Source organism: Artemia franciscana, chromosome 17 (assembly GCF_032884065.1).
Source record: "Artemia franciscana chromosome 17, ASM3288406v1, whole genome shotgun sequence".
Classification (NCBI taxonomy): domain Eukaryota; kingdom Metazoa; phylum Arthropoda; class Branchiopoda; order Anostraca; family Artemiidae; genus Artemia; species Artemia franciscana.
In genome coordinates this window covers 44,574,495-44,807,479 of record NC_088879.1, presented here as the reverse complement: position 1 = coordinate 44,807,479, position 232,985 = coordinate 44,574,495, and the positions used below count along the sequence as shown (strand labels likewise).

General features: G+C 35.5%; 2 protein-coding genes and 1 long non-coding RNA gene across 4 annotated transcripts; 2 read left to right on the top strand and 1 right to left on the bottom strand.

Annotated features, from left to right (window-relative positions):
• Window positions 1-38,941: 38,941 nt before the first annotated feature.
• Window positions 38,942-195,266, bottom strand: LOC136038287 (uncharacterized). Of its 2 annotated transcripts, XR_010620173.1 has the most exons (10): window positions 194,979-195,266; window positions 152,528-152,682; window positions 150,634-150,769; window positions 147,589-147,759; window positions 143,669-143,824; window positions 140,112-140,270; window positions 138,031-138,186; window positions 131,997-132,173; window positions 125,109-125,243; window positions 38,942-39,215 (listed from the first exon to the last, which is right to left on the bottom strand). It is a non-coding gene; the product is annotated as an uncharacterized LOC136038287 (long non-coding RNA). The 2 variants fall into 2 exon arrangements; XR_010620174.1 differs by lacking the exons at window positions 140,112-140,270; window positions 143,669-143,824; window positions 150,634-150,769 and having other exon boundaries at window positions 38,944-39,215.
• A 19,470-nt stretch (window positions 195,267-214,736) lies between these two features.
• Window positions 214,737-216,029, top strand: LOC136037596 (uncharacterized). The gene has a single exon (XM_065720318.1). The coding sequence runs from the start codon at window positions 214,737-214,739 to the stop codon at window positions 216,027-216,029; it is 1,293 nt and encodes a 430-aa protein (XP_065576390.1).
• Window positions 216,030-222,967: 6,938 nt separating this feature from the next.
• On the top strand, window positions 222,968-223,357 carry LOC136037595 (uncharacterized). The gene has a single exon (XM_065720317.1). The coding sequence runs from the start codon at window positions 222,968-222,970 to the stop codon at window positions 223,355-223,357; it is 390 nt and encodes a 129-aa protein (XP_065576389.1).
• Window positions 223,358-232,985: the final 9,628 nt, after the last annotated feature.

The following is a 232,985-nucleotide window of genomic DNA, read 5'->3' as shown; positions in this document are numbered from 1 at the left end:
TCAGGCGAGCAGACTGAGCTAGATAGCAAGGGCAATTAAGCCGTGTCGGCAGCAACAGAGATCGTATCGGTGGTCTGCTGGCACAAATCTTTTAAGCCCTCTCTTCATTATGGCGTTTTCCGGCCGAGACGGCTGGGGCGGCTCGTAGTGAAGACAGGTTTTATTGCCGTTTTCGTTTTCTCGCCGTGCAGAATAGACATTTTGGCTGAAAACGTAAAAACTAAACAACACATTTTGTCATTCGTCTTATTTGTACTCCAACTTCTCTTTACGTTCATGTAACACCGTAAACGCAGCACAAATGATTCAGAATCCTCTGCAGTTCCTGAAATAAGAATCCGCTTTCGAATTTTTTGCCAAAAACGACGAAAATGAAAACTGTCGTCCAAAAAGTGGCAAAGCCGGCTCTGGTGCCGGAAAATGCCATAATAAAAACAGGGCTTTACTGAGTTTTCGTAAGAAGAATAACTAGTACAACCGAAGGTTCGAAAGAACCCGAGAAATTGTGCTGAATTCTTTTTCTTCTTCGCGTATTAGGCGATTTGAGGTTTTACATGGGATTTTGCGATTTGATGTTTTACATGGGATTTTGCTTATTTGAAGCACCGCTTTGCTTTTACTTGAAAAAGAAGAACGTAAATCTGATCCTGGAGTTGTGAGAAAACCATTTAAAGCCTTTATTTGTCTACTTTAAAGTACATTGGTTAATTTTCTAGGAGGACACTAATAGTGTCCCTTTTTCGCTGAATTTGACACTTTAGTCTCAAAAAATTTTTGCAACCCTGTAAAGGCATCCACGGCCCTTTCATGCTCTCTGCCATAAAGTTACACATCTCTGTAATACCTTCATGTTTTACCAAAGCCATATGTATGAAGTTCTTCACTGTATGAAATACAAAAAAGATGCCAACAGTAGATGCAACAATATTATGAAAAAGACATTGCTTAACATATGTGCAAATAGGGAGATTAATAGGGGAAGTAAACAATCAGAATTTTGAAAGTATATGCAATGAACTCCTTTGATTTGCAAACTTTTTTGATAATAAAAATAGTTTAACATTTTCTTTAAATTCCTTTTAGTATATGGTATACTAATGACAATATAAAATATACAGCCAATGGCATAGACTATATACAAAACTTGAGTAAATGTTTCGGCTTGCATTCTTTATTGCAGGCTACTTACTTCCTACAATATTTCCACTTTCAGAAAAATCAACATACTTTCATGTACAGCCTGACTTTAAATAACCCGTATTGAACAATACCAGGGGAAAGGGGACTAGGCTAGGATGCATGGTGGGTTAATATTGCAGATCCAGAATTCATTGGAGGAAACAATCTAATAATACTTTAAACAGTAGGCTACAATTATATTCTTTATTTTATGTTCTCTTCATATATAATAAAAATAATAAATTCCTAAGAAAGGGATGCTGTTTTTGAAGGTATAAATAAATTCCTAAAAAAGGGATGCGGTTTTTGAAGGTATGCAGTTCATAAGGAAACAGGACTGTGGGTAGAAGAATTCAACCCTGGTAAAGTATCTCAAATTTATTTTCTGCTGATTATAAAAACAAGTCAAAATGTTGGCTATTCATGTGGCTAACAATAAAACGTTGATTAAAGGGTTGTGATTTTTTAAATTTTCCTGAGATTGCTCCATAGAATTTTTTTTAAACCTTGAAACTTGTAGTCGAGGGGATCAAACTTCGACAGATACACAGAGCTAAAAAATTGCAAATTTATTCATCTTGGGGGAATAATCAACTAATTGCAAAATCTCTTTTTTACTGATTGATAGTCACTTTTTTCAGACAAGATGGTAAAAGGATCATTGTTTATATAACATTCTTCAGTTAATATATAATATTTTTAAGCCAATAATATTCTTAACACAGCTAATAAATTTTATTTTGAATAATAACAAGACTAATGCGTTCTTGAAATTTTGAATTTCAGTACCACAAACGGCTTGAAAATTAGCAACAATCAAAACTTTGGCCACATTGTTTTCGAAAATAATTGTTACATGATAAAAGAAACAATGTTTTATCCGATTGAAACCTTCTTCAAACCAGGCTGGTATAAACACTGGCAAAAAAAATTTGATCAACTCCAATTTAAATATTTTCTTGCAAGTGAGGAACAACAACCTGGACAAAACCGGATGAATAACTGAAAAAACAAATACATATGATATGTTGAAGGATTATTAAGAACTCTACGGTTTTCGTTAAACATAAAGAAGTCAGTGGTATTACTAAACAGCATTTCTCGGCAATGAACTGAGCGTAAGAATCGACGTGGCTAAATAGTGACGGAATATGTAAAACCGGTATTTTGACACCAAATGGTACACCAAAATTCACTATGCTGATTCCAAAAATTAAAAATTCAGTAAGTTTAATACTACACATCAAAAACTACGAATCTAAGAAAATTGGCATGATTTTTGAAAAACGGAGAAACAACCCCAAAAAATCAAGCAATTTTAATGAAATAATACCATTAATTCAACGCATCAGAGAATGCTACTTACAGTGATTTTAAACTCCCCTCTGCAAAATCTCAAGTTTGTGTATTTTTTGCAGGAAGGAAGATCGTAGATGCGTATTTTTTGTTTTTTCTCCATGCATAATCATGTCAAACCAATGGTCTTCTAATATTGGAAGAGGACTCTTTCAAACTGAAATTAAAACTTCTAATGTTTTTTTTAAAGTGACAAAAAGATTGGAGTGTAAATAGCTCCTCCCACACACCTTATCCCCCTAAGTAACCTGGTTAAGATCTTAAGATAGCAATTTTGTTCGACATAGTTGAAAGGCCACATAAAAAATGCTTTCAACAATAACATGGGCACCCCCAAGCCTCCTGTGGAGCTTTGGGCTATAGGTTTTGAAATTTTATACATAGTATTTTGAATTTTACAACAAATACTGAATTATAAATTATGCTTGAATTGTAAACAGACCTTACAGCTTAGTGGTAGACCATTCGACTGCAAATCAAGAGATCATCGCTTCAAACGTGGATGTCCCATAATTTTAGCCAGTAAAATCTGAAGAGCTTTGATATTGAATTTGAACAGAAAGTAATAAATAATTTTATCTAATAGTTGATTTTCTTTTAAATGCAGAGGAGTGAAAGCCAAGCATATTCTTTTTTATATCATTAACAACAATCATGCATTAAAACTCTTGCCAAAGAAATTTGATTAGGCATTTGTTTTGCCGATTTTGAATTTTATTAGTGCTTTGTAACATGCTTATTCACTTTATTTAACGAGTGTCTTATGTAACTTTTTGGTGCATATAACTGCTCCTTTTTTGTTTAAACCAATACAATCAGCATTTTAGAACATCAATGTTTTGTAGAAAGTGAGTTCTAAAAAATATATGTTTGACGATGATTTGACCTCCCAAGGTCACTGGGGAGAGGGCTGCAAGGCATGAAGTTGGCTGGCTCTTAATTTATAGCATTAATTATTGGGCAGAATACATGTTTTTTACGGGGGGGGGGGGGTCCGTGGGGTTGGATTTACGTGAGAGGAATTTTCCGTGGAGGAATTTTTCGTAGAGGAATTGAAACTTCAACGGAAGGAGAGATGAATTTTCTAGCATTATAAAATAAAAAACAAAAGAATAAGTAATTGAGTAAATAAAGTTTTTTCCTGCTGAACGTAAGGAGCAACATTAAAACTTAAAACAAACAGAAGTTATATGTATATGAAGGTGCCTCATTCCTTATTGCATCACTCTTTACGCTAAAGTTTTTTTTTATTTCTTGCCTCATTCCTTATTGCATCACTCTTTACGCTAAAGTTTTTTTTTATTTCTGAAAAGTTTAGTATTTTAATTAAATGAATCTCTTGTTTAAGGAGTTATTCCAAATTACTGGAGCAAAAAAAAAACTTTGGAGTAAAGACCAAGGTTTTAAGGAGGCGGCGGCCCCCCTCCTGTATGAAATATTTTCGATTCGTTTTGAGTTTTAATGTTGACTGCTGACTTTCAATTCAGAATAACTAAATAGTTTATATTCTCCGAACAGGCAAAAAAAGAAATAGAGTATATTACTGGTTTTTAAATACAAAGATCATCTACCAAATAAAAATCGGTACCATATATCAGTATAATAAAACAATATGCACAATAAAAATACACAGTGAAAAATTTTTTAGAATAAATTTGAACGGTTACCTATTCAAGGTTCAAGGTTCTTTTAATATAACCAAAATATACAAAATATTAGGTAACTCAAGGCTGAGAGTATAGCTCGAATTCAATTGAGCTACCTTTAAACAACACTAAATATGCACAAAAATTAAAAATAAATAGTTCTCTTAACCAATCTTGGCAGAAATAAATTAAAAAATTTAAATATTCTTATGCCAAAACGTTCTATAAATTAAAATGATTTTTTCTGCTACCATGAAAAAATTAAGTTTTTCAAGACTAAAAAAAAACAAAAAAAGGAACATTTTGAGCTGGTTAAGACGTAAAAAGTCACAAAATTGAAAAAGGTAAATTGTCATTTTTTGGATGCTTTAAATGTATCCCTGAACATTATTCTGCCTGTCACAAACTGAATTGTAGCAAATAGATCATTTAAATAAAATATTAATAGAAACTACACGTCTAAGAAGCCATATCCACTTTTGGAAATAAGCGCCAAGACGCAGTAGATCCTTGTTCCAATTAAATAATAAAAACAAAAAAGCTTTTCCGAGTGAAAAAATGAACCAACATTAAATTTCAAAACGAACAAAACTATTCCATATATGCAGAGGTCCCCCACTTTCTCATCTCCTTGCATTTAGCACGAAGAGCAAGGTATTAAGGAGGAGGGGGCAACCCCTTTGTATACTTGACTTAACGCTCTCGTTCAGCAGTGTCACCAGCATAGAGAGAACTGGTTGACAGCACAATCAGTCTTCTCCAAGTACTCCTGTCTAGGGCTAAGAACGGGGCCTCATTTGGTTTGATGTTGACACTGAGCAGGTGTTGGTTTATTACATCAGCCTATCTAATGCGTGGCCTTCGTTGAAGTTGAATTCAGCCATTTTCCGAGGGGCTCAGGCGGCTTGGTGCTGCAGTGAGTTATTAGTAGTAGTAGTTGTTGTATGATGAAGTGGGTTTAAATTATTGCTTAACTCGCTATTTCAATTCATCCCTAGAACGATGCCTTATCCGTATATCATCCAATCTAGCAACAATGAGTTTAAAATAATTATAAATTTCAGTTTATTGGTGAATTGTGTTTTATTTTAGGATTTGAAAATGAAGCTGAGCCCACCAAGTAGTAAATATAATGAAGGTACTAAAGTTCCTAATATTACAAGCAATGTTGATAAAATGCATTCTCATTGCTCAATAGTGGACAGTTCAATTGTGAATGGGAATACATTTTCTGATGTAATCTGAAGTTTTGCTCCAAAAACAGAACCTTGAACGCTACTCTGTGAGATTCCTGTAGAAAGGCAATATCTTCCAATCAATCGAAACGAATATATCAACACGCTAAAAATGACAATCACTAATCAACTATGTAGATTAATTGTTCTGAATGGAGAGAATATTGAATATGTTTTGGATTTGAAAAAAAGTTTAATCAAACTATTAAATAAAATTTATGTACAATAAATGTTGATCAAAAAGAAAGAATTATTGTATACAAGACAATATGGTTGTGGGATTGCTAGTTTCTTCAAAAATATCGTCAATTCTCAATTACTCAAGAGGTCCATAAGAAATATAAAAGATGAAGCTCGGTCCATGTGTAACACTATGATTAAACCTCTACTGGAATTATTTAAAATAGAGCAATTGAATATGGAAAAGATTGGATGGATTATAAACAAAAAGAGAGTTAAATAATGTGAGATCTTTAAAAGATATAGTTTCAAATAATAAGAGATATTTCAAGAAAAATCTTGATGAACAGGGAAAAGGCTTATTGGATGTAATTATGTTGGAGAAAGGACTTAAACTACATCTCCGTTGATATCCTCAGTGATGATCGAAGATCTACCTCCACTATTTGAAAAGTTTTTAAAGTTTTTTTTAATGTTTTATTCTGTAAATAAATGGCAGTGAATAAAGTTGTTGCTCCTTACTGGGCAATATTTGAAAAAGGTTATTATTGATGATTCCACAACCAAATGTGAATATACGGAAATTAGAGAAAACAATGTGAATGTATCTCAACAATTAAATTATAATTTCATTTGAAAAGATTCTGAATCTTTGGTTCTTACAAGTGATAGTTACTTCTATGCAAAATTGAAAATAACACAATGGGAGGGATCAAATATGTAAAATAATGAAGAAGCTATATTAACAAATAATGGATTTAATTTGTTCAACATTGCAGAATACATTATCAATACATAATGTATTGAAAGTATGGATTACATAGGTATAACGAATACTGTTAAAAATATATTAGAATTTTCAGATGACTATAGTCGAAGCGCAGCTACTAATATGATTTGCTATGAAGATAAAACTCAAGTCAAAATATTAATCGAGTTTTTATAGGCGTTACACATCAAATTATATTAAAAAGGAATGATTTTACCCCTATGATTATAAAACCTGGAGCTAAAAAGTTTAAAGTAGTTGTAAAACATATATCATGAATGTTACCAGTTTTAAATCCCAGTTTACCCATAGCGACTCCGTTAAAAGCTGAATTAACGAAGAAGTTGAATCAATTAAAAGCTGGATTAGGAAATGGCAGCTCATTTGAATTAAGATGGGAAGCGTGTAATACCTATAAAAGTGATAACAAAACGCTTAGAGAATTATCATGGAGGGTAGTCAGTGAAAGCTATAATGCAACTAAAATTGTTGTAGTGTTGCAAAAATCCGAAAAGACAACAGTTTTTGGCAAAACAATATGATATTTGACAATATGAACACTAATAGAATTGAAGTGAGTAAATAGATATAAATATCAGCAAGAAGATTTTAAATGTGATTTCAGTGATGCTAATGAAAATTAATCTAAAGGTTATCAGCGATTTTGAAGTTAGAATATAAACATAAAAATGTTGATAGTGGCACAATTGTAAGTTACAATGATTTTAAAATAGTATATCCTTTATTTTGTTTTGAAGTTTCAAAGCTGAGATTAAAATTAAATTTATTAGATCAAGTACCTGCTAATCTATTTAACATTTGCCGTGCTATATTTTCAGATATTTGTTATATTTGAATGTTATGTTTGTTATATTTTGTGCTATATTTAAAGAAAAGCAATCATGGAAGTCATTAATAGCAAATTACATGTTAATATATAAATTATTTTCGATTTGATATTTTGTTTAATGGAATTAGTAATTAATAGACGGAGAAACTTTTGAACGAAATGAAAACGGTAAATAAATAAAATCTTTGGCTAACAAAAGGATTAATCAGGTGGGCAGCTTCACTTACCTTCTTAGTATTATTAGTGGAGAAGGTGGGAACAGTGAAGATGTTAAAAATAGAATAGCTAAGGCTGACCACAGTGATGAAAGTGGTCAAATATGGCTCTAAAGCATGGGTGCTCCGAAAAGCAGATAGAAATTTACTAGATATTTTCCAGAGAAATTGCCTACGGATTGTTCTGGGTACCCAGCTGACTGACCATATATATACTGAAGCATTCAACAAAGATAGGCAAGTACAGCAATTGCCTTTTCAATAATATACTTTTAACACTTCATTGGTAGTTCAGCTTAAAGTTTAAATATGAAAAATTGAAATACAAATTCAAAATTCCAAAACGAAACTGATATAAGATTTCTAATTCTTATAGATTATGAGTGAGTAGAAAGAATTCTATTGGGAGTTTCTAATAAATAAACACGATGATTTTATATAAATCCTATAAATGAACGATTTGCTCTTTTGTCTGTCGAATCCTCTTCCGCTCTTATTTTTCGATGTTGGTTGAATAAACTCAGCTGATAATTTACAATTCTTGAAATTTTTGCATTAAGTAACTTTATTGACTTGTAAAATTCACAATGGTATCCATAAAAGTAGTGTAAAATATTTTTTGGTGCCATAGAACAGCAAATTCTATGTTTTGAAACATATTTGTCTCAGACTATTTTATAGCAGTCACTTCGTAGGGAATAATGCTCGATCCAAGACACAATCTGAGAATGTTCCAAGGATAGAGGAATAACAAAGAAATAGAACACAAGTGATGTTTGTAAACAAACCCATGTGCGTACTTAATTTTGAACCACTGGATATTTTAATGGGCTAACCATAGTGATAACCAAGCCTATATTAGCCTATATGTCCTTTTAGGCTACAATGAAATAAAATTCTTCTGGATTTTAATATTCCTGATATATTATTGATAGACATTTGTTGAGGATGTTGATACATACTGTTATTAGTGAATAAAAGTAAGTGGCAGGAAATAATATTTTCCCAAATTTACAAGAGATTAAGAACATTTATCAGTGTTTGAAAGTGGCTGAATTGACAAACAAAAAGTGCTTAATCTGAATAATCATAACACTGTATTTACCTTTTGGTGTATAGCTGCTGCCAGTACCCACAAAGTTACACTCGTATTTGCGCATGCGCACTGCGTCTCTGAATCCACGTTTGCTTTCAATTTTGAATTAGTCGCGAGCCACGATTTTGAACTTAAGAAAATCCTTAATCTCCACCGAATTCAAAAATTCTCTGGAAGATGGCTGAAAAGTACCGTGTAGCAAAACGTAAGATGATCTGATGACGGAAAGGCGTAGAGGACATTTGTGCCTCCTGCAAGGTAGCACTAACGCAACAATCCGCCGTCTTGAATTGTGATCATTGTTCGAAGTGGTTGTGCACTCAGTGTATTGAGATGCCAATGACCAAATACAAGCATATCAACACCCTAAGTGATGGAAATGAGTTTCACTGGCTTTGTCCTCTGCGTGAACTCGACCCACGCCAAAAGAGAGGCTTAAGCAAGGAGGACGTCGCCAGCATCGTCGGTATCATAGTTGTAAATTCAACCAAGCAACTTAAGGAAGATATTAAAAGCGACATGGAAGATATGCTGCCAGGTCTTTCACAACAAGTTGGGGACATTGAAAGTGAATTGGTTAAACTCTGCACAATGGATGACATGCGGACGTTAAAAAGCAATTAGAAGACGGCCTGCAAGCTGCTTCAAAGACAATAGCCAGTGAAATAGACAAAAAGGTAGCTGAGGCCGTACGACCCGACAGAGAAAGAAAAGCGTAAAAACAATCTCATCGCTTTCGGGGTCCCAATCAGCCCTACACTGTCAGTTGAAGCGCAAAACACAGCCGACAAAGTTTTCATTTTGGAGTTTCTACAGAAAGAATGCAGCCTGCCTGCCACTATCACAAGTGTAAGGCATCTGAATAAAAAACCTTCTGCAGCGTCCGCTCAAGATCCGTCCAACACCACCGTACCAATTGTCTTCACAGTTACCGATCCTTTTTTGCCCAGAAAAATCGTGAATACATCATACAAAAGAAGAAACAAAAACGACCCCATACAGTTCCGCCATGACAAGGTTAAAGCTGACAGAGAAAGCAGAAAACTACTACTGGCAGAACTACGTGATCGTGAATCTAATGGCGAACTAGATCTGGTCATTCGAGGCAACAAAATCGTCAAAAAAAACCTGAAGCGATGGTGGTGCGATTTCAATTGTCATCCCACTATCAGTATGTAGTGTAAATAGTTATACCCTTCTTTGTAAAAATAATAATGATGAAGCAACCCTTAGTGACATTATTAGTGATAAATCGTCAGACTCGTTTGTAACTGCAGACGCTTCCCAGGAAGAAGAAGAAGAGATGAGCTTAGTTTCTATTGATAAAAGCGAAAGTGACTCGAAAGCGGATGTTGAAGAAGAATTGTGGATATTCATTGATTTCAGCGTAGCCATCACCAATATAGACCAGCTACCAAACAAAACCAACGAACTCAGGTCAGTAATTTATAATAAAGCTTATGATTTGATCCTCCTTACCAAAGCGTGTCCAAAAAATAACCGGAACCAACTAACTGACCAACATGTTAAAATCCCAGGATACCAGATAATATCTAATCTTTCAAGCCCTGATTGCCATAGAGGTATTATAGCCCTAGTTAAAGCTTTGTATTACATCAGACATATGCAATTATCACTTTAATTTAAAAACCTCGAAACAGTATGGTTCGAACTTTGTGAAGCTGAGAACTCGCACAATGTTCTAATCAGGGTGGGATGCATCTAAAGAAGCCCCTCATCACCGTCAATGTTGGAATCCGAGCAGGCACTTGCCTGTGTCTTTAAAAAAGCGACCACCAGCTTCAGAGGAAATTTGCTCATTGCTGGAGACTTTAACTTCCTTGATATAGCCCAGAGTGATGGATTCCCGTATATAATGTCACCATCGAATTGCCCGCAAGAGGAGTTATCCCCATTCATTCAATTCATCCACGATCTCTCCCTCACCCAAGTTGTAGACCAGCCAACGCGGTATCGTTTGCACCAGAAACCATCACCCCTCGACTTAGCTTTCGTAAACAACCCAGAAATAGTCCAGAAAATCAACTACATGCCACCAGTTGGAAAGAGCGACCACCTACTGCTAGAAATCCAGACATCAATCAAGAAAATAACCAACAGACTCGTTAAGAAAACTTTTGTTGACTACAGATCCATTAAAGCCGATTTATCTAATGTTAATTGGGACAATATCCTCGAAGGAGCTGTGGAAGACAAATGGAACATCTTCAAAACCCTTCTTCTCGATGCGGAGAAACAGAACACGTCGGTTAAGATGGTCCCCAACCCTAAAACCCTACCATACATGACCAGAGAAATCAGGAAAGAGAGGAACCGAAAATCCCGCTACTGGAAGAAGTACAAAAAGAATGGGAACACAGCCAACTATGCCAAGTTGGCTATCGCACGTAACAAACTGCGCCAACTGACGAAGCAATTGCAACTGGACCTTGAGTCCAAACTCGCAGATGACTGCAAAAACAAGCTCTAGAAACTCTGGAACTACGTTTCAAGCAAACACCATAACCACCGCAACATCAAACGTCTAATGAGGGAAGACAATAGTGAAGCAACCGATCTAAGAGAAATCGCAGAGCTGCTCAACCAGCAGTTTGCCTCCGTCTTTACATTTGAATCAGATGGCCAACTACCACCAGCACCTTTATCCAACACCACTAGTAATATGAACGAAATAATCATAGACGAAGCTGCCGTACTAAAGCGACTTGCAAACCTTGATGCCAACAAATCTGCTGGACCAGACAATATCCATCCGAGGCTACTGAAAGAAGTTGCACTGCACCCCTTAGAAACATCTTCCAATTTTCGCTTAACTCTGGCACTATTCCATCTGATTGGAAAGAGGCACATGAGGCCCCCATTTTCAAGAAAGGGGACAAATCCAGAGCAGAGAATTACAGACCAATCAGCCTAACATCCGTCGTTGCTAAGCTTCTTGAGAGAATCGTGAATGATACGATCCATGACCTTCTTACAATCCACATGATACTTTCTACTAACTAACATGGATTCCATCGCAATAAGTCGGTGGAAACCAATCTACTTGAAACTATAATATCATCACCAAGCTCCTCGACGCTGGTAGACCTGTTGACCTGATTCTCCTTGATCTAGCCAAAGTGTTTGACAAGGTCCCCCACAGAAGGCTTTGCATAAAGCTTCTCTCTGCAGGCCTGAACCAGATGACGGTCGATTGGCTCATGTTTTTTCTCACTAAACGCACACAAAGGGTCAGACTGTTTGGATCAGCTGGTCAGAGGATATACTGCAAACCTTGCGATATCATCAGTGGTGTCCCACAAGGTAGAGTCGTTGGCCCAACAATCTTCTTGATTTATATTAATGATATATTCACCAGGGTCAGCAATAATATCACACTTTTTGCCGATGATTCTAAGCTTTTCGGTCCAGCACACTGCGCAAGCCTCCAAGCCGATCTTAATCATATCAACGAGGGGGCTGAAGAGTGGCTACTGTCATTCAAGACTTGGCCTACTCAAGAGATCTATTACAAGCAGATCACCCAAAGTCTTTCTTAAACTTTATAAGGTCACCATAAAACCGAACCTTGACTTTGGAAACTGCATAGCCTCTCCCCAATATAAAGGCGACACGAGACTTCTTGAGGGCGTGCAGAGGCATGCCACCAAGGTTATAAATGGGCTGAAAGACCTCCCCTATGATGAAAGACGAAAAAACTCAAATTACCCAATCTGGTGTACCGCCGCAGACGAGGTGACATGCTGCTTACCCATAAACTCTCTAATGACACATCTAGTCTCCTCAACGTGAATATGTCCTACTAATCCCATACAAGAGGCCATTCAAAGAAACTTCTTAAATGCCAGGTGAACACTAGAATGCGTCAAAACTTCTTCTCCGAAAGAATTGATAACGACTGGAATTCCCTCTCTGAGTCTACAGTGTCAGCAACCTTACCTATAACTTTCAAGAAGTCACTGGATAGCGAGTGGTCATGCAGGAGCTGGAAATACTGCTGGCAAGATCCAGATCAGTAACAGATGTCAGTCATCATCACTCACAGAGCAACACAGATCCATTGGATCTTATCGCTGCGGATTAAAGCCGCGGATTATAAGTGCGAATTAAGGTAATTAAGGTAAGCATATATTTTTTTTTGGGGGGGGGAGGAGGGATAATTTGATGTACAGTTTGAATGAATAAGGTTCTAACCACGTATTTTATTTTATTTTTCAAGTTTCTAATTGCTAATTCTCATATTATTACATTTCCACAATAAAAGAATTCATCTGCTTTTTCAACATTTACATTTAATTATGAATGCTCTCTGTAGCTTTGTTTTTATGTTCTGACAATGATACCTATAATATTTATTTTTTTCTCGCAATTCACTGTTTTTTACTTTTGTGTTTGTTAGTTTGAACAATCACATACTTAATTTACTTCATATATTTTTCTTGGGACATCAGCAAAATAATGAAGCAGATGATGGTGACTAAGCAGACTCTGATAGTATGAATCATCCCCAGCCTCCTCCTGTGTCTGTGCCTGAGGGTGAGGAATCTCCGCTGGTTATAAGCTTTATATATTATTAAGCTACTCCTGATCTGAGGTGATCCATTGTGTGAATGAAAATTCATTTGATACGCAAACCTATCGCTTATCTGTCATATTTAAGAGTGTATTTGCGCGTATGATCAACTGGCTCTCCAAAACAAAAGTAGCATTTTTCTAAAATCAGTTTTAAATATTTAAAATTTAGATGCTCAAAGAATTTTTTTTACCAAACAAAATATTTAGGGAAATTTGACTGAACCTCCATAGTAGCTAGTACATAGCTGAATATATTCCGATATTCACATAACCAGCTATTATAAGATTTCTGCATCTGGGGCAATACCATTTTTTTGACTGTCTGGGCATTTTTGTTTCCAAATTTGTCTGAGCTTGTGACATGCTTAGACAGTCAAAAGCAAGGTTCGAACAAAAGATACGAAAAGGTCAGAGGCAGATTCTTCAAGCCATTAAAGATGTCTTCACTAGTTTAATCGTTTGAGAACAAAGAATGCGGTACCTTTGTAGGTTCAGCCTCGAACACTAGACTTTCTCTAAAACCTCTCAGCCATTCTTGTCCAGATGTACCTGTTTCAATCCAACATACTTTTAAACTAGATCTGGATTAGAAGTAAGAGGGAATTCATGTTGAGAACATAGATTAAAGAGTAAATTACTACAAGTCTGAATTCGAAAATCTAAAGCTTAACGCATACATGGACAAACTAAAATCTGAGTTGCCTTAAAGCAAACCAAAATCACTAAACTTGAAGTGTTTCACGAGAAACACGAGCTTTTTGGAGAGGGGGGGAATAGCATTTAGAACAAATTTTAAGGATATAGATTTGCTTCTCTTTGTGTGTAGGTTTGTGTTTTTTTCATCATTTGCATCAAAGACGTCCAACAAGGATAATCAAATAAACAAGACGCCAGTATAAGGCACTATTATATTATCTAATGCCCCAAAAAACTATCAGCTTAGTATAATTTTTTTTTGTAGCTCACTTGGATTGAAGCGTTCAACAAAGAAAGGTAATTAAATTTGAGTTAATTTAACCCAAAATATATTTGCAAGTACAGAAACTTTTTGTATTTTCAGATTCTTTAAAGATGTCAACCTCTCTAAAACTCTTCTCCCAAACCTTTCAGCTATTCTTGTCCATATTTATCTGTTAAAATTCAATAGATTTTCGAACTAGATCTGGATGAGTATGGGAGAGTTCTAGTTGAACTGACAAATTTAAAAATGAATCACATTAAATCAATGTTAGACAAAATGAAGCTTTACGCTTGCATGGACAAGCTAAAACACAAAATTGCTAAGCTTGATGAACAAATTAAGCTCAAAGGTGGAAAGTAAAATTCAGGTCCAAATATTTTACTGTTGAATTACATTTTTCGGCTGTTCATTTCAGACGAAAAGGAAACTAGGTCATTTCTGAATAGAGTGGCAACGGTTCATATGCGTGGAACATAAGGAAGTTGATGCTTCATATGCAGGGGGAAAAGAGTGATGCTTTAGGTAGATTGAGGTAAAGGGTACCTGTGCAATTCTGTGTTAGCCTTAGGTAGTTTAGTGCTGTAGTAATTTATTATTATTGTAATCGTATTTGTATTATTATCGAAAATTTGATAAAGGTAAATAAAAGCTAAAACATTAATACTTTTTGTATTTTCAGATGTATAAGCAAACAGTAAACTACACGTTGCAGTATTTTTAGCCAGCTTTAACGAGCACAACAACGAAAAACGCTGACCAATCTACAGAGGTCGGGTCACTGTGTAATCATATGAACCCTTCACGGAACAAAAGTCTTGTTCAAGGGTTCAGTGACCTTACCATTTCAAGGCAATTTCTGGAACATCCTCGCAACATCATGGGTGAATGGCGCGTACCACCATTAAGTACGCTCAGCCAGTCGACTGACTCATGGGGAAATTCACCTAGCAGTCCTAAGGGTCAGAGTCCGGTTTGTGATGGAATTCATATCCAGAGATGCAAAAATTGTATACACAGATGCAGAAATTGTATCCAGAAATGCAGAATTTGGGAAATAATAATAAAACAAGGTAGTTGTAGTATTATCGGATATTAATTCTCTTCCTTCCCCCAACACAATTGTGGCCTTTAGCTTAAACTCCGACAGTAAAACCAGAAAGCCGCTAGTTTTGTGCCTATTTTTCGTTTTTTATTGAAAGCTTTTTTTATTATTTTTTTTGAATAGCGAGCTAATAATCTTGACGAATAATTTTAGAGCTGATTTGGAGATGTTCAAAACTTGGATCAATTTCAGTTCAAAAATTGCTAGTTACCAAAAACTACGACAAGGATCTCATAATTTATAATTTCTTATGATGTCTAATTGCCAATAGTTTCTAATTGAATAGGGTATATAAATAATAGTAAAGCTAAGCTACGCTGACATAAACATGAATAGAATACATTTGTCTTTTCAATAATATACTTTTAACACTTCATTGGTAATTCAGCTCAAAGTTTAAATGATTAACTGGAGAAAATTACATAGGATAATGTTCTGGAAAAAGAAGATTTGAACGAAGGTTTCGAAGTATTCCATAGTACGTTTACAACTTTATACAAAGCACATTGTTTTAAACAAACAGCAGCTAAACATGGGAGAAAAATACACCAATTTATCCGTGGGTTACTGAGAGTTTACTCAGATATATAAATAAGAAGAACAAGCTTTGGGCTGAAAACTGTAACCGACCAAGTATAGCTAGCCTAAAAATCTATGAATCTTATTAGAAATGCCTCCAATCAATTTTTAGAAAGGCCAAAAGAGACTATTTTAATACAAAACTAGCTGAAAGTAGTAAGGATGGAAGGAAAGTTTGGAAGACGAGTAATTCAATGTTACGACCCAACGACCAAAACCCTGAACTACCCTCCAAAATTACTGTTGATGGTAAAACATTTACTGAGCAAACCGAAGTTGCGAAAGCGCTTTGCACTTTCTTCGCCAGCATTGGAGAGAAAACGGCGAACACAGTAACATCACAAGCAAAATACTACATGAATTTTCTAGGTCCAGCGTGTGTTAAGTCAATGGCAGTCATTCCCGTAACTTCCCTCGACGTCTCAATGATGGTCAAAAACTTGAGAGGTACAAATGCGTCCGGATTCGACCGCGTTCACACGAAAGTGTTGAAAGCAGTGTTGCCGTCAGTATTACAACCGTTAACATATTTGATAAGCCTCTCATTGCAGAAAGCACGAATACTATCTCTCCATAAAGGTGGCCCTCAAAATGACCCATCTAACTTTCGACCCATCTCAATTCTCTCGGTATTTTCCAGAGTCTTCGAAAAGCCTATGAAGAATCAACCGTACGCATTTCTCGAAGCGAAGGGATTCCTCAACCAACGACAATTTGAATTCAGACCAGGAAATTCAACTGAAGATCTGCTGACGTCATTGAGCTTATTTATCAACAAAGCTCATGACCTGGGACTTTTCGACAGCTGCTATTTTACTTGATATCAAAAAACATTCGACAATATGGATCATGGAATTCTACTAGGTAAACTAGAACAAATCGGCGTTAGAGCAGAGGCACTGAAATGGTTTCAGTCCTACCTTAGCAATCGGCGTATGTACATAGGAGAAGACCCTTTGAATGATATCATGATAAATTTTGGTGTGCCACAGGGTTCGATCCCAGGTCCACTGTTATTTCTGATTCATATGAATGACCTAAGTCGTGTTCTGAACCCAAATTTCAGGACCTCATGGTGGTGCAAACTCTGCTGTGGTGAAGACACTTTAAATAATGGCAACGGCTCTAGTGAGCTGCTGGCTTTTGCCGACGATACTACAATGGCCTCTTGTGACTCTCGCATGACGACACTCCAGAGAAAACTTGAAATTGTCTTAGAAGAAACTTACGTCTGGATGGATGCAAATCGATTTGTAATAAATGTCGACAAATCGTGTGTGCTATTCTTTTCAAGGATTGGAACTATTCATCCAGAAATAACTGGAATTACGACTTCTAGAGGAACGATAAGGCGGCCAGAAACGGGTTTTGCAATGTATCTAGGTGTACTCCTGGACAAAAACTTCTCCTTTCTAAACCGCATTCAGGCTGTGGAGCTGAAACTCTCTCGCAATCGTTGGCATCATCAGAAAACTGAAGCAAGTATTTCCTCAAAAAACCCTACGTCTACTTTACAACGGACTTCTGAAACCTCACCTGCAGTATTGTGCCATAATTTGGCAGTCAACCTTCAAATCACACCTGAAGAGACCTGACTCAATCCACAAGCGTGCATTGAAAATTATTCGAAATGTAGACGACTATCTATCCCTTGGTTCCCTATACCGTCTGTCGTGCTCAGTTTTTTTTAATTTTTATCCGGTTTACTTCCATGTCCCTTCCACAGTCAGTTTTGGTTGATATCTGAACAACATAATCGAAACACGCGCTCTGCCGTTGACCTTCAAGTGAGACGAACTCCAACAGTACGTTCAAATTTTTCACTGGATGTAGCATGTGCTAAAGTGTGGAACATGCTTCCAAAAGAGCTGAGATGTAGGAGCTCCCTCGGGTCTTTCAAAAATAATTTAAGTAAATATTTAGTTAAAGGTCAGTAATTGAAAGATAAATTAAATTAGATGAAGTTTAGATTTTTTAGTATATTTAGGTGAGGTGGTTGTACGTCCAGGGAGGGAGGGAGGAACCCTATGGTTAAGACTATAAAAAATCGTTTAATGAGGAGGCGTGTGGTTGTGTAGAAGAGTGAAGTGGGAGCCGTACTGTGTGTTAGTGAAGAATCTTTTATGTTTATGGGTCTCAACTTGAGTTTTGTCACAGAACAGTGTATTTTAAGTTTAATTATTTTCTTTTTTTTAATTAAACCCGATTGAACCTTGAACCTTGTTAAAAATTGATATTAATTGCAAAGTTAAGCTCACGTAGACGATGTATGCGTTATTATAACTTGCTCAAAGATTTCAAGTATTGAAAGACTGGCAACAAATGACTTTGGAAGATTCACTGATTGAGCCTCAAATAATAAACTCACATTTGACATGAATAAAACCAAAACTATATTACCTTGGATGTGAAGGATTTTTTTTTTGTGAGGAAGAATTAGCGAAAGTTCTAAAATGATTAAAAATAATAAGGTTTCAGGTGCTGATTGTTACGTAAATACGTTTCTTAAACATGGTGGCTCTGACGTTAGAAGTAAGCTACTGAAGATTATGAATGATTTTTTAAAAAGGGGAAATACCTAATGATTTTAGGAAAACCTTAACAAAACCACTGCATAAGAAAGGTGATAAGAGCGAGTGTCTTAATTACCGAAGTATTAGTCTGGTCTCTGTAGGCAGCAAATTACTTAGTAATATAATACTTTTTAGACTGAGAGATGTTGTAGACAAAGCTTTTAGAGAAGAACAATGCAGTTTTAGAAAAGGTAGAAGATTTGTCGACCAAATTTTCCCTCATAGGTTAATAATTGAGAAGGGCAGTTTTATAGATTATGAGCAAGCGTTCGATTCTATTGATAGAAGAGCTTTAATGAAGGTCTTATCCTTATATTGTATACCAGAAAAATACATTAAAGTGATTTGAGCTATGTACGAGAATAATACTGCTGCGGTTAATTTAGGAAATAAGGTTAGCAGCTGAGTTTGTATTAAATCAGGAGTTAAGCAAGGTTGTGTTCTATCCCCATTTATATGGATTATTTTGATGGACTTTATCTTAAGGAGCCCAGGAAAGGCAATGGGACACTACGGAATCAAATGGGATGGAAAAGCTCTCCTGGATTTAGATTTTACTGATGATTTAAGCATATTAGGTGAAAGTGCGAGCAAAATGAATGAACTTTTAGAGGTTTTGCTAGTTCAGGGTGCAAGTTTAGGTTTGAAAATTAATGTTAAGAAGACTAAGTCACTAAGGCTAGGAATAAGTGAAGACGAAAAGACGACGTTCGGTAACGAAAAGATTGATCAGGTGGGCAGCTTCGTTTACCTAGGTAGTATTATTATTAAAGACGGTGGGAACAGTGAAGATGTTAAAAGTAGAATAGCCAGAGCTCAGGGTGTATTTTCGCAGTTAAAAAAAAGTTTGAAAGAATAGGAAGATAAGTCTGAAACCAAGATTAGAATATTGGAAGCCAGAGAGAAGACAGTGATAAAATATGGCTTTAAAGGATGGGTGCTCCGTAAACCAAATGAAAATTTACTATATATTTTCCAGAGGAATTGCTTATGGATTGTTCTGGGTACCTGGCAGATTGACCGTATATATACTGAAGCATTCAACAAAGAAAGACAAGCAGAGAAGCTTTTTGTATCCTTACCTAACTATTATGTGTTGCCAGGTGTTCATGAGGAGGGAAAAGAGATGAGAAACTCGGTTAATAATGTCAAAATAATCGTTTATTAGAGAGGAGAAGTTGCAAATTATGGGCCGATTGTTTGTGAATTTAGCTGTTGCAGTAGCTAAACTAACGCCCTATAAAGCAAATTACATGTTCTGCTCCATATGGGTAAATAAAGGAGCTTTCTAGGAGAGTATTCTTTTGACTATTTATTTGAAATTTATTGGAGAGGTTCATTATGAATGATGAAAAAATGAAAGAAACGACAAGAGCTTGGCAGTTAACATTTCAAATGTCTTGGCAGGCATATCGGTTGAAGAATTGTCAATAAAATCGTTAAAAAACAGCATAGCTATAATTTTAGCAACAGTAAAGGGCAATTCAACTGCTTTACAAGGTCTAGCTGTTAGTACAAGGGCACTAGAAAACCAATTAGCGGAAGTGGAAAAATCAGTGACGGATTCAAATAAGTAAATATCTGAATTAAGGCCACAAGTTTTTGCCGTATAAAGGACGGCTCAGACGACGGTCGTAAAGTTCGTATAGTCGTTCGCAAAGTTCATAAAGTTGCTTCGTTAACCTTCCATAAGTCTTTACGTGAGCAGGCATTAAAGTTAAACTTTGGTTAACTTTTTTCGTAAAGTTCATAAGGTTGACCAATAGGGAAAGAGTTCAAGAGCAAAACTTTTAAACAGATTTGGAAATGTGGAATCAGGAAACTGGAGATATGCTGATTTGTCTAGTCCAAGAAAAACCTGTCACATACTAGTTTCCTTAAGGAAAACACAAAGACAGGATCTGCATTGAAAACATATTCAAAGACATCAGAACTGTTATGTACCATCAGATTGGTGATCAGTTTACAAGTGAGTTGAACACTACTTTTGTTGTTTAGTTGGACTTTAGACCATATATCAAATACTATAGTATCTGCAAAAATGCAAATATTGCTCACTCATTCTTTCAAAGCAGGGAGAACCAGCAGCGGGGTCCAAAGGTCTTTATGGGTGACCAATCATGTGAAAGGTCATCACTCTAGGGACTGATGGCCCATTCTTGAAATCTGAGTGATCTCTTGATGGAGTAATGACCTATTCTTGAAATATGGGTGACCTCTCTATGGACTGATGATCCAGTCTGGAATCTGAGTGATCAGTCTAAAGAGTGATGGCTCAGACTCGGCTATCACTCCATAAAAAGGTCAACCGGATTTTAAGAGTGGGCCATCAGTCACTGGAGTGATGACCTGTTAAATGAGTGATCACCCAGAAAACTTGTGGACCCCACTGGGAACAAGTACAAATCTGTATAATTTTAGGTACAATATTCCAAATGTTGTATTTTGGCTTGTCTAGTACTTGACATGCTGCCTCACTATTGATTATTTGGGCATACCCCTTTTCTGAATGGCAGACAAGTCTACAACAGACACACATCTGATATAGAAATAGATTATTTGTAGCATATGGCATACCCAGTGCATACCCTTTGCAATATAATTCTAACGTTTGGCATACCCTATGACCTACGCTGGATATAGTGTGCCAAATGATGAATAGCAGATATTGGTTCTCTCAGTAAAATTAAGAAACTAGCCCAATAGGAGGTCCAGAGTAGATTGGCAAGGGCTAAATTGCCAAAAATGGGCTCAAAGTGTTGACACTCCTTACATCTGTATTGTCTTGTTTACTGAGTGATAGTGCCATATAAAATTTCTGCTAGATCCCGTTGATTGAACAAATCCCTGGTTCTGAGGAAAGCCTATGCCAAATGCTGGATATTGGGACCCAATTACATATTTATGATCTGAGTGAAGCTGAAAAATCAACCAATCATAATTCATCCAAAGTAGGTCAGATCTGAAGTAGCAACAGCTATCTGATGTTTGTCATAGTGTATCCAGAGTTAAGCATAGGCTATGCTAGGCATACCAAGTGTTTGGCAGAGGGTATCCAAAAATCAAGGGTTCGTGGTTGACTGTCCCATTGTAGCACACTCTGGACAGATTTCAATATTTTGAAAATATATTCAGGATTATTTGAATTATTCTAAATGCTTCTATCTTCATCGCAGAACCACCGTCACCTTGCTAATATTTAGTAGTCGTTTAGCTCACTCTTGTGATGAGCAGGGGAAGAAGCTGAGAGAAACCTATTACCACAACAAGCGGAGCCTTAAGAAGCCTTGAGGAGCCATAGGTGGGGAAATGAAACCTGTTACCTGGCCACATTTCCTCTCCAACGATGCCTGTTGCTCCGACCAAGTTAAATTCCGCCAGCCAAGAGCTGGCATGACTAATTATACACAAGCATCTAGTGGAAGTGACAACATCCAAAGCAAAGAACAAATAGCGACAGTCAGCCTGTCCCTAGAAGCTGAAGAAGTATGACAGAACTCTTCGAAAGAAACTGATGCAGAGAAAGCATCCCAATCAGGTCCAAACTCTGAGAGGTAATTTCCATCTCATTTAAGCATAAGACTAAAATAATATCACTGGATGTGATCACTATTGTGGCATGTTTTGTATTGTTTGAAAACAAATTGATAGAAGGCATTTAAATGAGAATGCAAAAATCCCAAGCATTAGCTTGGTTATAAATGTGAAGTTGCCTACTGTAAGAGGAGAAAGAAATTTACTGATCAATTGTTTGCCCCATTATTCATAAGACATCATGATGCGTCAATCTTATTATATTAAAAGCTAATAATCTAAGTCATTTTTTCATAGCTGTTGTAGCTCAAACCCATTGCCTCGCACCCTAATTCCTACATTCACTTTGTGCTGGGGCTGCTCTTCAGTTTCTTGTTGTTACAGTAATCAAAATTTTTAGTTAAAAATTTATAATATTGCTCATTTTATTTTCTCTTTCAAGTGGCCAAATAAAGTAGGGGAAGTCTTGAGACCCATGAGACCTGGATGCACCAATCTTTTCCGTGTCAAATAAAAATGGAGACTTAGTGGATGCCATTGGTCAACAGAAAAGTAAGAAAGAACAACCAACGAACTGGGTCTCCATGGCCTTGGATGAAGACTTAAAGAGACTGCCAATTGACTTAAGAGTCAAAGCTCAGGCTGAAATGTTTGGAGTGCTTGCTAAGTACACAGAGATGGCAATTAACAGGGTTCCAGTACAGGAAGACATTGTGAAGACTTTTAGTTTTCATGATTACTGCTGACAACCAGCTAGCACAGCCAAAATAAAAAGCAACATGGACATGGAGGAACTAAATAATGATCCCCTCCTATTGCGGGTTTCAATTCCAGAAGATATGTCCAATGAGGAGGTTTTCAACCACTTTAAGCAATTTGGTCACCTTTTCCAATCCTCAGTCATTTATAGGTTTGGAGATCATCGAGAAAGCCTATCTTTTGGAAAAATTAAGTACATAAGGATCCAAGGTGCTATTGAAGCTTTCAAGAATTGTGATCGTAAATTTTGTCCACTCAGATCGGATTTATTCGAAACTTCAATGATCCAAATTCCAGAGAATGGAATTGGGTACTCGTATTATAAAATATTTGGCCCCTATCTGGGAGAAAAATAACACAAGTTATGGTGGAGGATCCATACGTGCGGCAACCGTATCAGATTGAAAATTTTGCCCGGTTCTGCAGCGTGCCTGTGAGTCGCTGTCCTGCTTTAAAGACAATATATCTACCTAAGGGCAAACACCATTAAAGAGAGGACAGAAAGGCTCAAGAGCAAATACTAGTTGAAATCATCATGGATTTGAAGTCCCATGGTGTGAATATGAAGGTTCTTTATTCCTCTACCTTCCATGACATGGCTGTCAGGTTCCTTGATGGAAGCACAAATAATACATGGGTGGTAATGGGGCGTGGCTTGGATATTTACGAGCAAGCCAAAACCTCACTGGGCATGGATCAATGGAATTTAGACCTTCGAACATTAAAAAAAACACACAAGAAAGGCGATGGGAGACAAAAGAATCAAATGGGGAGGAAAAACTCTCCTAGACTTAGATTATGCTGATGATTTAAGCATATTAGATGAAAGTCCTTTCCTGCAGTTGAAGGTAGTGAGTGATTTATTGCAATTTTGTTTAATAAAGTATTTTTGAACTAAAAGAAAACTTGTGAGCTTGTGTGAGCAAAATGAATGAACTTTTAGAGGTTGCGAAAGTTAAGGGTGCTAGAATAGATTTGAAAATTAATGTTAAGAAGACCAAGTCACTAAGGATAGGAATAAGTCATGACGAAAAGGTGACAATGGGTAACGAAAAGATTGATCAGGTGGGCCACTTCATTCACCTTAGTAGTATTATTAGTAAAGACGGTGTGAGCAGCGAAGGTGTTAGAATAGCCGAGGCTCAGGGTGTTTTTTCACACTGGAATAATTGGAAGATAAGTCTGCAAACCAAAACTAGAATATTGGAAGCTACAGTGATGACAGTGGTCAAATATTCTGAAGCATGGGTGCTCCGAAAAGCGGATGAAAAATTTACTAGATAGATTTACTAAAATTTACTCCGAAAATTTACTAGATATTTTCCAGAAAATCACCTAAGAATTGTTCTGGGTACCTGGCTGACTGACCGATTTTCAAACAGTAGGCTGTATGAAAAATATTGAGATGGCTATCCCACTTTCTAGGGCTATAAAGAAAGAAAGGTTGAGATGGCTAAGACATACTATGCGGATGAAGGATGACACTCTGCCAAAGATCATCCTTTTGGTGAACCCTCTAGAGTCAAACAAAAAGGAGGTCATTCAAGAATTGGACTGGAGGAGGTTCTAAGGAAGGATTTTATGAAAATTGAAATTTTTTGGGAGGGCGGAAAAAGAGAGGCTTTAAATAGAGTGAGAAGAAGGAATAGCGTGAATAGCCATGTTGGCCTCTGTGAGTTGGGTGCCACAATGAGTATAAATATTAGTATATTATACAAATAGTAATCGAGTATCGTAAAGGTAAATCTCGATAAATTTACGATTTTTCGTACAATTTCCCAATGTTTTCCCTCAATTGAATATTTTTTCAAATTCTTCTCCTTTTCGTTGAGTTGAGCTTTGAAATTTATTTCTGCGTACATGACTTACGTATATTTGTTTGTTAAGAGTTAAATTACCATAAGGATCTCATAATTGATAATTTCTTATGTCTACTTGCTAATAGCTTATGATTGCTTAGGGTATATGAATAATAATAATAATACTAAACTAGACTGACATAAACATGAATAGAATGCATATTCACTTTAATATAAAGTAGTTCTAGTAAAAATATATGATAGGTCTTCTCAATTATATACTTTTTACATTTCATTGGTGATTCAGCTCAAAGTTTAAATATGAAAAATTGAAATACAAATTCAAAATACAAGAACGAATCTGAAACAAGATTTCCAGTTTTTACAGATTATGACTGAGTAAAAAGACTTCTATTGAGGGTTTCTAATAAACAAATACGTTATTTTATATAAATCCTGTAAATGAACGAGTCGCACTTTTGTCTGTCGAAGGCTGTTCAGCTCTTATTTTTCGATGTTAGTTGAAATAATTCAGCTGATTATTTACATTCGTGAGATTTTTGCATAAAGTAGCTTTATTGACTTGTAAGATTCACAAGGCTATCCATAAGAGTTGTGTAAGAAATTGTTTGTTGACATAGAAAGGCAAATTATGTGTTTAGAAGCAGATTTGGCTACGACCATTTTAGAGCATGTAACTTTGCAGTGACAAGTGATCGTTGCATGACATAATCTGAGAATGTTCAAATGATAGAGGAGTAGAGAGAAACAGAAACACGAGCACCTATTTTTTGTAGGGAAGGGGAGAATTTGATGAGTAGCTTGAGTGAATAAGGTTCTAACCACGTAAAAAAAAACTTCACAAGTTTCTATGAGCAAGTTCTCATATTATTTTCTGGTTTCCACAAGCAAAGAATTCATCTGCTTCTTTAACATTTAATTATGAATGCTCTCTGTATCTTTGTTTTTCCGTTTTGACGATGATACCTATAATATTTAATTTTTTTCGCAATTCACCTAATTTTTACTTTTGTGTTAGTTTGAACAATCGCACACTTAATCTTCTTCATATACTTTTGGGACATAAGTTGGGTTGTCAAATGCGTTTGCTGTTTCTGAAACCTCGATAAATTTACAATTTTTCGTACAATTTCCCAATGTTTCCCCTCAATTAAATATTTTTTCAAATTCTTCTCCTTCACGTTGAGTTGAGCTTTGAAATTTATTTCATCGTACATGACTTGTGTATCTGTCCGTTTGTTTGTATTCTTTGCTTTAAATGTTTCCTAAAAGTTTTTTTTTAATATTAGAATTAAAGCAATGTGTCCATGGTTAAGTTCTCCATTTATTTTCGAGTAAAAGACATGTCCTGTCAAGTAGACAAATTTAAGGCTTTGACGTCTACGCCGTACTCACGTGGCTCATTTGAAGAGCTAAGAATAATAAAAAACTTGTAAATTGCTCAGGTTACTGGAAATTATAGTGTTAACGACACTACTGCTAGTACTGTCTTGACATACAAGGGATAAACTTTCAAATTTTCTTCTATATCTTATCCTTCAACTCTATCTCGGCATATTCTCAAAGTATTCTGCCCATCTCTCTCTGGCCCTTTCATTATCATTAATATCATTCATCGTTCTTATCTGTAACTGGGACAGGTCCAGATTGACTACTCCCTCTCAATTTATGAACAAGCCTTTCACATCAAACATAATCCATTGACCTTAACGCCAAACATAATTCAAAGAAAATACACAAAAAAAGAGTCGAAACTTAGTTAAAAAGTAAAAAAAAAGATAACAACAAAAGTAAAGACTAATTTTCTTGGCTATTATTTAACTTAGCAAAACTCGGAACAAAACTCTTGAGATAGCTCTCATGTTTAGTAGGGATGTGAGTCAGTTCGGAGACTTTTTGGGATTGTGTAAAGGATGGTCTTTTGCGGGCAGGGAGGTAGGCAACGGGGATGATAGAATGTCATAGGGGAACAGACAGGGTCTTGGTACCAAAACGAAGGCAAATAACGTTCCTTCTCTCGGCCAAAGTGGTGAGCTTGAAATTACGTATTATATAATGATATGGAGCCTTCCTTTCACCATTTTTGGTTTTAAGTGCTCGTTTTTGGATTTTTCAATCTCATAAAAATGTTTTAAAGAAAGACCGATATGCCACATTAGACAAGCAAACTCCATAGGCCGAATTAAAGAACAAAGAAGGTGGAGCAAGTCCCTTGAGGGGAGGGGCAAGAAAGTTTAATAACAAGTTTTAGAAGGGAAACCGAAAGGGTAAGCTTGTTTGAGGATGTTTTGAACATGACGATCCCACTTCAAGTCAGCAGTAATTGTCACCCCAAGTAGTTTAATTCAGAGGTTTTGGGAGAAATGGGGTTTGTGAATGAAGGGGGTGATTTTAGAAAATTAAACGTGATATCTGACGATTCATTAGCGTTATAATTTTAAACAAAGAAGCCTCCTGTGTGACATCATCAAGTAATGTTATAATTAAGCTTTAAATATTTCGTCAGAAAACCTCAAGTGCAGACAGATCGTCCAAATACTTCCATCGCTGTGTGATCAGTTTTGAGGCTATTAACAATTATAAAGAATAAGATGGAACCCATCAGGGTTCTTTGGGGGACCCCATGAAAGATATGATGGGGATCGAAATTAACGCTTTTATATTTAAGCACTCTAGGACGATTTTGATAAGAAGGCGGCAACAATTTTAACAAGAAAGAGACGCACTTGAAACTCCGTTAGCAGTTCATTTACAAGGATATTGCAGTCAATTAGCTCGAACGTTTTCTGGAAATCAATTAATGAAAGATTCAACCAAGCATCAGGGTTTTCAAGAAAGAATGGTGTCAAGAAGAGTAGCAAGGTAGTTTGATGTAGATGGAATTAGGTCTTGTAAAGAAACTAGGAGAGGAATAAAGTAGGTCTGGTAAAAATATCTGATAGGTTTTTTCAGTTTTCAGTTTTTCAGCCAAAGTTCGTAACTTTTTACCTTTCATCTGTAATTCAGCTCAAAGTTTAAATACACTTATCGTTACGCTTGTTTGCCTGTCGTTCCACGCAAATTGACGGTACTGTGACATTTCTATATTGTTGGTCAACCTTCGTAAGACCATAGGCGCGCGTGCCTTGTTTGCCTCTCATTCCAGGCAATCTAACGGTCCTATGTCAATTTTAAATTCTTGGTCAACCTACATGAAACTAGGTGGGCGTGCCTTCTCAAAGCTAAGACATAATTATTTTTCAAATAAGATATTCATAGTTACTCCCGGCATTTACTCGTGTCATTTAACCAAACACTTGGGAAAAATATAAGTTTCACTGTTCACCTGCGAGTCCAGAGGACTTGTTGGTCATGTATCAATCCTATTACATGATATTCCATCTTTAGACTACAAATTGCCTAACCTAATAGGTTTAGGTTTTACCTGTTCACCTGTCAGTCCAAGCAAATTCAGTACCAGATTTTGCAATCAAGTCCAATGGACATTGTCCGTCACACGTCAACACAAAATCAATCTAATCTTTAATCCGTTACTTCTATCACTATCTACCTTAGTTCTGCAATAGAAACGACGTATGGACGGACGATAGATAGTCCGCATAAATTTTTTTCATTTAATTGAAAGTTCCCTTAAATGTTCCCTAAAAGTTTTATTTAAATATCCTTAGCCTTATTAGTTACAGTAACTGTAGTGGTGGTATTAATAATGTAAAAATATTGCCTTTTGGCTAGTTCAAAATGCACCGCAATTTACATTAAAGCCTGAACTAAATAATGTAAGCCGTTCTTGAGATACTAATTTGTCACCCTTTTGAAAATCAACATGCTCAAAGTTCATTTTGATTTAGTTGAACATCTGCCTAAATGTTCCTTGAAAGTTTCATCTTAATACTCCTAGTTTGTGCAGTAGCAATAGTTGTAGAACTATTAGTGGGTAAAGCTGCCCACATGCAGCTTTGAAGCATCGGCGTTCCGAAAAGCAGATGAACATTTACTAAATATTTCTCAGAAAAATTGTCTAATAGTTGTTCGAAGAACCTGGGTAAGTGACCGTATTTCAAGTATTAGGCTATACGAAAAGTATGGTTCAACCCCACTCTCTAGGGAAAGGTTGAGATGGCTAGGGACTATTTTGCGGATAAAGGATGACAGATTGCGAAAGATTGTTCATTTTGGCCAACCGTTTAAGGCTAAGTAGAAAGCATGTAGTCCGCGCTATGGGTAGGAGGATGTTATAAAGAAAGATTTAAAGGAAATGGTAACTTCTTGGGAGGGTTTAAAGAACAAGCTTTGAATAGAATAGAATCGAAGAGGAGCGTAGGTAGTAGTGTTCGTCTCAGGGTTTTTAGTGCTTTGGTAAGTTGTTAGTAGTAGCAGTAGTAGTTATGTACAAAAAAGGTGTCGTGAAAACTTAACTTCTGTTTTTATGGCACCTGGTATTAACCAAGTGACATATAGCGATCGCAAATTCTGTTGGTCTGTCGTTCTGTCTGTCCCGGTTTCGCTACTTTAGGCACTTCCAGGTAAGCTAGAACGATGAAATTTGGCAAGCGAACCACCGACCCGACCAGATTAAATTAGAAATAATCTTTTTCCCGATTTGATCGTCTGGTGGGGGGGGGGGCGGTAAATTCGGAAAAAAGAAAAAATGAAGTATTTTTAACTTAGTAATGGGTGATAGGGTCTGAATGAAATTTGATGTTTGGAAGGATATCTTAGAGCTCCAATTTTAAATCCCGACCAGATCTGGTGACATTGGGGGGAGTTGGGGGGGGGGCAAAAATCTTGGAAAACGCTTAGAATGGAGGGATCGGGATAAAACTTGGTGGGAAAAATAAACAGAAGTCCTAGATGCGTGATTGACATAACCGGAACGGATATGCTCTGTTTGGGGGAGTTGGGAGGGGGGGGGTTAATCCTGAAAATTAGAAAAAAGGAGGTATTTTTAACTTACGAAGGAGTGATAGGATCTTAATGAAATTTGGAGTTTGGAAGAATATCGTGTCTCAGAGCTCTTATTTTGAATCCCCACTGGATCCGGTGACATTGGGGGGGGATTGAGGGGGGAGCCTAAAATCTCGGAAAACGCTTAGAGTTTAGGGATCGGGATGAAACTTGGTGGGAAAAATAAGCACAAATCATATATACGTGATTGATATAACTGGAACGGATCCACTCTCTTTTGGGGAGTTGGGGGGGGGGATTAATTCTGAAAGCTTAGAAAAAATGAGGTATCTTTAACTTACGAAGGAGTGATCGAATCTTAATGAAATTTGATTTTTGGAGGGGTATCGTGTCTCAAAGCTCTTTTTTTGAATCCCGACCGAATCCGGTGACATTGGGGAGAGTTCGGGGGGGGGGCCTAAAATCTTGGAAAACACTTAGAGTGGAGGGATCGGGATGAACCTGTGTAGTAAAAATAATCGTAAGTCCTAGATACGTGATTAAAATAACTGGAGCGGATCCGCTCTCTTTGGGGGAGTTAGGGGAGGAGGGTTGATTCTGAAAAATTAATAAAAAATGAGGTATTTTTAACTTACGGAGGAGTGATCAGATCTTAATGAAATTTGATGTTTAGAAGAATATCGTGTCTCAGAGCTCTTATGTGAAATCCCGACCGGATCCAGTGAAGGGAAGTTGGGGGGGGGGGGTGGAACCTAAAATTCCGGGAGGGCTGATTCTAAGAAATTAGAAAAAAAGAGGTATTTTGGACTTACGAAAGAGTTATCGTATCTTAATGAAATTTCATATTTAGAGGGACATCGAAACTCGGATCTCTTTTTTTAAATCCCGAACGAATCCAGTGTCATTAGGGGGGGGACCGGAAAACTTGGAAAACGGTTAAAGCGGAGAGATCAGGATGAAACTTGGTGGAAAGAATAAGCACAAGTACAAGATAGGTGACTGACATAACCGGACCGGATCCACTCTCTTTGGTGGAGCTGGGGGCGGGGAGTAATTCGAAAGAATTAGAAAAAATGAGGTATTTGTAACTTACGAACGGGTGATCAGATCTTAGTGAAATTTGACATCTAGAAGGATCTTGTCCTTTAAAACTCTCATTTTAAATGTCGACCAGATCCGGTGACATTGAAGAGAGTTGGATGGGGAAACTGGATTTCTTGGAAAACGTGAAAATCGAGGTATCTTAGGAATGGGTGATCAGATCTTAATGAAACTTAATATATAGAAGAATCCTATGTCTTAGATGCTCTATTCTCAATTCGGGGACATAGAGTGTTGGAGGGGGAAAACAAAAATCTTGGAAACCGGAAATCTTGGAAAACCCTTAGAGTGGAGAGATTGGAACGAAACTTGATGGGAAGAATAAGCACAGGCTATAGATACGAGATTGACATAATTGGTACGGATTCGTTCTCTTTGAGGGAGCTGGGAGTTGTTAATTTGAAAAAATTAGAAAAATTGAGGTATTTTTAAACTAAGAACGGGTGACCGGATATTAATGAAATTTTATAGTTAGAAGGAACTCATGTCTCAGAACTCTTATTTCTAATCCCTGCCTGATCTTTGGATATTGGGGAAGTTGGAGGGGGAAACCGTAAATCTTGAAAATCGCTTATAAATGCCATAGATACATGATTGAGGTAACCGGACTGGATTGGCTCTCTTTGGTGGAGTTTGGTGATGGGGTTCAGTGCTTTGGCGAGTTTGGCGCTTCTGGACGTGCTAGGACAATGAAAATTGGTAGATGTGTCAGGGAGCTGAAAAAATTGACTTGATAAAGTCGTTTTTCCCGATTCGATCATCTGGAGGGCTGAAGGGAAAGGAAAAATTAGAAAATTGAGGTATTTTTAACTTACGAGTGGGTGATCGGATCTTAATGAATTTTAATATTTAGAAGGAGCTCGTGACTCAGAGCTCTTATTTTAAATCACGACTGGCCTTAAGCTTCTGATTTCCCTTTTAAGGCAATCTATTGATTCTTAGAGTTTTGCTAGAGCTCATACCATATGAGCTGTTGGCTCTTGGTTCTTCTGACCTCGTCACAAGTGCCAAATGAGCTCTGAGCTCTTGTTTTCCTTTCAAGAGTTTTTGCGTGTTGATAATTGTTTTACTTACGAATTTAATTCAACTTTTATGTAAGGATAAACAGTTTTTTTTCAAATTAAATTATGAAAATATTAAATCAGTCAAATTATGTGTCAATGCTTTGTTTTTATTAAAAAAAGAAAATACATAAAAAAAGAAATACATACTCAAGAAAAAGAAAATAAGGAAATACAGGCTTTTTAGTGCTTTGGTAAGTTGTTAGTAGTAGCAGTAGTAGTTATGTACAAAATGGGTTTCGTGAAAACTTAACTTCTGTTTTTTTCCTTTCAACAGTTTTTGCGTGTGGATAATTGTTTTAATTGCGAATTTAGTTCGACTTTCATGTAAGGATAAACAGTTTTTTTTTTCAAATTAAATGATGAAAATGTTTAAACAGTCAAATTATGTGTCAATGCTTCATTTCTATTTAAAAAAAGAAATCTAAAAAACTTAAATACATGTTACTTTTAAACAACTTTAACTGAAGAATAATTCAAGCCTGGAAAAGAGGATAAAACTAGGCATTTGAAACTATGGTATATACGTTGCATAAGAGTTTACATAAATCTTTATTCTTAACTTTTCTGTTCTAGGGCTGGAACAAAATTGATTGATTTCAAAAACGAACCAACCAGCCTACTGTGTGCTTTAGGAATTTCTAATGATAATCTAGAAATTGAAGATGCTCATTCTCTAAGTTATTTCCGTGAGATGAACTTCCATGGCCTTGGGACACCCAAGTTTCACTGAGAGGAATGGAATTTCGTCATGTTATCCTGTGTGTTACCCCAAAACCGACATCATTTTCAGACGAAGACAAGCTAGTATCTATCAAAGAAGAATTGAAAAACAAAGGCTTGAATGAGACACATAAGTTTATTCAAATGTTGGAATATGAATCGAAAAGATGGGAAAAGTATAGAAGCCTTGAACTTGCAGAAGCAATAAGTAGGGCGATAGCAAGTGTTACCATTGTTTATACTGATGGGGACGTGTTGCTCAGTGAAATAGCAGAACAGATCAAATATGCTTCTCCAGAAATTTGTCCAAATAATACTTACAATAAAACATATGAAATGGGTGAAATAATTAAAGAAGGTAGTATATATGATATACCAATATGTGAAGGTTTAACAAAGGCTCAGTATAAAAGGCTTGCTCGGAAACAAAGGGAATATATAGAAGCCTTGACCTTGAAGAAGCAATAACTAGGGCGATAGCAAGTGTTACCATTGTTTATGTAGTGTTACCTGATGGGGACGTGTTGCTCAGTGAAATAGCAGAACAGATCAAATATGCTTCTCCAGAAATTTGTCCAAATAATACTTACAATAAAACTTATGAAATGGGTGAAATAATTAAAGAAAGTCGTACATGTGAAGCAATAAACTTAGAGTGTCTGTCAAGAAGCCTCGAGTGCATGAAGCCATATTACCCAGAAAAATTGTTAGTTTAAAATGTAAAGCCAGAGTTGCAGATGGGTTTTAAGTTCAAAATGTTTAAACTTCAGTTGTAAGATTCTTAGTACTTATCCATCATACATAAGGTTATTTATTTGCAAATAGTATGGCCAGTCTGCATGCAAAATATGTTGGCTATAATTATTTTGCATATTATAAAGTAAGAATTGTTTTCTAGCTTCACGTTGTTCATATACTTTAACCCTGCCACCATTTAATGTGCAAATATATAGCCTAAATTATATAAGTCCAAAATGTTTTTTCATCCACTACTTGTTTTCCACAGAGCGTAACCTAACTGTCTCTTAATAGAGAGATAAAACCTTAAGTTCTTAAGTTTTAACCAGCGTACTTCTTGAGTGCTGCCTCTATAACACATAAGATTTTTTTTTACTTCAGTGTTATGTTTGTCTCTTTTTGTATTTTGTGTATAATTATTATTTGGTCAGATTTTTAAAACTACAATTGTAATAAAAAATTTGATGCAATGCCCTGGAAGTTTCTTAATCCTCATATTTAAATAATAGTAAATATTTTAATATTCTATTTCTGCTTCATTTGTGGTATTTTTGTTTTCATTTTCTGTTTTTTTTTTAACTGTAATATAAGATATTATTATGTTATTGAAAATTTCTATAAATTAATATTTAGCTTAAAAAAATCTATTAATATTACAATTAATAGTTGAAAATATGTCCTTGGGTTTGATTTATTCAAAGTAAGGAAGAGCAATATTCATAGTAGTCCTTTAAAGATTGAAACCAACTTCAATACATTTAAACCAAACAAGTTTCTTAATAAGTCTTTCTTTAATCTCTTAGTGATATCCCTTTCAATAATCTTGATATGAAAAGAAAAGTTTCATTTCATGAAATTGGTACTGTTGAAGGCAGGAGGTGAACAACTCTTTCCAATGCTTGGCACATTTCTTCGTTATTTGACACAACACCACCAAAGTTCCAGAAGGAGAAGGTAAGTATGGCACCCTCGGTGGCTTACCTACCAAACTTAATTTATTGTAATTTTTACATATTCTGAGCTTTCCGCCACTACTTTTTGTAGTATTTGTTCTGATTCAGGCTCTATTAAATCATAATGTATTTTTTAAAAGTGGAAAACGTTGATTGTTTTCTAAAGTCTAGAACTATTAAAAGCATTAGTGATAAGAAAATATTTTAAAACACAATCAATCCATGGCCTAAACAGTGGGTGTTGAGAAAGATATGGATCACCTCGCGTACTAAATAGTTTCCCTTCATTTTAAATTTAAATTTTACTCTTTAATTTGTTTTGAATGGAATTGAGTTGTTTGCTTTAAAAAATTTAAAATTCAACTGAATATAGATGAAAAAGTGCAAGTAAAAGAAACTGGGACATCCCATACACCAAATTATAAACGTAAACTAAATAATCATTTAGTTTTCGACAAACGGAAAGTGGATTACTTTTATCGCATATTTATTTATAATCATAAATAATTTGACAATTTGGCTAAAATACAAATTTGATTTTGTTATCATCAGGCTTATTTGTAAAATGTCAATCTAATGAAAAAAAGAGCTGCTATTGGATTTATTTTTTAAAAGCAGAACCTTTATGAGGCTCCCCCCAATTACCTGTATCTATAAATACCCCAATTGACTTATGATCATAATATTGATTTTTATCAAAATTTAGTTGATCAGCGTGCTAGGGAGGTAGTGAATTCATATAGAAAACTTTTGTCTAGGTGCCAGTGTACGAAAAAATTAAAAACTGACATATCTTCTTTGCTGAAAAGCTTTAGCAGGCACTAGGATCGGTTTTTATAGGAATTTGAGCTGGGATTTTCGACATATGTTTTTTTCAGTTCAATATCTTTTGTTATACATCAACCTGTCTGACGAGGTCTTGCCTGAGGTATTTATGGTAGTTGTAAAAAAAATGGTAAAAGGTAAAAGATACAATGCTTGAAGACAAAAGTCAAGAGCAACGATGCTGATCTCTGTTAAAAAGTCCCACCGTACTTTACTTTCACACATCTTTCCTGCTTAACTTCCCCATCTTTTTCCTGGGACCCACTTAGACCTGAGGTAACTATCTGAGCTTCAAGAGTCAAACCAATGACCATCAAAACGGCTGTCTCAAACAAATCAATCCCAAACAAAACGGCTGTCCATGCCATGAATCGAACACTTACCTTTTGGATAAAGGATTCTAAATCCAGCGTAAGTAGTATACCCTCACTGGTTTTAAGCTTACCCATTGGAGTGTTTTACTTGTGAATTTAATTCTGCTTTCATGTCAGGATAAAAAGTTTTATTCTTAAATTAAATGATGAAAATATTAAATCATCCCAATTATATGTCAATAAATTTGTTTTTATTTAAAAAAGGATGTGTCAAAAACATAAAATACATGTTATTATTAAACAACTTTAACTGAAGAATAATTCAAGCCTGGAGAAAGGGATAGTGGTAGGAATTTGAAACTATGGTATATGCGCTGTATAAGAGTATACATATATCTTTATACTTAATTTTCTGTCATGGGGGGTTTAGGGAATTTATAATTATAATCTAGAAATAGAATATTCTCATTCTGTAAGCTTTTTCCGTGAAATTAACTCTAAAATGAATGACTTTAGTTCACAGAAAATAACAATATTCTATGCTTTCCATCATCACTTTTTGTAGTATTTGTTCTGTTTCTGGCTTTATTCAATCATAACGAATTTTTTAAAGTAGAAAAGTTGATCGTTTTCTAAAGTCTAGAACTATTAAAAGCATTAGTGATAAGAAACTATTTCAAAACACAATTATTCCTCAGCCTAATTAGTGGGTGTTGAGAAAGATGAGAATCACCTCGCATACGAAATAGTTTCTCTTCATTTTAAATTTAAATTTTACTTTTTAATTTGTTCTGAATGAAAATGATTTTTTCTTTAAAAAGTTATAAATTCAAACTAATATAGATGAAAAAGTGCAGGTAAAAAACCTGGGACAGTCCATACACCAAACGATAAACTTAAACAAAATAAACATTTAGTTTTCTACGAGCAGAAAGTAGAGTACTTTTATTGCACATTTATTTATAATCGTAAATATTTTGAGACTTTGGCTAAAATACAATTTTGATTTGTTATGATAAGGTTTATTTGTCAAATTTCAATATAATAAAAAAAGAGCTGCTATAGGATTTGCTTTTCAAAAGCAGAACCTTGATGAGCCTCTCCCCATTTATCTGTATTTATAAATACCCCTTTTGACTTATAACTATAGTAATGATTTTTACCAAAGCTTAGTTGTTCAGCATGTTCGGGATGTAGCAAATTCACATAGGAATCTCTTGACGAGGTGCCAGTTTATGAAAATATACAAGTTCATTGAGGGATGATTGACATATTTTCTTTGTTGAAGAATTTTAGCAGGCACTAAGATCGGTTTATGAAAATTGAAGTTGGGATTTTTTACAGATATTTTTTTCATTTGAATATTTTTGTACTGATCAACCTATCTGACGAGGTTTGGTATTTATGTTAGCTGTAAAAAAAAGGTAAAGGATACGGTGCTCAAAGACAAAAGTCCAAAGCAACGATGCTGATTTCCATTTCAAGGCCCTTCAGCCAGAAAGTACAATATGGGGCACGGGGCCCGTTGTACTTTGCTTTCACACATCTTTCCTGCTTACCTTCTCCATATTTCTCTGGGTACCCACTTAGACCTGGGTCGACTCCAACTGAACTCAAAGAGTCGCACTACTAACCCTTATGCCAAACAAAATAACTGGCCACGCAATGAATCGAACACTTACCCTTTGGATAAAGGGTAAATCCAAATCTAGCGTAAGTAGTATCCCCTTACTAGGTATAAGCTTAGCAATAGGGGGCGCAAAATTATAGCTATTAGCCCCTTGAGACTGTATTAGGCATGGTTGGGTCTTCCGCAATAGTGCGTGTGTATAATACTTCTGTCTGCTACATAATAGGAGTTCAGGGTGACGCAATCTTGCTTAACTTTTCTACAGTATTTCTATGCTTTTAAGCTTAAAAAGCCTAAGGGCGTGGAAATACCCACAAACGACTCGTTAAATCCAGATTTTCTTGGGTGTTATGTTTAAAAAGTTACGAAGGCTATAGAAAAATCTTCAGGATTACCGTGATCTTCAGGATTACCGTGGTTGTTACGTCAGAGGGAATATTTTTCAAGAAATATAGGGGTTTGTTTCCTTTAAAAAACCTGAAGGTGTAGGAAAAACCTTCAGGGCTTCTTTACTTCAGGATTTACTCAGGTTTTACCTAATAGTTTCTTTTTAAAAAACCTATGAGACTTCTTTGCTTCAAGATTTCTGTGAATGTTACATTAAAAAACCCTTCAAGATTCCCTTACCCCGACAAAACTAGGTCTCCTTTTAAAACCATTAGGGGGCCCCCTCCTACTCAAGCAACGACATGGTCCTCTTATATCATTCCAATGTATTTGCCATTGCGTGCAAGCAAATTTTTGGCTATTTTCTATAAGCAGAGCAGTTGGAGAGGCTATTGGTTCTATAGAACAAGGAATCCCCTTTATTTCCTCGAAAAAATCTGCTGTTATTGTAACGTGGAAACTGAGTGATTTCCTTTTCTCCGGGGGTATATAAAAAAGCTATTAGAACGGAATGTCCATTTGTCTTACACAAGATATTGTCATTGCCACATCATTTTAAAATGGACTCTACCAGATATTTGCAGTAAAGTTAGATTTCTGCTTATATGCTGGTGAGTCCTTCTCTCTGTAAATCCCCCACCAACCAAGTGTGAGCTACTATAACTCCCTATATTACATTAACATCTGAAACCCCCCTCCTTTCATAAAAAGTTTTATCACTCATAGAGTAATCTGATACTTCCGAAAATTTCATTAAAACCACGTTCAAGCAAGCTGTTATAAAGCGTAGGTGTGATAAATCGATAATGATGTAAAGCTCTATTTCTTCCCAACGGCTTCTATTATTCAGGTGACTCCCTTTTTTGATACCCTCCCTCCCCCAAGTTTGAGCTACTATAATTTTCAATGTTGTATAGCCATCTAAACTTCTTACTACACCTTCAAAAAGGCTTTATTATTGATAGAATAACCTAATTTTCTCACGAAAATTCATTAAAATCGCTTTGAAGCAGATTGCACAAAAAGCCATTAATTTAAACCATTAGACTCCCTCTTTCTATACCCTCCCTCCACAAATTTAACTTGCGGTAACTCTATATTAAATTGCCAGCCAAAAAATATAACTACACCCCTCCCCTCCCCAAACGTATAAAGTTTAATTACTGGTACAATAATCTTATTTTCTCACAAAATACACAATTTTATCGTGTGCTATTTCAAAGTACTTTTTTGCTAATCTAAGCAGCATGCTAAGAAAGGTGTAAACCGATACGATAGGTTAAACCCTTAATGACAAATTTCTGTCATTTCAGGACTTAATTTATACTAGACAGCTGTTCTTCTGATAGTTGCATGAAACGGGAATCTTACCAGAAGACAAATTTGGATGTTATAATATTACAGATTAATCGCGAATGGAGGTACTATGGTTAAACATAATCCTTTATCATTGAAGAGGATGATCTAGATTTATAGCTACTTCCACTATAATTGCTCAATAAATCATCTAATCGATAATTAACTGTAAAAAAAGGGAGGCATATTTTTCTTTAGTATATTATAGAGTGAATAAACAAACGCAAAAGAAAATGCTTACGGTCAGAGGGACTCATTAATTCAAAGTTTTATATCAAAATGACCAAATTTTTCCATAATCATTTCATAGCTCACCTTTACCTATCTAGATTATTTAATTCTATTTTTGGTTACTTGAATTCATTACTTTTCTTTAAAAGTTTCCTTTATCCTCACAGGTCATGAAAAAAAAAGGATAATTCATGTTAAGTTTAAATGTGGACATGTTGAAATTAGGTTCAAGTTTTTTTTAAAAACAAACAAATTTTATTCCAAGAATTTTAATTATATTCTTGAAGGCATGAGCATATATGCATGAGCTAGTAGAACCAAAAGAACAAAATATGTGTGAAGAATGTTTTCTATCGTGACGTTATCTCATGTATAAGGCAAGCTGAAAATGTGGCCGTCCTGCTGATCTGTGTCAGGAAAATCTGGAACCAAAACCAATCTGGAAGTGTGATCCTATGCTGAAAAAATTCAAGAATAAGGCCAACTTCTGGTTAAGGATCTGGTCAGCCTGTGGTCGACCTTCTGGTGTACTGTGTTCGATCTAAAACAAAAGACGAAACTTGAATATAAGCACCATCTTCGTGCCGTTCGTTACTCTAGTGAAACTTTTCCGAAGAGTAATATTTAGTGGCAAAAAGTGATAAATTCTACCAAGTTTTCGGATGCAAGTTCTACTGATATTATACTTAGTCCATCTTGGATCGAACATTACTCAAAAATATTCTCAAAAGTTAATTATACAGTGCATAAGCGTTTCTTACGTTTGCTCGAAAAAAAATTTACCGTCACGTTTATGTCAGAGACATGTGATTCCAGTTGAACAGTCAGCTATTGTTAAAGGTATTAAGGGTTTAAAAAATCAAAATCTTTGGATATTGATGAGATTAGTGTTTCGAATCTTGTTCCTAAGTCTTTTGAACTGGTATATCATCTCCAACTGTTATTTCAAACGTGTTTTGGTAGTTCGTATGTGCCTGATTCGTTCTAACGCGATAGTGTCACGTCACTTCTAAAAAAAGAAAAGACCCGGTTTTTGCAGTTCTTATAGGCCCATAACGGGAGCTTGTACTCTTAGAAAGCCTTTGAACACCTTCTACTGCCTTATATCACTCAGCTTGCTCTGAATGATGATAATCGATTTGGTTTTAGAATCTGGGATAGGCTGTCAGTGTGCTCACTGTGCTTTGACTTCTTTGTTAAGACATACCCATCGCACTAGTCGCGTACTTAATTTGGCAACCCTATACCTGTCTAAAGCATTTGACGGTGTTAGTCATACTCAAGCATGGACAGCATTATGCCAGAGAGGAGTAAATCGGTCAGTAATTAACGCGCTTCGTTTTTGGTACTCCCATTCTTACAGTCGCCTTAAGTCATCAGATAATTCTTCTTTTGGTCATGTCCCTGTTCGTTGCGGAGAAGGTAGGGTTCCTTTTCCGTATATTTTTAATGCTTGTGTTGAAGATGTGTTATTAAAAATATCGACTACATCCCTACTAGGACTATCTCATATCTCATATTTAGCTTATGAGGATGACCTTCTTCTGATTAGTCAAACTGAGTCTGGTCTTGCCCGTTCAGTAAAGTCAATTACATCTACTTTCCGCGATGTCTCTTGTTTCTTGTTTTGCGATGTTTCAAGTGCGAGTTTCTTGTTTTGAACGGTAATAATTGTTCAGAAACACTATACTAAGGTGGTTTCAGTATTCCCCGTGTTAAATCGTTTCGTAGGCTTTGCATAAAAGTTTGTGATTCTGTGAGTGCTCTCCGATCTCATCCTGTCAAACATATTAGTGATAAGCTGAGGCTTGTTTACTCTAAGATTGTGGCAAATCGTAGACACTATAGGAGAAGAGCGCTATCTCGGCTTTACTCAATTTTTTATTGATAATTATATACTCTTCTGTACTGGTATTCGGCCACTTCTGTTGCCCGGTGGTCTAAAACTTATTGGTATAAACTATTACCGGTACTGTAAATTTCTTTTATATCTGCCTCGTTCTTACCGGAACATAAAACTGATTAAAAAGAGTTGTGCGACAGATATTACTGGTGTTATCGAAAATTATGTGCCAAGCACATAATGAAGTGACTCTATAAGTGGCACTAATGAAGTGCCCTATAAGCTAGGTTGTTTTTATCACCTTATCCATCTTTTTTCTGAATATGATTAACTATTTTTCTTGTTAGCTCCCCCAATGTCAACACATCAGGTCAGGATTTGAAATAAGAGCTATGAGACATGAGTTCCTTCTAAATATCAAATTTCATTAAGATCCGGTCACCTGTTCTTAAGTTAGAAATACCTCAATTTTTATAAATTTCCCAGACTAACAACCCCCAGCTCCCCCAAAGAGAATGGATCCGTACCAATTATGTCAATCTCGTATCTATAACTTGTCCTTATTCTTCCCATGAAGTTTCATCCCGATATTTCCACTCTGAGCGTTTTCCAAGAGTTCCGGTTTCCAAAACTTCTCTTTCCCCCTCCAACCTTCTATGCCCCGGATCCCATTCGAATTGAAAGTGGAGCATCTGAGACATAAGATTTTTCTATATATCAAGGTTCATTGAGATCTGATCACCCATTCGTAAGATGCCTTGATTTTCACGTTTTCCAAGAACTCTGGCTTCCCCCTCCCTTCAATGTCACCAGATCTGGTCGGGACTTAAAATAACAGCTCTGAGACACGATATCCTTCCAAACCTCAAATTTCATTAGGATCCCATTACCCGTTCGTAAGTTAAAAATTCTTCATTTTTTCTATTTTTTCCGAATTAACCGGCCCCCCACTCCCCCTCTCCAGATGGTCAAATCGGGAAAACGACTATTCCGAATTTAGTCTGGTCTAGTCCCTGATATGCCTGCTAAGTTCCATCGTCCTAGCTTGCCTGGAAGTGCCTGACGTAGCAAAACCGGGACAGACAGACAGGCAGACCGAAAGACAGACAAACAGACCGACAGAATTTGCGATCGCTATATGCCATTTCATAAAGTTTGGAGCACTTGTTTCTGTCTTCTCTTCTCGACCCACTTGGCCACCCAAATGATGGCTCTGAGTATAAAAATATTTTTTCATTTAATATCAATTGCAGACAAATGTCACAGCATTGCAATTGCTGTGACCTAGATTACCCTACTACAAAGTAATCAAATAATTCAATTCACTTGAAACGATGAAAAATACAATTACTTTGCAAAACTAGAACAAATACTTCTAGGTTACAGCTAGGACTTGTACTTTTGAATCCGCTATAGCTGGTCACGTGTATAATTTTCCTCATCATAGTATTTTATTTGATCAGACAAAAATTATTGATAAGTCTGTAGGACTTTTACAAAGTTTCAGAGAAATTATAGAAATAAAAAAGATTATCTATGGGGGTATTAGTATCAATAGAGATGAGGGGGAATTTAAAATAAATTCAATTTATAATAGTTTAATTAAAGACCAGTCAAAAACTTCAATGAGTATTGATTTGCATAATTGTCCTGAAACAAGTAATAACCTTGCGAACGGAGGTCAAAGCATGGTCAATGCTGTAAGAAGTCAACGGACGGCAGCTAAAATAGCAAATGAAAAAATCCATTCAATTTATAATTCATAATTGTGTTTCATAAACCTGTAAGATTTTGATTGGGTTTGGGGGTTGGGTGACCCCCAAAGTATTATGAAATACTTTCATAAGATGATTATGAAAGTATTTTTGAATTTAGCAAAAAAACATGCCAATATAATTACACAACAAAAGTTTTTAGAAAAGTGCAAAATAAACAAAATCATTCCAAAATCATTTCGTTTTAAGTATCATTTAAATACATTTAATGAGACTAGTCACACGAGAAAGGTAAATTTACTAAATTTAAACCATGTATTGAAGGATAAACGTTTTCAAAGATCACAGATTGTAAAAGAAATAGATTTCTTAAAAAATATACTTTGTGGGTATCTTAATACGTATGATTTCCAACAAATTACATCAATTTTCAAAAATTCTTTTGAACATGTTTTAAGGTTATCAAGGGAAAGATTAAACCAAAAATTTTTGCAATTAAAAAGGGAACATGAAAAACAAAATATTTCAACGTATAAATCTAAACATTTCCCAGGACCAGGTGTGATTAATCTAAGCAAAAAGGAGTTAACCAAAGAACAAAAGAATATCCTTGAAAAAGGTATAAAATTTGGACTATCTCCTAAAAAAGTAGCGGTAGAAGAAATAATTTCAAAGATTGAGACAGGGATTCATATGTTTTCAAAAGATGTTAAAAATGTGGATGATTTAAGACTGGAAGTCGTAAATATTTTAAAAGATTTTGGCAATTTTCAAGAAAACCTTAAAAACAAAGATACAAAAATTTTGAAAGAATTAAAAAAAGATGATTCTCTAATAATAACGAAAGCAGATAAAAGCAATACGATAGTAATCCTAGAAAAAGATGATTATGATAGTAAAATAGAAACAATTCTAAAGGATATTTCAACATATAAAGAACTTAACTCAGACCCAACCAAATCTTATGTTGCAAAATTAAGACAGGACTTAGAAGACCTTAAAAATAATCAAAATATCACACCAAAGATGTACTATAAGTTCTTTCCAAGGGGATCGGTTTGCCCAAGAATATATGGTTTGCCAAAAATACATAAGACAGACATTCCTCTAAGACCTATAGTGTCAACAAGGAACTCACCAACAGAAAAAATTGAAAAATGGGTAGCAAAGACGCTTAAACCTTTATTATATCTCCAAAAGTCTTATATAAAAAACTCAGTATTTAAAAAAAATAAACTTAAAAATATTGAAATATCAAGTGACTCTAGACTTTTTAGTTTTGATATAAAGTCAATGTATACATATATACCTTTCGATAAATCTGTGTTTGTTTTATCAAAAAAACTTGATGTGCATAAAAGTGAAATGGAAGAATTGTCTGCAGGGATTGAGATAGAAACTATATTAAATCTAATTAAAATAACTAGCAGGTATACTAATTATTTCAAATTTAGAGACAATTTTTACCATCAAGTTAGAGGATTAGCAATGGGAGGACCCTTAATTCCACTGTTAGCTAATATTTATGTGGAGTATATAGAAAATTTAGCTATTGATACATATTTTTTTAAACCAAAATTTTGGGGCAGATATATGGATGATGTATTAGCTATTTGGAATTATGGGGAATCACAAATTGAAGGTTTTCTGGAACATTTAAATAATTTGGGAGGGGAATTAGTTTTTACAATTGAAAATGAAACAGAGAAAAAATTACCGTTTCTGGATATTTGGATCCATAGAAAGAATAATAAACTAGTGTTTTCAATTTACCGTAAACCAACTAATAACAACCGCTATTTGTCTTTCACATCAAATCACCCGATCCAAGTAAAAAGGGGGGTAGTTATTTCTTTAGTGGATAGAGTGTTAAATTTAGCTTCACCAGAATACATTAGTAGTGAATTAATTTTTATTAAGGATATTCTAGTAGGAAATGGATATCCCGAAAATATGATTTCTCAAATAATTGAAAAAAGGAAAAAAAAGTTACTGGAACCTGTAAAATTAGAAGAAAATGAATCAAATCAAAAACCAAATTACATAACTTTGCCTTATATCCCAAGGTTGTCACAGAAATTAAGGAGAGAATTTAAAAAACATAATATAAAAACAGCTTTTAAATCAGGACAAAATATAAGCTCATGGCTAAATAACGGAAAAGATAAAGTTCCAAGAAATATACAACAGGGGGTATACAAAATTCCATGCTCTTGTGGTAAATTTTATGTAGGTAGAACACAGCAGAATTTAAAAAATAGGCTACAGCAACACAAATATGCGATAGATTGCTCGCTAAGACAAAATAAAAAACCTGATACTTTTGAATCCGCTATAGCTGGTCACGTGTATAATTTTCCTCATCATAGTATTTTATTTGATCAGACAAAAATTATTGATAAGTCTGTAGGACTTTTACAAAGTTTCAGAGAAATTATAGAAATAAAAAAGATTATCTATGGGGGTATTAGTATCAATAGAGATGAGGGGGAATTTAAAATAAATTCAATTTATAATAGTTTAATTAAAGACCAGTCAAAAACTTCAATGAGTATTGATTTGCATAATTGTCCTGAAACAAGTAATAACCTTGCGAACGGAGGTCAAAGCATGGTCAATGCTGTAAGAAGTCAACGGACGGCAGCTAAAATAGCAAATGAAAAAATCTATTCAATTTATAATTCATAATTGTGTTTCATAAACCTGTAAGATTTTGATTGGGTTTGGGGGTTGGGTGACCTCTTTTTCGTATTGTTACAAGTATTTATATTTTTCATTTTTGATAGATCCCCATTTATACAGCGATTGTGGCAGAGGAAAGTGCCAATAGAAACAATTATTGAAGTTTTTTCTAAAGTTACAGTCAAGTGCGAGAGTGTTTGTTTTAAAAATGTGAGTTCTTGTTTCTTTTATATTTGATTGTTTATATTTTTTAGTTTGGTTTAGTTGTCGTGGCATTTTTAAAATGTCTTAAAAATAGTCTTAAATTGTTGTAATTTTCTCCCTTTTTTTTTTTTTTTGTTGAGAAAGGCTCCCGGAGGTGGGGCCGAAATATTCGGAGTATTTTATTTTTGTTAGTTAAAGTGTAGTTTTTATTTTGTTGTCACTGCTTTATTTAAAAAAATTAAATCCGTTTTTTCTTCAATTATTTGTTTCGTAAATGGAAAAGCAGTGTGGTCTAAGAAATTATTTACGTCAAGCCTACGGGTGGCAAAAGACCAATTCAGTTTTAGTATTTTTGAATTTAGCAAAAAAACATGCCAATATAATTACACAACAAAAGTTTTTAGAAAAGTGCAAAATAAACAAAATCATTTCGTTTTAAGTATCATTTAAATACATTTAATGAGACTAGTCACACGAGAAAGGTAAATTTACTAAATTTAAACCATGTATTGAAGGATAAACGTTTTCAAAGATCACAGATTGTAAAAGAAATAGACTTCTTAAAAAATATACTTTGTGGGTTTCTTAATGCGTATGATTTCCAAAAAATTATATCAATTTTCAAAAATTCTTTTGAACATGTTTTAAGGTTATCAAGGGAAAGATTAAACCAAAAAAAGGGAACATGAAAAACAAAATATTTCAACGTATAAATCTAAACATTTCCCAGGACCAGGTGAGATTAATCTAAGCAAAAAGGAGTTAACCAAAGAACAAAAGAATATCCTTGAAAAAGGTATAAAATTTGGACTATCTCCTAAAAAAGTACCGGTAGAAGAAATAATTTCAAAGATTGAGACAGGGATTCATATGTTTTCAAAAGATGTTAAAAATGTGGATGATTTATGACTGGGAGTCGTAAATATTTTAAAAGATTTTGGCAATTTTCAAGAAAACCTTAAAAACAAAGATACAAAAATTTTGAAAGAATTAAAAAAAGATGATTCTCTAATAATAACGAAAGCAGATAAAAGCAATACGATAGTAATCCTAGAAAAAGATGATTATGATAGTAAAATAGAAACAATTCTAAAGGATATTTCAACATATAAAGAACTTAACTCAGACCCAACCGAATCTTATGTTGCAAAATTAAGAAAGGACTTAGAAGACCTTAAAAATAATCAAAATATCACACCACAGATGTACTATAAGTTCTTTCCAAGGGGATCGGTTTGCCCAAGAATATATGGTTTGCCAAAAATACATAAGACAGACATTCCTCTAAGACCTATAGTGTCAACAAAGAACTCACCAACAGAAAAAATTGAAAAATGGGTAGCAAAGACGCTTAAACCTTTATTATATCTCCAAAAGTCTTATATAAAAAACTCAGTATTTAAAAAAAATAAACTTAAAAATATTTAAATATCAAGTGACTCTAGACTTTTTAGTTTTGATATAAAGTCAATGTATACATATATACCTTTCGATAAATCTGTGTTTGTTTTATCAAAAAAACTTGATGTGCATAAAAGTGAAATGGAAGAATTGTCTGCAGGGATTGAGATAGAAACTATATTAGATCTAATTAAAATAACTAGCAGGTATACTAATTATTTCAAATTTAGAGACAATTTTTACCATCAAGTTAGAGGATTAGCAATGGGAGGACCCTTAAGTCCACTGTTAGCTAATATTTATGTGGAGTATATAGAAAATTTAGCTATTGATACATATTTTTTAAAACCAAAATTTTGGGGCAGATATATGGATGATGTATTAGTTATTTGGAATTATGGGGAATCACAAATTGAAGGTTTTCTGGAACATTTAAATAATTTGGGAGGGGAATTAGTTTTTACAATTGAAAATGAAACAGAGAAAAAATTACCGTTTCTTGATATTTGGATCCATAGAAAGAATAATAAACTAGTGTTTTCAATTTACCGTAAACCAACTAATAACAACCGCTATTTGTCTTTCACATCAAATCACCCGATCCAAGTAAAAAGGGGGGTAGTTATTTCTTTATTGGATAGAGTGTTAAATTTAGCTTCACCAGAATACATTAGTAGTGAATTAATTTTTATTAAGGATATTCTAGTAGGAAATGGATATCCCGAAAATATGATTTCTCAAATAATTGAAAAAAGGAAAAAAAAGTTACTGGAACCTGTAAAATTAGAAGAAAATGAATCAAATCAAAAACCAAATTACATAACTTTGCCTTATATCCCAAGGTTGTCACAGAAATTAAGGAGAGAATTAAAAAAACATAATATAAAAACAGCTTTTAAATCAGGACAAAATATAAGCTCATGGCTAAATAACGGAAAAGATAAAGTTCCAAGAAATAAACAACAGGGGGTATACAAAATTCCATGCTCTTGTGGTAAATTTTATGTAGGTAGAACACAGCAGAATTTAAAAAATAGGCTACAGCAACACAAATATGCGATAGATTGCTCGCTAAGACAAAATAAAAACCTGATACTTTTGAATCCGCTATAGCTGGTCACGTGTATAATTTTCCTCATCATAGTATTTTATTTGATCAGACAAAAATTATTGATAAGTCTGTAGGACTTTTACAAAGTTTCAGAGAAATTATAGAAATAAAAAAGATTATCTATGGGGGTATTAGTATCAATAGAGATGAGGGGGAATTTAAAATAAATTCAATTTATAATAGTTTAATTAAAGACCAGTCAAAAACTTCAATGAGTATTGATTTGCATAATTGTCCTGAAACAAGTAATAACCTTGCGAACGGAGGTCAAAGCATGGTCAATGCTGTAAGAAGTCAACGGACGGCAGCTAAAATAGCAAATGAAAAAATCCATTCAATTTATAATTCATAATTGTGTTTCATAAACCTGTAAGATTTTGATTGGGTTTGGGGGTTGGGTGACCTCTTTTTCGTATTGTTACAAGTATTTATATTTTTCATTTTTGATAGATCCCCATTTATACAGCGATTGTGGCAGAGGAAAGTGCCAATAGAAACAATTATTGCAGTTTTTTCTAAAGTTACAGTCAAGTGCGGGAGTGTTTGTTTTAAAAAATGTGAGTTCTTGTTTCTTTTATATTTGATTGTTTATATTTTTTAGTTTGGTTTAGTTGTCGTGGCATTTTTAAAATGTCTTAAAAATAGTCTTAAATTGTTGTAATTTTCTCCCTTTTTTTTTTTTTTTTTTTTTCGTTGAGAAAGGCTCCCGGAGGTGGGGCCGAAATATTCGGAGTATTTTTATTCTGTTAGTTAAAGTGTAGTTTTTATTTTATTTTGTTGTCACTGCTTTATTTAAAAAAATTAAACCCGTTTTTTCTTCAATTATTTGTTTCGTTTCCAATTTATATCACTATCTAATCTTTTAAGTATTAAATTATAATTAAAAATAATTTTCCCAATAGTTTTTGAAAATTTATAAGTTAAAACTGGACTATCATTATAATTCAAATTACTAGGAAGGGCCTGTTTCACTTGCCGCTGATTTAAAATTTCTGGTAAATTAATACCTTCAATCTGCTTACAAGTAAAATTAATAGGTAAATATAATCTGTTATCCTTATTACCAATCTTATCAAACTTTTCCTTTTTTGAAATAAATTTCGTTTTATTTAGAATGGAAATTGTATCACATATTACTTTAAAATTATATTCAAGAGCCGTATTATTCTTAACAATCCAGAAAAGTTTGATGAAATTCCTCTTGGATAAATTATTTAGACATTTTATTACAGAAATCATACCCCTAGATTCAAGTAGCTGGCATAGATCTATAGAAAGCATATGTAAATCTAATTCATTTTTTCTATTATTTTTCCTATGTCCTCTCGATCGTTTTTTACGTTTAGTAGGACAAGTAAAAGAAGGATGGTCCATAAAACCATCAATACATTTAACAACAACCTGAGACATGTCACCATATTTTGCTACACGATTATTTAGCCAAAAAGCATAAGCTGTACCAAGAGTATGGATCCAGAAATCCTCCAGTTTACGTAGTCTATTATTCTTCTCTTCTTTATTTAAATTTTCTAACTCTAAATTTTCTAAAATTGTGACAGTTATATCTGATATGGAACATTTACCATTATTACAATGTTGAACTAGATAGTTATTAGTTTTTTCATTATTAACTGTTGTCTTGTGTCCAGAAAATCTTTTATATATATTATTACTTGTTTCCCCCACATATTGTAGGCAGCATTTATTACATTCTAATAGGTAAATTACACTGGTTGTTTTACAATTAACATTACCACGTAACTTGCATGCAAAATTTTTATTATACAATGTACTCTTAACAGAAGTCCGTGGCATAAAATGATCTTGGCAAAGAAAACAACGACTCTTACACTTACTAACTTTCAAAAAATCGTTCCGAGTTCCGAGGCTAATATTCGTGTTTTGTTGCATTAAAAGTTATTTGAAAATAAATCCAAAACAAACCAACATCCAAATCAAAATCCAACAATCAAAGTCCAAAAAACATGCCAAGGTCAATAGGTCAATAAATACATAAAAAAAAGAACACGAAATTTGCATAAGTGCCATCTCACCAATAACTCACAATATCAGGTTAAAAACCTGGACCAGGGTAAAGGTCTGTCGGGGAGAAAACTAAAAAAATTTCTCGACCAGCACTGGATCCAACCTGGAATAATATCATGAAAAGAGAAATCACCAATGCAACAGCACAAACACATAAAAAAAAAGACACAGAAGGAGAAAAGAAAGACTGTTTTCCTAAATTAGTGATTACTATAGACCAGCACTTGAATGAGGCCTTAACCCTACTCATCCATACAATCACATAAGTCAAACAGCATAGCCATACACAATCAACCATAAAGAATAATCCATGGACAGGCAGTCATGTCGTCAATAAGTATAAGTCGTCATTTGCCAAACAATAGACAAAAATAATAAAGACAAATAATTCAGATGCAACAACCCAACACAAGGGCTCATCAGGAGAATACACTTGCCTATAGGGTTTCGCCACTTTAAATTCTCTACCCAGCCAAGTGTTGTGGCTACCACAGAATATCCAAGGCATCCCCGTGTCAGGTATCACCCCCAAAATACATGTCTATGAAAAACAAAACAAAAAGCAGCAAATGTAAAACAACCAAGTAACACCAAAACAAGCTTATCCTGTTAATATATCCCTCTTTTTAGCAACAATAGGTAAACTAAATATGATAAATTTTACCAAATCACAAATATTAACACATTTCAAAAAAAAATTGAATGAACTAAACAATTATAGAATTCATCTTTACCATGTTGCTATTTTTAAAAAAAAATCCGCTCTATTAGAAACACAATTCAAAATAAATGGCGCTGCATCATCATTTGTCGAACCTCCGAAATTAGTTGAAAATTTCTTTAAGTATTTCCAGATAACTCTTTTGATTATTTAAAAGTTCGTTATAATGAAAACTAATTTTTTTAAATTGCCAAGTTAATTTATTTGCAGAAAAACCTCTTGATATCAATTTTTGGCTTAAGATTTTACATCTATTTTTAAAATCAATATAATTACTACAAATCGAAGTAACTGTGAGAAAAACGCCAAATACGTGATATTTGAGTGTATATTACTTTCAGGGAATGGGAGACTAATCACTTCAAAATCAAAATCATCCGTTTTATTATACATTTTAAAACTTAATTTATTATTATCACAAATATCAATATTTAAATCTAAGAAATGATCTTCATGACCGGCGCCATAACTAGGTTCAAGACCTTTCCGTGCATGTGTGTCCCTTCACAAATGCCAAACTAGAGTCGTACCTGTTGGAGGTTCTCGCTGGGGAACACACGCAGGTTGACAACGGGTTAAATTACTTGAAAATTTCTTAGAAAATTCTTAAGATAAATAATTCTTCGAAAAATTCTTAGAAAAATAAATTCTTAGAAAATTCACAAGGAATTACGCACAGGTACCGAAATCACTAACGGACCTTACACGAGGAAATCCACAAAAAGTTCCTTGGTAAAAAAAATACTCAAGATTCCTTACATCACTTAAAAAAGGCTCTTATTTCAGAACCTATCTTAACATTACCAGATATCCAAACAGGACAATTTATTGACACAACGGATGTCTCAACCAAGGGCAATGGGACAATCCTCTCCCAAATAATAAACGGAGAAGAAAAAGATATAGCGTACGCTTTTCGTACCTTTACCCCCGGACAAAACAATTACTCAGCTACACAGCTTGAATTATTGTCAATTATACACCACTTAGATAAATTTCGACATTATCTAGAGGGAAGAAAATTTAAACTACGTTCAAATCATAAGAACCTGCAATATTTACAAACTTTTAAATAGCCAACGGGCATGATTGCCAGATAGATCCTAAAAATTCAAAATTTAGATTATGAATTTTAACACCTTAAGGGAAATCAAAATGCCACATGAGATTATCTTAGTAGATTTCCAGACGATACTCCTTTGGAAAACGAAACCGAAGAATTTAACGTAATAAAGGCAAAATATGCTAAAACAAAACCGATAATAAATCGAGGAAGAATACAAAGACAGTCCACTTTCATTAAATAATATAAAATATATCAAAAGAAAGACAAAATCTATGCTGCTTAATAGATTATTTTTTGTACGGTGAAGAACTACCTGATACCGTGAAATCTTTCAAAAAAGCAATTGACAACTTCTATTGTGATTTAGATGAAACAATTTTGTGCAGAATTGTGCCAAATGATGATAATAGAAACCAGACTTCCATAATACCAGTTTTACCCAAAAGTCTAGAAAACCCCGTATTCGAATTTTTTCATTCAGATATGGGCGGAGATTTAGGAATTAATCAAACCTTCCATAGACTAAAGCAGCACTTTTTCGTTACTTCAGCCTTAACAGAATTGGAGGATTACGTAAATCGTAGTAAAATATATAATTTAAGAAAAAACCCTAAAATTTACCCTAATCCAGCAATGAGAAGAACACCTAATGCTAGATTTCTATTCGATATAGTTTCTTTTGATTTGTACGGTACTAGAGGTGGATTAATCACATTTAAAAAAGGTTATACTTGCGTACTTTAAGTAATGGATCATTTTTTGGCTGTACGTTTGCTGAACTGTTAAAAAAAAACAAAGAGCATATTCCACAAGCAAAGCACTTGCTAGAATATTTCTTAACTTTGGAATCTTCAATACAGTAATAAGTGATGGCAGATCTGGCTTTATCTCGAAAGTAATAAAGATTTAATGTTATTTCTTCGTATAAATAAATTGGTAACAACCCCATACCGCCCTCGAGCCAATGCCAAAATTGAAAGCAGACACAAGTTATTTTCTCATATTTTGGCAAAGAAAAAAGAGGGAAGTTGGAACAATTTTTCAAAATTTTGGCTAACAATTTAAAATTATAGAAAAAGAAGATATTGGTCACGTCGACGTCCCCCTCTTTTTTTGTAAATTTCTTGAACATGGTTACGAGACAGTCTATTCTTAATTGCGAAGCAAATCTATTCTTAATTGCAGACCAGTTTCTTGGCACAGCAACTTTCATCCTGCTCGTTTGTTAATTTGTCGTCAATAAATTTCAATAACCAAAGAAACTAATAACCTACAACTTGTCATTTAAAATAGAATAAAAAACTTAATTCACGACCGGACAATAGCCCTTCATCCAGTAAATAAGGTGAAATTGCGGTTTTGAAACCAAAATTAGACGGAACTATATATAGTGATCTGATTAATAAAAATTATTTACGAATTATTAATTTTACGCGTCAAATGTTTTTTTCAAATTTAAAAAGTTATGGCAAAAGCTCGAGATCGAAATCTGCCCATATTTTTATGTTGTTTCGATATCTCCACCACTTTTGATTCTGTTGTGCATTCTAAGCTTTTCCTAGTATTTTAGACCAAGGAGTTAATCCTTATATAGTAACTCTTTTGTTTTATCGGTATTCATAAAGTTCAATTCACATTAGACTTTGAGATGGAAGTTCATCGTCGCCTGAACGCCTTCTACAGTTTGTAAGATAGGGCTCGGTCCTGATTCCCCTGCTTTGTAATGCACAGATTCACACTATTATAAAGAAAATAACTGGAGGCTTTCTATTCGATTTTCTTACCTGAACCTTATATGTTTCGCCAATGTGGAATTGGCTATCTACTAAGGAAAAACTTAAGATTAGATCAGTTTTATTCTAATAATTGAAGTTTCTTCTCTGGCTCCCTCTTTATACCAAGATTACATACCTGGAGAAAGAGTATGAGGTACGCAATATTTTAACTCAGCTACCCAAGGTTGAATATCATGGTCAATTAAAAGTTCTAAGTGGTTTTCCTGAATAAATATGTACATATTTGATCTACTCTGCGGATTTCTAAATGCTTCATTTTTGTTTTATATGTACATAAATTTAAGGTTTTCTTCTTAGTTTATTTTTATTTCGTTGTTTATTCACTCCGCGTATTTATATACAGTGAGCTATAAATAAAATTCAGTCATCCATTCAAAATTTCTCTTGGAAAACATTATTGCTTGTTATGGTCTGCTTGACGCTGTTTTAAGCGGTTCAAATTTTGGTAATATAGAGATAAGGAAGATGTTTTCCGAAATTAATTGTAAGAAAAACCTATATTAGCTGATTTATAATTCAATAAACCGATAAACGTAAGTTACTTTGATTGCTATGAATCCAATGTAACACGAGTAGTAGTACTAAAATGTGTGTGAAATTCACCAAACTTGCTTAAATGAGATTAAAATTCGAAGGTCAAAAAAGGCCTTATAAAAAAGATTCAAAAGACATTTGTATAATAAAGCTTGTGTATAATAAAGATTTACATTTATAATAAATGTGTAATAAAGATATTGTATAATAAAGATTCGAAAGACATTAATTGCCTCTAGATATATTGCGTATTGCCTTGCTACAACTTTGATTGGTAGAAAATGCACCATTATTCTTTTTGTGGACTGTATGTGGCGTTAACTGCATAAAAATGTTTTCAATTTGGCTTCTTTAAATCCAAGTGAATTGAGAAAAAGGACGTCAAATTCTAGGCTCCTTAAAAGGGCCAGCCTCAAAAACTATTTGAAACAAAATTCTCGGTTTTCCAAAATTTGTGACAAAGTGATGAACCTGTATAAAGAGAAGAATGATACCATGAACCCTAATTGCGATGTTTGATCTCCAGAGGATACAGAAAATAGACCATATTACCCTAAGTCTTACAAACCAAAGACTAATGTAATATTCAATGATAACATACCCCTTTCTAGATCAGATACACCAGAACCCCTTAAAACTGCTTCTCCTACCAAAATAGAATCGTTTCGTTTATCTCTCTGTATCGATATGCACAATATTATGTTAACTGATGAAACAAAAATTAATTTAATTGACTCTGATAATGCTATTGAAACAGGAGACACTAATGTTTTTCTCAATTACCTTATGGGCTGAAGTTTCACGAATAACTGAGGAGTCCAGAATAATCTATGAAGGTGAATGCTCTAAAACTATTTCTTCACCTAAAGAAAGTGAAATTAAACTGTCATTCCCGACTTCAAATGTTAAAAGAAAGGGAGATCAAAGTAATCAAAACATGAAGAAAATCTGTTTTACTCCTTAAGAAAATTAGAATTGTTAAAAATGGAAGGTACTTGAAACATTCTTTTTTTTCGAGAAAGTATAAATTCAAGTCATACATAAAGGCCAAAATTTGGGACCACTCAAATCGTTAGTTGGTTGAATTTTTCAATCTAAAAATTTCAGAATAAGGATCAATGGCTTTTATATTTTCATATGATGTAGCCAATTCCTGTATTAGTAGAAACCTAATTATTCAGTATACTTATACAGAGTAAAATACTAAGTTTTGTCTATGTATCATGTTATTGAATTAGTGTTACTCTTTATTTTGTAAGGCGAAGGTCTTTAAAATTAAACGTAATTATTTTCAGATGAGTTGCTTGACGATGAAACAAACTTAATATTAGTGTATTCCTTCATTTTTGAATATTGGCTAAGGGATCTTTTTTGTCATTAGACGGACAACAATCCTTCGTTCGAAGAGGCCTAGGCTTCCAATACTTGGGCGAATTTTGAACTGGATCAAGTTAATATTACAGGTTTACTTTCTTTTTTAGCGTAAAACAGCTTAAAACACGACTTCACTGCTTAGAATTCAGGTGGAAGATATGCTAAATATTCTTAGATAAGAGATTAAATTTTCAAAATGTTATCCTTGATGAAAATGTGGAAACACTTAAAACGTATAAGAGTATGTAGGAAAAATGGTCCCCATTATTTATTGGATTAAAACAAATTTAGTTATTGATAAGGTGTTGGAACTCTTGAAAATAAGAAAAAAATTATTTATTTCTAACCTTGATCTTATTTCAAATTTCATAGAAGAATTCGAATTTAATATTGTCAATCATAGTAAGATAAGGGCCATTTACCTATAGTGAGGCAGATCAGTGAAGTTCTGTTCGGTTTAATTGCTACAAGCGTTTTGAAAAAAAATATCTAACAAATTGGAAGAACTAAGTAATGACCCAGATAAGGTTACAATATTCGATTCTGTATCAGCGTCGGTAATATCTCAATTAGAAATTTTTCTTAATAAACTTGCTTAAAATTTGTATGCGGCATTGTATTATATTATATCTAATATTTGTATCATTTATGTTATAGTATTAAACATTTTTTCATAAGATAATTTGTTGATGGATAATATTGGGAATTATTTCTGGGCTAGCGTTCTCTAAAAAACAAGTTTAGATAACACGTTCATGTGCCTTAGTTTCCTCAGCTCCCAAAAGCAGCATTAGAGGCGAGAAAGAAAAAATGACAGCAAATAAATTAGTTTGTCAATGGACTTCTGTCAAATAAATGAAGGACATTAACTTAATTCAGGAAGGTTTAGATTTCATAGTTTAAATTATGTTATGAAAGAGAGAGAAGAAGAAGAGGTAAAAAGTTAAACAACGGAAAGAAACACATCAATTAAATTGTATTTAAAACAAAATTTAAATTTAAAAAATAACTTTTTGAACAAAATCGAATATTTAAATATAATATTAAATAAAACTAAAATTTATAACTGAATTTAAATTAAAAAACATTAATTTTTCTTGATTCAAGTGTGAGGCACTAAAACTTTGAAAACAGAATCCTTTTTTATAATTTAAAAGCTTGAAATATTTATTTACGGACATTAACGGGCCTTTAAAAAAATGTGTGCACTTAAAACAAAGATATTGTTTTATTTCAGAAAATTTAAATTTTAACAAATCACTCACCCCTAATTCATCTGTCTAAAATGTCCATGAGACAAATCAGACATTCCAGCTAGAAGGAAATGTCTTCTCTATACGATGATGCTGATTAGCTTACAAGCGATCTAGATCTGCGTTTTCCCAGTTTATAACAACTGTCAAAAATTACCACCAGAGCCTACCTGGTTTTGGTTATGAACCAGAGAAAAATTTTACCAAGAGATTGGTAAAATCTATAGTCAGTGTTCTTGCTTTACCTAACTAGTGTAATTGAAGCTGAAACCGAAGCTAATGAAAGGTATAAATACGTCCAGGAAAACCTACCTTTAAATATAGAGAAAATAAGGTAGTTTGGCCATTGGGGGGAGTGGAGGGGTAAGGGTTGAAAGTTGAACATCATATGATGAAAGGTAAAAACAGATCTGAAATGTATAAAAATAGTACCAAAAAGTAAAAATTTGAATGAACAAAGTACGGTAGCAATTTATGGAGGAAGGTCAGAAAGCTACCCTGAGCTGGACGCATGGGGATTTTGATTGTAAAAATAAGTTATGATATTGAAAAACAAACATTAGATGGTACAAAGGATCGATAAAATTTACTGAGGGAGACGGGGAAATTTTTAGCTGAAGGGGAGGGGACCCAAAATAAGTAACAAAAGAAGCAGGGTTAAGATCTAAGAGGGGCTTAAGAAAGTCCTCCTGATAAGGTTGAGGCAAAAATATGCAGGGAAAGGGATGCCAATTTTAATATGATTTAGAAGACTGTAGACGTGGAAGTTGCGGGGGGGGGGCTGCTTTAGAAAGTGTATAAATATCAAACCATAATGCTCAGAATTTTGAAGTTTTTTACGGATTTTAAAAACATCTGGAAGGGTTAGTTCTATTCCTGGAAATAACTCATTAAACAGACCCAGAACCCTTTTCAGGTATTTCACTTTGGGTAATTTAAAACCAATGTTTTTGAAACATAGTAACAATTCTGTGTAGTAAGTAAAGTAGGCTACATAAGAGGATATATTGGTAGACGGATAAGAAAGTCCTCCCAGTAAAGAGGGACATGGACAGGATATGTTAATGGACACTAGATATGTTAATCTAGGAAAACGCAAGTGCCTCACATTTTGAGCCCTTAAAAGCTATTTATTTCGGGGCTATAGATTTTACATTTTTTGATCTTATTCGGATTTTGTCTAATAGCTCTGGCATGCGGTTTAATTTCATCAATAGAATAAAATTCTATTAATTTGAATTTTACTTTTAAATTAAAGCTCCGTAGATGTTAAACACTGTTGGTCACGGACCTTTTGAAAGCCTCTCCTCCAAATTGATATTCCAAAGATTGCACCTAAGGTCGCTTATTCCCCAACAAACGTTTTGCTGTCCTAGCCAACCTCAGTAAAGTTTCAAAACCGTCCCTTACGATTTAGTACTGTTGCTCTTAATTTAAAGAAATGGCTGGATCCACTAACATAGAGGTTAGAGGTAGCTCAACAACCAAATTCAAAAATGAATGCTTGGGAATGGATAAGTAATAACATTTGAGATGGGTAGCAAAGGAACTTGAAACTTTCGAAATAAGAAATGATGCCCAAAAGCTGTACCAATTGCTCGCTGAGGCCTTTTCCAGAAAGCAGGAAGAGCGTCCCACTTCAAAAGAAACAGACTGGAAATTCATTACTGAAAAGATGTTCAGAACTGAAAGATGTCGAATAGACTTTAAATCTCTTCGGTCTTCAAACATTTCAAATGAATCGTTCCTGGCCTCCAGCATCACCTACTTCTTACCTTCCCCTAAGCGCACAGGGCCTTCAAGACCATATGGGGTAGTGAATGTGGATCACGCGACTCGTAAAAAGTTGCAAATTACCTAGCGAAAATTCAACGCTACCTGAAGAGTTGCCTTTGCCTTTTGGATTTAATCACAATTCGATAAAACAGTGAAAGAGATCGAAGTCTGGTTTTCTCACAACTTGCTAATTCTCTGTGTGTTTTTTTGCCGCTTTTGAATACAGTGCAATTTTGTTTTATTTAAAACAATTGGAAGGTTGAAGGGAGAGGGGTGGTAAAAGTAAAAACTTGTCTCCGTTTCTTTTTAAAACTGAGTTGTTTTTTTTATTGTCATTTGACACGTTTTCTCTGTAGGCGAGGCAGCAATAAAGGTACCATAACAAAAGTTTATTGGTGTTTTTTTCTCTTCTCAGGATTTAATTATGTCTTTTTTTTGAACTCGTGGGTTTTTTCCCAACATTATATACCTATAGTTTATTTTCTAGAATCTCTCCCGCACATTAGAATCTTGTTAGATTCTAAGAGCATTTATTTCTCAATATTAATTAAGATCAATAAGGGAGGAATCAATGAAAAACAAGGTTTTTAACCAGTCTTTACTTGTTTGTATAGCGTCTCTATATTATCTGTTTGTCTGTGTATACTCTGATATAATTTTGATAACCCGTAATTACTGTCGCAGTTTTTTTTAATATTGAATCCACTGATGGATTGCTTTCTTTTCTGAAGTGATTGAAGCGTTTCTCCCCAGCTTAAAGAGTCAGTTTTGTTAATAATCAATAGCCTAGAATCTATTTTATCCATCTATCAAATTATATTGTCAGAATTTATTTGGATTTTTTTTAGAATGAAGTTGAATGAATCATAAGAAAGTCAAAATTACTATCATAAATTTGACGCATAAAATGTAGGGTTTTGTTGACATTACTATTTTGAAAAAAGAAAAGAATTTCTTTTGAAATTTGAAATGTCGCATGAAACTTGTGTCAAGCTACCATAAAAATCCAACGTATATAAAACATTACAAGAGATATAGCTATTGGATCTTTCTACTATGCTGAATCAAATGGTTCTCCCAAACCTTTTACCAGATGACTATGGAAAAAGGGGTGTGGGCAGGGGCCTGTTATCCTGCAATCTCTTTGGCCACTTAAAAGGGGTCCTAGAACTTCTTATTTTCTGCAGCAAGCACTTTTCCGACGTCCGTGGACCGTTGGCTCATGCAATCATCCATGAGGAAAATTCAGCTCTGATCCGTGATCTTTGGCAAGAAATATAAAATTCCCCATTTTTGTAGATATGCCCTTAAAACTTTTATAAGAGTATTCTCTGACTCGCTAAATCTAATGGTTAATCTTCATGAATATTACTTGAACTTTTGAGGAATCCTCTATTCGGAAAATAATGCAAATTTTATCTGCGTCGTAGCTTATGATGGGCAACATTAAACTTTACAAATTTTAGTTTTTTTTATTCAATATAATAGCCAACTCTTTTGATCTATCAATTGTTATCGAAATTCCCTTTTTTACAGCTTCGATTTGTTTCGGGGGGCCACCCGCTTCTTACGTACTGTTCGTGAAGTTTGCTTGTCAAGCAAAACTAATTGATTTATTGTTCAAAGGCATGGTAAGCCAAAGTAGTCAAAATCTTCAGTTTTTATTTTTGGAGGGTAAATAATGATTGGTACTTACGTGTTAGCCCGACAACACACAAGAAGTTTGTTCCGTTTGCTGAGAAAAACCGGTTTACTGTCTACAATAAGTTATATCTTCGTCTCAAACAGTTCGTGGTACCGAACTGTAGGCTCAATAATAACCAAAACTAAAAAATGGAAATTATATACCAATAGCTAAATCGAAAGAATCGCATTTTAATGCTGATTCTGAATATATAAGTTTCATCAAGTTTAGTGTTGCCCATCAAAAGTTACGAGCCTGAGAAAATTTGCCTTATTTTAGAAAAAAGGGAGAAACACAACCTAAAAGTCATAGAATCTGAACAAAATCCAGATTATCGGATGGTTTTCATCAGATTCAGCGTATCAGAGAACCCTATTGTAGAAGTTTCAAGCTCCTATCTACAAAAATGTGGAATTTTGTATTTTTTGCCAGAAGGCAAATCACAGATGCGTGTTTCTTTGCTTGTTTTTTTTTTATCTCCCAGGGGTGATCGTATTGACCCAGTGGTCCTAGAATGTTGCGAGAGGGCTCATTCTAACGGAAATGAAAAGTTCTAGTGCCCTTTTTAATGGCCAAAAATCGGAGGGGACCTAGGCCCCCTCCCACGCTAATTATTTTCCCAAAGTCACCGGATCAAAATTCTGAGATGGCCATTTTATTCAGCGTAGTCGAAAAACCCTATAACTATGTCTTTGGCGACGACTTACTCCCCCACAGTCCCCGTGGGAGGGGCTACAAGTTACAAACTTTGACCAGTGCTTACATATATTAATGGTTATTGGGAAGTTTACCGACTTTTTCAGGGGGATTTTTTGGTTGGGGGAGGGGTTGAGAAGAGGGGGATATGTTGGGAGAACTTTCCATCGAGGAATTTGTCATGGAGGAAGAAAATCTCCATGAAGGGAGCGCTGGATTTTCTAACATTATTTAAAAAAAAACAATAAAAAAATAATTATGAAAGTTTTTTCAACTGAAGTAAAGAGCGGGGCGTTGATGAGGAAGCAGCCCCTTTCATATACGAAGTAATTTCTGTTCGTTTTAAGTTTTAATGCCGCTCCTTACTTTCAGTTAAAAAAAACTTTTTTTTATTTAATGGCGCGGAAGATCAAATAGATCGCCCACTGCGGCCGAATCCAAAGTTTACTCTTTAAATTAGAAAGCACACTGCTGTTGCAGCGTGCTTTCTAATTGTTTGAGGAAGGTATTCTATTTACATCTCTTTGTTATTTGGAACTGCATCTTTGTCTGAATCTACTAAATATTCTTCGGCAAATGTGTGTACACTTTCTTGTCAAAATTCCTTTATGTTCCTTTGAATTTTATGTTTTTAGATGTTGTCGAGACTTTACCAAGTGACCTTCAGAAACAGGCTGACAGTTCAGACCCTTTCATTTTCCCAAGCTTGAAGATGACCCGATGGGTGCTATTCCGAGCATTTCGGTACCACTTAACTTCGAATCTGACTCTCAGGAATTTGGCTCCAGATGTATTACTGATCAAGTTAAAAAATTTCAGAATGGGACTCTACTCACAACACAGTCTGATTAGCATATTCAAAAGCTTGGAGCTTCCAGACCTGCATACTTTTATGGGATTAAGTAAAAAAAGAAAAAAAGAAAGAAATATTTCCTTTAGTGGACGCTTGAAGTTAAAAGCTTAGGGAGAATAGGAATTTCTACGGAAAATGGAGCCATGCTTACTATTTAGTATCATCAATGGTCGTGTCTAGGAGGAATAAGATGCAAGCTTTAAAACCCCCTCCCGAAATATTTCTTGGATTCGTAAATTGTCTTAATATATATATTAATAAAAAGCAATGTTAAGTTACCCATAAAATTGTTTCAGTAGCTTTTCCAGGCTAAAATCATTTTTGGCAATAAGTTATAACCACTTTTCAATTAGTTCGTGGTAGCGAACTGTAGTAAGGAGCGACCCGGCTCAATAGTAACCAAAACTCTAAAAAATGGATACCAATTTTTTGATACCAATAGCTACATCAAAAGGATTGCATTTTAATGCTGATTTTAAAATTTGCCCTATTTTAGAAAATAGAGGGAAACAACCCATAAAAGTCATAGAATCTGAAAGAAAATCACAGCATCAGATTCAGTGTATCAGAGAACCCTATTGTAGAAGTTTCAAGCTCCTATCTACAAAAGTGTGGAATTTTGTATTTTTTGCCAGAAGGCAAATCAACGATGCGTGTTTATTTGTTTTTTTCCCCAGTGGTGATGGTATCGACCCAGTGGTCCTAGAATCATGCAAGAGGGCTTATTCTAACGGAAATGAAAAGTTCTAGTGCGCTTTTTAAGTGACCGAAAAATTGGAGGGCACCCAGGCCCCCTCCCACGCTAATTATTTTCCCAAAGTCACCGGATCAAAATTCTGAGATGGCCATTTTATTCAGCGTAGTAAAAAACCTTATAACTTTGTCTTTGGGGGAGACTTACTCCCCCACAGTCCCCATGGCAGGGCCAATATTTACAAACTTTGACCAGTGCTTACATATAGTAATGGTTATTTGGAAGTGTACAGACGTCTTCAGGGGAATTTTTAGGTTGGGGGGGGGTTGAGAAGAGGGGGATATGTTGGGGAAACTGTCGTTGGAGGAATTCGTCATGGATTAAAACAAATTTCATGAAGGGAGTGCAGGATTTTCTAGCATTAATATAAAAAAAATTAATGAAAAATAAATGTGAAAAAGTTTTTTCAACTGAAAGTAAGGAGAAGCATTAAAAATTAAAACAAACGGAAATTATTACGCCTATGATGGGCTCACGTCCTCCTAATATTTTGCTCTTTACGCTAAACTATTTTTCGTAATTTCAACTATTTATTCTGTGGCTTTTGTGATTCAGGGGTCATTCTTAAGAAATTAGGACAAAATTTAAGCTTTAGTGTAAAGAGCGAGGTACTGACGAAGGGGTGAACCCCTTCAAATACGTAATAAAAACATGAGAGTACAGAAGTTCGTTACGTAAGCTAATTTGTAACTTACGTATATCTTTTACTAATAAAAATATTCGTCAAAAATTAAAAGTTCTAGTTGCCTTTTTAAGTGACAAAAACATCGGAGGACAACTAGGCCTCCTCCCCCGTTCCTTTTTTCTCAAAATCATTCGGTTAAAACTATGAGAAAGCCATTTAGAAAAAAAAAATATGCGAAATTCGTTTTAATTATTCATCTGGGGAGAGCCAAAATCAAAACATGCATTGATTCAAAAACGTTCAAAAATTAAATATAAAAAAAAACAGTTTTTTAATGGACAGTAAGGAGCGTCATTAAAACTTAAAACGAACACAAATTACTTCGTATATGAAATGGGCTGCTTCCTCTTCAACGCCCCGCTCTTTACGCTAAAGTTTTTTACTGTTTTAAAAAGTAGAGTTAAGAGAAAGAGTCAAACAAATATCTTTCAATTTGTAGCCGTATTCTTTGCGTTTTATCGTTCCTATATTGCATTTTTGTTAAATTAATCGTATAATCATTTCTATTTTCATTTCCTTAAAGTTCTAAACTAATACACTTAATTGTCCCTGTGTTGAACCATTTTGAATTTCCCTCATGCGAATAACGTATGTTATTGATCATTTCTCTTTTCACCTTCTTTTTATAAACAAGTTATTGTAAACTTTATTGAATCTATTTTCATTTTCATTTTTGTGTATACCAATTAACTTATACACAATTATTTTTATATCTATTCTTGTCCTAGAAATGGTAACATCCCGAAAGAGTAATCAATTAGTTTTGTTTCGTTAAATATTTTATTATGGCGTGGAAGACCAAATAGATCGTCCACTGCAGCCGAATTAAAATTATCAAAAAAGAAAACTGCCACTTTCTTAGATTGTGAAAAACATTCTTTCTGCATTTTCATTTAGAGAAATAAAGCTTATAATTTTTCCTTTCGGTTTTTTATTATTTATTTTATATTATGTTAGTTACTTATTCCGTCGATTTATTGATTCAAAACCTCGTATTATTTTTAATTATATTAAAATTGAGATAAGGATATCATGGTTAATTGATTGCCTAAGTGATAAAGTCGCAATATAGATTTTTTATTGGTATTTTACATTTTGGCAATTAATATTTCTAGTTTTGGATCCCACATTTAATAACAAAAGTGTTTTCTTTGGAATCTATAAAAAATATTTAGTATTATTTTTGCTTGTTTTTTTTTCAGATTTATGATGATTGTCCATATTGGATTTGTTTTTGCCTCTAATGTCTCAATTGCATTACTTTGTGTGGCAGCGTTCAACAGCACTTGCACAGTAACACTACAAAATTGGGGATATAGGATTGGGAGGATGATAAAGTAAGTCCTGTCCATTTATTGTATCCTCAATTTGAGGTGCTTTCTGGCGCCTACAGTTAGTACATTAATGAGTATATTTGCGGCGGTTGCAGTCTTCAGAAGTGGCAATTGTGCTAATTATTATCAAAGATCTAAACTGCCCAGCCATTACAAAGACCAACAAAAATAAAATACCAACTGTGAACAAACAAACCGGACTACAGCCTGTAGAAAGAAAATATAAAAAATAAAACGACGTGGATATTTTGCCTGTATGAAATCGAGTATTTTGCCTGTATGAAAAAAAAGATAGAAACTAAAAAAAACGAAAATCCCAAACAAAAAATAGGGAAAAAAACTTAGAATAGGGCCACCAAATGGCTCCGGTATCAAAAAATATTTTCCTACAATCTATGTTTACTTGTGTTAAGATCGAAAACCGCGACCGTGTGAATCCGTCAAACCCATCATGGATCAAACCGCAGCACGTTATTGGAATGCAAAATGACGAGAGGGCACTGGAAAAATTGGCAAGGATGGCAATTATCATAACCAATGCTGTAATGGTATATGTAATAACCGAATGGGTCATTGCAATGGTTGCATGTTTCCTGGGAGAAGAGTGCTATAAACTACCAAGGTTTTATGCCATCTCCTTTGGGACATATTTTAAAAGGTATATTTGCTAAAGTTTTGTCAAAATGAGGACCTCCTCTAATTTTTGTTGAAAATATTGAGGCACAAGCTGTAACCTGGGTGAAGGACTGCCAGAAAGTCGAGTTTCCAGTAACAAAGGAGGAATAACGAAGCTCTTTGGGACAGGTAGCGAAAGAAAAGAGTTTGTATCATAAATTTTTTAAAAGATGGGATACCAGGGGAAAGGTTCATGGCCAACTTTTTAAAACGAAACAATGACCTGACAGAAAGTATTGTGGAACCAACACATGGGGGAAGGGCGACCTTGACAGAAGATAATTCACAGTTTTTTCACTACTCAAAAAGAGCAACTTCTTACAGACGAAAAACTTACTGAGAATGACTTTACAAATCCTGCCATATGGTTTAGCTGCGACGAGACTATGATTAGGTACGATCCACCTTTGCCTGTTTTAGCACAGAGGAGATCTAAAAAAAAAATTAAAATTGTGTGAATGAAAAGGATGGGTTAACCGTGTTGGCCTGTGTTAATCCTAAAGGTGAGTTTCCCCACGCAGGTTGTGTACAAGGGTACTAGGATAAAAAAATTCCTCAAAACAGTTCCACAAGATGTAAAGGCATTCCGTAGCGAATCAGGATGGATGACGAAGGATGTATTTTTCAAATGTATGCAAGAATTGTTTTCCCCATGGCTAGCTGAAAAGGGTTATGAAAAGGTTGTTTTAACTATGGATGGCCAAATGAGTCACATATCCTTGAAGGCATCTGAATTTGCTAAGGAAAAAAACATTATGCTATTGTGCATATTACCGAATGCCACTCAGCTTTTGCAACTCTTAGACGTAGGTATATTTAAGCCTCTTAAAAACAGTTGGAAGAAGCACACAGACCTCTGGACTTTATCCTTCTCTCAGAGCTCTCTTAACTTTTTTAATTAATTTTATATATACATATATATATATATATATATATATATATATATATATATATATATATATATATATATATATATATATATATATATATATATATCGGCCTCTTTTCCGTAGTTTGAGAACAATGTGATCAATGAAAAGACGGAAAACTTGCGGCTACCAATGGCTCTAAAAATTCCTATTTTTGCTGTATTAACCAAAATAGATGACACTAAAAAAGAAGAAAAGATTATTCAAAAGAAATTCAGTTATGTAATTAAAAAATAAAATGACCTTCGAATAGTCCCTATATGGATTAAAGAAATTGAAGACGTTGTTCAGAGTGCAACAGAATTCATTGAAACTTAAGTATTTTTTAGATGTATTGTGGTGATCGGTGGTTCTGAAAAGGACAATAGGATAGAAATTATCAACAGTGGTCCTCCGAAAGTTGTCAAGAAGATGTCTTTGTCAGCATCTTCCATATATCTTTAGACAATCCATGACCCCAGAGATATGTAAAAATGCTTTTAGGAAAAGTGGAATTTTCCAATGGAATTCCCTTCGCGTAGATTTTAGTAAGTTAGCTGACCTAAGGTCTAATCAGGATGTACTTAGACCAACAAAGAGTGTAATTTTACCAGAATATGCTGGAATAGACCTAAAAAACACAACAAACAACAGCCAGGGTTTAATAAATAGCTCTATAATTATAGGCCAACCACTTCCAAAAACCAAAATAATCAAACATCATTTAGAGAGAAGCATTGAGCAATGTACATTACGGGACTTTCTCTCCAATGACAGACCAATTTGGACAGGTGCCACAGAAAGGACTGGTCTATATGAATATTGAAGGTCTCTGGAAAATGAGTATCAGTCAGAAGTATGAGCAACCTCAATGCACCTCCGTACTTCTACACCTTTGTCGTCAATACCGCATGCAGATTTTAACCTGCCACACTTGCCAGAAGGGCCGCTAGCCCCAATAGCTGAACCGGTAATTGATGTCGACGAAACCACTTCGTCATCCAATGAGACATTTGACAGAGGGATGTCTCCTGCTCAAATCAATGAGGCACTTCAAGAGTCCTCCTATCTCACCCAATAAAAACACATTTGCAAACCTCTTACATTCGAGTGAAACCCCTTACATTCGTGACAAATCTCTTACTGGAATCATATTACCTTCGTGTTCTTGTGATATAGCATCAGAATTTCATTTCCCTTCGGATGTCCAAATGAGTAGAACTATGTTGAGTAGTGAAATTGAGAACGGGCGTATCATAGAAACAGAGAGAATAGAACAAAGTCGAGTAGTAGAAAGTCCAAAGAAGAAAGTCAAAGATATGAGTATAAGAACTACTGTGGATAAACTAACCGATAGAATAAGACTTACCCCCAAAAACATTTTTTAGTGTTCCAGTAGCAAATCAGCCAAAAAACCCTCTTACCTTCGAGTGAAAAATCTTACATTCGTGAGAAATCTCTTACTGGAATCACATTACCTTCGTGTTCTTCTGATACAACGTCAGAATTTCATTTCCCTTCGGATGTCCAAATGAGTAAGCCTATGTTGAGTGGTGAAAGTGAGACCGTGCGTGTCATAGAAATAGAGAGAATTGAACAAAGTCGAGCAGTCGAAAGTCCTAGGAAGAAAGCCGAAGATCTAAGTGTACGACCCACAGTGGATAAAGTAACCGGCAGAATAAGACTTACCCCCCCCCCCCAACAAAACATTTTTTAGTGTTCCAGTAGCTAATCAACCAAAAAGGACGAATACCATATCTGGCTACCCAAGTCCTGTCATATCTTCAGAGATGACAATTTCAGGGCTTAAGGATAGGGAGAGAAGAAAAAACGTAAAGAGAATTGGGTATGTGTGAAATATCGTGGGTCATGGAAGGAGGAGCACAACAGATCCGAATGTTAGTATTGAGTAGACTGCTCTCAAGATGACTGTAGCTCAAAGATGCACAGATTTTGTATTACTCAGAAACTCGCTCGTCAATCAGGTAAAGTAGATCTATACAGGTACCTTAAAAAACAAACAGACAACTTTTTACTGTGACCATTACCTGGACAACAGGCCATTACATTAGGCCTTAAACATATTTTTACCAAACTAAGGTTTTGCTGCGTAAAGAATTTCGTTAGAGCAAAAGAATGCAGGGCTAAAGTCTAGTCTATTTCAAAAATTAAATTATCTTTTTTGTCCTAAAATAATCTGAATATCCTACACGAGCAAAACATTAACAAATACAATATAATAAAAAAAATATAAGCAATACATACATTTAATTACACTCTTCAGGCTAAAGTATATGAAGTAAAGTGTGATATAGTAAGCGATTAAATTGGAATGCTGAAAAAATATAGGCTACAGCGATAGAATAGTGAAAAGTCCCAGTAATTTGGGCAATCCAACCATTAAGAATATCAGAGTGAATTTTTCTACTCAGGCCTACGACAGATATCTTTACATTTTGTTTCAAAGTCTTAGCAAAATTTGTCATTTTATTTTGTTTTAGTTAAGTGTGAAAAAAGGTTTAATTTGACAATTTGTCCTTATTGGTTTAATTAAACACGATAAAACTTTATTTTTGGTAATAATTCTTAATGGCTTACTTTTTTTTTAATAACTATGGACCCAAAAAGATTTTGACAAAGACACTTTTGACACAAGATTTTTTTACGAAAACAGATGAAAAATTTTGACATATTCTTTGACCAAATGACTGACGTGGTCTGCACAAGTTGTGTGCATTGCACAGAGACCACACCCCATTTTCTCCCCCCTAAATCAGTGGGCCCTCACCGTGGCGGGGGAGTGTAACAAAAAGGAGTTAAGCTGGGCAAGGTATGCCATTACAGAGAAAAACATAAAATAAATGATTATAATGGCAGAAACACTGGAGGAAGGGGCAGCTGTCCCCAAGCCTAGAACTGCCACTGACTGAAATAAGGAATTTTTCACCCAATGATATTTTAACTCCATTTTCGCAAAATCCACTGCTTAGATTTGAAGCCTAGATTTTATTGTCTATAGATTTTTAGAAAAGCTTATATTTCGATGACGCACCGCAGGCTACTACTGTAACGCTACAATTTCATAAAGAGGATCATGAGTCCATCACTAGATCTTCAAGTCCACGACTTTCAACAATCTAAGAGTTTCAACAAGAGTCCATCTACATTTTCATCAAGTATTTCATCAAAAAATTTGCCATTGACCACCGGAGTTTGAAAAGAGAAGATTTTCTAAAATTTATTATTAAAATTGTTACATATATATATATATATATATATATATATATATATATATATATATATATATATATATATATATATATATATATATATATATATATATATATACAGTGGAGGTTATTCTAGATATGGCTGGTAATAAAGTTTCTAGGGCCAATCCCAGGCCAGAGGCACCCTGGAATTTTGGACTCGTTATAGGAACTGCGTATCTAAGAATGTTTCTTGATTGCAATGGGATTCAGATGGTGGCTTATATAGACAGCCAGCTGATGAATATGGAACGTAAGGTTGTTTTTGTAGATAACAAAAATAATCTTAATTCTTTTGGTTTGCTACACCTGCAGGGTACAGCCTTGCGTGTAGCACAAGTCCTTTAACACTGAAGTTTGTACCTGGACTGGTTCGATCGCTTTATTTTAGGCGTACTGTTGATGGCCATAACATTTATTTGTCAACGGCTGGCTCGGCTCCAGGTAGTAGAGATGATTTTTATAAATCTAATGAACCGGAACCTAAAAGGTCACAGAGATTGGCTTCCGCTGTTGCATTGAAAAAAATAAGGGCAATAAACTATATGTCATTAGTTTATTAGGTATAAATTTTGTTTGGTTTTATTCATGTCTTTTAGTTTTACTGCTGAAGATGAACACTGTATGTGTTCGAAATATCCCGTTAAATTTTATATCTGTTCACTGTCAATTAAAAGGTTTCATCCCTATTTTGAACTGTGTTACTTTATATATATATATTATATATATAAATATATATATATATATATATATATATATATATATATATATATATATATATATATATATATATATATATATATATATATATATATATTAGTATAAATTTTAGTTTATTAGGTATATTATTTAATAATAAATATTACAAAAAGCTATATGGACAAACTGCTTTAAGACTACAGTTAACTTGAGATGTTACAGCTTAGATATGATTTTTGATTTATTAGAATTTGTTTTATATAATACTTATATAAGATTTAATGCTAATTTGTACAAGCAAATCGTGGGAATTCCCATGGGGGGGGGAATTTATTAGATTTTTCAATTATACTAAACAAAATGGCTATCTCAAAATTTGTTACGGTGACTTTGGGAAAAAGTTAGCGTGGGATGGGGCCAAGCTTCCCTCCAATTTTGGTCACTTAAAAAAGCTCTAGAGCTTTTATTTTCTGTTAAAATGTGCTCTCTTGTTAAATTCTAGGACAACTTGTTCGATACGATTACCCTTGGAAAAACAACAACAAAAAAACAAATAATCCGTTATCTTTCTTCTTGCAAAAAAACACAAAATTACACATTTTTGCAGATATGAACTTTATATTACAGCAGTTGGGTTCTCCGATACGCTGAATCTGATAGTGTAATTTTCATAAGATTTTATTACTTTTAAGGGGTGTTTCCCCATTTTTTTTTTATAAATAAAGCCGATCTTCGCAGACGCGTAACTTTTGATGGGTAATACAACACTTGATGAAACTTTTATATTTAAAATCATTCTTTTGATGTATATACTGGTATCAAAATTCCAGTTTTAGATTTTTTGTTACTATTGAGCCTGGTCGCTCCTTACTACAGTTCGTTTACAAGAACTGTTTTATTCTAATTATTTATTTTGTATTTGACTTTAAAGCTCTGAAATACAATACTCTTATTATTGTTATTAACTGATATACCCTTTTGTTATTTAAGCATAACTCATAAGTTATATATAATATAGCCTTGTCTGTTTGGAAAAAATTTGTGCAAAATCTATTAAGAGAAGGACGGTCTCAAATGCCATGAAAATAAATCCGTGAAATATATATCAGTAAGTTTCTTCTTATTGTTGGAATAGAAACATTTTAGGATTTTGATGGATTTGAGTTGAGGTCTGAAAACCCATTATCTTAGAAGTTTATTGACAAAGAGGGGTACGTGAATTAGGCAAATGGTGCTAATAATACTAAAGTAGAGTGCTGTTTTATTTTTCTTATTCATCCTAGGTATATTCTTATTAGAATAGTGGTCTAGTTAATCGTCCTGTATTTATTAATACAAAGATCCAAGTGGGATTTTATTGGCAAGACGACGAATAACTTTTTTTTTTATATATGCTAGTAAAATTGAATGTATGTCCAAAATTCTTTGAGATTATAAACCGCAACTACCCTGAGGATATCTGGTTCTAGGGGTATGTACGAATGCATTTATGAAAGCTACAAGGATGAGTAGGCAGTTGGTGGTTTCTTTACTTGGGCAACTTCCACCCCTTTTCAGAAAATACTAATTTTCATAGCATTTCTGGCACTTTTTATTCAAATCATCCAAAAAATTACTTCGTAATCCCCTCCCACCCGATTTGTATTATTCTTTCTCTCCCCCCCCTCTCTCTGCGTGTACAAGAAATTCGCAGACTCGACGCAGGCTATAGTTCACAAAATAAACAGAGAGGAAAATAAAATGCCGATAAAACTAAATTAAGAATCACCATTATAAAAAGAAAATATGGAAAGAAAGTAAAACACCTGTACTTATAATGTTCTCCATGTGTTCTTCTCCATGTTCTCCGGTGTTCTCCATGTCTTCACATGCCGCAAAAAAATCTGCATAAATGTTTCAACACTAATGATGCTATTATGGCATTTGCTAATGTGAAACTGGAGAAAATTTTAACATGTTAGCCAATAATAAAACTCTTGGTAATCAATACAAACATAAATTAATTTTAAAAATCTTCCCAGAAAAATTTCTAAAGGAAAAATAGAGAGCAATGTTAAAATCTAAGACATCAATCAAAAAATTACTACGAGCGACGAACTAGTTAAACATAAATTGGAAATATCACATCCTTAAAAGAGTTTCTAGGGTTATTTCGGAAAAGAAATGATAAAGCTTTCCCTTTTCCCGTAATTTCTTTTTTTTAATCTTTGACTGTTTAAAACTAAAATTTAAATGTTTTGGAAAATTTTGGAAGGTAACTTACCTTCTATACTAAGTTCTCCAAATTGTTTTTAGCACAATGGTTTTTGCATTTCGTATCTAACATTAGGGATTCCAATAGAATGAAAGTTTAGAGAAATCTGTATAATAAGGATACTGATCCCAGAAAACTCGGCTTACTTTTTGAAAAAAAAAAGAGTTGGATGCGATTTAGTTTTTTTACACTTCAAAATTCTCAATTTGAAAAAAAAGCTCGTATGAAATCGACACATAGCCTTTTCGTTATCCATGCTGTTGATTATACGAAAGTCGTGAGATATATTTTAGATTCGTCTTAAAAAGCCCGGTTAGAACTAAAGATTATTGTCATCAGGCCAAAAATGTTTTATGTGCACCTGTTTATGTAATGGCAATGGTCTTCTAACGCATGTATTTAGTACGCAGATTTATTCCGGCAGCTCGTCGAGCTATACTACCGCTGCGTCTTCCCCAGGCGAGATAAGAGAACGGTTCTTCAGAAAATGGCGAGAAATCCAGTAAGATATTTAAGATATTTAAAAATAGTTTTAGCTTTTTAACTGACAGAAATTACTAACAATGAATAAATGAAGCTCAAAACAGAAACTACATTGAATAATTAAGTGAAACTTTAAACAAAGACAAATTACTAGAAACAGGTGTAAGATGAATTCTTGTTTAACCTTATATGATTAACGTCTTTAGCTAAGATCACTGAAAAACCCCAATAAAAGTAGACGGATTGTTCAATTATATACTGATATTAATTCCTGGGATTCATAGCAACTTTGGGTTCATTAAAGTTATAAAAGAAAGAAACTCTGAAAATTTGGTTTTGTTTCAGTAAGTCTTCTAAAAGCCAGAGCGCCATTAGCGCTTTATACAGAATAGTTTTTATTTACATCAATTTGTTTTTATTTGTCATAATATCGAAAAAAAAATAAAAAAAAAATATCATTTTTACCAAGATTAATGAAATCAACCAGTGAAAGTAGGCGGACTATTCAATATATATACTGATATTCAGTCCTGGAGATCTTGGTAATTTTTCATTTATTAATGTTGTAAAAGAAAAAAAAACTTGTAATATTTTTGGTTCCAATATGGCCCCAATGACACTTTGGCGTTTAGAAGGCTTACTCCTGTTTGTGGTAATTTCTGTTCTTTTTAAGGTTGACTTGATTATTTATTGTAATATTTGCTTGTTTTGCGTTTCATTTATTTTGAAACAGTTTTTAAATTAATCTCTTTTGGTATTTCATTTACATTGTATTTTTGCTGGTTTATGTTTTTTTGGGGTCCTTCATAATAAACCAAAATAGAAAAGTGGTTTCCATTTGATGTGCTTGTGCCAATTTTGTCAGGGAGTGTGCTGTTACTTAACTTTAAGATGAAACGTTCTATCGTTGAATAAATGTATGCAATCTTGTTTTACTACCTACAAGTACTTTATTAGTCGCAAGATTTAAAGCAGCTTTCCCTGTCACTTTTAAGACAAGCAAAATTTTGCTTCGCAGACTCTTTGACATTGTATCCATGGACAAATGTTTTCTATTCTAGGATGGTCTTCATTTCAAATAAGCCTAGTGATTTATGGATAGCAAATGCATTATTTATTATATTGTGTTTTTGTAGAAATATGATTTTCCCACCCTGTCTAAGTGGTTATTGGATCTGGCTTTTTTTATGAGAATAACAACAACAGGAAAGAATATTGTCAATTTTTTTCAAAATTATCGCTTTCAGCATCATTGTCTCTCTCTTTCCCTTCTTAGGAAGATCTATTTTCAAACAGTTCGTGGTAACAAACTGTAGTAAGGAGCGAACCGGCTCAATAGTAACCGAAACTCGAGTGGGTGATCGGATCTTAATGAATTTTGATATTTAGAAGGACCTCGTGACACAGAGCTATTATTCTAAATCCTGACCGGCATTAAGCTTCTGATTTTCCTTTTAAAGCAATCCATTGATTCTTAAAATTTTGCCAGAGCTCATACCATATCAGGCACTAGCCCTTTTAATTTTCAATCGAATGAACCCTTTTTGAAGTTTCTACTACAACTCCTTCGCTACGAAATGCCCTGGGCAAAAAAATAAATAATATATTGTGCCCACATCGCTCTTTACCTAAGCAGCGCTATTGCGCTGCCAATGATGTATTCGCTTTTTATTCGTTGGAAAAAAACTGAATGACTGTTTTCCTAACTTCTACAGCTCAGTACTTTTTTTTCTTTTTTGTGTGACTGCCATTTTGTCGTATTTCTTGTGTCCGTAGTTAAAGTATTGACATGTGAGTATGACCCTGTGCCCCCCGTGTCCCCGTTGTAGTTGTGTCCCTGTCGTCATTTATATTCCCTGTGTCCCGGTCGTTATTTGTGTCCCGGTGTCCCAGTCTGTAATTTCTCTTTGAGTGTCCCGGTCGTCATTTATATTCCCTACGTCCCGGTCGTCATTTGTGTCCCGGTCTGTAATTTCGTCAGTCGACAAACATGACGTCCGTCGACAAACAACTTCATGACGACATACAGCTCAATCCTTATAATGACGTCAGTCGACAAACAAACAGACAACTTATTTATGTATATATAGATAGTGTTATGATATTAGTGATTGATGTTAATTGTTATTGTCCTTCTTTTACAGAGAGTCAGAAGCACAGAAGTAAATAATCGTACAAAGTACAGAAGGATCTTCTTTGAAGAAGAAGAAGAATAAGAAGAAAAAAACAGGTTTTTTTATTTCTTCTTCTTCTTTGATAAGAAAAATATTAGGACTCTTGTTTTTTTCCCTCTTGCCCAATCGACCATGACAATTGGTATACTAACATTTTCCGGTGTGAAAAAAACTGATCAAGATAGGTGACGAATATTATATTAGTGATTGATATTAATTGTTATTGTCCTTCTTTTACAGAGAGTCAGAAGCACAGAAGTACATAATTGTACAAAGTACAGAAGGATCTTCATTGAAGAAGAAGAAGAATAAGAAGAAAAAAACAGGTTTTTTTTATTTCTTCTTCTTCTTTGATAAGAAAAATATTAGGACTCTTGTTTTTTCCCTCTTGCCCAATCGACCATGACAATTGGTATACTAACATTTTCCGGTGTGAAAAAAATTGATCAAGATAGGTGACGAATATTATATTAGTGATTGATATTAATTGTTATTGTCCTTCTTTTACAGAGAGTCAGAAGCACAGAAGTACATAATCGTACAAAGTACAGAAGGATCTTCATTGAAGAAGAAGAAGAAGAAAAAAACAGGTTTTTTTTATTTCTTCTTCTTCTTTGATAAGAAAAATATTAGGACTCTTGTTTTTTTTTCTCCCTCTTGCCCAATCGACCATGACAATTGGTATACTAACATTTTCCGGTGTGAAAAAAATTGATCAAGATAGGTGACGAATTAGATATTAGTGATTGATATTAATTGTTATTGTCCTTCTTTTACAGAGAGTCAGAAGCACAGAAGTATATAATCGTACAAAGTACAGAAGGATTTTCATTGAAGAAGAAGAAGAATATGAAGAAAAAACAGGTTTTTTTATTTCTTCTTCTTCTTTGATAAGAAAAATATTAGGACTCTTGTTTTTTTCCCTCTTGCCCAATCGACCATGACAGTTGGTATACTAACATTTTCCGGTGTGAAAAAAATTGATCAAGATAGGTGACGACTTTCGAGAAATTCGCTTCTCCCTCCCACTGCCCTGAATATATTTTTCAGAAATCGTCTGCTGAGTTGGCTTTCAGGTTGAGTGAAAGGTTGAACCCTTGCAGTGTTGTTATTAACGACCCTCCATGCGAAAAAAAATAGCCCATATACGGCCCATGACAGGTAAATACTTACTGCAAAAAGTATTTTGAAATTAGTAGTAGAAGCTACTACTACTTTTGCTACTAACAACTCACTGCTGCATTAAGACACCTGAGACCAATACAGCTCTGCATACTCCTTCTCCATCCCAATCTGTTCATAGCGCCTCTCTTTACACACTCCTAAGAAGTTCCAGTTCACTTTAAATACCTTCTTATGACCTTTCCCCACCCAATTCAGGGACGACCTGCTTTTGTTTGGGCTTAGACGGATGGACAAAAAGGAAGATCTTTTGTAATCCTTCGTCATTAAGACATGTCAAAGTCATCTCAAACTCTCTCCTCATATCTCCTAGAAAGCGGTATAAAACCATATTTTTCGTATAGCTTACTGTTTGAAATATGGTGAGTTAATTGGGCATCCAAAACTATAAATAGACACTAGTTTTAATTTATACAGCTAATAAAAAAATGAAATGTATTCTTTAAATTAACGTTGTTAGCTATATATATATATATATATATATATATATATATATATATATATATATATATATATATATATATATATATTTATATATATATATATATATATATATATATATATATATATATATATATATGAAGTTTGTCTGAATGTAAACAGTGAGAAAATTGTTAAATTTGGATTACAATGATTCTCTTGGATTGACTGATACAGTGTATCTGTGGATGCTTAAGTGGGCTAGGTTAAACCTACCTTACTAAGATCTGCCCTTAAAGTTGGCATTTGTTTGAAGCTATCTATTGAAATAATTAACTCATGTTTTTTTGGCGTTGACATTATTAGATTCTTACTAATTTCAGCTATTATAGATGGCGTTCATTTAGACGTTGAACCGTGAACGGGATACCGTGATCGGGATACCTAGTTTGTTACTCGAAGATGTCTAAAGTAAAATCGTCCCTAGAGACGTCTGATCACGAATCGTTGGAGTCTCTTACTGTCATGAATGAAAAAAGTGTTGCAGTGCTGCTGGATATTTTGAAGGACGTAATAGGGTCATTCAAAGTCCCCGGTGGCAAATTTAATGCCTCCCAAATATGCAGCAGAATCCAATATCTTCACCAACGAACAATCGAAGAGAACATTGAACTCCTCCGAATCGAAAATTCCCGTCTGAATGAAGTTGTGAATCCAGAAAGAGCTTGAGCGGATAAAATCGCAAAAAAATGGACAGATTTGTGTACCCGCACCCCAGCAGGCGTCTTATGCCCAAGCGCTCAAGGGTCCTGAAACATTCTCTGTGATTCTGGAGCCTGTATCTGCGGAAAAACGAAACCGTATGAATTTTGACGAAGCCATGCAAGTTACGGAATCTATCAGCAGAGTTGTCAAAGGAGAAAATTCCGATTTTTCCGTGAAGAAAGTTGTTCCGGCGAAGGAAGGTAGAGTCATCTTGGAATTGGGGTCGAAAAGGGAGCTAGAGGCAGCCATGTCAGTACTGACAGAGAAAGTGTCGGACACGAAGTACAAACCGAAAGAGGTGAAAAAGCACTTTCCAAGAATGTTAGTCAATGGGGCTCCCTCCCCTCAGGTCAAAGACGAAAGTGAAAAATACCTGCTGCAGTGTAACCCAGAAATTCAGTGGATGGCCAACGAAGGGGAAAGCTTCAGGATCATCACCATTCTTGAAAACGCGTCGAAAAGGAAAGTTGTTGTGGAAGTGAGTCCAAAGATCCGCCAATTTATACTGTCCCAAAGAGGCTTACGGATCGGTTTTATCCTTGCCTCTTGCGACGACTATGTACACTTGATAAGATGTAGCAAATGTTGCTTATACGGTCATCGGAAGACAGATTGTAGAGCGGACGAAGTATGCTCATGGTGCAGGGGCCCGCACACTTATGAAAATTCCGACAAGTCCTTTTCGTCCCGCCCAAATTGCCGGGCTTGCGAAAAAAACAAACTTAAGTCAGATGGGCATGCTGCCTATGAGTTAAGCAAATGCCCGGTTGCAAAGAAGTTAACTGCTCGTTTAAAGAATAATATCCAGTTTAATTGACTCAATCTCGAGATGTGAATATTGATAAGAATAACTTAACAGTGATTCAAATTAATTTGCAACATTCTTATTCAGCAACCTTACAGTTACAAAAAACAATAGAAGAACTGAAACCGGATATAGTTCTGTTGCAAGAACCGTATGTAAATAAATTCTGTAAAATATCATGTGTTCCATATAGTTACAAGTGTTTTTCTAAAATTGACACAGATAAGAAATTTTTTTGTGCTGCCGTATTAGTGAAAAATAGTCTAAAAGCTGACGTACACCATAACCTCTCGTCTAATGAATGTGTGACAGTTTCAGTTTATTTGAACAGTAGAACTTTGACATTCTGTTCGGTATATTGTCCTCCTTCGGTGCAGCGATTGACAGATAATATCAGTTGTTTAGACAAGGTCAGACATTTTGCTAATTACGTTGTTGGGGGGGATTTTAACGCTAAAAGCCCTTTGTGGCTGAGTAACAGTCAAACTGACAAGAAAGGCAAGGAGCTTGAAGATTTTTTTGCTAGTAAATCATTGTTAGTAGTGAATGATCCTAGTGAGACAACGTATGGGCTACGCAATACAACTAGCCCAGACGTTACTGCTGTAGGTACTAATCTTGTTCAAAGTGTAAAGTGTTGGAAAGTTCTTGATGAATACCCTTCTCTTTCGGATCACTCGTACATTTTATTTACTTTGGAGTTTAATTTTCCCATATTTGAGACTGAAGAGCCAAGATACATTTATAAGAAAACTAAATGGGATACTTTTAGTGCTACTTTATTACGTGGAATCGATGACATTTATTCTCTACCTATGTCCTCGGTGGAGGAAATTGATCGTGCTGCTAATGAAATTAAGAATTTAATGCAAAAAGCAACTAAGGAATCGACCCCTCTTAAAAATAGTCACAAGCAAAGCAAATATGCAAGGTGGTGGAACCAAGATTTGACAGATTTAAGAAAGAAGTACAGACATGCTCAAAGGGTCTATAAGAGACTTGGTACCGTTGAAAGCGAGCAAATAAAGAATCAAACACATCTAGATTATAAAACGAAAATTTTGGCAGCGAAAAAGGAAGATTGGAAAAAGTTCTGCGAAGAAAAAGCTAGTTTGGACCCTTGGAACACTATAAATAAAATTTGCAAGTTAAAAGGCTCTGCGACTCTCCCAGTTCATATTTTAAAACAAGATGGGTCGATGACAGATTCACCTAAAGAGGCTGGAGAACAACTTCTAGGTAAATGGTTTTCGTCAGATGATAATTCTAATGACAGTGTTGCTCAAAAGTTGATAAGAAATGAAAGAGAAAATATCTCTAGTGAAAATCAGGATAAAATGGAACCTATTACCATGGAAATTTTACAGGATGTTATTAAGTCGATCAAACCCATGAAGGCTCCGGGACCTGATGGTATAATGAATTTTACTATAAAGAAAAATATTAATGTTTTATCACCTACTTTGTTGAAGCTTTTTAATAGTTGCCTAAAGACATCATATTTTCCTGTCCTTTGGAAACAAACAAACATTATAGTAATTCTTAAAAAAGGGAAAACTAATGATGGTAACCCCGGTTCTTATCGCCCGATTAGCTTGTTGTCAAACATCGGAAAAATTTTTGAACGGATTATTATGAATAAATTAGATAAACTTAGTTTGGATAATTGTTGGGTTTCTAAAAGACAATTTGGGTTTTGCAAGGGTAAAAGTACAATAGATGAAGTTGACAATATGGTAAGCGTTATTGAGAAAAATAAAGAGGAAAAGAAATTCACACTTTGTCTTTTTTTTGACATTAAAGGAGCATTCGACAATGCATGGCATCCAGGTATTTTAAAAAAGGTCAAGGATAAGAAATGCCCAATTCAATTGTTAAGATTAGTGAAAAGTTTTTTATCAGATAGGACGGTATCATATGGAAAAGATGTATCCCGGAAGTTGGAAAAGTCTTGTCCGCAAGGATCAATTTTGTCTCCTTTTTTATGGTTAATCAACATAAATGACCTTATAGAAATGGATTTTGGTGAAAATTGTACGATTTAGGCATATGCTGACGATGTCACTGTAATTTTAACAGGTAAAAATATTCTGTTTTTAGAAAATTTGGCGGAAAAAATATTTCAGAAGTTTGAAGTGTGGGCTGCAGAAAACAAACTTACTTTCGACCAACGTAAAACAGAAGCTGTATTGTTCACAAACAAACACAAGGTTCCTGTTGTAAATCTTTTTTTTGGAGGAGAAAAAATTAATATACAACAAAAAGTCCGTTACTTAGGAATTATTTTAGATAGGAAACTTTTATGGACTGATCATGTCTCTTCCCGAGTTACTGCTGCAAAGCAGTATTCGACGAGACTCCTTTGTGCAGCGAAGATGCCATGGGGTCTCAAACCACAAGCTTTAAGAAAATTATATAAATCAGTTATAGAAAGTACAGTTTTGTATGGGGTATCAGTTTGGTTTTCAGCTCTTAGAAAGAAAAATATTTTACAAATGCTACAGTCTGCTCAAAGAACTTCAATGATAATAATCTCAAAATCTTTCCGTTCTGCCCAAAATGACGTAATTACGGCCATTGCTGGGGTATTGCCAATTTCTTTCCGAGCGACTGAGCTAGCGACATTGCGCTATGCGAAAAAAGGCCGTCCAAGTCACTGGCCAAATTTCACTTCTCCTGAATTCCCCCTTTCTAAACGCTCATCCAATCATAGTACTTTCACTGATGAATCATTAGTAGATATCTTAGGCCTTTCGACAGTACGAGAAATCCATACTTCAACTTTTCATATTAATAGAAAGGCATTGAAAAATATACTTTACGGACGATGGTATGAAGAATTTAAGAATAAAGTTAGTTCTTGGTCAATTCGCTTTTTTGCTTCAACAGAAGATGTATTAGCTGTATGCAAAGTTCAGCCCTCCTACCATCTAACGCAGATTATTACGGGTCATTGCAGGCTAAATTTCTTTCTTCACCGAATAAACAAAATTGATACGGAGTTATGCCTTTGCGGTGTAAATGAAACTTGTTCCCATTTTCTTTTTGCGTGCCCTATTTTTGTTCGTGAACGTTTAGAATTAATATTTCACCTTAATAGTATCAATGTTCCTTTTCCGTTTAATCTTGATTTGATTTTTAAATTTAGGAATGTTAGAAATATTTTACTGGAATACATAAGAAAAACTAAACGTTTGGATTTGGGGTTATAATCTTATTTAAAAATATGTGGATTTTTTTATGTCTGATAACGGAATTCAGTGTGTATTATTTAGTTTGTCTTTTTGTTTTTGTTTTCTCTTATTTAGTTAGATTGTATGCACAAAATTATGTGTTTTGTAGTTTATTTTAGATGTTTAGTTTTGTTTCTTTGTTAGTCGTGAAATGCCGTAAGGCTAATTTTTTCTTTTTCTTTTGTCCATAGTGTTTAGCTTTAGAATAGAAAGTGAAATACTTTTTGTAAGTCGAATCACTAAATAAATTCATTCATATATATATATATATATATATATATATATATATATATATATATATATATATATATATATATATATATATAAATTTCTTCTTTTATTTGCGGCCTTACGGTCTACCACCTTAACCTCCTGAGAAGTAAGTCTAACATGATCTTTTTATTTCTATATCTTTACTTTACAGCCCATTTTCAGACAAAAAGTATGAGAGCCCTTTTATTTTCTAGTACAACCAGTGTATTGTCAAATTAAGTTGCAAATACCTGTTTGATTATTAAAGATATTAACTTATCACTATGATTATTTGGGCTGTTTTGATTTCCTAATATATGCTTCGTTTTCTACAGACCACGAAACGCGTGAACTAGCAGTACAATTGTTTTAAAAATTATGGGAAAAAAGAATATGCAGGAGAAAGTGATGACGAATTAGAAGCTCCTGCCGAAACTGGTAATTTTACAAACTTTTCTGAAAAGTAAACAGTCACAAAACAAATAATATTGGAATTCAATTTTCACCGCCTTAATATAAGAGAAAGCCAGCGTACACGTGCAAACACAAAAAATATTCTAATATTTATCATATTACACATCTATTACTATCCAAAATTCATGAAAACAGAAATCCAACTGAAAATAGGGATCAAAATTCATAAGTCCCATAACTTAAGTAAGAAACTAATTTGAAAAATCTTTTATTTGCGGCCTTACGGTCTATCACCTTAACCTCCTGAGAAGAAAGTCTAACACGATCTTTATATTTCTATATCTTATTTTATAGCCCATTTTCAGACAGAAAGTATGAGATGTGCCCTTTTATTTTCTAGTACAACCAGTGTATTGCCAAATTAAGTTACAAATACTTGTTTGATTATTAAAGATATTGACTTATCACTATAATTATTTGTGCTGTTTTGATTTCCTAATATATGCTTCGTTTTCTAAAGACCACAAAAAATAGGAATTGGTTGTAGAATTGTTCGAAAAGTTATTGGAAAGAAAAGAAATACATGCTGAAGAAATTGATGACGAATTCCTTTTAATTTCTAGTACAACCAGTGTATTGTCAAATTAAGTTGCAAATACCTGTTTGATTATTAAAGATATTGACTTATCACTATAATTATTTGTGCTGTTTTGATTTCCTAATATATGCTTCGTTTTCTACAGACCAAAAAAAAACAGGAATTGGCTGTAGAATTGTTCGAAAAGTTATTGGAAAGAAAAGAAATACATGCTGAAGAAATTGATGACGAATTCCTGTTATTTTCTAGTACAACCAGTGTATTGTCAAATTAAGTTGCAAATACCTGTTTGATTATTAAAGATATTGACTTATTACTATAATTATTTGTGCTGTTTTGATTTCCTAATATATGCTTCGTTTTCTACAGACCACAAAAAACAGGAATTGGCTGTAGAATTGTTCAAAAAGCTATTGGAAAGAAAAAAAATACATACTGAAGAAATTGATGACGAATCACCAGGAACTGCCGACACTGGTAATTTTTAAATGCTGTTTTGATTTCCTAATATACGCTTTGTTTTCTACAGACTACAAAAAAAACAGGAATTGGCTGTAGAATAATATATGCTTCGTTTTCTACAGACCACAAAAACAGGAATTGGCTGTAAAATTGTTCGAAAAGTTATTGGAAAGAAAAAAAATACATGCTGAAGAAATTGATGACGAATCACCCGGAACTGCCGACACTGGTAATTTTTAAATGCTGTTTTGATTTCCTAATATATGCTTTGTTTTCTACAGACCACAAAAACAAGAATTGGCTGTAGAATAATATATGCTTCGTTTTCTACAGACCACAAAAAACAGGAATTGGCTGTAGAATAATACATGCTTCGTTTTCTACAGACCACAAAAAACAGGAATTGGCTTTAGAATTGTTCGAAAAGTTGCTGGAAAGAAAAGAAATACATGCAGAAGAAATTGATGACGAATAACCCGGAACTGCCGACACTGGTAATTTTTAAATGCTGTTTTGATTTCCTAATATATGGTTCGTTTTCTACAAACCACAAAAAACAGGAATTGGCTGTAGAATTGTTCGAAAAAATATTGGAAAGAAAAGAAATACATGCTAAAGAAATTGATGACGAATAACCCGGAGCTGCCAACACTGGTAATTTTTAAATGCTGTTTTGATTTGCTAATATATGCTTCGTTTTCTACAGACCACAAAAAACAGGAATTGGCTCTAGAATAATATATGCTTCGTTTTCTACAGACCACAAAACCTGTTTGATTATTAAAGATATTGACTTATCACTATAATTATTTGTGCTGTTTTGATTTCCTAATATATGCTTCGTTTTCTACAGACCACAAAAAACAGGAATTAGCTGTAGAATAATATATGCTTCGTTTTCTACAGACCACAAAAAACAGGAATTGGCTGTAGAATTGTTCGAAAAAATATTGGAAAGAAAAGAAATATATGCTGAAGAAATTGATGACGAATAACCCGGAACTGCCGACACTGGTAATTTTTAAATGCTGTTTTGATTTCCTATTATATGCTTCGTTTTCTACAAACCACAAAAAATAGGAATTGGCTGTAGAATTGTTCGAAAAAATATTGGAAAGAAAAGAAATACATGCTGAAGAAATTGATGACGAATAACCCGGAACTGCCGACACTGGTAATTTTTAAATGCTGTTTTGATTTCCTAATATATGCTTCGTTTTCTACAGACCACAAAAAACAGGAATTGGCTGTAGAATTGTTCGAAAAGTTATTGGAAAGAAAAGAAATACATGCTGAAGAAATTGATGACGAATCACCCGGAATTGCCGACACTGGTAATTTTTTTATGCTGTTTTGATTTCCTATTATATGCTTCGTTTTCTACAAACCACAAAAAATAGGAATTGGCTGTAGAATTGTTCGAAAAAATATTGGAAAGAAAAGAAATACATGCTGAAGAAATTGATGACGAATAACCCGGAACTGGCGACACTGGTAATTTTTAAATGCTGTTTTGATTTCCTAATATATGCTTCGTTTTCTACAGACCACAAAAAACAGGAATTGGTTGTAGAATAATATATGCTTCGTTTTCTGAAGACCACAAAACCTGTTTGATTATTAAAGATATTGCCTTATCACTATAATTATTTGTGCTGTTTTGATTTCCTAATATATGCTTCGTTTTCTACAGACCAAAAAAAAAAGGAATTGGCTGTAGAATTGTTCGAAAAGTTATTGGAAAGAAAAGAAATACATACTGAAGAAATTGATGACGAATCACCTGAAACTGCCGACACTGGTAATTTTTAAATGCTGTTTTGATTTCCTAATATATGCTTCGTTTTCTACAGACCACAAAAAACAGGAATTGGTTGTAGAATAATATATACTTCGTTTTCTACAGACCACAAAAAAACAGGAATTGGCTGTAGAATAATATATGCTTCGTTTTCTAGAGACCACAAAAAACAGGAATTGGCTGCAGAATTGTTCGAAAAAATATTGGAAAGAAAAGAAATACATGCTGAAGAAATTGATGACGAATCACCCGGAACTGCCGACACTGGTAATTTTTAAATGCTGTTTTGATTTCCTAATATATGCTCCGTTTTCTACAGACCACAAAACCTGTTTGATTATTAAAGATATTGACTTATCACTATAATTATTTGTGCTGTTTTGATTTCCTAATATATGCTTCGTTTTCTACAGACCACAAAAAACAGGAATTGGCTGTAGAATTGTTCAAAAAGTTATTGGAAAGAAAAGAAATACATGCTGAAGAAATTGATTATTTGTATAATTATTTATATTTGTGCTATAATTATTTGTGCTGTTTTGATTTCCTAATATATGCTTCGTTTTCTACAGACCACAAAAAACAGGAATTGGCTGTAGAATTGTTCGAAAAGTTATTAGAAAGAAAAGAAATACATGCTGAAGAAATTGATGACGAATCACCCAGAATTGCCGACACTGGTAATTTTTTAATGCTGTTTTGATTTCCTAATATATGCTTCGTTTTCTACAGACCATAAAAAACAGGAATTGCCTGTAGAATAATATATGCTTCGTTTTCTACAGACCAAAAAAACAGGAATTGGCTGTAGAATCCTTCGAAAAGTTATTGAAAAGAAAAGAAATACATGCTGAAGAAATTGATGACGAATCACCCGGAACTGCCGACACTGGTAATTTTTAAATGCTGTTTTGATTTCCTAATATATGCTTCGTTTTCTACAGACCACAAAAAACAGGAATTGGCTGTAGAATAATATATGCTTCGTTTTCTACAGACCACAAAAAACAGGAATTGGCTGTAGAATAATATATGCTTCGTTTTCTACAGACCACAAAAAACAGGAATTGGCTGTAGAATAATATGTGCTTCGTTTTCTACAGACCACAAAAAACAGGAATTGGCTGTAGAACTGTTCGAAAAGTTATTGGAAAGAAAAGAAATACATGCTGAAGAAATTGAAGACGAATCACCCGGAACTGCCGGCACTGGTAATTTTTAAATGCTGTTTTGATTTTCTAATGTATGCTTCGTTTTCTACAGACCAAAAAAAAACAGGAATTGGCTGTAGAATAATATATGCTTCGTTTTCTACAGACCACAAAACCTGTTTGATTATTGACTTATCACTATAATTATGTGTGCTGTTTTGATTTCCTAATATATGCTTCGTTTTCTACAGACCCCAAAAAACAGGAATTGGCTGTAGAATTGTTCAAAAAGTTATTGGAAAGAAAAGAAATACATGCTGAAGAAATTGATTATTTGTATAATTATATATATTTGTGCTATAATTATTTGTGCTGTTTTGATTTCCTAATATACGCTTCGTTTTCTACAGACCACAAAAACAGGAATTGGCTGTAGAATTGTTCGAAAAGTTATTGGAAAGAAAAGAAATACATGCTGAAGAAATTGATGACGAATCAACCGGAACTGCCAACACTGGTAATTTTCAAATGCTGTTTTGATTTACTAATATATGCTTCGTTTTCTACAGACCACAAAAAACAGGAATTGGCTGTAGAATAATATATGCTTCGTTTTCTACAGACCACAAAAAAACAGGAATTGACTGTAGAATTGTTCGAAAAGTTACTGGAAAGAAAAGAAATACATGCTGAAGAAACTGATGACGAATCACCCGGAACTGCCGACACTGGTAATTTTTATCGTAAGGGCGGCCTTACGGTCTATCACCTTAACCTCCTGAGAAGAAAGTCTAACATGATCATTTTATTTCTATATCTTTACTTTACAGCCCATTTTCAGACAAAAAGTATGAGATGGGCCCTTTTATTTTCTAGTACAGCCAGTGTATTGTCAAATTAAGTTGCAAATACCTGTTTGATTATTAAAGATATTGACTTATCACTATAATTATTTGTGCTATTTTGATTTCCTAATATATTCTTCGTTTTCTACAGACCACAAAAAACAGGAATTGGCTGTAGAATTGTTCGAAAAGTTATTGGAAAGAAAAGAAATACATGCTGAAGAAATTGATGACGAATCACCCGGAACTGCCGACACTGGTAATTTTTAAATGCTGTTTTGATTTCCTAATATATGCTTCGTTTTCTACAGACCACAAAAAACAGGAATTGGCTGTAGAATAATATATGCTTTGTTTTCTACAGACCACAAAAAACAGGAATTGGCTGTAGAATTGTTCGAAAAGTTATTGGAAAGAAAAGAAATACATGCTGAAGAATTTGATGACGAATCACCCGGAACTGCAGAAACTGGTAATTTTTAAATGCTGTTTTGATTTCCTAATATATGCTTCGTTTTCTACAGACTACAAAAAACAGGAATTGGCTGTAGAATAATATATGCTTCGTTTTCTACAGACCACAAAACCTGTTTGATTATTAAAGATATTGACTTATCACTATATTTATTTGTGCTGTTTTGATTTCCTAATATATGCTTCATTTTCTACACACCACAAAAAAAAGGAATCGGCTGTAGAATTTTTCGAAAAGTTATTGGAAAGAAAAGAAATACATGCTGAAGAAATTGGTTATTTGTATAATTATTTATATTTGTGCTATAATTATTTGTGCTGTTTTGATTTCCTAATATATGCTTCGTTTTCTACAGACCACAAAAAACAGGAATTGGCTGTAGAATTGTTCGAAGTTATTGGAAAGAAAAGAAATACATGCTGAAGAAATTGATGACGAATCACCCGAAACTGCCGACACTGGTAATTTTTAAATGCTGTTTTGATTTCCTAATATATGCTTTGTTTTCTACAGACAACAAAAAACAGGAATTGGCTGTAGAATAATATATACTTCGTTTTCTAAAGACCACAAAAAACAGGAATTGGCTGTAGAATTGTTCGATAAGTTGTTGGACAGAAAAGAAATATATGCTGAAGAAATTGATGACGAATCACCCAGAACTGCCGACACTGGTAATTTTTAAATGCTGTTTTGATTTCCTAATATATACTTCGTTTTCTACAAACCACAAAAAACAGGAATTGGCTGTAGAATTGTTCGAAAAAATATTGGAAAGAAAAGAAATACATGCTGAAGAAATTGATGACGAATAACCCGGAACTGCCGACACTGGTAATTTTTAAATGCTGTTTTGATTTCTTAATATATGCTTCGTTTTCTACAGACCACAAAAAACAGGAATTGGCTGAAGAATAATATATGCTTCGTTTTCTACAGACCACAAAACCTGTTTGATTATTAAAGATATTGACTTATCACTATAATTATTTGTGCTGTTTTGATTTCCTAATATATGCTTCGTTTTCTACAGACCACAAAAAACAGGAATTGGCTGTAGAATTGTTCGAAAAGTTATTGGAAAGAAAAGAAATACATGCTGAAGAAATTGATTATTTGTATAATTATTTATAATTGTGCTATAATTATTTATGCTGTTTTGATTTCCTAATATATGCTTCGTTTTCTACAACCCCACAAAAAACAGGAATTGGCTGTAGAATTGTTCGAAAAGTTTTTGGACAGAAAAGAAATACATGCTGAAGAAATTGATGACGGATCACCCGGAACTGCCGACACTGGTAATTTTTAAATGCTGTTTTGATTTCCTAATATATGCTTCATTTTCTACAGACCACAAAAAACAGGAATTGGCTGTAGAATAATATGCTTCGTTTTCTACAGACCACAAAAAAAGGAATTGGCTGTAGAGTTGTTCGAAAAGTTATTGGAAAGAAAAGAAATACATGCTGAAGAAATTGATTATTTGTATAATAATTTATATTTTTGCTATAATTATTTGTGCTGTTTTGATTTCCTAATATATGCTTCGTTTTCTACAGACCACAAAAAACAGGAATTGGCTGTAGAATTGTTCGAAAAGTTATTTAAAAGAAAAAATACATACTGAAGAAATTGATGACGAATCACCCGGAACTGCCGACACTGGTAATTTTTAAATGCTGTTTTGATTTCCTAATATATGCTTCGTTTTCTACAGACAACAAAAAACAGGAATTGGCTGTAGAATAATATACGCTTCGTTTTCTACAGACCACAAAAAACAGGAATTGGCTGTAGAATTGTTCGAAAAGTTGTTGGACAGAAAAGAAATACATGCTGAAGAAATTGATGACGAATCACCCGGAACTGCCGACACTGGTAATTTTTAAATGCTGTTTTGATTTCCTAATATATGCTTCGTTTTCTCCAAAGCACAAAAAACAGGAATTGGCTGTAGAATTGTTCAAAAAAATATTGGAAAGAAAAGAAATACATGCTGAAGAAATTGATGACGAATAACCCGGAACTGCCGACACTGGTAATTTTTAAATGCTGTTTTGATTTCCTAATATATGCTTCGTTTTCTACAGACCACAAAAAACAGGAATTGGCTGTAGAATAATATATGCTTCGTTTTCTACAGACCACAAAACCTGTTTGATTATTAAAGATATTGACTTATCACTATAATTATTTGTGCTGTTTTGATTTCCTAATATAAGCTTCGTTTTCTACAGACCACAAAAACAGGAATTGGCTGTAGAATTGTTCGAAAAGTTATTGGAAAGAAAAGAAATACATGCTGAAAAAATTGATTATTTGTGTAATTATTTATAATTGTGCTATAATTATTTGTGCTGTTTTGATTTCCTAATATATGCCTCGTTTTCTACAACCCCACAAAAAACAGGAATTGGCTGTAGAATTGTTCGAAAAGTTATTGGACAGAAAAGAAATACATGCTGAAGAGATTGATGACGAATCACCCGAAACTGCCGACACTGGTAATTTTTAAATGCTGTTTTGATTTCCTAATATATGCTTCGTTTTCTAAAGACCACAAAAAACAGGAATTGGCTGTAGAATTGTTCGAAAAGTTATTTAAAAGAAAAAAAATACATACTGAAGAAATTGATGACGAATCACCCGGAACTGCCGACACTGGTAATTTTTAAATGCTGTTTTGATTTCCTAATATATGCTTCGTTTTCTACAGACAACAAAAAACAGGAATTGGCTGTAGAATAATATATGCTTCGTTTTCTACAGACCACAAAAAACAGGAATAGGCTGTAGAATTGTTCGAAAAGTTGTTGGACAGAAAAGAAATACATGCTGAAGTAAATGATGACGAATCACCCGGAACTGGTAATTTTTAAATGCTGTTTTGATTTCCTAATATATGCTTCGTTTTCTACAAAGCACAAAAAACAGGAATTGGCTGTAGAATTGTTCGAAAAAATATTGGAAAGAAAAGATATACATGCTGAAGAAATTGATGACGAATAACCCGGAACTGCCGACACTGATAATTTTTAAATGCTGTTTTGATTTCCTAATATATGCTTCGTTTTCTACAGACCACAAAAAACAGGAATTGGCTGTAGAATAATATATGCTTCGTTTTCTACACACCACAAAACCTGTTTGATTATTAAAGATATTGACTTATCACTATAATTATTTGTGCTGTTTTGAATTCCTATTATATGCTTCGTTTTCTAGAGACCACAAAAAACAGGAATTGGCTGTAGAATTGGCTGTAGAATTGTTCGAAAAGTTATTGGAAAGAAAAGAAATACATGCTGAAGAAATTGATTATTTGTATAATTATTTATAATTGTACTATAATTATTTGTGCTGTTTTGATTTCCTAATATATGCATCGTTTTCTACAACCCCACAAAAACCAGGAATTGGCTGTAGAATTGTTCGAAAAGTTATTGGAAAGAAAAGAAATACATGCTGAAGAAATTGATAACGAATCACCCGGAACTGCCGACACTGGTAATTTTCAAATGCTGTTTGGATTTCCTAATATATGCTTCGTTTTCTACAGACCACAAAAAACAGGAATTGGCTGTAGAATAATATGTGCTTCGTTATCTAAAGACCAAAAAAACAGGAATTGGCTGTAGAATTGTTCGAAAAGTTATTGGAAAGAAAAGAAATACATACTGAAGAAATTGATGACGAATTACCCGGAACTGCCGACACTGGTAATTTTTAAATGCTGTTTTGATTTCCTAATATATGCTTCGTTTTCTACAGACCACAAAAAACAGGAATTGGCTGTAGATTAATATATGCTTCGTTTTCTACAGACCACAAAAAACAGGAATTGGCAGTAGAATAATATATGCTTCATTTTCTAGAGACCACAAAAAACAGGAATTGGCTGTAGAATTGTTCGAAAAGTTATTGGAAAGAAAAGAAATACATGCTGAAGAAATTGATGACGAATCACCCAGAACTGCCGACACTGGTAATTTTTAACTGCTGTTTTGATTTCCTAATATATGCTTCGTTTTCTACAGACCACAACAAACAGGAATTGGATGTAGAATAATATATGCTTCGTTTTCTACAGACCACAAAAAACAGGAATTGGCTGTGGAATTGTTCGAAAAGTTATTGGAAAGAAAAGAAATACATGCTGAAGAAATTGATGACGAATCACCCGGAACTGCCGACACTGGTAATTTTTACCGTAAGGGAGGCCTACCTAATACGTGCTGACTTCCTAATATATACTCCGTTTTCTACAGATCACAAAAAACAGGAATTGGCTGTAGAATTGTTCGAAAAGTTATTGGAAAGAAAAGAAATACATGCTGAAGAAATTGATGACGAATCACCCGGATCTGCCGACACTGGTAATTTTTAAATGCTGTTTTGATTTCCTAATATATGTTTCGTTTTCTACAGACCACAAAAAACAGGAATTGACTGTAGAATAATATATGCTTCGTTTTCTACAGACCAAAAAAACAGGAATTGGCTGTAGAATTGTTCGAAAAGTTATTGGAAAGAAAAGAAATACATGCTGAAGAAATTGATGACGAATCACTCGGAACTGCCGACACTGGTAATTTTTAAATGCTGTTTTGATTTCCTAATATATACTTCCTTTTCTACAGACCACAAAAAACAGGAATTGGCTGTAGAATAATATATGCTTCGTTTTCTACAGACCACAAAAAACAGGAATTGGCTGTAGAATTGTTCGAAAAGTTATTGGAAAGAAAAGAAATACATGCTGAAGAAATTGATTTCCTAATATATGCTTCGTTTTCTAAAGACCACGAAACGCGTGAACTAGCAATGAGCTTATTTGAAAAATTATGGGAAAACAAAGAAGAATATGCATATGATGTCGTCAATAACCAAGAAAGTGATGACAAATTAGAAGCTCCTGCCGAAACAATGACCGGACAGTGATATTGACTTAACACTATAATTATTTGTGCTGTTTTGATTTCCTAATATATGCTTCGTTTTCTACAGACTACGAAACGCGTGAATTGGCTGTACAGTTGTTCGAAAAGCTTTTGGAGAAAAACGAAGAAATTGATAATCAATTATCCGAAACAGCCGAAACTGGTAATTTTTAAATGCTACTATTCTTCACTTCTAAATCAAAACTCATTTTTCAAGATTTTAAGTCAGAATATTACCCATTTCTTTAGGTCTTAGTGCATCAAATGGCTGAATTCTTTATTCAAGCTGGGCGCAAGTAAGCCATAGACATACAGTAAGTTGCTGTGTGCCTTCACTGCCTGAATCCGACTTGGCGCAATATTTTGGATACCTATACCAGTTGACACCTTAAATATCTTAGTCTACCTTTATTAAAATTTTATCATCCAAGTCGGAAATACTATAGAACTAAACAAAATTCGGTTAAATGAAACTCCCTTGTATGGGGTTATGTTAAAGGTACTGAGCATACTTCTGTTGATGATCTAAGTATATATTTGCTAAATGTGTTTTTGGTGTTCCTCTCTTGGAAGTAATATCAACTGTACACCAAAAGTGTGCAAAAAATTTAGTTTTCATTATAAAGAACTTTTAAATAAATACCAAAAGAATTATCTAGAAATACTTAGAGAAATCTTTAGTTAATTTTGATTTTCCTTGTTACTGAGTTTGGCGTGTCCCTAATTTTTGACAGTGGATTTCCGGAGGATTTTACATATATTATCGTTTTAGATGGTCTTATTTTACATTCATTTCCTTGATTTTTATCTAGGTCACATTTACATTATTAGAGAAACTTTGACATAGTGAAAAACTTTGATAATTGTTTAGTTTTAATATAGATTGTGAATTGGTAACTTAAATACATGAGAGCCAGAACTAAGGTAGGATAAGCTAATTTTGGTGTTACTTGGTAGTTCTACATTTGCTTGTTTTTTTCATAGGCATATATTTTGGAGGTGATACCTAACGCGGGGATACCATAGGTAATTTATGGTAGGCACGCCACATGCCTGGGTAGAGAATTTAAAGTGTCGAAAACCTATAGGCAGGTGTGTATTCTCCTGATATGCCCTTGTGTTGGGTTGTTGCCTCTGAATTATTTGTCTTGGTAAATGACGACTTATACTTATTGACATGACTGCCTGTCCATGGATTATTCTTTATGGTTGATTGTCTATGGCTATGCTGTTTATGGCTATGACCTATGTCATTGTATTGATGAGTAGGGTTAAGGCCTCATTCAAGTGCTGGTCTATATTAATCACTAATGTAGCGAAAGAAAAGGGTTTGTCTCATGAATCCGTCAAACCCATCATGGATCAAACCGCAGCACCTTATTGGAATGCAAAATGACGATGGGGCACTGGAAAAATTGGCAAGGATGGCAATTATCATAACCAATTCTGAAATGGTATATGTAATGACCGAATGGGTCATTGTAATGATTGCATGTTTCCTGGGGGAAGAGGGCTATACACCACTCAAGTTTTATGCCATCTCCTTCGGGACATATTTTTAAAAGGTATATTTGCTAACGTTTTGTCAAACCGAGGACCTCCTCCAATTTTTGGTAAGATATTGAGGCACAAGCTGTAACGTAGGTGAAAGACTGCCAGAAAGTCGAGTTTCCAGTAATAAAGGAGCAATGACAAAGCTCTTTGGGACAGGTAGCGAAAGAAAAGGGTTTGTCGCATAAACTTTTTAAAAATGGGATACCAGGGGAAAGGTTCATGGGCAACTTTTTAAACCTTGACTTATCACTATAATTATTTGTGCTGTTTTGATTCCCTAATATATGCTTCGTTTTCTACAGACCACGAAACGCGTGAATTGGCTGTACAGTTGTTGGAAAAGCTTTTGGAGAAAAACGAAGAAATTGATAATCAATTAGCCGAAACTGACGAAACAGCCGAAACTGGTAATTTTTAAATGCTACTATTCTTCACTTCTGAATCAAAACTCATTTTTCAAGATTTTAAGTCAGAATATTACGCATTTCTTTAGGTCTTAGTGCATCAAATGGCTGAATTCTTTATTCAAGCTGGGCGCAATTAAGCCATAAACATACAGTAAGTTGCCTGTATGAAATCGAGGCGTCTTCCGTGCTGACCAAAAAAAAGATAAAAACTAAAAAAAAACGAAAATCCCAAATTTCAAGATTTTAAGTCAGAATATTACGCATTCCTTTAGGTCTTAGTGCATCAAATGGCTGAATTCTTTATTCAAGCTGGGCGCAATTAAGCCATAAACATACAGTAAGTTGCCTGTATGAAATCGAGGCGTCTTCCGTGCTGACAAAAAAAAAAGATAAAAACTAAAAAAAACGAAAATCCCAAATTTCAAGATTTTAAGTCAGAATATTACGCATTTCTTTAGGTCTTAGTGCATCAAATGGCTGAATTCTTTATTCAAGCTGGGTGCAATTAAGCCATAAACATACAGTAAGTTGCCTGTATGAAATCGAGGCGTCTTCCGTGCTGACCAAAAAAAAAAGATAAAACTAAAAAAAAACGAAAATCCCAAACAAAGAATAGGGAAAAAAGAAAACTTAGAATACGGCCACCAAATGGCTCCGGTATCAAATTTTTTTTCCTACAAACTATATTTACTTGTGTTAAGATCGAGAACCGCGACCGAGTGAATCCGTCAAACCCATCATGGATCAAACCGCAGCACCTTATTGGGATGCAAAATGACGAGGGGCACTGGAAAAATTGGCAAGGATGGCAATTATCATAACCAATTCTGAAATGGTATATGTAATGACCAAATGGGTCATTGTAATAATTGTATGTTTCCAGGGGGAAGAGGGCTATAAACCACTCAAGTTTTATGCCATCTCCTTCGGGACATATTTTTAAAGGGTATATTTGCTAACGTTTTGTCAAACCTAGGACCTCCTCCAATTTTTGGTAAGATATTGAGGCACAAGCTGTAACGTAGGTGAAAGACTGCCAGAAAGTCGAGTTTCCAGTAATAAACGAGCAGTTACGAAGCTCTTTGGGACAGGTAGCAAAAGAAAAGGGTTTGTCTCATAAACTTTTTAAAAGATGGGATACCAGGGGAAAGGTTCATGGGCAACTTTTTAAAACGAAACAATGACCGGACAGTGATATTGACTTATCACTATAATTATTTGTGCTGTTTTGATTCCCTAATATATGCTTCGTTATCTACAGACCACGAAACGCGTGAATTGGCTGTACAGTTGTTGGAAAAGCTTTTGGAGAAAAACGAAGAAATTGATAATCAATTCGCCGAAACTGACGAAAAAGCCGAAACAGCCGAAACTGACGAAACAGCCGAAACTGGTAATTTTAAATGCTACTATTCTTCACTTCTAAATCAAAACTCATTTTTCAAGATTTTAAGTCAGAATATTACGCATTTCTTTAGGTCTTAGTGCAACAAATGGCTGAATTCGTTATTCAAGCTGGGCGCAATTAAGCCATAAACATACAGTAAGTTGCCTGTATGAAATCGAGGCGTCTTCCGTGCTGACCAAAAAAAAGATAAACACTAAAAAAAAAATCCCAAATTTCAAGATTTTAAGTCAGAATATTACGCATTTCTTTAGGTCTTAGAGCATCAAATGGCTGAATTCTTTAATCAAGCTGGGCGCAATTAAGCCATAAACATACAGTAAGTTGCCTGTATGAAAACGAAGCGTCTTCCGTGCTGACCAAAAAAATAGATAAAAACTAAAAAAACGAAAATCCCAAACAAAGAATAGGGAAAAAGAAAACTTAGAATACTGCCACCAAATGGCTCCGGTATCAAATTTTTTTTTCCTACAAACTATATTTAGTTGTGTTAAGATCGAGAACCGCGACCGTGTGAATCCGTCAAACCCATCATGGATCAAACCGCAGCACCTTATTGGAATGCAAAATGACGAGGGGGCACTGGAAAAATTGGCAAGGATGGCAATTATCATAACCAATTCTGAAATGGTATATGTAATGACCGAATGGGTCATTGTAATGATTGCATGTTTCCTGGGGGAAGAGGGCTATAAACCACTCAAGTTTTATGCCATCTCCTTCGGGACATATTTTTAAAAGGTATATTTGCTAACGTTTTGTCAAACCGAGGACCTCCTCCAATTTTTGGTAAGATATTGAGGCACAAGCTGTAACGTAGGTGAAAGACTGCCAGAAAGTCGAGTTTCCAGTAATAAAGGAGCAATTACGAAGCTCTTTGGGACAGGTAGCGAAAGAAAAGGGTTTGTCTCATAAACTTTTTAAAAGATGGGATACCAGGGGAAAGGTTCATGGGCAACTTTTTAAAACGAAACAATGACCGGACAGTGATATTGACTTATCACTATAATTATTTGTGCTGTTTTGATTCCCTAATATATGCTTCGTTTTCTACAGACCACGAAACGCGTGAATTGGCTGTACAGTTGTTGGAAAAGCTTTTGGAGAAAAACGAAGAAATTGATAATCAATTAGCCGAAACTGACGAAACAGCCGAAACTGACGAAACAGCCGAAACTGACGAAACAGCCGAAACTGGTAATTTTTAAATGCTACTATTCTTCACTTCTAAATCAAAACTCATGTTTCAAGATTTTAAGTCAGAATATTACGCATTTCTTTAGGTCTTAGTGCATCAAATGGCTGAATTCTTTATTCAAGCTGGGCGCAATTAAGCCATAAACATACAGTAAGTTGCCTGTATGAAATCGAGGCGTCTTCCGTGCTGACCAAAAAAAAAGATAAAAACTAAAAAAAAACGAAAATCCCAAATTTCAAGATTTTAAGTCAGAATATTACGCATTTCTTTAGGTCTTAGTGCATCAAATGGCTGAATTCTTTATTCAAGCTGGGCGCAATCAAGCCATAAACATACAGTAAGTTGCCTGTATGAAATTGAGGCGTCTTCCGTGCTGACCAAAAAAAAAGATAAAAACTAAAAAAAAACGAAAATCCCAAACAAAGAATAGGAAAAAAAGAAAACTTAGAATACGGCCACCAAATGGCTCTGGTATCAAATTTTTTTTCCTAAGAACTATATTTACTTGTGTTAAGATCGAGAACCACGACCGTGTGAATCCGTTAAACCCATCATGGATCAAACCGCAGCACCTTATTGGAATGCAAAATGACTAGGGGGCACTGGAAAAATTGGCAAGGATGGCAATTATCATAACCAATTCTGAAATGGTATATGTAATAACCGAATGGGTCATTGTAATGATTGCATGTTTCCTGGGGGAAGAGGGCTATAAACCACTCAAGTTTTATGCCATCTCCTTCGGGACATATTTTTAAAAGGTATATTTGCTAACGTTTTGTCAAACCTAGGACTTCCTCCAATTTTTGGTAAGATATTGAGGCACAAGCTGTAACGTAGGTGAAAGACTGCCAGAAAGTCGAGTTTCCAGTAATAAAGGAGCAATTACGAAGCTCTTTGGGACAGGTAGCGAAAGAAAAGGATTTGTCTCATAACCTTTTTAAAAGATGGGATACCAGGGGAAAGGTTCATGGGCAACTTTTTAAAACGAAACAATGACTGGACAGTGATATTGACTTATCACTATAATTATTTGTGCTGTTTTGATTCCCTAATATATGCTTCGTTATCTACAGACCACGAAACGCGTGAATTGGCTGTACAGTTGATGGAAAAGCTTTTGGAGAAAAACGAAAAAATTGATAATCAATTAGCCGAAACTGACGAAACAGCCGAAACTGACGAAACAGCCGAAACTGACGAAACAGCCGAAACTGGTAATTTTTAAATGCTACTATTCTTCACTTCTAAATCAAAACTCATGTTTCAAGATTTTAAGTCAGAATATTACGCATTTCTTTAGGTCTTAGTGCAACAAATGGCTGAATTCTTTATTCAAGCTGGGCGCAATTAAGCCATAAACATACAGTAAGTTGCCTGTATGAAATCGAGGCGTCTTCCGTGCTGACCAAAAAAAAGATAAAAACTAAAAAAAACGAAAATCCCAAATTTCAAGATTTTAAGTCAGAATATTACGCATTTCTTTAGGTCTTAGTGCATCAAATGGCTTAATTCTTTATTCAAGCTGGGCGCAATCAAGCCATAAACATACAGTAAGTTGCCTGTATGAAATCGAGGCGTCTTCCGTGCTGACCAATAAAAAGATAAAAACTAAAAAAAACGAAAATCCCAAACAAAGAATAGGAAAAAAAGAAAACTTAGAATACGGCCACCAAATGGCTCTGGTATCAAATTTATTTTCCTAAGAACTATATTTACTTGTGTTAAGATCGAGAACCGCGACCGTGTGAATCCGTTAAACCCATCATGGATCAAACCGCAGCACCTTATTGGAATGCAAAATGACTAGGGGGCACTGGAAAAATTGGCAAGGATGGCAATTATCATAACCAATTCTGAAATGGTATATGTAATAACCGAATGGGTCATTGTAATGATTGCATGTTTCCTGGGGGAAGAGGGCTATAAACCACTCAAGTTTTATGCCATCTCCTTCGGGACATATTTTTAAAAGGTATATTTGCTAACGTTTTGTCAAACCTAGGACTTCCTCCAATTTTTGGTAAGATATTGAGGCACAAGCTGTAACGTAGGTGAAAGACTGCCAGAAAGTCGAGTTTCCAGTAATAAAGGAGCAATTACGAAGCTCTTTGGGACAGGTGGCGAAAGAAAAGGGTTTGTCTCATAACCTTTTTAAAAGATGGGATACCAGGGGAAAGGTTCATGGGCAACTTTTTAAAACGAAACAATGACTGGACAGTGATATTGACTTATCACTATAATTATTTGTGCTGTTTTGATTCCCTAATATATGCTTCGTTATCTACAGACCACGAAACGCGTGAATTGGCTGTACAGTTGTTGGAAAAGCTTTTGGAGAAAAACGAAAAAATTGATAATCAATTAGCCGAAACTGACGAAACAGCCGAAACTGACGAAACAGCCGAAACTGACGAAACAGCCGAAACTGGTAATTTTGAAATGCTACTATTCTTCACTTCTAAATCAAAACTCATGTTTCAAGATTTTAAGTCAGAATATTACGCATTTCTTTAGGTCTTAGTGCATCAAATGGCTGAATTCTTTATTCAAGCTGGGCGCAATTAAGCCATAAACATACAGTAAGTTGCCTGTATGAAATCGAGGCGTCTTCCGTGCTGACCAAAAAAAAAAGATAAAAACTAAAAAAAAAAAAAAAATCCCATACAAAGAATAGGGAAAAAAGAAAACTTAGAATACGGCCACCAAATGGCTCTGGTATCAAATTGTTTTTCCTAAAAACTATGTTTACTTGTGTTAAGATCGAGAACCGCGACCGTGTGAATCCGTTAAACCCATCGTGGATCAAACCGCAGCACCTTATTGGAATGCAAAATGACTAGGGGGCACGGGAAAAATTGGCAAGGATGGCAATTATCATAACCAATTCTGAAACGGTATATGTAATAACCGAATAGGTCATTGTAATGATTGCATGTTTCCTGGGGGAAGAGGGCTATAAACCACTCAAGTTTTATGCCATCTCCTTCGGGACATATTTTTAAAAGGTATATTTGCTAACGTTTTGTCAAACCTAGGACCTCCTCCAATTTTTGGTAAGATATTGAGGCACAAGCTGTAACGTAGGTGAAAGACTGCCAGAAAGTCGAGTTTCCAGTAATAAAGGAGCAATTACGAAGCTCTTTGGGACAGGTAGCGAAAGAAAAGGGTTTGTCTCATAACCTTTTTAAAAGATGGGATACCAGGGGAAAGGTTCATGGGCAACTTTTTAAAACGAAACAATGACTGGACAGTGATATTGACTTATCACTATAATTATTTGTGCTGTTTTGATTCCCTAATATATGCTTCGTTATCTACATACCACGAAACGCGTGAATTGGCTGTACAGTTGTTGGAAAAACTTTTGGAGAAAAACGAAGAAATTGATAATCAATTAGCCGAAACTGACGAAACAGCCGAAACAGCCGAAACTGGTAATTTTTAAATGCTACTATTCTTCACTTCTAAATCATAACTCATTTTTCAAGATTTTAAGTCAGAATATTACACATTTCTTTAGGTCTTAATGCATCAAATGGCTGAATTCTTTATTCAAGCTGGGCGCAATTAAGCCATAAACATACAGTAAGTTGCCTGTATGAAATCGAGGCGTCTTCCGTGCTGACCAAAAAAAAAGATAAAAACGAAAAAAAACGAAAATCCTAAATTTCAAGATTTTAAGTCAGAATATTACGCATTTCTTTAGGTCTTAGTGCATCAAATGGCTGAATTCTTTATTCAAGCTGGGCGCAATTAAGCCATAAACATACAGTAAGTTGCCTGTATGAAATCGAGGCGTCTTCCGTGCTGACTAAAAAAAAAGATAAAAACTAAAAAAAAAGAAAATCCCAAACAAAGAATAGGGAAAAAAGAAAACTTAGAATACGGCCACCAAATGGCTCCGGTATCAAATTTATTTTCCTACAAACTATATTTACTTGTGTTGAGATCGAGAACCGCGACCGTGTGAATCCGTCAAACCCATCATGGATCAAACCGCAGCACCTTATTGGGATGCAAAATGACGAGGGGGCACTGCAAAAATTGGCAAGGATGGCAATTATCATAACCAATTCTGAAATGGTATATGTAATGACCAAATGGGTCATTGTAATAATTGTATGTTTCCAGGGGGAAGAGGGCTATAAACCACTCAAGTTTTATGCCATCTCCTTCGGGACATATTTTTAAAGGGTATATTTGCTAACGTTTTGTCAAACCTAGGACCTCCTCCAATTTTTGGTAAGATATTGAGGCACAAGCTGTAACGTAGGTGAAAGACTGCCAGAAAGTCGAGTTTCCAGTAATAAACGAGCAGTTACGAAGCTCTTTGGGACAGGTAGCAAAAGAAAAGGGTTTGTCTCATAAACTTTTTAAAAGATGGGATACCAGGGGAAAGGTTCATGGGCAACTTTTAAAAACGAAACAATGACCGGACAGTGATATTGACTTATCACTATAATTATTTGTGCTGTTTTGATTCCCTAATATATGCTTCGTTATCTACAGACCACAAAACGCGTGAATTGGCTGTACAGTTGTTGGAAAAGCTTTTGGAGAAAAACGAAGAAATTGATAATCAATTCGCCGAAACTGACGAAAAAGCCGAAACAGCCGAAACTGACGAAACAGCCGAAACTGGTAATTTTAAATGCTACTATTCTTCACTTCTAAATCAAAACTCATTTTTCAAGATTTTAAGTCAGAATATTACGCATTTCTTTAGGTCTTAGTGCAACAAATGGCTGAAGTTTCCAGTAATAAAGGAGCAATTACGAAGCTCTTTGGGACAGGTAGCGAAAGAAAAGGGTTTGTCTCATAACCTTTTTAAAAGATGGGATACCAGGGGAAAATTGATCAGGGGAAAATTCCTACAAACTATATTTACTTGTGTTGAGATCGAGAACCGCGACCGTGTGAATCCGTCAAACCCATCATGGATCAAACCGCAGCACCTTATTGGGATGCAAAATGACGAGGGGGCACTGCAAAAATTGGCAAGGATGGCAATTATCATAACCAATTCTGAAATGGTATATGTAATGACCAAATGGGTCATTGTAATAATTGTATGTTTCCAGGGGGAAGAGGGCTATAAACCACTCAAGTTTTATGCCATCTCCTTCGGGACATATTTTTAAAGGGTATATTTGCTAACGTTTTGTCAAACCTAGGACCTCCTCCTCCTGTTTTGATTCCCTAATATATGCTTCGTTATCTACAGACCACGAAACGCGTGAATTGGCTGTACAGTTGTTGGAAAAGCTTTTCGAGAAAAACGAAGAAATTGATAATCAATTAGCCGAAACAGCCGAAACTGGTAATTTTTAAATGCTACTATTCTTCACTTCTAAATCAAAACTCATTTTTCAAGATTTTAAGTCAGAATATTACGCATTTCTTTAGGTCTTAGTGCATCAAATGGCTGAATTCTTTATTCAAGCTGGGCGCAATTAAGCCATAAACATACAGTAAGTTGCCTGTATGAAATCGAGGCGTCTTCCGTGCTGACAAAAAAAAAGATAAAAACTAAAAAAACCAAAATCCCAAATTTCAAGATTTTAAGTCAGAATATTACGCATTTCTTTAGGTCTTAGTGCATCAAATGGCTGAATTCTTTATTCAAGCTGGGCGCAATTAAGCCATAAACATACAGTAAGTTGCCTGTATGAAATCGAGGCGTCTTCCGTGCTGACCAAAACTAAAAAATACGAAAATCCCAAACAAAGAATAGGGAAAAAAAAAACTTAGAATACAGCCACCAAATGGCTCCGGTATCAATTTTTTTTTTCCTACAAACTATATTTACTTGTGTTAAAATCGAGAACCGCGACCGTGTGAATCCGTCAAACCCATCATGGATCAAACCGCAGCACCTTATTGGAATGCAAAATGACGAGGGGGTACTGGAAAAAATTGGCAAGGATGGCAATTATCATAACCAATTCTGAAATGGTATATGTGATGACCGAATGGATCATTGTAATGATTGCATGTTTCCTGGGGGAAGAGGGCTATAAACCACTCAAGTTTTATGCCATCTCCTTCGGGACATATTTTTAAAAGGTATATTTGCTAACGCTTTGTCAAACCAAGGACCTCCTCCAATTTTTGGTGATATTGAGGCACAAGCTGTAACGTAGGTGAAAGACTGCCAGAAAGTCGAGTTTCCAGTAATAAACGAGCAATTACGAAGCTCTTTGGGACAGGTAGCGAAAGAAAAGGGTTTGTCTCATAAACACTTTGTTATTTGGAACTGCATCTTTGTCTGAATCTACTAAATGCTCTTCGGCAAATATTTGTACATTTTTTGTCAAAATTCTTTTATATTCACTTGAGTTTTATGTTTTTAGATTTTGTTGAGGCTTTACCAAGACACATTCAGAAGCAGGTTTACAGTTTAGACCCCTTTCATTTTTTCCATGCTTGAAGATGGCTCGATGAGTACTTTTCCGAGCATTTCGGTACAATCTAACATCGAATCCGACCCTCAGAAATTTGGCTCCACATCCAATACTGATCAAAGTAAAAATTTCAGAGTGGGACTCTACTCACAACAAAGTCTGATTAGCATATTCAAAAGCTTGCAGCTTCCAAACTTAGATACTCGTATAGGGATTAAGTAAAAAAAGAAAGAAATATTTCTGTCAGTGGACGCTTTAAGTTAAAGGCTTAGGGAGAATATGCTTACTATTTTGTATCAACCTGGGTTGTGTCTAGGGGGTGAAAAGCGCTAGGTTTGAACCCCCCTATAAAAAAATTTCTTAGATTTGTAAGATGGCTTTAAATACAGTAAAAAAAATAATAATCTTAACTTGCACATGAAATTATTTCAGTAGCTTTTCTGGACCAAAATAATTTTTGGTAATAATTTCTAACCACTGTCATATGTTTAGGACCACCGATTTGCGAAATCTTCCATTTCTTCAGCCATATTTTTTGGCGTCACATATCGCCGAAACTGTGTTTTTTAACTAAAATCTGGTAGGCATTAATGAAAGACTGCCAGAAAGTCGAGTTTCCAGTAATAAAGGAGCAATTACGAAGCTCTTTGGGACAGGTAGCGAAAGAAAAGGGTTTGTCTCATAAACTTTTTAAAAGATGGGATACCAGGGGAAAGGTTCATGGGCAACTTTTTAAAACGAAACAATGACCGGACAGTGATATTGACTTATCACTATAATTATTTGTGCTGTTTTGATTCCCTAATATATGCTTCGTTTTCTACAGACCACGAAACGCGTGAATTGGCTGTACAGTTGTTGGAAAAGCTTTTGGAGAAAAACGAAGAAATTGATAATCAATTAGCCGAAACTGACGAAACAGCCGAAACTGGTAATTTTTAAATGCTACTATTCTTCACTTCTAAATCAAAACTCATTTTTCAAGATTTTAAGTCAGAATATTACGCATTTCTTTAGGTCTTAGTGCATCAAATGGCTGAATTCTTTATTCAAGCTGGGCGCAATTAAGCCATAAACATACAGTAAGTTGACTGTATGAAATCGAGGCGTCTTCCGTGCTGACCAAAAAAAAAGATAAAAACGAAAAACAACGAAAATCCTAAATTTCAAGATTTTAAGTCGGAATATTACGCATTTCTTTAGGTCTTAGTGCATCAAATGGCTGAATTCTTTATTCAAGCTGGGCGCATTTAAGTCATAAACATACAGTAAGTTGCCTGTATGAAATCGAGGCGTCTTCCGTGCTGACCAAAAAAAAGATAAAAACTAAAAAAAACGAAAATCCCAAACAAAGAATAGGGAAAAAAGAAAACTTAGAATACGGCCACCAAATGGCTTCGGTATCAATTTTTTTTTCCTACAAACTATATTTACTTGTGTTAAGATCGAGAACCGCGACCGTGTGAATCCGTCAAACCCATCATGGATCAAACCGCAGCACCTTATTGGAATGCAAAATGACGAGGGGTCACTGCAAAAATTGGCAAGGATGGCAATTATCATAACCAATTCTGAAATGGTATATGTAATGACCGAATGGGTCATTGTAATGATTGCATGTTTCCTAAGGGAAGAGGGCTATAAACCACTCAAGTTTTATGCCATCTCCTTCGGGATATATTTTTAAAAGGTATATTTGCTAACGTTTTGTAAAAACCGAGGACCTCCTCTAATTTTTGGTAAGATATTGAGGCACAAGCTGTAACGTAGGTGAAAGACTGCCAGAAAGTCGAGTTTCCAGTAATAATGGAGCAATTACGAAGCTCTTTGAGACAGGTAGCGAAAGAAAAGGGTTTGTCTCATAAACTTTTTAAAAGATGGGATACCAGGGGAAAGGTTCATGGGCAACTTTTTAAAACGAAACAATGACCGGACAGTGATATTGACTTATCACTATAATTATTTGTGCTGTTTTTATTCCCTAATATATGCTTCGTTTTCTACAGACCACGAAACGCGTGGATTGGCTGTACAGTTGGTGGAAAAGCTTTTGGAGAAAAACGAAGAAATTGATAATCAATTAGCCGAAACTGACGAAACTGACGAAACAGCCGAAACTGGTAATTTTTCAATGCTACTATTCTTCACTTCTAAATCAAAACTCATGTTTCAAGATTTTAAGTCAGAATATTACGCATTTCTTTAGGTCTTAGTGCATCAAATGGCTGAATTCTTTATTCAAGCTGGGCGCAATTAAGCCATAAACATACAGTAAGTTGCCTGTATGAAATCGAGGCGTCTTCCGTGCTGACCAAAAAAAAAGATAAAAACTAAAAAAAAACGAAAATCCCAAATTTCAAGATTTTAAGTCAGAATATTACGCATTTCTTTAGGTCTTAGTGCATCAAATGGCTTAATTCTTTATTCAAGCTGGGCGCAATCAAGCCATAAACATACAGTAAGTTGCCTGTATGAAATCGAGGCGTCTTCCGTGCTGAGCAAAAAAAAAGATAAAAACTAAAAAAAACGAAAATCCCAAACAAAGAATGGAGAAAAAAGAAAACTTAGAATACGGCCACCAAATGGCTCTGGTATCAAATTTTTTTCCTAAAAACTATATTTACTTGTGTTAAGATCGAAAACCGCGACCGTGTGAATCCGTTAAACCCATCATGGATCAAACCGCAGCACCTTATTGGAATGCAAAATGACTAGGGGGCACTGGAAAAATTGGCAAGGATGGCAATTATCATAACCAATTCTGAAATGGTATATGTAATAACCGAATGGGTCATTGTAATGATTGCATGTTTCCTGGGGGAAGAGGGCTATAAACCACTCAAGTTTTATGCCATCTCCTTCGGGACATATTTTTAAAAGGTATATTTGCTAACGTTTTGTCAAACCTAGGACCTCCTCCAATTTTTGGTAAGATATTGAGGCACAAGCTGTAACGTAGGTGAAAGACTGCGAGAAAGTTGAGTTTCCAGTAATAAAGGAGCAATTACGAAGCTCTTTGGGACAGGTAGCGAAAGAAAAGGGTTTGTCTCATAACCTTTTTAAAAGATGGGATACCTGGGGAAAGGTTCATGGGCAACTTTTTAAAAAGAAACAATGACTGGACAGTGATATTGACTTATCACTATAATTATTTGTGCTGTTTTGATTCCCTAATATATGCTTCGTTATCTACAGACCACGAAACGCGTGAATTGGCTGTACAGTTGTTGGAAAAGCTTTTGGAGAAAAACGAAGAAATTGATAATCAATTAGCCGAAACTGACGAAACAGCCGAAACTGACGAAACAGCCGAAACTGGTAATTTTTAAATGCTACTATTCTTCACTTCTAAATCAAAACTCATGTTTCAAGATTTTAAGTCAGAATATTACGCATTTCTTTAGGTCTTAGTGCATCAAATGGCTGAATTCTTTATTCAAGCTGGGCGCAATTAAGCCATAAACATACAGTAAGTTGCCTGTATGAAATCGAGGCGTCTTCCGTGCTGACCAAAAAAAAAGATAAAAACTAAAAAAAACGAAAATCCCAAACAAAGAATAGGGAAAAAAGAAAACTTAGAATACGGCCACCAAATGGCTCTGGTATCAATTTTTTTTTCCTAAAAACTATTTTGTGTCTTGGTTATTGTGTCTTGCCCAATTAGGACTTTGTTGGAGCTCCTTGCCTAATGAAGCCGTACCTATTTTAAACATTGTACTGGTGAAAAAAATCACCCAAACGGTTTGTAGTAAACTAAAAGAAGTCCCATAATGAGACATCTTTATTAAAAACTCAAGGAAAAAAACTCAGGGAAACAAAGAAAGAACAGCTCAAGTAATCAGTTTCTTGCAAGGGGGTATTTTTCGAGGTGACGTCTACCCTAGGTAGACATCTGCAGGGGTAAGTTTAAATGTGTTACGTCAAATTTTTGAAAAACAAAGATTTACACTATAGCGTCTCTGCCATGTCAAGCAAAGGTCCCTGAGATTGTGTCTTGGTTATATCTACTATATGTTAGTTTGCCCCTTTACAGGGAAACCAAATATCAGCAAAGGTAGCTTTGTACACTATATCACTGTTTTTGCAGGTGATGGGATCGATGTGGAACATATTCCAAAAACAAAAGACGGTAGACTTCTGAAAAGAAATATTAAAAGCCAAGGATATACATCACCTAATGAAGGAACTTGTGTTAAGATCGAGAACCGCGACCGTGTGAATCCGTTAAACCCATCATGGATCAAACCGCAGCACCTTATTGGAATGCAAAATGACTAGGGGGCACGGGAAAAATTGGCAAGGATGGCAATTATCATAACCAATTCTGAAATGGTATATGTAATAACCGAATAGGTCATTGTAATGATTGCATGTTTCCTGGGGGAAGAGGGCTATAAACCACTCAAGTTTTATGCCATCTCCATCGGGACATATTTTTAAAAGGTATATTTGCTAACGTTTGCTAACCTAGCTATGTTTGCTAACCTAGCTTTTTGCTAACCTAGGTATGTTTGCTAACCTAGGACCTCTTCCAATTTTTGGTAAGATATTGAGGCACAAGCTGTAACGTAGGTGAAAGACTGCCAGAAAGTCGAGTTTCCAGTAATAAAGGAGCAATTACGAAGCTCTTTGGGACAGGTAGCGAAAGAAAAAGGTTTGTCTCATAACCTTTTTAAAAGATGGGATACCAGGGGAAAGGTTCATGGGCAACTTTTTAAAACGAAACCATGACTGGACAGTGATATTGACTTATCACTATAATTATTTGTGCTGTTTTGATTCCCTAATATATGCTTCGTTTTCTACAGACCACGAAACGCGTGGATTGGCTGTACAGTTGTTGGAAAAGCTTTTGGAGAAAAACGAAGAAATTGATAATCAATTAGCCGAAACTGACGAAACAGCCGAAACTGACGAAACAGCCGAAACTGGTAATTTTTAAATGCTACTATTCTTCACTTCTAAATCAAAACTCATTTTTCAAGATTTTAAGTCAGAATATTACGCATTTCTTTAGGTCTTAGTGCATCAAATGGCTGAATTCTTTATTCAAGCTGGGCGCAATTAAGCCATAAACATACAGTAAGTTGCCTGTACTAAAACGAAGCGTCTTCCGTGCTGACCAAAAAATAGATAAAAACTAAAAAAAAACGAAAATCCCAAACAAAGAATAGGGAAAAAAGAAAACTTAGAATACTGCCACCAAATGGCTCCGGTATCAAATTTTTTTTCCTACAAACTATATTTACTTGTGTTAAGATCGAGAACCGCGACCGTGTGAATCCGTCAAACCCATCATGGATCAAACCGCAGCACCTTATTGGAATGCAAACTGACGAGGGAGCACTGGAAAAATTGGCAAGGATGGCAATTATCATAACCAATTCTGAAATGGTATATGTAATAACCGAATGGGTCATTGTAATGATTGCATGTTTCCTGGGGGAACAGGGCTATAAACCACTCAAGTTTTATGCCATCTCCTTCGGGACATATTTTTAAAAGGTATATTTGCTAACACTTTGTCAAACCGAGAACCTCCTCCAATTTTTGGTAAGATATTGAGGCACAAGCTGTAACGTAGGTGAAAGACTGCCAGAAAGTCGAGTTTCTAGTAATAAGCGAGCAATTACGAAGCTCTTTGGGACAGGTAGCGAAAGAAAAGGGTTTGTCTCATAACCTTTTTAAAAGATGGGATACCAGGGGAAAGGTTCATGGGCAACTTTTTAAAACGAAACAATGACCGGACAGTGATATTGACTTATCACTATAATTATTTGTGCTGTTTTGATTCCCTAATATATGCTTCGTTATCTACAGACCACGAAACACGTGAATTGGCTGTACAGTTGTTGGAAAAGCTTTTGGAGAAAAACGAAGAAATTGATAATCAATTAGCCGAAACTGACGAAACAGCCGAAACTGGTAATTTTTAAATGCTACTATTCTTCACTTCTAAATCAAAACTCATTTTTCAAGATTTTAAGTCAGAATATTAAGCATTTCTTTAGGTCTTAGTGCATCAAATGGCTGAATTCTTTATTCAAGCTTGGCGCAATTAAGCCATAAACATACAGTAAGTTGCCTGTATGAAATCGAGGCGTCTTCCGTGCTGACCAAAAAAAAGATAAAAACTAAAAAAAAACAAAATCCCAAATTTCAAGATTTTAAGTCAGAATATTACGCATTTCTTTAGGTCTTAGTGCATCAAATGGCTGAATTCTTTATTCAAGCTGGGCGCAATTAAGCCATAAGCATACCGTAAGTTACCTGTATGAAATCGAGGCGTCTTCCGTGCTGACCAAAAAAAAAAAGATAAAAACTAAAAAAAACGAAAATCCCAAACAAAGAATAGGGAAAAAAAACTTAGAATACGGCCACCAAATGGCTCCGGTATCAATTTTTTTTTTCCTACAAACTATATTTACTTGTGTTAAGATCGAGAACCGCGACCGTGTGAATTCGTCAAACCCATCATGGATCAATCCGCAGCACCTTATTGGAATGCAAAATGACGAGGGGGCACTGGAAAAATTGGCAAGGATGGCAATTATCATAACCAATTCTGAAATGGTATATGTGATGACCGAATGGATCATTGTAATGATTGCATGTTTCCTGGGGGAAGAGGGCTATAAACCACTCAAGTTTTATGCCATCTCCTTCGGGACATATTTTTAAAAGGTATATTTGCTAACGTTTTGTCAAACCGAGGACCTCCTCCAATTTTTGGTGATATTGAGGCACAAGCTGTAACGTAGGTGAAAGACTGCCAGAAAGTCGAGTTTCCAGTAATAAACGAGCAATTACGAAGCTCTTTGGGACAGGTAGCGAAAGAAAAGGGTTTGTCTCATAAACACTTTGTTATTTGGAACTGCATCTTTGTCTGAATCTACTAAATGCTCTTCGGCAAGTATTTGTACATTTTTTGTCAAAATTCTTTTATATTCACTTGAGTTTTATGTTTTTAGATTTTGTTGAGGCTTTACCAAGACACATTCAGAAGCAGGTTTACAGTTTAGACCCCTTTCATTTTTTCCATGATTGAAGATGGCTCGATGAGTACTTTTCCGAGCATTTCGGTACAATCTAACATCGAATCCGACCCTCAGAAATTTGGCTCCACATCCAATACTGATCAAAGTAAAATTTTCAGAGTGGGACTCTACTCACAACACAGTCTGATTAGCATATTCAAAAGCTTGCAGCTTCCAAACTTAGATACTCGTATAGGGATTAAGTAAAAAAAGAAATAAATAAAGAAATATTTCTGTCAGTGGACGCTTTAAGTTAAAGGCTTAGGGAGAATATGCTTACTATTTTGTATCAACCTGGGTTGTGTCTAGGGGGTGAAAAACGCTAGGTTTGAACCCCCCTATAAAAAAAATTTCTTAGATTTGTAAGATGGCTTTAAATACAGTAAAAAAAAATAATAATCTTAACTTGCACATGAAATTATTTCAGTAGCTTTTCTGGACCAAAATAATTTTTGGTAATAATTTCTAACCACTGTCATATGTTTAGGACCACCGATTTGCGAAATCTGCCATTTCTTCAGCCATATTTTTCAGCGTCACATATCGCCGAAACTGTGTTTTTTAACTAAAATCTGGTAGGCATTAATGAAAGACTGCCAGAAAGTCGAGTTTCCAGTAATAAAGGAGCAATTACGAAGCTCTTTGGGACAGGTAGCGAAAGAAAAGGGTTTGTCTCATAAACTTTTTAAAAGATGGGATACCAGGGGAAAGGTTCATGGGCAACTTTTTAAAACGAAACAATGACCGGACAGTGATATTGACTTATCACTATAATTATTTGTGCTGTTTTGATTCCCTAATATATGCTTCGTTTTCTACAGACCACGAAACGCGTGAATTAGCTGTACAGTTGTTGGAAAAGCTTTTGGAGAAAAACGAAGAAATTGATAATCAATTAGCCGAAACTGGTAATTTTTAAATGCTACTATTCTTCACTTCTAAATCAAAACTCATTTTTCAAGATTTTAAGTCAGAATATTACGCATTTCTTTAGGTCTTAGTGCATCAAATGGCTGAATTCTTTATTCAAGCTGGGCGCAATTAAGCCATAAACATACAGTAAGTTGCCTGTATGAAATCGAGGCGTCTTCCGTGCTGACCAAAAAAAAAGATAAAAACGAAAAAAAACGAAAATCCTAAATTTCAAGATTTTAAGTCAGAATATTACGCATTTCTTTAGGTCTTGGTGCATCAAATGGCTGAATTCTTTATTCAAGCTGGGCGCATTTAAGCCATAAACATACAGTAAGTTGCCTGTATGAAATCGAGGCGTCTTCCGTGCTGACCAAAAAAAAAGATAAAAACTAAAAAAACGAAAATCCCAAACAAAGAATAGGGAAAAAAGAAAACTTAGAATACGGCCACCAAATGGCTCCGGTATCAAATTTTTTTTCCTACAAACTATATTTACTTGTGTTAAGATCGAGAACCGCGACCGTGTGAATCCGTCAAACCCATCATGGATCAAACCGCAGCACCTTATTGGAATGCAAAATGACGAGGGGGCACTGGAAAAATTGGCAAGGATGGCAATTATCATAACCAATTCTGAAATGGTATATGTAATGACCGAAAGGGTCAGTGTAATGATTGCATGTTTCCTGGGGGAAGAGGGCTATAAACCACTCAAGTTTTATGCCATATCCTTCGGGATATATTTTTAAAAGGTATATTTGCTAACGTTTTGTCAAACCGAGGACCTCCTCCAATTTTTGGTAAGATATTGAGGCACAAGCTGTAACGTAGGTGAAAGACTGCCAGAAAGTCGAGTTTCCAGTAATAAAGGAGCAATTACGAAGCTCTTTGGGACAGGTAGCGAAAGAAAAGGGTTTGTCTCATAAACTTTTTAAAAGATGGGATACCAGGGGAAAGGTTCATGGGCAACTTTTTAAAACGAAACAATGACCGGACAGTGATATTGACTTATCACTATAATTATTTGTGCAGTTTTTATTCCCTAATATATGCTTCGTTTTCTACAGACCACGAAACGCGTGGATTGGCTGTACAGTTGTTAGTAAAGCTTTTGGAGAAAAACGAAGAAATTGATAATCAATTAGCCGAAACTGACGAAACAGCCGAAACTGACGAAACAGCCGAAACTGGTAATTTTTAAATGCTACTATTCTTCACTTCTAAATCAAAACTCATTTTTCAAGATTTTAAGTCAGAATATTACGCATTTCTTTAGGTCTTAGTGCATCAAATGGCTGAATTCTTTATTCAAGCTGGGCGCAATTAAGCCATAAACATACAGTAAGTTGCCTGTATGAAATCGAGGCGTCTTCCGTGCTGACCAAAAAAAAGATAAAAACTAAAAAAACCAAAATCCCAAATTTCAAGATTTTAAGTCAGAATATTACGCATTTCTTTAGGTCTTAGTGCATCAAATGGCTGAATTCTTTATTCAAGCTGGGCGCAATTAAGCCATAAACATACAGTAAGTTGCCTGTATGAAATCGAGGCGTCTTCCGTGCTGACCAAAAAAAAAGATAAAAACTAAAAAAAACGAAAATCCCAAACAAAGAATAGGGGAAAAAAACTTAGAATACGGCCACCAAATGGCTCCGGTATCAAATTTTTTTTCCTACAAACTATATTTACTTGTGTTAAGATCGAAAACCGCGACCGTGTGAATCCGTTAAACCCATCATGGATCAAACCGCAGCACCTTATTGGAATGCAAAATGACTAGGGGGCACTGGAAAAATTGGCAAGGATGGCAATTATCATAACCAATTCTGAAATGGTATATGTAATAACCGAATGGGTCATTGTAATGATTGCATGTTTCCTGGGGGAAGAGGGCTATAAACCACTCAAGTTTTATGCCATCTCCTTCGGGACATATTTTTAAAAGGTATATTTGCTAACGTTTTGTCAAACCTAGGACCTCCTCCAATTTTTGGTAAGATATTGAGGCACAAGCTGTAACGTAGGTGAAAGACTGCGAGAAAGTTGAGTTTCCAGTAATAAAGGAGCAATTACGAAGCTCTTTGGGACAGGTAGCGAAAGAAAAGGGTTTGTCTCATAACCTTTTTAAAAGATGGGATACCTGGGGAAAGGTTCATGGGCAACTTTTTAAAACGAAACAATGACTGGACAGTGATATTGACTTATCACTATAATTATTTGTGCTGTTTTGATTCCCTAATATATGCTTCGTTATCTACAGACCACGAAACGCGTGAATTGGCTGTACAGTTGTTGGAAAAGCTTTTGGAGAAAAACGAAGAAATTGATAATCAATTAGCCGAAACTGACGAAACAGCCGAAACTGACGAAACAGCCGAAACTGACGAAACAGCCGAAACTGGTAATTTTTAAATGCTACTATTCTTCACTTCTAAATCAAAACTCATGTTTCAAGATTTTAAGTCAGAATATTACGCATTTCTTTAGGTCTTAGTGCATCAAATGGCTGAATTCTTTATTCAAGCTGGGCGCAATTAAGCCATAAACATACAGTAAGTTGCCTGTATGAAATCGAGGCGTCTTCCGTGCTGACCAAAAAAAAAGATAAAAACTAAAAAAAAACGAAAATCCCAAACAAAGAATAGGGAAAAAAGAAAACTTAGAATACGGCCACCAAATGGCTCTGGTATCAATTTTTTTTTCCTAAAAACTATTTTGTGTCTTGGTTATTGTGTCTTGCCCAATTAGGACTTTGTTGGAGCTCCTTGCCTAATGAAGCCGTACCTATTTTAAACATTGTACTGGTGAAAAAAATCACCCAAACGGTTTGTAGTAAACTAAAAGAAGTCCCATAATGAGACATCTTTATTAAAAACTCAAGGAAAAAAACTCAGGGAAACAAAGAAAGAACAGCTCAAGTAATCAGTTTCTTGCAAGGGGGTATTTTTCGAGGTGACGTCTACCCTAGGTAGACATCTGCAGGGGTAAGTTTAAATGTGTTACGTCAAATTTTTGAAAAACAAAGATTTACACTATAGCGTCTCTGCCATGTCAAGCAAAGGTCCCTGAGATTGTGTCTTGGTTATATCTATATGTTAGTTTGCCCCTTTACAGGGAAACCAAATATCAGCAAAGGTAGCTTTGTACACTATATCACTGTTTTTGCAGGTGATGTGATCGATGTGGAACATATTCCAAAAACAAAAGACGGTAGACTTCTGAAAAGAAATATTAAAAGCCAAGGATATACATCACCTAATGAAGGAACTTGTGTTAAGATCGAGAACCGCGACCGTGTGAATCCGTTAAACCCATCATGGATCAAACCGCAGCACCTTATTGGAATGCAAAATGACTAGGGGGCACGGGAAAAATTGGCAAGGATGGCAATTATCATAACCAATTCTGAAATGGTATATGTAATAACCGAATAGGTCATTGTAATGATTGCATGTTTCCTGGGGGAAGAGGGCTATAAACCACTCAAGTTTTATGCCATCTCCATCGGGACATATTTTTAAAAGGTATATTTGCTAACGTTTTGTCAAACCTAGGACCTCTTCCAATTTTTGGTAAGATATTGAGGCACAAGCTGTAACGTAGGTGAAAGACTGCCAGAAAGTCGAGTTTCCAGTAATAAAGGAGCAATTACGAAGCTCTTTGGGACAGGTAGCGAAAGAAAAGGGTTTGTCTCATAACCTTTTTAAAAGATGGGATACCAGGGGAAAGGTTCATGGCAACTTTTTAAAACGAAACAATGACTGGACAGTGATATTGACTTATCACTATAATTATTTGTGCTGTTTTGATTCCCTAATATATGCTTCGTTATCTACATACCACGAAACGCGTGAATTGGCTGTACAGTTGTTGGAAAAGCTTTTGGAGAAAAACGAAGAAATTGATAATCAATTAGCCGAAACTGACGAAACAGCCGAAACTGATAATTTTTAAATGCTACTATTCTTCACTTCTAAATCATAACTCATTTTTCAAGATTTTAAGTCAGAATATTACACATTTCTTTAGGTCTTAGTGCATCAAATGGCTGAATTCTTTATTCAAGCTGGGCGCAATTAAGCCATAAACACACAGTAAGTTGCCTGTATGAAATCGAGGCGTCTTCCGTGCTGACCAAAAAAAAAGATAAAAACGAAAAAAAACGAAAATCCTAAATTTCAAGATTTTAAGTCAGAATATTACACATTTCTTTAGGTCTTAGTGCATCAAATGGCTGAATTCTTTATTCAAGCTGGGCGCAATTAAGCCATAAACATACAGTAAGTTGCCTGTATGAAATCGAGGCGTCTTCCGTGCTGACTAAAAAAAAAGATAAAAACTAAAAAAAACTAAAATCCCAAACAAAGAATAGGGAAAAAAGAAAACTTAGAATACGGCCACCAAATGGCTCCGGTATCAAATTTTTTTTCCTACAAACTATATTTACTTGTGTTAAGATCGAGAACCGCGACCGTGTGAATCCGTCAAACCCATCATGGATCAAACCGCAGCACCTTATTGGAATGCAAAATGACGAGGGGGCACTGGAAAAATTGGCAAGGATGGCAATTATCATAACCAATTCTGGAATGGTATATGTAATGACCGAATGGGTCATTGTAATGATTGTATGTTTCCTGGGGGAAGAAGGCTATAAACCACTCAAGTTTTATGCCATCTCCTTCGGGATATATTTTTAAAAGGTATATTTGCTAACGTTTTGTCAAACCGAGGACCTCCTCCAATTTTTGGTAAGATATTGAGGCACATGCTGTAACGTAGGTGAAAGACTGCCAGAAAGTCGAGTTTCCAGTAATAAAGGAGCAATTACGAAGCTCTTTGGGACAGGTAGCGAAAGAAAAGGGTTTGTCTCATAACCTTTTTAAAAGATGGGATACCAGGGGAAAGGTTCATGGGCAACTTTTTAAAACGAAACAATGACCGGACAGTGATATTGACTTATCACTATAATTATTTGTCCTGTTTTGATTCCCTAATATATGCTTCGTTATCTACAGACCACGAAACACGTGAATTGGCTGTACAGTTGTTGGAAAAGCTTTTGGAGAAAAACGAAGAAATTGATAATCAATTAGCCGAAACTGACGAAACAGCCGAAACTGGTAATTTTTAAATGCTACTATTCTTCACTTCTAAATCAAAACTCATTTTTCAAGATTTTAAGTCAGACTATTACGCATTTCTTTAGGTCTTAGTGCATCAAATGGCTGAATTCTTTATTCAAGCTGGGCGCAATTAAGCCATAAGCATACCGTAAGTTACCTGTATGAAATCGAGGCGTCTTCCGTGCTGACCAAAAAAAAAAGATAAAAACTAAAAAAAACGAAAATCCCAAACAAAGAATAGGGAAAAAAAACTTAGAATACGGCCACCAAATGGCTCCGGTATCAATTTTTTTTTCCTACAAACTATATTTACTTGTGTTAAGATCGAGAACCGCGACCGTGTGAATTCGTCAAACCCATCATGGATCAATCCGCAGCACCTTATTGGAATGCAAAATGACGAGGGGGCACTGGAAAAATTGGCAAGGATGGCAATTATCATAACCAATTCTGAAATGGTATATGTGATGACCGAATGGATCATTGTAATGATTGCATGTTTCCTGGGGGAAGAGGGCTATAAACCACTCAAGTTTTATGCCATCTCCTTCGGGACATATTTTTAAAAGGTATATTTGCTAACGTTTTGTCAAACCGAGGACCTCCTCCAATTTTTGGTGATATTGAGGCACAAGCTGTAACGTAGGTGAAAGACTGCCAGAAAGTCGAGTTTCCAGTAATAAACGAGCAATTACCCCCAATCCCAAACAAAAATCCCAAACAAAGAATAGGGAAAAAAGAAAACTTAGAATACGGCCACCAAATGGCGCAGGGCATAAACTTTTTAAAAATGGGATACCAGGGGAAAGGTTCATGGGCAACTTTTTAAACCTTGACTTATCACTATAATTATTTGTGCTGTTTTGATTCCCTAATATATGCTTCGTTTTCTACAGACCACGAAACGCGTGAATTGGCTGTACAGTTGTTGGAAAAGCTTTTGGAGAAAAACGAAGAAATTGATAATCAATTAGCCGAAACTGACGAAACTGACGAAACAGCCGAAACTGACGAAACAGCCGAAACTGGTAATTTTTAAATGCTACTATTCTTCACTTCTAAATCAAAACTCATTTTTCAAGATTTTAAGTCAGAATATTACGCATTTCTTTAGGTCTTAGTGCATCAAATGGCTGAATTCTTTATTCAAGCTGGGCGCAATAAAAACTAAAAAAAAATCCCAAACAAAGAATAGGGAAAAAAGAAAACTTAGAATACTGCCCCCAAATGGCTCCGGTATCAAATTTTTTTTCCTTCAAACTATATTTACTTGTGTTAAGATCGAGAACTGCGACTGTGTGAATCCGTCAAACCCATCATGGATCAAACCGCAGCACCTTATTGGAATGCAAAATGACGAGGGAGCACTGGAAAAATTGGCAAGGATGGCAATTATCATAACCAATTCTGAAATGGTATATGTAATAACCAAATGGGTCATTGTAATGATTGCATGTTTCCTGGGGGAACAGGGCTATAAACCACTCAAGTTTTATGCCATCTCCTTCGGGACATATTTTTAAAAGGTATATTTGCTAACACTTTGTCAAACCGAGGACCTCCTCCAATTTTTGGTAAGATATTGAGGCACAAGCTGTAACGTAGGTGAAAGACTGCCAGAAAGTCGAGTTTCCAGTAATAAACGAGCAATTACGAAGCTCTTTGGGACAGGTAGCGAAAGAAAAGGGTTTGTCTCATAACCTTTTTAAAAGATGGGATACCAGGGGAAAGGTTCATGGGCAACTTTTTAAAACGAAACAATGACCGGACAGTGATATTGACTTATCACTATAATTATTTGTCCTGTTTTGATTCCCTAATATATGCTTCGTTATCTACAGACCACGAAACACGTGAATTGGCTGTACAGTTGTTGGAAAAGCTTTTGGAGAAAAACGAAGAAATTGATAATCAATTAGCCGAAACTGACGAAACAGCCGAAACTGGTAATTTTTAAATGCTACTATTCTTCACTTCTAAATCAAAACTCATTTTTCAAGATTTTAAGTCAGAATATTAAGCATTTTTTTAGGTCTTAGTGCATCAAATGGCTGAATTCTTTATTCAAGCTGGGCGCAATTAAGCCATAAACATACTGTAAGTTGCCTGTATGAAATCGAGGCGTCTTCCGTGCTGACCAAAAAAAAGATAAAAACTAAAAAAAAACAAAATCCCAAATTTCAAGATTTTAAGTCAGAATATTACGCATTTCTTTAGGTCTTAGTGCATCAAATGGCTGAATTCTTTATTCAAGCTGGGCGCAATTAAGCCATAAGTATACCGTAAGTTACCTGTATGAAATCGAGGCGTCTTCCGTGCTGACCAAAAAAAAAAGATAAAAACTAAAAAAAACAAAAATCCCAAACAAAGAATAGGGAAAAAAAACTTAGAATACGGCCACCAAATGGCTCCGGTATCAATTTTTTTTTCCTACAAACTATATTTACTTGTGTTAAGATCGAGAACCGCGACCGTGTGAATTCGTCAAACCCATCATGGATCAAACCGCAGCACCTTATTGGAATGCAAAATGACGAGGGGGCACTAGAAAAATTGGCAAGCATTGCAATTATCATAACCAATTCTGAAATGGTATATGTGATGACCGAATGGATCATTGTAATGATTGCATGTTTCCTGGGGGAAGAGGGCTATAAACCACTCAAGTTTTATGCCATATCCTTCGGGATATATTTTTAAAAGGCATATTTGCTAACACTTTGTCAAACCGAGGACCTCCTCCAATTTTTGGTGATATTGAGGCACAAGCTGTAACGTAGGTGAAAGACTGCCAGAAAGTCGAGTTTCCAGTAATAAACGAGCAATTGCGAAGCTCTTTGGGACAGGTAGCGAAAGAAAAGGGTTTGTCTCATAAACTTTTTAAAAGATGGGATACCAGGGAAAAGGTTCATGGGCAACTTTTTAAAACGAAACAATGACCGGACAGTGATATTGACTTATCACTATAATTATTTGTGCTGTTTTGATTCCCTAATATATGCTTCGTTATCTACAGACCACGAAACGCGTGAATTGGCTGTACAGTTGTTGGAAAAGCTTTTGGAGAAAAACGAAGAAATTGATAATCAATTAGCCGAAACTGGTAATTTTTAAATGCTACTATTCTTCACTTCTAAATCAAAACTCATTTTTCAAGATTTTAAGTCAGAATATTACGCATTTCTTTAGGTCTTAGTGCATCAAATGGCTGAATTCTTTATTCAAGCTGGGCGCAATTAAGCCATAAACATACAGTAAGTTGCCTGTATGAAAACGAGGCGTCTTCCGTGCTGACCAAAAAAATAGATAAAAACTAAAAAAAACGAAAATCCAAACAAAGAATAGGGAAAAAAGAAAACTTAGAATACTGCCACCAAATGGCTCCGGTATCAAATTTTTTTTCCTACAAACTATATTTACTTGTGTTAAGATCGAGAACCGCGACCGTGTGAATCCGTCAAACCCATCATGGATCAAACCGCAGCACCTTATTGGAATGCAAAATGACGAGGGGGCACTGGAAAAATTGGCAAGGATGGCAATTATCATAACCAATTCTGAAATGGTATATTTAATGACCGAATGGGTCATTGTAATGATTGCATGTTTCCTGGGGGAAGAGGGCTATAAACCACTCAAGTTTTATGCCATCTCCTTCGGGACATATTTTTAAAAGGTATATTTGCTAACGTTTTGTCAAACCGAGGACCTCCTCCAATTTTTGGTAAGATATTGAGGCACAAGCTGTAACGTAGATGAAAGACTGCCAGAAAGTCGAGTTTCCAGTAATAAAGGAGCAATTACGAAGCTCTTTGGGACAGGTAGCGAAAGAAAAGGGTTTGTCTCATAAACTTTTTAAAAGATGGGATACCAGGGGAAAGGTTCATGGGCAACTTTTTAAAACGAAACAATGACCGGACAGTGATATTGACTTATCACTATAATTATTTGTGCTGTTTTGATTCCCTAATATATGCTTCGTTTTCTACAGACCACGAAACGCGTGAATTGGCTGTACAGTTGTTGGAAAAGCTTTTGGAGAGTGATTCCTCGGCACGCTTTCTGTTCTTACTTTCTCTATCAGCCGCAAGCCTGTTTTCTTGCTTTTCTTGTGATTCCTCGGCACGCTTTCTTTTCTTACTTTCTCTATCAGCCGCAAGTTTTTTGGCATAGACTCTTTGAGCAGCTTCCTCGGCTGTTGCCATTGTAGGTTCTTCAGTAATTTTACAATTAAACATTTTTCCGTCCACGATCTTCTTACAATTAAAAATTTGTCTTTTGAGCAGCTTCCTCGGCTGTTGCCATTGTAGGTTCTTTAGTCATTTTACTATTAAACATTTTTCCGTCCACGATCTTCTTACAATTAAAAATTTGTCTTTGAACGATTTTCTTAAATACCTTTAATGACGTCATCGTCATAACAAACATGACGACAACTAACTTCATGACGATATGATGACATGACGTCACTCGACAGACCCAGAGACAACTTATTTATATATATATAGATTACAAGCTCGATTATTTTGTCAAAAAACAAATGTTTATTTATGTAATTAGTACAAACTCGATTATTTTGTCAAATAACTTACTGAAAATTAAAGCGCTATAATTTAACCTTTTTTTTTCAAAATTATAATGGAAAATTATACAGGACAAAAAGTTACAAATTCAATCACCAACCAAATGTATTTCTACCTAAAGAAAAGATGCGATCTTTTCTTTATTCATTACACTTAAACATGTTAACTAGTTGTTCATAAACATTTTCCAGCCAAAGATTAAAGTAACAAATGAATTGGTTACGGTGCGCTGAATGGGATGATACTTAACATACTGCCTCGTGCGCTGCATGGGAAAACACTCGATGCACCGCGTAGCGCCGTAATGTGTGCCACATAATAGAAAACTTAATGCGCTGAATAAGAAAATACTTAGTTCGCTGTATAAAATAAAAAATAATGCGCCGTGTAGAAAATAATTAATGCGCCGCATAAAAAAATTCTGGTGAATTATCAAATATATATTAAAGATAACATCGAAGACAACAACCAAATATTCGAACTGAACTTTAAAACTTTAAAAACTTTAAAATTTCATTAAAATTAGAAAATAAAAGAGTTGATTAAAAAGACCTATCTTTAATATTCCAAAATAACAAGAAATCTGTAATCCAGATATTTCAAAAACTAATACTTTAGGTTTTAACTAGAAAATGAAATATATAATTCTCTGGAGAATAGGAAGTTAATTTACTTTATACCAGTTTATATCAGTTTCATAAACTAGTGCTATTAACATTTAATCTTGAATCTTCCACTTGGTGGCAGTAGTGAAAAAAACTTTTTAAGGCGGTGTAGCTCCAACACAGTTTAACCCCACCCCCATCTAAAATTCAACAAAGAATCGTTAATAATGAATAATACTTTAAAGTTTTGAAAAAATATACAAATAAATAATAAATACAATTCACAATCCTTTAAATAAATGAAATAAAAATCTGATTTATACTAATCACTGAAGTAACATTTTCTAGAAAATGAAGTTGATAACAATCTTGATAACCCTGCGTATTCATTCCAACACGCAAGACATCATAAAACATGGAGTAATTTTCAAGCATGAAAATTTACTTCTAACCAGTATCAACGCGTGGAAATTATTTATGAAACTAGATCCTAAGCTATTCGAAACTTTATTCCAACAAGAAATAAGACTAGAGAAAAATACCTATGACCTAAGGGAATCAATTTTTCAATTCCTAAGATCGGACAAGGGACTACACGCAAGCAAAGTACCCATAAGGAGAAAAAAGATTTGCCTACCCCTACTTAAACAAAACTCAAGACAAAGAAAATAATAGATTATTTCGATGTAAAAATGGCCAAAATTGATAAAGCCATAGGACTTAGGAAAGCCATAGAAAAAAGGAGAAAAAAATCAACTAAGGAAAACCAAAACCCAAATACAAATGATATAGAAAACACAAGCATAAACAAACCAATTAAACCCAATTAAGAGAAAGAAAATGTTATGATGGACAATATGCACTTTTAAATGAGTTACCCACAGTATAGAATTTCTTTAAAGAATTGTGGAACAGACCAAAATCATCTAATACGGTCGACAAGTAACCAATAAAAAAGGAAATAAATTTGTCTGAAATAAAAACAACTGAGGTCAAAACCGAACCCATTGCAAAGATTCCACAAGTTACACAAGAAATCATTCCAACTGAAGTCCAAACTGCTGTAATTGAGTCTAACCTTGTAACACGAAACAAGAAAATACCAAAAACAATAAAGGGTATAGAAAACATAAAAGTAACGTCTAATACTACCAATGATAAAGCTAAACCAAAATATAAATTTAAATGCCAGTACTTCTGCAGGATAATAAACGTTACAACAGAAACTACAGAAAACAACGAAACCTTCCGCCTTCCGAATATTACAAATGATAATAATATAGAGATGACCACTAACAATGTATCAGAAACTTCAAATGTACATCGAAGAACTATGAAACAACTACCTTCTGAGAATCCAGTACCCAAAACAAAGAAACTACACCCGAAACTGAATATACTCCAAGAACGGGAGTTGGAGAAACATTCCCCAAAACTATAGCCACGACGACTGACCCGCAACCAATGGAATTATACCTCAATAACAGAAATTACTACTGAAAATATCCCTAACATATTAATACCAGATAACCACGATAAAATCTTGATAACAGTAAGACAAGCAGTAAGGTCAACTAGTTGAATATGGACTTCTACAAGAAAAGGAAGAATAAAAGTTAGATGGCGAATGCCTTTCGTTGACGCCGACAATGGGAGAACGCAGTGCATGGATGGAGACATAAAGTGCCAGGATGATTATTACAGAAGAGAATGTTGGACAATTGATGGTTAGAAAACTTGTGCTCGACTGGCAATGGCTGACAAGCCAGCAGAAAATGAGTTGGAACTCCTCCCAGAATTAAATATAGAAAATGCTTATAAAATGCCTACTCACCAAGCCTTCCTGATATTATACAGACAAAGGCTGGAAGCATTATTTGAACTTTTTAAGGCAGAAATACAAAAATTTAACAAAGCATGACACGAATATTTGAAGTATTTTTCCGTAGAACAAAATATAAAAGATCAACAAGCATAATTTCAATAATTTGGGAACTTGCTTCTCGCTTATTCGGTTTACGTTCGTACAAAAATAAAAAACCTAGTTGTATTTTTAAGTAGCCAAAATTTGGAGGGCAACTCTGATCGTCCGATCAAAACTATGAGAAAGCCATTTAGCCAAAATAAAGATGCAAATTTCGTTTTAATGATTCATGTGCGGTGATCACAACATACATTAATTCAAAAACGTTCAGAAAATAAATAAAAAAAAACAACTTTTTTTTTTAAATAAAAGTAAGAAAAAACTTAAAACGAACAGAAATTATTCCGTATATGAAATATTGAAGTATATGTATAAGTGTAAATAGTGATATATGACATATATGAATATTGTCCCCTCCTCAACGCCTCGCTCTTTACGCTAAATTTTTTTTTATTGTTTTAAAAATAGATCTGTGACAAAGAGTCAAACTTTAGCGTATAGAGCGAGGCGTTGCAAAGGGGACAACCCCTTTCATATACGGAAAAATTTCGGTTCGTTTTAAGTTTTAATGTCGCTCTTTACTTGCAATTAAAATTTTTTATTTTTCTATTGTTTTTATTTAGGTTTTTTTTAAATAGATAAAAGTCGATTCCGAGGTCAGCAGGAGACATGATCATTCAATCCCAAAATCTAACTTTTCTTCACGAAGTGTTTCGTGACTTCACAAAAGACTCAAAACAAAACTTGAAAAATACACCTAAAAGACAAATCGTGTAACAGAAACAAAAGGAGATTGTTAGGTGTGAAGACTTTTTGAATTTGGACTCTGTACAAATACTAGAACTCACTACGAGACAACTGAACTGCAATGACTATCCCTTCTTCTGGAAAATGAGCATCAAAGTTCAAGTCGCTCTGTAGATACAGACAAAAGGAGACTGTTGGATGTGAAGAATTTTTAAATCACTACTTTTTATAGATTCTGTAACAACTACAAAAACTCACAATTATACCAAGCTGCCTAACACGAACATAGCTAGGCAAGCTTCTCCTCCGTACCAACATCTCTAGAGCCACCCTCTTTGCACCCTTTCAGGAATTTCTAATTCCGCTTAGATCCACCGAAATGAACTCGCATGCCTAATTTGGAAACGACTTGCATTCCGTTTGGCCGTCGATAGTTGGCTGAAAGTAGAATAATTGATTGTCTGCCATTTTTCATTCGTAGCACGGGTCCTAGCCATCTCAACCTTTCTCTCATTCTAACATTTTAAAGCAGTATTGAATCCAAATTTCCCTGAAACCTATGGTTTGAAGCACAATTAGTCCTGCGGGCTCACTTAAAGGAGTATTTATCTTTAAATGAGTTCCACTGGTTGCGGCCAAGGATGCACCCCCTTCCGTTTTTAGGAAAACTCCGAACATTTATTAAAGTATGAAAATGAGAAATAAGGTTCTCCTGTTTTAGGATTTTCTAGCTTCCCTCCTATTCTGAACTTGCCCATTCAAAATAAATAAAGGTGTGTAAAGAAGAAGGTAAAGAATACGCCATTGGACTTAACAGTCCCTACCAGCTGTGCTGATCTCCGTTTCTTGGCCCTTCAGCAAGGAAGTGCTATGGGGGTGGGGGCCAACCATTCTGTTTTCGCACACCCTTCCTGTTTACCTTCCACAGATTTCTTCAGGTGCCCATTTATAGCTGGGATGATTCTAGATGAGCTTACAGAGTCACGCCACTGACTCCCGTCCCAAACTAAACAATTGGGTCCGTTTAAAATAAATATGACGAAATAAATCAGGCATAATAGCGTTTTTCCCGGCCTGTCAGTTTTACTGGTAGAGTAGTATTTTTTTTTAATATTGAAGTAAATATTTTCAATTTTCAATTGATCGAAAAAAAAGAAAAAGTAGTCATAATAAAAAGAGGTTTCAATTACCTGTCAATCCTTCGTAAGACCCCTACCCACTTCAATTGGGGACAGCCTGTCCGTGATTGGGTCCATTGAATGGGTGGAACTAAAATCAGGATCTTTTGATAGAGGTATGGATGGTAGGATGACGAACTTTGAAAGCTATAAATAGAATTCAAATATTGTAGAAAAATAGCAACTGCGAAATGGGAATAGTAACTGATTACTATGGTATATTAATCAAACTCCGCTCGTTTGAGGGTTAAGCATCGGGAGTCCCCAACCACCTCCGATAACCCCGGCATCCCCCATCCCATAATATGCGCATGATTTTACATTGGATAGACTCTGTCGTCCATATTAAACTACAGAACAAGATGCTTCCAGGTTAATAAACATGTTTTTAAACTGAAAGTATGGAGTGGCATAAAAACGTAAAGCTAACAGAGGCTAATCTGTATAGAAACGGGGTTCCCCCCCTCCTCAATACCACGCTCTGTGTGCTACAGTTTGACTTTCTGTTCCAATCATTTAAGAAAGACTCTTGCTTTATTAGAATAATAACCTTTTTTTAAGGTTCTAAATAAATTAAGAGCGCATTGAGGAGGAGTCAACCCTCCTCATTTACGTCATTATTTTTTTTTTTTTAAGTTTTAATGTTGCTCTGTAATTTCAGTTGATAAGACTTTTTTTTTTTAATTCTGATATTTTTTTAAATAATGCCAGGAAATCAAAGGGAAGGCTCCCTTTCCCAAAGGAAAATTCCTCGATAGAGATCCGCCCACGAAGCCTATATGAAGACTTTCTTCGATATGAAATCCCCAGGGCCGTAACCAGGATTTTTGCTTGGGAGGTTATTTTTTGGTGAGGGATAAAAATCTTTGAACATCAAAAATGTGAAACTGATATTTAATCTCTCTTGATTTCTGGGAATATTTCTGACCCACTCTGTTATTATGAGAATTTAGAGTGAAATTAAACCCCAAAATGAACAGAACTCGTTCCGAATAGGAGGGGGACTTCCCTTTCCTCGTCTCCACCACCATCTCATGGTTTTAGTACCTTCAGATGATTCTCATTCGATCAGAAATTGAGAGTTCTAGTCCTTTTTTTAGGTCAAAAGTGGCTTGAAACCAGCCGGCTGTGGATGAGGGAAGGGGCATTTTTGGACAATGACAGGGTGGAGGAATAAAACATAAAAAAGGAGAAATAAGTCTCGCTGTAATAGTTTGAGACGTCCGATTTTCTACGTTTTTGTGGCAAAAAACAGAGCTTTTTAGTGAATCATCTGACAGGATTTTATATAATGACTTTAAAAAACAAACAATTCCAACAAGGTTGAACATGTAAAGATTCTACCTTGTGTTTTACCCAATAATGTTTCCTCATATTTGTACAATGTCGAAAAACTGAGTACGGTGGTTCATAGTCGTAGAATGTTGAAAAACTGAGTACGGTGGTTCATATTTGTAGAATGTTGAAAAACTCAGTACGGTGGTTCAGTTTCACGAACTTTAGTTGCACGGGGGTTCGGTTCCACGGGGGTTCAATTATGGGGGTTCAGTTGCTGGGGGTTGAGTTACACGGTATTTAAGTTACACACATACCGTTTCAAACAGTTCGTGGTAACGAACTGAAGTAAGGAGCGACGAGGCTCAATAGTAAAAGAAACTCTAAAAAACGAAATTTTGATACTAAAAGATACATCAAAAGAATTGAATTTTTATGCTGATTTTAAATATATAAGTTTCATCAAGTTTAGTTTACCCATCAAAAGTTACGAGCCTGAGAAAATTTGCCTTATTTTGGAAAAGGGGAAACAACCACTAAAAGTCATATAATCTTAACAAAAATTACACCAACGCATTCAGCGTATCAGAGAACCCTATATTAAAAGTTTCAAGCTCTTATCTATAAAAATGTGGAACTTCGTATTTTTTGCCAGAAGACCAATCACAGGTGCGTGTTTATTTGTTTGTTGTTTTTTTTTCAGCGGTCATCGTATCGACCAACTGGTCCTAGAATGTCACAAGAAGGCTCATTTTAACGGAAATGAAAAGTTCTAGTGCCCTTTTTAAGTGATCAAAAAATTGGAGGGCACCTAGGCCCCCTCCCACGCTCTTTTTTTCACAAAGTCAACGGATCAAAATTTTGAGATAGCCACTTCGTTCAGCATAGTCGAAAATCTTAATAACTATGTCCTTAGAGATGAATTACTCCCCCACAGCCCACGGGGGAGGGGCTGCAAGTTACAAACAGTGACAAGCGTTAACATACAGTAATAGTTATTTGGAAGTGTACAAACGTTTTCAGAGGGTTTTTTTTGGTTTTGGGGGGATAGAGGGGAAGGGGCCTTGTGGGAAGATCTTTTCTTGGAAGAATATGTCATGGGGGAATACAAATTCAATGAAGGGGGTGCAGGATTTTCTAGTATTATTATTAAAAAAAAATATAAATATAAGTATTATTAATGAAAACTGAGTATTATTAAATATGAATATGAAATTTAATGAATATGAAATTTAATACTCATTAAATATGAGTATTATTAAATGAAAATATAAATATGAAAAAAAATTTTCAACTGAAAGTAAGGAGTAGTATTAAAATTTAAAACAAACAGAGATTATTACGCATGCGAGAGGTTCTTCTCCTCTTAAATATCTCGCTCTTTACGCTCAAGTATTTTTAGTAATTTCAACTATTTATTTTACTGCCTTTCTGATTCAGGGGTCATTCTTGAAGAATTGGGACAAAATTTAAGCTGTAGTGTAAAGAGCAAGGTATTAACGAGAGGACAAACCCCCTCACATACATAATAAAAATAGACGAATATAGAAGTTCGTTACGCAAGTTAATTCTTAAGTTACGTACATTTTTACTACTAAAAACATTTGATAAAAATTTAAAGTTATAGTTGTCTTTTTAAGTAGCCAAAAAATTGGAGGGCAACTAGGCCTCCTCCCCCACCCTTTTTTCTCAAAATCGTCTGATCAAAACAAAGAGAAAGGCATTTAGCCAAAAAAAAGAATTAATATGCTCATTTTAATAATTTTTGAGCGGAGAGCCAAAATCAAACATGCATTAATTCAAAAACTTTCAGAAATTAAACAAGAAAAACTAGTTTTTTTAACTGAAAGTAAGGAGCGACATTAAAACTTAAAATGAACAGAAATTATTCCGAATACGAAAGGGACTATTCCCTTCCCAGCGCCCTGCTTTTTACGCTAAAGTTTTTTACTGTTCAATAAAGTAGAATTGAGAGAAAGAGTCAAACTTTAGCGTAAAAAGCGGGGCGTTGAGAAGGGAACAGCCCATTTCGTACTCGGAAAATTTCTGTTCGTTTTAAGTTTTAATGTCCCTCCTTACTTTCAGTTAAAAAACTAGTTTTTTTTTATTAAATATCTCACTGAGACGATGTTAATTATCTCTGAACACAGACAGACTCCAGTTTTACTCGGATCAAGAACTTGAGTGTGGTTGCTATAACGCGCAAGTACCTTAAATAAACATAATTAAAATAATTTGATCATAATAATTAATAATAATTAAATAATTTTAATGATAAATAAATAACAGTCAAAAAGAAACTATTCATTATATAATAAAATTACAATAATTTCTTTAATATAAGAGAACTTTGTTAAAATTTTGCCTGGAAATTTTGTGAAAGAGGGAGGGAGAGACGATAATCAAGATTTTAGTACGATAGCTTAGTAGGCTGATAGAAGAAAAATTGTTAATTCTTATATTTTTCTGGTTTCCATGGTATTTAATTTATCATCCTGTTCATATAAGAATTGTTCATAAAAAAAATTCACTGCAAGTAAAGAAGTCTTGAAAGCACTAAATAAGCATAGCCCAGCGATTTAAGTGGGAACCTGAGTTAAGTTGGCAATTGATCTTGAGGGAAATTTAAATACTTTCTAAGACCCATTTTTTTCACGATAAATTTATAAAATTAAAAATACTGGAAGGTTTAATACGAAACTAAATACAAATAAAGCAATCCAAAGAATACACAGGCATAATTCAACATATTTAGCGTTCCCCCGTTTGATGCTCCATTTTTACAGTAATAACAGTAATTTCCCTATCAAACGTAACTTAACTTTTTTGTGTCCAAATATATACCCCATATTAGGCTATAAATTTCCAACCAGATTCAGCGTATCAGAGTCCTTCTTTGGAGGTTTCAAGCTCCTACCTGTTGATTTTTGTATTTTCTGCCAGAACAATGATAACGGATGCGTTGTTAGTTTTTTTTTTTGCTTTTTCTTCAGTGGTTATCTTATCGACCCAGCAGCCCTAAAATATCGAGAGAGGGCTCATTTGACCAGAAATTAAAGGTTCTAGTCATGTTTTTTATGTGACCAAAAATATTAGAGGGCAATTCAGCAATTTAGTATTTGTTCTGGCCTGGCCAGTCCCCTTTCTATAATCCTTTGTAGTTTCCATGATTTGTTATACTAAAGTATTACATTTTCATGATATTTTAGAATTTTTGATTAGGATAAATCTAATTACATTTCTGGAGTGTTGTCGGGCTAACACGTAAGTACCAAATTTTGAGATAGCCACTTTGTTCAGCATAGTTGAAAGGCAGATAACTATGACTTTAGAGATAACACGAAACCGCACAACCCCTGGGGAAGGGTCTAAGCCATAAGATTTCCCTATTGTTTACACATAGTATTTGTTATTGGTAAGTATGCATACATTTTTCGAATAAGGGGCAAATTTTCTGCAGGGGATTTTTCCACAGGGAGAATTTTCCATAGGGTGGAAAGTTTCCCGGAAGTGAATTTTAAACTGGGGGAATTTGCCAGAATTCCTATGCCAAATTCTTCTTATGTCTGGCTTTCTCTTTGTTGACTCAGTTTTACGCAGAAATGTTAAGGGTAATTGTTCGGGGTAAATTTTCACCAGGATTGAATTGTCTAAAGGATATATCCGTGGGGAGGAAACTTCCGTGAAGGTGGAGCCAGATTTCCTGTCATTATTTCAAAGAACTATTGGAAATTAAATAAGAAGGCAAGTTTTTTCAACTGAAAGTACGGAGCAACATTAAAATTCAAAACGAACAGAAATTACTATGGATATTAAGGGGTAGCCCCCTCCACAACACCTCGCTCTTTATGCTATAGTTTGAAATTTGTCACCATTCTCTCGGAACAACTCCTGGAACAAAAGGTTCGTTTAATTAGAACAGTAAGAAGCTTTTTTGAAATTACAAAAAAACTTCAGACTAAAGAGCACTGTAAAAATATTTACAACACGTCCCGAATTAAATGTAAACAAAGAGCGGAATCGAAGAGAAAAATTGGGTCAAAATGGGATATTTCCGAGCCGCGGTTCCCCATAAGCCACGGCACCCGGAATACCTCTCACAGTTACCCCCCCCCCCCCCCCGCCCACCAGGGAACGGTTCTTGTTGGGGTAAAGTAGAGTGGAAGTGCCTTCAAATGTGTTAATTAGGCAAAAATGTTCTGCATATTATGAAGCATGAATTATTCTCTTAACACTTTTCTTTTTCAATCAAAACAGCCCAATTTGAAGGTTAGCCAAATATCTTCATTTATGATTCTAAATAAGTTTTAGATTGCCTGATATAATTTCTTCCATGTCCTCTAGAGGGGAATAAATTCTGACAAAAGAAAATTTAAAGATAAAAAAAAAAAATAATTTAAAAATACTGCTCATTTATTTTTTCCTTGTCGAGAGCATCAAATCTAGTTTTACCAATACAAGTCCTTTCACTTTTGAAGCAGAACTGCTCTTATTCCTATTTAAATACTCCATAGAAAACAAACAACACAGAAACTCAAATTTAAAAAAAATTCATATCATTCCACTTTGACTGCCTCATCCAGAATGTGTGAGTCAACATGATTGATCACAGCAATATATGAAGATATTTCCAGGCATTGAATGAAAAAGGCAAGAATTCGACGCAAAACGTCTTCATATATAAAGCATGTCTAACCTGTTTATTTGTATGAATAAAATATTGAAAGCGTGCTTCCACATTAGGGAATACCATTCAAGGCGAGTCTGTGAACTTTTCCTGCTCATACTCTAGTCATCCGAAAAATCATGTTATTGCCAATGGTGTTCATAACGTATTGTCAAATTCCAGTAGGGTGCTCGGGAGCTTTCAAAGAGTTAGCTAACTGTAAGATTTCTAACTGAAAATTCTTGCATCTGCCTGAAGGCACTTTGAGGCCCTTTAAATGAACTTGCCTGATTGAGATGAATTTGTAGCAATTGGAATAGCGGATGGAAACAACCAGGGTCGCATCCAGGATTTTTCGGATGGAGGGGGCGGGTGTTAATGAAGATCTTTTTTGGGGTGTGTGGGAGATTTATAAACAGCTTTTAAGCTAAAACAGTATATATATATATATATATATATATATATATATATATATATATATATATATATATATATATATATATATATATATATATATATATATATATATATATATATATATATATATATATATATATATATATATATATATATATATATATATATATATATATATATATATATATATATATATATATATATATATATATATATATATATATATATATATATATATATATATATATATATATATATATATATATATATATATATATATATATATATATATATATATATATATATATATATATATATATATATATATATATATATATATATATATATATATATATATATATATATATATATATATATATATATATATATATATATATATATATATATATATATATATATATATGTATATAAATATATATATATATATATATATATATATATATATATATATATATATATATATATATATATATATATATATATATATATGTATAGGTATTTTCTCGATTTGTGCCTACTACCTTGTATTTTGTTTGCCATTAGCCATTGGTATCACATTGAGCGTCGCTGAGTCTCTTCTTTTCTCCTAAATAACATCTTGCGGTCATATCCAATTTCTAATATTTCTATAGACGTTGTTCTTCTTTTTTTGACGATGCGCTTCTTTCATAATTCGGTGGGGGGGGGGACTATTGCACCTGAAAAAGCATATAATTTATGATAAGTAAACAGTCACATTTTACTACCGTACTTTGGTACAGCAATCAGGAAATCAGTTTTTTTTTTTTTTTTTTTTTTTTTTTTTTTTTTTTTTTTTTTTTTTTTTTTTTTTTTTTTTTTGACGATTCCGAGAAGGTAGGCAGGAGACATGGGCATTCAATCCCAAAATCTTAAATTTTCTTTTTTCACTAAGTGTTTCGCGACTTCGCGAAAGACTCGAAACAAAACTTGAAAAATACACCTAAACGAAAAATCGTACAAAATTGAAGTGCTAAAAACAAAATAAAAATTACAATGAGTCTCATTGACAGGGTATCGAGTTGCTTTAAAGTAAAGAAAGCAAGCAAGAAGACATGTTTGCCAGAACCCTAAGCCGTTACAAGATATCAAAGGCCTAATTCAGTGTTGTACAAAGATACTATTGAGAGGATTATCCGGGGCATACAATTGAATATTACCCTAACTAGTGGTCAAATAAAAACTCCTAGAAGCTGCACTACCGTCTTTAATAATTATGCTACCGTGGTACGTGACGCTGCTTTATTGACTCAAGCTTTCTTAAAATTAATTTTTCAAATGTATTCTAGCCCCTTGAACTCGCACAATTCATTTTACCAACCTTTTCATCAAAGATGCTTACATTATCATCAAGTTTAGGGGACTTTTAATTCCGTGCTCTCACATTGCCTTTGCTGTGCTCCTTAGGACAAAGTGCACCAGAATCATACGTGCTAATGGTGATAGAACGCAACCCTATTGAACTCCTGATTAAATATGAAACCAGCTTCTAACCTCATATTCTAACTTATCCGCAGCAGTGTTATCAAACAGTTCGTGGTAACAAACTGTAGTAAGGAGGAACCCGACTGAATAGTAACCGAAACTGTAAAAAAAGGAATTTTGATACCAATACATACATCACCTGAATCGGACTTTTGTGCTGATTTTAAATATACATGTTTCATCAAGTTAAATCCTACCCATCAAAAGTTAAGATTCTGGAAAAGTTGTCTTATTTTTGAAAAACAAGTAAAGACGCCCTAAAAGTCAAAGAATCTTAATGGAAAGCACACAATCAGATTCAAAATATCAGATTACCCTACTGTAGAGGTTTCAAGCTCCTATCTGCAAATATGTGGAATTTTGTTGTTTTTTTTGCCAGAAAAATCACAGTATTTATTGGTTGTTGTTTTTGTTTGTTTTTTTTCAGGGGTGATCCTGTCGACGCAATGGTCAAAGAGTGCTGCGAAGGAGCTCATTCTAACAGATTTAAAAGTTCTAGTGCCCTTTTTGAGTGAATACAAAAAATGAAGGGCAACTAGGTCCCCTCCCACGCTCATATCATCGGGGGAACAATTAGCGCCCCTCACGCCAATCTCTTTAAGCAAACGCTCTTTACGCTGAAGTTTGAATCTTTCTCACGATTCCAATTTAAAAAAAAAAAAAAAAACTTTAGCGTAAAGAGCGGGGTGTTGAGGAGGGGAAAGTCCCTTTAATATACTGAATATTTTCTGTTCGTTTTAAGTTTTAATGTCGCTCCTTATTTTCAGTTAAAAATAAAACTTGTTTTTCTTACTTAATTCTTGTGCACGGCACTAATCACTTGAATGTATTGTCTGGTATACCATACAAGGACAAGACCTTCGCTGAAGCTCTTCTATCAACAGAATCAAAAGCTTGCTCATCATTTATAAAACTAAGGACTAAATGTGTTTGATCACTCAGACACTTCTCATTTATTAACCTGAAATGGAAAATTTGGCCAAGACATCCTCAACACTTTCTAAGACCAGATTGGTTTTCTGTCATAAACTTGTCTACACCATCTCTCAGTTCAAAAATTAACATGTTTACTAAGTAATTTGTGGCCTCCAAAGACCAGGTTAATGCCTAGATAGATACCACAGTCAGTCACTTATCACCTATACAGGGGCTTAATTAAGCTTCTTTTTTTTTAATCGCCTTTTTAAACTTCCCCTTTTCCGTAAATCATATTCACAATCTTCAGTAATTTATTTATAACCTCAGGGCCACTATGTTTAAGAAACTCATCTTCTATTGTCTAATCATGTGCCGGCTGACACGATTTCCCCTTTCTCCCAGTGATTTTTGCAATAGAAATTGAAAGAAGAATTGGGAAGCTAAGAAAAACAAGTGCCTGTCCTTTAGATATCCCATTTCCCCTTATTAGAATACTGGTTTTGAGGGTGTTCATCCGATCTCATTTATTCTGCTAACTATACAAAGAATTTTTTGTTGATTGGCAGAGAAAAAATCCTTCCTCCTCTTATAGGCCTGGGACGATTCGGGAACCTCAGTTCCAAATCTACCTTTAATTCTTGTGCTTATCTTGTCTATTTAACTGGTAAAATTCCACAAAAGTCTAATGCCTGACTTAAATAATTTCCATTTAAGATCTAAGAATAGCATTTGACTTGGTTAATTACAATGTGTTATTTCAAAACTTTCACTGAATTCAATATTGACCTTATATTATAATATTGACTTTCACTGAATTCAATATTGAACCGTAAGCAAAGATACATGATTCGGCTCTAACTGATCGACTATCTGTAAATGAGGATAAACGTTATCAAATATTAAAATTGTTACTAATGTAACAAACTTAGTTTATGTCCTTTAAATTTCTATCAGCAAAACGAAATTTCTTGTATTAAATTACATTAAAAAACTTGTTTTTTTAACTGAAAGTAAGGAGCGACATTAAAACTTAAAACGAACAGAAATTACTCCGTATATGAAATGGGTTGTCCCCTCCACAATCCCTCGCTCTTTACGCTAAAGCTTATAATTGTTTTAAAAAGCAGAATTGTGGCAAAGAGTCAAGCTTTAGCGTAAAGAGCGAGGGATTGTGGAGGGGACAACCCATTTCATATATGGAGTAATTTCTGTTCGTTTTAAGTTTTAATGTCGCTCCTTACTTTCAGTTAAAAAAAACTAGTTTTTTTATGTAATTTCTGAACTTTTTTGAATTAATGCATGTTTGATTTTGGCTCTCCACACATAAATTATTAAAATAAAATTTGCATATTAATTCCTTTTTTGGCTAAATGGCTTTCTCTTAGTTTTGATCAGACGATTTTGAGAAATAAGGGATGGGGAAGGAGGCCTAGTTGCCATGCAATTTTTCGGTTACATAAAAAGGGAACTATAAATTTTAATTTTTAACGAATTTTTTTATTAGTAAAAAATATACGTAACTTATGAATTAACTTACGTAACGAACTTTTATATTCTTTAATTTTTATTATTTATATGAGGGGGTTTGTACCCTCGTTAATACCTCGTTCTTTACACTAAATCGTAAGTTTTGTAAGAATTCTTTAAGAATCACCCCTGAATCAGAAAGGCCGTAGAATAAATAGTTGAAATCACTAAAAATAGTATAGCATAAAGAGCGACGTATTTATCTCCTCCTAAATACCTCGCTCTTTATGCTAAAGTATTTTTAGAACCCCTCATATGCGTAATAATCTCTGTTCATTTTAAGTTTCAATGCTACTCTTTACTTTCAATTAAAAAACTTTTCCATGTTTATTTTTTCATTGTTTTTTTTATAGTAATTTTAGAACATCCTGCGCGCTTTTCATTGAATTTCTGTTCCCCCATGACATATTTCTCCAAGGAAAGATCCTCCCACATAGCCCCCTCCCCTCAATCCCACCCCCAAAACCAAAAAAAAAATCCCCTGAAAACGACTGTACACTTCCCAATAGCCATTATTATATGTAAACACTGGTCGAAGTTTGTAACTTGCAGCCCCTCCCCCAGGGACTGTGGGGGAGTAAGTCATTCCCAAAGACATATTTATTATGGTTTTTGACTATGCAGAACAAAATGGCTATCTCAAAATTTTGATTTGTTGACTTTGGAGAAAAAATGAGCGTGGGAGGGGGCCTAGGTGCCCTCCAATTTTTTTGGTCAATTAAAAAGGGCACTAGAACTTTTCATTTCCGTTAAAATGAGCCCCCTTGCGACATTCTAGGACCAATTGGTCAATACGATGACCCCTGGGGAAAAGAAAAAAAAAAAAAAAAACAAATAAACACGCACCCGTGATATGTCTTATGGCAAAAAATACGAAATTCCACATTTTTGTAGATATGAGCTTGAAAATTTCGCTACAGCGTTCTCTGATACGCCGAATGCGATAGTGTGATTTTGGTTAAGATTCTGTGACTTTTAGGGGGTGTTTTCCCCTATTTTCTAAAATATGGCAAATTTTTTCAGGCTCGTAACTTTTGATGACAAAGACTAAATTTCATGAAACTTGTATATTTAAAATCAACATGAAAATCTGATTCTTTTGATGTATTATATAAAAAAACTAGTTTTTTAAACTGAAAGTAAGGAGCGACATTAAAACTTAAAACGAACAGAAATTACTCCGTATATGAAATGGGTTGTCCCCTCTGCAATCCCTCGCTCTTTACGATAAAGCTTTTAATTGTTTTAAAAAGCAGAATTTTGGCAAAGAGTCAAACTTTAGCGTAAAGAGCGAGGGATTGCGGAGGGGACATTGGAGAAAAATGAGCGTGGGAGGGGGCCTAGGTGCCCTCCAATTTTTTTGTTCACTTAAAAAGGGCACTAGAACTTTTCATTTCCGTTAGAATGAGCCATCTAGCAGCATCCTAGGACCACTTGGACGATACGATGACCCCTGGGGAAAAGAAAAAAAAAACAAACAAACAAACAAATAAACACGCACCCGTGATTTGTCTTCTGTCAAAAAATACGAAATTCCACATTTTTGTAGATAGAAGCTTGAAAATTTCGCTATAGGGTTCTCTGATACGCCGAATGCGATGGTGTGATTTTCGTTAAGATTCTGTGACTTTTAGGGGGTGTTTTCCCCTATTTTCTAAAATAAGGCAAATTTTTTCAGGCTCGTAACTTTTGATGACAAAGACTAAATTTGAGGAAACTTATATATTTAAAATCAGCATGAAAATCTGATTCTTTTGATGTATATTTTAGCATCAAAATTCCGTTTTTTAGAGTTTCGTTTACTATTGAGCCGGGTCGCTCCTTACAACAGTTCGTTACCACGAACTGTTTGATAATTTAGCATCAAAATTCCGTTGTTTAGAGTTTCGTTTACTATTGAGCAGGGTCGCTCCTTACTACAGTTCGTTACCACGAACTGTTTGATATATAATTTTCCTGACTGAAAGACAAAGAGCAAATTCACAAATTGCAAGTTCCCAGGAACTATATACTAGTAGTTTTACATTTTAGTTTTAATGGACAGCTTTTGAGATTTCTATCCGTTAGAGACAGGGGTCTTGAAATCAAATAGCGTCAGTTAACTCAAGGATTAACGGCAAATTCGTCCTTTACCGATACTAAGCTTTAACTCAAGAATAGTTTGTGCAAATTTGCCCTCAGTCTCTAAGTAAGAAAATTTTCTAAGCAAAAAATTCTGAATAAGAAATATTCGTTAAACACCCGTCACACCAAAATTGTCAGCCTCTCCCTAATCCCTAGCATAACTCCAAAGGAAAGAACTCTTTAGGGGGAGAATAGCACCGAAGGATGCTAATAACTGCAAATAATATGCTACATCTCCCTAGATCCTAGCATAAATTCAAAACAAAAAACGCTTTAGAGGGAGAATAGCAAAGAATGATGCTAACTACTGCACATAATATGGTAAAATAGAAATAGATAATTGCCATTCAACCACATTTATAACAGCCTTCAATCATGTTTCCAAAAAACTTCATCCCCCTGTTTATATCCAAGAGACCCAATATTCATCAGCCGTTATCCAAGAAATAATACAAATTTGTTATCCAGATTAGTGTCTACTACCTTGTATCCTAATTCGTCATTAGCCATTGGTATCAAATTGGGTGTCGTTGAGTCTCTTCTTCTCTCCTAAATAGCATCTAACAGCCAGGTTTTATAGACATAGTTCTTCCTTTTTTGAAGTTGCGCTTCTTTTATAGTACGGTGAGAATTGTGCGTCTGAAAAGGTACGTAATGTGTGTGATGTAAACAAGACATATTTTACTAACGTGCTTGCCTCATAACACCGTGCTTTGGTAAAGGGATCAGCGCATCAGTATTTTTTTTTTTTTTTTTTAGCAGAAGAAACACTATTCCGAAATGGTGAGTAGGAGACATGGGCTGACACGTACGCAAGGGGTACATGTCCTGAAATCCCACGATTTGTTTTTATTTTCACTTAATTTTCTGATACCTCTAACAGTATAAGGAATTTGAAGGATTTGTGCCCCCCCCCCCGAAACACATTCCTGCGTAAGTGCCTGGACACGGGCATTGAATCCCACCACCCCTTCACCGCAAAAAAAACGTAGTTTTTCATAGAACTTGAGAAACATCTAACCGAAAATCGAGCAAAATTAAGGTACTAAAAACGAAATAAAAATAAAAATAAGCATAATTAACCACAGGGTATCCAGTCACTTTATAAATGCAGAGTAAAGAAAGTAAGCAAGAAGACATAATTTAGTGTTTTATACAGATAGCATTGAGAGGGTTATCTGGGCAGATAAATAAATAGTAGACTAATTAGAGATCAAATGAAAATTTCTAGAAAACTGCTGTTAAGGTCATAAATTTTATAAAGAGCAATGCCCTTAACAGTCGCTTATTTTCAAATCTCTGTAAGGATACGATTTCCAATTATACAACTTTTTTGTTACATGCAGAAGTAAGATAGCTGTCAAGAGGTCAAAGTTTAAAAAGATTATTGTTATTAAAGGACGAGATAGAAATATTTTTAACTGAACGAAAATGTGAATTTGCTACTTTTTTTCAAGATGACTTGTGGCTATCCAAGCTGTGTTATTTGGCAGATATTTTTGCGAAGTTAAACGATATTAACTTGTCTCTCGAAGGAAAAAATTGCGATATATTTACTTCAAACGATAAAATTTGAAGTTTTATTAAAAAGATCAGCATTTGGAAAAGTAGGGTCGAAAAAAATTCGTTCGAAAGGTTTTCCAGTGTCGACAATTTTGTAATTGAGGAAATTCATCGTAGAACTTTTATCGCAAAAACTATTATAGATCACTTAAAAGCGCTAGAAATACTGTTCCACACATATTCTATATTTAATATTCATTTACAAAAAATATTTTGGATTCAAAAGCCGTTTTGGATTGGCTTAAGCGAGATTAATCATCTGCCACTTAAAGCTCAAGAGGAATTTGCTGAGCTTTCGTGTGACTCAAACTTAAAAATACAATTCCAAAAAAAGCCCTTGACCGAATTCTGGATCGGAACTAGAACTGAATTTCCCACAATCGCCGATATGGCGTTAAATGTACTTCTGCCATTCAACACCACATATTTATGGTGAAGTTACTTTCTCAGCTTTAACACACATTAAATCCCAATATCATTCAGCGATAAAAAAAATGTTGAAGAGGTCTTACGTCCAGCAGTTTCAAACATTACACCAAGATTTGATTTGTTAGGCAATAAAAAACAGGCACGTCCGTTTCATTAATTTTTTTAACGCAAATTTTAATTTAATATTTACCACGCAACTACTTGGATATATTCGAGAGAATTAAGACGGTCAGAATCCACTTTTGTTTTTGAAACTATAATAAAAACATTTCTATAACATTTTGTGCAAATTTTAATTTTAGATTTTTATATGTTTCAAAACGAATTCTAAATTTGTATATAAATTTAATGAAAATGGCGGGTGTTAATGAAGATCTTTTTTGGGGTGGGTGGGAGATTTATAAACAGCTTTTCAGCTAAAACAGTACATATATATATGTATATAAATATATATATATATCTATATACATATATATATATATATATATATATATATATATATATATATATATATATATATATATATATATATATATATATATATAGGTATTTTCTCGATCTGTGTCTACTACCTTGTATTTTGTTTTCCATTAGCCATTGGTATCACATTGAGCGTCGCTGAGTCTCTTCTTTTCTCCTAAATAACATCTTGCGGTCATATCCAATTTCTAATATTTCTATAGACGTTGTTCTTCTTTTTTTGACGATAATACGGTGGGGGGCTATTGTACCTGAAAAAGCATATAATTTATGATAAGTAAACAGTCACATTTTACTACCGTGCTTTGGTACGGCAATCAGAAAATCAGTATCAGCTTTTTTTTTTTTTTTTTTTTTTTTTTTTTTTTTTTTTTTTTTTTTTTTTTTTTTTTTTTTTATGACGATTCCGAGAAGAGAGGCAGGAGACATGGGCATTCAATCCCAAAATCTTACATTTTCTTTTTTCACTAAGTATTTCGCGACTTCACGAAAGACTCGAAACAAAACTTGAAAAATACACCTAAACAAAAAATCGTACAAAATTGAAGTGCTAAAAACAAAACAAAAATTACAATGAGTCTCATTGACAGGGTATCGAGTTGCTTTAAAGTAAAGAAAGCAAGCAAGAAGACATGTTTGCCACAACCCTAAGCCGTTACAAGATATCAAAGGCCTAATTCAGTGTTGTAAAAAGATACTATTGAGAGGATTATCCGGGGCATACAATTGAATATAACCCCAATTAGTGGTCAAATAAAAACTCCTAGAAACTGCTCTACCGTCTTCAATAATTATGCTACCGTGGTACGTGACGCTGCTTTATTGACTCAAGCTTTCTTAAAATTAATTTTTCAAACGTATTCTAGCCCCTTGAACTCGCATAATTCATTTTACCAACATTTTCATCTAAGATGCTTACATTATCATCAAGTCTAGGGGACTTTTAATTCCGTGCTCTCACATTGCCTTTGCTGTGCTCCTTAGGACAAAGTGCACCAGAATCATACGTGCTAATGGTGATAGAACGCAACCCCATTGAACTACTGATTAAATATGAAACCAGCTTCTAACCTCATATTCTACCTTATCCGCAGCAGTGTTATCAAACAGTTCGTGGTAACAAACTGTAGTAAGGAGGAACCCGACTGAATAGTAACTTAAACTGTAAAAAAAGGAATTTTGATACCAATACATACATCCCCTGAATCGGACTTTTATGCTGATTTTAAATATACATGTTTCATCAAGTTAAATCCTACCCATCAAAAGTTAAGAGTCTGAGAAAAGTTGTCTTATTTTTGAAAAACAAGTAAAGACGCCCTAAAAGTCATAGAATCTTAATGGAAAGCACACAATCAGATTCAGAATATCAGATTACCCTACTGTAGAGGTTTCAAGCTCCTATCTGCAAATATGTGGAATTTTGTTGTTTTTTTTTTGCCAGAAAAATCACAGTATTTATTGGTTGTTGTTTTTGTTTTTTTTTTTTTTCAGGGGTGATCCTGTCGACGCAATGGTCAAAGAGTGTTGCGAAAGAGCTCATTCTAACAGATTTAAAAGTTCTAGTGCCCTTTTTGAGTGAGCACAAAAAATGAAGGGCAACTAGGTCCCCTCCCACGCTCATTTCATCGGGGGAACAATGAGCGCCCCTCACGCCAATCTCTTTAAGCAAACACTCTTTACGCTGAAGTTTGAATTCTCACGACTCCAATTTAAAAAAAAAAAAAAAAAACTTTAGCGTAAAGAGCGGGGTGTTGAGGAGGGGAAAGTTCCTTTAATATACTGAATACTTTCTGTTCGTTTTAAGTTTTAATGTTGCTCCTTATTTTCAGTTAAAAATAAAACTTGTTTTTCTTACTTAAATCTTGTACACAGCACTAATCACTTTAATGTATTTGTCTGGTATACCATACAAGGACAAGACCTTCGCTGAAGCTCTTCTATCAACAGAATCAAAAGCTTGCTCATCATCTATAAAACTAAGGACTAAATGTGTTTGATCACTCAGACACTTCTCATTTATTAACCTGAAATGGAAAATTTGGCCAAGACATCCTCAACACTTTCTAAGACCAGCCTGTTTTTCTGTCATAAACCTGTCTACACCATCTCTCAGTTCAAAAATCAACATGTTTACTAAGTAATTTGCGGCCTACAAAGACCAGGTTAATGCCTAGATAGATACCACAGTCAGTCACTTATCATCTATACAGGGGCTTAATTAAGCTTCTTTTTTTTAAATCGCCTTTTTAAACTTCCCCTTTTCCGTAAATCATATTCACAATCTTCAGTAATTTATTTATAACCTCAGGGCTACTATGTTTAAGAAACTCATCTTCTATTGTCTAATCATGTGCCGGCTGACACGATTTCCCCTTTCTCCCAGTGATTTTTGCAATAGAAATTGAAAGAAGAATTTGGAAGCTATGAAAAACAAGTGCCTGTCCTTTAGATATCCCATTTCCCCTTATTAGAATACTGGTTTTGAGGGTGTTCATCCGATCTCATTTATTCTGCTAACTATACAAAGAATTTTTTGTTGATTGGCAGAGAAAAAATCCTTCCTCCTCTTATAGGCCTGGGACGATTCGGGAACCTCAGTTCCAAATCTACCTTTAATTCTTGTGCTTATCTTGTCTACTTAACTGGTAAAATTCCACAAAAGTCTAATGCCTGACTTAAATAATTTCCATTTAAGATCTAAAAATAGCATTTGACTTGGTTAATTACAATGTGTTATTTCAAAACTTTCACTGAATTCAATATTGACCTTATATTATAATATTGACTTTCACTGAATTCAATATTGAACCGTAAGCAAAGATACATGATTCGGCTCAAACTGATCGACTATCTGTAAATGAGGATAAACGTTATCAAATATTAAAATTGTTACTAATGTAACAAACTTAGTTTATGTCCCCTTTAAATTCCCCTTCTTAAAATTCTCCTTTAAATTTCTATCAGCAAAACGAAATTTCTTATATTAAATATATAATTTTCCTGACTGAAAGACAAAGAGCAAATTCACAAATTGCAAATTCCCAGGAACTATATACTAGTAGTTTTACATTTTAGTTTTAATGGACAGCTTTTGAGATTTCTATCCGTTAGAGACAGGGGCCTTGAAATCAAATAGCGTCAGTTAACTCAAGGATTAACGGCAAATTCGTCCTTTACCGATACTAAGCTTTAACTCAAGAATAGTTTGTTCAAATTTGCCCTCAGTCTCTAAGTAAGAAAATTTTCTAAGCAAAAAATTCTGAGTAAGAAATATTCGTTAAACACCCGTCACACCAAAATTGTTAGCCTCTCCCTAATCCCTAGCATAACTCAAAAGCACTCTTTAGGGGGAGAATAGCACAGAAGGATGCTAATAACTGCAAATAATATGCTACCTCTCCCTAGATCCTAGCATAAATTCAAAACAAAAAACGCTTTAGAGGGAGAATAGCAAAGAATGATGCTAACTACTGCACATAATATGGTAAAATAGAAATAGATAATTGCCATTCAACCACATTTATAACAGCCTTCAATCATGTTTCCAAAAAACTTCATCCCCCTGTTTATATCCAAGAGACCCAATATTCATCAGCCGTTATCCAAGAAATAATACAAATTTGTTATCCAGATTAGTGTCTACTACCTTGTATACTAATTCGTCATTAGCCATTGGTATCAAATTGGGTGTCGTTGAGTCTCTTCTTCTCTCCTAAATAGCATCTAACAGCCAAGTTTTATAGACATAATTCTTCCTTTTTTGAAGTTGCGCTTCTTTTATAGTACGGTAAGAATTGTGCGTCTGAAAAGGTACGTAATGTATGTGATGTAAACAAGACACAATTTACTACCGTGCTTGCCTCATAACACCGTGCTTTGGTAAAGGGATCAGCGCATCAGTATTTTTTTTTTTTAGCAGAAGAAACACTATTCTGAAATGGTGAGTAGGAGACATGGGCTGGCACGTACGCAAGGGGTACCTCTCCTGAAATCCCACGAATTGTTTTTATTTTCACATAATTTTCTGATACCTCTAACAGTATAAGGAATTTGAAGGATTTGTGTCCCCCCCCCCGAAACACATTCCTGCATACGTGCCTGGACACGGGCATTGAATCCCACCACCCCTTCACCGCAAAAAAAAACGTAGTTTTTCATAGAACTTGAAAAACATCTAACCGAAAAATCGAGCAAAATTAAAGTACTAAAAACGAAATAAAAATAAAAATAAGCATAATTAACCACAGGGTATCCAGTTGCTTTATAAATGCAGAGTAAAGAAAGTAAGCAAGAAGACATAATTTAGTGTTTTATATAGATAGCATTGAGAGGGTTATCCGGGCAGATAAATAAATAGTAGACTAATTAGTGATCAAATGAAAATTTCTAGAAACTCCGGAAACTGGGACTGAAGACTGATGCAAGTGTCAAAAAAAATCGCTAGTTCCATCTAGTGTTTGACAGATCTTGTTGCTATTGTTTTCTTTCATAACTTGGCAAATTTGCTAGTCTCAGAAACTGAGATCCAGTGCTTATTACTATGGTAATATTGGCTTAGTATTACACCAAAAGAACTGAAGAAACGTCAAATATCAGACCAGGCGTTGGTAACTTTTTCTTCGACAACAGTGAAAACTTTAACTGTTTTAAGTTACCAAGATCTAATCGAGATTTTCTTTATTCAGAATTACGCAAGCATTACAAATTATTGTATAGGAAAGAAAAAAAAAATAACAGAAAGAAAAAACAAGTATACAGTTAGATTACCCGTCAGATACATCTTCAAAATTTGATAATCTCCGCTGTCACAGTTATATTCTATTCACACCCTCCTAAAAGACCGACACGCAGTCCCTAACTATATGCAATATGAATTCATCGATATATCTTGCTGAAAACAAATAGCCGGCAGAGAATTTTATCGATATATCTTGCTGAAAACAAATAGCTGGCAGAGACTTTGTGTTTGCTTTTAGACGGAGGACTCGCAAAAAAACATGTTAAAAGACCAAACTTAGTGATCAAAAAACCAAGTTGAAAAGAAATTGTCTTTCTCCCCGAAAAAAAAAAATAAAAATTTGTAGAATAGTGTATCCTGATACAGTACTGTATATTTTGAAGATATATTACTAACAATATTTGGGCTCTTGTAAACATTGTTTGAGCTTTTTCAGTTACTTATAGAGAGGCTAAGCTGTGGAATAAGCTTGTTCCAAGTACCAAAGAATCACCCATCAATCAATTCAAAACCGAGCCGCGTGTAGGGTTGCTTGGTAGGTATACCTTTCAAATATATTGAGGTTTATGGATTTATACAGATCAGGGCTTCTTAAACTATGAGTCGCGACCCCATTTGGGGTCGCGTAGCAAAATTATGGGGTCGCGAGTGATAAAAATACAATTTAACAAAAAATGTTTTTTAACTTGTAAAATTATTGTTATAAAGAAAAATAACAATCATCGTAGATAAATATATCATAAAATGTTCTGGTTCGGAAAGACTGTTTATACCAGCATTTCTATTCCGATCATTATAATATCTTGTATAAATTTACAATGAATCAGAATATGTTATAGAAATTTATAAAAAAAATGTAGATTTATTTTTGTCAATCTCTTAAAACTGAAATAATCCTGATAAATATTATCAACAAAATTTCTAAGTGTTATTTCGAAGAAACTATATAAACATTACGTGCTATTTTCATTTAGCCATTGTATGATTGTGAACGAAGTGCATGTCATTCCGAATTAACCCTTAGTTGAACCCTTACTTTTCCGAGTTTAACCCTTTCGCGACCGACAGGACCTTACAGTCCCAGCATGTAAAAATCCTTTGTACATTAACTGATTGATAGCACCAGAATTGAACGATGTGCTTCGGGATGCTGTTAAGGTCATAAATTTTATTAAGAGCAATGCCCTTAACAGTCGCTTATTTTCAAATCTCTGTAAGGATACGATTTCCAATTATACAACTTTTTTGTTACATGCAGAAGTAAGATGGCTGTCAAGAGGTCAAAGTTTAAAAAGATTATTGTTATTAAAGGACAAGATAGAAATATTTTTCACTGAACGAAAATGTGAATTTGCTACTTTTTTTCAAGATGACTTGTGGCTATCCAAGCTGTGTTATTTGGCAGATATTTTTGCGAAGTTAAACGATATTAACTTGTCTCTCCAAGGAAAAAATTGCGATATATTTACTTCAAACGATAAAATTTGAAGTTTTATTAAAAAGATCAGCATTTGGAAAAGTAGGGTCGAAAAAAATTCGTTCGAAAGGTTTTCCAGTGTCGACAATTTTGTAATTGAGGAAATTCATCGTAGAACTTTTATCGCAAAAACTATTATAGATCACTTAAAAGCGCTAGAAATACTGTTCCACACATATTCTATATTTAATATTGATTTACAAAAAATATTTTGGATTCAAAAGCCGTTTTGGATTGGCTTAAGCGAGATTAATCATCTGCCACTTAAAGCTCAAGAGGAATTTGCTGAGCTTTCGTGTGACTCAAACTTAAAAATACAATTCCAAAAAAAAGCCCTTGACCGAATTCTGGATCGGAACTAGAACTGAATTTCCCAAAATCGCCGATATGGCGTTTAATGTACTTCTGCCATTCAACACCACATATTTATTGTGAAGTTTACTCAGCTTTAACACACATTAAATCCCAATATCATTCAGCGATAAAAAAAATGTTGAAAAGGTCTTACGTCCAGCAGTTTCAAACATTACACCAAGATTTGATTTGTTAGGCAATAAAAAACAGGCACGTCCATTTCATTAAATTTTTAAGGCAAACTTTAATTTAATATTTACCACGCAACTACTTCGATATATTCAAGAGAATTAAGACGGTCAGAATCCACTTTTGTTTTTGAAACTATAATAAAAACATTTCTATAACGTTTTGTGCAAATTTCAATTTTAGATTTTTATATGTTTCAAAACGAATTCTAAATTTGTATATAAATTTAATGAAAATGGCGGGTGTTAATGAAGATCTTTTTTGGGTGGGTGGGAGATTTATAAACAGCTTTTCAGCTAAAAAAGTACATATATATATGTATATATATATATATATATATATATATATATATATATATATATATATATATATATATATATATATATATATATATATATATATATATATATATATATATATATATATATATATATATATATATATATATATATATATATATATATATATATATATATATATATATATATATATATGTATATATATATATATATATATATATATATATATATATATATATATATATATATATATATATATATATATATATATATATATATATATATATACATATATATATATATATATATATATATATATATATATATATATATATATATATATTTATATATATATATATATATATATATATATATATATATATATCTAAATACATATATATATATGTGTATATATATATATATATATATATATATATATATATATATATATATATATATATATATATATATATATATATATAGGTATTTTCTCGATCTGTGTCTACTACCTTGTATTTTGTTTGCCATTAGCCATTGGTATCACATTGAGCGTCGCTGAGTCTCTTCTTTTCTCCTAAATAACATCTTGCGGTCATATCCAATTTCTAATATTTCTATAGACGTTGTTCTTCTTTTTTTGACGATGCGCTTCTTTCATAATACGGTGGGGGCTATTGTACCTGAAAAAGCATATAATTTATGATAAGTAAACAGTCACATTTTACTACCGTGCTTTGGTACGGCAATCAGGAAATCAGTTTTTTTTTTTTTTTTTTTTTTTTTTTTTTTTTTTTTTTTTTTTTTTTTTTTTTTTTTTTTTTTAAATAGATGAAAGATGATTCCAAGAAGGTAGGCAGGAGACATGGGCAATCAATCCCAAAATCTTAAATTTTCTTTTTTCACTAAGTGTTTCGCGACTTCACGAAAGACTATTGAGAGGATTATCCGGGGCCCCGGGCATACAATTGAATATTACCCCAATTAGTGGTCAAATAAAAACTCCTAGAAACTGCTCTACCGTCTTCAATAATTATGCTACCGTGGTACGTGACGCTGCTTTATTGACTCAAGCTTTCTTAAAATTAATTTTTCAAACGTATTCTAGCCCCTTAAACTCGCATAATTCATTTTACCAACATTTTCATTTAAGATGCTTACATTATCATCAAGTCTAGGGGACTTTTAATTCCGTGCTCTCACATTGTCTTTACTGTGCTCCTTAGGACAAAGTGCACCAGAATCATACGTGCTAATGGTGATAGAACGCAACCCCATTGAACTCCTGATTAAATATTAAACCAGCTTCTAACCTCATATTCTACCTTATCCACAGCAGTGTTATCAAACAGTTCGTGGTAACAAACTGTAGTAAGGAGGAACCCGACTGAATAGTAACTTAAACTGTAAAAAAAGGAATTTTGATACCAATACATACATCCCCTGAATCGGACTTTTATGCTGATTTTAAATATACATGTTTCATCAAGTTAAATCCTACCCATCAAAAGTTAAGAGTCTGAGAAAAGTTGTCTTATTTTTGAAAAACAAGTAAAGACGCCCTAAAAGTCATAGAATCTTAATGGAAAGCACACAATCAGATTCAGAATATCAGATTACCCTACTGTAGAGGTTTCAAGCTCCTGACTGCAAATATGTGGAATTTTGTTGTTTGTTTTTTTTTTGCCAGAAAAATCACAGTATTTATTGGTTGTTGTTTTTGTTTGTTTTTTTTTTTTTTTTTTTTTCAGGGGTGATCCTGTCGACACAATGGTCAAAGAGTGTTGCGAAAGAGCTCATTCTAACAGATTTAAAAGTTCTAGTGCCCTTTTTGAGTGAGCACAAAAAATGAAGGGCAACTAGGTCCCCTCCCACGCTCATTTCATCGGGGGAACAATGAGCGCCCCTCACGCCAATCCCTTTAAGCAAACGCTCTTTACGCTGAAGTTTGAATCTTTCTCACGACTCCAATTTCAAAAAAAAAAAAAAACTTTAGCGTAAAGAGCGGGGTGTTGAGGAGGGGAAAGTTCCTTTAATATACTGAATACTTTCTGTTCGTTTTAAGTTTTAATGTTGCTCCTTATTTTCAGTTAAAAATAAAACTTGTTTTTCTTACTTAAATCTTGTACACAGCACTAATCACTTTAATGTATTTGTCTGGTATATCATACAAGGACAAGACCTTCGCTGAAGCTCTTCTATCAACAGAATCAAAAGCTTGCTCATCATCTATAAAACTAAGGACTAAATGTGTTTGATCACTCAGACACTTCTCATTTATTAACCTGAAATGGAAAATTTGGCCAAGACATCCTCAACACTTTCTAAGACCAGACTGTTTTTCTGTCATAAACTTGTCTACACCATCTCTCAGTTCAAAAATCAACATGTTTACTAAGTAATTTGCGGCCTACAAAGACCAGGTTAATGCCTAGATAGATACCACAGTCAGTCACTTATCACCTATACAGGGGCTTAATTAAGCTTTTTTTTTTTTAATCGCTAAGTACTCCCCCTTTTCCGTAAATCATATTCACAATCTTCAGTAATTTATTTATAACCTCAGGGCCACTATGTTTAAGAAACTCATCTTCTATTGTCTAATCATGTACCGGCTGACACGATTTCCCCTTTCTCCCAGTGATTTTTGCAATAGAAATTGAAAGAAGTATTGGGAAGCTAAGAAAAACAAGTGCCTGTCCTTTAGATATCCCATTTCCCCTTATTAGAATACTGGTTTTGAGGGTGTTCATCCGATCTCATTTATTCTGCTAACTATACAAAGAATTTTTTGTTGATTGGCAGAGAAAAAATCCTTCCTCCTCTTATAGGCCTGGGACCATTCGGGAACCTCAGTTCCACATCTACCTATAATTCTTGTGCTTATCTTGTCTACTTAACTGGTAAAATTCCTCAAAAGCCTAATGCCCGACTTAAATAATTTCCATTTAAGATCTAAAAACAGCATTTGACTTGGTTAATTACAATGTATTATTTCAAAACTTTCACTGAATTCAATATTGACCTTTTCCTAGTGAAATTGGTTTCTTCTTTTATATCAAATAAATCATAAGTAATCAAATACCATATTCGTTGTTTCACCCTCCCTGTTCCAAATGCAGTTCGACTCCACAATCTCTCTAAGGAGTTTTCCCAAGAATTGAAATTCGCTAATGAGCTTAAGGTTGTTGAAACCTTCTAAAAAAATTAATGAGTATTTTAATTAACACTGGACAAGATGCCTTTCTCAATAATACCAATGTGTTTCCTTAACCCTAGCTAGAAGGGTAAGAATTCGTAAATTTTACGACACCAAAACACGTTTTAGCAGTTACCATGGAAACGGAAGCTTTGCACGAACCCACCTCCCATATATGCTAATACTATGATTAATCAATTCTTGTGCTGTCACCGGGTTTTATTATCTGAACTGGTTAGGGAGATATTAAGGATTAGTAGAAAAAATTACGCAAGCTTTACCATTTATGTAACTTTTTCACCTGTTCGTGAAAACTGATATCTTTATTAAAACTGTGTAATTATAGAGCTTTTCAAACCTTGTTTACAAGCTTCGTAGTAAATTTCATCAGGTATAGTGTATGAAAATGCTGAATTTAGCTATTTTCTGAATTAACATAATTAAACGTCACGCTTGACAACGGGTTTACATCGGTTACATTTGCAGCAGAACTTCTGAAAAAAAAATGTTTCGATTGAAGACAATTGGGACTGTACGAAAAAAAAGCAGGGATATTCTGGCAGAGCTGCCTGTGAGCAATGGGAGAATTACAGGAACTAGAATGTTCTGTTTCGATCAAGAGCTGACTCTAGTGTCTTATCTTGCTAATCTATCAAAAATGGTTCTGCTTCTGTCAACTTGCCATAAGGCTTTTCAGTATCACACATCCAATCCAGACGCCTGATATCGCTGAATACTATAACAACACAAAAGGCGGTGATGAAACATTTGACTAACTGTGTAGTTCAATGTCAACCGTTTTCGAGTGCATAGGGATCATTTTCTGTAATCTAGTTGCTTATTAATACAGAATAGAACATATCTATTCACTACAAATATTTCTTTGTCTGTCCCCATCTTGAATATCTCTCTCCGGTTTGGCACCCGCAAATTTTGCAAGAAATCCAAACAAATTAATTTTATTCACAGAATAGCCTCTTCACCTCAAGATATGCTGCTTGACTTTAAGATACGAAAAAAATATCCCTTGTGTCCGGGGAAAATTATCAAAAGAAATTTCATGTTTTTTACGCTTGTACTGACCTCTTTTCGAGTTCACAGTATTTTTTTCATTTTGCCGCCCATATAATATGGCCAAAAATTTATTTAAGGGTTTTTATTTTATTTTATTTTTTTTACTGACTGTTTTTATATGTCGGTGCTTTCTTTGCCAGTTTTATATATGGAATTGCTTATAAGCCTTTCGTGTGTTGTTCTGCTTTTGTTTCTATTTCAGAATGGAAATTCGGCCATGCCAGGCTTATGAGTTATTTCTAAAATTAATTTTATCTTACCGTTTGCATTTGATGGCGCTTGCATTTGCTTAAATCTTCTGTTTAGTCAAAGGAAAAATTTTAATATTTGAAAATTTGAACCGTAAGCAAAGATACATGATTCGGCTCTAACTGATCGACTATCTGTAAATGAGGATAAACGTTATCAAATATTAAAATTGTTACTAATGTAACAAACTTAGTTTATGTCCCCTTTAAATTCCCCATCTTAAAATTCTCCTTTAAATTTCTATCAGCTAAACGAAATTTCTTGTATTAAATATATAATTTTCCTGACTGAAAGACAAAGAGCAAATACACAAATTGCAAATTCCCAGGAACTATATACTAGTAGTTTTGGATTTTAGTTTTAATGGACTGCTTTTGAGATTTCTATCAGTTAGAGACAGGGGTCTTGAAATCAAATAGCGTCAGTTAACTCAAGGATTAACGGCAAATTCGTCCTTTACCGATACTAAGCTTTAACTCAAGAATAGTTTGTGCAAATTTGCCCTCAGTCTCTAAGTAAGAAAATTTTCTAAGCAAAAAATTCTGAGTAAGAAATATTCGTTAAACACCCGTCACACCAAACTTGTTAGCCTCTCCCTAATCCCTAGCATAACTCCAAAGGACTCTTTAGGGGGAGAATAGCACAGAAGGATGCTAATAACTGCAAATAATATGCTACCTCCCCCTAGATCCTAGCATAAATTCAAAACAAAAAACGCTTTAGAGGGAGAATAGCAAAGAATGATGCTAACTACTGCACATAATATGGTAAAATAGAAATAGATAATTGCCAGTCAACCACATTTAAAACAGCCTTCAATCATGTTTCCAAAAAACTTCATCCCCCTGTTTATATCCAAGAGACCCGATATTCATCAGCCGTTATCCAAGAAATAATACAAATTTGTTATCCAGATTAGTGTCTACTACCTTGAATTCTAATTCGTCATTAGCCATTGGTATCAATTGGGTGTCGTTGAGTCTCTTCTTCTCTCCTAAATAGCATCTAACAGCCAGGTTTTATAGACATACTTCTTCCTTTTTTGAAGTTGCGCTTCTTTTATAGTACGGTGAGAATTGTGCGTCTGAAAAGGTATGTAATTTATGTGATGTAAACAGACACAGTTTACTACCGTCCTTGCCTCATAACACCGTGCTTTGGTACGGGGATCAGCGCATCAGTATTTTTTTTTTAGCAGAAGAAACACTATTCCGAAATGGTGAGTAGGAGACATGGGCTGGCACCTACGCAAGGGGTACCTCTCCTGAAATCCCACGATTTGTTTTGATTTTCACATAATTTTCTGATACCTCTCACAGTACAAGGAATTTGAAGGATTTGTGTCCCCCCCCCCCCCGAAACACATTCCTGCATACGTGCCTGGACACGGGCATTGAATCCCACCCCCCTTCACCGCAAAAAAACGTAGTTTTTCATAGAACTTGAAAAACATCTAACAGAAAAATCGAACAAAATTAAGGTACTAACAAGAGATAAGAGCTCATATGGCATTTGTGACGAGGCAAGTCGAGCTAAGAGCCAAGAGCTCATATGGTATGAGCTCTAACAAAATTCTAAGAATCAATACATTGATTTAAAAGGAAAATCAGAGTCTTAATACCGATCAGGTTTTAAAATAAGAGTTCTGAGGCACGATGTTCTTCTAAATATCAAAATTCATTAAGATCCGATCATCCACTCGTAAGTTATAAATACCTAATTTTTTCCAATTTCTCCTCTCCCTTTAGCCCCCCAGATGGTCGAATCTGGGAAAAAGACTATCAAGTCAATTTGTGCAGCTCCCTGACACGCTTACCAATTTTCATCGTCCTAGCACGTCCAGAAGCAGCAAATTTGCCAAATCACTGAGTCCCTCCCCTCAACTCCAACAAAGAGAGCGAATCCAGTACGGTTACGTCAATCACGTATCAAGGACATTTGCTTATTCTATCCACCAAGCTTCATCCCGATTCCTCCACTACAAGTTTTTTCCTAGATTTCTCCCTCCAACTCCCCCCAATGTCAAAAGATCTGGTCGGGATTTGAAATAAGAGCTCTGAGACATGAATTCCTTCTAAATATCAAATTTCATTAAGATCCGATCACCTATTCGTAAGATAAAAATACCCTAATTTTCACGTTTTCCAAGAATTCCGGTTTCCCCCTCCAACTCCCCCCAATGTCACAGGATCTGATCGGAATTTAAAATTAGAACTTTAAATCACAAGATCCTTCAAAATATCAAACTTCATTAAGATCTGGTCACCCTTTCGTAAGTTACAAATACCTCAATATTCAAAATTACCCCCCCCCCCCGCTCCACCAAAGAGTGCAGATCTGGTCCGGTTATGTCAGTCACGTATCTTAGACAGGTGTTTATTCTTCCCATCCAGTTTCATCCTGATCTCTCCGCTTTAAGTATTTTCTAAGATTTCCCCCCCCCCAACTGTCTTCACCCAATGACGCTGGATCCGGTTGAGATTTAAAATAAGAGATCTGAGTTACGAGGTCCTTCTAAATAAGAAGTTTCATGAAGATCCTATCACTCCTTCGTAAATTAAAAATACGTCATTTTTCTAATCTTTTCGAATTACCCTCCCCCCCCCCCAACCCCCAATAGAGCGGATCCGTTCCAATTATGTAAATCACGTATCTAAGACTTCTGCTTATTTTTCCCACCAAGTTTCATCCCGATCCCTCCAATCTATGCGTTTTCCATGATTTTAGGTTCCCCCAGCCCAAACTTCCCCCAGTGTCACCAGATCCGGTCAGGATTTAAAATAAGAGCTTTGAGACACGATATCCTTCTAAATATTAAATTTCATTGAGATCCGATTACCCGTTCGTAAGTTAAAAATAACTAATTTTTTCCAATTTTTCAGGATTACCCCCCCCCCTAAACTACCCCAAAGAGAGCGGACCCGTTTCAGTTATGTCGATCATGTATCTAGGACTTGTGCTTATTTTTCCCATCAAGTTTCATCCCTATCCCTCCACTCGAAGTTTTTTCCCAGATTTTAGGTTCCCCCTCCCGCTCCCCCCCCCCCCCCAATGTCACCAGATCCGGTCGGGATTTAAAATAAGAGCTCTGAGACACGATATTCTTATAAATATCGAATGTCATTGAGATCCCATCACCCGTTCGTAAGTTAAAAATACCTAATTTTTTCTAATTTTTCAGAATTAACCCCCCCCCCCTCCCCCCAACTACTCTAAAGAGAGCGGATCCGTTCCGGTTATGTCAATCATGTATCTAGAACTTATGCTTATTTTTCCCACCAAGTTTCATCCCGACCCCTCCACTCGAAGTGTTTTCCAAGATTTTAGGTTTCCCCCTCCCAGCCCCCCCCCAATGTCACCAGATACGGTCGGATTTAAAATAACAGCTCTGAGACACGATTTCCTTACAAACTTCAAATTTCATTAAGATCTGATCAACCGTTCGTAAATTAAAAATACTTCAATTTTTCTATTTTTCCGAATTAACGCTTCCCCCCCCCCCCCAGATGATCCAATCGGTAAAGCTAGTAATTTAATCAGGTCCGGTCCTTGATACGCCTGTCAAATTTCATCGTCCTATCTTACCTGGAAGTGTCTAAAGTGGCAAAACCGGGACCGACAGAATTTGCTATTGCTATATGTCACTTGGTTAATATCAATTGTCATAAAAACGAAACAAAAATAAAAATAAGCATAATTAATCACAGGGTATCCAGTTGCTTTAAAAATGCAGAGTAAAGAAAGTAAGCAAGAAGACATAATTTAGTGTTTTATATAGAGAGCATTGAGAGGGTTATCCGGGCAGATAAATAAATAGTAGACTAACTGGTGCAAGTGTAACAAAAAAAATCACTAGTTCCATTAAGCATTTGACAGATCTTGTTGCTATTGTTTTCTTTCTTTAACTTGGCAAATTTGCTAGTCTCAGAAACTGAGATCCAGTGCTTATTACTATGGTAATATTGCCTTAGTATCACACCAAAAGAACTGAAGAAACGTCAAATACCAGACCAGGCATTGGTAACTTTTTCTTCGACAATAGTGAAAAATTTAACTGTTTTGTTATCAAGATCTAATCGAAATTTTCTTTATTCAGAATTACGCAAGCATTACAAATTATTGCATAGAAAAGAAAAAAATAACAGAAAGAAAAAAACAAGTATACAGTTACGATTACCCGTCAGATACATCTTCAAAATTTGATAATCTCCGTTGTCACAGTTATATCCTATTCACACCCTTCTATAAGACCGACAAGCAATCACTAACTATATGTAAAATGCTGAAAACAAATGGCCGGCAGAGACTGTGTTTGCTTTTAGACGGAGGACTCGCAAAAAAACATGTTAGAAGACCAAACTTAGTGTTCAAAAAACCAAGTTGAAAAGAAATTATCTTTCTCCCCGAAAAAAAAAATAAAAATTCGTGGATTAGTATATCCTGATACAGTACTGTATATTTTGAAGATCAATTCAAAACCGAGCCGTGTGTGGGGTTGCTTGGTAGGTATACCTTTCAAATATATTGAGATTTATGGAAACAAAAATCACTTCTGAACAAAAACTTCATATAGGCATATCCCCTCCAAATCCTGTGGCATGATATATACCAAGGATAATCAATTTCCTCAGAAAGGATCATCCTAAAAACTTCCCTCCCGGCGGCAAATTTTTCACATGGAAACTGACAACAGTTCTTGCCTGGAGGACTGTGGGGAGGTTGACATCCCCAAAGACATAATTAGAGGACCTTTCAAGAATGCTGAACAAAATACCTCTCTTAAAATTTTTATCAGGAGTTCTTCGGGAATGATAGGCTTGGATGGGGGATTGCTGGTTACCCTCTATTCACTTTTGACTCTTAAAAAGGGTACTAAAACTTTCAATTAAATGAGCCCCATCCGATCCGAAGTTTATGCGACCATCCGTTCGATAAATACCTTATATGTCCCAGGGGATAACTTACAACCCATGCCTCTGGGCTCTAGGTGGTCGTGTCCAGTCTGAAGACATTGTTATATGCTCTTTGGATTATTGTCAACAAAAGCCTATCTCACACTTTCGATCGGATATGTTTTGGGAATATAGAATCTCAAGGAGGGGAAGCTATTGGCCCTCAATCATTTTTGACTCTTTAAAGGAAACTAAAATTATACCTTTGCGATCCAATGAACCTCCTCCTAAGTTTACACGATCATTCCTCCATAAAAGCCTTATAACCCTAGGAACATAACTTACAACCCTTGCCCCCAGACTCTGGAAGGTTGTGTCAACCCCAAAGGCCTTGCAGGGTGATGTTTGGACAATTTTTCGGACGAACGACTATATTAAAATTTCTATCGGATTCATTTGGGAAAAATTCGACGTGGAGGAAGGGAGATAGCTGACCTCCGATCACTTTGTCTCTTAAAAAGGGCACTGAAATTTATGATTTCCAATCCAGTGAGCCCCTTCAAGTTTATACGACCATCTTTTTAAAAAATTTATATCCCCCCAGGGAATAACTTAAAACTCTTGTCCTAAGGGCTATAGAAGGGAGGGATTGTCATCCAACAAGACAATTTCTGGACCTTTCAACAAAGCTTAACATAATGGTTATCTCGAAATTTTGATTCGGTGTGTTTGGAGCAATGAAGGGCTTGGAAGGGGAGACTGGTTGCCCTCTAATAACTCGACTATCAAAATGGGCTTTCAATTTCGAATTTACTGAACCCGTTTCGAAGTTTCTGCGACAATCCTTATATATGAAAAGCCCTAGTCTAAAAAAAAAAATAAACAATACATTGTACCCACAATTCTCATCACATGGGTAGGCTAATGTCGATATTAACGAACTGTTCAGGTAACTAAGAAATAAACTTACCTCTACAGGGAGAATTACGTCATGAATCCAAATTTGATATTCATTGGCATTGGAAATGAACTTTACCTCCACCCCTAATGTGCAAGTATATACCCTGAATTAGTAAATACAGGAGTGGAGTGAAGTTTATTTCCGATTCAGGATTTTGGATTCAGGATGCAGTGCTGACTAAAGAGTTTAGTTTAATTCTTAACTAACTGAATAGTTCATTTAAAGAAACATTACCCCTTAAGCTGCACTATTGCGCTGCCTATGATAACAATAACAAAGGCCATATAATCTTGAAAGATAGTTCCTATTGGTCCATGGGCCCACTTTCCGAGGCCCGTTTTCAGCAGATGAACAAACATCCAAATAATAAATTAAATGGTTCTTGTGTCTTATAGCCACCACACCCAAGAAAAGAAGTTAGGTTAATCCTAATAAAACAATTCTCGCTTCATAATACGCAGAAGAATTGTAGCCAACGCATTTTGAATGCTGATCCACTATGCTTTACCCCACCCCAATGTGTAAATATATAGCCCAAATTATATATTTTCCAGCTATTCTTGCAATACGTCTCTCTTTTTAGTATTTCTCTTTTGGTCACTCTTTTTGGTATTTTCATTTCTCTTTTGGTATTTGACCAGTCAACAACTAATCGAATTTAAGCCGGATTAACTCTGTACCTGTTCGGAATAAATAACGAATTTGCAATTACTTGCAAATCACTGGATTACTTGCCCCACTCAAAGAAAAGATATTATTTATTCTCATTGCATTCATTTAGCCAGTGTGGATCATTTCATAACTGTGCTTATTGAGAACTTCTCTGTGGATATACGTTTTTCACTTAATTGTTTTTGGACTGATGCTGAGTCGTGAGTGAAATTTGGATATCATGGACAATTGGAATATCAGTACGCTTTATTATTGCCCAGTTATGAATTTTGCTCAGCATAATCTCGAGGAGGGGTTGGACCATCAGTCGATGGTGAAATACGCTAGTGATTTTTTCCCCTATGAAGACGTTCTTGGCGCTAAGAAACTTTTATATAGCAATAGCTTCCCAGAAGAGCCTATACCTCGTCGTTCGATACCCAGTGCTAAGAATAGTTCATTGTCGGACATTATCGCTACTCTGCAGAAAATATTGACATTCCAGAGTTCGTGATCAAATCCCCCTCGAAAGTCCCTAGCATTCCGGCGTCAGCTTATTCTATCCTTACCGCCAAAGTCAACCAGTGCCTTGAACAGCCAAAATCGCTTGCTCACCTCAATAGTCCAGCAACGCCTATAAATAGTTCTTTGGTCTCAGATAGTATGGGTACCAATCGCAACCCTCGTAAGCCATTGTTCTTAAATATCCGCCTCCACAACTAAGAGACCCCGTTTCTCGCAAAAGAAAAGCTTGATTCTTTCGCCGGACATGACGGAATTATGTCGGTAAAGTCCGATCTGGTAACGAAAAGATGGGTTGTTGTTACGCGGGATAAAGTTTCCGCCAATTCTGCTGCCGCATCAGCTGTTGCAAGCTATCCAAATATTCTTGCTAAAGTGATTGATCGCAAACCTCTTGGAGTAATTAGGGGACTTCTCGATAGTGTTTCTAACAGTATACTCATCTCCGCTATTCCTGGTCTTGCTGAGGCCACCCAGATCGACTCTTCTCATACATTCCATTTAGAGTTCCTTGATTCCGCTGCACTAAAATCTGCCATCGCTACAGGTCTGCGCTTGGGTTACGAGTCTTTTAAAATATCGCAATACAAAGAACTGCCCAAAGTATCCATCATTCGTTAGCTCACCGCCCATGAGCCCCGAATGAGAAGTGCTCTAGATATTCAGGATGCCATTCCAATACTAAAGACAATCCTTGCTTAGAGGCTCCGAAATGCGCCAACTGCGACGAAGCTCATGTTTCCTATAGTATGAATTGCCCAGTGATCAAACACGCTCTGAACTCTGCTCCAAAATGAGCCAAGCCACTATTTTAAGTTTTGCTTCTCTCAATATTGATGGAACAAAAGACAAAGACTTGTTAATTAATGATATTAATATATTACTAACAATATTTGGGCTCTTGTGAACATTGCTTGAGCTTTTTCAGTTACTCATAGAGAGGCTAAGCTGTGGAATAGGCTTGTTCCAAGTACCAAAAAATTGCCCATCAATCAATTCAAAACCGAGCCGTGTGTGGGGTTGCTTGGTAGGTATACCTTTCAAATATATTGAGATTTATGGAAACAAAAATCACTTCTGAACAAAAACTTCATATAGGCATATCCCCTCCAAATCCTGTGGCATGATATATACCAAGGATAATCAAACAAATCCACAAACTAAAAAATTAGGGTGACTGATTTGAGATCTCATATAGACATCTAGTGGTAAAACATTAAGGAGAAGATGACAAAAATCATGACATATATGAGGGGGGAAAGGTATATTTGCGATTAAGACGATTATTATATCCAGGAAAGGCCTAAAAAAGGCATTGAGTAGGGTCCACTTTATTTCTATGTAAGTAAAGAATTTATCTCCAAACTTATATAAAAAATATTTTGCAAAATCTAGAAGGGGATGTGAGTTTTTTCAATTTTTTTACGTGAGAATCGCAAAACAATGTAACTTTCAAAATCTAAGGGAAGGAGCAGCAAATATAGGGGGATACACCCCTCACCTAGATTGTATTCGGAAAGAGATATGACTTTAATAGTTCTTAAATTCATTGTTCATAATTATCATATCTGGAAGCAAACATTATGCATAAATATCTGTTAATAATCAATACAAAATATGTCGCTAAAGTCTAAAGTCAACTTATAGAAAAAGAAGTATAACATACTATAAGAATGCATTACTTAATTCTTTTAAAACTCAGTCAACGAAAGATCAGTCAACAAAAAAGAGAAAATAGTTATTACTGATGCGTCTACCCCCAATCGTGTAGTCAGGTAACAGAACCGGAACCATGTCGTCACAAAAAGCAAGAATCAGACAGGTTGTCTACAAATAGATTCATTTTCAACGGAAAATTCAACTAATTAAGAGGCTTCTAGTAGCACGATAAGGAACGCGTAGTTTCTTGTAGGGGAAACAAATTTCTTAGGAGGTAAAGGATGCAAAAACTGATGAAATCCAGGAAATATTAGACTTTTGTGTTCCTGTGAATATCAAACGAATGCTGACATTTACCGGTGAATATAAGACATACATTTTTTCTAGTTGGTTTTATTCAGCTTGTCAGTCATTAGTTTTATGCACGGTTCGATGGTGATAGGTATATAGGTTAGATTTTTTACCCAATTTTAAGATTTATAACTTAATTTAACCTAACTTTTACCATCATTGCTTGCATAAGACTGAAAATGCTGATTCGCAATTAGAAAAAAGGGAATTTCGGACAGTCAACGGTCAATGACGAAATTAACCAGACTGCATAAATTCACAGTAACAACTGAACTGCAATGACTATCCTTTCTTCTGGAAAAGGAAGATCAAAGATTGAGTCGCCCTGTAGATACAGACAAAAGGAGACTTATAGGTGTGAAGAATTTTTAAATCACTACTTTTGTAGATAATGTAACAAGTACTAGAACTCACTACGGTACCGAGCTGCCTAATACCAATATAGCAATACAGCCAATGATCCTCACACGTCAGAGCAGAGCTCGTTCCAACAAACATGAGAAGTTGTAACGCCCCTTTTACGTGATCAAAGAGATTGGAGGAAAACTAGCCCCCACCAAAGCCACTCCCCCCCAAGTCACCTGATAAAAATTGAGGAGAGCTATTTGAGTCGGCATAGTAGAAAGATCCAATAACTATGTCTTTGGGAATGACAATACGCCCCACACCTTAGAAATTTGTTTTCTTAGATGGGGGAGGGTATTCCACGGCGATAATTTTCATGGAAATCAAAGGTTTTTAGGGATTTTTCCACGATGATTTTACAATGGGATGGGGCATTCCATAGAAGATTTTAAAAAGGTCAGAAATTATCCCGTGTATGAGGAGGACTGCCCTCTCCTCTGTTTCTTCTTTGTTATATTAAAGTTTTTCAGTTCTATTAGCAGTCTCTGGTTACAATTCAACAGCTTTTCTTATTTAGGGACTCGTTCTCAATGAATTGGGACAAAAGCTTAAACTTCAGCCTAAAAACCGAGGGATGAAAAAGAGGAAGCCTCCGATTCTTGGATACAAAATAATTTATGTTCATTTTAAGTTTTAATGTCAATCCTCACTTTCAGCCGGATAAAAAATTTTAAATTTAAGAAAATACACATTCATCATTTTTAAAACAAATTTGGGTACTTGCTAATTATAGCGACCGCACCCGAGAAGTTAAATATAGCGACCACACCCAAGAACTGCCGTCAGAAACCAGGTCCACTTCATAATATGCAGATAATTCTAGCTAAAAAAAAATTTACATGCAGACTCGCTACACTTTACCCCCTACCCCAACCCTCATAATGCACAAATATATAGCCCAATTTACAAATTTTCTATCTATTCTCCTAATGCAGCTCTCCTGATTCAATTTGTGTGCCTGAAATTTGAATCCCTGTGACGAAACAAGAACCGAAAAACAAGTGACAGGTGACAAAGCGCATTGAACCTGAATGATTTGGGGTATGTATTTGTACAATAGAGTGGAGGGATAAAGCGCAGCGGGTTAGCAAAACTAATTAGCTACAATTATTCTTATGATATTCTTATGAAGTAAGAATTGTTTTCTAACTTCAGACTGCCCAAATATTGATGTGGTCGCTATAATTAACAAGCGACTCTAATCTGGTCATTAGCAAAGGAGTGTTTGCCTAACCTAATTTCTGAACGGTCTTTCGACTGCTTTAAGGTGGTTGTTGTTTATTCCATTTCATCTTACTTTTTTTAGTTTTTCCTTCCCTTTTTCTAGGGCTAAGGACATCTTAGCAAAGGTACCTGCCAAAATATGTACTTTGCTATTTTGAAAACCAACAATTATAAAGTATCTTTTCATTTACTTTCATTTCTACATACACTTTCTCGAAAATTTCTACTTTATACCATATTAGTGCATCTGTAAAATAGTAGTAGTAGCAGTAGCCCTGAGAGTTTCAACTTAACGCCCTTAGCGTTCCTGATCTGCTGTTTGGACAATCAGATTCCAACTAGTACCTTTTCATCTGGTTTCAAATAGCCTAAGACTCAAACAGTAGTAGTAGCAGTAATCATAACACTAGTAGTGGCATTAGCATTAGCAGTAAGTCTTAAGTGTTTCATATCCTGAGTTTCAATAAAAGTTGTATTTCCTAATAGTTTCAACAAAATCATCGAAGCCATTCATGAGATATTGTTGATGCACCCTTTTGACAACCGGCAAGCACATAATGTATTTTGATTTAGCTTAACAAATCCCTCAATATATTTTATCTGTCTCACGCTCCATTAAAAATTCCCTTCCTTTACGGGAAACTTCTCCGTGAAAGTTACTTCCATGTAAAATACACCCCTCCCATCATATAATTCCCCGGAAAAATTGTCCTTAACATACTTTCATATGAAAGACTTAAATTTCTGATTATATTTCCAGTCACTCCAGAAATCCCCCATTCCGTGAAAATATTTTCTGGGAAATCCAAACATGCTGAAAATTCCCTTCGGGCCATTCCCCCAGAACATAATCACATGCGAACTTCAGTTGGCAAAGAGAAAGTAAGACAAATTTAAAGAATTTCGCATAGGAATTCAGTCAAAGCCCAAAGTCTCAAATTTCCTCAGAAAGGATCATCCTAAAAACTTCCCTCCCGGCGGCAAATTTTTCACATGGAAACTGACAACAGTTCTTGCCTGGAGGACTGTGGGGAGGTTGACATCCCCAAAGACATAATTAGAGGACCTTTCAAGAATGCTGAACAAAATACCTCTCTTAAAATTTTTATCAGGAGTTCTTCGGGAATGATAGGCTTGGATGGGGGATTGCTGGTTACCCTCTATTCACTTTTGACTCTTAAAAAGGGTACTAAAACTTTCAATTAAATGAGCCCCATCCGATCCGAAGTTTATGCGACCATCCGTTCGATAAATACCTTATATGTCCCAGGGGATAACTTACAACCCATGCCTCTGGGCTCTAGGTGGTCGTGTCCAGTCTGAAGACATTGTTATATGCTCTTTGGATTATTGTCAACAAAAGCCTATCTCACACTTTCGATCGGATATGTTTTGGGAATATAGGATCTCAAGGAGGGGAAGCTATTGGCCCTCAATCATTTTTGACTCTTTGAAGGAAACTAAAATAATACCTTTGCGATCCAATGAACCTCCTCCTAAGTTTACACGATCATTCCTCCATAAAAGCCTTATAACCCTAGGAACATAACTTACAACCCTTGCCCCCAGACTCTGGAAGGTTGTGTCAACCCCAAAGGCCTTGCAGGGTGATGTTTGGACAATTTTTCGGACGAACGGCTATATTAAAATTTCTATCGGATTCATTTGGGAAAAATTCGACGTGGAAGAAGGGAGATAGCTGACCTCCGATCACTTTGTCTCTTAAAAAGGGCACTGAAATTTATGATTTCCAATCCAGTGAGCCCCTTCAAACGCATTTTGAATGCTGATCCACTATGCTTTACCCCACCCCAATGTGTAAATATATAGCCCAAATTATATATTTTCCAGCTATTCTTGCAATACGTCTCTCTTTTTAGTATTTCTCTTTTGGTCACTCTTTTTGGTATTTTCAGTTCTCTTTTGGTATTTGACCAGTCAACAACTAATCGAATTTAAGCCGGATTAACTCTGTACCTGTTCGGAATAAATAACGAGTTTGCAATTACTTGCAAATCACTGGATTACTTGCCCCACTCAAAGAAAAGATATTATTTATTCTCATTGCATTCATTTAGCCAGTGTGGATCATTTCATAACTGTGCTTATTGAGAACTTCTCTGTGGATATACCTTTTTCACTTAATTGTTTTTGGACTGATGCTGAGTCGTGAGTGAAATTTGGTTATCATGGACAATTGGAATATCAGTACGCTTTATTATTGCCCAGTTATGAATTTTGCTCAGCATAATCTCGAGGAGGGGTTGGACCATCAGTCGATGGTGAAATACGCTAGTGATTTTTTCCCCTATGAAGACGTTCTTGGCGCTAAGAAACTTTTATATAGCAATAGCTTCCCAGAAGAGCCTATACCTCGTCGTTCGATACCCAGTGCTAAGAATAGTTCATTGTCGGACATTATCGCTACTCTGCAGAAAATATTGACATTCCAGAGTTCGTGATCAAATCCCCCTCGAAAGTACCTAGCATTCCGGCATCAGCTTATTCTATCCTTACCGCCAAAGTCAACCAGTGCCTTGAACAGACAAAATCGCTTGCTCACCTCAATAGTCCAGCAACGCCTATAAATAGTTCTTTGGTCTCAGATAGTATGGGTACCAATCGCAACCCTCGTAAGCCATTGTTCTTAAATATCCGCCTCCACAACCAAGAGACCCCGTTTCTCGCAATGAAAAGCTTGATTCTTTCGCCGGACATGACGGAATTATGTCGGTAAAGTCCGATCTGGTAACGAAAAGATGGGTTGTTGTTACGCGGGATAAAGTTTCCGCCAATTCTGCTGCCGCATCAGCTGTTGCAAGCTATCCAAATATTCTTGCTAAAGTGATTGATCGCAAACCTCTTGGAGTAATTAGGGGACTTCTCGATAGTGTTTCTAACAGTATACTCATCTCCGCTATTCCTAGTCTTGCTGAGGCCACCCAGATCGACTCTTCTCATACATTCCATTTAGAGTTCCTTGATTCCGCTGCACTAAAATCTGCCATCGCTACAGGTCTGCGCTTGGGTTACGAGTCTTTTAAAATATCGCAATACAAAGAACTGCCCAAAGTATCCATCATTCGTTAGCTCACCGCCCATGAGCCCCGAATGAGAAGTGCTCTAGATATTCAGGATGCCATTCCAATACTAAAGACAATCTTTGCTTAGAGACTCCGAAATGCGCCAACTGCGACGAAGCTCATGTTTCCTATAGTATGAATTGCCCAGTGATCAAACACGCTCTGAACTCTGCTCCAAAATGAGCCAAGCCACTATTTTAAGTTTTGCTTCTCTCAATATTGATGGAACAAAAGACAAAGACTTGTTAATTAATGAATTATTAGTCCACGACAAAGTTTTCTTGCAAGAACATCTTTTGACCAAATCAAACGTTTCTAGCCTAAAGCGATCTTCTGTCCACTATTTTTTCCGCAAGAGGCCAAGAAAACTAGAGACCGCCCTTCCGGTGGCCTAGCAATATTCTTCCGTTCCCCATCAAAACCCTCTGTGATTCATTGTGATGATAACATCTTAGCGATTCAATGTGACACTACCGCCTTTATAAACGTTTACTTACCTTGCGATCGACGTTCTATAGCATCGTTCACATCTTTCGCTAAATGTTGCTCCAGTTTCAAGTCTCTATTCAAAAGTCTACGTCTCAAATGCCTAAATTGGGCTTTAGCTGGTGAAATTAACTGTAACATTCTTGGTACCTCCGATAGGTCAATCCTTTTGCTAGAATCACTTCCTAGCATATATCACGTCGCTGTTAAGAGCCTCCTATTCACGTATATTCATAACAAAGGCTGTTCAAAATTGAACCTGGATCAAATGATCTCTTCCAGTTCCAGCTTAATATCATCAATTGTCAGGGAGGACGAAAAGAAGATTGATGAAGATCACCTTATTCTTAGCTGTAATTTGTCCTGTGATCTATATGCCAAAACGATTTCGGCTCAGCCAAAGTGGCATACGAAGTTGAACTGGGATCATGCAAATGTCCCCCTATACCTTGCTACGCTAACTGCTTTACTGTCGACCATAAAGTGCCATTTGATAGGCTGCAAGCTTCAGTTTCCTCGCCTTCAAGTGGAGTTGACCTAAATTGCTATTATTATCAAATTGTCCATTGCCTTAAATCAGCTTCCAAAGCTGCAGTGCCTGTGGATAAAGTTTGGATTGGTACAAGAAAGCCTAATTGGAACAATAATCCTTAAGTAAAACGAGCTAAGCAACAAGAGCTAAGAGCTCATATGGCACTTGTGACGAGGTCGGAAGAGCCGAGAGCTCATATGGTACGAGGTCGGAAGAGCCAAGAGCTCATTTGGACGAGGTCGGAAGAGCCAAGAGCTCATTTGGCACTTGTGAGAAGGTCAGAACCTAAAGTTAAACTTTATAGCACAAGATCCTTCTAAATATCAAATTTCATTAAGATCTGGTCACCCTTTCGTAAGTTACAAATACCTCAATTTTCAAAATTACCTCCCCCCTCCCAATTCCACCAAAGAGAGCAGATCCGGTCCAGTTATGTCAGTCACGTATCTTAGACAGGTTTCTATTCTTCCCATCCAGTTTCATCCTGATCTCACCGCTTTAAGTATTTTCTAAGATTTCCGGTCCCCCCAACTGTCCCCCCCCAATTACGTTTGATCCGGTTGAGATTTAAAATAAGATATCAGAGTTACGAGGTCCTTCTAAATATGAAGTTTCATGAAGATCCGATCACTCCTTCGTAAGTTAAAAATACGTTATTTTTCTTATTTTTCAGAATTACCCCCCCCCCCCCCGCAATTGAGCGGATCCGTTCCAATTATGTAAATTACGTATGCAAGACTTTTGCTTATTTTTCCAACCAAGTTTCATCCCAATCCTTCCAATCTAAGGGTTTCCCATCATTTTAGGTCTCCCCACCCCAAACTTCCCCCAATGTCACCAGATCCGGTCAGGATTTAAAATAAGAGCTTTGAGCCACGATATCCTTCTAAAAATCAAATTTCATGGAGATCCAATCACCCATTCGTAAGTTAAAAATACCTCATTTTTTCTAATTTTTCAGAATTAACCCCCCCCCCCCAACTACCCAAAAGAGAGCGGATCCGTTCCGTTTATGTCAATCATCTATCTAGGACTTGTGTTTATTTTTCCCACCATGTTTCATCCCGATCCCTCCACTCTAAGTGTTTTCCAAGTTTTAGGTTTCCCCCTCCCAACTCCCCGCCCCCATCACCAGATCCGGTCGGGATTTAAAATAAGAGCTCTAAGACACGATATCCTTCTAAACATCAAATTTCATTGAGATCCGATCACCCGTTCGTAAGTTGAAAATACCTCATTTTTCTAATTTTTAAGACTTACTCCCCCCCTCCCAACTACCCCAAAGAGAGCAAATAAGTTCCGATTATGTCAATCATGTATCTGGGACTTGCGCTTATTTTTCCCATCAAGTTTCATCCCGATCCCTCTACTCTAAGTGTTTTCCAAGATTTTAGGTTTCCCCCCTCCAACTCCCCCCAATGTCATCAGACCCAGTCGGGATTTAAAATAAGAGCTCTGAGACACAATATCATTCCAAACATCAAATTTCATTAAGATCCAATCACCCGCTCATAAGTTAAAAATACTTCATTTTTTCTATTTTTCCGAATTAACCGGCCCCTTCTCCCCCCCCCAGATGGTCAAATCGGGAAAACGACTATTTCTAATTTAATCTGGTCCGGTCCCTGATACGCTTGCCAAATTTCATCGTCCTAGCTTACCTGGAAGTGCCTAAAGTAGCAAAACCGGGACTTTAGGTTTTCCCCCTCCAACTCCCCCCAATGTCATCAGATCCGGTCGGGATTAAAAATAAGAGCTCTAAGACACAATATCATTCCAAACATCAAATTTCATTAAGATCCAAATACCCGCTGATAAGTTAAAAATACTTCATTTTTTCTATTTTTTGCGAATTAACCGGGCCCCCACTCCCCCCCAGATGGTCAAATCGGGAAAACGACTATTTCTAATTTAATCTGGTCCGGTCCCTGATACGCTTGCCAAATTTCATCGTCCTAGCTTACCTGGAAGTGCCTAAAGTAGCAAAACCGGGACCGACAGACAGACCGACAGACAGACCGACAGACAGACCGACAGACAGACCGACAGACCGACAGAATTGGCGACTGCTATATGTCACTTGGTTAATACCAAGTGCCATAAAAAGCCAAATTTTGGCTACGAATGTGGATAGCATGTGACCAACCATCGTCCGGAGCTGTTTTCTCTTTGAAACAAAAGTGTAAACTTGAATATAAGGCCAGTTTCATGAGAACAAGCTTAAATGGATGGCCAGGCCCCACCGATAAGGCCTCCTGGAATAAGGTTATTAATAGTGAAAAATGTTCCCCATCTGCCCTATCTTGTCTCCAGCTAGCTAATTTTCTTGATCATTATAAGCGTGTGTTCAGTGTATTTAATAGTTTTCTTCAGTCTTTTTATTATAAGTTGCTTAAACCGCTATAACCATACCGTCTCCTGCAGGCTTACGTCCAGCCGGTAGCAATATCTGAAATTCGCCGGGCTTTAAGAAAAATTTAGCATTCAAGTTGTCATGGTCGAATCTGGAAAAAGACTATCAAGTCAATTTGTGCAGCTCCCTGACACGCTTACCAATTTTCATCGTCCTAGCACGTCCAGAAGCACCAAATTTGCCAAATCACTGAGCCCCTCCCCTCAACTCCCCCAAAGAGAGCGAATCCAGTACGGTTACGTCAATCACGTATCAAGGACATTTGCTTATTCTATCCACCAAGCTTCATCCCGATTCCTCCACTACAAGTTTTTTCCTAGATTTCTCCCTCCAACTCCCCCCAATGTCAAAAGATCTGGTCGGGATTTGAAATAAGAGCTCTGAGACATGAATTCCTTCTAAATATCAAATTTCATTAAGATCCGATCACCTATTCGTAAGATAAAAATACCTTAATTTTCACGTTTTCCAAGAATTCCGGTTTCCCCCTCCAACTCCCCCCAATGTCACAGGATCTGATCGGAATTTAAAATTAGAACTTTAAAGCACAAGATCCTTCTAAATATCAAACTTCATTAAGATCTGGTCACCCTTTCGTAAGTTACAAATACCTCAATATTCAAAATTACCCCCCCCCCCCACTCCACCAAAGAGTGCAGATCTGGTCCGGTTATGTCAGTCACGTATCTTAGACAGGTATTTATTCTTCCCATCCAGTTTCATCCTGATCTCTCCGCTTTAAGTATTTTCTAAGATTTCCCCCCCCCAACTGTCTTCACCCAATGACGCTGGATCCGGTTGAGATTTAAAATAAGAGATCTGAGTTACGAGGTCCTTCTAAATAAGAAGTTTCATGAAGATCCTATCACTCCTTCGTAAATTAAAAATACGTCATTTTTTCTAATCTTTTCGAAATACCCTCCCCCCCCCCCAATAGAGCGGATCCGTTCCAATTATGTAAATCACGTATCTAAGACTTCTGCTTATTTTTCCCACCAAGTTTCATCCCGATCCCTCCAATCTATGCGTTTTCCATGATTTTAGGTTCCCCCAGCCCAAACTTCCCCCAATGTCACCAGATCTGTTCGGATTTAAAATAACAGCTCTTAGACACGATATTCTTCTAAATATCATATTTCATTGAGATCCGATCACCCGTTCGTAAGTTAAAAATAACTAATTTTTTCTAATTTTTCAGGATTACCCCCCCCCCCCCCCTAAACTACCCCAAAGAGAGCGGACCCGTTTCATTTATGTCGATCATGTATCTAGGACTTGTGCTTATTTTTCCCATCAAGTTTCATCCCGATCCCTCCACTCAAAGTTTTTTCCCAGATTTTAGGTTCCCCCTCCCAACCCCCCCCCCCCCCAATGTCACCAGATCCGGTCTGGATTTAAAATAAGAGCTCTGAGACACGATATTCTTATAAATATCGAATGTCATTGAGATCCCATCACCCGTTCGTAAGTTAAAAATACCTAATTTTTTCTAATTTTTCAGAATTAACCCCCCCTCCCCCCAACTACTCTAAAAAGAGCGGATCCGTTCCGGTTATGTCAATCATGTATCTAGAACTTATGCTTATTTTTCCCACCAAGTTTCATCCCGACCCCTCCACTGGAAGTGTTTTCCAAGATTTTAGGTTTCCCCCTCCCAGCCCCCCCCCCCAATGTCACCAGATACGGTCGGATTTAAAATAACAGCGATTTCCTTACAAACTTCAAATTTCATTAAGATCTGATCAACCGTTCGTAAATTAAAAATACTTCAATTTTTCTATTTTTCCGAATTAACGCTTTCCCCCCCCCCCCAGATGATCCAATCGGTAAAGCTAGTAATTTAATCTGGTCCGGTCCTTGATACGCCTGCCAAATTTCATCGTCCTATCTTACCTGGAAGTGTCTAAAGTGGCAAAACCGGGACCGACAGAATTTGCTATTGCTATATGTCACTTGGTTAATATCAAGTGCCATAAAAACGAAACAAAAATAAAAATAAGCATAATTAATCACAGGGTATCCAGTTGCTTTAAAAATGCAGAGTAAAGAAAGTAAGCAAGAAGACATAATTTAGTGTTTTATATAGAGAGCATTGAGAGGGTTATCCGGGCAGATAAATAAATAGTAGACTAACTGGTGCAAGTGTCAAAAAAAAATCACTAGTTCCATTAAGCATTTGACAGATCTTGTTGCTATTGTTTTCTTTCTTTAACTTGGCAAATTTGCTAGTCTCAGAAACTGAGATCCAGTGCTTATTACTATGGTAATATTGCCTTAGTATCACACCAAAAGAACTGAAGAAACGTCAAATACCAGACCAGGCATTGGTAACTTTTTCTTCGACAATAGTGAAAAATTTAACTGTTTTGTTATCAAGATCTAATCGAAATTTTCTTTATTCAGAATTACGCAAGCATTACAAATTATTGCATAGAAAAGATAAAAATAACAGAAAGAAAAAAACAAGTATACAGCTACGATTACCCGTCAGATACATCTTCAAAATTTGATAATCTCCGTTGTCACAGTTATATCCTATTCACACCCTTCTATAAGACCGACAAGCAGTCACTAACTATATGTAAAATGCTGAAAACAAATCTTGCTGAAAACAAATGGCCGGCAGAGACTGTGTTTGCTTTTAGACGGAGGACTCGCAAAAAAACATGTTAGAAGACCAAACTTAGTGTTCAAAAAACCAAGTTGAAAAGAAATTATCTTTTCATTATAGTACTGAAATTATAGTACTGTATATTTTGAAGATATATTACTAACAATATTTGGGCTCTTGTGAACATTGCTTGAGCTTTTTCAGTTACTCATAGAGAGGCTAAGCTGTGGAATAGGCTTGTTCCAAGTACCAAAAAATTGCCCATCAATCAATTCAAAACCGAGCCGTGTGTGGGGTTGCTTGGTAGGTATACCTTTCAAATATATTGAGATTTATGGAAACAAAAATCACTTCTGAACAAAAACTTCATATAGGCATATCCCCTCCAAATCCTGTGGCATGATATATACCAAGGATAATCAAACAAATCCACAAACTAAAAAATTAGGGTGACTGATTTGAGATCTCATATAGACATCTAGTGGTAAAACATTAAGGAGAAGATGACAAAAATCATGACATATATGAGGGGGGAAAGGTATACTTGCGATTAAGACGATTATTATATCCGGGAAAGGCCTAAAAAAGGCATTGAGTAGGGTCCACTTTATTTCTATGTAAGTAAAGAATTTATCTCCAAACTTATATAAAAAATATTTTGCAAAATCTAGAAGGGGATGTGAGTTTTTCAATTTTTTTACGTGAGAATCACAAAACAATGTAACTTTCAAAATCTAAGGGAAGGAGCAGCAAATATAGGGGGATACACCCCTCACCTAGATTGTATTCGGAAAGAGATATGACTTTAATAGTTCTTAAATTCATTGTTCATAATTATCATATCTGGAAGCAAACATTATGCATAAATATCTGTTAATAATCAATACAAAATATGTCGCTAAAGTCTAAAGTCAACTTATAGAAAAAGAAGTATAACATACTATAAGAATGCATTACTTAATTCTTTTAAAACTCAGTCAACGAAAGATCAGTCAACAAAAAAGAGAAAATAGTTATTACTGATGCGTCTACCCCCAATCGTGTAGTCAGGTAACAGAACCGGAACCATGTCGTCACAAAAAGCAAGAATCAGACAGGTTGTCTACAAATAGATTCATTTTCAACGGAAAATTCAACTAATTAAGAGGCTTCTAGTAGCACGATAAGGAACGCGTAGTTTCTTGTAGGGGAAACAAATTTCTTAGGAGGTAAAGGATGCAAAAACTGATGAAATCCAGGAAATATTAGACTTTTGTGTTCCTGTGAATATCAAACGAATGCTGACATTTACCGGTGAATATAAGACATACATTTTTTCTAGTTGGTTTTATTCAGCTTGTCAGTCATTAGTTTTATGCACGGTTCGATGGTGATAGGTATATAGGTTAGATTTTTTACCCAATTTTAAGATTTATAACTTAATTTAACCTAACTTTTACCATCATTGCTTGCATAAGACTGAAAATGCTGATTCGCAATTAGAAAAAAGGGAATTTCGGACAGTCAACGGTCAATGACGAAATTAACCAGACTGCATAAATTCACAGTAACAACTGAACTACAATGACTATCCTTTCTTCTGGAAAAGGAAGATCAAAGATTGAGTCGCCCTGTAGATACAGACAAAAGGAGACTTATAGGTGTGAAGAATTTTTAAATCACTACTTTTGTAGATAATGTAACAAGTACTAGAACTCACTACGGTACCGAGCTGCCTAATACCAATATAGCAATACAGCCAATGATCCTCACACGTCAGAGCAGAGCTCGTTCCAACAAACATCAGAAGTTGTAACGCCCCTTTTACGTGATCAAAGAGACTGGAGGAAAACTAGCCCCCGCCAAAGCCCCTCCCCCCCCCCCAAGTCACCTGATAAAAATTTAGGAGAGCTATTTGAGTCGGCATAGTAGAAAGATCCAATAACTATGTCTTTGGGAATGACAATACGCCCCACACCTTAGAAATTTGTTTTCTTAGATGGGGGAGGGTATTCCACGGAGATAATTTTCATGGAAATCAAAGGTTTTTAGGGATTTTTCCACGATGATTTTACAATGGGATGGGGCATTCCATAGAAGATTTTAAAAAGGTCAGAAATTATCCCGTGTATGAGGAGGACTGCCCTCTCCTCTGTTTCTTCTTTGTTATATTAAAGTTTTTCAGTTCTATTAGCAGTCTCTGGTTACAATTCAACAGCTTTTCTTATTTAGGGACTCGTTCTCAATGAATTGGGACAAAAGCTTAAACTTCAGCCTAAAAACCGAGGGATGAGAAAGAGGAAGCCTCCGATTCTTGGATACAAAATAATTTATGTTCTTTTTAAGTTTTAATGTCAATCCTCACTTTCAGCCGGATAAAAAATTTTAAATTTAAGAAAATACACATTCGTCATTTTTAAAACAAATTTGGGTACTTGCTAATTATAGCGACCGCACCCGAGAAGTTAAATATAGCGACCACACCCAAGAACTGCCGTCAGAAACCAGGTACACTTCATAATATGCAGATAGCGAAGTTAAATATAGCGACCACACCCAAGAACTGCCGTCAGAAACCAGGTCCACTTCATAATATGCAGATAATTCTAGCTAAAAAAAAATTTACATGCAGACTCGCTACACTTTACCCCCTACCCCAACCCTCATAATGCACAAATATATAGCCCAATTTACAAATTTTCTATCTATTCTCCTAATGCAGCTCTCCTGATTCAATTTGTGTGCCTGAAATTTGAATCCCTGTGACGAAACAAGAACCGAAAAACAAGTGACAGGTGACAAAGCGCATTGAACCTGAATGATTTGGGGTATGTATTTGTACAATAGAGTGGAGGGATAAAGCGCAGCGGGTTAGCAAAACTAATTAGCTACAATTATTCTTATGATATTCTTATGAAGTAAGAATTGTTTTCTAACTTCAGACTGCCCAAATATTGATGTGGTCGCTATAATTAACAAGCGACTCTAATCTGGTCATTAGCAAAGGAGTGTTTGCCTAACCTAATTTCTGAACGGTCTTTCGACTGCTTTAAGGTGGTTGTTGTTTATTCCATTTCATCTTACTTTTTTTAGTTTTTCCTTCCCTTTTTCTAGGGCTAAGGACATCTTAGCAAAGGTACCTGCCAAAATATGTACTTTGCTATTTTGAAAACCAACAATTATAAAGTATCTTTTCATTTACTTTCATTTCTACATACACTTTCTCGAAAATTTCTACTTTATACCATATTAGTGCATCTGTAAAATAGTAGTAGTAGCAGTAGCCCTGAGAGTTTCAACTTAACGCCCTTAGCGTTCCTGATCTGCTGTTTGGACAATCAGATTCCAACTAGTACCTTTTCATCTGGTTTCAAATAGCCTAAGACTCAAACAGTAGTAGTAGCAGTAATCATAACACTAGTAGTGGCATTAGCATTAGCAGTAAGTCTTAAGTGTTTCATATCCTGAGTTTCAATAAAAGTTGTATTTCCTAATAGTTTCAACAAAATCATCGAAGCCATTCATGAGATATTGTTGATGCACCCTTTTGACAACCGGCAAGCACATAATGTATTTTGATTGGCTTAACAAATCCCTCAATATATTTTATCTGTCTCACGCTCCATTAAAAATTCCCTTCCTTTACGGGAAACTTCTCCGTGAAAGTTACTTCCATGTAAAATACACCCCTCCCATCATATAATTCCCCGGAAAAATTGTCCTTAACATACTTTCATATGAAAGACTTAAATTTCTGATTATATTTCCAGTCACTCCAGAAATCCCCCATTCCGTGAAAATATTTTCTGGGAAATCCAAACATGCTGAAAATTCCCTTCGGGCCATTCCCCCAGAACATAATCACATGCGAACTTCAGTTGGCAAAGAGAAAGTAAGACAAATTTAAAGAATTTCGCATAGGAATTCTGTCAAAGCCCAAAGTCTCAAATTTCCTCAGAAAGGATCATCCTAAAAACTTCCCTCCCGGCGGCAAATTTTTCACATGGAAACTGACAACAGTTCTTGCCTGGAGGACTGTGGGGAGGTTGACATCCCCAAAGACATAATTAGAGGACCTTTCAAGAATGCTGAACAAAATACCTCTCTTAAAATTTTTATCAGGAGTTCTTCGGGAATGATAGGCTTGGATGGGGGATTGCCATGCCTCTGGGCTCTAGGTGGTCGTGTCCAGTCTGAAGACATTGTTATATGCTCTTTGGATTATTGTCAACAAAAGCCTATCTCACACTTTCGATCGGATATGTTTTGGGAATATAGAATCTCAAGGAGGGGAAGCTATTGGCCCTCAATCATTTTTGACTCTTTAAAGGAAACTAAAATTAACCCTTTGCGATCCAATGAACCTCCTCCTAAGTTTACACGATCATTCCTCCATAAAAGCCTTATAACCCTAGGAACATAACTTACAACCCTTGCCCCCAGACTCTGGAAGGTTGTGTCAACCCCAAAGGCCTTGCAGGGTGATGTTTGGACAATTTTTCGGACGAACGGCTATATTAAAATTTCTATCGGACTCATTTGGGAAAACTTCGACGTGGAGGAAGGGAGATAGCTGACCTCCGATCACTTTGTCTCTTAAAAAGGGCACTGAAATTTATGATTTCCAATCCAGTGAGCCCCTTCAAGTTTATAGGACCATCTTTTTAAAAAATTTATATCCCCCCAGGGAATAACTTAAAACTCTTGTCCTAAGGGCTATAGAAGGGAGGGATTGTCATCCAACAAGACAATTTCTGGACCTTTCAACAAAGCTGAACATAATGGTTATCTCGAAATTTTGATTCGGTGTGTTTGGAGCAATGAAGGGCATGGAAGGGGAGACTGGTTGCCCTCTAATAACTCGACTATCAAAATGGGCTTTCAATTTCGAATTTACTGAACCCGTTTCGAAGTTTCTGCGACAATCCTTATATATGAAAAGCCCTAGTCTAAAAAAAAAAATAAACAATACATTGTACCCACAATTCTCATCACATGGGTAGGCTAATGTCGATATTAACGAACTGTTCAGGTAACTAAGAAATAAACTTACCTCTACAGGCAGAATTACGTCATGAATCCAAATTTGATATTCATTTGCATTGGAAATGAACTTTACCTCCACCCCTAATGTGCAAGTATATACCCTGAATTAGTAAATACAGGAGTGGAGTGAAGTTTATTTCCGATTCAGGATTTTGGATTCAGGATGCAGTGCTGACTAAAGAGTTTAGTTTAATTCTTAACTAACTGAATAGTTCATTTAAAGAAACATTACCCCTTAAGCTGCACTATTGCGCTGCCTATGATAACAATAACAAAGGCCATATAATCTTGAAAGATAGTTCCTATTGGTCCATGGGCCCACTTTCCGAGGCCCGTTTTCAGCAGATGAACAAACATCCAAATAATAAATTAAATGGTTCTTGTGTCTTATAGCCACCACACCCAAGAAAAGAAGTTAGGTTAATCCTAATAAAACAATTCTCGCTTCATAATACGCAGAAGAATTGTAGCCAACGCATTTTGAATGCTGATCCACTATGCTTTACCCCACCCCAATGTGTAAATATATAGCCCAAATTATATATTTTCCAGCTATTCTTGCAATACGTCTCTCTTTTTAGTATTTCTCTTTTGGTCACTCTTTTTGGTATTTTCAGTTCTCTTTTGGTATTTGACCAGTCAACAACTAATCGAATTTAAGCCGGATTAACTCTGTACCTGTTCGGAATAAATAACGAGTTTGCAATTACTTGCAAATCACTGGATTACTTGCCCCACTCAAAGAAAAGATATTATTTATTCTCATTGCATTCATTTAGCCAGTGTGGATCATTTCATAACTGTGCTTATTGAGAACTTCTCTGTGGATATACCTTTTTCACTTAATTGTTTTTGGGCTGATGCTGAGTCGTGAGTGAAATTTGGTTATCATGGACAATTGGAATATCAGTACGCTTTATTATTGCCCAGTTATGAATTTTGCTCAGCATAATCTCGAGGAGGGGTTGGACCATCAGTCGATGGTGAAATACGCTAGTAATTTTTTCCCCTATGAAGACGTTCTTGGCGCTAAGAAACTTTTAAATAGCAATAGCTTCCCAGAAGAGCCTATACCTCGTCGTTCGATACCCAGTGCTAAGAATAGTTCATTGTCGGACATTATCGCTACTCTGTAGAAAATATTGACATTCCAGAGTTCGTGATCAAATCCCCCTCGAAAGTCCCTAGCATTCCGGCGTCAGCTTATTCTATCCTTACCGCCAAAGTCAACCAGTGCCTTGAGCAGCCAAAATCGCTTGCTCACCTCAATAGTCCAGCAACGCCTATAAATAGTTCTTTGGTCTCAGATAGTATGGGTACCAATCGCAACCCTCGTAAGCCATTGTTCTTAAATATCCGCCTCCACAACTAAGAGACCCCGTTTCTCGCAAAGAAAAGCTTGATTCTTTCGCCGGACATGACGGAATTATGTAGGTAAAGTCCGATCAGGTAACGAAAAGATGGGTTGTTGTTACGCGGGATAAAGTTTCCGCCAATTCTGCTGCCGCATCAGCTGTTGCAAGCTATCCAAATATTCTTGCTAAAGTGATTGATCGCAAACCTCTTGGAGTAATTAGGGGACTTCTCGATAGTGTTTCTAACAGTATACTCATCTCCGCTATTCCTGGTCTTGCTGAGGCCACCCAGATCGACTCTTCTCATACGTTCCATTTAGAGTTCCTTGATTCCGCTGCACTAAAATCTGCCATCGCTACAGGTCTGCGCTTGGGTTACGAGTCTTTTAAAATATCGCAATACAAAGAACTGCCCGAAGTATCCATCATTCGTTAGCTCACCGCCCATGAGCCCCGAATGAGAAGTGCTCTAGATATTCAGGATGCCATTCCAATACTAAAGACAATCCTTGCTTAGAGGCTCCGAAATGCGCCAACTGCGACGAAGCTCATGTTTCCTATAGTATGAATTGCCCAGTGATCAAACACGCTCTGAACTCTGCTCCAAAATGAGCCAAGCCACTATTTTAAGTTTTGCTTCTCTCAATACTGATGGAAAAAAAGACAAAGACTTGTTAATTAATGAATTATTAGTCCATGACAAAGTTTTCTTGCAAGAACATCTTTTGACCAAATCAAACGTTTCTAGCCTAAAGCGATCTTCTGTCCACTATTTTTTCCGCAAGAGGCCAAGACAACTAGAGACCGCCCTTCCGGTGGCCTAGCAATATTCTTCCGTTCCCAATCAAAACCCTCTGTGATTCATTGTGATGATAACATCTTAGCGATTCAATGTGACACTACCGCCTTTATAAACGTTTACTTACCTTGCGATCGACGTTCTATAGAATCGTTCACATCTTTCGCTAAATGTTGCTCCAGTTTCAAGTCTCTATTCAAAAGTCTACGTCTCAAAGACCTAAATTGGGCTTTAGCTGGTGAAATTAACTGTAACATTCTTGGTACCTCCGATAGGTCAATCCTTTTGCTAGAATCACTTCCTAGCATATATCAGGTCGCTGTTAAGAGCCTCCTATTCACGTATATTCATAACAAAGGCTGTTCAAAATTGAACCTGGATCACATGATCTCTTCCAGTTCCAGCTTAATATCATCGATTGTCAGGGAGGACGAAAAGAAGATTGATGAAGATCACCTTATTCTTAGCTGTAATTTGTCCTGTGATCTATATGCCAAAACGATTTCGGCTCAGCCAAAGTGGCATACGAAGTTGAACTGGGATCGTGCAAATGTCCCCCTATACCTTGCTACGCTAACTGCTTTACTGTCGACCATAAAGTGCCATTTGATAGGCTGCAAGCTTCAGTTTCCTCGCCTTCAAGTGGAGTTGACCTAAATTGCTATTATTATCAAATTGTCCATTGCCTTAAATCAGCTTCCAAAGCTGCAGTGCCTGTGGATAAAGTTTGGATTGGTACAAGAAAGCCTAATTGGAACAATAATCCTTAAGTAAAACGAGCTAAGCAAAAAGCCAAATTTTGGCTACGAATGTGGATAGCATGTGACCAACCATCGTCCGGAGCTGTTTTCTCTTTGAAACAAAAGTGTAAACTTGAATATAAGGCCAGTTTCATGAGAACAAGCTTAAATGCATGGCCAGGCCCCACCGATAAGGCCTCCTGGAATAAGGTTATTAATAGTGAAAAATGTTCCCCATCTGCCCTATCTTGTCTCCAGCTAGCTAATTTTCTTGATCATTATAAGCGTGTGTTCAGTGTATTTAATAGTTTTCTTCAGTCTTTTTATTATAAGTTGCTTAAACCGCTATAACCATACCGTCTCCTGCAGGCTTACGTCCAGCCGGTAGCAATATCTGAAATTCGCCGGGCTTCAAGAAAAATTTAGCATTCAAGTTGTCATGGTCGAATCTGGGAAAAAGACTATCAAGTCAATTTGTGCAGCTCCCTGACACGCTTACCAATTTTCATCGTCCTAGCACGTCCAGAAGCACCAAATTTGCCAAATCACTGAGCCCCTCCCCTCAACTCCCCCAAAGAGAGCGAATCCAGTACGGTTACGTCAATCACGTATCAAGGACATTTGCTTATTCTATCCACCAAGCTTCATCCCGATTCCTCCACTACAAGTTTTTTCCTAGATTTCTCCCTCCAACTCCCCCCAATGTCAAAAGATCTGGTCGGGATTTGAAATAAGAGCTCTGAGACATGAATTCCTTCTAAATATCAAATTTCATTAAGATCCGATCACCTATTCGTAAGATAAAAATACCTTAATTTTCACGTTTTCCAAGAATTCCGGTTTCCCCCTCCAACTCCCCCCAATGTCACAGGATCTGATCGGAATTTAAAACTAGAACTTTAAAGCACAAGATCCTTCTAAATATCAAACTTCATTAAGATCTGGTCACCCTTTCGTAAGTTACAAATACCTCAATATTCAAAATTACCCCCCCCCCACTCCACCAAAGAGTGCAGATCTGGTCCGGTTATGTCAGTCACGTATCTTAGACAGGTGTTTATTCTTCCCATCCAGTTTCATCCTGATCTCTCCGCTTTAAGTATTTTCTAAGATTCCCCCCCCCCCAACTGTCTTCACCCAATGACGCTGGATCCGGTTGAGATTTAAAATAAGAGATCTGAGTTACGAGGTCCTTCTAAATAAGAAGTTTCATGAAGATCCTATCACTCCTTCGTACCCCCCTCCCCCCCCCCCCCCAATGTCACCAGATCCGGTCGGGATTTAAAATAAGAGCTCTGAGACACGATATTCTTATAAATATCGAATGTCATTGAGATCCCATCACCCGTTCGTAAGTTAAAAATACCTAATTTTTTCTAATTTTTCAGAATTAACCCCCCCCTCCCCCCAACTACTCTAAAGAGAGCGGATCCGTTCCGGTTATGTCAATCATGTATCTAGAACTTATGCTTATTTTTCCCACCAAGTTTCATCCCGACCCCTCCACTCGAAGTGTTTTCCAAGATTTTAGGTTTCCCCCTCCCAGCCCCCCCCCCCAATGTCACCAGATACGGTCGGATTTAAAATAACAGCTCTGAGACACGATTTCCTTACAAACTTCAAATTTCATTAAGATCTGATCAACCGTTCGTAAATTAAAAATACTTCAATTTTTCTATTTTTCCGAATTAACGCTTCCCCCCCCCCCAGATGATCCAATCGGTAAAGCTAGTAATTTAATCTGGTCCGGTCCTTGATACGCCTGCCAAATTTCATCGTCCTATCTTACCTGGAAGTGTCTAAAGTGGCAAAACCGGGACCGACAGAATTTGCTATTGCTATATGTCACTTGGTTAATATCAAGTGCCATAAAAACGAAACAAAAATAAAAATAAGCATAATTAATCACAGGGTATCCAGTTGCTTTAAAAATGCAGAGTAAAGAAAGTAAGCAAGAAGATATAATTTAGTGTTTTATATAGAGAGCATTGAGAGGGTTATCCGGGCAGATAAATAAATAGTAGACTAACTGGTGCAAGTGTCAAAAAAAAATCACTAGTTCCATTAAGCATTTGAAAGATCTTGTTGCTATTGTTTTCTTTCTTTAACTTGGCAAATTTGCTAGTCTCAGAAACTGAGATCCAGTGCTTATTACTATGGTAATATTGCCTTAGTATCACACCAAAAGAACTGAAGAAACGTCAAATACCAGACCAGGCATTGGTAACTTTTTCTTCGACAATAGTGAAAAATTTAACTGTTTTGTTATCAAGATCTAATCGAAATTTTCTTTATTCAGAGTTACGCAAGCATTACAAATTATTGCATAGAAAAGAAAAAAATAACAGAAAGAAAAAAACAAGTATACAGTTACGATTACCCGTCAGATACATTTTCAAAATTTGATAATCTCCGTTGTCACAGTTATATCCTATTCACACCCTTCTATAAGACCGACAAGCAGTCACTAACTATATGTAAAATGATGAAAACAAATCTTGCTGAAAACAAATGGCCGGCAGAGACTGTGTTTGCTTTTAGACGGAGGACTCGCAAAAAAACATGTTAGAAGACCAAACTTAGTGTTCAAAAAACCAAGTTGAAAAGAAATTATCTTTCTCCCCGAAAAAAAAAAATAAAAATTCGTGGATTAGTATATCCTGATACAGTACTGTATATTTTGAAGATATATTACTAACAATATTTGGGCTCTTGTGAACATTGCTTGAGCTTTTTCAGTTACTCATAGAGAGGCTAAGCTGTGGAATAGGCTTGTTCCAAGTACCAAAAAATTGCCCATCAATCAATTCAAAACCGAGCCGTATGTGGGGTTGCTTGGTAGGTATACCTTTCAAATATATTGAGATTTATGGAAACAAAAATCACTTCTGAACAAAAACTTCATATAGGCATATCCCCTCCAAATCCTGTGGCATGATATATACCAAGGATAATCAAACAAATCCACAAACTAAAAAATTAGGGTGACTGATTTGAGATCTCATATAGACATCTAGTGGTAAAACATTAAGGAGAAGATGACAAAAATCATGACATATATGAGGGGGGAAAGGTATATTTGCGATTAAGACGATTATTATATCCGGGAAAGGCCTAAAAAAGGCATTGAGTAGGGTCCACTTTATTTCTATGTAAGTAAAGAATTTATCTCCAAACTTATATAAAAAATATTTTGTAAAATCTAAAAGGGGATGTGAGTTTTTTCAATTTTTTTACGTGAGAATCGCAAAACAATGTAACTTTCAAAATCTAAGGGAAGGAGCAGCAAATATAGGGGGATACACCCCTCACCTAGATTGTATTCGGAAAGAGATATGACTTTAATAGTTCTTAAATTCATTGTTCATAATTATCATATCTGGAAGCAAACATTATGCATAAATATCTCTTAATAATCAATACAAAATATGTCGCTAAAGTCTAAAGTCAACTTATAGAAAAAGAAGTATAACATACTATAAGAATGCATTACTTAATTCTTTTAAAACTCAGTCAACGAAAGATCAGTCAACAAAAAAGAGAAAATAGTTATTACTGATGCGTCTACCCCCAATCGTGTAGTCAGGTAACAGAACCGGAACCATGTCGTCACAAAAAGCAAGAATCAGACAGGTTGTCTGCAAATAGATTCATTTTCAACGGAAAATTCAACTAATTAAGAGGCTTCTAGTAGCACGATAAGGAACGCGTAGTTTCTTGTAGGGGAAACAAATTTCTTAGGAGGTAAAGGATGCAAAAACTGATGAAATCCAGGAAATATTAGACTTTTGTGTTCCTGTGAATATCAAACGAATGTTGACATTTACCGGTGAATATAAGACATACATTTTTTCTAGTTGGTTTTATTCAGCTTGTCAGTCATTAGTTTTATGCACGGTTCGATGGTGATAGGTATATAGGTTAGATTTTTTACCCATTTTTAAGATTTATAACTTAATTTAACCTAACTTTTACCATCATTGCTTGCATAAGACTGAAAATGCTGATTCGCAATTAGAGAAAAGGGAATTTCGGACAGTCAACGGTCAATGACGAAATTAACCAGACTGCATAAATTCACAGTAACAACTGAACTGCAATGACTATCCTTTCTTCTGGAAAAGGAAGATCAAAGATTGAGTCGCCCTGTAGATACAGACAAAAGGAGACTTATAGGTGTGAAGAATTTTTAAATCACTACTTTTGTAGATAATGTAACAAGTACTAGAACTCACTACGGTACCGAGCTGCCTAATACCAATATAGCAATACAGCCAATGATCCTCACACGTCAGAGCAGAGCTCGTTCCAACAAACATCAGAAGTTGTAACGCCCCTTTTACGTGATCAAAGAGATTGGAGGAAAACTAGCCCCCGCCAAAGCCCCTCCCCTCCCCCAAGTCACCTGATAAAAATTTAGGAGAGCTATTTGAGTCGGCATAGTAGAAAGATCCAATAACTATGTCTTTGGGAATGACAATACGCCCCACACCTTATAAATTTGTTTTCTTAGATGGGGGAGGGTATTCCACGGAGATAATTTTCATGGAAATCAAAGGTTTTTAGGGATTTTTCCACGATGATTTTACAATGGGATGGGGCATTCCATAGAAGATTTTAAAAAGGTCAGAAATTATCCCGTGTATGAGGAGGACTGCCCTCTCCTCTGTTTCTTCTTTGTTATATTAAAGTTTTTCAGTTCTATTAGCAGTCTCTGGTTACAATTCAACAGCTTTTCTTATTTAGGGACTCGTTCTCAATGAATTGGGACAAAAGCTTAAACTTCAGCCTAAAAACCGAGGGATGAGAAAGAGGAAGCCTCCGATTCTTGGATACAAAATAATTTATGTTCTTTTTAAGTTTTAATGTCAATCCTCACTTTCAGCCGGATGAAAAATTTTAAATTTAAGAAAATACACATTCATCATTTTTAAAACAAATTTGGGTACTTGCTAATTATAGCGACCGCACCCGAGAAGTTAAATATAGCGACCACACCCAAGAACTGCCGTCAGAAACCAGGTCCTCTTCATAATATGCAGATAATTCTAGCTAAAAAAAAATTTACATGCAGACTCGCTACACTTTACCCCCTACCTCAACCCTCATAATACACAAATATATAGCCCAATTTACAAATTTTCTATCTATTCTCCTAATGCAGCTCTCCTGATTCAATTTGTGTGCCTGAAATTTGAATCCCTGTGACGAAACAAGAACCGAAAAACAAGTGACAGGTGACAAAGCGCATTGAACCTGAATGATTTGGGGTATGTATTTGTACAATAGAGTGGAGGGATAAAGCGCAGCGGGTTAGCAAAACTAATTAGCTACAATTATTCTTATGATATTCTTATGAAGAGTTTTATGAAGTAAGAATTGTTTTCTAACTTCAGACTGCCCAAATATTGATGTGGTCGCTATAATTAACAAGCGACTCTAATCTGGTCATTAGCAAAGGAGTGTTTGCCTAACCTAATTTCTGAACGGTCTTTCGACTGCTTTAAGGTGGTTGTTGTTTATTCCATTTCATCTTACTTTTTTTTAGTTTTTCCTTCCCTTTTTCTAGGGCTAAGGACATCTTAGCAAAGGTACCTGCCAAAATATGTACTTTGCTATTTTGAAAACCAACAATTATAAAGTATCTTTTCATTTACTTTCATTTCTACATACACTTTCTCGAAAATTTCTACTTTATACCATATTTGTGCATCTGTAAAATAGTAGTAGTAGCAGTAGCCCTGAGAGTTTCAACTTAACGCCCTTAGCGTTCCTGATCTGCTGTTTGGACAATCAGATTCCAACTAGTACCTTTTCATCTGGTTTCAAATAGCCTAAGACTCAAACAGTAGTAGTAGCAGGGATCATAACACTAGTAGTGGCATTAGCATTAGCAGTAAGTCTTAAGTGTTTCATATCCTGAGTTTCAATAAAAGTTGTATTTCCTAATAGTTTCAACAAAATCATCGAAGCCATTCATGAGATATTGTTGATGCACCCTTTTGACAACCGGCAAGCACATAATGTATTTTGATTTAGCTTAACAAATCCCTCAATATATTTTATCTGTCTCACGCTCCATTAAAAATTCCCTTCCTTTACGGGAAACTTCTCCGTGAAAGTTACTTCCATGTAAAATACACCCCTCCCATCATATAATTCCCCGGAAAAATTGTCCTTAACATACTTCCATATGAAAAAGACTTAAATTTCTGATTATATTTCCAGTCACTCCAGAAATCCCCCATTCCGTGAAAATATTTTCTGGGAAATCCAAACTTGCTGAAAATTCCCTTCGGGCCATTCCCCCAGAACATAATCACATGCGAACTTCAGTTGGCAAAGAGAAAGTAAGACAAATTTAAAGAATTTCGCATAGGAATTCTGTCAAAGCCCAAAGTCTCAAATTTCCTCAGAAAGGATCATCCTAAAAACTTCCCTCCCGGCGGCAAATTTTTCACATGGAAACTGACAACAGTTCTTGCCTGGAGGACTGTGGGGAGGTTGACATCCCCAAAGACATAATTAGAGGACCTTTCAAGAATGCTGAACAAAATACCTCTCTTAAAATTTTTATCAGGAGTTCTTCGGGAATGATAGGCTTGGATGGTCCATGCCTCTGGGCTCTAGGTGGTCGTGTCCAGTCTGAAGACATTGTTATATGCTCTTTGGATTATTGTCAACAAAAGCCTATCTCACACTTTCGATCGGATATGTTTTGGGAATATAGAATCTCAAGGAGGGGAAGCTATTGGCCCTCAATCATTTTTGACTCTTTAAAGGAAACTAAAATTATACCTTTGCGATCCAATGAACCTCCTCCTAAGTTTACACGATCATTCCTCCATAAAAGCCTTATAACCCTAGGAACATAACTTACAACCCTTGCCCCCAGACTCTGGAAGGTTGTGTCAACCCCAAAGGCCTTGCAGGGTGATGTTTGGACAATTTTTCGGACGAACGGCTATATTAAAATTTCTATCGGATTCATTTGGGAAAAATTCGACGTGGAGGAAGGGAGATAGCTGACCTCCGATCACTTTGTCTCTTAAAAAGGGCACTGAAATTTATGATTTCCAATCCAGTGAGCCCCTTCAAGTTTATACGACCATCTTTTAAAAAAATTATATCCCCCCAGGGAATAACTTAAAACTCTTGTCCTAAGGGCTATAGAAGGGAGGGATTGTCATCCAACAAGACAATTTCTGGACCTTTCAACAAAGCTGAACATAATGGTTATCTCGAAATTTTGATTCGGTGTGTTTGGAGCAATGAAGGGATTGGAAGGGGAGACTGGTTGCCCTCTAATAACTCGACTATCAAAAAGGGCTTTCAATTTCGAATTTACTGAACCCGTTTCGAAGGTTCTGCGACAATCCTTATATATGAAAAGCCCTAGTCTAAAAAAAAAAATAAACAATACATTGTACCCACAATTCTCATCACATGGGTAGGCTAATGTCGATATTAACGAACTGTTCAGGTAACTAAGAAATAAACTTACCTCTACAGGCAGAATTACGTCATGAATCCAAATTTGATATTCATTTGCATTGGAAATGAACTTTACCTCCACCCCTAATGTGCAAGTATATACCCTGAATTAGTAAATACAGGAGTGGAGTGAAGTTTATTTCCGATTCAGGATTTTGGATTCAGGATGCAGTGCTGACTAAAGAGTTTAGTTTAATTCTTAACTAACTGAATAGTTCATTTAAAGAAACATTACCCCTTAAGCTGCACTATTGCGCTGCCTATGATAACAATAACAAAGGCCATATAATCTTGAAAGATAGTTCCTATTGGTCCATGGGCCCACTTTCCGAGGCCCGTTTTCAGCAGATGAACAAACATCCAAATAATAAATTAAATGGTTCTTGTGTCTTATAGCCACCACACCCAAGAAAAGAAGTTAGGTTGATCCTAATAAAACAATTCTCGCTTCATAATACGCAGAAGAATTGTAGCCAACGCATTTTGAATGCTGATCCACTATGCTTTACCCCACCCCAATGTGTAAATATATAGCCCAAATTATATATTTTCCAGCTATTCTTGCAATACGTCTCTCTTTTTAGTATTTCTCTTTTGGTATTTTCAGTTCTCTTTTGGTATTTGACCAGTCAACAACTAATCGAATTTAAGCCGGATTAACTCTGTACCTGTACCTGAAATTTGGTTATCATGGACAATTGGAATATCAGTACGCTTTATTATTGCCCAGTTATGAATTTTGCTCAGCACAATCTCGAGAAGGGGTTGGACCATCAGTCGATGGTGAAATACGCTAGTGATTTTTTCCCCTATGAAGACGTTCTTGGCGCTAAGAAACTTTTATATAGCAATAGCTTCCCAGAAGAGCCTATACCTCGTCGTTCGATACCCAGTGCTAAGAATAGTTCATTGTCGGACATTATCGCTACTCTTTCTCGCTGCTCTGCAGAAAATATTGACATTCCAGAGTTCGTGATCAAATCCCCCTCGAAAGTCCCTAGCATTCCGGCGTCAGCTTATTCTATCCTTACCGCCAAAGTCAACCAGTGCCTTGAACAGCCAAAATCGCTTGCTCACCTCAATAGTCCAGCAACGCCTATAAATAGTTCTTTGGTCTCAGATAGTATGGGTACCAATCGCAAACCCTCGTAAGCCATTGTTCTTAAATATCCGCCTCCACAACTAAGAGACCCCGTTTCTCGCAAAGAAAAGCTTGATTCTTTCGCCGGACATGACGGAATTATGTCGGTAAAGTCCGATCTGGTAACGAAAAGATGGGTTGTTGTTACGCGGGATAAAGTTTCCACCAATTCTGCTGCCGCATCAGCTGTTGCAAGCTATCCAAATATTCTTGCTAAAGTGATTGATCGCAAACCTCTTGGAGTAATTAGGGGACTTCTCGATAGTGTTTCTAACAGTATACTCATCTCCGCTATTCCTGGTCTTGCTGAGGCCACCCAGATCGACTCTTCTCATACATTCCATTTAGAGTTCCTTGATTCCGCTGCACTAAAATCTGCCATCGCTACAGGTCTGCGCTTGGGTTACGAGTCTTTTAAAATATCGCAATACAAAGAACTGCCCAAAGTATCCATCATTCGTTAGCTCACCGCCCATGAGCCCCGAATGAGAAGTGCTCTAGATATTCAGGATGCCATTCCAATACTAAAGACAATCCTTGCTTAGAGGCTCTGAAATGCGCCAACTGCGACGAAGCTCATGTTTCCTATAGTATGAATTGCCCAGTGATCAAACACGCTCTGAACTCTGCTCCAAAATGAGCCAAGCCACTATTTTAAGTTTTGCTTCTCTCAATATTGATGGAACAAAAGACAAAGACTTGTTAATTAATGAATTATTAGTCCATGACAAAGTTTTCTTGCAAGAACATCTTTTGACCAAATCAAACGTTTCTAGCCTAAAGCGATCTTCTGTCCACTATTTTTTCCGCAAGAGGCCAAGAAAACTAGAGACCGCCCTTCCGGTGGCCTAGCAATATTCTTCCGTTCCCCATCAAAGCCCTCTGTGATTCATTGTGATGATAACATCTTAGCGATTCAATGTGACACTACCGCCTTTATAAACGTTTACTTACCTTGCGATCGACGTTCTATAGCATCGTTCACATCTTTCGCTAAATGTTGCTCCAGTTTCAAGTCTCTATTCAAAAGTCTACGTCTCAAAGACCTAAATTGGGCTTTAGCTGGTGAAATTAACTGTAACATTCTTGGTACCTCCGATAGGTCAATCCTTTTGCTAGAATCACTTCCTAGCATATATCACGTCGCTGTTAAGAGCCTCCTATTCACGTATATTCATAACAAAGGCTGTTCAAAATTGAACCTGGATCACATGATCTCTTCCAGTTCCAGCTTAATATCATCGATTGTCAGGGAGGACGAAAAGAAGATTGATGAAGATCACCTTATTCTTAGCTGTAATTTGTCCTGTGATCTATATGCCAAAACGATTTCGGCTCAGCCAAAGTGGCATACGAAGTTGAACTGGGATCGTGCAAATGTCCCCCTATACCTTGCTACGCTAACTGCTTTACTGTCGACCATAAAGTGCCATTTGATAGGCTGCAACCTTCTGTTTCCTCGCCTTCAAGTGGAGTTGACCTAAATTGCTATTATTATCAAATTGTCCATTGCCTTAAATCAGCTTCCAAAGCTGCAGTGCCTGTGGATAAAGTTTGGATTGGTACAAGAAAGCCTAATTGGAACAATAATCCTTAAGTAAAACGAGCTAAGCAAAAAGCCAAATTTTGGCTACGAATGTGGATAGCATGTGACCAACCATCGTCCGGAGCTGTTTTCTCTTTGAAACAAAAGTGTAAACTTGAATATAAGGCCAGTTTCATGAGAACAAGCTTAAATGCATGGCCAGGCCCCACCGATAAGGCCTCCTGGAATAAGGTTATTAATAGTGAAAAATGTTCCCCATCTGCCCTATCTTGTCTCCAGCTAGCTAATTTTCTTGATCATTATAAGCGTGTGTTCAGTGTATTTAATAGTTTTCTTCAGTCTTTTTATTATAAGTTGCTTAAACCGCTATAACCATACCGTCTCCTGCAGGCTTACGTCCAGCCGGTAGCAATATCTGAAATTCGCCGGGCTTTAAGAAAAATTTAGCATTCAAGTTGATGGTGACGGGCTTTCTCACCGATTTTTTGCTTATGATTGTCCTGCTCTACTTAACCATCTACAAATATTTTTCCAGTCTTGCTTAGCACAGTCGCTTGTTCCTGATAACTTCCTTTGTGGCCGTGTAGCGTCTATTCAAAAGCGAGGCAAGGACCCCAAGTCATGTGTAAATTATCGTCCCATTACAGCATCGTGTTTCTTAAGTAAGTTGCTTGAACATTTGGTACTACCAGAAATTGAGTCGAATTGTGATTTTACGCCTTTTCAATTTGGTTTTCGGAAAAGTTTCGGTTGCTCCCGTGCACATCCTGTTTTAAGCCGACTCATGAAAGGTGCCGTAAACACAAAAATGTCTTTATACTGTCTAACTGTTGATATTTCTGGGGCTTTTGACAATATTGCGCACTCTAAGGCTCTATTTTCCCTTGCGTCTTCAGGTGTTAATCCTTCCGTACTAAGTTTATTGTCTTCTTGGGATTCAAAGTCTAACATTCAAGTTACCTGGAATGGCCAAATATCTGACCCGGTAAAAGGGAGTTCGGCAAGGTGCCGTATTGTCTCATAGTATGTTTAAATGTATGCTTGCATCGTGCCTGCGTCCCCTTAGAAGTTTTTTTTAAAGGTAATATTGGTTTGTCTTCTGTTGCATATGCAGACAACGTTCTCCTTCTTGCCCGGACTCGCCGTGGATTGCTTTCTAATTTTACTATATTAACCAATGAACTATCTAAGATTGGATTGTCAGTTAATGCGTCTAAATACGAGTTTATTTTTTTTAATAGCCCTTATGCAATCGCTCCATTCGTTGCTAGGACTGCAGTTCTACCATGTACTTCTTTAGTTTTTTGGATTGGTCTGTGTTTCGACCCAACATTTTCCACTACCTGTTCATCCCCAGTAAATCAAGCCGTGAAAAACCTACGCGTCGCTTACGGAAAAATATCCCCAAACAAAAGCCCTTATAACCGCAAAGGTTTGTGCGTGATTTATAACGCTTATTGCGCCCCAGTGCTTTTGTTTTTATCAGGCATGGCTCATCTGTTTCGTAAGAAAGATTGACATACTCTATGTACGGCTTATTTCAGATTAAATAAAAAAAAGTTTTTTTTAACGGGAAGTAAGGAGCGACATTAAAACTTAAAACGAACAAAATTACTTCGTATATGAAAGGGCTGCTTACTCCACTCTTTACGCTTAAGTTTGACTCTTTCTCTTAATTCTACTTTTTAAAACAGTAAAAAACTTAAGCGTAAAGAGCGGAGTAAGCAGCCCTTTCATATACGAAGTAATTTTGTTCGTTTTAAGTTTTAATGTCGCTCCTTACTTCCCGTTAAAAAAAAACTAGTTTTTTTTATTTAATTTTTGAGCGTTTTTGAATTAATCCATGTTTTGATTTTGGCCCTCTGCAGATGAATTATTAAAACGAAATTTGCATATTTATTTTTTTTGCTAACTGGGCTTCTCGTAGTTTTGATCGAGTGATTTTGAGAAAAAAAGGAGTGGGGGAGGAGGCCTAGTTGCCCTCTGATTTCTTGGTTACTTAAAAAGACAACTAGAACTTTTAATTTTTTACGAATATTTATTACTAAAAGATATACGTAACTTACAAATTAGCTTACGTAACGAACTTCTGTATTCTCATGTTTTTATTAAGTATACGAAGGGATTCACCCCCTCATCAGTACCTCACTCTTTACACTAAAGCTTAAATCTTATCCCAATTTCTTAAGAATGACGCCTGAATCACAAAAGCCATAGAATAAATAATTGAAATTACTAAAAATGCTTTAGCGTAAAGAGCGAGGTATTAGGAGGAGGTGAGCCAATCTTACACGTAATAATTTCTGTTTGTTTTAAGTTTTAATGCTTCTCCTTACTTTCAGTTGAAAAAACTTTTTCATATTTATTTTTTCATTGTTTTTTTTTTAATTATGCTAGAAAATCCTGCTCTCCCTTCATGAAACTTTTCTTCCCCCATGACAAATTCCTCCAAGAAAAGTTCCCCCAACATATCCTCCTCTTCTCAACCCTCCCCCCAACCTACAAATCCCCCAGAAAATGTCTGTACTCTTCCAAATAACCATTACTATATTTAAGCACTGGTCAAAGTTTGTAATTTGTGACCTCTCCCATGGGAACTGTGAGGGAGTAAGTCGTCCCCAAAAACATAGTTATAAGCTTTTTTAACTACGCTGAATAGAATGACTATCTCAGAATTTTGATCCGTTGACTTTGGGAAAATAATTAGCGTGGGAGGGGGCCTAGGCGCCCTCCAGTTTTTTTGGTCACTCAAAAAGGGCACTAGAATTTTTCATTTCCGTTAGAATGAGCCCTCTTTCAAGATTTTCGGACCACTGGGTCGATACGATCACCCCTGGGAAAAAAAACAAAAAAAAACAAATAAACACACATCCGTGATCTGCCTTCTGGCAAAAAATACAAAACTCCACATTTTTGTAGATAGGAGCTTGAAACTTCTACAATACGGTTCTCTGACATGTTAAATGTGATGGTGTGATTTTTGTTAAGATGCAATGATCTTTGGGGGTTGTTTCCCCCTATTTTCTAAAATAAGGCAAATTTTCTCAGGCTCGTAACTTTTGATGGGTAAGATTAAACTTGATGGGACTTATATATTTAATATCAGCATTAAAATGCGATTCTTTTGATGCAGCTATTGGTATCAAAATTCCATTTTTTAGAGTTTTGGTTACTATTGAGCCGGGTCACTCCTTACTACAGTTTGTTACCACAAACTGTTTGATTGAAGCAGAGTGGAAGCACCTTAAAGAAATTTTAATTAAATTTTTTTCTTCATACTATGAAGTAAAAACTGTTTTCTCTATAGTCAATAGGATTATACAGTTAAATAGTCAATAGCACTAATTGTAAGCTTATCATTTCCAAACATTGGTGCATAAAGCAAGTAAAGACATTTTCATTGAGAGTCAAATCATATTTGGAGGAGCTTGTTCATATCCCTGGTTAACAGCCCATCATTTATCCTACCCCCTCCCCTCCTACAAAAAATCTAAAAATTCAAGCCTATATAAAACAAAAATGTCCCAGGTAAGCTGTACCAAAACAGCATTATAATTTTAAAGTAAAAAGGTTTATGAAAAGCAAGAAATTTATCCTGTAATGTACACTGAATCAAATAAAATATTTCAACTTTTATATAGCCAAAAATCCCATGTAGGCTATTCTTGCCCTACATCAGATATCATCTGTTGTAGATATACAGCAGATACCCCAAAAAATGAAAAAACATTTTGTAGATTAAATAAGAATTGCTAAAATCCTCTTATGTTATGACAATCGAATGCTTGAGCAGTTATAATAGGCTTGTGGTGATAAAATTATAATAGTAATATTGCACCATTATTCTCATTTTGGACAAAATAAGACAATAATCAAAGATTAATATCCATAATTGATCATCCAAGTGTTTTCAGGAAAATGCTTCACATCTCTAATTTTTCTTATTTCCCTCCCTAATGGATGGATAGGAACCTTTGGTTAATAAAAAAAATTGCTGTTGGTCTACATTTATTTTTGTGCCTAGCCTATCTAGAAAAATTGAAATTAACACATTTTGAAGGAACTTCTACTATGCACAACTCTCTCCCCTTTGTTAAAAATATACATAGGCTAACCAATTTTATTTATGTTTTTGTTTCTGTACTCATTCTATTTATGAGTGCACACTTAAAACAAGAGTGACACATGGAATATAGTTTGGGATAAATATTTGCACATTAGTGGTTTTGGGGTAAATGTTTTGTGCATATTATGAAATAAGAATTGCCCTTTTTTCTACATGTCTCCTTTTCTATAGTCCCAAGTCTTGGCTAATACCAAAGTAAATTATAATGAGAACTAGCCTAAACAAATCTCCCATTGCTTTTTTTTCTCTTCTGGTACAAAGTAATAAATTTACTTGGGGATTCAATTATAAGCCTTTTTTTTAGGCCTCCCTTTAAAAATGCTACAATTTTCCCATTTTTTAGGTAGGCTAGGCTATAGGAAACAGTTAAAACATTAATTTAAAACTTAGACTATTATTTCATTGTAGATCTGTTATGTAAAAGTTGTATAATCCATTTCCATCACTTGATTCATTCAACAATTTATAGCCTAGATCTGTGAAAAATTACTGTGTGTAATTTAAAATAAAAATATATTCTTGTGAAGGTTCCATAAATGTATTAAAATTGAATTTCCAAGAACAATGATTAACATATTTGGACCCAAAAATAAACAAGAAGTGAATTGATATGTTTGGCTAAGTTGTCACAGAGTATTAAAAAGATATATACACTTAGCTACACTTGATATCTACATGTTAGAACAAAAACAAAATAAGAAATGAAAAGACGTGTTCAGCTAATTTGTTGAACAGTACTAAAAATATGTCTACATTTAGCCTACCAAGATTTGTTTTATTTGATTTGGTAATTCAGCAGTATCTCTAAACATTATTGTTATCTCACCAATTGCATCAAATTAGTTTAATAAACCAGGTTAAGCTTAAGGCTATTAATTTGTATCTAAATTTCTTGTTACCTGGCTTTAATTTGTTGTAGGAACAGATAGCATTAGCCTAGAACTTGAACATATGATAAGGACACATTTTGAGAAAACAATTTTTACCTTACTTACCTCTTTCAAAAAAAGCCTAGCCTAGTCTACACCTTGTTACTTAGGCTACAATACTCAAATTAGATTCAAATCAAAGAAATTTAGCCTACCATTTGATTCCAGGTTTTTTTTTCAAATTTAAAATCCTAGGCTAGGTGGTAAATGTGAATCCTTTTCATGGGGGGGGCAAAAGGTTCCATATCCAGGTTCAAGATGCATGGGATATTTAATAAATTTTATTCCACATTATTGTGGGGAAACTCCCCCTCCCAAAAAAACAACGCTCTTGCCTAGGCCTAATCACACCTGTTGATAGACTGACCTAAAGATATCCTTATCAGGAAATCTTAAACTAGGCCCAAAGATTAAAATATAAAAAATCTTGCTTACTGGTCAAAGATTTCTCTGCGTAGTTAAGGATTGGGTCAGCAAAATGTCACTAAACCCAGATATTCACAAAATGTAACAAAACACAGATGTTTTGTGGGGTAGGCTACACTGATGTTTTGTAAACACTGATTTTTAAACAAAGTAAAATAAGTTAAGAACAAAGACAAGTCTCATAAAGTACCAGTTCACAAATGTTAATCAACAGGAAAAGCTTCTAAAAGCCTGGAAACCACTTGACAGAAAAATAATATAGACGCGCAATAAGTTAATCAATTTTTTTGCAAATAATGTTACTGCTGCTGCAGTAAGAAAATTAAATACTCCCCCGTTGCCATCTACAATAGGAATAAAATATAACTGTTATTTATTTATTTGTTTTATATTATTTTATGTTAAACTTCAATATCATAACTGTTTATTTTATTTTTTTTAATATCATATTTTTTTTATTTTTACTAAAATCAAAGAACATGTTGGAACCGACGATCTTTCAATCCGATGTTGAGTGGTCTACCTTTAGCTTTAAATTCTGTCACCATTTCAAAAACGAATAGTACGTTTAAACAATAGGGGCAAGTTGCACAGCTGTATCCTTTTCTGGTATATGAAGGGTGTTTCCCCCTCTCCTAAACATTTCACTCTTCTATAACTTCTAAAACACCAGTAAACACTTCTAAACACCTCTCTCTTCAGGATGAATTGCTATTTAGTAGTTAAAAAGAACTTTGTAATGTTCTAACTAAGTGACCCTTGTGTTTTGGGAGTCGTTATTAATGAAACGGGATAAAATTGAAACATTAGTGAAAAGATTGTGATGTTGATGAAGGTATAATTTTCTGCATTTACGATATGAATTATGTGTCTTTTAAATTTATATGACCCTTTTTGCTTTTTGCTTTACAAATCGGAAAAAAATCATGTAATTTCTGATGTTTGTCTTTAATTCTGGAAAATCTGGCTCGCAGCTCAACGGAAAAATCCTCCCTCCCACTGACCATTCTTTTCCTCCTGGACCCAGTATAGGTCGTTTATAACCGAAATGGAAATTTCTCTCGGAATTTGATTTTGGTTGTTATTACGTATATGAGTGGGATTCCCCCACCTCGGTGCCTCGCAATATATGCTAAAGTGTGGTGAATTTTTAAAAAGCTTATTATCCTAATTAAAAGGTCCTTGCGGGCCAAAATTCATTCTTAAATAATTGGAACAAAAAGTCAAACATTAGCTTAAATAATGATATACTGAGAAGGGGGCAACCCCTCTTGTTAATTATTTCAAATTCATTATTTCTGATCAATATTCCATATATGAACGGGGTTGTCCCCCCTTCAAAGTCCCGCTCTTTAAGCTAAGGTTTGACTCTTTGTCAAAAGCCTACTTCTTAAAACAATAGAAACTTTAGCGTGAAGAGCGATAAGTTTACGTTTGGAAAATCCCTTTCATATATGGAATAATTTATGTTCGTTTTAAGTTTTAACGTTGCTCATTACTTTTAGTTAAAGAAAAAAGTATTTAGTTTCTGAACGTTTTTGAAATAATGCATGTTTTGATTTTGACTCATTGCACATGAATATTTAAAACGAAATTTGCATAATATTTTTTTTTTTGGCTAAATGGCTTTTTCATAGTTTTGACCGGATAACTTTGATAAAAAAGAACTGGGGGAGGAGGCCTAGCTGCTCTCCAATATTTGGTAACTTTAAAGTTCAACTAGAACTTTTTTTACGAACGTTTTTATTAGTAATACATATACGTAACTTACGCATTAACTTACGCAATTAACTTCTATATTTGTATGTTTTTATTATGTATTTGAGGGGGTTCACCCCCTCGTCAATACCTCGTTTTTTACATTAAAGCATGAATTTTGTCCCAATTATTTAATAATGACCCCTCAATTTAAAAGGCTGTGGAATAAATAATTTTAAATACTAAAAATACTTTAGCGTAAAGAGCAAGGTATTGCGGAGAAGACGAACCACCTTATATACATAATATTTTTTGTTCGTTTTAAGGTTTTAATGCTGCTCCTAACTTCCAATTGCAAAGAAATTTGTTACATATTTTTTCTTTTTTTTTCTAATAATGCTAGAAAATCCTGCACCCTCTTCATAAAGAATCTCTTCCCTTATACTAAATTCCTCCATGGAAAGATCATACCACGTAACCCCCACCCCTAGCACACCCTGTTCCGAGCACGAAAAAGTCCCCCTGAAAACGTCTGTACACTTCTCAATAATCATTACTATATGTAAACAATGGTCAAAGTTTGTAACTTGCAGCCCCTCCACCGGGGACTGTGGGGGAGTAAGTAGTCCCCAAAGACATACTTATAAGGTTTTTCGACTACGCTGAATAAAATGGATATCTCAGAATTTTGATCTGTTGACTTTGGGAAAATAATGAGCGTGGGAGGGGGCCTCGGTGCCCTTCAATTTTTTTGATCACATAAAAAGGGTACTAGAACTTTTCATTTGCGTTAGAATGATCCCTCTCGCAACATTCTAGGACAACTGGGTCGATACGATCACCCCTGGAAAAAAAAACTAACAAAAAAACAAACAAACAAATGAACACGAATCCGTGATCTGCCTTGTGGCAAAAAATACAAAATTCCACATTTTTGGAGATAGGAGCTTGAAACTGCTGCAGTAGGGTTCTCTGATACGCTGAATCTGATGGTGTTATTTTCGTTAAGATTCTATGACTTTTTTTAAGAGGTTTTTCCCCTATTTTCTAAAATAACGCAAATTTTCTCAGGCTCTTGTTTCCACCCGTGTTAATTTAAATTAAAATAAAAACTAGAAATGAAAGCTACTACTACTACTACTACTACTACTAATAACTCACTGCAGCACCAAGCCGCCTGAGGCCAACACAGCTACGCACGCTCCTCCTCCAACCTAATCTATTTAAAGCCTCCCTCTTTACACCCTCCCAGGAAGTTCCCATTTCCTTTAAATCCTTATTTATGACATCCTCCCAACCCAGACAAGGACGACCTGCTTTCCGTGTAGCCCCAGACGGTTGGTCAAAAAGGACAATCTTCGGTAATCTGTCATCCTTCATCCGTAGAACGTGGCCTAGCCATCTCAACCTTTCTTTCATTATAGCCCCAGAAAGCGGGATTGAACCACACTTTTCGTACAACCTACTGTTTGAAATACGGTCAGTCAGCCGGGTACCCAGAACAATCCGTAGGCAATTTCTCTGGAAAACATCTAGTAAATTTTCATCTGCTTTTCGGAGTGTCCATGCTTCAGAGCCATATTTGACCACTGTCATCACTGTAGCTTCCAATATTCTAATCTTGGTTTGTAGGCTTATCTTTCTATTCTTCCAAACTTTTTTTAACTGTGAAAAAACACCCTGAGCTTTAGCTATTCTACTTTTAACATCTTCACTGCTCCCACCATCTTTACTAATAATACTACCAAGGTAACTGAAGCTCCCAACCTGATCAATCTTTTCGTTACCTAAGGTCACCTGTTCATCTTCACTTATTCCTAACCTTAGTGACTTAGTCTTCTTAACATTAATTTTCAAGCCTATTTTAGCACCCTGAACTCGTAAAACCTCTAAAAATTCATTCATTTTGCTCACACTTTCATCTAATATGCTTAAATCATCAGCATAATCTAAGTCCAGGAGCGTTCTTCCTCCCCATTTGATTCCATGGTCTCCAATTGCCTTTCCTGTGCTCCTTAAGACGAAGTCCATCAAAATGATCCATATAAAGGGGGATAGAACACAACCCTGCTTAACTCCTGATTTAATACAAAACCAGTTGCTAACCTCATTTCCTACCTTAACCGCAGCAGTATTATTCTCGTACATAGCGCAAATCACTTTAATGTATTTTTCTGTTATACCATATAACGATAAGACCTTTGTTAACGCTGTTCTATCAACAGAATCGAAAGCTTGCTCATAATCGATAAAACTAAGGACCAAAGGTGTTTGACAACGAAGGGACTTCTCAATTATTAACCTAAGAGTGAAAACATGGTCGACACATCCTCTACCTTTTCTGACCAAACAAAAACTGGAAAAACAAGTTAGGGATGGGAAAATGCATTGAAAATATATAATTTGGTCTATATATTTGCACTTCACGGGAGGAAAGGTAAAGTATAGAGGGTCAACATGCAAGATGTGTTAACTATGATTATTCTGCATGTCAGGAAGCAAGAATTGTTTTCTTAACATATTTCTTCTCTCCAGTTAGTTCTCAGGGCAAATTACCCAGACTATAATTTACATTAAGTATTTGCGCATTATGGGAAAGAGGGGGCAGAGCCAGCTACTTATCGGTTATATAAAATCGGGGAGTGAAGTTCGATTAGTGCTAATGAAATAAAACAAATCATGATGAATAGGCCTATACAATAGTTTAGAAACCAATTCGGGATATATAGTTTTGCATATTAGGGGGGGACAGCACAGCAAATATTAAATACGTAAAATAACCGTTGCTGCATTTAATATATGCTACGTTTTACCAACACCCCCACCAACCCTTTTCCATAGTTTTTCTCTTTTCCATAATGCGTAAATATTTAATGTAAATTATAGCCTGGGTAATTCGCCTTGAGAACTAACTGGAGAGAAGAAATATGTTAAGAAAACAATTCATACTTTATTTGTAGTCTAAAATCTGTATTTAAGATTCTAAACAATTTTTGGTAAATATCACTTCCTCCATAATATTTGTAGTGGAGTGGATTGTCACAAAAGGGAAGTACCTGCCTCCACTCCTTATCCCTCTAGAGGGCCCTGACCTTTGATGATCTTTAAAAATATGCCTGTTATAAAAGTGAAACCTTGCGAAATAGATCTTCTGCTTAAATGAAGTACAACAAAATTGTTTTCAGCTTCACAACTTTGCTCAATCCCAATTTATAAGGTTATAAAGATATGCAAATATATTTCCTAAATTTTGAAAAAAAACATCGACATTGAAAAGACATAATATCTGATAGACATAAAAAAGAGAATCTAAACATGCTACCCCTTTTACTTCCTAGTTATTCCTTCTGGAGAGCCGCAAATCGACGATGTTACCATAACGGGCTATTCATCTGAACGGGGGCACCTTTGTAGGCTAGGTAGCTAAAAAATATTCCATTTCACGGTATATATTTGCACATTAGGTAGGTGTGGGGTAAAGTTCATTTTCCATACAAACCAATGTTAAATCTGGATTCAGGATACAAAGTCTGACTAGCCTATAGATGTAAGTTTAGCCTTTTTTTAGTTACTTGAATAGCAAGTTAATTGTACATTACAGCCAATACCAGTCTTTTCACTATGACCCAAAGCTGCGTTTAATCCTATTTCTATAATCTAATAAAACTGAAACTTACATACAAAAAAGTCAAATATTTCCACAGTGCCTCATTTTTATTCAAAATGTATGAAACAAGATAACCTAAGAATCCATATTGGAAAGAATGCGCAGATGTTTTCACACAAAGCCTGTAACTTGTTCATTTGTATAAAAAAAATTGAAGTATTAATAAGCAGCGTGTTTCCACTTTGGTGATTTCCCATCTAAAATTATATTCTGTTTTGGAGCGTCTTTAGCGGGAGGACCGTTTCATTTATATTTATACAAATCTTCTGGATTTTCTGAGGGAATTATCATTTTAAATTCGAACTTGTGAAGATATTGCTAACTACTTCATAACGCAGGGGTGCTAATTCATGGAAACATGGCGGTGAGGGTAAGGATTTTATCAAGTTACAAAAAGCTATTAAAAACCTTGAGGTATGGGGGGGGGTTCAAATTTGTTTAAATTATATTACACAAAAAGGGTTTCTGATGGAAACACCTTTGTCTAATTCTGGTTAAAATATCGATCACTCCCCCTCCTCTTATTGACACTGCCGTACTTAGCTAAGGGAGGAGCATCTTCTCAGTCAATCAATGAAATTAGGGTGATAGAATTATTCAGGGTAGGCTACTTATCTATTATAGCGACAACACGCAAGAAGTTAAGTTCGGTTAATCCTAATGAAATATTCCTAAGCATGATGAAAATATAATACTTTAAAAATAAAATTGAACTATATATTTGCAAATTAGAAAGGTGAGGGTAAAGTATAGAATTGTTTTCTAACGTCACACTGTCCAAGTAGTTAACCCCGCCTAACCAATGTGCAAATATATGACCCAAATTAAATATTTTCCGTTTTTTCTATCACTTGTCTCTGTATTGTCTTATTCTGGGCTGAAAAAAACTAATGCAAGAAACCGGTTCTACAATATGTCAATGAATGAGTAAGTATGTTAATTTGAATGAGTATATAAATTCTGCATTCTTTTCATATTGTGTTGCAAATCGAAAAATATTTCAAATTTTTATATTTTTACGTGTTTTCAAACAGTTCGTGGCAACGAACTGTAATGGTAGGACCCGGCTCAATGGTAACCGAAACTCTAAAAAACGGAATTTTTATACCAATAGTTACATCAAACGAATTGCATATTAACGCTGATTTTAAATATATGAGTTTCATCAAGTTTAGTTCTACCCGTCAAAAGTTACGAGTCTGAGAAAATGTGCCTTATTTTAGAAAAAGGGAGAAACACCCCTTAAACGTCACATAATTTTAATGAAAATCACAACGTTAGATTCAGCGTATCAGAGAACTCTACAATAGAAGTTTCAAGCTCCTATCTACAAAAATGTGGAATTTCGTGTTTTTTGCCTACAAGACACGGATGCGTGTTTATTTGTTTGTTTTTGTTTTGTTTTGTTTTTCAGGGTGATCATATCGTCCCAGTGGTCCTAGAATGTCGTGAGAGGGCTTATTCTAACGTAAATTAAAAGTTCTAGTGCCCTTTATAAGTGACCAAAAGACTGGAGGCAACTAGGCCCCCTCCCACGCTCATTTTTTTTCCCGAAGTTTCCGGATCAAAATTCAGAGTCAGCCATTTTATTCAGCATAGTCTAAAACCTAAGTACTATGTATTTGGGGACAACTTACTCCCCCACAGTCTCCTTGGGAGGGGCTGCAAGCTAGAAACTTTGACCAGTGTTTATACATAGTAATGGTTATTAGGAAATGTACATACACTTTCAGGGGGATTTTTTTGGTTAGGGGGAAGGGTTTGAGGGTATTGGGTTGTGTCGGGGAACTTTCCATGGAGGAATTTGTCATGGGGGAAGATAATTTCCATGAAGGGGGTACAGGATCTTTTAGTATTTTTTAAAGAGCAATGAAAAAATAAACATGAAAAAGTTACTTCAACTGAAAGTAAGGAGCAGCATTAAAACTTAAAACGAACAGAAACTATTACGTATATGAGGGGTTCACCTCCTCCTAATACCTCGCTGTTTACGCTGAAGTAATTTTATTAATTCCAACTACTTATTCTACGGCCTTTGTGATTCAGGTGTTATTCTTAAGGAATTGGGACGAAATTTAAGCTTTAATGCAAAGAACGAGGTATTGACGAGGGGGCAAACCCCTTCATATACGTAATAAAAACATACGAATTAAGAGAAAAGTAGAGTTGAGAGAAAGAGTCAAACTTTAGCGTATGGAGTGGGGCGTATAGGAGGGAACAGCCCCTTTCATATAAGGTGTAATTTCTGTCCGTTTTAAGTTTTAATGTTGCTTCTTACTTTCAGTAAAAAAAAACTTGTTTTTTTTTAATCTTAAAAAAGAAGCACATTTTGGCCAAGCTTGGCCTTAGCTTATTGAATGAGTATATAAATTCTGCATTTCGCATTGCCTTGCTAATCCAGAAAATTTTTGATTTTTATTTTTACGTATTCTCTTAAGACCACATCCTAACAACATCCTAAAATATGTCATTTTTAGCTAAAATGTTTCAATTGTGAAATCTCAAAAACAAGAGATTTTGCCAGTTATAAGAAAAAGACCCTTTGTAAATCTCTTTCAGTGGCCAGTTAAGATCAAATGCAATGAAAGCGAAAAAATTCCATAAAAATATTTCTGCAAAATGGCTTTTGTATAAGCACGAAACTCATATAAAGATGTAAATCCCTTAATTAGAGAAACTTCTTTACTTACAACATCTCTGACAAAACTAAGATGTTAAAAATACATTTTTATGGCACTTGGTATTAACCAAGTGACATATAGCAATCGCAAATTCTCTCGGTCTGTCTGTCGGTCTGCCTGTCTGTCGGTCCCGGTTTTGCTACTTTAGGCACTTCCAGGTAGGCTAGGACGATGAAATTTGGCAAGAGTATCTAGGACCGGACCAAATTAAATTAAAAATAGTCGGTTTCCCGATTTGACCATCTGGGAGGGAGTGGAGGGCCGGTTAATTCGAAAAAATAGAAAAATAGAAGTATTTTTAACTTATGAGCGGGTGATGGGATCTTAATGAAATTTGATGTTTGGAATGATATTGTGTCTCAAAGCTTTTATTTTAAATCCTGACCGGATCTGATGACATTGGGAGGAGTTGGAGGGGAGAAACCCAAAATCTTGGAAAACACTTAGAGTGGAGAGATCGGGATGAAACTTGGTGAGGAAAATAAGCACAGGTCCTAGATGCATGATTGACATAACCGGAGCGGATTCGCTCTCTTTGGAGTAGTTGAGGGGGGGAGTTACTTCTGAAAAAATAGAAAAAATGAGGTATTTTTAACTTACGAACGGGTGATCGGATCTCAATGAAATTTCATATTTAGAAGAATATCGTGTCTCAGAGCTCTTATTTTAAATCCGAACAGATCTGGTGACATTGGGGGGGTTGGGAGGGGGAAACCTAAAACTTGGAAAACACTTAGTGTGGAGGGATCAGGATGAAACTTGGTGGGAAAAATAATCACAAGTCCTAGATACATGATTGACATAACCGGAACGGATCCGCTCTCTTTGGGGTAGTTGGGGGGGGGGGGGGGGTTAATTCTGAAAAATTAGAAAAAACGGCCTATTTTTAACTTACGAACGGGTGATCTGGTCTCAATGAAATTCGATATTTAGAAGGATACCGTGTCTCATAGCTCTTATTTTAAATCCCGACCGGATCTGGTGACATTGGGAGGGGGGAGGGGGAGGGGGAAACCTAAAACTTGGAAAACACTTAGTGTGGAGGGATCAGGATGAAACTTGGTGGGAAAAATAATCACAAGTCCTAGATACATGATTGACATACTTGGAACGGATTTGCTCTCTTTGGGGTAGTTGGGGGGGGGGAATAATTCTGAAAAATTAGAAGAAATGAGGTATTTTTAACTTACGAACGGGCGATCAGATCTCAATGAAAATTGATATTTAGAAGGATATCGCATCTCAAAGCTCTTATTTTAAGTCCCGACCGGATCTGGTGACTTTGGGGGGAGTTTGGGGTGGAGGAACCTAAAATCATGGGAAACGCTTAGATTGGAGGGATCAGGATGAAACTTGGTGGGAAAAATAAGCAGAAGTCTTAGATACGTGATTTACATAATTAGAACGGATCCGCTGTATTGGGGGGGGGGAGTTAATTCTGAAAAATTAGAAAAAAATGACGTATTTTTAACTTACGAAGGAGTGATCGGATCTTCATGAAATCTCATATTTAGAAGGGCCTCGTGACTCAGATCTCTAATTTTGAATCTCAACCGGATCCATCTTAATTGGGGGGGGGGGGGCAGTTGAGGGGAACCGGAAATCTTAGAAAATACTTAAAGCGGTGAGATCAGGATGAAACTGGATGGAAAGAATAAAAACCTGTCTAAGACACATGACTGACATAATCATACCGCACCTGCTCTCTTTTTTGGAGTTGGGGAGGGGGGGGGTAATTTTGAAAATTGAGGTATTTGTAACTTACGAAAGGGTGACCAGATCTTAATGAAATTTGATATTTAGATGGGTCTTGCGCTTTAAAGCTCTAATTTTAAATTCCGACCAGATCCTGTGACATTGGGGTGGGGGGAGTTGGAGGGGGAAACCGGAATTCTTGGAAAACGTGAAAATTGGGGTACTTTTATTTTACGAATAGGTGATCGGATCTTAATGATATTTGATATTTAGAAGGAATTCACGTCTCAGAGCTCTTATTTCAAATCCCGACCAGATGTTTTGACATTGGGGGGAGTTGGAGGGGGAGATCTTGGAAACACTTGGAGTCGAGGAATCGGGATGAAGCTTGGTGGAAAGAATAAGCAAATGTCCTTGTGATTGACGGAACCGTACTAGATTCGCTCTCTTTGGGGGAGTTGGGGGAAAGAGTTCAGTGATTTGGCGAGTTTGGTGCTTCTGGACGTACTAGGACGATGAAAATTGGTAGGCGTGTCAGGGAGCTGCACAAATTGACTTGATAAAGTCGTTTTCCCAGATTCGACCATCCGGGGGGCTAAAGGGAGAGGAAAAATTGGAAAACATTACGTATTTATAACATACGAGTGGGTGATCGGATCTTAATGAATTTTGATATTTAGAAGGACTCATGACTCAGAGCTCTTATTTTAAAACCTGACCGACATTAAGCCTCTTATTTTCCTTTTAAATCAATCTATTGATTCATAGAATTTTACTAGAGCTCATACCATATGATCTCTTGGCTCTTAACTCTTCCTTGCTTCGTCACAAGTGCCATATGAGCTCTTACTTCTTGTTTTTTCTTAACAAAATGGTCATTTAGGAAATGTTTCAGTTTATGTTTTAAATTTACAAAATGTGTTTTGTTTGCCATCTTATGTTCAAATTTCTAATTTGTGTCACTTTTTAACCCTTTTACGCCATTGTGTCCAAGCATATAGGAGTGTTTCATTTTGAAATAAAAGGGGACTAGTTGGAAACCCTGCTCCCATTTGTCACCCAGACACCTTTTGGTCTCTAGTGCCGTTGGTGGTTACCTATATTTTAGAACAGGTGTGGGTCAGGCTAATCAAAATCTGATTAATATAAACCCTATTTGTAATAGTAAGTATGTCTCGGATTTGGGGGAGAGGAGGTAACGAAAGGAAATTATTCTCTGACTGCAACGTTTACTTACCTTGCGATCGACGTTCTATCTCTTCCAATTCCAGCTTAATATCATCGATTGTCAGGGTGGACGAAGAGAAGATTGATGACGATCACCTTATTCTTAGCCCAAATTTGTCCTGTGAGCTATCTGGCTAAACACTTTCGGCTCAGCCGAAGTGGCATACGAAGTTGAATTGGGATCGTGCTAATGTCTCACTATACCTTGCTTCAATAACTGCTTTACTGTCGACCATAAAAGTGTCATATCACCTGCTGCAAACGTCAGTTTCCTCGCCTTCAAGTACAGTTGACCTAAACTTCTATTATTGTCAAATCGTCCATTGTCTTAAATCAGCTTCCAAAGCTGCAGTGCCTGTGGATAAAGTTAGGATTGGTACAAGGAAGCCTAATTGGAACGTTGATCCTGAAGTAAAACGTGCTAAGCAAAAAGCCAAATTTTGGCTACGTTTGTGGATATCATGTGACCGACCATCTTCCGGCGCAGTTTTCTCTGTGAAACAAAAGTGTGAACTTGAATATAAGGCCAGTTTGAAGAGGGCACGCTTGAATGCATGGCCAGGCTCTACCGATAAGGCCTCATGGAATAAGATTATTAATAGTGAGAAATGTTCACCATCTACCTTATCTTGTCTCCAGCTAGCTAATTTTGTTGATCATTATAAGCGTGTGTTCAGTGTATTTAATAATTTTCTTCAGTCTTTTTATTATAAGTTGCTTAAACCGCTTTTACCATACCGTCTCCTGCAGGCTCATGTCCAGCCTGTAGCAATATCTGAAATTCGCCGGGCTTTAAGAAAAATTAAGCGTTCAAGCAGCCTTGATGGTGACTGCCTTTCTTACCAATTTTTTACTTATGATTGTCCTGCTCTACTTAACCATTTAAAAATATTTTTCCAGTCTTGCTTAGCACAGTTGCTTGTTCCTAATAGTTTCCTCTGTGGCCGTGTAACGTCTATTCAAAAGCGAGGCACCCCACGTCATGTGTGAATTATCGTCCCATTACAGTATCGTGTTTCTTAAGTAAGTTGCTTGAAAATTTGTTACTACCAGAAATTGAGTCGAATTGTGATTTTACGCCTTTTCAATTTGGTTTTCGGAAAAGCTTCGGTTGCTCCCATGCACAGCATGTTTTAAGCCGACTCATGAAAGATGCCGTAAAAACTAAAATGTCTTCATACTGTCTTACTGTTGATATTTCTGGAGCTTTCGACAATATTGTGCACTCTCAGGCTCTATTTTCCCTTGCGTCTTCAGGTGTTAATCCTTTCGTACTAAGTTTATTGTCTTCTTCGTATTCAAAGTCTAAAATTCAAGTTACATGGAATGGTCAAATATCTGACCCGGTAAAAATTAATAAGGGAGTTCGGCAAGGTGCCTTTATTGTCTCCTAGTATATTTAAATGCATGCTTGCATCGTGCTTGCGTCCCCTTAGAAGTTCTGTTTTTACGGTAATACTGGTTTGTCTTTTATTGCATATGCAGATGATGTTTTTTCTTGTTGCCCGGACTCGCCGTGGATTACTTTCTAATTTTACTATATTAACCAATGAACTCTCTAAGATTGGACTGTCAGTTAATGCGTCTAAATGCGAGTTTATTAGTTTTAATAGCCCTTACGCGGTCGCTCCATTCGTTACTGGGACTGCAATTCTACCATGTTCTTCTTTAGTTAGTTGGCTTGGTCTGTGTTTCGGTCAAACACTTTGCACTACCTGTTCATCCATAGTGAATCAAGCCGTGAAAAACCTACGCGTCGCTTACGGAAAATTATCCCCAAACAAAAGCCGTTATAGCCGCAACGGTTTGTGCATGATTTATAACGCTTATTGCGCCCCTGTGCTTTTGTTTTTATCAGGCATGGCTCATCTGTTTCGTAAGAAAGATCGACATAGTCTACATACGGCTTATTTCAGATATTGCAATTTCCTCCTCCGGCTTCCTAGATGGCACCGAAACAAAAAAATAATTGCTCGATTTGGTTTAATTGATGTGCCTTCTCGGATTCGGTCTTCGAGTGATGATTTATGTAAAAAGACTATCAACTTTATTCAAGTTTATGAACCTCTGCAGCCTTTTTTCCATATTGATACTGGTTAATTAGTCGATGTTGTCTTTTGTTAGTTTGAATTTTTTTTCTTCGCTGTTTATCATTTTTGTTTATTTATAATACTCCGTACTTTGTGTTTTTTATTGTTTTACGGGTAATAAAGTTCATTTATTCATTTGTGGGAATGAAAGAAAATGAAATATGGAATATCAGGATTTGGGATTTATTCTTTTTAAATTATATAAAGGATCGATATAGCCCATTGTTTAATCGGAACTGGCTGATTATAAAATGGATCGATGTTGTTTTATGTTGCTCCTTGTTTTCATTTAAAAAACTTGTTTTTTTATTGAATGATAATAAAGACAGCTTGTGTTTGTATTTCTCTATCTTACAGCTTTATTAGATTCTGCAAGTTGTGAGCTTTTTTCTTCGTCTTCTTTTCCCCCTCCTTTTATATTTTTTCTCTTTTGTTTTAATGTCTTTTATTGTTTACACTTTACTCTGTAATTAGTTTCTTGTGATTTGAGTTATATTTTTCTTCGTGTTTCTCCACGTATTATACCTTTGTATAATGTGGGTCAAAATTAAATAATAATAATAATAATACCTTATTCCGTATAAATGAAAAAAAAATCATGGCAGCGTTGTATCTACGTTAAATTTTAGTTAAAAATGAACAGAGATTAATTTTAAAAAAAAGAAGTTTTCCGAGGGAAGTAAAGAGCGAAGTTGAAACTTAAAACGGACAAAAAAATATTACTCACAGCCTATTTAATGGATATCAATAAAACTAGTACAAATAAACCAAATAACTATGTTTCCCTATACTTATAGGATTATACAACACTAGCGCTTTACTGAAAACGCAAAATAATATAAGATTTTTGGTTTAGTAAAAACAAACCAGTTAAGGACGCTTTTTACAGAATAAAGATATTATCAATACGTTTTAGGATTAATCCCTTTTAAGATAAAGCAACAATCTATTTTAGGATTGTTGCTTTATTTATTTTCTACGTTTAATTTGGTATTACTTCTGCACAAGGGCTCAGTTCAATGACTGGCTCTCATTTTGGTTCTGAAAAGGACATGTCATGATTAGTTTGTGCCCGAGTTCGAAGCAAAGCCATCTTAATAACATTAGGACCTTAGGACTAGCTTTAGAATTTGTATCATAGCTTGAAATTCACTGTTGTATAGAGAGAAGTAACCAGATTTCCAGACTTCATATTATGTCTCATTTGATCTTTATTTCAAGTAATACTGAAGCAGATTTCATGCAATTTAAAACTTTATATTACTCATTATTGGTATTATAGCCGGCGAGACCATAGTGCTACCTAATAAATCAATCCAATATTTCTGTATGCTTTTCAATTATTGCTCAGTTTTTAAAAACATATTTAGTTTTACGCTAATCTCTTTAAAACAATTTTAATTGTAAACTGAAAATTGCTGATGCCACAACTGGTGTAAGACTATGAAAGCTTTAAAGGTGGGTTTATTGTTATCAGGTTAAATCTCACTTTTGTTTCCCCAAATCAATATTCCTGTTTTGTATACTTGACTTTTGTGTTTTCAGTAAAGCACTAGTAATCGTAAAAGCATAGGGAATCATAATTAGTTGGTCTATTTGTCCTAGTTTTATTAATATATATTTGATAGACCGTGAAGTAAAAATTTTTGTCCGTTTTAAGTTTCAACTTCGCTCTTTACTTCCCTCGGAAAAACTTAGTTTTTTTCAATTAATAACTGTCAGAATCTAGTGGAGTGTAAACACCATATATATAAACGGTTTTCTTGATTACAAATTAGAACACAGCCGTATATACATGTACTTGATGTCATTGCCGAAAAAGAGTGCAATTAAGCAAATTATTGGTTATTATTTGAAGAATAGGAATCTACCTGTTTTTTTTCGCTTTATACATTGGCCTATACTGATAAAATAAATACAAAATCTGCAATTGTAATACAGTCAGTCAATTAATTGTTTTTATTGCAAAGAGTTCAAGTATCAAACTAGGTTTGGTGAAGCTGACATACTGAATTTTTGTGGACCGTTGGAGGGAGGGTGGAATAGTCATTGATAAGTTTAACATCAGATTATTTATTACTGTGTTAATTCCCTCCTCTAAAGAGATCTTTTACTATAAAAAATTCAATAATTTTTAATTTGAAGCTTACCCCTCATTTTCAGTTTTCCCTCCATTTTTTTTTTAATTTCTAAAAAGCAATAGAAAATTTATAATAAGACCACTTTCAATGCTGAAATCTCAAAAAATCCCCTCCCTCCTTGGGAGAAATTTTTAAAATTATTTGTCCGTTTTTAATTTGTATTACCCCTACCTCCTCCCCACACTTCTCAAAAGGCTTCAACTCCCCAGCCTCTCCCACCCACTTAAAAAAATAATGACACGTACTAAAAATACTGGATACGGCTCTGAAAGAAAACATTCTCAGGCTTATAATTTTGACACGAGAGTTTAAATCTGGTAATTTTACATATCTAAAACACCATAAAAATAGATTCTTTTGATGTATATGTTGTTAGAAAAAACTTTGTATCAATTTCAGTTGCTATTATCCTAGGCTGCTCCGTAAGTACAGTTTGTTTTCATTACCACAATATGGTAATGAAAACGATTTTATTTTTTCTTATTGCAGGTTTGAAAAGATGCATTAATGCAACTATTTAAACTATTGGACATACTGGAGATATTCTTGAATGTATTCATTTAGATTCTGAGTACTACCCTAAGGTCTTTAGAAAAACGTTTATGCAAAAAATTAAGCCTTTACACATATGGGTCTAAGGATATATCTATAAAAAAAAAAACATTAATTTGATCAATAATAGAATTTTGACAAAATAAGCCAAAAGTACATTAATTTAAAACAAAACTATATACAAAGAGGTCTTTTAGAAAAAAGCAAATAGATCCAAAATCAAAACTGGAACCGAGAAAAATAAAGCCCTGATTTCTTTTTAAATTATAAAACAAAAAATCTGGAACCTTGAACTGCAAAATTTATAGGAATTACAATCATTATTTATGTAAAAAATAATTTTTTTTTCATTCCTTCTTTTAAGTCTTTTTAACAACTGAATTAATTTTAGTTTTAGTAGAAATTTTGAAGAATTAAGTTAAGGCTAATTATCTTTTTTGTTCCCGCTCAATTTTGAAACAGATCTTAAGAATCTTAATAACACCACTGCTGGTTTTGGGTTCTTCCTTTAAAAATATAGAACGTGTTTGAAATATCAGCAGAAGATAGAGAAACAGGGTGATTTAAGAGTGGAAGTTTGACTTTTAAGTATAGAAAATAGTAAAGAGAAGATGAATCTCCCTCCAGATCCAGGGATAGTTTTACCTGTGACCATGCACCACTATGTGGCTGGTTTCCAACAACATGGACAACTTATATTTGTGAGATATCCCATTACCAATCAAGGACAGCCTGTGATTTTCCAGGATATGCAAGTGAACCCACCTGCAAGTGTTTCTAGCTGCCAGGGACAAGGTCATTTTAGTCCAGTGTCAGGAGGAATAACAAATATCAGCCATTTCCCAATTGTGACAAACTATTCAGTGCCTATTTCAAACAGATTGCAATCCCTTCAAGAATGGAATGAGGACTTTCCTACTTTACCATCAAGTGAAAATAGTGAAGAAGAAATGAGAGCAGTGAACCCACTAGAAGCTGAAGGTGTTATCAGTGAGGCAAACACTGACAATCCTACAAAAACTGGAATGAAAAGAAGAAATGTTTCACCAGTGTCTGAGTACCTGAATCAACCTCAAAACAGAAATTTGAAGCGGAAGCTTAATGAAGTACAAAGTAGCATAAATCAGAATCCTACCATGTTGAACAAGAAAAGTGTTGACATGCCATATAGTGATCTTTTATCCATTTCTGTGGAAGCTCAAGTAACTGAGGATAACCAAAAGTTCCCAGATGATTTCACAATTGCTAAGTTTTTGAGCTCTATTTTTGGAAAGGAAAAGTTTGAATTTGAAGTTAATAAGACAAGAGGAAGACTTTTAATCCATACAGAAAAAGAGGAGATAGCTGCTAAACTGTGTACAATAAGTCAAATAGCAGAAACTAAAGTTAAAGTGAATAAACGGGAAAGCCTGACTCGAGGCATTGTGAAAGGTGTTCCTCTACATCTCTCAAATGAGGATATTCTAGCAAGTATAAGGACAAACATTGAAGTTTTATCAGTTATCAGACAAAAAAGATTTAACAAAGAATTGAAAACATTAGAGGACAGTCTTGCAGTTTTAGTTACGTTTAAATCAAATCTTCTTCCCTCTAGCATATGGTTCTGTGGAAGAAATAGGGAACTTCATACCTATAACAGAAGAGTGATCCAATGTTTTAAGTGCCAAAAATATGGTCATATCTAAAAGGACTGCCATGCCAACCAACCAATCTGCTTGCGATGTGCAGGGAAGCATTCATCAGCAGAATGTCATCTTAAGAATAACCAAGTCACTACCAACAAAGACATGTATAAATGTGCCAATTGTCTTGGAAATCATTCTTCAACTTCACCAGCCTGTCAAATTTGAGTGAAAAATAAAGAGATTCTGAATTTAGCTGAAAAATATCAAGTTAGCTTTAAAAGAGCTCAAGTTATGTATAGAAGTTATGCCCAAGCAGTTCATAGTAGTGCAGTAAAACCTGAAAGAACCAATCTAAATAGAATATGGACAGACACCATAGAATCGGTGAAACGTCAAACTATAACAGACGGGGGATAACAAAGGGGGAATCATTATTGGACTGAGAAATCACATTCGGTTTAATCAACAATGGGTTAATTTAAGTCAGGGAAGAGCCGAGATAATAGGATGCAAAATGTTTATATATCGCCAGAAGAAAATAAATATTTTCAATATTTACAACCCTGATGGAAGTGAAAACAATTTAAGAGAAGTATTTGAACAAATGATGCAAAGTGTACTTAGTTGAGAATTAATAATAGCTGTATTAATAATGGCCGATCCAACAATGCTGGAAGAGATATTGAAGATTTTCTTATGAACAATAATGACCTATGCCTCTTAACCCCAAAAGATTTACCTACCCACCTCAACCATAATACTGGACAATACAGCACTATAGACCTAGTATTCTCTTCCCCACATATTGCTCCTACCACAAAGGTGACATCTTTAAAGAATACAATACTATATAGTGACCATCTTCCAGCGATGATTGAGTTAAATGGTTGCAATAATATACAAGCTAATAACATAGCACACAAGTTCAAATTGAAGAAGACTGATTGGAAGACTTTCTCAACTGCATTAAAAAATGTCCATATTGAGGAGCAGTTAAAGGAGGTGTCTTCATCAGAAGAAAAGATTAAGATATTTCAAACGATTTTAATGGATGTTGTGGATAAAGTTGTTCCCAAAATTAATACACACAAATTGAATCACAAAGTTACTAAGTGGTGGAATGAAACATGCACCAAAGCGAAACAAGACCTTAAAGATGCGAAGTCCAATTATGAACGCCTTCCTACCTTTCATGGATATGTAGAGTACCAACGAAAGGCGGCTGAATTTAAGAAAACAGGAATTGCTGCTAAACGAGAAAGCTGGATTATTTTCCTCAATAAGTTAGATTTTAGAGTCCCTGCATCAAGAGTCTACTCAACAGTTAAGAGTCTGATTAGTGGAAGTCGTAAAGATCAAACAAATCCTCCAATAACATACAAGAATTCCACCCTACTTACCGATCAAGAAATAGCTGAAGCAGCTGTATCCCTACTTGACAGTGTCATTGGAGTACCTGATCCATTAAGTGACTGTGAAATAGAAGTGAAAGCTAAAGTTAAGAGATTTTCCAAAAGTCATCGATCTGTAGCTTATAATCAACCTTTTTTTACACAAGAAATTGAGAAAGTTATCAATCATCTACCACTCACTGCTCCTGGAGAAGATATGATTTTCACCCAATTTGTGAAAGCCCTGCCAAAAAACTGGGTTGCTGCTTTATTAAATATCATAAATGAGTTGTGGAATGAAGGACAGTTTCCAAAAATCTGGAAGGATGGAGTAGTTGTTTTGATACCAAAAGTGGGCAAAGATAAAAGTAAACCAGAGAATTATAGAACAATAACTTTACTACCTGTGCTAGGAAAGATTTATGAACGATTGGTGAAACAGAGAATGAACCAAGTGATTGAATTGAATAGAGGACTCAAGAATATACAGTGTGGATTTAGACGTAATAGAAATACAAAGGATGTGATGCTGATGTTCATTAATGATGCTGTTTATGCTTTAGAAAACAAAAAAGTTTTACTGATGGCATTTTTGGATGTAGTATTAGCTTTTGAAAGTATGGTCGACCGTCATATATTAGAAGCAATAATGGCTGCTGCAGTTAAAGGTCAGCTCCTAGAATTTTCGGATTCTTTTTTAGAAGGTAGAGAAGTTAAAATCAAAGTTGGAAGTTGCTATTCCCAAAGTAAAGTATTAAGAAGAAGAGGAGTGCCACAAGGCTCAGTGCTATGACCTGATTACTACAATCTAAGTGAATATGATCTCCCTGTAGATGAAGGAGAAAATTGAGCAGGTATATTTGCAGATGACAATGGTATATGGGTTATTGCAGATAATGTGAATGAAGCAACAACACAGTTACAGATAATCCTTGATCAAGTCCAGAGGTGGTCCCAAGAAAACTGTGTCCAATTTTCTCCTGAAAAATCTAAAATCATGATGATTACAAGGAAGAGAAATACAACATTGCCTGGACTGTACCTTAATAATGAGTTATTGGAGATTGTAGGTGAATTTCAATGGCTTGGTTGCATCTTCGACAAGAACCTATCATTCAGACCACACATACAACAACTCAAGATCTCATGCTTGAAGAGACTCAATATTATGCGAATGATATCAGCAACAAGATGGGGTCCCAAACCAGACTTTCTTTTGGAATTTTATATCAAATACATAAGATCAAAACTAGAGTATGCTTCATTGGTGTATGAGGCTGCCAGCCCGTCTGCATTGAGGCTATTGGACACAGTACAATATAGTACCATAAGAGTTTCATTTGGAGCACGTAAAACAACACCTAAGGCATTCTTAGAATCAGAAAGTGGATTGGAAAGTTTGGAAGTGAGAAGAAATGTGCGTTCATTGAAATACTTGAAAAAGCTTTGGACATCAGATCACAACCACCCATTCAAATCTACGATACTTAAAAGAAAAAGACTATGGATTTCCTCAAAGAAACAGCATGGAATTATTAAAGCTTTGCATTTGGCAGAAAATTTGGGATTACTGGTAAATTTAAACCTAGCACTGGAAGTACCCAATCTAAATATCACGCCAATATGGGCCATTCAAAAAGTTCCATGCTTTTGTGATTTTGAAAAATGGGATGGATTGGATTATAATCAATCATTCACAATGGAGAAAAGAATGACCTACCCAGAAGCCATGGACGTCTTTACTGATGCTTCAAAAAGTGACAAGGTCGGAGCTGCGATTTGGATACCAATGTGGAATGTGAAAGAACTTTACCGTCTCCATGAAAAAGTGTCAATTTTCGACGCTGAAGTGTTTGCTATACGACAAGCAGTATCGTATCTATATAAGAAATTACAAAGCGGGGATCAAGTTAGAATATGCACAGACTCTAAAAGTGCTGTTTCATGTTTAAATGAATTCAGTGATGGAGCGAATCAATCAAGAGAAGTGATTTCATGCTTTGTAGCCATGCAACAACTGCTTTCTAAAGGAATAAAGCTATCGCTTCATTGGATACCTGGCCACAAGAAAATCCAGGGTAATGAACAAGCTGATTTAGCAGCTAAAATGGCCGCCAGTGCAGACATGCAAATAATGCAAACAACGACACCAACAATAGTATTCCAGATGGAAGACGTAATGCAGCAGATAAAACAGTTTAGCTTTGAAGAAAATAGAAATCTCTCTGGAAATCTTTTGGTTACAAAGAAGACCAGAAGGAAATTCGAAAATAAGTTATATGAAAGTTTATGAAGAGAAGAAGGAAAAATGCATTTCGACTTAGGTCACAACATGCAGCTACAAGATCATATCTTTCTCGTTTCTATGGAGAAGATCAGAATTGCATCTGTTGTGGTCAGACAGAGACCTTAGCACACCTCATCATCCATTGTGTCCGCATAGAATGTTACAGGACAGACATTAGAAGGTTTATGAAAGAACATCGAATAAAACTATGTGAAGAATTACTCGGAGGAGCATTAACTGAAGAACAATCGGTTGAAAGTATAAATTTAGTTTGTAAATTTTTGAGATTGATTGATAGAAAAAGGACGTTATAAACTTTTCGCAGCGAATCGTAAAAATACAATTGTGCAAGTGCATGGACCCTAAGGTGTTAAAACACAGAGGGGGTCTTTCGGCGATTCACTTCACTTCATAACACCACTGCTAGTATCTATTCGATTGCAAACCCGTTTATGAGACTGCTGACAAAAACATAATTAGTCTGCATGTTTTTTACATAAAGTTTAATCCAGTGGGAGAAAAAAACAAAAGATGTTTATTTAGTAAAAGCACGTTAGATTCACGTAAAATCACGTAAGATTAATTTAGATGAACAGGTTATGCAAGAGAAATATAAAAGAAAATATACCCAATGCTGAGCTAATGCACAAGATTTTGAAAAGAGACTTAATGACGCTTTAATTAAATACCAAAAACGAACGAATTGTAAAAAAAAAACGTAAGAATTGTAAAAAAAAGATCAAAATATTAAGCCCAAGTAACATACAAGAAATTTATGAAAACTAAAATTGTTTGTATTAAGTGAATTTAATATGCTTCAGACCAGATAAGAAACTTCATTATTTTTGCATATTGACGAAGAATGAGACAGATATTTATGGAGGAAAAAAGAATTTTCCTAACCAACATTTTTAACACATATTTCATTTTGGTTGGGGGTGGAGGAAGTTGCATCGGAGGGGATGATCACTTTGAATAAACTTTACTTTAATTTTTCTTTCTTCGAACTATTTGAATCAGGAGGGGGATTCCGTAATTCTTCGGGCAGCACCAGCCCTAGGAAGGATTTTGGATTTGGAGGTAGAGAGTGGCAAATGGCAAAACTCCTCTTCGTTGTAATTCTGTTGGTGTGTACTTGACTTGGTATGCATTTTAATTTCTACTTGCTTTATGATTTATTTTTCATCCATGTACCTGTTGTTTGTAGGTTTGATGACACTATTTATTTTCATTTCATTTATGATTGCTTTTTTGTTTTATTTGTTTTACTGATAAAAGCCAAAAATCATTTCTTAGGCCTAATAGGCTAATCATGACAAAACGAAAGAACCGTAATTATGAGAGACCGTAAATAAGAGAGAGCGGCTATTAAAAAATAAAAGAAAATTATGTAAATATTTCAGTCGACACCTTTACTTGACCGTCTTTAAAAGGTAAAAAAAAGTACAGGTGAAAGTAAAGCGTAAAACGTACTAAAATAATTTTTAAGTTAATTTTTGCAAAATTCAGGGAAAAACCAGCATGGTGATATGGCTCACCTATTTTAAGGGCATTGTGAAAAGTTCAAGGTAGTATATAAGGGCAATATTAGGGCAGTAGAGGGTAGCCTCATAATAGTGGATTTTGATTCTTATAGGCATTTTTTCAGGTAAATATTCTAATGGGGTAGCCGTCACACTCTTCTCAACCTAGCCTAGGATTAAACAAAGTTCCTTCTTTTGTGATGGTCACCTTAGGAAATTATTCTATGAATCATGGAGAAAAATAATTTCTAACAGCCTAACAGATAACAGCCTAAACTCGAGGTGGCAGCATTGCTTAAGAAAGTCATCTAAAATCGGGGAAATCCCTGCCTTAGGTGACCTTAAATACGTTTTCATTTTGTTGACTCTTCAATTGAATAATTCAATTATAATATTAGATGACAGGTGTATGTACGGAGATCGTTAGTAGTATTGAAAAGAAAGTTTAATTGCCGAAGAAAGTTGTTTATTTTGAATTTATGCGTTTTTCTCGATGAGCTAGGGATTTTTTTTATAGTAAATTCGATGTCAGTTTCTAATTATTTTTACGCCTTTTAGGTTAGGTATGTTTTAGTCTGGGATCCGTTGTTTGTGTTTAAATCAACCCAAAACTCATGACAAATCCTTAAGAATTTGTGTGATTCTGATCCTCTAATTACAAAAAATAAAATAAAATTGTAATTTATTATTCTTTTTTAGCTAATCGGTTATTTTCGAACATAATACTATATTGGCTTCCATTAAATGTCTCAATTGGCATTGGATGGATCATTTTGGATTTTATGGCCATCTACATTCTCTCATATGATCTTAAAAATCCTTGATGTTTGATATATTACACCAAAGCTGTCTTGGCAGCTTATAGTTTTCTTTTTAATTTTCTGAATATTAAACTTTGAGTACTTGCATCTCAAACGGAGTAAAAACTTTGAGTCCCTTCATTGAAAGTCTCTTTGGCCAGTGTCCTTGTCAGGAATATAGAAAAAAAAAACAATTCAAATACCTGTTCAGCATTTTAAGAGTCAAAGGAATTCAGAAAACAAAAGACCCCCTGTACCCTCTATTGCTCAAATTCACTTGACCGAAAATTTGAGACAACCACTCTATTAATAATTGCCAAAAGATTATAAATAGTGCCTTTGAGGTTGACAAATATTCAGAGCCCGGGGCAAGGGATGTAATTTATGCTTTGGAGCATAAAAGGTTCTTCTGAAAAGTTTGCCACATAAGCTTTCGAATACACTCATTTGATTTGAAATTGGAGTTTCTATTTCTCTTTTAGAGAGTTAAAAGTGATCAGAGGGTAGCTAGACCCCCCGCCATACCTTTTTTCCTCAAGTGGCTTGTATAGAAATTTTGTTATGGATGTTTTGTTCAAAATTACCCATAGATCATAAAGCAATGCCACCGGGGAGAAGAAAACCCCTCAAAGTCCGTGATAACGGGTTATAACATATAACCAGAGAGGTCATAAGGTTTGATAGAAGGGATCGTCTCACAAATCTTGGAGGACGATAATTTAATTGGAAATCAAAAGCTCTGGCTTAGTTTGTATAACTCAAGAGTAATCAGAGGGTAGCCGACCCCCCCCCCCACCCCTCCGGTGCCTGTTTTTCTTTAATATTTTCGATCAAAATTTTGAGTTTGCCGTTAGTTCCAAAATGATCCAAATATCAAATAACTATCAATTTTATTTTTCACTAAACGTTCCTTCCTAATATACTGTATAAACTTTGGAGGAGGTTCACTCGATTGGACATCAAAGAGTAAATGGGTAACCAGTCCCCCTTTCCTCCTTCACCCCGTTTTTCCCAAAAAATCCAATCAAAATTCGAAAACAACCAACTTGTTGAAAATAGTCCAAAGATTATAAACGATACCTTTGGGGCTGATACAACCTACAGAGTCCACGGGAAAGGGCTTCAAGTTATGTTCGAGAACATATAAGGTTCAGATTGAAAAGGTGTCCGTATAAACTTAAAAAGATGCTAATTACATTGGAAATTGGTAGTTTCGTTTCCCTTTTGAGGAGCCAAAAGTAGTTGGAGGGCAAATATCCTCCCCCCCCCCCGATGCAGTCTCTTCCCCGAATGAATCGAATCGCAATTTTGAGATAGTTATTTTGTCAAAGATCACCTAATGATTATATAGCAATGTCTCCAGATTAACGAAACCCCACAGAACCTGTAGGTACGGGTTATAAGTTATATCCAAGGAGCATATGAGGTTTGATAGAAGGATTGATCTTCTAAATCTTGAAAGAGGTTCATGTGATTGGAAATTAAAAGTTCTAGGTCTATTTCACAAAAGTCAAAAGTAACCGGACGGCAAAAAGCCATCCCTCATATACCCTTTTTTCTTAACACCTTTGATCAAAATTTTGAGTTGGCCACTTTGCTCATTATAGTTGAAATGTCAAATGATTATGGCTTCAGATTTGAATCCCCCCAGCCCTCAGCAAAAGCACCATAAGCTCTGCTAGTTGCCCATTGTCACCATATAAAAGTTCTTACGGAAGGTGTAGTTGTATAAACTTTTAAGGAGGCTCCTTCTCTTGGAAATAAAAATTTTTCGAACCCTTTTTAAGAGTCGAAAATGACTAAAGGGAAATCATTCTTCGCTCTTTTTTCCCCAAATGCTTCCTATCAAAATTTGAAATAGCCAGTCTTCCTTCTCTATCCTCTTTTCCCCAGAGGTAACCAGTTAAAATTTCGAGGTATTGTCTGCAGTTGGGTGTTAACTGTGGTAATTTTTTTTGGGTGGGGGAGGGTAAACACCAGCTCCCACTGTAGTAATTCATTGCAACTTATTAAAATTTATAGGTTATAATAAAAGGTAGAATAAAAAGGGATATTTTCTGTGTGTGTTTGTGGAGGGAAGGGTATCGCTGTGGGATAATTTCCACGGGATATTTTACGGGGTATTTTATTTCAGTAGGTATGCTGAGTACCTTCTGAGTCACCTTCTCATGGGGAGCCCTCTCCAGTTCACTCAGAGCTTTCCCAAGTGTGGGAAGGTCTTAAAGATCCGTAGGATACCTCCCATAAAGGGAGGCACATACCAAGAAGGACCTAGCCTCTGGTGGTCCATAAATTGAAAGTGGGGTACCTTTACCTGGGGGCCATAAATAAAGATAAAGGAGGAAGAAGGCCTCTTTAATGCACACTGAGAAGGACCCACCTGCATGTGGACATGTCCTGTTAGTTGCAAGCCCTCTTCCAGAAATGGTTTAAACTGCATGATACTGCACGATACCATGTTGCCAGGATCCTCTCCAGGAGGACAACAGTGAAATAGGGCGGATGATCCAAATTTGGACAACGGCCTCTGCATGTTGGGTAGGCCTGTTGGGTTCCAGCCGAATAGTCAGCAACTGGCGTCCCTGCCCCTAGCCAAGCCAAAGAACTGGTTGGTTGTTAGCCTAGCAAGCTATCCCCGTAGAACAAGGACCGCTAACGAAACGTCAACCATAAGCCTTGGATTCGAACCTCTAAATCTGATGATGACCCATGCGAGCCCCGGGACTGGAAGTCCCCTTGCACGAGTGATAGCAATATTAGGTACAAATGCGACAAAGGCTCTCTACTCATGGAAACTGGTAAATGAAAGAATAAAAAAGGATAAAGATCCTCCAGAGCCATTGCTGGTGCATAGGGCGTCAAAATGTATTCAACGAAAGAATACTGGATGCAAAATTTGTTTCTAACCCCCCCCCCCTCCCAAATTGTCGTTGATCGTGTTCTATGTACCGACAAATTATGTTGATGACACCCTTAAAGATGAGTTCTACGACAATCCCCACTCTGCGATGGAATCAATCCTGCTCCACGACGTCACCTGTATCACAAGGGACCTCAAAGCAAAGGTTGGCCAAGACAGATCCTACTCCCTTGAAGTGATGGGTCACCACCGATTTGGCATCATAAACGAAAATGGAGCTAAACTTTTCAGCTTCACTAAGGGGAATGATTTGCTGATCAGCGGTAAGCTGTTTCAGCATAAAGATATCAACAAATACACTTGGACATCCCTGGACGGCACCGTCAAAAACCAAATAGACCATTTCCTGATCCACCAGAGATGGTGAACAAGCCCAAGAGACGTGCGAAGCTTCCGAAGCACCGAAGTTGGTTCAGACCACAAACTAGCAGTCACCACATTGAAATTGAACCTCAAGTCAAATAATCGGAAGCTGAAGACAGACATATTCAAAAGCTTTGACGTGAACAAACTAAGTGACAATTGCGTTCGATATTCGTTTGGCATCAAACTGTCCAATAAAATTGAATCCCTATATAACCTACCAGAAGACGTCAAAGAAGATTGGGAAACAATCCACAAAAACTACATGGATGTGGCCAAAGAATCCCTCGGGTTCAGAAGGCCGGCTAAGCAACATTGGATATCTAAGAAGATCTGGAATCGTATAGAAAGTTTAAAGGAACTCAAGTCCAGCTCCCTCGAGGAAAATAATCACTCAGAGGTGACCAAGAGCTTTGCCTATAAAGAGGCTGATGGAAATGTAAAGAAAAGTGCCAGATCTGACAGACGGCAATACATGAGCAAAAACGCTAGACAAGCCGAAGGAGCAGTGAGCCTTGGAGACACACGAACCATATATCACCTCACCAAAGAAATAGTAGGCAAGTCAAGCATCCAAGAATGCCTCTTAAAATATGAAGATGGATGGCCCCTTATAGATGCGGAAGAACAATAGGAACGGTGGGTGAGTTACTTCGATCCCCACTTAATCGTCCAACTCCAGCAGTACCACCAGATATACCATACCAACTTCAGTTCATTCTTCACATCAGTAATGAAAAGCAGTTAGCCGACGAGTTACTCTCAGCAGATAAGAGACTTAAGAATGAGAAGGTCCCTGGTTGAGACCGCATTTTAGAAGAAATGACCAAGTTCAGCATACGTCGAGCCCTGGCCATCTAGCTATTCTTCTTCTTGCTTCTCTGGCAGACCGTAAAATTCCCCAAAGACTAGAGAACAGGAGTCTTTTTCAAACTCTTCAAGAAAATAGACGCTAAAGAATGGGAGATCTATAGAGGAATCAATCATCTCTCGATCCCTGCAAAGCTCTTCACAGCAATAATATTAGGTAAACTCCAAATTGTCCTTAATCCTCACTTACGTGAAGAGCAGCATGGATTTTGGTCAAAAAGATCCTCTGTCGACCTCATTTTTACTATACGCAGAATGCTGGAATATCCTAACAAATGGAGACAGTGCTAATATATACACGTCGTGGACTTCAAAAAGGCGTTTGATTCAGTAGATCTTCAGACCCTGTGGAGAGCATTGCAGTTCTACGGCATTCCCTAGAAGCTAATCCGTCCAATAGTTGACATATACTAAGAGACCAAATGCTGTGATAAAATCTAAGACGGCTGCACACACTGCTTCAAGCTGATGTTTGGCGTCACGCGAGGCTGCTTACTGTCACCTTTCATCTTCATCCTAGTTGTAGATTACATCTATCGACAGATATATGGGTATGGAATCTGGATTGTGGGAAAACTTCTTCAGGATGTCGACTTCGCTGACGATGTTGGGTTCATAAAAGCCGATAAGCAGAAGCTTTGGGGATTTCTGAAGAAGGCTGAACAATACGGACTACACATCAAAGCCCCAAAGACAAAAGCTAAGTCAATCAGTAGTTCACCCATGGGAATCGAACTAGGAGGAGAGGACATCGAAAAGGTGCCTGACTTCAAGTACTTAGGGACTTCAGTCGCTTCCAGCCAACGCATCATTTCAGAGACTTCTACGGGTCTGGATATCAATCGTATATTTGCTTAAGTTGAAACTAATGTTCGTCCTGAGCAATATACTGTCTGCCCCAAGTTACGCCATGGAATGCCTTAAGCTAACTGCGGAACAAGAGAAACGCCTTACTACCTTCGAGAATAACTGTCTTCACCGAATCCTTAGGATCAGATGGAGAGACCGTGTCAGCAACGACGAGATCCGTACCCCCACAGGCCAGCCATATATCGCAACCATTGTACGATAACGTAGATGGTGATACATTGGATACATCCTCTACATGCCAGATTACAGGCCTCTAAAAATGCTTCTCCACTGGCAACTGGAAAGCACCTGTTACCAAGGAAGACCAAAGAACACTTTCTGTAGGATGTAGGAACATGACAGAAGAGCCCTCTAGACGAGTCTCATTACAGAGGGGGACGACATGTACACAGTGGCTCACATGAGGGAAGATTCGAGGCTATTCACGGTACCCTGTGCTCCTGAGGAGCCACTGGAGGAATTAGGGTAATATCTAAGATAATTTTACGGGGGAGGGGTAAACGCCAGCTCCCACCGCAATAATTTATTACAACTGATTACACCTAATGGGTTATAACAACAGGTAATATAAAGAGGTGTATTTTTTATGTTTATTTTTGGGGGCGTATTTCCAGAGCGTATTTCCAAGGAGTATTTTAAAGGGTAGGGGTAAACGCCATTGCCTATTGCAATAATTCATTACAACTGATTAAACCTTATGAATAATAAGAAAAGATAAAATAAAAATGCTCCAACAGCGTCAATAGATTTTTTCACGGAGTTTCAAAAGGAAACAAAAACACAAAATAGAATAGAAGTTCAGCTAAAACAGGGATAGGCACTTACTCCCTTTCCCCCTGAAAATACCCGTCGTGTAAACAACTTGTCGTTGCTCGTTGGTCTCCAATCAATTTCAGTCGAAAATGCTTCACTTTTCAGACTTCAAAATCTGGTGCCAAATCTTTCAACGAAGACTGAATTCTACTTGAGTTCTATTTTTTGCTTTGATTTCAAGCCTTAGGAAAGGTAAATTGCATATTGCTTTATTTGCATATTGCCCCATATGGTAACAGTGTCTCTGACTTCCTTGTTTTTTTTTCCATTGTTTTTCCCACTCATGACTCCACTATCTAATATTGCCAGAATGTCTAAGCCAGAACTCTCGAAAAAGAAAAAGTAAAAATACATCAATTATGTAATTTCGCTTCCCTTGTAGCGGTGTCTCATATCAGGCACCTGACCATACTAGTAGTGAGTCGAGCAATGGAACATGAGAAATCGAAGAGTGGAAAAAAAATTCGTCTGTAGCTAAGTTCCCATGAGAATTCAAGAAAACCTTCTATAGGCCTGTAAAGTATAAATTTACAATATGAGAATATCTCATTATAAGAACGTTTTGATATTTAGGAACGAAAATGGGTTAAACAGTTACATCGATTCATGAAAATATGGGGAGACTGATGTATTTGTTGTTGATTTTTTGGGGGGAGGGGGGAGAGTGGAAACGATAAAAGTATAATGATTGACAAAATAAAAAGGGAGCATACTAATATGATGCAAATAGTATAGTTATATTCCCTATAGTATGTTCTTTCCGAATAAAACATTTTTCCCAGACATATGTCCTAGGGCTATATCTGGATCTTAAGGGGGGAGAGATTGCATTGTAAGGTAATGTATCAGGATATTTTTATGCAGTAAGGAGTATAATAGTAATGTTTATATTACCAAGTTCCCTTTAGGTGGGATTAACCACTGCAAATTTACCAGGCATTTTTTGGATGTTTTCAACGAAAATATCAAAAAAGAGATTTTTCAGTAAAAGTACAAAAACGAAATTTTTTTGAAATTTAGAAGGAATAAATGCCATTGCCTCTTTGGCACCACCGGGCCACGGGTTAGACCAGAACGTAGCAGCTTGGGTAAATTCAACTCTTTTTTACACTTTTAAATTTAGTTTTTTACTATTTTGGATACCAATTTCTTAAAGCAAATTAAATTTAAAAAACAAGTTTTTTTTAAGTACAAGCAAGGAGCGACATTAAAGCTTAAAACGAACACAAATTATCCCGTATAAAATGCAATCAGATTTTTTTTTAACGAACATTTTTGTTAGTAATAAACATACATACCTAACTAATATACTTACGTAACAAACTTCTATATGTGTGTATTTTTATTGCGTATATGAGGGGGTTCACGTCCTCGTCAATACTTTCGTCTTTACACTATAGCTTGAATTTTGTCCCAAATCTTTAAGAATGACCCCTGAATCACAAAGGCCGTAGAATAAATAGTTAAAATTGCTATAAAATACTTTAGCGTAAAGAGCAAGGTATTGTGGAGGAGACGAACCCCATTATATGCGTAATATTTTATGTTCATTTTAAGTTTTAATGCTACACATTACTTCCAGTTGAAAAAATTTTTTATTTATTTTCTCTTTGTTTTTTTTTAAATAATGCTAGAAAATCCTGCGCCCCCCTCATGTAAACTCTCTTCCCTCATAAAAAATTTCTCTATGGAAAGATCGAAAATTGGTATCAAAATTCCGTTTTTTAGAGTTTTGGTTACTATTGAGCAGAGTCGCTCCTTACTACAGTTCGCTACCACGAACCGTTTGATAACAAGGAATAGGATGTTTCATTTAAACGCCATCTAAGAAATTCAAATGATATTTACAAAGGAAGCGACTTGTTGGATATATTTTAAAAGAAAACAGAAACCCGCATAAAGTTGTGTCTTTACCTAGCAAAATATCGCAAAAACCATAAAATCACCAATTTGTTATGATAATTGTAAACATGTTTAAATTTTCAGAGAGGGTTGGATTTGAAGCCCCTTCCAGGACAGGGGTACTAACTGAAGGAGGGAGGGTAAGAATTATTTTAGATTTTTTAAATGATGATGCGAAAAAAATTGCTTTTCAAAGTATTAGGGGTATATACCTCTCCCCCCCCCAATCCATACCCCTATTCTGGTTTATTTGCCTGGCTTTTTGCTCAATATGAACCAAATTTAACGGCTTGAATATAGTGACGGCTTGGTAAAACCAAAGGCAAAATTAAATTTTTCCAAGAAGGACAAAGATATTGGAAAAAAAATTAGGAGAGTGGCTCGTCTGATGGGAACACTTTAATAAATTGGAATTGAGAATTGTTTCCCAATAATTTTTTTTCCTAATATAATGTTTGTTACTCTGACAATGAGCCCCACATCCTTGATTTGTCGAAAGTGTTCGTTCTATCTGAATACAAAGTAATTTAAAATATTTAAGAATGATTTTTAAATAGTGATGAGAATGGAAGGAAACATGATAATATGTTTAATAAGAAATCTGCTCCATGTTATAAAGTTATAAGGCTACACTGCTTTAGTTGTCTATTCTATTTCTAGACTACTACAAAACATCTCTAGTCTGTGGAAGATTGGAGTTGAGAAGGCATATGGGTTCTAGCTATAACCAAACTGAGTTCAGAAGCCAAGACACGGCAAAGCGAATCATTGTTCCTCTGTATCAAGTCTAGGGTATCAATAGGTCAAGATAGGAAACGGATTTCAACACCGGTAGAGCTTTTTTCTATTTCAAGGTCATTCAGCCAGGAAGTACAATGAGGGCTGGAGGCCAGAAATCCTCTGCTTTAGTTCACCCGTCCTGCTTAACTTCCCCAGACTTCTCCAGGTTCCGAGCTAAGGCTGGGTCGACTCTGGCTGGGCTTATAGTCATACCACTGACCCCTGTTTCAAACCGAATAATCAGCCACGCCAGGAATCAAACCCCACTCTTCGGATATAGAATTCCAAATCCAGTGCACCAGGCAATAGGCTAGAACGACACATGGAATCAATAGCAATGAAGCTAAAATCGCGGAAACCAGTATTACTCCTTTCTAAGTAGAAAATGATTCCCTGCTAAGTGTAAGTGATAATCTGCTACCTTTGTTGAAAAGGCTTATTCTGAATCAAGTTCTTGAGACAATAGCTTTGGGGAAGCAAAGGGCAACGAATGAAAATTCGCATGGGGCTTGGTCCTCACTTGTTGAGACTCTGAAAAGTATTCCACTTTCCTTTATGATGAACGTTACCACTAACTCGGGCGTGAAAAAACAGCTTTTTATAGCAGTGCTTTGGTGTAGTAAAATTCTCGCCATTCAGGTTGATATTTTAGACGTTATTGAAAGTCCTGACGGCAGAGCCAAAACACTCTTCAGTCTCACGGAAAGTAATCTGAAAAAAAAGTATCACTCCTTTAAAAAATTGCATTGATTTTTGTGCGGGCACTTGCATGGCCAAGTTGTGATCAGACAACTCAGTACCAAGCAAAATTAGAACTGAGTATCCCGCTGCTTGATATAATTGTAGTACCATTTGTCATTAATTTTGTTGCATTGTACTCCTGTAAATAGCTACCAAAGCAACTGGAGGACTTTTGAAAAAATTATAACGTCCATGAAACAGCTATGTGTCAACTGACTATCCTTCTTACTGCAAAAAAAAATCATTTTTTTTTAATTTCTTACACAGGGTTCAATGACTTGATTCTCTTTACTTTGACTCCTTTTCTATTTTAATTTTATCTATCTAGCTAGTGAATACTCAAGCAATTAAGAATAAAATAAAAAATTTCAAACAATGTAAAAACAAATATAAGTTAAAATTTTGCATCGTTTTGTATAAATAAAAAAAGGTTTTATTCATTTGTAATGGAAAAATTACGATATTGATAAGATTTTATCCCGGCCAAAGAGGATTCTTGTTGGCCTACCGTTTAAGAGCAAAGGAAAAGCAGGTCGTCCATGAATGGGACTGGATAATGTCCTTAGGAAAAATTTGACATGTAGAGCTGTGTTGGCCTCAAATGCCTAAATCCTCTGGGTTTCTATTAAATCCAGTTCATTTTCGACATTCTTACAAAATATTTATCATTTACTTATAACTTTTTTCTCTTTTAAGCACCAAACCTTATTTAGACAAGCTCCCCATCGTAATATAATAAAAATTTTAAAGACTTTTATCCAAAACATAGACCATGTCAAATTGTTTAACTTTTTCGCTATATTCCAAATTCCCCACATGCATACCTAAAATTTTCACCAAAATCAAGTTATTATTAAAGTAGATCTGGAAAAATAGAAAAAAGTCCAACTCCCAGGTTGTAAATCTACTGATGATTAATAATTTTTTGCTTCCTGAATATTTTTTTCAAGTTCTTTAAGTTTTGCTTTATAGTGCAACTTTTGGTATGAGAAAGTAGTGAATATTACGAAATTTGAAAACGTTGCTTCAATGGAAGCTAGAAAATCAAACAAAAAGGCAAGATCAAAAGATGTGTTTTGGAAACAAAATAAAGCTTTATATTGAACTTGTGAGATATTTTGCTCATGGGATTTCTTGTGTCGCATCCTCGCTACCTACCAAATGTCAGAAAACATTAAAATAAAATAAAAACAGGAGAGAGAATTACTACTCATTGATAAAAGTGATTTTCCTGTCAAAAATATTTACCCAAAACGTCGGAATAAGCTTCAAGAATAAATTGGTAAAAAAAAACAATAACTAGTGCTATTTGTTCTTCTTTTTTTTCGCGTGTTGTGCTTTAGTTTTTAAACTTTACTTATTAAGAAGCCAAAGCATCAGCTACAGCTGATGATTGCGAGGATTAATTTTTTCTGTGATTTTCTGTACTCATTTCTTATGAGCTCCCACTGTATTTGTCCTTTTTTGTGCCAAAAAGAATAAATGAGGCTCTGCTCTTCCTGGCGTTGAAATTCAAAAATTTCAGTCAGCTAGAATCTTCAAACTGTCTTATTGCCAGGTTTGATTTAAGACGTCATATTGCAATACTGAAAACGAGTATATGTTAGCAAAAAATTCAAATCTAAGACGCCTGTGCTTGCCAGGAAAAATTTTGGATTTTTTACTGTTACAAAGAGATTTTTCACGATTTTTTACTGAACAAAACAGATATTTCATTTTCTAGTGTGAAAACAATAGTCTTCACTAGCATAAAGAGGATCGCATTGAGGATCTTATGTCAGGAACGCGTAGCATACAATTATGGTAGGATTGAAATAAAAACAGACAATTAGAAAAGTATCAAAATAAATCGTTTTTTAATCAAGTAGAAAATGAGCTTTTAAAAATTTTATTAGCTTCAAGGAGCACTTCAAGCAATAATAGACACTGTGCAGTGTTATCAGCAACGTGTATTTTTTCCTTATGACTTGTTGTATCGTCGCTTCATACCACCCAGCATTCTGATTTTCATTGCCAAAATATTAAGTCTTTCTCGAAAGGGGATCTCAACACAAAATAACAAAAAATAATGCCGGTGTTGGACAAAAGGCTCATTTTGTTTGAAAATTGGGTTCTAAAACACGTTTGGATTAAAAAATGTTAATTCCAAGACGGAGTGTGTAGGAACCCGTAAAATACTTAGTTTACTCCCTAACTGGCTCCTAATGGTGCCAGTTCACGTTCTTGGGGCAAAAGGCTGCTGCGGCTCTGTTTGACTTAGAATAATAACAATAATTATGTAAAGAATATTAATTTTCAAGAACAATATTAGCTTTCTTTTGAGACATTAAGCTGGTTTTTATTCTATACCGTTCTGGAGCTATGGGCCGATAGGTCATTGGCCAAAAATTTTGATATTTTCAAACTTTGAGTGACGAGGGGGGCGGGCTAACGTCATCCATTCGAGCTGAAATTTCAGCTATCTTAATATCTGGAAAGGGTAGTCATTGCTGGGGGTTAAGACTAAGATAAATACTACATTAATATTTTGTAATCCCCCCTAATTTACCTAGCAATGTACCGCAACTTGGATTTGGGTAAGCCATTTAAAAACCGACTTTAATCTTATACAGTAAATAAATAACAAAAAAATAGATTAAAAAGATGAAAAAGGGGTAGCTGTATTGTCTAGGTTCTTTTACATGTTGGGTAAATTTTGATAGTTTTCCAAAATCACACGGGGAGGATAAAAATGGGATATGAGAACAAAAAGGTCATATTTTGTTGCTTGAATCACCTTACTCCATGAAGCTCCTCGTTTAGTGAAACCTGTTAAGAAGGGGACAGTGTGTATATCATCCGTCTTATATTTTTTACACTCCCCCCTCAATTCTGAAATTTTTTTCTTTGGTGGTTTAGTTGACAAATGCCCTTTTCGGTGTTTATGTTAAAAACCTTGAATCCTAAAAAAAAATATTTTTTTTTGTCCCTATATTTGTCCCCGTCCCTAGATTTTGAAAAAAATATTTTGCCCCTCCCCAACTGTCAGCCAATTTCTCAGATGAATTCTCGATGAATGCCGTCTGTCAGCATCTAATCAAGTCTGAATATCATAATGGATAACTGGTTTTGTTGTTTGCAAATTAGAACAAAGCGCGGTATGCATGTACTTAAGGATGCAATTAAGAAGATTGTTTCTTAGTATTTGAAGAATTGGAATTTACCTGTTTGTTTTCGGTTTACACAATGGCGAATATTGAGAAAATAAATACAAAATTGGCAATTGTAATGCATTCAGTCAATCAAGGGTTTTATTGCAAAGAGTGCAAATATCAAACCAAGTAAAATTATTTTATATTAAACATTAGTTCTTTTTCATTACTTCTTTCAAGTCATTTTAACGATTAGAGTAATTTTAGCGTACTTATTGGTTATATAATAGACACCCGGGAAGTGAACTTCGATTAATGCTAATGAAATCAAACAAAATATGATGAATATATAAATAGTTTAGAAACAAAGTTGGGCTATATAGTTGCAAATTAAAGGGGAGAGGGTAAAGTATAGCAAATATTAAACGCGTAAACTAACCATTGCTGTATTTAATATATGGTATGCTTTACCCCCACCCCCCTAATTTGCAAATATATGGCCCAAACTTTTGATAAACCTAATGAAATAAAACTAACCGGTTATTATCTCATCTTTTCTTCGCCATTCAAATGATCTACAGTATAAAGAAGTTACTTGACTAGTTTCTTGTGTCGAAATTTTATAGTGTTTATTATATAATCGATAACTACAAATTTTAGTTATAGTTTATGTCAAAACTTGAAGACCTAAGCACATTGTCCAGCATCCACACATTTCTTGATATCCAAAAATGACAAAATAGGCCTTAAAATGTCATACAGAGCCATTTGGAGGGGGCAGGGTCAACTGAGAAAGCTGACGTAATTATCATGACTGAAGTGGGTGGAGGAAGCATGCACCTGAGGGGGGGAGGGGGGGGGCTGCCAACTTTGATTAAGTTTTTACTTTGGTTTGCCTTTCTTTTCTTATTTTTCAGTCGAGAAGGAGGGGGTTACATTTTACTTTCCAGTCGCATAATGATTTTTGTTTCATCTATTTACCTGTTGTGTATCTTTGACAGGACAATTAATTTTGATTTCTGATTGCTTTTTTGTTTATTGATTGTTTGATAGCAGACAAAAATCGTTTCTGAGACTACACTAGCTAATCATGACAAAATGAAAGAACCGTAAATATGTGAGACCGTAAGGAAGAGAGAGTGAGGATTAATTTTCATACAGAAATCGCAACTATTTCTTTTAGCCTTTACTTTGTATTGTGTGCTGTGTTTTACTTTTTAATTTAATTTTAATTTTCGAATTTGATGGTCGAGCCCGTATTTAGCATAGTCGAATATATGGCGACGGAAGAAAGAAACAGGTCGAATACTGTCAATTTTATCGACAATTGTAAATTAGATATCTCTACTACAGGTTAAACTGAGCTCGAAGAGAGCGAAGCTAGAAGTTTGTTCGTTGTTTCCTGATAATAATCTTTTTAAAAAATTTTAGAATGCAAAGTGCCTTCTGAATAGTTATTGCCGGGAATAGTTATTTTTAAGTCATGAAACATACCCGTTGTTTACATATAATTTTTGATATTGGGCAGTATGCATACATTTTTTGGCTGTTTTTTTTTTCTTGGAGACAATTTTGTATGAGGGGGGGGGCTGAACTTTTCAAATAAAAACCTGGAGGGGGGATCGGAGCCACTTGTACTAAATTAGACGAATGTGACTGTGTAAACAGATTGGGGCAAGTCCAAAATATTAATCAATATTTATAATTATCTTAATTTATCTATTAGTTTATCTATTTATCTATCTATTAATTTAATAATTTATCTTATTAGGAACCAAGATGACATGCTGGTGCCATCCACCCCTGCAGTGCACTCATATTTGAGTCTGAGAGTTGCTATCGGGCGTGCCTGGAACTCCATTCCCGTTGGGATTTGACGGTCCTGTACCTTAGGCTCTTTCAAAAAATAGTTAAAGAAATTTTTATTAAAAAGAATTTAAAAGAATTAAATCAAATTAATTTTTTTCAGATTTAGGTATTCTGAGTGTTGGTTCCTCGATGTTTGTTTGGTTATTAATCTTTTTAGATTTTAAATCAGTATTCCAGACTCAGTTTCATCTTAAAATTACCACCATCTGTTAAAGTTTTATGCATTTTGTGACGCAGCTCTTAAGGTCCCAAAATGTGTTAGATTTACGGTACACTAGACGGACCGGTTTTTACGTCACTTGATATCTTCCAAGTGATGTGCAGCGATCGCAAATTTTGTTGTTCGGTCTGTCTGTCCCGGTTTTGCTAGTTTAGGCACT

What these genes read in the sequence shown, in the direction of transcription:
- LOC136037596 (XM_065720318.1), top strand. Translation starts at nt 214,737, where the DNA reads ATGATTACAAGGAAGAGAAATACAACATTGCCTGGACTGTACCTTAAT.
- LOC136037595 (XM_065720317.1), top strand. Translation starts at nt 222,968, where the DNA reads ATGTTTGGCGTCACGCGAGGCTGCTTACTGTCACCTTTCATCTTCATC.